This window comes from Gymnoscopelus braueri (genome assembly GCF_963280865.1).
Source record: "Gymnoscopelus braueri genome assembly, chromosome: 18".
Lineage (NCBI taxonomy): Eukaryota > Metazoa > Chordata > Actinopteri > Myctophiformes > Myctophidae > Gymnoscopelus > Gymnoscopelus braueri.
Genome location: NC_137618.1, coordinates 17784046 through 18026545, shown reverse-complemented (window position 1 = coordinate 18026545; position 242500 = coordinate 17784046). Strand labels below are relative to the sequence as shown.

Below are 242500 nucleotides of genomic sequence, written 5' to 3'. Positions count from 1 at the left end.
CCCCATTTAAACCTTCATGCGCTCTTTCAGATCCACACTGCATGCCCTCCAAATAACTCTATTTCTATGCATTCTAAATACTTCATTCACTCACTGTAAAATTGTCCTATTTAAGCCATCATGCACTCTTTCAAATCCACGGTCATCACACTCACCAATATTGCACCTAGTTATCTCAACCTGTGATTAAACCAGCCATGTACTCCACACACTTCCATTGCTCTCTTATTTCCACTGTCTAAATTCTCCAGGTTTGTCATGACTTTATGCGCTCTAATTAATTTGATTATACAGTATATATTATTATTATTATTATTATTTTATTCTCTGTGTAGCTACATTTTTTTTTTTATGTACATGACATAAATGACATCTCCTTATATAAATACCTTGACTCTCAGCCCGTCGGCTGATTTATATAATTGCTTTCTACTCTTTAAATGTTCCTAAATTATCACATGTGAGCTCACCATTCATTTCTTTTTCTGTGTAACGTTACTGGTTCTCTTGGCCTTTTTACCTCTTTAATTATCTGAATACAGCTTAATCTCTTACGCAGCCCGATGGCTGTATTATTTTCAGACTTACAGACTGTCATTTTTATCTCTTCAGACTCTCTCTTAGTCTGTTCTTTTTTAAAGCTCTATATTGTAGCTTTTTCATGGGTCTGTAATTTTCCTCGTCAGACTCTCTTAGTCTGTTCTCTTTTAAAGCTCTATATTGTAGCTGTTCATGCGTCTGTTATCTCTTTAGACGTGTTCTCTCTGTGTTTTGTTTGTATAAATCTGCGCAATATCTCTGCGCAGTTTACTGCAAACTCTTATAATTATCTCTTGAACCGGTTCTTCTCTCGACCTTGTTTTCCAAATTGTGGTCAAATAAAATTTTGCTTTGCAAGGCTTTTCAAGCTGAGAATGTTAGACATGCTTCTAATGCTTGGTTAGTATTATTAAGCTTAATCGTGCATTCATTCACCTTCCAATCCGCTAATAACTACATTTATTTTTGGTACTATCTTCCCCAGCCAGATTCTTTTATTTATAGTTTCGCTGTTTTTTCCTCCTCCTCGCTCAGCGCCCCACAGCCCCGGGCCGGGACCCCTCCGTCTCCCCCCAGCGAGAGAACTCCACAAAAAGGCACTGAATCAATGGCTCGAGTTTTATTACCTTTTCTCTGGTGGCCACCTTGAGTTCTGTCGACAGGCGAAGCGCGAGATTGGCCCGGTCCTCCGGCCGCTGCAGCTGCGCCGCGCGAGGCGTCGGTCAAAATTCACGAAACGCTTTATTAAACTCCCGATTTCGTGACGCCAATCTTTGTGGGTGTAGTACCTAGGGATCCTTAGTCTTCCCGGTGATGGATTGGTAGAATGAAACACTCTCAAACTTGAAGTTAGTTATATCAGCAGAAGAGGTTTATTACAATACGCATAGCAAGGCTTAAGCATTACAGCAAACGATGTTGCCTCTCTGGGCTCCCGAATATCTCTCTCTGCCCCTTTTCCGTCTATCTTACTAATATATCTGGGCACCATCGTCATCACTACACAGTTAATTTCATTCTCTCATCATACAATTATTTGTTATCTCTCCACTGTGTCCCACATGGGACCACAGTGTCGAACACCACCTGTTATTTGCTTGCTTAGTTGTCAAGTCATCTTGACCTGACTCGTATCTTTTAACGAGTAATTGATCCTCCGTGTCGAGGCATTCCCCCTCCCTTATGTGTTCTTCTAGTTGTTTCTACGTTGTTCCTTATAGCCCTAAGGTTACTGGGCCACGAGCGCTCCTTGGTTGCCCCCCAATCAAGCGCCAACCAGCTGTGCTCAGCTGTAGACCTTGTTCGTCATACGCTGTCAGTAGGGATGCTCCTCTGCCTGATTTACCTCCCATTCTGGCCATATAGTATTCTTTTGGTTTACACCCACTTCTGGGCAGAGGAGTGGGCAGCTTATCTCGATTTACTGACAAATCAACTGGAACTGGAAATGGACTGGAACTGAAATGGAAGTCCACTTCTTCCAGTACCTTCTCTATTAATACAATTTAGTTTAGCAGGCCAGGGTCATAGGTCACGACCTTCTGCCCCCACACATGCTATGCATAAGAATATACATACAGTCCATGATGAGGATATAAAATGAAAATTAAAAAAAATATATATATATGATTAAGATATAAAGATATTAAAACCTGCCTGCACAAAACATCACTTGTTTTACATCTCTTCTGTTGGACAGTTATGTAATTTTGACTTTATCCTTAGAGACCATTGAAGCCAGAGTTAAACTTAGTTACGTGCGATTGTCGTGCACCAAGAATGGCAGATCTAGAAGCTCACGCCACTGCCTTCTTCTTTTTGCAGGAGCCATCATGGAGGAATGCGCCAAGCGGCTCCTGGATCTGAAGCTCTGCAGCTTCCTGCCCAAACACAACAAGTGCCTGTCGAACGAGTTCCGATGTTTCGTTAACTATCCCTCCCAACTCCTGTCCTCCTGAGGAGTTGAATCAGACTGTCCACATGGTGTGGTTATCTTTTTTAACGTATTTAATTATCCAGACAAGGACCTGATGGAGGGAGGGGACTACTGTATATAGGCTACATAAACATTTTGTCGCTCTCAGGCTAAAACCTTGTATATCCAAAACCGTTACTTTTCAGGAAATGGACAAAGGAAACTGTGTTCCAATGCATCAGTGTACTTATTTAGTCAGAAGATCTTAATACTTTTCAGTGGTTAAATAATTGATAAAAAACCACAGGCAGATTAAACCACTTTAACCTAATGTCCCTAGTTTGGGCATCTCATTGTGATGCATTCATTGCGTTGTGAACTTATTTTCGCTACTTTAGCATGTCAAACGTAAGTATAAAATATTGTATACATATTATACGACAGCTGTGTTTTTTTAAGCACCAATGTAGGTAAAAAATGGAGACAATGAATAAGGTTTATGATGATAATATATCACCTGAACATTTCAGGTGGATGCTTGCTTACACCTTTGCAGTGTAAGCATGGCCCACCAACATGTCAATCGTCTAAGATTCCACTCCATTAATGTCCACCCTATGCTGTCTGGACTCCATCAAGTCAGTTGTAAACATTGCCTGTAAGGTTGAGGTTGGTGTCAGATTGTGTCAACAGTTAATTCACTGATACAGTAGCATGATATTCCATTTAAAGTGAAAGTCAAGGCAGAATTTAATGCCATTCACCGGGTCAAATGTTAACCTGGGAAGTTGTTTATATATCTATAGTTTAGGCCCTCTAAGATCTTGTTGGGATGCCTGTTTTCCACAAACACAAAGTTGTCTCTCTCCAGTGAGGATAACGGTTTACTTGTACCGTCCTCCTGAAGTGCAACAGTGACATCCATAGGGCAGGGCGGTAAATTGGCATCGACTTGAGTAATTGCAGCCATGTTTGATGTCTCCCTTTGCTAGTCCAGCCTATGACTATTGGTGAGGATAGAATATTGTCAGAGAGTGTTTCCACTTCACCTTCAGAGAACAGAATCCCTGAAGAATGTACAGAATGATAGGGGGCATCCTCATGTGAATTCACATGATATTGCTTTGGCACTAGTCACTAGTTTTTTCCCCCTTCTATTTTAAAGCTATCACTGCTGCCCTCTTCTAATTGAGTGTCTGTTTCAGACCTAATGTGATACATCCACCTCTCTAGTTTGATGTCTCGATAAGTGATTTTCAAATGTATTGTGCCCTAGGCACGCCAATGGGCAAGTCAAAATGTCAAGGCACACCTGTATTCATAGCAAAAATAGTTGATCTTTAAGCTCCCAACGCAGCAGTTTTGCAGATTTGCTGGAGGAATGTGAATAAAATCCATAAAAAAGCACTCATCTATTCAAGTTACCTTCCATTGTTTTCAGCTTTATTGGACATAACACTGAAAAGGTATAGATTACCTGAAAGTTTAAAGTGTTACGCTGGTGTATAAACATTAAGAAATAATCCTCATAAAGTTGCTTTAGGCTAGAATAGTACTTGAGAGGTGCATACATGTGTCTGTTGTTCTGTACAGTCAGTAGGTGGCAGTGTTGATCAGGTTATTGCCACTGGTGTGAATCTCCATGTCTTCACCCATTGCAACCCAACACATGATCATGTTGTATTATTAGTGGGACAGCTAATTACAATTAATGCCACCTTTAGTCCTTACTGGTGTGGACTTCAGTCTGTCAAGAGTCTCATCCTCTTCCTTGTGTTCATGTTTTCATAGGTGTTCAACAATACTGCTTCTGGTGTGGGTCCATTATTTAACCACATTAACCCTGCATGGCATCCCTATTTTAGCCATGTCAATATAGGCAAACATTTTCAAAAATGTTTTATTTTTTTTATAATTTGAAAAATGTGTTAAATAATAGGGAAAATATTGCATTGTATGTTTCAATTGATAGAAAATATGGACAATATGATGATTGCGAAGCGTAGGTCTATGTAGTGTTTTCGCTGTTCGTTGAACGAATGATATATGGCTGAGGGATGGATTACTGAAAGTGGTTAAAAGTACCATTATACCAGGGCAAGACAACACCTTTCACTCAAGTCCCGAGCACATCAAGGCCAAGTAGCATATCCTATACCTGGCATACGACGACCCCATACCCTTCGCAGTAAAATCCTCAGCATAAATTGAACTCTTGAGTGTACAAATGGAACCAAATGGGTTCCATTTTACAGTGTTTTATACATTTTTGTCGGTGGGGCTTTGGAGCCCAGCTTTGGGCCGCGTTCGGTCCACACTCTGATTGCTGCTTTGTGCGTCCCTGTCTTTCTCCAACAAGGGCACACAGGTGCATCCAACTGCAACGGACACGTAGCTCTCCACGTACGAGTGGCGGCCGCCCACACACGAGCCTGTGCGCTTTAGGATGACAGAGGGCGTGTAGACCGGGGTGCTGCGGTAATGGTCACTCTCCTCTCCATCAGGGCCGGTCAGACAGCCCTTACACAAACAGTAGGCTTCTGGGATGTATCGCGGATACCTGGCTGGGTCATGGGAAATCCTGGTACAAAAAAAAAAAAGGATAGATAATCGAGGTCATGGTCCATTTGTACGTACTACACTCTGACTTAAATTAAAGCTGCAATATATATATATAATAACTGACAAGGTTAATAAATAACAAGGTTCTCTGGGGTCTCTCCAGCTCTTTTTTAAGGATACACATTTTTTTCCATTCAGTAGAGAATTCACACAGGATAAACAAGTGAAATTGGAAGTGATGACAAAGAAATTAGACGACAAAATTGCAACTGGAACACTATCAAATTGAAGCTGATAAATGAATACTCTCTCCTGATTGAATGAGGTTGGCAACCCACCTGAAAATGTATTTTCTGTTTATTGGAGAGATGGGGAGACCCCTGTTACTGAACAAACACTATAACGATAAAATCACTTGGAATATCTTTTATTTAACCAAGTTAAAGTATGTGAATGCAACAAGAAATGTAGGCTAGACCAGGTGTCTACATGGCTATTGACAAACAGTACTGCCTGAAAGCTCATAAGTGCAATATCTCATCTGGGAAAGCGGGGACTCCCTCTTAAGCGGTGACCAGCGCTCAAAGGACAAGACCTGGATTGCAGCACTCATGATTTTACAGTGTGTAGCTGTAGGCACTACATGTGTCACACGGTCCAGGCCAAGGTTTTGAAACATTTTGAATAAAAGTGAAAAATGTTTAATGACACAAATCTTATCTTATGGAGATAATCAGTTGGGGTCACACGACCAAACAGGGCCGGATCTACCGATCACAAAAAAAAATCCCCATTTTGCAGTTATCTATTACGAATGAAATAAATAAATGATGTCAAATGTCAAAATTTCGCACGAGGGCGCATGAGGGGGGGGGGCCCATTGCAGTTCCAGTGCCCAGGGGCACTGAGAGGTGTTAATCCAGCCCTGCGACCAAATATATGTGGGGGTCCATGACATGAAAATGTGAGAAGAACCAATGTGCTTACCTGCAGTGGTGTAAAGTAACTAAGTAAATTTACTTCAGTATCATTGAGGTATTTTTACTTTACTGGAGTATTTGTTCAGTACATTTACTTAGTTCTACTACTCCACTACATCTCAGAGGCAAATGTTATACTTTTACTCCACTACATTTATTTGGAAAACTTTAGTTACTAGTTACTTTGTAGATTTTGATTATTACAAAACATACATTACCCCATTACCCACTTCAGCCCTTGGCTATACATTTCGGCCATTTAAAAATAGCCTATCTAAAAGCTCACAATGCATAGTGATGTGAGACATTGTGAGCTTGTAGATCAGCTATTTTCAAAATATTTTGAAAACTTGTGAAATGGGACATTCTGCAAAATGAGTACTTTCTACTTTTGGTAGCCTACTTTAAGTACATTTTGATACCAATATTTTTTACTTTTACTCTAGTAATTTTTTTATTCCGGACTTTCACTTTTATTTCTACATTGCAGTATTGATACTTTTAAAGTAAAATATTTGAATACTTTTTCCACCACTGGATCTTATTCTTTTTACCTGTATGCCCACGGAGAGAGGCTGAGGAAATTCACAGGGACGCGAGAAGTTCTGTCCGGACGGAGGCGGCGACCACCGGCTGCCGACGGACACGTCAGGTTGTGCCGCTCGTGGGGCGCCAGCTGCAGCGTGTGGTGGAAGGCGCTCATGACGCCCACCGACAGACGGCCGAACATCTGCTCCAGGATCTCCTCCGGTAGATCCAGACACGGCCGGCCCCGGACAAGGACAGCCCGCGACGCTTTCTTCTTGACTCTCACCGCGGCGTACGACGCATCGATCAGGATCAAGTACGCAAGCAGTGCGCAAATTCTACCCGGAGCCATCATTGCGCGCGGTCTGGTGCCCTATAAACCAAGTTAACCAACGTGCGCAAAGAATGAACGAATACCAAAACGCTCGCCCCAAAACACAGTCGCCCCGGGGCAAATCCGGCGACCTCGGAACGGTCACCACCTGGTATTCCTAAACGTTACCTCAGTAAACTATGCCTAAACCTAACCTTATTATTCCTAAACCTAACCTCAGTAAAACGGTGCCAAAACCCAACCTTATTCCTAAACTTAACCTCAGTAAAACTATGCCTAACCCTACCTAAACTTCTTTCCAACCTTCTCCTCGGCTAAAACAAATACAAAAATCTAAGAACGGTGGGCGAGCGGTCCGCGGGGAAAAATGGGGGCGAGCGTGTTTTGGGGCGAGTCTTCCGGTTACCAAAATGAACACACGCTCGGTTTTCCCAGGTGTTATTGCCGTCTTGCCGAGATGGAATGCTCACATTGGTTGCATCTTGGTGAAGTTGAGGAAAAAAGGAAAGAAAAAAAAATCTTGTAGTTTCTGTTTCTCTCCTCACGACGTCTCGTGGAAACTTTGCGTTTGTTTGGCAAACGTCCGGTCACTGCTGGGAATCGTTTCTTTCAGCTCCAGACAGTAGAAAACCAATCTAAAATGGAGCTGAAAATGTGATTGACATGATGACCCTCTCTTCAACTTCTCGCCCCTCGCGTAAATAGCAGCCTCCTCTCCACCTCTGTCATGTGTCCCCCATGCAGTGGTGTAAAGTAACTACGTACATTTGCTCAAGGACAAAATGCAGTTACAATACTGGAAAAATAAAATAAATAAGCTCGTGGTTATAGACTTTAGGCAATATATTCATCACTGATTCTTCTGGTTTTCATAACTTTAGTGTTTGTACAATGTTTTAAGGTGTCTAAGTATGACAATAATAAGGCTTTAATGGGCAAATAAGGGGGGGGGGGGGGTCAGCAACACCTGTCATTGTGAGCACTCCTCCTGTTTCCCCAAATGGGAAATAAGAACAACATGCTGAATACGCCTATTAACATGCTGAAAAGGAACAAATAAACAGAATACGTTTTCATTTTGGCAAAATGAAAACATTCTGTTTGTCTGTTTTTTTTTTCTTTATAAACACTTTAATAGACTACAATCTTTCATTCAGTTCAGTGGTGTAAAGTAACTAAGTACATTCACTCAAGTACTGTACTTGAGCACAATTTGGAGGAATATTTTTTACTTTACTGGAGTACTTCCACTTTTCAATATTTTACTTCTACTCCACTATCTTAGAGGCAAATATTGTACATTTACTCCACTACAATTATTTGGAAACTTTAGTTAACTTAGTAGATTTCAGATTTCAGTAGCTTGTAGAACTGCTATTTTCAAAAGATTTCAACACATTTTAGATTTGAAAACTTGTGAAATAGCCTACATATTGAATTCTGGACTTTTACTACTAAGTATTTCTATTGTGCCGTATTGATACTTTCACTTAAGTAACAAATGTGAGTACTTTTCCCATCACTGCCCTTTTCTCTCCACCTCTGTAATGTAATGTGTCCCCTATGAGCGCAGCGGAACGGAGGCTCACTGGAAAAGAGCGAAGCTCTTGGCCTCATCAGTGGTGGAAAAAGTACTCACATTTCTTACTTAAGTAAAAGTATCAATACTGCAATGTAGAAATACTCTGTTACAAGTAAAAGTACATAGGGCCAAAGTGGGTAATGTATGTTTTGTAATAATAATCAAAATCTACAAAGTAACTAGTAACTAAAGTTTTCAAATAATTGTAGTGGAGTAAAAAGTACAATATTTGCTTCTGAGATGTAGTGGAATGGAAGTAAAAGTATTGAAATTTGTAAATACTCAAGTAAAGTAAAAAATACCTCAACATTTTACTTAAGTACAGTACTTGTCCTGTAACTAAGGACTTAGTTACTTTCCACCATTGGGTAAGTTGGTCTAAATTACAATTCGTAGTACGACTGCATCGCTCGCCAAAAGGAATTAATCTACAAACCAATTTGCTTATCCTATACCCTTTTTTCATTGTATCCATCAGAATAAGATATTGAGTTCAGCAGCTGGTTGATATGTCTGAATATAACTCCCCTTGCTACATTTGGTGTGTTTTCATTCCAGATGCTTATCTACTTGACCCGTGAAGCTTAAAGGAGCACTTCACCCCTGGAAGAAGTTCCAGGGGTGACCACAGGGGGGACCACGGGGGACCACAGCGTATCACTGCCTATAACTTCAACTCCCAGAATGCTTTGGTGCCTTGTGGCAGGGGAGGTTCCATGTGGGTGTGATCTCCAACAATAACATCCAAACAGCATGCCAGTGTCGCCATGTCTGCTTATTATAAGCGGCTTCTTTCTAAAATGTAGTTGATATTTGGGCTTGTTTCCAAATGTTTTGATTGCTGTTTAAACCAGTGGTTCTCAAACATGTTCATGTATTTTTCCACAGACCCCCATCTGAAATTATAATTTGTGGCAGGGAGCCCCTAACAAATATGTGTCAAAAATATTCCACATTTTGAAAAGCAAATAAAAATATTTTGCAAAAAAAAAAAAAAATCCACATTTTGGACTTTTTCACCCTCAAGATTTTTTTGTAAATAGCAGATCTACAAGCTCACAATGGGTTGCGAAGCGTTGTGAGCTTGTAGATCAGCAATTTTCAAATATATAATATCCCATGTCTAGGTAAAGTGCTCTTGGCATAGTTATTTTTCTTTTGGGCTTGTTTTCATAGACCTGGCTGCTTATTTCTCTCACAATATCTGGCAACACTGGCTGTCCTCGCAAACTTCATCTAGTTACATATATGTCCAAGGATTCGTTAGTGATGTCATATCACTGGGACATCCTTAGTATCTTCATGCAGTTTAACTTCCGTGTCGCATAGTATTGACATCACTGTCACATCCTTGGTATTATGATCCTAGCCTTTCGTGACGGTGTTTGTTTACCAGCGCTGCTACTCCACGCTGTATTTTTTTTTTCAAGCTTGCGCTTATGAAACACTACACAGGATTATTATTTCATGTCAACATTCAAGTACAACTATCAGAAGATAACTCAGGTAAAGTAATGCCTCACTCTACAAGGGCCGATGGCCGCAGCTAATGGGAGTGGCCGAGTGGGGAAAGAAGGTTGAACAAAGTGTTACGGACACCCCATTGGGGCTGTCTTTTGAGATGGTCTGACTGAGACACGCCGAGACATGTAGTGCGGAAAGGAATGAGACCAATCTCTCATGACGCAAATAACGTCACGAATATTGCGAATATTACTAGATATCTAAAAACACAGATTACTCAAAAAAAAAACCCAGGATCTTGTTTATTGACTCCTAAACTTCATTAAAAGACCGAAAACTTCTTCCAGGGGTGAAGTGCTCCTTTAACTATTCAAAATATTTACTTTTAATAATAGAAAATAGCTTTTCCAAGTATGTTTCTCGTTTCACTAAACAGGATAATCATACACATGGAGATATAGGCCTACTGTATACATATTCACACGACTATAACACAAAATATTCAACATTTCAGAATCCAGTATTAATAAATTGCTCTACTGCATTGAGAGCAACATTCAAACAGCAATGTATCCAATGGGAATAAAGAAATTAAGCCATTTAAAATGGCTACAGTTAGTGTGGGGTGATTATGATGAATTATGGGACTGGAATAATTGCATTTCCATAAGGCAATAAAACCTCCAACTTGCTCGCATATGGAAAACAAATCTGTCCTCCCCAATCACCTGAGTAGGCTACCTTGCAACATACTTTCCACTTATGGAGTCAAATGCTGTTAACAGATACAGCTGAACCTCACATGTACTGGTGACAGGAGTTGGAAGTCTATCTGACTTTTATCCACGTGAGCCAGATGTCCTTACAAGGTGAAGATAATTATACAAAAATCATGGTGGTGATGGTGGGGCAGAATCAGGTGAAATCAGTGTGTGTTGGGGAGGAGGAGCAGTCGAGGCAGTTACAACCATAGTTAGGCATAGATACCACATTGGCCACTGTTGTTCATTGGATCGATGCGTCCGTCAACACAGCTGCCATATTGGAGAGCAAGCAGTGCCTCTTAATGCATGTATGCCACATGTATGTCTATTGAAGCAGGAGGTCTCTACACAATTTAAATCATAACTCGCTGAACAGATTTTCAAGCGGTTTGGTTTGTTACAAATGTCAGACATGTAGCTCTTACGTTGATAATGTAGTAACAGTAATGGTTATAAAACCATTATATATTTTACTCTACTACATCAGGAAGATCTGCAATATTTGACTGTATATACATATATATTTTAGTTATATCAGGAATATTTTGGAATATGTGACCTGTTCTATTGCCATTCCTCTCCCCTCTCCTGAAAGCTACAAATGATGGGAGCTCGTACGAAAAATTATTTCACCCACGTTTTCACACCTGTGATGTGACAACTCAGGCTTATTTCTTGCAGTGGAGTTACGGCAGGTTTCCCCTGACAATATGGCGGTGGTGTTGGCGTACACCGGTCCAGTGGCCAATGTGGTGTCTACATTATGCTATGTCTATGGTTACAACGGCAGGAGGTCATCTCCCAGCTCGCCATCTCCGAAGTCATCCTCGTCCACACGCTTCTTAGCTGCCGTCTTTGGTCTCTCCGCCTGAGGTCCCAGTGGGTCAACGTAGGAAGCATCTACGCGAACACACACACACACACACACACACACACACACACACACACACACACACACACACACACACACACACACACACACACACACACACACACACACACACAGTGGTTGGGAGAAAAGAACAATATTCTGACTACAGAATGTAACATTTACAGCTACGTTTCCTCAGTGGGATCACATTAGAAGTGCAACAGTTGAAAAAATTCTTAAAAAAAAATTATGACCTGCCCAGAATGGGGAGGCTAGGGTGCAAAATATTTAAAGGGAACAGAGGTGAAATGAGAACAGAACAGAATAGTGTATAATAATTCACAACTCACAACAGGCCCAGTATAAAACCAAATACTAAAGCAAAAGTAAAAACATCTGATTCCAATGTGAGTAGATCAGATCTGCAGCACATATGTTCACAAAGAAATGACACTTTGTTTGTTTGTCAGCAAGTTGGAGGAGGGCGGGGAGAGAGACGGATGACATGAACTAGAAACCGACCGATGACAGATTTTTGGGTCTACCGATCTCGAGTCCTAGATGTTTTGACTGATATTTTGTCCAAAACGGCAAAATGTTCTAATCAATAAAAAAATGAAAAAACATAGTTTCTATTTGAGAACATTTAACTTATAAGCAAATAAAAAAATACCTTTTTATTTAACCACTTAAGCCCATATTCAAAAATGAAATAAAAATAGCCGATCAACATGCTCACAATGTGATGCTGTGAGCTTATAGATCGGCTATTTCTGGACATTTTTGAAAATATAATGACATTTCCAAATTATTAGGGAGGCCAAGTTGAAAGTGATAAAAAATCGGGACGCATCAGCCAATGTGTTATCGGGTGCGTAATTGCCGATTACGATGACATCAAAAAAGTCAAATAATGGCCGATATATCGGCCTAAACGATATATCGGTCCGGCTCTACCAAGAACAGGAAGAAATGGAACAAATCGGCGTAAGATTTATTTCTGGGCACTGATTCATAGGATCAAACAAAATAATGAGAAGGAAAAGAGGTTTGAGAGGCTGTCCTCACCCAGGTCTCTCTGCTGGCTGCTGGCTTCATATGGCTCGTTGGAACCAGGAAGTGTCCTCAGCTTGGCGCTCAGCCGCTCGCCCTTGGCACTGCTGCTGTGGCTGCTATCTGTATACGTGTATACACACACAAACACGATTAGCTTACTTTCTTACTGTGTGTGTGTGTGTGTGTGTGTGTGTGTGTGTGTGTGTGTGTGTGTGTGAACATGTTTACATGATGTATCTATTTGGGCATTCGTATGAATAGGTTTCGGCGTGCTTCATTCTTGGCTGATGACACAGATGACAGGCTGACAGCAGAGGGCGCCCCAGAGAACTGACGCTGCGTTCACACTAGCGCCGACAAAGCGACAGGCTACAAGTCATTTTCAATGGAAGCCAGAGGCATGAAGCTACAAAGCGACGCCCAGGCTACAAAAACAAACTTGAGCTGGTTTCAACCTTTTTCAGCGCTCCAGTGACACAGTGAAGTGTCAATCAATCATATGGTTTTGTTTCACCATTTCCACCCACTTACCCTCTCGCACCATTCAACAAATAAAGAATTTTTTTTTTGTGCTGTAGCCAGTTCCCTGTGCTATTGATCCCTACCCTTTGCGTGTGTGGCGTGAGCAACACTTCAATGGCGACTCGGCTTGACCGTTTTGTAGCTTTTGTCGCCGCTAGTGTGAATGCAGCATAAGGGACAGAGGAGTGATAACGATCACCAGAACATCTGGCAGCCAGGTAGCTCTGGAAACTCTGGAACCCAGTGGTGGAAAAGCACAAAAACAGGAAGTAGTAAGAGGCCCCAATCCTCCGCTGTCCCTCACAGCACTAAACACCCCCCCCCCTCCCCTCCCTCTCTCTCTCCCAGCTGAAGTTGTCACTATCTACCAGTAGAGCCCGACCGATGCCAGATTTTTGGGACCGATGCCAATCTCAATTTTGGAGAGTCCTAGACCACAGATTACTGATGTTTTGACCGATATTCATCAATTTGAAAAACATATTTGATTAAAGTTAGAACACTTAATTTATACGCAAAACGAAATATATAAAAATAAACAAATAATGTTTTGATATATAAAATAAATACAGAAAACTAAACTTTATTCTATTAACCACGTATTAACCTATTCTTGTAAAAAAATTGCCGATCAACAAGCTAGATCTGCTATTTTTGCTATAGTGACATACCGTACCTCAATTAGGGTTGACAGATTTAAAGTGGTTCAAAATCAGGACACATCGGCTGCAGAATTGCCAAAGCGAAAAAAAGTTAAATAATGGCCGATATATCGGTCTGGCTCTAACTACTCTCTGCTAGCCTAGAAAACAGACTTATTGGCTCCTGTCTAAAGGCACAGGGAAGTCTTTTTTTTACCAGAATAAGTTAAACAACACTTAAGTTTTTAACAGACAACAGACCAGTATGCGGACACAATCCCCTTCTGCAAACACTGACAACTGTGTTCGTTGATGCCGGAGGTACCGTGGAGGAATCAAACCCAGGCGTCTGCGGTGGTGGGCGAGGGTTTTACCTCTATGCCACCCGTCCCACACAGCAAGTTATAGAACACTTGGAGCAATATAAAGTGGTACAGAATGAAGAAAAGGGAGTGCGTAGTTCATGGTGCATTTAATCCTGATCCCTGTCCACATAGACTATTGCTGGCATAGACAATATGTGGACTAGCAACTATCCATTATTTTCTTACCGATTATTCTATCGATTACTTTTTCGATTAATAGAATTATATATATATATATCTCTGCTGTCTGGCAGAAACCAGCTAACTCCAAAATGTACATTTTTCAGGAAATGACAAAAACAAAACAAAAAGTGGCTTTAGGAGGTTTTGTTCATCACTGATACAGTAAGTACAGCTCAATGGACCTTCAAGCTCACAATGAGGTTGGAGGTCAAAAGGGGGTGGAGCCTGGAGTCAGCAATACCAGCTAACTCCACCCCCCTTTGGTGGACTAAGCTGGTTTAGCAGAAAGTTTGAGGATCCAAAGGAGTTAGCTGATTCTGTCAGAAGCACTTTTTAATACTTTACATTGGTTCAATATTTTTTTAATCAACACACAGACGTAAAGGGTGTTAATCCAACGAATCAACGTTGAATTATAATTGACTAAATGTATAAGTCTGAGTAACCACTTAAGCTTAAACCCACTTAACCCTTGTAACACAATGGTGTCATGCAAAATAGCAGATCATGCTATTTTTACTATTGCATTAAAAGAAAAGAAGCATCTTTTTATTATTTTAACAAAATAGATGATTTATTATACGGTAATTGATTAAATCGATTCGTTTGATTAACTGCTGCTGCACCCGTAATTAGGGCTGTCACGATTACACATTTAGATTGACGATTTAATTGTGTGTTTGGCATTGAACATTATGAAGCCTTTTAGGCTTCGTGATCAAAAATTGCACAGGGCAGATATGACAAATAACTGAAATATACAAAGACATTTTATAATAATTCAATTACGAGGCGGCCATAGCTGAGTGGTTAGTGAGCCCGCCTAGGGAGCCAGAGGCCCTGGTTGCCCCAGGTACGATTCCAGGCCAGTCCAGCATATGTGTCGATGAAATGAAATTTGTCCCTGAGCAAGACTCTTAACTCTTTGACTGCCAGAGTATTTTCATAAAGTACTCCCCCAGTGCCAGCAATTTTCGTGTTTTTTTATTTTTATATTTTGAATTTTTCTCATGAAAATAATAATGACACATAATGTAAAGACCCAGCACAAATCCGCCACTAGAGCGCAGCACATGACAGCTTTGATCATGTCGTTGGGTCTCTCTCACCCTTCTTCATAGATTAGACAAGGAAAAACATGAAAACGGATGTGACGTCCCCCCCATTGTTTTGATCGGCGAAAATTACGTTGTGATATACGACGGCGATGACTGATCGTCACCCAGACCATAGATTATAGAAGAGAAACTGTCCGTTTGTCCGTCATACCGTGTGAAAGACCGTTTATTTACCTATTTTGGACGAAAATGACTGGGGAAAAGAATCAAAAACCGGAAACGGAATCCAGGTCATGAAACCGGATGCAGATGTCCGTGAAGTAAGTGGAACTCGAGAATAACATTGAATATTAAGCAGCATAGCGCAATCAGAGATTAAACAATGAACGCGCGTCCAGCGCGTCCAGCGCGTCGACGGCCAACTGGACAAAGTAGCACTTGACGCGTTATCGCGTCGTCCGCAGTCAAAGAGTTAACCACTAATTGCTCACATAGGTTCTCATTGGAAACAAGACCGCAAGGACTTTCATGAACGACCTGTTAAAAGGAATTATCTTTATCTTTTTAATAATTTCATTTTATATTTGAAAATGTGTGAAAATCTTTCAACATGGAAACGATGACGATTATGCAAAAAATAATTGTGATTATCTCAAATAATTGCAACAGGCCTACCCCTAATGTGGAGCTTCATAGCTGGATGACTAAGCCTCAACAGAAGTGTAAATGCTAAGGAGTCATGACATCACAAGTTCACCTCAATTCACCATGCATCTGAATGTGACAATAAAGATGGTTCTGATTCTTGCAGGGCCATACGGGTGGGGATTACTGCATTATATGCTCTTTGAATGGCGCCAGCCCATCTGGTCCTCCAAGGAGATTAAACAAACATGCAAACATGCAGAATACTATTTGACCCAGGTCTGGTGTTCTGAGAGGAGTAGAGTTGATCTCCTCAGAGATGAAATACAGGAAAGATAAGATGCAGTGCCATTACACCAAAGCATAGCAGGAAAATAAATGGAGACAGAGGGAAATAAGTCCCTAACAGCACATGATGGACTTTGTGAGAGTCTGATATCTGCTCTGTTGACTCGTGAACCTCTCGGATGGAGGTGGCAGTTTTACAAGCCTTCCATTGGAGAATGACGTCATTTTCGAGGCATGTGAAAAACAAACTTCTCCGCCTCAAGCCTAGAGTACGTTTTGGAGAATAACAACCTCTCTTCACACACCAGGGAGTGCAGTGTACCACAAACAGACAGACTTTACAGAACAGAGGGAAAACTATCAGGTGCATTTCAATAGTAGTGGCCTTCTCAGCTTTCTCTCAAAGCAATTTTCATCCTCCCCCTGCTTCCTCGTCTGTCAGTCTGTCTGCTATGGTCTCTCAGTGCAAACATTGACTGGAGCAGACAAGGAGTGTCGGGGAGAGAGGGAAACAGGCTGAGATCACAGCAGCCTGTCAGAGGAATTCTGGGCCTCTCAGAACATATTAAAGCAGTTCTACGTTTGTTTCGCTCTCTTAGTGGAATGTGACTCCCTCAACAGAAAACCAGATAAAAAAATAATCCACGTATTACATATACTGTACTATCCTATGGTCTTGGAATCGAATAGGGCTGCACAACTGATAAAGTGTAGGAGACTAGGAGTATATCACTGTTCATGTAGCTTTTACAGTTTATAATTGTAATATTTTGGCACTGTGGCAATACTTATTTGAATGTATTCAATTCAGAACAACTTAAAAAAAGTATGTATATATATTTTTTTCCCCCTTCTTTTTTAACTTTTCCCCCCTCCCAAAATGGTGAGATATCATCAAAAATGTGTGAACAAGTCTATCCCAAAGCAACAGACGAGGAAAGCTGACAGTCTCGTAATGATGGCCTCAGTAATGGGATACAAAGCGCACAAAAAGGCTGCACTAGTGACAGTGAAACGAACGTGACATGGATCGGACCATAACAGAACCTTCTAGGGTTTCAGTTCAGGTCACAAGAATGTTCTACTCTGCACTACGATAAGCAGCTGGAGGTGAATACAGTCTGGAAAACCCAAATAGCAACATTATGGTGATCATTACGCTGGGGGCTACAATGCCTGCTTGATTTAAACTTAGTTGCACTCCGGTGTTGTGCACCGAAAAGACACAATCGCAGCGCATTACTAGCTTGTAGATCGTCTATTTTCGCTGCGCGACACCCGTGTGTAACCAAGTATAACTAATGGTACATACCTCTCCCTGAGTCCAGCAGTGGACTCTGCATTTTAGCCTCGGAGTGAGACACTGGGCAGGGCGACAGACACACAAAGGCAGAAAGCAGAAGAAATAAAGTAGTCAAACTATGAGAAAATAATGAAGGAGGGAGGCATTGCACAAAGAAAGCGGGAAAGAAAAAAGGAATGAAAGCAGGAATGAAAGGAATGAAATCAGGTCCGGGGACCACCAGGGGTCCAAATGGACCCTTACGGGTCTGTAACTCAGAATGTACAAATGGAACCAAATGGACCTAGTTCCATTTGTACACTAAATTAACATTGAGAATTGTACAGTGTAGTTTGGGGTCCCAGTCACAGAGATTGGCGGTATGTGGCTTAATGCATATCAAACTGGGGGTTCTTGATGTTCAAAAGGTAGAACATCTCTGATAAAAAGCACAGCACTAATCACAGTCACAGATAAGGGAACAAGAGGGAAATTGGAGCCATGCGATGCATTATGTGTACTGATGAGATATGATTTGAGTCACTTTCACTCTCTCACCTGCTTTGACCTCCACCTCTGCAGTGCCAGAAGAGAAAATAAAGAGGTGAATGATCACTCGGCTTCTAAAGACAACCACATCCTAACAGTTCTGACTTGCTTGTTAGGGCACACAGCTATTCTACCAGGACAATTTGATAACACTGAACAGATTCCCATAAGCATTTCTACTTATCCGATTTTCTGTTCGTTTTTTTTTTGGTTTTTGGCATCAAAAAGATTACAGAATATTAAAAGCACATTGGAAGCCTTTTTTGTGATCCAAAACATCAAGCCACAGGGGAGTAATGGAACTCTTGGCAAATGGCAAGGCGGACAGACAGGCACATTAGCAGGTGCTTGACGTAACATTACAGTCTTCCAGTTACACAGCCGAGACGAACCGGGGCTCGCCAAGACATTTTTTTGGCATGTGGGTAGTGCATCTGTGTTGTCTTTGTAATGCATTCAAGTGCCTGATAAACCTGCTTGCGGTGCCGGTGGGTGAAACTTGTTTCCATTGTCAGAGCCAGTGTAGCGAAGCCTATTGGACCTAGAGGAACCTTACAATCCAGCTGGTCCAATTCGTCTTCTTGCTAGGTTACTGTGACCCGAGAGTGTTATGTCTGATTTATTATTACATGGTTTGGTTGAATGCTTCATTCCGATTGGTCAATCACTGAATTCAGCAGTCATTCTGTTATTATTCAATAATGACTGCTGCTATCAATACTGGGCCACTGCAGACAACGCACCTGAATCAACCAATTAATTAATCAATCCGCGGTGCTTGGTTTGTCAGAATTTCTACAAGCTCACAGCTAATTTCACTATTTGTCGCACAATGAAGTATATAGGGCTTAAGTGGTTAACATTAACACAACAAATATGCCCCCTTCTGTTTTGTTTTTTTACTAATGGAACCCTGACTATAACGATAATGCTAATTATGTGAGCATAAGAGTTAATAATAGTTGTGGTGTGGACTCCACTTGAGTGTTCATCCTTGTGTGATCTAAACACATACAGTACCACACACACTGGTACAGCACACCTTTTACAAGTAGGAACCACACCTTTTTACAAGTAGGACATCTTTGACAAACTTGACATGACATACAATTGCTGCTATTCTTCTTCTTCTGTGTGTGTGTGTGTGTGTGTGTGTGTGTGTGTGTGTGTGTGTGTGTGTGTGTGTGTGTGTGTGTGTGTGTGTGTGTGTGTGTGTGTGTGTGTGTGTGTGTGTGTGTGTGTGTGTGTGTGTGTGTGTCGCTGATGATGAAGATGATGGTGCATGGAGAACAATTAAAGATTATGAGTTACAACAGTTTTCACTCACCACTGTTGGCGCTGCCCTCTCTGCGACCTCTGGCACTGCCCTCCCTCGATGACTTCACCCTCTGCAGGGACGGAGAGAGAGAGAGAGAGAAAGAGAAACAGATGGAGGAAGTAAGATGGATAGACAGATGGAAGGATAGAGAGAGGCAAGATATGAAAGAAAAGAAAGAAAGAAATAATTAATATTTTGTTTTAAATATCCCACGCTCTGTGCCTACACAGAACAGAGACGAGCCTACATCTTTCTCTCTCAGGGCTGGGCGATATGACTTCAAATCAATAACACGGTTATTTTAAACGTTTTGCCTCGATTACGATAAATGAATGATTATTAAAATAGCAGATCTACAAGCTCACAACATGTCGTGATGTGATGCGTTGTGAGCTATCTATTTTTGTGCACTACCATTATACAATGAAATATAATACAGGATTAAGTGGTTAATCAATCTAATCGATTTAGTCAATAAAAAATAATGCATTGATATAGAAGACATTAAAACATATTTAAGAAAAAAAATCTATTAACCAACATGAGCAAGATTAAGACAGTTATGATTTTAACTTTCAATTTGGATATATTTTTGGTATATATTCTCTCTCTCTCTTTCTCTCTATTTGTCTGTGTATGTATCTATAACTATGGTGACCATTTGTCTCTCTGTCATAATCTCTTTCTCTCGATCTCCGTTCCCAGCAGACACTATGCACCCCCCCCCCCCCCCCTCCTACAAGGGACCATCCCTCCCGTTCCAACAAGGTGTCTGTATTGATTTAAGAGCAGCTGGTTGTGATAGTTGGATATGTCGCTCTCCTCAGAGGAATGTCCCCACAGGGCCAAGACACACAGCTCTAGCCAGCATCCAATCATCCAGACGAAGAGAGAGAGGGTGGATGGCGGTTTTCCTCAAACCTTTCCAGTCTGGGACTCTCAAATGAGAGATTTGGCTGTCTGGCTTGTGGAAACATGGCTACTCTTGTCATGATGATCGGGGGGGGGGGGGGGGGGGGGGGGGTAGCATGGACCTCTGGCCCATTCCAAGCAATGTCAGAACTCGAAGTGGCGGCTGGGTGTATTGTTCTCCGTATTTACTAGCATGTGTTACTTTTCATTTGAATTAATCTGGGAACCAGATAGGGGTGCAACAGTAAATCGAACTAATAGATGGAATAGTTTATAGATTACAACATATTTTTGTTTTTTATTTTTATCGTTTTTAATAAAATAATTGATTTTCAGGGGAAATTTTGAATTATTTTTTATTTTGTTTTACTCCAAAAGTTTTCAAAAATATCACATAAGCATAAACTTGGTTATTTTTGGTGAGTGACACAGTCGTACGACAAAGTCTAAATTAGGCTTCAGTGTCAGAGTGTCCAGAATGAGACACTCGTTGCTTTTGGGAATCGAACCCCCAGGTTCGATTCCAGGCCAGGCCAGCATATGTGTCGATGAAATGAAATTTGTCCCTGAGCAAGACTCTTAACCCCTAATTGCTCACAGGTTCTCATTGGACACAAGACCGCAAGGACTTTCATGAACGACCTGTTAAAAGGAATTATCCTTTATCTCCATATTTTAACTTTGTGTTTTTTTCCTAATTAATGCTTACTTGATCATCCTACAGCGTCACACAAAAGCATCAAAAGTAGCAGATGTACAAGTTCGAAACGCCGCGCAAAACGCGTGGCTGCTTTCTCCCCACCTGTTCTTTTATCTCCTTCATCTTCTCTGCTTTCTTCAGCTTGATGGAATACTCCTGCACCTCCTTCAAGTTCATGTCTGTACTGAGCCTGACGAGGAAGCGCAGGCCTGGACACACACACACACACACACACACACACACACCACACACACACACACACACACACACATCGATTTAGCACCGTCAGTTAGCATTGTTCAGAGCATTAGTTAGAGTACCGTCCGTGTGAGAGGTTTCTTATCAAACGATAGATGAATTACATTCCACATTTTCCGGGAACTTGCAGTGGATGTCTCGGTACGTCTCCAAGGATTTCTGGTAGTTCCCTGTGAGAAGACCAGAAACCACGTTCAGGGTAGCTCATTCAAAATGCTGCTAATTCACTTTACATAAACCAGCTACAGGAGGTGTTTTCTGTGAATCTGTTTCTGTCAATGAACCTGACATGACTCTCTTTTGACCAATTAAGCCGTACGTATATACTTTAGTACGTATATACAATTAGGAAGGCCAGGGTGATAATTAGCAAAGAATATACTCCTAATTACCACTTCTCCTGTAACAGCTGGCCACCATTAGTTGCCACTTCACTTGGTTTGGCCTGAAAAATAAAGTGAGAATAAAGTTATAGGCCAAACACACAGCACAAATACACACTGAACAAACAAACACAGCATAAATACACACAGGACCAGAAAAGACACAGAATAAACAAACACTTGTCGTTTGGGAAGTTTGAGAACCCCTATGCTAAGCCAGTGGTTCTCAAACACTTTCATGTCAAGTACAGTATTTGGCCACAGCCCGCAGACACCCCCATCTGCTAAGACTTTGTGCCAGGGACCCTGTGAGAGAACATTTTCAAACTTATTCAAGAAATGTCAAAAATAGCAGAAAAAAATTGCAGATGTGTTAGATGTTTTTTTAGGGTTAACTCATTGGCCGCCATTATCGCATTAACGCGATCTAATAAATAGCGCGCTTGGCCGCCAGGATCGCGTTAATGCGATCTATGGTCTTTATTGATCTTTATGCTCTGATCACGCTATTCTGTTATGAATCAGGCTAAGTTTCGGGTTCCACTTACTTCAACCACCACTGCATCCGGTTCCATGACTTGGGTTCCGTTTTCGGTTTTACATTTTTCCCCCCAGTCATTTTCGACCATAATAGGGAAACAAATGGTTTTTCACACGCTATGAAAAACGATCGGAGACCTCCCCTCCTATAATCTATGGTCTGGGTGACGAACAGTCATCCCCGTTGTGTATCACAAAGTAATTTTCGCCGATAACAGAATCTGAGACATTTCACTTCCGGTTCATGTGTTTCACTGTGTGAGTGGGTCTGGGAGGGGGCGAGTGTGATCGAGAGGCGATCAAGCTTGGTATGTGCTGCACTCTAGTGGTGGAACGATCAAAACGATTCAAGTGTCAAGCCAGACTTTCTAGATGTGAATTAAATAACAAAATAACGAAACAAAAAAACACGAAAATCGCTGGCAAGGGCTGCTATGAACGAGGTTTTAACTCTGGCAGTCAATGAGTTAAAGTGGCCAAACAAATTTTGATACAATTTTAAATAATTTAGCTGGGGACCCACTGGAACAGCCTCATGGACCCCTGGTGGTCCACAGGCCCCACGTTGAACCTGTGCCAAGTTATAGGGACTGGTTGGTACTTACTGGATGAGTGTGGCTCTCTCAAAGTACTGAATAGCCTTCTCACAAAACTGTGTGTCGATGTAATACGCTCCCAGCCATTCTATCACATCAATGTTGGAGGGGAAATATCTGAAAGACTGGACACACACACACACACACGCACACGCACACACACAGCTGTACCATTCAATATTATATGAACCGATAAATGAAAACACATGCTCATACTGTTGGGATGGGGGACTTTCAACAACTACAGTGGACAAGTGATGTTTTGTTTTGGGTTTTTTATTAAAGGATTCTACTGTTTGAGAGGTAAAAGCCTCTCAAACAGCATTTAGACCATTGACCGAAAACCTTGTTGCTTGCAACCTTTAAAGATGTATGTACTGTACTGGAAATCTACATTGTATACGCAGCCAAGTTAACATCTATAGCAATATTTAAAACCACTTTAAAACCACATGAACCCTACCGTCCCTAATCGGTATAAATAGCATATATACAAGCTCACAACACGTCGCTGCACAACGCATTGTGAGCTTGTAGATCCGCTATATTCAACAAAGATATTGGGTGTAGAGGGACCCCGGGGGGACCCGTTGTGAGCTTGTCTATAGGAAATGTTTGAAACTTTTTGGATAGGGCTTAAGTGGATAAATAAAATAAATGTTAGTTTGTGTGTTTATTTTGTGTCTATCAAAAAGTTATTTGTGTTTATGCATATAAATATATTTCTTTTTACAAAATATTGGTCAAAACATCAGTAATCAGTGGTCTAGGACTGTCCACAATTGTGACTGGCCTCGGACCCAAAAATCTGATATCGTTTGAGCTCTTATAAAAAGTTAAATGGGACTTATGGTATAATATGCTACCTCATAGTAGTACTGGAAGGCCTGGGACTTGTCCCCCTCGCCGTCATACAGCTCTGCCAGTTTAGCAAGGACGTGGGGGTCAGTGGGGGTGACACTGATGAGCTGCATGAGCCACTCGATGGCCTGCTGCGGGTCCTCCAGCAGCTCATAGCTGGAACACAACGTGTGTCAAGGACAAAACGTAGACAGTTGCACGGTTCTCGTAAGTAATGAGATGGGTAAACTTTTATTTTGTTGTAAATTAACGCCCTACTTGATCATACCACAGTCACACAAAAGCATCAAAAGTAGCAGATCCACAAGCTCAAAAGGTGGCGCGAAGATCTTCTATTCTTGCATTTTAATCGTGAAAAGTAACAGTTTTGGATATGTGAGGTTTCCACCCGACAGAGACAATAAATATGGTAATACAAGCGCGCGCACACACACACACACACACACACGCACACACGCACACAACCAGTAGGATACAGGTGTGCCAGCTGGTACATGACCTGTGCACTGTTCCTGAGGATGGCATGGAGCTTCAGGAAGCAGTTCAGAGCCTCTTCTAGACGACTCAGCTTCTTATAGGTCAGGCCTGGGTGAGAGGGCGGGACAACCAATCTGTCAATGAATCAACTGTCTGCAGCGTTTTCAAAGTCAAGGCAGGCTGAATACTAATCATACCAATAGGGGTGCAACTATTAATCAAACTATTTGATTTAATTGATTATTAAAAAACATATTGATAATTGAATAGAATAATCGATTAATGATTATAGGCAAAAATAGTGAAAATAGCCAACCTACAAGCTCACAAAGCATCACAATGCGACGCGTTGTGAGCCTGAAGACAGCTATTTTCACTATTTTGCACGACACCGTTGTGAGGCGAAGTAAAACTTCATTGATATGAATCAAGATGATTTGATTAATCGTAAAAGTAATCGACAGATTCATCGATAAGGAAATAATCAATAGTTGGAGCTCTAAATAGTAATAATACAAAATAAAGTCAACCTATACTAGAGGTGTGGTTGAGCCACATGGCTGGGTTTCATTTTAGCCCAAGTTTGTTTTGGAGTGTTCAGCAACCTCTGCTGGACAGATTTCAATTAAAATGTTCATAAAATACCAGAAATAGCACATCTATAAACACAACTTGATGTGACATGCTGTGAGCTTGCATACAGACTAATCGATTTAGTGGATTATAGAATAATCTGTTATACATTTATTTGCATTGATTCATTGATATCTAAAAAGAAAACGTAAAAGAATGATTAAAAAACAAAGACGTGCTTCTTGATCGTATGATAATAATGGATAGTTGCAGGTCGACTTGCATTCATCATTACAGTTGATAGGGCTTTGCCTAAGTCAGTGGTTCTCAACAAGGGGTCCTTGTGGGGTTCCAGAGGGTCCCCAGCAAAATGAAGAACAGTTTAAACACTTAAACCCTATTTAACTTTTCATTAGCTCACAACACGTTTCGATGCAATGCGTTGTGCGCTTGTAGATGCTATTTGTGAAAGATATTGTGTTGACAAAAATATTGAGAAATCTTCTTTTATGGGGGTCCCTGGCACAAAATCCTTTCAAATGGGGGTCTGCGGCCTAATACATATCAATTTGGGGGTCCTTGACATGAAAATGTTGAGAACCACTGACCTAAGTTATACAGGGCCTCTGTACAGGAGGAGTCATTCCTCAGGGCCTCTTTGTAGAACTCTGCAGCTTTGTCATATTCCTGCTTGACGAACACTGTGTTGCCCTTGTTGATGAGCGCCACCGGGTTGTAGCGGTCCGCGCTCATGGCCAGGTCGGCGTAGCGCTCCGCCTGCTCGTAGTCTTTCTCCTGTAGGGGTCAAAGGTAGGTTTCACACTTAAAATCTTTAAAAACTTTGAGAACCACTGTGGTAAATGTTTGTCACATGCATAGTTTGTGTATTTTGTAGTAGCAAGTGAAGGCAGGGGACTTATACTACTTGCACATTATTTTACTTTTTTTCATCTACATAGACAATCTACAGTGTCAGATTCATGAAAAATTTCTGTCATGTTTCCATGGGACAGAAAATCACTGTAAATATGGACTGAAGCCAGCAGCATACTCCAATTGAAGTCCAAAGTTTTTCGGTGCCTTGTTGAAGTTTGTTTCGGCAGTTCTTTCACAAGAAGATTTTCCAACTAGCCGGACATCACTGCTGAAACACCATTGTGAGTGCTCTCATAATTTATATTGTTTTATTTCTGCAATCTGCCGACAACGCACCATGGACAGTTTTGAAGGTTGGCTGAGGTTAGGTTGGTACAAACCTCTATAATCTCTCTCTGAGAGACTACAAACACAACGAGATGACAAGTAATTAGTAATGGAGAGAGATAGCACACACATTGTGCACTGTGTCTGTCGCGAGAAATGGTTGAAACCTCCCAGACAAATGATGTCAAAGTACGTTGGAGGTTCATGTAAGTTCATGTGGAGATCCGCGGTAAAGCGTTGCAACGTTCAGAACTCAAAGCCGAGCCGCAGCTAGTGAAAAAATACTTTCGCCCTCAGACAACTTTGTTTGTGACGGCAAGCTGAAAAAGTTTGATTTCTTTTGGAGTATGCTGCCAGCTTCAGGGACTGAAGCAACTTCAGCAACACTGACAAACTATTTCTCATTGACTATACGTCTACATAATTTCTGTGTATAAATGGCATTTGGTAGAATTAACCATCTACACCCTATTCAAAAGAAGTGAAAGTAGCCGATCGACAAGCTATAATGACATTCCCAAAATTGGTACACCAAGTTGAGAGCGATTGATATTAATGAACTGGGCGGGATCATACCAGGAAGTAGAGGAAGGCGAGGTTGGTGGCCGCGGCGCTCTTCACTCTGCTGTCTTTTTTTTCAAATGTCTTCAGTGTATCAACAGCCTGTACAGAGAGGTAACACAGAGAGATATTATAGCAACAACGCACTTTATAATGACCTTATGCTAGTGTAGTAGCCCAGGGATGTAGCTATGGAAGAATATCCCAAGAACAGATACTGTGATATTGGGTATGGAGGCCTACTTAACCCATTAAAACCGGGAAAGCGGCCCAGACGGTTGGCGTAACCGTCTAGGGCACCTAGGCTGGTAATCCAGCCTGACAGCATGTCATGGGTTCGACTCCCGATCCCAACGACCTTTTCTGCGTGTCACCCCCCCCCATCTCTCTCCCCATTTCCTGTCAGCCTACTGTCCTGTCAAATGAAGGCATAAAAGCCCCCCCTCAGGTATATTTTTAATATACCTGAAAATACCTTTTCAGGTCGGGATACCAATGTCATCCAATCAGGGGAGAGAACTCATACAGGATACAGGATAAACAAGTGAAATTGGAAGTGATGAAACAAATAAATGAGTAGACAAAATTGGAACAATAAAATGTAAGCTGATAAATGGGTCTCGTCCTTATTGGATGAAACTGAAAATGTATTTTTATGTTTATTAAACACCTGGAGAGATAGGGAGACCCCTGTTACTGAACAAACACTCTATAGCAAGAACATCAAGCTTTACATTTTTAACAAAACAAAACATAAAACGTACAGCACTTTTAATAACAGCACACAGCATGTTGACACTTGATCCAAAACCGTGCAACACAAACAATATACCAGACATGCACACAAACAATGAAACAGGCACACATACCTCAACCTTTAGCCATGCAGTTTGCAATGAAACAATGAAACAGGCACACATACCTCAACCTTTAGCCATGCAGTTTGCAATGAAACAATGAAACAGGCACACATACCTCAACCTTTAGCCATGCAGATGGAAATGCAGGTGGACGGGGGGGGGGGGGGGGGCAAGGCAAAACAAGACAGAATGGAGGGAGTGAGAAGGGCGTACAGTATAGATGCACAGCAGACATACTAGCAACAGCAATGCAACAAACTGTCATACATGGAACTAGGGCCATGATTATTCTTTCGACGGTTATTTTTTCAATCAAATAATCGAGAAGTGTGCTTTGCTTTGGATAATGATTATATATACAAGCTCACAACGCGTCACATTGTGAGCTTGTAGATCTTTCTTTTTTGGGAAAATCTATTATTTTATAAAAATTGATTGGCTGATTAGTTAATCAATTGTTGCACCCCGTCATGGAATGACACAAAGACAGTACCATAAGCGGTTAACACACAGCAAAACAAAACCCATACAAGATGCACTGCACACATTGCAACATCAATGCAACCAGTTGGTACAGATAGGTGCAACAGTTTATGAAACTAATCGATTTAAATTATTATAAAATAATACATAATTAATCTACTAAAATAATTTAGATTCTTTTCAGATTTTTTCTTATTCTCTTCATTTTATTTTAAAAATACAATGGCAAAAATAGTGACAGTGGCAGATTAGCATAAAATTAAAAATAGTATAAAATAAGGCTGAAGTGGTTAACAGATAATAATTGATTTAGTCAACATCAATTAGAATGTTTTGTTGATTCGTCGATATAAAACAAAATAAAAAATACGTATAAAAAACATGCTTCTCAATTATTCGATTAATTAAAAAATGTATTTATAGAATAATGACAGTAATGAAAGTAATCGATAGTTGAAGCCTTCAATACAGCACCATAAACAGTACACAGGAAACACTGCAAAACAAAACAGTACAGGTACAGTAGGCCCAACAGTGTAGCATGTACATACATTTATAGAAAAGGACAATACCACTCATCTTCACCATTTAAGCCTGATTTATACCAATCTACTAGCTTGTTAAAAAAATAGGGATGCCAGGTTGAAACTGGTTAAGAACGTATGGATTTTGTCCATGTTATTTGTAGTCTAATTAACATTAGTGATTATGACTATATGAATGTGGTTCATTAATTTTACTGACAGATATCTAGATCTAGATATAGCTACAACAAAGAAAGCAATCATGTAACATCAAAATATGACTCCTAATCCCTGTATATGTGGCAGAGGTGCATACACAGGTGGTGGAAGGTCTACGATGCCTACCAACTCTATGCCCTTGAGCAAGGCACTGACTGAATCCACAAAAGGGCTCCAGGGGCAGCGTACTAAAGGCGACCGTGCGCTCTGACCTCTCTGGAAAAATAAACGTGAATGTTTGTAAACGCACGTGGGAGGATGTCATTGCTGTCAAGCGGAAACATTGTGGACCCTTACAGGTGGTTTCACTTGTACACTATCAGAGTTATGGGGGTCAGTGGGCTTAACTTAACTGACCTGGTTGAAGTCCTTCTGTCTCAGGTAGGTGATAGCTTTGTTGATCTCCAGATCATTGGCCAACTCTACATAGTGAGAGCTCTTCACCATGTCCACACACCTAAGAGCAACAACAGACACATTTACATTACCTTCATTATCAAATTCAGCAAGTGCACGAAACAAAAACAAATTGCAGACAAAATTGGAACTGAGAAATTAGCTTTGTGGGTTTCTCTCTCCTGATTGGATCAAATTGGCATCCCAATCTGAAAATGAATTTCATGTGTACTAAATAGGAGAGATGGACAGAATATAAAGCAATTTAACACGTTTAATTTTCAAAAAGCGAATATAGCAGGTCTACAAGTTCACAGCGAGTCACATTGTGAGCTTTGAAATTGGCAATTTTAGCTTTTTTTGTGCAACACAGTTTTTTGGCTAAGCTAAAAAAATAGTGGTCAGACTAATCAATTTAGTCGATTATAAATGATTAAATTCAAATTTTTGCATCATTGATCATATCACAAAACTGTGCTTACCAATTATTCGATTAATCGAAAAAGTAATCGATGGAATAATACATTTCTACAAAAATAATCGATAATTAATTTCAGCCCATGTCATATAAATACAATAAAACACAAACCAGTCGAATCCTGCAGCAAAAGAGCTCTCTATGGACGGGGCGATGAGCTTGGCAGAGGTCATGATGTACTTCTCAGCCAGGGCTTTCCTGTGTGTCAAACAACACAAAAGGGTGGGATGAGGAAAGCTAGTATATCAGCTAATCTCTTAGTTACGCCAACATTGCATTTATGTCTTGTTTTCCAAATACAGATGTACTACTGTAATGTGTTTGTGTTCAAACTGTTGCTGAGGTTTCAACAGGTGGCAGGTAGCATTGTATTTTGCTCACCGCTCTCTCTCCATCTGATGAAGCTTGTCATTCTTAATAGCCTCAATTACCATATTTGCTCTGGTGTCGTCCTGAAAAGAGATGAACACACAAAGAGAGAAAGCATATGGAGTCACAAACCGCTTCTCTTCACCTGACAGTGAGGAGTTTCACTTATGTTTTGACCAAATACGTTGATATATCAATATTGTGACGATAATATAAATTTCCTTTTAGTTTTTTTGAACATCCGAGTGCTGACGAGATAGGGTCTGTTTTTTTCCTGAGCGCAGTGTATGTTTTAAACTGTTTTCAATGACAGCTAAGTGTCTATTCTGCAATTAGCCGCGCACGGCTGGTGTTTTTATCTGCTCACCGAGAGAGCGTTTGGATGAGCATTTTAGAAGAGCTCCTTGCGTTTAAAACAAAAGGCAAAATGTTTCTTTAAATCCGCGTTCCATAAAAAGAATATTCTGGCCAATCTGTATGGTACAGTATGTTGATACAATACAACTAACACAACTGCATCGGTTGGAGTTAAACTCCCTACTCTTCTATGGAGATATTTATACATCCTGTGGTCGAGTAGGACACCTACTGGTTGACAAGAGGTATTGCATCAAAGTCAAACCACAATTTATCCTCTGCTCAAACAAGCTCTTTACTGCTCAACAGTAGACATTGTGGTGCTTGTGCAGGGAACCTGGCTTTGAATCCCACATTATTTTATTTTTTAATGAGTGTTAAATAGCTCTATATTCTGATAGCAATAATTGCTATAGAGTGTTTGTTCAGTGACAGGGGGTCTCCCTGTCTCTTCTTTTCTTTAGTAAACTGAAAATGCATTTTCAAGTCTGGATACCAATGGTATCCCATAAGGAGAGAGAACTCATACAGGATACAGGATGAACAAGTGAAATTGGAAGTGACGACACAAGGAAGTGAGCAGACAATATTGGAACTGGAACACTGTAAAGTTTTAGCTGATAAATGTTTGGTCTTGCCTGATTGGATGAAATTGGTAACCCACCTGAAATTGTATTGTCTGTTTATTAAAAGAGTTGGAGAGATGGGGAGACCCCTGTTACTGAACAAACACTCTATAGCAATGATTACTTTCTGAATATAGAGATTTAACCTTTTCACTTTTTTGTTTTTTGTTTTAACCATAAAATATAAACACTACAACCAGGGAGGGTGGGATTCACCCAAGACACCCATAGATAGATACCTCTATGAACCCAGGAGAGTTGTAATGGCATTTGGAACTCACGTTGGTAGAAATGTACTTGTCGTCTTCGTCGACGCCTAGAGGCACACTGATGAGCTTCTGGAAGGCCTTCTTCATCTTCTCCCTGTCTCCGATGGCGTAGTAGCAGAGGATGAGGTTGAAGCCCGTCTTGATGTTGGGGCTCTCGCTCATGATGTGCTCGAAGGAGGTGATGGCGTCCGAGTACTGGCCCATGCGAACGAAGACCACACCTATGTTCTGCATGATCCTGATCCTCATCTCCTTGTGCGTGTTGGAGATCTGGTCCAGCGCCATGCGGTAGAACTTGATGGCCTTCAGGTAGTTCTTCTGCTTGAAGTAGATGTTGGCCATGTTGACCTTAAGGCGCCCTGGAGAGACGGAAAGACAGAAGGGACAAAGGAAAGGATAGTCGCAGTATGCAGGTGTTTTATTTGTATGAGATTATATTTTAGGGGTGCTAGTAGCTATTTTAAAATGTGGTAGAGATTTACAGAGAAGAGGAATCTGCCTTTGTGTGTGAAGCAATCCGATTTCAAAATAATTTAGGATTTTAAAACTTCTGTAGTGTGAGCCCAGCTTAAAGGGATAGTTCACCCAAAGAAAAACTTTTTTTCTATCCATTAGTGACCCCATGGAGACTTGAATTCATGGATATTTTTTTGTTTTTGTCGCATTCCTAAGCCAATAATTTGATGACCAGCGGACCGGTAGGCAGCGGTTCCGGTAGGAGACACAAAGGACTGTTTGTGTCTCCTACCGGAACCGCTGCCGGTCATCAAATTATTGGCTTAGGAATGCGACAAAAACAAAAAAATATCCATGAATTCAAGTCTCTATGGGGTGACTAATCGATAGGAAAAAAAGTAATTTTGGGGGTGAACTATTAGTTGAGTGGTCTCCCCATCATCAGCGGTATGCCAAATTTATGCAGCGTTGTGCACAGGAAATAGCAGACCAACAAGTTCATTGCATGTTCTGAGCTTGTACGTAGGTCAACTATTTTCGCCGTGCGACAAATTATGCATCGGGCCGTACTCACCTGCGTTACTGAACATCTTGTTCTTCACGATAACCTGATAGGTGTTCAGGGCCTCTGGGTACATGTCGTTATTAGCATACTGGTTTGCTAGATTGAACAGAACCTGCAGTAGAAGACAATAGCATATACAGTATATTAGGCCTGTCACAATTTTTACATAATCGCCCGTTCACAAATATTTGAGATAAGAATTTTTTGAATTATCGTCAGAATCGTTTCCATTCATCTGTATAAAAGCCATCTCTGATGGGAATTTTGGTCAACAGAAGGGGTTTAGAAAGGAATCTTGTTATACTATGTGCATTTGTTTTGCCATGTTACTTTCAGGGAAAACGGAAGTCTTTACAGTTTTGTAAAACAGCTAACAGCGTAAAAGACAACCTAAAGTATATCCTGTATATTGAAGTTAAGCACATGATATAGTACAGTGGTGTTAAGACATGATACCGGTATGTACTGTAGTACAGTGAAGGGCTGGGCTAAGTGGACTAAATCAAATATTATGATATTTTTTACAAAATAACTTGATATTGATATCAATCTTTTTTCTTTCCTTTTGTTTCAAATATAGCAAAAGTAGCCGATCTACAAAGGCTCACAACAAGGCACATCACGACATATTGTGGACTTTCTAAGGGTTTTGAAAGTATAAAATAGGGCATAAGTAATTAAAACAAGGAAAAGACAACACTTGTGCAACATCACAAAATTACGATATCCCAAAATCCTAGACAATATCTAGTCTCATATCACGATATCAATATCTCTGCTGTCCGGCAGGAACCAGCTAACTCCAAAATGTTCATGTTCAGGAAATGAAAAAAAACTAAACAAAAAGTGCAGTTAGGAGGTTTTGTTCATCATTGATAAGAACAGCTGAATGGACCTCCAAGCTCACAATGAGGTTGGAGGTCAAAAGGGGGTGGAGCCTGGAGTCAGCAAAACCAGCTAACTCCACCCCCCTTTGCTGGAGTTAGCTGGTTTAGCAGAAAGTTTGAGGATCCAATGGAGTTAGCTGCTTTTGTCAGAAGCACTTTTTAATACTTTTCATTGGTTCAATATTTTTTTTACCAACACACAGACATAAAGGGTGTTCAATAGCACTGATTTATGGGAAAAAAATTGAAAGTGGAAAAATTGAGTTAGCTGGTTCCTGCCGGACAGCAATAATATTGATATATCGCCCAGGCGTAGTACAGTGGCGTTACATGGGAAGTACTCACCGAATAAGTGAGGTCTAAATTAATGTGGTCTCCATTGCCACTCTGCTCTCTCTGTCTCACCAGAGCTCTCTCCTTTCTCCCTGCTTCTTTGGCTTTTTCAAGTGCCTGGAGAAAGGGATACGGTCATATTATACATTACTGCATATATATGCTTTATACACACACACACACACACACACACACACACACACACACACACACACACACACACACACACACACACACACACACACACACACACACACACACACACACACACACACACACACACACACACACACACACACACACACACACACACACACACACACACACACACACACACACACACAATCAAGAGGTCAGAAGTAACGATAGCTAGAGCAAATAAATCACCCTACATTCCAGAAGAACAGTGGTTCTCATACTCTTTCATTTCAAGGAGCACTATAACACTGAGAGTATTCAAATGGATTTACAGATTTTTAAGGGTCCATTTGTCACCCTGAGAGTCTCTGGACCTCAACTTGAGAACCACTGAGCTCTAGAGTCTGTTTATTATTATTTTTAAACAACTTATTTTCATAGTGAGACAGACCCCACCTCCACCCCCAAATTAAACACCCCTCCGAGTCCCATCGTATCACTACATTGCATGCGTTCAACACCGGGAAACATTTCCATCCAGTACATCAGTGAATGACAAGAGTCTGACCAGCTGAAGGGCTCCCAGGCTGTGTGCCAAACAGCTCTCCTCGATCAGGTCATTCACTTTCCTCTCCAGGATCTTGATCTTCTCTTCAGGCCTGCAAGATCACCATTAGGGATTTATGGGAGATGCCTCTGAACATGTATTCTATACTATAGGGTTAGGGTTTGACTTTACCCGCCACATGGTGCAGAGCAACAGTGTTATTAAAGTTATAAGACATCATGGCCTCTGTCGAATCCAAATGACTGAAGTCAGTTGTGACTACTGAGAACTTTAATTCATGTACACCACGGTCTGTCAAGATTAGTCATGATTTGACTGATATATTATGGAGGTAGTTTGGTGTAAGAGAGTTTAAGGACTCGTTTCTTTTACATCTGAGAAAACCTGAAAGTTGTCAGTTTTTCAGGTATTATTAAATAGAAACTAGGTGGTTTGAGACTGAGGCGAAAACTTACGTGTCCTCATTGTTGGGCTCCAGTGGCGGTGCAGGTCCTTTGGACTGGCCCAGTGGGTCAAATGTTGAGCCTGAAAATGGTCAACAAAAGTTGTAAAAACACTGAATGATTGTAACCAGAGGTTGCTTTTTCTTTTCCGTTTTGCCAATTTCCTTCCCAAAGTAGTATTTCTCATGTCTACTGTGGCCCCTGTCACTGCCAACCCTTCACTGTTTGCCTGGGTAACAGTGTGCCAATGTAGTCAACAGTATTGTCACATTGGCACGCCTAATTAATTCTAAGACACCCATCTGCACTGTTTACATCATGGTATACTATACATACAGCTTGCCATGTTTTTACCCTTCTGTAGTTTTTAAACCTCCACAGGAAAACAAACCATAAAATTGGCCCTAGGGTTTCATGCCCATTGAAAACCTCTGACTGTGACTCCACTTTGACTACGGCCCGCTAAATAACACCTACATGTACCTCTGATCAATAACACCTGAGACTCTGATCACTGACACCTAAATCTGGTCAATGACACGCACCTCTGGTCAATAACACCTACCTCTGGTCAAAGATGAGGTGTAACCAGCAGCTCTGACTGCAGTCATAGGTCTTGATACTCCATCCTGGCATACCGCACATGAAGGACATGAGGTTTTTGTTATGTTATTTTATCAGTAAAGCATCGATACAGTTTGTCTTACCTATCTGAAATGCCACTGAGAGGTAGGCCATTATGCTTCACTTTAATAATTTAGGGTTACTTAATACACCTCTGTGACTGACCCCAATAAGCAAAAGTAGTTCCAATGCACTTAACATGATGCATTCTTAACCTTAATGGTTAAGCCTGACTTGTACCTTGTATGATGGTGTCACTATGCGACACGTTCTGAGCTTGTAGATCTGATATTTTCTAAATTAATTAGAAAAATGTGCCTATAATGAAATTCCCACAATAGGGATGCCAGTGCATGCATGCGTGTGTTTGTGTGTGTGCGTGCGTGCGTGTTTGATAAAGAAAGAAATCCAATGATAATCATTGTGATACACAGTCTGATGCTCTGTCTCACCTGCACAGCTCCAGTCATGGGTCTGCCCATTGAAGATACCATAGCCGTTCGAGACTGAAAGGTACAACGTTTACAAGATTAGAGACCAAGTTTTCATCACGTTCAAAGTCTTGCAAATAGTCATTAAGTATGAGACATGAAGTATGGACATCAGAATGCAATGAAAAGATAAATCAATTACCTGTTAAACGGGAAAGCTTTTGCTGAAAATAGGATCGACAAGCTTGAGCTTGTAGAGCGGCTATTTTCAGCGAAAATAGACCCACAATAACAGAAAACAGAAAAGACACTAGTATTGAGACCCTGAGGGACTCCGGTTACCCATATGGGGATTAAGTGGTTGAGACAAACAAACAAGACGGGGCCTAATAATGGCATGGCTTCACGTTGATCTTGGACTTCAAGTGGACAGTCTATGACATCAGTTGTTTATGACATATCTATGACATATGACTCAACCGCCATTCGCTTCCACTACAAAATGAAAGATAAATGAGCATAGAGGTTCTTGGCCAACTGGCAGCATGCACAAGAAAGCCCTACTGGCTGTCTGGCTCTGAACAAAAATTATTATTGAGATTGTCTGTGATGGTATATGTTTCATGTTTCAATACTTATGACACATGATGCTATCTAATATTTTTTTACAGAGATTGCAGCAGTTTCAAGGTATGAAAGGCAAGCATCCATGTCACTATACACTAAACTTACTCCAAAAGATGTCCCAATAGGCCGACCCCCAATGGCTGTCCCTGGAAACTTGGCAGTCATCTGGGAAAAAAAGACTAAGTTACACCTATTTAAATAAATAACTTCATATTGTATATATTCTTGTTTAACCCATTACTCATTTTAGATTTTAGCGTTGGCTATTCAAAAATGGCAGATATACAAGCTCACAGCGCGTCACTTCTTTTTTTTATTTTGAAAAATGTCACTGAGTCTCTCATATAAATTAGAACACAGAGTTCACAGAGTGTATACTTACAGGGGGCCTTCTCCCATGACTTGTCCTCACTGCTTGCTGAAAGCCTGCATCGTTGTCCAGCTCCTATAATAATATGGTTGATAATTAAAAGGTAATTAAAGTGATATTTTTTTGGTTAACACAAACAAAATTGTTAGAAAGGTTAAAGGCAAGCTCTGGGGAGATGTTTTCAATACTCTATCCAACATATTACATCGGAACTTAGACCCGGATCCTGTGTTAGCTGTTTGGCATTATGGAGGGAGATGATGCCTCTCTTGCAAAATGCAGAACATCGAATGATTGCCTTCGCCTTGTTACTTGCTAGGCGGGCTATTTAGCTCACATGGAAGGATGCTGCCCCGCCCACGCTCAGCCAGTGGCTCTGTGACATAATGTCATGCCTTAAAATGTTGAGGTTGTCAACTATTGGATTTTGGGCACCCTTCTTGACATATTTCCACAACACACAAAAATAGCATTAATTGTAGACATCTTCAGATCGGTTGCCAATTTCAGCCAATCAGGAGAGAGTACCCATTTATCAGCTTCAATGTTAGTATTCCAGTTCCAATTGTGTCTGCTCATTTATTTGTGTCATCACTTCCAATTTCACTTGTTTAATCTGTATCCTGTGTTATGAGTTCTCTCCTGAGTGGAAAAAATTGGTAGATCTCAAAATGCATCTCCTGCTTACTAAAGAGCTGGAGAGACAGGGAGACTGAACAAACACTCTAGTATAGCAATGATTAATATCAGAATATAGAACTATTTGCTTATTTTAACAACAGCTATTAACTTACTGTCAACAACACAATCACTTACCCTACCTTTAATAGACATTATAATCATCAAGTATAATTTCTTATGCATTACAGGCAGTATAAAAAAAAGTATCAATACTACTGCAATACTACGTTACAAGTAAAAATCCTGTACTCAAACTTGAGTAAAAGTACAAAATTGGCATCAAAATATACTTAAAGTAGGCTACTCATTGTGCAGAATGTCCCATTTCACAAGTTCATGTTCATATACAAAACAAATCTTTTGAAAATAGCAGATCTACAAGCTCAGTGAGCTTGCAAGATTTTCAAATGGCCTAAATATATATAGCCCTAGAATGTCTGTGATCTTACATACATTTCAAGTATTCCAAATACACAGTCATAGATCTCTCTCGGTCCCCCACTGTGTAGTGCCCATCTGCGCGGCCATAAAAGTGCTCTAAACTCCGTCTGTACTCACCCAATAATTAATTCCTAAGACGTGGAGTCATATTTTGTCCTCTAGTTTCATATCCATGTGAAAGTTCTGCCAGAAAACGTGTGTTTAGTCAAATATCTCCACTTTTTCACGAGCTGCACACGGACGAGTTCTGTGCGAAGCGAGGGGCCAGGAATGATTGCAGCACTGAATATACGTAACTTCCTTAAGGACGCACAAATGTTTGGGACACACAATTGGCAGGTGATGATTCATTACCCCGCACCAATCACAAGCACCTGTCAATTGTGTGTCCCAAACATTTGTGCGTCCTTAAGGAAGTTACGTATATTCAGTGCTGCAATCATTCCTGGCCCCTCGCTTCGCACAGAACTCGTCCGTGTGCAGCTCGTGAAAAAGTGGAGATATTTGACTAAACACACGTTTTCTGGCAGAACTTTCACATGGATATGAAACTAGAGGACAAAATATGACTCCACGTCTTAGGAATTAATTATTGGGTGAGTACAGACGGAGTTTAGAGCACTTTTATGGCCGCGCAGATGGGCACTACACAGTGGGGGACCGAGAGAGATCTATGACTGTGTATTTGGAATACTTGAAATGTATGTAAGATCACAGACATTCTAGGGCTAAAATATATAGGGCTGAAGTGGTTAATGTATGTTTTGTAATAAAAAAATCAAAACCTACAAAGTAACTAGTAACTAAAGTTTGCTAATAATTGTAGTGGAGTAAAAAGTATAACATTTGCCCCTGAGATGTAGTGGAGTAGAACGAAAAATAAATAAATAAACAAATGTAAATACTGAAGGAAGTAAAAAAAATACCTCAAAATTGTACTTAAGTACAGTACTTGAGTAAATCAATTTACTTTCCACGACTCATTATAGGTATAGTAAACACATGAGATATGTTGTTGTACAGTTAATTTACCTCGGAGTCAAACGTTGGATTATAGTCGTTGTACCCAGAATAAAGATCATCCTCCTCTTCAGCAAGATGCACATGTTCCATGACGCACTGTTATATAAACCTTTTGTTGTTATTGTCAACAATATTAAACAAAACTATTGCTATTGTCATCAATAAGACGGTTTGGTAAAGAACGTGTAATAGAAGGCATCATTCTAGCTGATCGTCTGTTGACGTTCCAGTCCCACAATGCAAAGCGACATAGGCGGGACATATTTCCTCGTCTGGCTTCTGGTTGGTCAGAAGGCTGTCAATCATTAGTGTGCACTAATGTAATTGCTCAAAAATTATTTTGTCCCGTTGCTAAGATACAACTGGAAGCGAGCTGTGGCCAGCGCACGCGCGCGCGCGCGCACGCAGTATACGTATACCATTTAGGTAAAGAAAGCCCGATTTGGTTACGAAAAATCATCTAAACTAGCGAAAATAGCCGATGTAGCCTACAATAGCATACAAGCTTATAGCCCTGAAACATGACTGTCATACCATGACAGTCATGGTGCCGAGTCCCCCTGGTCTAAAGTTGTGTTCGATTTTTTCACATTGCCATCTCTCACATAAACATAAACGTTCAGATTTCAAATATAAAGTGCTTACCACCGAGCCACGGATGTTACAAGGCGATGCGGACCGCGATGAGTACCCGTATCTCCCGTATTGTTCAATAAAAAGCATTTTAATCCCATCGCCGGCCATTTTCTTTTTTTGTTTTTTTTTGTTTTGTAATGTATCAGAGTGCAATACACCTCCCAACCATTAGTGTCGCATGGTTGAAAGTATCGGAGACAATTTGAGAAAATGGCCGGCGATGGGATTAAAATGCTTTTTATTGAACAATACGGGAGATACGGGTACTCATCGCGGTCCGCATCGCCTTGTAACATCCGTGGCTCGGTGGTAAGCACTTTATATTTGAAATCTGAACGTTTATGTTTATGTGAGAGATGGCAATGTGAAAAAATCGAACACAACTTTAGACCAGGGGGACTCGGCACCATGACGCTTGTATACAAGCGTCATGTGAACCATGGCTAACAAGCTTACAATTGCGTCGCATTGCAATGCGTTGTTGTGAGCTTGTCGGTCAGTTTTTTTCAAAAGAAATTGACTGACTAGACAGTCTAGAGCAGTGGTTCACAACCAGTGGTCCGGGGACCACCAGTGGTCCTTGGTGAGGTACAGGGGGTCCCCAGCTAAATTAATTAACATAGCGTCACAATCATATTAACCACTTGTGGCTATTTAAAAAATGCAGATCTACAAGCTCATAGCGCGGCACCGAGTGCCGTGCTATGAGCTTGTAGATCTGCTATTTTTAATCTTGAAAATGTGTGCAAATCTTTCAATATATATATATATTTTTTTTAAAGTGAACATTTTTAACTCTTTGCTTCTGGGGGTCCCTGGAACAAAACATTTTCAGATGGGGGTCCGCGGCCAAATGTGTGTATCAATTTATTTAGGGGTCCTTTGGATGAAAAAGGTTGAAAACCACTGGACGAGAGCAAACGCGGATTCTGATGTTTTTTGGAACTTTCAGCGCACCGTAGTCACGCCTCCTGTAGGAGCATGTGACAGAGGGGTGATAGTAACATAACAGCCTACAACAGCAAGTTTGATGGTCTGAACTGAACTCTGAAGTGACAAATAACGGTTTAAAATGAGCTCATCTGACGGGAAGACCATCACTGTCATTGGCAGGTCAGTATGCCATTATGTTGACAATAGTCGTCTCTGTGTCTGTGGCTTCCCTGATTTATTGATTTCAGATTGATTACATGAATGACATGATCGTTCTGATATGCTGTCTATCCCGGGGTTGTGACATCTCTTTACTGTTCTATTCTGTATGCCTAGTACATAACAATGCTGTTTTGTACCTAATCACAGTTACATCATTATTATATTTTGTCTAATGTTGGGCTAACCAAACTGAAGACATGTAGACTATTATTTCATTGGTTTTCCTGCAATTATAACCCCTTTTCAAAGGTGCAAAGTGATTTATTTATTTTCTGTTAAAATACGTGTAAATAAAATAAATAAATAGTAGTATATTCTGACTCTCCAGCTCTTTTAAACAGAAAACATTTCAGGTCGGGATACCATTTTGATCCAATCAGGAGAGAGACCTCATACAGGATAAACAAGTGAAATCAGAAGTGATGAAATAAACAAATGAGCAGACAACATTGGAACTGGAACACAATGAGCTGATAAATGATATTTGTGGGGCCCTCTCTCCTGATATCACTTACAACACATTCAAGTTACTTTCACGTCTCCCCACATTCTATTAACTAACTTCCGTATTGGAATGATGGCACGTATTTGGGCCTGTTGTGCAACATTATCATAGGGAACATTATGTGGAGTTGAGCGATGAGTTGATCTCTGCCAGGTTTACATTTTAACCTCAAAATCCTGCACACTTGACAAGTTTTTGCACGTGTAGAGTGAGTGACTCCTCAGTCCTCATTCATGCATCGCAGATGACTTGTTATAAATGGAAATAAAGTGAACTTTGAGTATAACTTACTAGGTGTTTTCTCAGTACTATGTGTAATGGTCAGCTACAGGCTATGTCCTTATAAAGAATAATCGGTAATTTAATTAAATTATCTATTAATAATTATTCCCTATTTTAGACATGGCATTATACTGTAGGTGAAAAGTCCAAAAACCCAAACAACAACAATGCATTAATTAGCATTAGAAGGATGTCCCACTATTGATTCATTTGAATAATAAGCAGAAACAGAATCAGTTTGATTGTCACATCACAGGTTTACAGGTGTTAAGAAGTGGGTGAAATTCGTTTTTGTGCAAGCTCCATCACTGCACCACAATGGACAACATAGTTCCTATAAAGTGTGTGTGTGTGTGTGTGTGTGTGTGTGTGTGTGTGTGTGTGTGTGTGTGTGTGTGTGTGTGTGTGTGTGTGTGTGTGTGTGTGTGTGTGTGTGTGTGTGTGTGTGTGTGTGTGTGTGTGTGTGTGTGTGTGTGTGTGTGTGTGTGTGTGTGTGTGTGTGTGTGTGTGTGTGTGTGTGTGTGTGTGTGTGTGTGTGTGTGTCTCAGTGGGCTGATAGGCCGTTCCTGGTCTATGGTGTTTGCCAGTGGAGGCTACAGAGTGAAGATCTATGACAACCAGGCAGGACTTGCAGCCAAGGCCATCACGGAGATCAAGTCAGTATTAACCACATCAACCCGGCAAAAATAGCAGAGCTACGAGCTCACAAGGCACCACGACGTGTCGTACATTTAGTATTTCGAAAATATACTATATTCTGTTTACTAAAGAGCTGGAGAGACCCCTGTGACCGAACAAACACTGTGTAGCAATGATTACTATCAGAATATAGTACTTACCCTACCTTTAATGTACATCTTATATGCTTGTCTGTTTTTCCTTTTTTTTTTTGGTTCATCTTTTGATTTGAGATATTTTCAAACACTTTTTGGTATGGTACTGGCACACAGTATGTAACTTTTCTCTTCTGTATAATACTCATATCACTGTTATTACGTCACTCTTGTTGTTTTGTTACTGTGCAAATTAACAAAAACTCTAAGCGCAATAGCACGTCTTCCATTGAGACCTGAGGTTGATTCTAAAAACGCCTTCTAAATCCTGACCTAAGTTTTCAGAAAAACGTTTAAAAATTCAATTCATTAATTAAAAAATAATGATATTAATAATAATGTTGTTATACTAACAGCTATTGTTACACAAAGGTGTTCCCCGAACATTGAACAAAAATTGCCGATCTAGAGCTTGTAGATCGGCTATTTTTGGCGAAGAGATTTGGTGTAGACGGAAAAAAGTACAGTTGCAACTCAGGTGCGTTTTGCTAAGAATATAGAAACTTTACTCTAGTTTAGATGTAAAGTTCTGTTACATAATCTTGTCTTATTTGGTTTTAAAAATTGCTCCCGGAATGTGTTAATGATATCACAAATCAAAGATGCAGGTACAGTGTGAAGAAGTACCACAACACTGCAGGTACTTACAGTATTATGGGATATGTCAGTATAATTCTTCCACAATTTAAAGTTTCATAGACCTAGCAAACAAGAAATCCTGTCGTCATTTCACTGGTATGGTATGCAATTCTTTGGTATATAGAAGGTAGTATAGCCTATAAAAGGTCAGTGTGCAATGTCGTTTAAACTGTACCATTACTGCTACAGTGGTTGTCGATTCTGGTTTATAGCCAGAATGACTGTGATGTGCAGCATTTCATTTTTGAGGGTGGAATCGAGGGAACGGTCATGTTTTCACTGTCTGTGAGCTGCAGTCTACCTGATAAACAGTAGAGGGCGTACTCGTCTGTTTTTTCAGTCTCCTCTCCTGTCAGATTTCCTGCTGAACCAGCTGTCAAATGTCAACGCCTAGCATTCCATCCATGGTGTCATACAGTACCAGCCAGGCGACCTCATTATCGTGTAAATGAATTTGTATTAAAACAAACTTCAATCAATTGTTTACTTTTGACAGGTTAATTGAGCGAGGGCATGTGTCATTTCATACAGCACTCATAACTATCCAGGATAGGTTTCTATGCCATAGCTACTCTACCCCAGTGAACTAGTTTTATAATTAATGCTGGCTTTTGGCCTGGAAACTGACCGGACTGCATTCAGCCATCTGCCCACATTTCCCTTTCCCTTTGTGAGATCATGTTTTCTCATGTTTTATGTGTTTGTCCTGTGATTTTACCTGACCGTGTCTAATTCTGTTGTTTTGTTGTTAAACATAATGTGGTCTCTGTTCTCAGACATCTTAAGTAGATAGATACAGAGTGACCCTGCCTACTGCCTAGTAGTCATAGCCCTATGTCAGTGGAACTCTCCTCCATTAGAAATGTTTCATGCACAGCAAAATCCTCAGTGTTAGTTTAACTCTGAGAGGGTAAACGTTGACTCATTTGGTTCTATTTCTATACCCTGTCTCAGAGATAAGTGCACACTGAGGATTTTACTGTACTAAGTAAAGTAGTTGGACAGCGGATAAACATCGAACTTTGCACCTTTCTGAATGGCAAACTATCTAAATAAGATACTTAGCATCTGTGGACAAGCAAACAGCATACAAATACAGCATCTGATGCGCAGCATATGAGAACAAGTAGCCAATATACCAGTGATTTTCAGACTTTTTCTGCCTAAAAGGCACACAAAAGGGATCATAATCTCAGGGCACACACATCCTTTCAAAATAGCCTCTATAACATGTGTTATCACTCTTATCACTCTGTGTAAACGTCTAATACATTTTTATTTAGTAATGCACCCAAAAAAGTATAACTACTTAAGCCCTATTTTATTACAAAATAAATAAATCTCATACTAAAATAGCTGATCTTCACAACGCATCGCAAGTTTCTTAACACATCGCTTGTACTGTAGATCTGCTATTATTGCTATTTCTGAAGATGTGTAAAAAAGCTAAAATGTCAACATTTTGTCTACTGTATAATCACACACCAACAAGACAACATTCCTTTTGTCTTCTTGGTCTTTTGTTTGGCTTACGCACCTGACTGGAAAACCTTTTTTTTTTGGACAAGCGCAAACATTTCTCTCATCTTTGTTGTGACCTACTGTATAATGACAGTATAGATTGGACAGATGGGGATGCCAGGTAAAAAATGGGTAAAATATATTTTTAGGATCTAGAATTTGCTCTGTATTGGGAAATGCACCACCGTAAAGAAAACATCACATGGATGCACCTGGGAAGAAAATTGGGCTGTAATTAGTACAAGCATACCTCAGTTTTGGGTTTGGTATGTCTGGTAAACATGTCATGGTTTTGCAAGTTCATTGTGTTTGCCAGACCCAAGGGGTCGGGCTTACATGAGGCTTTGTACCTGTTTCGTCCATACATGGGCATGGTCACTTTGTCCTCCGGCCCCAGCCAAAAAAAAGTCTGTCACTTTGTCCTCCGGCCCCATTCAAAAAAAATTCTGTCCCCCAAAAAAGTCTGTCCATACATGGGCATAGAAGGGACACACGTCGTGCGAAGCCCGGCCATTCAGATTTCCCCCTTTCGTCCCCTTTCGTCACGAACTATTCATGACATCATTATTATGTCACAAGTATGTAATTAAGTAAAGCTCATCAACCACTTATAAAGTGGTTTGTAGGTGTGTTACATACTAGGACTTCATTCTGGGTCTGGCAGAACCAGGTCTCCTGGTCTTGTTTATTGTCAGGTGCTAAAGTTTTCCTCATATTTGACAGCTCACTGACTTTGGGGAGTGTTGTTTGTGTGCGTGCATGCGCGTGTTTACTTCATTTTACTGTAATTCTATGATCTCTAAATTAACTGCATAGATGAATGAATAATCCAAAAATAAATAATTCACCGCTTATTAGATCAGTAAAATAATGATTAGGTGCAGCATTTGTAATGCATGCCACTAACCTTTCTCCTTGTGTTTTGAACCAGGAAGCAGCTGGGGGAGTTAGAGGACGCACACATGTTGAGAGGAGAGCTGAGTGCAGCAGAGCAGATAGCTTTAATGAGCAGTCATGATGACCTGGCACAAGCACTAGAGGGCGCCTTCTTTGTCCAGGTACCAAATGGAGACGACTACAGTGTAGACCAGTGGTTCTCAAACTGTTTAATTTCAAGGACCCTTGTTACTCTGAGAACGTACAAATGGAACCAAATGAACCATTTGGTTCCATTTGTTCACTCTCAGAGTTACAGACCGGTTCCTCAAGGAACCCTGAGGGTCCCTGGACCCCACTTTGAGAACCACTGGTATAGACCAATCAGAATGTTTGAATGTTTGTAAATAAACGGGTATTTCTGGGTAGAATGTCTATGGACGTTTTCACAATATAAGATAAAGTGTCCAGAACATTAGCTATGTCTAGTCTGCCAACCTGTGGATATTTATAGCAAAATACTGTAATATATTTCTAGTAATAGTCAATAACAATATCATAAGTGTCCTGTTCTTCCAGAAATAAGGTTAATGATTATGAATAATACTGCTCCAATGCAACGCTGCCAGAGTTATCTACCCGGAAATACATTTTTGGTTGTGGTGCTGTCATGATGATTCAGTCTATTACCTGACACCAGTGTGTGCACTCTCATTATCCCCATCAGGAGATCATGCACTTGTGAGCTTGTTGATCTGCTATTTTTGGCGAAGGTATTTAGTGTGTAGAGCAAAAACGGGAGGTGACCTAGTATAGAGCCCAAGGGGAGTCCAGTTTAAGTGGTTTTGGGTTAATTGTCACGACTTAAAGAAAATGTCATGTTTCAAGGAAACACCCCATAGCGTGCAGAAGTGAGATCTGTTCATTTGAAAGGTTTGAAGAAGCCCCATATATAGAAATTATAAACTCAAGTCACTATTCATTTTCATGATGAATCATTGTCATTGTCAGTAATTGTTTTTTAAATAAGGGAGGACATTTTCTTAACAACTTAAGCCCTATATAGTTTGTCATAACAAATAACAATAGCCACTGGGGTTAATGTGCATTTATAATAAATTGTAAAATTGTGATGTTATCACATAAATATCCAACATATCAGACTCAGACAGTCAAAAAGGAAATGCATTTTAGAGAGCAAAAACAGGAGATGGCCTAGTATAGAGCCCTTGGGGGCTTCAGTCTGACCAGAAGCAGTGATAAAACACCAGATATATCCCCACAGGCCATAAAAGTGAATGACTGGAGGGGGGATATCAAAAGCAGAGTCATGGATCCCCCCCATCCAACACAACAACAGGCAGATATTTCCTGTGAAGAAGGCACAGGAGTATAGAGGGTGTTTGACAGGAGACACATGGTGGCTGAAACCATTAGACCATGATTTAGCCTCCAGTCACTCATCACGTCTCTGCTACGCTTAGCAGTCAAACACACATTCTTACAATGGACACTCACGATGACAACACACACACACAGTCACACACACGCTTATCTTGTTTTGGTTCCGGTCAGCGCACGTCCACACGCAAACATATACACTTGCATGCACAAGTGCACGCGCACACACACACACACACACGCACGCACGCACGCGCGCGCACACACACACACTGCACACTGGACACTTGACACTCACAGTATACAAGCTTATCTTGTCTTACTCACATATGTTGTACACACACACACACACACACACACACACACACACTGGCATACACACAGCACATGCTACAGTAGGAAATAAGGTTTCCAAGCCAAGAAAGCAAATTACACCACTGACTGTGACAAAAAACAGACAATGGTGCTCCTCATGAAGTGAGACAAAGAGAATGATACACACAATGTGAAGGAAAGAAAACATGAAAGAGGAAAACAGAGGAAGAGGAAGTTTAATGAGACAGACAGCTCTAACACGGAGCATAGTGCAGAGAGGCACAAAGTATCAGACATTAGATTAATCATTACAACGGATCGAATTCACTTCAGGCCAAGCACAATGGAGGCTTTATGTGGAAGGTGGAAATATGCAGGCTCTCCCCTTCTCTCAGAGTGTTACAGCCAGCCTGGAAGCACCACGTTTACCTTCCCACTACACTTATGTATTGATCCTTACTTGTTTATATTCTGCTGCTTCCGTGTCTGCAGTGAAAGTGTTCAACCAAACACTCACCAGTGGTTTTCAAACTTTTTGTGCCCGAGGCACACCAAGTGGGCAAGTCAAAATCTAAAGGCACACCGGTATTCATAACTATTTGTGAAAAATAGCCTCTATAACGTGTTATCACTGTAAATGTTTATTTTTTATTTACTAATGCCACATAAAAAGATTAACTACTTAATACTGATATATATATACTTTTTTGTATGGTTGTATATTTTGCAATAATAACGTGATGCTTTTGTGTGACGCTGTAGTATGATCAAGTAGGGCATTCATTTGCGGAAAAAAACAAAAGTTAGAATATGGCGATACAGTAGGAGGTTTCTGCCTGACAGCAATGATTAAAAATTGATTTATATGTTGGTTTTGATCTGTTCACGCTGTTACTTTGAGGTGCATCACATATTTGGTGTGTGACTGTGTGTTAGGTATTCAACTTGCTCAGCCAGTTGTTTTAGTTGGAAGTCATCTTGTCAACTCGTCGCTCCAAAACGCGTTAACAAGGAACGAGACCTTGTGCAGGCACTCCCTCCTAAAAACACTAGGATGTTTTTATTGCTCGATACGGCGTCACAATAAAAACAATTGAAAGTACAGTACAAAGCCAGCGGCCTTTGGCTGCTAAACCGAAGCTGCTTATTATCTGTGTGTCTTTTTATGCAGCGAGAAGAACAATCGACCAGTGATGACGTTGATTTGTGTCAAGAGAGAATAGACAATAGACATGATGTTTAATTTTTTTTCTTTATGATAAGAAGGAGTTGAAAAAGTCTGCTGAATTAATTTAACCACTTGAACCCTATTGTCCCTATTCTGGGACGAATATTCGACAAAAATAGCAGGTCTACCACCTAGATCAGCTATTTTCTGCAAAGATATTTATTATACAGCTAAACAGGAGGGGGCCTAATATAGAGCCCTGGGGGACATCGTTCAACCAAGTATTGCCTATAGGATTTAAGTGGTTAATTTCCATGACCTGTTCAATGTGATCTTGTTAGCTTCTTTGTCCCGCCTGTGGTCCTGCCCCTATCCACGCCCATTGGTTGCTGTTGCTTGGTTGGACAAAAATCCACTACCATAGGAAAAATACATATTGACGTATTTGAAACTTGTCCTCAGTGAAAAGGAGCATCTCGAGTGCAGTATAGTGACTGGAGACGACATGTTTTCTTTCCAAAAACTTGATATTTTTATAATTTTAACAAACTCAGCATAAGCAACCAGAAGGAGGCGGAACAAGGCGGAAGGAGCCTGCTAGTTGGTCGGTCAGGGACCAATCAGAAGGCTGACAAAGGTTCTCAACCACATACTGTAAAGCAATCGTTCTCAACCTTTTCAGGCCGCGGCGGGAACCCCCCAAATAATCCATTTTGAACTGGGGACCCCCCACCCTGACAAGCACTTGGAATTGTGGTAGTTGAGGCGTTAAATGTAGTTTAGTACTTTTTTTAAATCAGTCTCTTTCTTATATTATTTGACAATTTGGCCAATGTTTGACCAGTTTTTATAATTTAGTATAGTTTGTGGATTACTTTTGATGCAGTAATGGTCTTTTTATCATGTGGGGTGGGGGGGGTCCCGACCCACAGGTTGAGCAAAAATAGGAAAACATTCATAAAAAAGCCAATGTAAGCTTACAATGCATCACTTTGCTTGCGGCGGACAAAAAGAATGTAAGAAAAATAATGTTCTTACATTTTATTCTTGAAGCAATAACGTTTGTTTCAGCATTTTAAGATGGCGAATAATCCCTATATTCACTAACAATGTTATCCTATTGATGCTCTATGTATGAAATGAATGTTGAATTTGTTACACGTCTTAAAATGACCTAAAAGAACAATTTGTGTGTGTGTGTTCTCTAGGAGTCAGTGTTTGAGCAGTTGGAGGCCAAGCAGGGTGTGTTCCAGGCGGTGGAGACTCATGTAGGAGACGATGTCATCCTGAGCAGTTCTACTTCCTGTCTGTTGCCTAGCAACGTCTTCTCTCGGGTCCAGAAGCGGAGTCGTTGCATCATATCTCATCCGGTTGGTACCTGAACCGTTCCCATAAGCCAGTGCTTCTCAAATGTTTTAATTAAACGAACCCCAGTTTAGCTGGAGAACCCCTTCAAGGACTCCTGGGTGTCCCCGGAGCCCACTTTGACAACCACTGCCATAAAATAACAAAAATAAAGCAAAGCACTTCTTTAGTCGCAAGCTTCTGCCCTGACACTCGCGACTAAATGTACCTGCACCGGAAATGCATTTCTTCTTTATTTATGTATTTTAAAGTCGATAGATGCAGTTTCTGGAAATATTGTTGCTGCATTCCAAAATATGATCAACGCTAGGGACCCTGCAGGAATCATTTTGGAGTGGTGCTTCCCTGATTTTGTTTTGAACTGAATTCTGGGAATGGCAGTTCTAACAGACAAAGGAGCTACCTGTGTCACCAAAAGACTACTAAAATGGATGTGTAAGACTTATAGATATTATGGACTTTTTTGTAGACATACCTGTACATGCAAAAACGTCTTCCTGGGCCCCCCGACCTCTCTCCTCACATAGCTGTGAATGAGAAGGTTTGTTTAAGTGTCACCACTTTCTATTCTATTCACATGTAAATAAAGTGACTGCTGAGAGAGTGCTTTATAAATGTGTTTATTTACCCATCCATCACACTGTAGGCGTTCAGCTGATACTCACTGACACCTTAGGTATTTAGTAACTTAACAACAAGTGAGTGAAGGCCTTGGTCATTGACACGTCAACAGACCACTTCACTGTAAAACATGTTCATGTCAAGGACCCCTGAATTGATATGTATTTGTCCTGTAGCGTTTTATATGGCTTTTATACAGTGGTTACTAACACATGTAGGAAGCTAGAAATCTAGTTACACTAGATTTTTAGTGTAGTAGTGTAGAGAAATAAAAGATAATCGAAAAGAGGAGAATACTAGCTCCATGGATGACACAAGGACAGGAGAGGAAAATAGAAAGTCAATGACTGAATCAACTTCAACTTCATTGTCACCTCACAGGTTTACAGGTGTAAAACAGTGGGTGACATATACTGTATTTGCTGTACAATCGTTTGCAGTTTTCAAGAAGGAGGTCAAGAATAATGATAGAAATAAAATAAGGAAACGGATCAGAAAAGACACATATTCCATAATGAGTAAAGTTTATTCAGTACATAAGGTGAATGGTTAAAAGCAAAACATGGCAATGGGAGGCAGTTAATTGCTGGCATCAGATATAGTAACAGCAGAAATAGTAACAGTACATAAGGTGCATAGTGCACCTTCTGCATATTTCCCCCAGTAAAACTGATGTTGTATAGAGTAGAGAGTGCTTCATGGGTAATTACCATTGCAACGAACATGTGACGTGGTCGGATGAAAGTATGTGCAATAATTACAATAGTTATTATTACTGTTACCTTTTGCGTAGTCATGCTTATTGTTCCGCTGCTAACAGGTGAACCCGCCCTATTATGTCAAACTGGTGGAGCTGGTGCCCCACCCGGAGACTGCCTCCACCGTCATGGACACCTCCTACGCCCTGATGACCAAGGTAGGGATCCCAAAACTATGGCTTGTCTTCTCTGCATGGAAGATCCTTTATCACAGTGGTTTTTCAAACGTTTTAATGTCAAGGTCCCCCAAATTAACCAGCTCAGTGGCCTTGCGGTTAGAGTGTCTTGCCCTGATACTGGGAGGTCGGGGTTCGATTCCCGGCTGGGTCATACCAAAGACTCCGTCAACCAAAGTCCCCGTGACATACTAGCGTCATGTCCAGGGGTTGTACTTGTTCATCAAGCCGCCTCACGCTACAGAAACGGGACAGAGGCTCAGCAAGGCTTACTTATTTACCCCAAAATTAAAATGTATTTCGCCACGGAACAACATCCGACACTATTTAGTGCCAGGGACCGCCCCATACAAGATTTGTGTTGTTGAGATATTTCAAAAAAAATATGCCAAATCCTTTTTGAAAATAGCAGATCTGCACGCTCACAACACGTTGCGTCGCAAGCTTGTAGATCAGCTATTTTAGTAATTATGTATATAGGGTTAAAGTGGTTAAATTGATTTTGATGCAATATTAACACATTTTGCTGGGGACCCCCCCCCCCCCAGCTTAGAACCTCCCCAAGGATCCCTGGGGGTCCCCACTTTGAGAACCACTGCTTCATCAATCATGTCAGGCCTCTATTCTGTACTGATAGAGATGTCAGGAGTGTTGTTGAAGTTACGAACACAAAGGTAGAGAATGTTACGGCTGAGTCGTAACAGGAATGTTTGGAAAGTCTTGCAAATGTTGCATCAGGTGATTTTCATTAATTGGTCCACCGGGGGGAGGCAGTAATGAGCTGCCTGGACTAGTGTTTGGTTCTTTCTGCCCTCCCTCGTATATCATGGTACAGCACTTCTGTAAAGCGTGACTTTGTTTCAACTGCATACATACTATATACTGTATATGATGCTAAATAACCCATTAGAGCTTGAAGTTACATCACTTAACAACAAACACATGTACATGTGCACATGCTTAACTGCAGGGCTTACACAAATTCATATGAATTCAAATGATTTGAGAAATGCAAAACACGCAGAGGACCACTGCGCACAAAGGGGGTTGCAGGATACACAGAAGATTATACTGTATAAGTTAACTAAATGCTTTTTAGACCATTTTACATTTTATTTTCAGTCTTTTTTTAATGTTGATTATTAAAAACGAGAAACAAAATAACACTACAGTGCGTGCCTGCCGGCACAAATTGCAGTTCAGCAAGTTCAGTTCATGTCATTTGGGAACCCACTTCAAGTAAGTGCGTGCCTGCCGGCACAAATTGCAGTTCAGCAAGTTCAGTTCATGTCATTTGGGAACCCACTTCGAGTAATGAGCAATATCTACTGTAAATGATCAATAACTACTGTAAATTATCAAAAGCTAGAATGTTTTGAAAACTGGGCGTAGCAACAGTGCATAAAGTACTCACCATTATTTGAAGGGCACTCTCGCCTTGCGCTCTGCAAAGTTATCCGCGATGATATTTATATCCCACAAACTAACAAATCCACAAGTTATGAATCTGTGTTTACATGCCACTGCAAATGCTCACGGACATACAGAGCTGTTTGGGGGGAAAAAATAGGGTAGGCCAAATGGCCTTTTATGCCTTAATGGCGTCAAAATAATTAGTGGCGATAAAATAACATTGCGTTAATGCGTTATTAGCACTAACTTTGACAGCTGTATACACTCATATTCATCACATACCCAGGCTTTATTTGTCATGGGTGATAAGCTAGTGCTGATTGGTCAGCTTCCATATAAACATGGATCACACCGGTCTGCCAGACACAGTTGCTGTGGATTGGATTGGTTGAATGAATTCACAGCCGAGGTGACACCGGAGTTTATCCAAAGCACAGAGACGAAAACAGCCATCTTGGTTTATTACAGAATCGTTGCGTGCCAACGAAGCTGAAGCACTCCAGCAACACACCCTTCCGTGTTCTGAACCAACTCTCTCACCACGCTTTTGGGGAATCCTAGACTGTACATTTTCATTTGCTAGGGCAGTTCTTAGTCAACAGTAATGTTAACCCCTGAAATGCGGCATTCAGTTTACACACGCACACGCACACACACACTCAAAGGACCACAATGGAAATGAGCTCTCGAGCTTTATTGCGTTATCTTGTTGACAGAAACGTACAAATATATGTTTATGTATATCCATTCTGTCAATGAATATGTCAATCAGTCAATCAATCAAATCACAATAACCCTGACATCCCTATTCTTTCATAATTTTCAAAAATAACGAAAATAGCAGATCTGATAAGCTCACCACATGTGTTATTGCACGTTGCCAGGTTGTATATAAGCAATTTTCACTATTTGTCATACGACAAAGTATAATATAAATGGTTAATCTGTTAATTTAAATTGTTGATCAAATGCTATGTTTTCACTGTCTCTTGGTATGTGATACAAATAATCATGTGTGTCTGTGTTCAGGTTGGCCAAGCACCTGTTCGTCTGAAGAAGGAAATCGACGGCTTTGCCCTCAACAGAGTTCAGTATGCCATTATAGCAGAGTCCTGGAGACTGGTTCAGGTGAGTTTTGTGTGTGTGTGTGTGTGTGTGTGTGTGTGTGTGTGTGTGTGTGTGTGTGTGTGTGTGTGTGTGTGTGTGTGTGTGTGTGTGTGTGTGTGTGTGTGTGTGTGTGTGTGTGTGTGTGTGTGTGTGTGTGTGTGTGTGTGTGTGTGTGTGTGTGTGTGTGTGTGTGTGTGTGTGATTGTTAAATCTTGTGTACAGGCACATAAGAACATGTGTGTTCCTCAAACATTGTTTCCTCAGACATTGTAGCAGCAATGATATAATAATAATCAACACATTCAACAACAGTGAAATAATAAAACAAAGGATTCATCAGAATCATCAAGACAGTTTGTCTGTTGGTCCTAGCGTTTAAGGGTCTTGAAGTTACTGTGTGCAATGTTCTCACTCCTGCGTACGTGCGTCCGTGCTTGTGTACACCATATGCAGCCCAGCCTCAGTATTGTTTTTGGCAAGCCTGGAAAACATCTCAAGGTTTTGCAATTGGTTCTGTTTTTATTAACGTCAATTAATGTCAGGTATTAACCTTTTTGAATTTGACAGGTCACTGACTTTCAGTGCAGGTGTAATTCAAGGACATTGTTAGTGTGCATGGGTGCGTGCATGTGTGAGTGTGCGTGTGTACTGGAGACACTAACACTAGGCGTGGACGTACAGTATACTACTGTATGTATTCATGTCAGTCCGTCGTGTGTCATGAACTGCCGTACTGATGGCTCTGTAATGGATGCAGAAGGAGGAAATCTACCGTCAACCTGTCTCCACTATTACTGTACCTCCGCAGTCCCCCTCCAAACTGGAGTACAATGACAGTAAACATGCTTCAAGATCCATTACACAATCACTCATGGAGGATATGATGATTATGATGATGATGATTATGATGACTATGAGGGCCGGAAACTTAACGTGAGATGTGCTACCACTTAAGCCCCATATAAGTTGTTGTATGATGATGAAAAGCGAAAATAGCCGATCTACAAGCTCACAACACGTCACGATGTCATGAGCATATTTTTTATAAAGTAAAAAATACATGTATAGTAAAGTAAAAGTACCTCAAATTTTACTTTTTACTTAACTTTTTTTTACCACTTAATGTTTTTTATGGCTTTTATGCCTTTATTGATAGGATAGGATAGTAGGCTGACAGGAAATGGGGAGAGAGACGGGGGGTGACATGCAGCAAAGGCCGTCGGGATCGGGACTCGAACCCGCGACTCGCTGTCATGCTACGCCAGCGGTGCAGGCCATAGATACGTAGTTGACCGGATTCCCAGAGGGTTCCCCTCCTTTTTTAGGGTAGACAACATTTGAGGTACAGTACTAGTATCTTTTTTTTACTCTTAATCCCCTCGTTCTTTGAATGTGTGGAAGTGTGCTTTGTAGCTTGTTGTCCCCTTTGATCTATAGGCTGTTGAAGAGATTACTTTGTGATTAAGTCTGAAATGAATTGGCTCAGTCCAGTAGTAGAGAGTGAGGTATTGAGCCAATGAAATGTCATCATTCATCCGGGGACAGGAACAGAGAGAGGCTTTAATGGACCCAATTTAGGGCTTATATCAATCAGTACACTCTCACTCTCTCTCTCTGCGCTCGCTCACTCTCTCTCTCTCTCTCTCTCTCTCTCTCTCTCTCTGCGCTTGCTCTCTCTCTCGCTCTCTCTCTCTCTCTCTCATTCTCTTTGCCACCCTCTTTCTCTCTCCATCTTTCTCTCCCCATCCGTGTTCTCACTCGCTATGTCTGCCTCTGTATCTTTCTCTTAGATGGATTTATTAATCATGTGCGGGTAATTGAATTGTCATGGCATTACACCAGTTATTTAACACAGGATAGGTGAATAAAAAGAGATATAGCCAGGAATAACAAATGATACTAATAGTAGAAGATAAAAAGTACAAGTACCAGGTTTTCCAATAAGTGTAGTCAATGTGCACTAACGGTATAGTAACAGTGTATTAACCCCAGTCAAGTCAGTGTGGATAGTGAGGACTATACAATCTATGCCCAGTAAAATTCTGCGTATAAAATATACTGTATGTATTGATGTGAGGGCCGCATAGTGGCCCGAACCTCTAGTATATATAGTCTAACTGTACATACAGTATGGAATAGAAATGCAAGTGAAGAGAAAAACAAACTGTAGTCCGAGAGCAAAAGGCGCCAGAGTCATGGGTCTCTGTCTCTGTCTCTCTCTGTCTGTCTCTCTCTCTCTCTCTCTCTCTCTCTCTCTCTCTCTCTCTTTGACATTTAACGCAACAGTAATGGAGGCTTTGGAACCCCTCTGTTGATACAGCGTCTCTTCTCTCCATGTCCTTTGTGACAGAGATGCGTAATAAAAACGTCTCCTTTCAGCTCGGTCGAGGACATTGTGTCCTCAGAGCGGCCGATACTGTACACCCGAGATATAGTGTGTCCCAAACCCTTTCTCACAGAACCGAGACACACACGCACGCACACACACAAACACACAAAACATCAACCTGCGTGACTGACTTAAGCCCTTTGCTCCAACCTACATAGTTACACGCTTAGACACATACATGCTTACACATACAAGGCACCTGCATAGTGGCACAACACACACGCACACATACACTGACAAACTGTCCATGAACACATACTCAACCACACACACACACACACACACACACACACACACGCGCACGCACGCGTGTATGCGCACACAAGCACCGAAGTCCTATAATACTATTCCCATCAGAGATGCACACAAAGAGGGCTGTGTTAGGCTGCAGGGACACTTTAATGGCCACCAAGCCTCCCAATCAGTCAGACAGAAGGCTGTTTTCATTGCACTGATTGTTGTTTACAGAGAACTTAAACTCTCCAATCATCACAGGAGATGTCACTCATTAAGGCACAGCCCTATCAGTCAGCACCCCCATTCACCTCTCTAACATAATTGGTTACTGACAAAGGTGATAGTCTAATATGGTGCTCCGGTGGTTCAACCAATCGCTGCACTGAGCACAGAATTGGCATGTTCTGGGTTATTTTTGCATAACTGTTATAATCGTTAAAATCATTTCCATGTTAAAAAATGTTCATACTTTTTAAAATATTTTTTAAGAATAGCGGAAATAGCCGATCTACAAGCATACAACGTTATATGCTTGTACTATTCTGCTATTTTTCCGCTATTTGTCCAACTATATCCGCAATTTTTGAAGATCTCCAAAAGTTTAAAGTTATTAAATATGATTTATTTTTATATTATACGTATTTGTCACATCTGCTCTGTGAAATGTTTGTTTACAAAGCCTAAAAGCAAAACAGAAATGTACACACAATTAAATTGTTATTCGCAATTATTTGTGCAATTCATCGTCAAGTAAAATGTCCTAAACGTGACAACTCTAGTTCTGGGCTCCGGGGTCCAGCTCAGGTGCTGGGAGTGACACGTGTCTATGTCCATGCTCTTAAACTTACCTACACTGACCTGAATGACATATCACTGAGGGTTTTCTTTGAACTCTCTTTGGAATGTTTCTGGTGTGTTACAGAATATAGTTGCCTGGGCAGCGGCTCCATTTGATTCTACTGTACCATCAATTATACTGAAAATATTCCTTCAAAGCAGCATATGGACAGACGGATGAATAAAACGTGCACGTGAGAACAAGAAAGATCACCAACCACCCCCCACCCCCCCGTTGACCAGCAAATCGCAGCTTGCTGTGATTTACTGGAACTGTTGGCACAGTTGGAATGCATCTCTGTATGTACTGTAACTGCTCCTTGTATGGCCCTTGACGTTTTTTTCCAGTGTATTCGTCACTGGTTCAGTTCATTGGAGAGCCAAGTGGGTTCCTCATTCAAGTGCTTGTGAGCCAAGACAGCAGAGGCCAGATTTATGGGTCCGATGCCGATACCGATTTTCAAGAGTCCGAGACCACCGATTGACAATGTTTTGACTGACATTTTGTCAAAAAGTGCTCAATCAATTCTGATCAATTTGAAAAACTTGATACATATATATATATATATATATATATATATATATATATATATATATATATATATATATATATATATATATATATATATATATATATATATATATATATATATATATATATATATCGGCCAAACCGTTAAAGCAGTTGGGCTCTACTGGAGCAGTCACCGCCAACAGTCACGTTTCAGTGGCCCTCTTGTTACCCAGAAGGCCAGTGTTTTTTTCTGGTTCAGGGAAATGAAGGCAGAGAATGCCCTGTTCCCTGCCCTCCTGTCTGTACACAGAACGGGATGGAGATCTAGCGTAGCGTCCATATGTCCAGCGTGCCATTATTTGTTTCTTCACACGGGTGTGTGGCATACCTCCCTGACATTCCATATCGTCGCTGTCGGGCAGGAACCTTGTATGTGCAAAACATACACTTACTTTTCATGAAATGGAAAAATAACCTAGTGTTTCAATGGATCCAATGTACTGTAGTCATTATTATTTAGACAGAAGTCTTTGTTAATACTATTCATGGTTAAATATTTATAGACTTCACAACTTTCAACCTGGTGTCCCTAATTTGGCCATGTCATTAAAAGTTGTAAAATAAATGAAAACCTTTTTTTTAAAATAGCGAAAATACGCTCTACAAGCTTGTAAATCGTCTATTTTCACCACTTTTGTGTGACGCAATCATACAATGAAGTAAGGCATTAATTTACAAGAAAAACAAAAAGGTGAAATACGGAGATACAAGATTTCTGTCCAACAGCGACCATAGTATTTTTGGATTGCCCCTCGTGCGCTCCTGCTGCAAGACACACGTGAAGCCCAATGAACCCCTGAGCCTGAGGCACTCTTTGGGCCCTAACTGACAAAAATGCCACCTTACTGTTACCGTCGAAACACTTTGACCTGAGTGCAGCTGAAAGCGAGTTTGTCTGCAGCCTGTTGGAACTTAGTTGTTGTTTTCTTGTCTTGCAGCATAGCTGTCCTCAACCAAACTGAGCTAAACCAAGTTGTGTTTCGATGCTCTATTTTGCCTCTGCTATTTACACCGTTCTCACATACTGTAAGTACTGTAAATGAACGCATAAATGAATGTTTCTCAAAAGCAGGAACAAGGGTTTTATTTACACTGTCACAATCCTGTGAAAACCACAAACTAAACAGAAGGAAACGTTTGGAAAAGAGGAAAGCAAGTTCATAGTTTTACAGCTGTTAACTATGTTGAAATTGAAACAAACCAGTGATCTTGCATGAACAGGAAAGACTTGAGCTGTCACATGCAGGACCTACAGCTCATAAACAGGTATGAAGCAGTCTGTCTTCCCCAGCCACCATTCATCTTGCTGTATAGCAGCCTGATATGTCACAATAAATGTCTGTTTTGTTTTTATAGCGTGGCTCGCCATGCACACTGCCAGTAGGCCACAGTAGTTTCACATACTGTATTTCTAATACTTTTTGAAATATTTAACTTTAAGTCGACAATGGAAGTCAATGGGGCTCTGATCGGACTGAAACCTTGCCCAAATTTGGAGTCATACATCATAGATATGTCATACTGTTGGTGACTGACGTCACAGGCTGGACATGTAAAGTCTGATCTCTGTATTGGAACCATGCCGTTCCCAATGTGGATCCTGAGCTCCACATGGGACACTTCTGGATTGAATAGTTTTCATACTAAGTAATAGCTTGTGAATTAGGCTGTTGAATAATCATTTGATTAATATGATATGATTTCAATCTATCAAACTATTAAAGAATGTATGTGAATATAAGCCTAATTTGCGCATAAAAAAATATCTCTGAGCCTTTAAGGCTCGTTACCTGACTCTCACAATGCATCACATCAGGCTGTGTTATTCTGAGCTTTTAAATCTGTTTGTTGTGTGTTTTTTGGGCGGTGAAACCGCCCCTATAAGTGAGGTTTGGACATTTGGTTAGCTTTTTAAGCCGGTTTAATAACCCTGCCTCTCCTTTTTAAACTTGTTTTTAAACATGTTTTAAACCTGTTTTACACTTTTTAATTATCTTCCAAATGGTTTTCTTTATCTTGTTTTATTATGTACTGTAGCACTTTGAGGTTTGTTTCAAATGTAAAGTGCAATACAAATAAAATGTATTATTATTAACGGTCTCCCCTGCCGGCTTCACACATGCAAACACGACCAATTCCGTTCGTTTGAACGCCCGGCCAAGCCAAAGGCACAGAATTGAACGTCAGTCTCCACAGTGGTGGGCGGCTATTCTAAACAGTGTTAAAAAGCTGGTTTAAAATAAATTTTAATTTAACTTGTGTTAAAGTGTGTGTGTGTGTGTGTGTGTGTGTGTCTCTCTCTCTCTCTCTCTCTGTGTTTGTATGTACACTTGCTCATAACATTCACGTGCGTGCACATACACACACAAATACATAAACAAACTAGAAAAAGTGCTCCTCGGAGCACAGGTCTCCGCCAGGTCAGGTACGTTATTGTGACCTCCTGGTGGCGCTATAATAGGCCAATGTGAAAAGGGTGCCATTTATTCTTAGGTCGTTCACGGCAATCGGACACTGCATTCATGATTTGAGGCATTTTGTTCCAAAAATGTGTTTTGCTAAATTAGACCTGCTGGTGGCGCTATAACAGGCCAATGTGAAAAAGGGTGGCATTTCTTCCTTGGCCTAGTGGGAATGTGTCTGTGAAATTTCACGGAAATCGCAAGCTGCGTTCATGATTTGAGGCATTTTGATCAAAACGGACCAATCCTGCAAATTTTGGAAGCGAACCTTAGCCAATGAGGATGGAATATGGGAAATCGGACAGATCCGTGTTGATCACATGACTATAGAGATACTGTGTACCGATTTGCATGATGGATAAAATCTGTAGGAGTAATGTAAAAAAAATGGGTTTTGCACAAATCGGCATCCAGGTGGCGCTATAATAGGCCCATGTGAAAAATTTGAGGCAGAGGTTCTGAATTGGCATCCAGGGAGTGTGTGTGCACAGTTTCGCAGTGACCGGGCCAACGGTTCCGGAGATTAGCTGCTAACACACAGACAGGACGGACACACGGACGGACGGACGGACGGAGGGTAAAACATACTCTCTCGCCAAGCCTTTCGGCCTGGCGGAGACAATGAGATAAAGGTGCGCTTCCTCTCACCTCGTTTGCTGTGAATGTTCAGCTTCAATCAAGTCTTTGTAAACTAGAAATACTGCATTGTTTTTACAGTCTGCCTCCGCCAACCAGTAAACATAATGCTTCCAGCCACAGCTGTCCACTGGTGGAGGCCTACAAATCCAAAATACAATCGGCACGATCAAAACAGTACAATTCTTACTGTTTTACGTGTTTTATGTATATAGGTTTTGAAATCATGGAAAGACTTGGCATTGAACAGCATTTGAAATTCCCAACTCATAACAGTGGTTCCTTACTAGACCATGTGTATAGCAAACAAAAGTAAAAACTACAGTGTCCATGATGTGATTTGGGTTGCTGTTCTATAAACAAAAGCTATGTTCACTCTAGCGACCCAATTCAGATTTTTGGACTATCCCGATTGGAGTCAGGTGGTTTTATCAAGTCAGAGTACAAGTTAGTTTTTACATAAAAAAATATCTTTCCAGAACACAATAAGTTCTTCCTGGGTGTGACAGGAAGAACTTGTGATGTGATGTAACAGTTTGGAATAAAGCCTGTTCCGGTTTGTCCAAGATCTTACTTTGATGTCAGGTCAAAGTCATACAACTGACCTCATTCTGCTCCAGGGCTTATCCATAGCTGTGAGCCATGAGTAGAACCAGTAGACAGTCACTGTCTACTATGTATCTACTATGTACTCCAGTCTTGCTTTCCCATAGAGCACCAAAGTCTGACGTAATTCACGCATTCTACCTGGGTCACGGTCCCCCCCCCATTCTGAATTCCCATAGACGTGTTTAATATCATGGCATATAGAACTGTGTTCAAAAATAAACAAATGAGCCCGGCGGCTTCACTCATATGGGTATGAAGCATCAACTGACGGTGAGAAATCGCTAGTTTTACCGCCACCTAATTTTTTTAAAGTCGCCAGAAACGGACTGTATCAAATATGAGTGACTGACTATCATAAACAGTTCAGAGACACCTCCCTGACAATACCGCCGGGACAGTTTGTTTCTTTTTGGACCACAATTCTTATATGAGACGATGCAATGATGACCCAATGTTATTTTCCATAGAGAAAAACTTTGGTGACCCAGGGGATGAGCGAGTGACATCCGGACTTCGGTACTGAACTACTCTATTGTCTTTGATTTTGCCAGACATCTCGTACACATATCTGAAGGGAGTAATGTTAATTGTGGCTGTCTTTCATTTAGGTGTTTCTATGTGCCAGTATGGACAGATCCTGTACAGTTAACTTCATGCTGGCCCACAGAAAGACCTAAATGAAACACACCCACAACATTATAACTTTCAGCTGCGTTTACCTGTCAGATTGTCTGCTGTGTGAAGAGTCCATTGCCAACTTGACTAGCAATCAGTAGTAAGGAGTACAAAAGTCATATACTGCAGACTGTACTACAATACTGTGATTGTATCAAGAGACGAGCATCAGGTAGCCGAACAGGACCGATTAGCGAGAAGCAGACGGGTATAAGCAATACATTTTAATCCATATTCCCTGAAATTTGGCAACTTTGTAACAAATTTACGTGAAACTGGCTTGCTTGTTTAAAACTGCTGCAGTGCCATTACTACAGTTACCTAGGGTCTTACAAAAGACAGGGTCCACCAAACACTCACTCGCGTATAAAGCCGCTTACATAACACAGACCCTAACCCCCCCCCCCCCCCCCCCCCCCCCCAACAACCACACACACACACACACACAGCCCTGTCTGTCCTTTGAGTCAGGGCCAGCGTTGGAAAGCAGAGCGGCTGAGAAAGCAGCCATTTGCCCCGTTGCGATTACAGAGGAAGAACCCCCTTTTCACCCGTTCCTCAACCCCCCCCAGCTCGCCACAGAGGGGTTGGGGGGACACCGTCCCGCAACGGTCAGATAACGGGGCCGTTGTTGGACGCCATACGCAAACAAAGACAACCCTGTCCCCCCTCCCCTCTGTGCTCTCGTTCGCCCTGCTCTGCGTATCTGTGTCCGAGCTTTGATTTCCTCCCTCGCACGGCCAACAAGTATCTGTAGCTCCCCCCAGAAATCTGAGCATCCAGCCCAGGTTGGCCCAGGCCTTGCTGGCAGCACCTCACGCTTCTCTCTCTCTCTCTCTCTCTCTCTCTCTGTCTCTCTCTGTCTCTGTCTCTGTCTCTCGCCCATCTTGCACTTCAATCATACATAGAAAGGAAACACACAGAATTCACTGTAAATGCAGTAGGAAAGTTTTGCAGCCATTTCATCTGTTCGTGTTGAGTCATAGACTCATTATAGGAATTTATTCCAAGCGTCATCCCTTCTGTACCCCTGCCAAAACACACACATGGACACGCACGCACACACACACACACACACACCACGCAGTCCCTCCCTCTTCTCTTTACTCGCTTTCTTAATCACTTTCAACCTGGCGTGCCTATTTGGGCATGTCATAATAGGCAAATTATATCAAAAACCTTCAGAAATAGCCGATCTACAAGATCTCATGATGTGACGTAACTATGCAATGCATTGTGAACTGTTTTTTTTATCTCGGAATATTCTTTTTTTGTGTTTATGTGCTAAACGTGTGATTCTGTTGCACCATGTGATGATGACAGTGGAATGGAATCACTGCGGCAGCTCACAGAGCTCGAAGAGCCCAAACTTCAACATCGCCATGCCCGATGATTAAAGGACCACTTCACCCATTTTCAACTTTCATCTTCATATAACTGGTCCTCACTAATGCTCTTTATAATATGGTACCATTTCTGTCACTCTGTATCTCAGAGGAGGGCTGTGGACAGTTCAGAAACCCGCCTACCAGTGACATCATCGATGGGAAATCCAAGCTAATAGAAACTGCAGGCTTTGTATTCCTGGAAAGTTGCCATGCTATAATGGAAGCCATTGTTCTCGTGTTAATAAAAATCTGAATAAAAGTTTTGAAATCTTGTTTAAGAGACACAGACCCAGTAGATTTTTTTTTACCATTTTATCATGAGTATTAGTGAGGAGGACCAATTATATGTAGATACAGTATATGATGAAAATGGGTGAAGTCCTTTAAGTTTCACTTTCCAGACGTAGCCACTTTCAAACTGGCGTCCCTATTTGGGGCATTATTGGTGTACATTGTCAAAAACTATTGAAATATTCTTCAAATATTGCAAAAATAGCAGATCCCAACTCATAACATTAATAATGACGTTGTAATCTTGTGCTATAGATCTACTATTTTCGCTGCATGACGCCATCGTACAATGAAATATGAAATGGAGTGGTTAATGCTTTGGGAACATCGTCCAAAGCTCTGTTGCTCCGAGTTTTATTTGTTGATTTACACAAGTGCCTCGTAGAGGTCCGTCATCATGTCAGGGAATGTTTGGAGACTGGTTGCCAACGGTTACGAGGGTTTTTGGTTGTTTCTCCCCTTGAATTTCCTTGTATTGAGTTGAGTTTTCTTTCCCCCAGGACGGGGTCATCTCGGTCAAGGACATTGACCTGGTGATGTCAGAGGGACTGGGCATGCGCTATGCCTTCATAGGTCCCATGGAAACCATGCACCTCAACGCTCCTGAAGGTAATGTTATCTCTTGTGCTTTTATGGCATGGTGCCGAGCAGCCAAGCCTTCTAGAAGAGTGTGTGTGTGTGCGTGCGTGTGTGTGTGCGTGCGTGCGTGCGTGCGTGTGTGTGTGTGTGTGCGCGTGCGGCCCTAACTGGGCCCTACTTGGCCGGCCCGAGGCCCGGCCCGGCCCGAACAATTACCATACTTCAAAAATGCTTCTGAAAACCCGAAATTGTGTTATTATGTGCGTAATGTCCTCAAAGTCACGCATCCAACAAGCTTTGAACTGAGCAGATTGGACCTTCCGTTCCAGAGATAATGGCCAAAACATCTTGGAAACGGCGATTTTCGATCACCGATTTTCGCTTTAGTTTTGGCCATTGTCACGCGTTTTTTTTAATAACACAGGCTAGGAAGGTCGGACAGATACTGTACGTGACTGAAGTTCACTTTGAGCTGCATCCAACACATCCACTGCCATTTCCGTCTGCCTTACCGTTAGGCCGCTAGGGGCAGTTGAATTTTATTTTTGGGGGGTAATAGATTTTCTTTTCTTTTTTTTCTTCAGAGAACCCGAGGCTCGGCCCAGCCCGACTTTTTAGCATATATTTTGGGCCCAGCCCAGCCTGAAAACGTCTGGTTGGGTAGGGTCGGGTTCGGGCAGAATTTGAGAACTGTGTGCATGCGCACGTTTGTTCGAGAAAAAGCCTTCACACACAGTCCTGCCGTCCCTCCCTCCATATTTGGGCATGACTGACGTCAATATGACGTCATTAACATGACATCAGAGATTAACAGGGAATCCGCGCCATTAGTAGACCCCATCTTATTTTACGTTCATAGCCAAATCCTGATGGCAAATTTAATTCTGAGAGTGTACGGTCAAATCTTTACATTCTCCAAGCTATATTAAGAATGTTACTTTTACGCACACACAGTATTACACTGTACCTACCACACTTGTCTATGTATTTAATACACTGGGTAATTTGCAAGGCCATAAACAAAACATTGCCACAAGGCTGGTGTCTGAATCCCATTTCCTTAACCTCACATTACACATCTATATATCTCCACAAATAAGCGGCACAACGCAGAAAACAGAGACATAAAGGACCTTAAATTGGTGAAAACACAGGCAACCTTAGCCTGCTTCAAATATCAAGCTACTGTAACCACATAGCGAAAGGATGGCAAGGACACAACTGAAATGCATAAGTCATTAAACCTCCACTTTACAGCTGACATGGTGGCTACTTGGCTTAACACTGAAATTACTCTGACTGTGATACCCCCACATTATATGAGAGAGAGACAGGAGGGGAGAGAGAGCGAGAGAGAGAGGAGAGGACCCTCACATGCTGTACACATGTGATGTCTCAGCCTTCGTTAACATAGGTGTAGTGTGTGTGTGTGTGTGTGTGTGTGTGTGTGTGTGTGTGTGTGTGTGTGTGTGTGTGTGTGTGTGTGTGTGTGTGTGTGTGTGTGTGTGTGTGTGTGTGTGTGTGTGTGTGTGTGTGTGTGTGTGTGTGTGTGTGTGTGAGTGTGACAGAGTGAGGGTGAAATGTCAGGTAGATGGAGAATATCAAAGGGGTGTGTGAAACCTACAGGGTGACCCTGGCTGTGAGTGTAGAGAGAGAGAAAGAGAGAGAGAGACAAAGGGAGAGAGAGACGGAAAGGGAGAGAGACAGAGAGAACGTTTTGGTCAAACAAAGCGGCCTTTTGATCAACACTGCTGAATGCACTCACTCACACACCAGTAACCCAAAACCCCTCCAGAACCCCGGTCCCAGTCTCTAAACCATTCCGCAACACTGTTATAGTGTCTCTACCAAGGGAGGAGAAAAAAAAACAGTTTGATTATGTCCTCCGAAAAGGTTGCTCTGGCCTAGTCCTACTGTATCCTGCATCGCTCTAGTCTGCTCCGCTCCAATCAGATAGCAGAGCACTCAGCCTCTCTGTCTCTCTGTTGTCTCTCTGTCTCTCTGCTCTGCCTGAATGGCTGGCTTTCCCAAATCAGGCACACAAGCTTTAACCAACGAAGCGTAGTGATTTATCAGTGAAAACACAAGGCGTGTCAGTCCAGGCCAAGGTTCTTATTTTGCTCCGGTGTACTCGGAGCTTCAGATCGACTTGCAGACAGACAAACAGGCAGAGAGAGGTACTTGTGGGTGATGAGCTTTAGAGAGAGGGAGAGAGAGAGACATAAAGAACGGATAGACAGAGAGGCAGAGGTAAGAGAGAGGTTAGGGGAGAGAGAGAGAGTGAGAGAGAGAGAGAGAGAGAGAGCGATGCGGCATGGTTCGAAAAAAATATAAGTCTTGAAATAGCACCGTCGGTCCCTCCCACCCACACTAAACCTGTGTGTGAGAGTTTGGTTGGAGCTACATGGTAATTCTCACACTATGGTGTAACCTATAGTGTGTCTCACTAATGTGTACGTAAACACAGTGTTCAACTTAAACATAAAATTAAAGCCTTAATAGAAAGCTCTAGGCTTTTGAAAATTACATTTAAAAAAGTTTCAGATTAAATATATTTTGTATTAACTGTAATAACTAATAACATACCTACCTGTAGAATAAAAGTTCATATTCCTAATTATAGAGGATTTAGTTTAAACAAAGCTGTAATTGAGAATTTATTGTAATGAATTAAATGTTATTTTAACCAATCTGTGTGGCAGAGTATGTTAATACAATAAACAGTATCTAGTACATCTGCATCTTTCCCTGGTGTCAGGTAGGACACTGACCGGTTGAGAAGTAGTGCTGCATGAAGCTCATAAGCGCTATATATCCTTAGGCCAAGCAGGGATTTTCTCTTTGGAAAAGCTGTAGATGTTTGGTCTCCCATGCGCACACGGGAGATCCAGGTTCAGATCCCGGGTAGGACATAAAGCTTATGGATTGCAGCTTTAAAAATGGCAAAAAGAAGTCACAGCTGAACAGACCGTAGAATTTGGTGGAGGAAGAATTGGTGTGGAGGAAATGTAAGTGAAATGTAAGTTCAACAATCACTCAAGCCAGTGAGTGATTGCACCGTTAAGACAGTTATACTTAATTACAACTAAGTACAACTCAGTACAACTCAGTACAACTCAGTGCAACTCAGTACAACACAGTGCAACTCAGTACAACACAGTGCAACTCAGTACAACACAGTGCAACTCAGTACAACTCAGTGCAACTCAGTACAACTCAGTGCAACTCAGTACAACATAGTACAACAACCTCCAAGTTTCCTACCTCCTCAAGTAGGTGCTCATCTCCTGTGTCTGTTATCACAGGAATGTCAACAAACCTTAAGGCTGGACCTCTTTATGATATTTTGCGTTTAACCATTGGTTGTACCAGTGACCCTGATCCCACGTAACAGAATAGTGTGCTTGTGAGATCATTAGCTTCGGAATGCAATTAGAATGTAGTGTCACCTGCGCAGCTGTGACACCTGGAGGGGCTGTCAGAGTGCATGTGAATAATGCACTTAACAACTGTAGGTATTCTGTACAATTAAGGGCTGTCCACATCAAGCACTATTAACCATAATTATACCTATAAATGTATTGTTTTAAAAATTGTTCTAACTCAAATGGATGGCAGAGTCCGCAACACAACTATAACAAAGACAATGACAATGGTGAACGATATATTTATATTTATATAGTGCTTGGTGTGGATGGTCCCTTAGTCACACAGACATTTTTCATTAATCTGCTTTTTAATAAGAGTAAAAACCATTTCGTGAGAATAAAAGGTTTGATAGATAAACGCACCAACCTAGCATGTTATGAAGATACATTTGATTTCCGATCTTCTCGCTGCAATTTAGAGGACTGTTTCTTTTCCTACTGTCTCTCAATAAAATTTAAATACAAAAGGGAGTGTGCTGCCCACTCTCCTTTAGAAACAAAGTAGAAATTCATGAGATTTGCCTGTTGTTTCACATAGTAGCACTCCTGGTCTTGCCTGTCTGATCAGTTCTTGCCACACAGGTTTGGAGGACTATCTGAAGAGATACAGGGAGGGGATGAGGAGGGTTCTGACTGCCTTTGGACCTGTCCCAGAATTCTCTGGGGAGGCGGCGAAACGTATCGATGAAGTAAGTTCATCTCTAGTACTGTACCTACCAGGGCCTTACCTACATCATCACAACAGCCAGTGCATTAATCAGAACACATTGAACTACCTCCCTGCTCACTTCTTATAAACCTCTCTTGGAGAAGAGAGTTTAGACGAAATAGCCTGAATAGCAACTTGTTCTGGCTTTCATTCAAAATACTTTAGAACTGCATAATTGCCCCCCACAAAAAAAGGCTTTGATCAAAGCACATCTTATCTGTTGTAATTAGAATTTTCCGCAGATCAGACTCCAAGGTAGGGAATGTTCTGAAATGTTGCTTGTAGTTCTGAAAAATTCCAAGGTCGAGTTTTCTTTTCTGACCCCCAGCCCGCAAAGCTCCCTGATAATTAGGCGTTACTCAATCACATGCTCTCACAGGCTGTTTAAATGTTAGCCACACTAAAACGGAGGTCATCATGTGCGCACATAGTGAACCAGCACAACAAGCAGTTAGTACAGATCTGGAAGGTAAACTGAGAGCAGAATTGTTCTCTCCAAATCTTATAAGCAATGGTGTTTCATGCATACTGTATCTTACAGGCATGTCAAAGCCTGGATTTTTACCATTTTAAATGTCAGGGGTATAAAGTTCAGCTTCAAGCTGTTAAGTTCATGAAAGTTACTTATTGCTTATTAGCTAATTTCTTCACTATAAAATGTAATTCTAATCTTCACTCTTTTTCATCCATTCACATCACACCAAATGTCTTGTACTTGTATGTAAACTATACTAATTGAGAAATAACTGCTGGCCTTTCGTTCTTTATTTATTTTGTTTGGGGGGGCGGGGGTTGACTGCCATTAACCGCAGTAAAATGCCTTTATGTGTTATATGGACATAATCAACCATGAATAATTCTTGTCTTTAAAAGGGACACTTTCCCTGACATGTGTTTTTCATCATATATGCCATGGTCATAAATTAAAGCGTATAAGGCATATTGCATTTAAATCATACAAGACATGGGTTAGGGTTAGATGTGACATTTTAACCCTGGGTAAGCTCACAACGTGTCACGATGCAACGTGTTGTGAGCTTGTCTGCTATTTTCAAAATATAAATAAAATGGGGGTTGGGGTCAAGAAATGTTTTGACAATTCTTATAACATATTGACAATATTGGCCTATAATGACATGGCTAAAATAGAGACGCCAGGGTTAATGTGGTTACAAGCTAAGGCCTGAGGTAGACATTATTTGTCAAAACCAGTTTCTATAAAAACAAATCACACTATCGAGGCTTTGAGCGTGCGACTGTTTCAGTTTTTTTTTTAAAGCTAAGGTAAACTACTTCACCATAAATTCCTAAACTAACTTGAAAAGGTTGACCCCTTTTATTTGCACTGAGCACTGGTGGTGTATTATCTTTCTGGTTGTCTCTTCTAAAACCACTCCTTTCACTTGTGGTCCACAGGAGATGTGTGACTTGATCCCAAATGACCAGCAGCACCTGTCGGCTAGGAGGGAGAGGAGAGACCAGCTCTTGATGGGCCTGGCCAAGCTGAAGAAGGAGCACCAGTGAGCCCAGGGTGAGACCTCCAGAGTCTGCAGTCTGCAGGACCGGCCACAGATAGGACCTAGAGGAGCATTAAGGATTGCAGAAAATTGTTGAGGATGATTTTCACTTTTGACGACTGCACAGTTGCAAGGGAAACATGAGACAACACAGTGGGACAAATGGAGGGCATGGGGGGGGGGGGGCATGCTGCAGTAGGGGCATCTCTGGTTCTCTGGTTTATTCAAGCCCACCTCCAATATTTATCAAATAATTTAATTCTATTCAGTGGTGGAAAAAATACTCAACCCCATTACTCCTGGTCAAATATTACTCCACTACAAGTGAAAAGCTATGCTTTAGTTTAAAGTAACAGTAAACATTATACAGTCAAGTACAGATACTTGAAAAATGTCCACCATTGAGGGTTGTTTTTGGCCCACCGAAGTGATTAGTGATTATTAGGGTTTCCTGTTGCACGCACACACACACACACACACACACACACACACACACACACACACACACACACACACACACACACACATCTCTGCCCCCACCTCCATGATCTGGGAAATTAAACCACAGTATCTCAGGGCACTTCCCGCAAATGAAGCCAGCTGTAATCAAGTTACTCAATTACACCGGAATCACCCCAATGGGAGCTCACTGCTTTAAAAGGGAATTAATTAAGTGAAAAGTTGACCGATTACTTTTTGGCTGAAAGGTGAATTCCTCCATTTTGTATTAACTTTAATAATCACATTTCATTTTTAATTGTAACAATAAAAATAAACCAATTTAAAAAAACAATCAATATTGCATGAATTTTTATGTGTGGAATGTGTTTCTCTCTGCAACAGCAAAAGACATTGTGACTTGCATTAGATGTGCTAATATGTTCTGCATGCGACTTGAAGCCTACCATGTAATTTCTACTCTTATGTTATAGCCTTCATTTCATGGTGGAGGCTGTTCTCCTTGTCATATGGCTGTACTGGCTCCCTTGTGACCAGACCACATGCATGTTTGGAGCTTGTAGGTGATGGCTTTTATCACCTAATCATTCGAGGATTGTGGTCAATTCAATGATTTACCAGGCCAAGTGGCGTAAATGGTGAATCACGTGTCCTCACAGTGGAGAATGACCGTAGGAGATTGCAGTTATCTTCAGTTTTTGTATATCTTTGTATCTTACCTCACCTGAAAAAAATATTACCATGTATTATTCTAAATGAACTAAGCTTGATCCATGGACGTGTAATGAGAAAACATTATTCACGATTAATGTCATTTCTTCACACAAATGCAAATTCAGTCCCCATAACTTTCATGTCCTACTCGGGATTCAAACCCAATTCTCCCCAGATACCCAAATGTATCTGGGTACAATTACGTTTTATTCATTGAAATAAGTTCTGAATTGCAGCTTTAACTGTTACAGTGATGTGATGTGAGTTTCTCCTTGGGCCCACCCAGTGGTGTAAAGTAACTACAGTAAGTAGGCTACATTTACTCAATTACTGTACTTAAGTACAATTGTGAGGTCTTTTTTACTTTACTTGAGTATGTCCAATTTTCAGTACTTTTACATCTACTTCACTACATTTCAGAGGCAAATACTATACTTTTATTCAACTTTTGACAACTTTAGTTACTATAGTTACTTTGTAGATTTGGATTATTATTACAAAACATGCATTAACCACTTCAGCCCTATTTAGGCCATTTTAAAATAGATTCTACAAGCTCACAAAGCCTCATGATGCCAGGCATTGTGAGCTTGTAGATCTGCTATTTTCAAAAGATTTTTATACATTTCATAGCCTACATTTGAAAACTTGTGAAAAGTATTTTTTTTATTCCGGACTTTTACTTGTAACAGAGTATTTCTACATTGTAGTATTGATACTTTATATTTACTTTTTAAGTAAAAAATGTGAGCACTTTTTGCCACCAACACAATGGCCCCTCCCCATAAAGAGGGATGACAGCCTTCACAGCGCGCAGGTGTTTCTCCCATAGACCTTAGAGCAGATCGCCGGGTTTCGGCCCTTATTACTGTCTGCCCCCCTGACCTGAACAGGTCTGTTTGAAGAGCCGAGGTCACTTGTCTTCAGATCAGATCAGATCAGACCAGATCAGATCAGACCACTAGAGAGGATTAAGTGGTTGAAACTTCATGGAAGCCTGCTAACAAACGCTGAATAAGGGCAACAGAGACAGGTGAGTGTTGCTCGGCCGCTATAAGCACTTTACTCTAATAACGAATGTTTAAGACAAAATAAATATATATAAAAAATAAATAAAAAAACGAATTAAATGTGTAGATATAATTTAAAAATAATAATATTCCGAATGATTGAGTTGACCAAATCAACCATAGCTAAACTGCTTTATCAAAACAAAATAGCCTACTCAACTTCTCTTACAACGTGCTATTTCATCAGGTTTTACAGGTTAAAATTGATTAGAACTCATTAGTAAATCACAAGTTTTAGATTTGACGTGCCTCATCCGCATACAGTCGGTGGGGTTTATTATTATTTCAGATTACAGATTATTTCTGTCTTCAAACTAGATCATGTTTTATTTTTTAAAGTTGTTTAGGCCGCGATGTGACAAACATTCCTCCAGTAACCGTTGTAAGAACTGAAGGAGAGACTGTATAGGCTTATAAAGAAAGAAAACCGAATGTTTTCATTTTGCCAATTAAATGGAAACATTCTGATTATGTGTTCTTTATCAGCACGCTAATACTGCTACAGCCAGTGAAAAAAAACATTTGAAATGTATAGCAGATCTACAATTGAATTAAGCTCAACAATGTGTCACATCGCAATGCATTTTGAGCTTGTAGATCGGCTATTTTCAAATGGCCAAAATGTATATAGTGCTGAAGTGGGTTATGTATGTTTTGTAATAATAATCAAAATCTACAAAGTAACTAGTAACTAGAGTTTTCAGATAATTGTAGTGAAGTAAAAGAAGAATATTTGGCTCTGGGGTGTAGTGGAGTAGAAGTAAAAGAACATTGAAAATACTTAAGAAAGTAAAAATACCGCAAAATTGCACTTAAGTACACTACTTGAGTACATGTACTTCGTTCCTTTACACCACTGTTAACTGCGTATAAAGAAAACGTTTTCATTTTGCCAAAATTATATTATTATAATAAATTATATTCTGTTTATTTGTCAGACTTTACTTTATCAGCATGTTAATAGGCCTACAACACGTTCCTCTTGTTTCCCAACATGATTTGGTGAAACAGGAGGAATGTGCAATGACCCCCCCAACATTTATTCAGTGGTTGAAAGTAAAAGTATCAATACTGCAATGTAGAAATACTTTACAAGTAAAAGTCAGGAATTCAAAATTAAAGTAATAGTAGAGTAAAAGTACAAAAGTATTGGTATCTTATAGTACCAAAAGTAGATAGTACTCATTATGCAGAATGTCCCATTTCACAAGTTTTCAAAATCTCTTGAAAATAGCAGATCTACAAGCTCACAAGGAAGCTTGTAGATCGGCTATTTTCAAATGGCCAAAATGTATATAGGGCTGAAGTGGGTTAGGCTACGTATGTTTTGTAATAATAATCAAAATCTACCCCCCAAATATTATTTGCCTGTCTGTGATGGTAGCGATTGAATTCTGCCAAAGTATAATCTGTAATATCCTCTATATTGGCTACTTCCCTTAAAAAAGGGTTTGTAGACCAGTAGGCTATACACACAGAAATACACACGTAAACAAAAAAAAAGAACGATGACAAAAAAGGAAACAAATAGAAAACGGGGAGGCCATGTCAGACACATTGAAGATAAACAAAAAGACACTATAATTTAAACAAGAGAGGGAGGATCACCCCCAGAGATGTCAGATCATGGCGCAAGTCTCACATGTGATTTACTAACTGATCCACCATCCCCTTCAACACAATGGCCAAAATAGTCTATAAACAGGGACCAAATAGAACACTTAAATCATACACTAGGACCTGTATGTCGCCATATGCCACCCAGCTTTTGTCGAGGTTTGCAGTCTATCCATTTCAACAATATATTTTTAGGATGCATAGATGTTCTGGATTGCATACTTAGAGTAAGAATCAACCTTTTGTTTTGTGTCTAATCTGTAGAGTAGTTTAAATTCAGCTTTCCATATTTAACTAGCTTGTTTCATCAATATCTCAGGTCATCAGTCCAGTTTTGGGGTATAAATGCATGAGGTTTCCCTGTATCAACTGTAAACAGTGTTCTCCGTCAAAGAAGCTTGATGACAAATGCCAGTATCTTTTCGGCTATTTAGAAAACGTCTGATCTGGATATATTTCTTACACATCAAATGAAAGTAGTGTTTTCTTTTCATATAAATGTCAGTAGAGAAATCTATGTTGCGCCACAATGGCGCGAGGGAGAATAATTGTCAACCCAGTCCTTCCATCATTCTCATTATCCCGCCAGGCTTTAATAGTTGTGTTAATAATCATATGTCACCAATACAAGGTGTAGCCTTCTTAAGTTTTTGAAGTAAAGGAGAGACCCCATACGGACTGGTTAACCTGAAAGGATTCTAAGACAAGCCATAGAGATTTGCTGTAATTTTTAACCCAGTCAACAATGTAACATAGTTGTGAAGCACTTTGGTAGGGCCTAACATCTGGGATTGAAAGACCACCTTTTTACCTGTGGTTTTCGAAGTCATTCCTTACTCATCATACAGGGTTTTTCTTTTCTTGGTGTGCGTGTGTATGTACAGTATATGGACTGTATATAAACCCTTACAGGACTCTCTCAACAGAGCTCCCATAAAGTTCTACAAATCCCCATATGCTTACAGATATGATGTTCTAATGTATCCTTATTTGCTTTTTAATGTGTTAATTACTCAATAGCAGGGGTAGAGATGTTCTGATGCCATTCATTACCCGATTTGTTGGGTTTAAATTTAAAACAGAAGTCCCTAATGACTGTGTTTCTCTTTATTTATGTTTCAGCTGTCCAGCATTGTTTGAAATCATCGAATTGGGGGGACCATAATACCCTCCCTGAGTATGGGGGGGCTGTGAACTTTGTAGGGATTAGATTAGAACCAGACTGATATGTCACATTTTGAGCTTGTAGACCGGCATTTTTTATGTTCTTAATTTTTTTTTAAAGTGGTTAATACATTCAAATTGATTGGAAAACGTAACTTTTTTTTTTTTTTACAAAATATTAGTTTAAACATCTGTAATAATCGGTGGGCTAGGACTCTCCAAAATCGGGATGGGCATCGGCCCCACAAATCTGGCATCGGTCGGTTTTGTTGTTTGAAACTTTTATGAAGAAGCATTGAAGCTCACTCTACTCTGTGTTTTATGCCCCTCCAGGTGGTGTACAGTAAGCATCTGGGCTCCTCCGCATCACAGTCACCATGAGCTGGGGGCAGCTTTATACCATGCTGGCGGGTGTGAACAAGCACTCCACCAGCCTGGGGAAGATCTGGCTGTCCGTGCTCTTCATCTTCCGCATCACCATCCTGGTGCTGGCCGCCGAGAGCGTGTGGGGTGATGAGCAGTCGGACTTCACCTGCAACACACAGCAGCCCGGCTGCAAGAACGTGTGTTACGACCACTTCTTCCCCGTGTCGCACATACGCCTCTGGTGCCTCCAGCTGATCTTCGTGTCCACGCCCGCTCTCCTGGTGGCCATGCACGTGACATACAGGAATCGGGGGGACAGGAGGACCTTGTTGGCAAATGGCAATGGCGGTGAAAAAAAGGTCACAGACCTCGACCTGGAGACACTGAAGAGGCGCCGGCTGCCGATCACCGGCTCACTGTGGTGGACCTACACCTCCAGCCTGTTCTTCCGGCTCATCTTCGAGGGCGGGTTCATGTACGCACTGTATTTCCTCTACGACGGCTTCCAGATGCCACGGCTGGTGAAGTGTGAGCAGTGGCCCTGCCCCAACAAGGTGGACTGCTTCATCTCGCGGCCGACGGAGAAGACGATCTTCACCATCTTCATGGTGTCGTCGTCCGCCATCTGCATGGTCCTGAACGTCGCCGAGCTCAGCTACCTGGTGTCGAAGGCGCTGATGAGGTGCTCGGCGAGGGCCAACAGGAAGCGCCCGGCGTACAGCCACCACCCAGACAGCGTGACCCCGGAGAAGGCCCTGCTGCAGAACAGAAAGAACGAGATGCTACTGTCCTCCTCCACTGACTCGTCCAGCAACAAGGCCTTGTGAGGACGGACGGACGGACGGACAGATGGATGGATGGAGGGATGAATGGATGGATGGATGGATGGATGGAAGGATAGATGGATGGAGGAGATGCAGCACTCAGTGGTGTAGTAACTTAGATTCTAGTGGAGGAAGAGGCAAGCCCCATTTACCATGATTGTAGTACGTATCTTCAAAACACCTTAATTTCAATAGAGTTTAGACATGTCGCTCTTTAACTGGCCATTTGAATGATCACAAATTATACTACAGTAGTTCAGGCACAGTACAGCTTCTCTTGTCTGCCCTGTCCTTTCAGACAGCCTGATTCCACCCGCTTCACAAGACAATATCATCTAACAAGGCTTAAGCTAACAGTTTCACTAATGTTAACCAATGTTTCATACAATGCAAGGCAAAGGGGAAAGAGCTTGATGAAATAATAGTTGTTGTTTTTTGTCTTAATTTATTGATCACAGTTTGGAGTTGCTTGAATGTCTAAACAGCTTAATCTGGCCAAGTAGGGTGAGCAGTCAGGTTGTCAACCACAGAAGTATGGGCCTACAGTGACATCTAGCGGTTCACTTCAGAGCCTGCAAGAGAATACAGGAGTTTTTTTTCCCCCAGCTGTTTGTTGTGGTATGGAAGAAGATCCTGTGTGCCTTTGTGATTTGAGCGGACATTTAGTTTTGAATGTGCCTTAGTGCAAACATCTTTAAGACCAAGACATCTAGACAAGCTGTATGCTGCAATATTACTTCAACAATAGAAGTTTTAATCACTGTTGTATTGAATCAAATAACTGTTGAAATGTATTGAATTCCGAGATCTTTTTATATAGTTTAAAGCGAGTTTATTTGAACTCTTAGGTTTTGAGCATTTTTATTATTATTAGTTTTTTGTAATTTTTTATACAACTAAGCACCAAATAGCCTACCTGGTCAGGTGCTCCATGGAACGATACTATGAATACAACCAACAGGGTCAAACCTAAACCTGTATCACTAAGAAGGCTTTGTTATTTGGGTACTGCACATAACTGGTTTTCTAGAAACATGCAAACTGAAGGAAATTTTCTTATTATTACCTGAACCAAACAAGTACAAATTATGTTGTTTTCATGACCCTCCTTGGTCTGGTAACCGCTTAAGCTGTATTTTCCACAAAAGAAAATTGAGAAAAAGACTGTATTTAAAAATGGTTACGGTCATTCACCACACTTTGCATATTTGTCGTAAATGCATAGTGGTCAGTCAACACTCAAGGTTTCCTGGAGGATGGCAAGGAGACCTTTGAACAGATTTTTTTTTAAAACAAATCTGTTAATTTTCTTATAGCAACGTTATAGCAATCTCCAAACGATCTGTTGGCATAAACATTTTAAGTATTTATGTAGAGTTTACAGTACAAGTCATTAAACAGATCTAATTGTTACTAGTTTTAACTAAGTATGAAGAGTTTTGTTCTAAAAGGAGACAGGCACAATATGAAGAAAAAGAAACTTGCAGACGTTTTCTAAATGTTATCAGGTAACGATCATCCTTTGTCTACAAAATCGTGACACTTTAGTGGACTGAATGTTATATGTTTCTACTTACTGGTTGTGAGGTACCAACTGATCTCACCTGGTGGTACCAGTAAGATGAACTGAAGGAAATAATAATTGATAATTGTATTTTAATAAGAGAGATTGTCTTCCATTAATGAATGAAGGACTGTTTGGTGCACTCTGACACCAGCTAGTGGTGACAGAATGAACTTACAGTATACGTTTTTGTTTTTTGTGTGTGTGGTAATTATTGTTTTGTGGTCTTGTGTTTATGAACACCTCTGTGTAGTGCTTACTGACTACAGCTTGTGACATCACAATAATGAACATGAAAGGAATCATTATTTAATTCTTGATTATTTGAAACAATCACTTTTCAACAGAATGAACTGTTTTGGAATCAAATCCACAGGGACAATGTACTGTAAATGAAGAACTTAGTTTGTGTAGACTAGAGTAACTACCCCAGCTGGCAATATCAGATTCCAGCTTGTGCCTTATTATAGCCACTGTACTGATCCCCCTTTTCACACACACACACATGCGCACACTTTATGAGAGGAACCAAGGCTGATCTTGAGGTGAAATGTATTTGTCCTCCATTCATCCAGGAATAGCCAACTGGATTAATTGTTTCCACATACTGTTTGGAGAGAAAGTAAAGCACGTCCATATGTTGCAGTGACAGAAGTAGAACCAAAACAACATCTAAAATATGCACGCTGCAAAAAAGAAGGATGAATTGTTGATGTGGTGTGATCATAAGAAAAAAGTATTGTCCAAGAAGCCATGTCAATGTTTGACATGGAAAGTATCAGCTGCAAAACTGCATAAGTCATACTGTCACATACAGTATGTTAATGTGTACTGATGCTAGACTAAACAAAGAAGAGTCACACTCTAAAGGCTGTTTTCTTTGTGCTAAAGTTTTATATTTTATAAACATGCTGGATGAGAGCCAAATGATATTCATGAAGAGGCCTTAAAATGTAAGGCCAATAATGATTTTTTTTTCTCTTTTTTATATATAAAACAGCTTTTGAACAGCCAGCTTTCTAACCATGAAGTGAAGAAATTAAATGAAGAAATTTAAATGTGACAATTGTGTTTTATACCATTCTTGTTGTTGCTGTTCTTTCATTATTATGTGCACTTTGACCCCCGGATTTTCCTGCTCTTTAAGATGTTTGATAAATTGTTGGGAAAAAAAACAAATGACTGTGTGGTTTATTGTGTGCGTGCGTGCGTGCTTGTGGTGCATTGTGTGAAGTTGAAATGATTGAGACCTTTGGCTTTCTGCAGCCAAGTCATGGAGGGGGGGGGGTGGGGGGGTTGTACGCCAATTAGCTTGCTGACTTGATTGCCATAACACGATCTGCCTACAATGGAGCTCTACGATCATGCTCCCGTTTCATATTTCTATTTTTACGCTCGATGAATTTGTCCAATATAGGCTAATCGGAAAGGCCTCGTCGCTCAGGGCCCCCAGCCCAGCCACGGCCCATGCTTTCTAAATAACGTTTCTTAATGATAAGGGGCTCACAGGGAGACTGTTAGGTTGAGTGATGACTTTTGGAAGTTGACACAGGGGGCGTGGCGTGGAGCCGGGGACCGGGGGGTGATGACTCTCAATTCACTCATGCATGGTGACACAATGTGACAGTCGCGATGGCTGGGACCGGGAGGCAGCAGCAGTGTTTGACGGATGAGCCTCATCTCCAAGTTATGATCCGCCTCCAAAAACTACACTGAAGAGAAAACCGAAAAGGAAACACAAAAAAAATTACAACTGCTTCTTTACGCAAGTTTGGCCGATCAGACCCACCTTCCAGAAGTTTGATCGTTTAAAAAAACAAAGAGTTTGGTAAGCTGGCAGAGGTGCCAGGTCTGGGGGGCAGAGGGGTAGAGGGTGATCTCTACCTTGGGAGGTCTGAATGCTCCTCGACGCTCTCAAAATGTGCCACCAATGGCAGATGGATATTGCTTTCAGTGTTTGAGTGTGGCATCTTCGGTCTAAAGGTATGACAAAAAACTACAGTGTGTGAACATTTTCCTGACATTCCATCTGTCCTGTGAAAGTTTTGATGGAGGATCCACTGTAATAACAGTCAGACTAATGTAATTAAAACCACTAATGCTATAATACGTTTATGTAATCAGGCCCCATGATCAACTATTGCCATAATAGTTCCAACAGAGTGTCACACAAAAGCATGACAAAGGTTGGCATGTTAAAAGGCAGTCAGTGGACACTCTGGCACACTCTGTATTGTCAGAGTGGAAGGTATGTCTTTGTATTTGAACTTGGCTCTGGCCAATTCGGTACTGTTTACTTTACATTTAACATTAGAGGGCAGAATTTAAGTGTTATGATAATGCATACATACTAAATAGGCTAAAGGATGTGATATTGAGTGTAGTCCATTTATTGTTTGCTGCAAATGACAAAGTCAATGATAAAGACCAAATAATGTCATTTACTACTGTATAAGACAAATATGTATGATAATAAAAACATATTTCCTAGTTCTTTAATGGGTTTATTTCCTTTAATCAGCCCTATACTCTTAGAAGTTTGTACAGTTCACTCAATAGTTCAAACTTATCCAAACATGGATGGTTAAAAAAACAGTCTTATTTAATCACGGAAATATGCATCATTGACACAAGGATTAATATATCTTAAATATGAAAAAAACATAATTTCATATTTTATTTCTAAATGTAGGTCTATTTCTTAAACTATGCTTATTGCAACATTCTGAATAACGTTTTGAATCAGTTAGTATAACAGAAATACCAACTTTATCAAAATGTCTCCAAATAACGAAAATAACCGATCTGCAAGCTCACAACACATCACATGGCGACACGTTGTGAGCTTGTAGATCGGATATTTTGCTATTTGTGTTGTGAAGTATATATAGCGTTTAAGTGGTTAATGCTGGTAAATACTGCTTAATTTATTAATGGCTTGTGTTTTCCTTTCTTCTAGGTGTCATACATATTGTGAACACTAGTCGATGGAGTTATTACCTTTAACACAAGAACATTTTAGTAAGTTTCTCCTCTTTTCTGTGTGTGTGTGTGTGTGTGTGTGTGTGTGTGTGTGTGTGTGTGTGTGTGTGTGTGTGCATGTGCGTGCGTGCGTGCGTGTGTGCGTGCGCACGCGTGCGTGCGTGCATGCGTGTATGCGTGCGTGCGTGCGTGCGTGCGTGTGTGTGTGTGTGTGTTTGTGTGTTTTGCACTCGCCGTGTGAATGCGTTCTGGTGATAGGTATTTACTGGCATGTTCACGTGCATAATGTTCACAACACCATAATACACAGATAACAAAAGCTACTTCTAACTATACTCCAAACATAAAAGGCACAACATTTGTGAGAGATGTCTGTAAGAGCAGATGGCAGATCATTTGAAATGTCTGTTACTGTAAGATCTAGTTTTCCGTTATCTTGGTTCGTTTCACGTATTACTATTTTTCAACAAGCAGACGTTTGTTTGCAATATTGCACAAGCAGCATAATATAGTGAGTATCTTCTTTCATTATGTACTGGGTATTTGATTTCTGATTAATATGATCTAAAGTCATCATTACATATAGCTGTTTGGACTAATAAACAAACACAGAGGCGCTTCCATGGAACTGTTGTTGTTTTTTTCATCATCACAAATCTAGTCTAAAGTCATGTTGTGAAACAGAAAAGGCATTCACTTTTTAAATACTATCTGTCTTTGAAGAATGTTTCTGGTATTGTTATTATATTTTGGGATATGAGTTAAACTCAATACAGAGGCGATTCTGTTCCTAATGAGAGTAACATCATTAGATTTTGTGTGTGTGTGTGTGTGTGTGCGTACGTGCGTGCGTGCGTGCGTGCGTGCGTGTGTGTGTGTGTATGTCTATCTGGCTGTCTGTCTAGTGTAAGTGTGTGTTTCTGGTGTGTGCAAGCGTGCATGTGTGCGTGCGTGCCAAACCAGAGCCCCATCTCTGCTAACTGCTGTTTTTGAACATTATAATGTTGATCTCAGCACATGCCTGCTGGGCAGCGGAGCGAACAGGTGAGAGAGGGAGAGACAGAGAGAGGGAGAGACAGACAAACAGACAGACAGACAGACAGACAGACAGACAGACAGACAGACAGACAGACAGACAGACAGACAGACAGACAGACAGACAGACAGACAGACAGACAGACAGACAGACAGACAGACAGACAGACAGACAGACAGACAGACAGAGAAAGAGACAGACAGTGAGACAGAGAGGCAGAGAGGGAGGCAGAGAGAGAGATAGAGAGAGACAGAGAGACAGATAGAGAGAGAGAAAGAGAGGGAAAGAGACAGTCAGACAGACAGAGAGAGAGAGAGAGAGAGAGAGAGAGAGAGAGAGAGAGGGGTTTGTATGTGGCAGTGAGAGAAAGAGAAAGGGAGAGTGAAATATTGTTCGCTCAAACACCTGCTCCATACAGTACATGAATCACGGCCTCCATAAAGTGCTGCGCTTTGGCTTTCCAATTGTTATCGATAACCGCTCACACACAGTAAATTCCCCAGTGTTAATTTAACTCTGAGAGTGTGAAAAATGACACATTTGTACCCTTTCAGAGTTAAATTAACACCAAGGTTGCTGTGCAAATGGATGCCTGCAGCTGTCTATGAGGATTCTGTTTTACTTGCTGTGCAGCCTTATAATGCAAAACAGAACCCAAAAGTAGAAACATGTCAGAGTGTAATCAACATCGTCAGTTCAGTTTTCATGTCTGGGTTGTTCCTGCAGGTAGATTGTTTTGGTCCAGACTAAGACCAGACCGGTCTTGTATGATGTTCCACACTGTCAGAGACAACTTTTACCAACTATGGTTCTGTCCAATATATCATTGCTGTTGAAACCTTTTGTGCACCTTTTGTGCAACCAATGGGCAAGTCTAAAACCTCATATCGCGATGCAATGCATTGTGAGCTTATAGATCTGATATATATATATAATTATATATATATATATTTATTTATTTTTCCGCCTTTGATGACATACCAATATAGGGTATATCATTTCCCTCTGTCTTCCCCGTTCATTCGCTCGCCTTCTTGTCGTTCACTGCAGCGTGTCCTCTCTCTCTCCCTATAGGCTAGAAATCTTGAAGCATGGGCGATTGGAGCTTTCTGGGGCGGCTGTTGGAGAACGCTCAGGAGCACTCGACGGTCATCGGGAAGGTGTGGCTGACCGTGCTCTTCATCTTCAGGATCCTGGTGCTGGGCGCGGCGGCCGAGGAGGTCTGGGGCGACGAGCAGTCGGACTTCACCTGCAACACGCAGCAGCCCGGTTGCGAGAATGTGTGCTACGACGAGGCCTTCCCCATCTCGCACATCCGCTTCTGGGTGCTGCAGATCATCTTCGTGTCCACGCCCACGCTCATCTACCTGGGCCATGTGCTGCACATCGTGCGCATGGAGGAGAAGCGCAAGGAGAAGGAAGAGGAGCACCGCAAGGCCACCCGCTTCCAGGAGGAGAAAGAGCTCCTTTATAGAAACGGAGGAGGGGACGTGGGGGGAGGAGGAGGTGGCGGAGGAGGAGGAGGGGGAGGAGGAAGAGGCAAGAAGGAGAAGCCACCAATAAGAGACGAGCACGGCAAAATCCGCATCCGAGGCGCCTTGTTGCGCACCTATGTTTTCAACATCATCTTCAAGACCCTGTTTGAAGTGGGATTCATTTTAGGCCAGTATTTCCTGTATGGCTTCCAGTTGAGGCCCCTGTACAAGTGTGCGCGGTGGCCTTGCCCCAATACAGTGGACTGCTTCATCTCCCGGCCCACTGAAAAGACAATTTTCATCATATTTATGCTTGTGGTGGCTTGCGTGTCCCTTTTGCTGAATTTGTTAGAGATCTACCACCTGGGCTGGAAGAAGGTCAAGCAGGGCATGACGAACGAGTTCGCCCCCGACCGCCGCGCGTCCCCGCGGCGGGCCAACCTCGGTGAGCCCGAGTGCATCGTGGCCTCGGGCTCCAGAACTGCCCCGCAGGGCCTGCAGAGCTTCCCCCCCGACTACACGGACGTGACGTCGGCGGGGGGCGGGGCATTCCTGTCGCCCGTGGTAGCGGCGGCACCGGGCCCGCCCGCCGCCGCGGGGGACTTCAAGATGGAGGAGTTCCGGCAGCTGCGGCAGGACGAGGAGGAGGGGGAGGAGGGAGAGGAGGCGGCGGCGGGGGGCCTGCGCCAGCCCTCCGCCCCCCACCACTACTACATCAGTAACAACAACAACCATAGGCTGGCCGCACAGCAGAACTGGGCCAACCTGGCCACCGAGCAGCAGACTCGGGAGATGAAGGCCACCTCCCCCTCCCCGTCCCCGTCGTCTGCCTCCTCCTCCGCCACGGCGAACACCGCTGCTGCCGACAACGAGCAGCCGTACCCGGGTGACGGCGGCGACGCCCCGCTCCTCCTCCTCGCCGCCGGTCCCGGCGCCGACGGCAACGGTGCCGACGGCAACGGTGCGGGCCCGGGCGGCAGCAGCGGCTCCGACGGCGGAGGCTGGGGTGGCGGGGGAGACGGGAAGAGCGAGCGGGAGGAGAGTCAAATGACCACCACAACGGTGGAGATGCACGAGCCCCCCGTCACGGTGGGCACAGACCCACGCCGGCTCAGTAGAGCCAGCAAGAGCAGCAGCATAAGGGCCAGACCCAACGACCTGGCGGTCTAAGTAAACACCTGATCCCCCCCTTGCACACACACACACACACCACACGCACCCCATCGATCCATAAACACCCCCACAACTTCCCCCATACTGCCCCCCCCCCCCCCCAACCAACCAACAACCAACGCAACCCCCCAGACATACATTCTCGATTCTTTACACAAAATAAGCATAAAGGAAACAATAACAGAGAATAACACGAGGCAAGGCGACTCAGGCAGGAAAGATGAAACTGGGGGTTTCAATGAAGCTGGAAATGAGTGGATTACCAGTAGTTGAGATATTAGTGCAATCGGTGAGTTGTCCAGGCTAACTTTGTCGTTAGGTGGTCTTAATCACGCGCACAAAGTGTGATCGTGCAATGCTAACAAGCCAGTTGGATCCACGGACAGTGTTGGACAGAACAGAGGACATTGTGTTTGTTATCGTACCAGATTAACACAGAGACATGCAACCGTTGTTAGGTTTGATTTAGGTTAACAGGGCGATCTCAAGTTTTTTGTTTTTCTTTTCTCGATAATTTTTCTCTTTTTGTTGAACCTAAGAAGACTTATTTATTCCCTTTAAGAGTGATCATGTACATTTGTGAGGTCATCGCAAAGGCACATAGCTGACAACCGCCAACGAATAAACTACCACGTTCTGATGTGGGAGAAGCACAGGCACTTGGAATTGTTGTCAACCCCACTCATTGGATGTATAGTGTGTTCAGTACAACCAGTCATACATGCATGCATCAGGTCAATTCATTTGCAATGTGAGCAGAAACCAGCAGCACTCACACGCTGGAGAACCACAGTACTGTGTCAAAGGTGACACCGTTATGACTGCTTGTCCAACAAAATGACCTTTGACATTGGAGTGCCTGCTTCTTCTGTGACACTTCCTGGATTTTGCCACATATAATGGCTGTTGTTGTTTTTAAATAACATATTTCATTCAGGAAGTGGTTTTTAAACCAACATTGACTGTGTTGTGTACTTGATGGATACAGTACATGTAAAACCTACAACTCACCGATTCACTGAACTGACCTGGTTGTACCCATCATCCTTTGTGTTGCCTCACACAGAGGCAGAGAAAGATTTGTGCTAAGAGGGAATGGAAAGGATTCAATTGATTTAATATTAGGCACAACGGCTGCCCTCGTCCTATTTCTCTCCTAGAAGTCCTTAGAACACACGGACGTGTACTGTCTGTATACACAGCAGTGAAGGGAAATGGGTCATGGCTGAAATTATACCTGAGAGTCCTAGCTATTCTCCGGGTTTCTACAAAGGCTTCTCCATCCTGCCGTTCGATTTAACACAGTTCAAATTGAAATTAGAACTGTGTCTGCCTCTGCTAAAGCGACATACAGTAACAAATGCTCTACAGCTTCACAGAATTTATACTGTACAACGTTGATTTTGGATTCATACATCAGGCAAATGTGATTGAACTAAATGAGGACACCATCTAGTGAATAGATTAGTGATATTTTTTTCTCAGCGCATTCGAAAACAAGCCAAAGCTATCTAATTAGACTTTGAAACTACTGAGTTTTTATTGAGATGGTTGGCGGTTAGTGTTGCCATCGAAAAACACTTTAACCTTTTTAAATCATTGCAATCTTAATGTTGAGAGTGTCTCTTTTTGAGTTGAAAGCTCTCACTTTCACATGCTTACATGTGCTTCATCCTTGATTTCATTCTGAAAAGTGCTATTTTTTTAAAGACTGAATTGAGCTATACTCATAAATTGCATACCTGTAGTAGTCGGTTTGTGCTTGCTAAAGAGCTTAAAAAAGGACAAAAGACCTGGCATTGGACGAGTATCCAAACGCCAGGGCGCATGAGCCCAGTGGCTTCTTTTTCGTTGTGTTCATCTCGATCCTTAGAGATCTCTAGAAATCTAAACCCACTTTAAACTGACATGGCTTGTTGTCTGACAGTATTCTGTCCCTTGGATGTCAATGTGCTATTTGGTCAATTCACTGCCCAGGCACTTATTTTCAAATGCTGGTGACACTTTACTTTTACATTGACCTTATTCCAGTGTGTTAACTTCTGTATTCATCTATGGGAAAGTATCTATGGGAAAGTACTAAATAATTATGTATATCATAAAGTTCTGTAACTATTGATAAAGGTGTAACAACACATTGTAATTAGGCCTATGTTTGGGTATGTGTTGTTGTCATACCTTTATGTCATCGGAAATCTTTCGTTAAGTACTAACATGGTATTATGACGTTCCTAGATACTAATACACAGGTTAACACCCTGCAGTAAAGCATTTTTTTAAGTAAAGTGCTACTGGTTTTCTCGTTAATTTTAAGAAAGGTTAGAAACTGATACCTATACCCATATGGACAAAACATTTCATTCTGCGTCCTATTTCAGACATTTACCAGATGGTTCAATATCAAGCATTCAATGCAAACTGGAACAAAGAAAGCAGACCATGCAACTTGTCATGTATACAGGCAGCCTTTCCCCATCCGTGTTCATCGTACCGAATGACATCAAAAGATCTTTGTTATCTGCTTTATGATCTTTTTTTTTTTTTTTTTTGGTTCTTAAAGTTTACATTTTAGTAGTTAACGATTTGCACATTTAGGCAAAGTAATGCTGTTTCATGATGCTAACATTGGTGGTAGTAGTAGAGAGAGAGCAAGACATCAAAGCTGCCAATCTCATAATCCTCAAAGGAAAAAAGAAAATGTCTTAAAACGGTAAAATGCAGCAGCTCTTCACACCAAAGACGAGTAAAGAGAATAATAATTTGAATGTAGGGATACAAAACGTGTTCATTGTGTGTTTCTTTAAAACTCACGAGTCTGAAACTTCTTCCAGCAAGTTTGAAGACAAAAAAACAAAAAACAAAAAACAAAAAAACAACGAGAGAGAGATAGAGGAGTATTTTCTGTGTGTTCACCCAGTGCTTTCACTGTGTTCTCACAAACTCAATGAGACTCTAGTTAGACTGTCATATCGACTCGCTCTTCTGTTGCGAGAGTGTTAGCTGGGTAGCTGGCCTTTTCAGCCTAATTTATACTCTGCAGAACGACTGTGTCGCTTGCCTAAAATAACTGATCTTCAAGCTATGAAATATAATGTAACTTGAGCGTCAGTCCTTTTAGGCACTGTCGTGCGATGGGGTGTAAATTAAGCATTCCTTTCCTTCCCCGGCATGCAACCTCCCTGACAGTCTGTATCGTTTGAAGTTGCCTGCACAAAAAGACCCCCTTCACCCTTCCCCCATCTCACATACACACACACACGCACGCGCACGCACGCACGCACGCACGCACGCACACGCACACGCACACGGACACGCACACACACACACACACACACACACACACACACACACACACACACACACACACACACACACACACATGCTCATGTGCACACGACACATACACACATATACATACACACACACACACACACGCACGCGCACACGCACATGCACATGCACACACACACACACACACACACACACACACACACACACACACACACACACACACACACACACACACACACACACACACACACGGCCCAGTGAGTTCTCAAAACTCTCTTCTTCGCAACTCATGCAGAGCATGATATCTCTGGCTAGTCAGAGTGTAAACGCAAACCATCTCACAACGACGATGCTCGGAACAGCAAGCCGTTTTCCATGCTGTCTTAAATAAGAAGTGCCTTGTGTATGAATGATGAATATTTTGTAAGAACAAGTTGATGTAAATGTTAATTTACCTCAAATGTTTACAAAACTGTTACTAAATAAACTTTTTTGTACCATATTGCTGTCATTGTGGGGTGTTTATCTTTTTCTTTTTACTTTCCCTGCAGACTTTGTTGAAGAAAGAATCAATGCTATTGGATCATGAGAGATCCAATGCACTTTATGCACTACAGGCTTTAACTTTGAAGCCTCTAATATTACACCCATTATGATTACTAGTCCATTACCAACAGGGGCATCAAACTCAGGTAGATGGATCAGGGTACAGTATGTTGCATCTAGCTGTGAGTTCCCTATAGGCTCAAATCAAGGCAAATGTTCCTATTAAACAGAAACCCAGACAGGATGTAACTTGTTGTCACCAGCCTTTCCGGTGTCATAAACCGTGGCCGTCATCCCAGGATCATCATCACCATCGGGTACAATCAGTGTTTGAACAGCTACAGTAAATGTGTCCCGCCCCAACATTCACAAATCATCTGTAGCATTTTGCGATGTGGAGGAACTCCAACCTGGTAAACACACCCAAGTGCCCTATGGTCTCTCTCGGGTGGAAACCTCATTATGTCCAAAACTGTTACTTTTCAGGGTTCAAATTCATAATCATTTACGAAAAAGACAAAAAGGTAGATTAGAATATGGAGAAAAGAGGTTTCTGCCCGACAGCAGTGCTATAAACAAACACATTAGAAGTCGAGGCTTCCAGAGCATTGCATGTATAACTACATTTAGAGGACGACGTTATACAGTCAATACATTATGTCGTCGCTGTCTCGCAGAAACCTCTTATCTCCATATTCTAACTTTTTGTTTTTTCGTCAATGAATGCCCTACTTGATCATGCTACAGCGTCACACAAAAGTATCAAAAGTAGCGTTTTAAGCTTGTAGATCTGCTACTTTCGCAATTTTTTTATTTGAATCCTGAAAAGTACCAGTTTTGGACATTTTGCATGAGGTTTCCAACCAACAGAGACGATCCTACATACTCAGACAGCTTTTTCAGCAGTTCAACAGTCATTTCCATAGACATATATTTTTTTAAGCAACTGACAGGACTAGTATTTAGTTATGGATGAATATGTAAACAGTAATATGTTGACTAAATATCTGAAGTTGCCCCAAATCTGTTGCCCTTTACTGCACGTATTTTTTTTCTAAATGGCTAGATTGTTTTTTATTTTCTATGTACAGAAATGTCTCCTTTTGACAAATAAATAAATACATAATATCTTCAGTGCCCCAACTTTCTTTTTAGAGAAAATCCCTTAAGAGGTTTAATCCTAGCATGCATCTATTTTTATTTATTTATTTAACAACCAGAGATAGCAAGAGCTGCTTTGACGTTTGAACTTGTTGACCCCAAGTTTATCTTCAGGGCAGCCTACTGGTCCAAAAACACCATCCAATATTGCATTTGTATGTCGCATTAATTGTAGTTTATTAGGTGAAATGAATGCAATACAGCAGAATAATAGTTTTTGCCTTATACTGTGCCTTATAGCGTGAACTTGAGAGCAGCAACCACAGGGGATTTATTCCAATCCACTAAGAGGCATCTCAATTTGACAAAGTTAGTTACTAGTTCATCAGTGATTTAACAAGCATTGCTTCCACTATTATCCATCTATTAGTGTGAAAGACACTTCATGCTACCAGCTCCATAGGTAGGCTAATATTACTACTCGATAGGCAACACAAACATCTCCCATTAGCTAAGATCGGCAATTTTGTGTGAAGAATATATTTTTACTATTTTGACAGCTAGAAATGTATAATTTAAAAGTGTGCAATTCATTGGTCCATACTCATTTTTAACTTTTTTATTATTTTTTAAGCCTTTATTTGACAGGTACAGTTGAGTGAGTGACATGCAGCAAATGGTCCGGCCTGCCGGGAATCAAACTGGGGTCAGGCATTAGAGCGTGTGTGGTATGTACCCTAACCATTTGGCAATCAGGTTGTCCCAGTTTTTGAATGCTTTTTAACAGGGCTACTTCTCAATAGATGAAAATATGTTTGGCTTTTGTTGACAAACACTCCAGTTATTACTGATGACATGATGTTTGATTGCTAAGGCCAGCCCAATAATGTCACTAAGCATACAGGTACAAGAACCTAAATGCAATTTTGTGAGGTCCACACACAGTACTCAGCTACAACAACAACGATATTAGTCATAATAAAACATAATTAATTCACTGTGAGTGAATTGCTTTCCTTCATACCTTTACATTAGGCTACTGTGTAGTGATATATAGCCTATATATATTGAACAATGCCGACACATCACCAGTGATGAGCTAATATGCTAACATGAGATTTGTGTGGAAATGTTGTTGAGCTGTGATTGGCATAGCAGTGTCAATTGAGTGCTAATGTATCTGAGCTGTGATTGGCATAGGAGCATCAGCTGAGCCTAAGCTCTGTAGTTCAGTATGATTGGTCTTCGTTTGAGGGGACTGCGATTGGTGTAGCAGAGTCAGCTAAACTGTGTAGTTTGCTGTGATTGGTCTGATTTTGTTGGAACATACAGATGGTCTACTCAGGGGACATACTGTACATACATACGTAAGTACGTACAGTACATACATGTATACCAAATTAGAGAGGACACATGTACAGAACCTATCATCGCCATTAGGAGTGATGGTAGCTTTCTCAGGACCTTCTTTACACTCTTTGACACACACACACACACACACACACACACACACACACACACACACACACACACACACACACACACACACACACACACACACACACACACACACACACACACACACACACACACACACACACACACACACACACACACACACACACACAGACACAGACACACACCCATCCCTCCACCTCTCACCCGGCAGCCCCCAGCTCACTCATTCACTCTGCATTCCATCGGAGGATGTGAGAATGTGACATTGAGCCACGGCCAGAGAAGCAAGATGGAGTGAAGAGACGGTACCCACGATTCCATTTCATACACACATGATGGCCTAATTAAAGTACAGTAAGGCGGCTGTGTCAGTCTTAACACCTAAGATGAAAACATTTATCACAAACTCGCCCTGCGCTGTTACACTACGCCTGCCTGTTGATTTGTAACACTGTGAGGGACACCATGCCACTTTACTGCTGCTGGGAAACCTCATTCAATTGTTAACACACAGTTGACATAATGATTGCACACTTTAGCGGGTGACTCCTATCCAGACAAAAGTACAAAGAGTGCAACAGAAAAGGAATCATCTGTTTCAGACCTAAATGAGTCAAAGTATCTAAGTAACGACCTGAAAAGGTAACCGGAACGCTCTGGCCAACGGCGGACCACGATGAGTGGAACGCTCACTCCCAGCGAGGTGGACCACTCGGCCCGCTTTAGAACAGACAGCCCCTAATATTATGTTAGGAAGTAATTTAAAAGGCATCATGAGAGGCATCACCGAGCAAGCCGTTAGTCGCCATGCCGAACATTGCGAAGTCTGCTTCAGCCGACTCAGCGCCAGAATCATGAACTCTTGATTGAAAGATTTACCCTTAAAAATCCTCTCTCTCATAACGCAGTGGTTCTCAGACTTTTTTATAACAAAGACCCCCAAATTGATATGTATTTGGCCACGGATCAACATCTGAAAAAATGTTGTGCCAGGGACTCCCATACAAGATTTATGTTTCAAAATTTGTCAAGATTTGGTGAATATAGCAGATGAACAAGTTCACAATGTGTCGCTTTGCGATATGTTGTGTGAGCTTGTAGATCGGCTAGTTTCAAATAGCCGGTGTATTATAGGTTAAAAGGGTATAGGGTTAAAGTGGTTAAACAGATGTTGATGCTATATTAACTTATTTAGCTGGGGACCCCCTGGAACCCCCCCAAGGACCCCTGGGGGTACCTGATCCCAACTTTGAAACCACTGTAACATGTGTATTCACTTGAAAATCCACGTCACCATTTGTGTTTAGATGCATAGCAATGCTTCCAGTTGCCTTTACAAGTATACTGGATCGAAAAGAATCCTGTCTTTTTGAGTATAAAGTAAACAAACTCATCCCTTATTGTAGCTGCTGCCATGATTATTATTTTGTATAATTGTTATTTATTGTATTACTTGCTTGCTTGTTTCATGAGTATTATTTTGTTTAATTATTATTGGGAAAATTTGTACCGGAAGTGTCTGTTTATTCATTGCCCGGAACTCTTTATATGGTCTTGTATCAGTGGAACACCCAAGTGGTTGCACCTCCTATGCAGGTGAAGGCACGGGCGAAAGGTTCGTTACTTAGTTTGTTCATTTGTCCATGAATTTGGTTCTCAAGTCATTTTTGTGTATGTGAACGTTTGGTTGATTTATTGATCTTATTGCAGTTTGTATGTTGCTGTACGTCGCTGTTGTGGGCACTTGGACTTGGACTCATTCATTCCCTTTAGTTACATGCAGCCAGCGAGGTGTGTTTGTTTGTATTTTCTTTTGTATGTTTATTACTTTTATGTTGTATAATGTCTGTTTTATGTTCCATTATTTATGTGCGTGTATTTTTTATGCTTTGTTTTTGTACAGTTTTACGTTGGGTTGTTTGCCAGCAAGAGAGCAAAATAAACCTACCAGTATGCAGAACAACCTGTGTCGTTTTTGGGACTAGAGGGAGTGACACTTGTTATCACTTGCGCAAACAGGATTTGGAAAGGATGTTAGTTATTGGGGTCCAATGAACTGTGTCCAGAAACAGAGTACAATACATAAGTGCTGGGCTCTGGAGTCCAGTGGCTGAAGAGTGAGTGGTGATAGTCGGTCTGTTGGCAAGGCTGGAGGCTTCACTCTGCCAGTCAGTCTGTCAGTAGCCTGCTTTCTATCAAAGGGACAAACAGGGCTTACATAGCCTAATGTACTAATAATTTTTGGGCGGTGTAGCCGCCCCTATAAGTGGGGTTGGGACACCTCATTAGTATTAGTTTCCTGCACTGTGATTGGCTCATTAGTACACCCCTAGCTGTACTGTGATTGGCTGACTCTATTGGCTGACTCTATTCAGCACTGTGATTGGCTAGCGAGACACATGATGACATTAATAACCTATAAATAGGATTATGCATAAAAAAAATTTTTTAAAGTGAGCTTCCATCACTATGATGGCCAAGACATATGGAACACATTTGCTTGGCCCAATTTGCCAAAATGTACTCTCCTGCTTGGACACCCCCAGCAAAAACATGGCATCCTCAAGGAATTCCTCCATCACATGCCAATTGTAAAGACAAGCTACATTTCTTCATTACTTCTCATGAAGGAATATCTCACAAACCCCTTCCACCATTTTTGAAACTTACACACCTACATCCAGCTGAACCACCGTACATGAAGAAGAGGACCAAACCCCGTGTTATGAGAATGTCCAAATTTAACAAAAGCAAAGAAACACAATCATATTGGTTCTCAGAATTACTCCTATATATACCATACCGCCAAGAAGAAGATATTGACAAACATCTTGCAACAATTGAGAGCATTTCCGATGAGAATGAAAAAAAGGAAAAATACAAAAACCTACAGCAACAAATAATGATGGTTAAAATGCATGTCATGGAACACCTGAGAGAGCATGGAAGAAGTAAGGCTGGTAATAGAAGAGTCTGCACGAAACCAAGAAATGGAAAATATGTTAAATCCATCAGGGGAGCAAGAAATTCTTGACTGCAATCTGCATGGTCCTTTGATTGGTTAGCGAGACGCATGATGAAATTAATAACCTATAAATAGCACCACACACTTAAAAAAAAATTTTTTTTTAAGTGAGCTTCCATCACTGTGATGACCACTGTGATGACCACACCGCCCACTTCACACTGGGTGTGATTTTTTTGAAACTCTGGACAGCATCTTGTATTATGCAAAATTTGTTTTAAAGCGCTACAGTATATAAATTAGGTTTATCATCATGATCACCACTGACACTGTCACTCCTCATAACAGCATCTCTGTAGAGACCTTCCAGATGGGCTAGTGATGTGAAATATGGGGCGCAAAAGTTAATCAAATAAATTAATGATTAAATTCATCAAAAATCATGTATTTTAATAAAAGCATACATTTTCTATATTTCTAATAGCAGATCCACAAGCATGTGTTGTGAGCTTGTAGATTAATATGTTGTCATACAACTGTGTTGTACAAGTGAAAATAGTCTATCAGACTAATCAGTTTTGTTGATGATAAAACAAATCAATAAACATTTCTTGCATATATTTGTTGATTTAAAAAAAAAAGGTTCAAGACTATTACATTAATAGAAAAAGTAATTGATATAATAATCGCTAAGTAAAATAATCGATAGTATGAAATACACAATAAAATAGGCCTAGACTCTTGGTATTATGAAGATCCAACAGTATCCAGGGTGGTTGACGGTGACGCACATATCAGATGGAGCTGTATGTCACAAAATGTGTTTTAAAACCTGTGATTTATAGATTTTCACTTGGCCCTGTCCCCAGCAAAGCCCCACTGTGGACAAGCAGCCACTAAAAGGGAATGCCACTGTCTGACAGCAGGCCACTAAGAAACCAGTCCACTGTTCCGAACAGACAGGAGGCTATTTATAGTCTTTAATCACCTAACAAATTCACACTCGCCCGCAGTACAAATACCACAGCCTCCCTTTATGTATTTCAGGAGAGTGATGAAGGAGTTTCTAAGAGGCCACAATTACGGCTTTATGAAAATAAGTTGTCATTTTTAAATATATATATTTTTATATTTATTACATATATTTTATTGATTTATTTGTACACTATATTCTTCACATTTGACTTGACTTGATTTCAATGAACACCTAAGCTTGAACCCACACCAGTATTTTAGGAACCAAGGCTTCACAGGTACTAACAGGTCTATTTGTTTGGCAATGACTCGACAAAAACGCCCTAAACAATTTGATTTGTTACATTAAAATGAACAATTCCCTCATACAGTACTATAACCATTTTAATGTTCATTTGCTGAAGATAAAAGATAAAATGTCTGTCTTGTACCCATTATTAGAACACTCCAAATGATAATGGGGTAGTATGTGTTTTTTTGTTTTTTTTTACAGTGTGTGGTGTCATGTGGGAAAGCTTGTTTTGCCTGTCTGTCCATAGGAGTAGAAGGGGTGGAGAGAGAGAGAGAGAGAGAGAGAGAGAGAGAGAGAGAGAGAGACACACACAGAGAGATGGGGGGGCAGGTAGAGGGGGCAGAGATGTATAAAGTAAGGTCAGCTCTACAGCGACACCTACAGGCTACCATGGGACATTCGCTTACTGCCCAGAATAATCTGTCTGTCTTTTTATTGTTTAACTTTTTATTCAGTATTTAGTACAGTATGTTTTTAACCTGTCGGTATTCCAACATTAATCATCTGTCTGGTTGTCACTGCATCATCTGCTAAAGTAATACCTTCGTATGAACCCCATACATGTGTTTTTGCTTCCTACTGGATTATAAACATAAATCATTTCTCATCATAAGTAGGCTACTTGATAATATCAGTGATTCTGGGATGTGGTTTTATTCTGTGATTGAATCCAAACACAAACTGTACTGTTACATGGAGTATGTCCAAATTGTATTGTGTAAGTGTGAGGTTCACATAAAGAGTTCTATGGCACAAGGTGCAGTGACATCCAAACATTAACCACAGATCAATGCTGGAAATTGTGGGAAAACAGTTCCTATGCTATAATTTCACATTCTCATAAACAATAAATACGGTATATAACATTTGAAAATCAGTGTTAAATAGGTTGAAAGTGGTTAAGCGATGAACACAGGACCACCAGTAAAGTGCACACAGACATGCAGGACTCGCATTTAATTCAATCAGACATTGCAGAACAGCATGTATGCTAACAGTAGACAACATACAGTACTCATAGCTTGGAAGTGTTCAGCTGAATCCCTATAGTGAATCATTCTGCAACAGTGAAGAGGTTGTTGGGAGTGACAGCATGTGCCGTCTCCTCACTTAACACCAAAATTGCCTAATGTCTCCTGCCTGTCTGTCCTAACTGGCTGTCACATCATGTGTCACAAGCTCTTATCTTAACAGCTCACCATTCATCATTGGTTGACTTAATTCATGACATTCTCTTATTTCAACTATTTGTTAGGGACCAAATGAGATTAACCGCTTAAATCCTACATACCTCTGAACATTGTCTGAAATGACATGCCCAAAATAGTGACACCAGGTTGAAAGTGGTTAACCATTTAAACCCTATATACTTAGTTGCCCGGAGTCCCCCAGGACTCTATACTAGGCCCCCTCCTGTTTTCGCTCTACAATAAATATCTTTGCAGACAATAGCCGATCTACAAGCTCACATTCTTTTATAAATCATTGAATGATTTAGGGCCAAAATACATTCCTGATCTTGTGCTATATCATGAACCATCCAGACCTTTCAGGTTGTCTGGGAAAGGTCTTCTTTCTGTCCCAGAAATCAGAATTAAACGTGGAGAAGCAGCGTTCAGTTTTTATGCAGCTCATACTATATTTGGAACAAACTCCCAGAAAACTGCAGATCTGCTACAATTCTCAGTTCTTTTAAATCGCAGCTAAAAACCTTTCTTGTTTGCTGCTGCCTTTTATCAAGAGTTTTTTTTTTCATCTTTATTGTATTCAATTTGCTCTGGGTCTTGAATAGGTGTTTCCTGTCTATAGGGTAATAGGTGTTTCCTATCAGCACTGCTGCCCTTTACAAAGGATTTTTCTTTTCTGCACAGTCATTTTATTCTCTCATTTTTCAGTTTTATAAAAAACAATCTTCCTTTTTACTGAATTCAAATGTCATTTTATGTGTTTCTTTTGGTTAATGCTTTATGTAAAGTACATGGAATTGCCTTGTTGTTGAAATGTGCTACACGACTTAACTTGCCGTGGCCCAATATTCACCACAAAATAGGGACGCTACGGTTCATGTGGTTAACTGGAAATAGTTCACAATTTAAGTATGTTAGCGGACACTTATCCATTGAGAACACAGCAGCATACTGTAACAAGCTCACCAGCACTACAAAGTAAACACAATGAGAAGTACAGCCTGGGTCAAAGCTACAGCACCCTAAAGCACTGGTTCTCAAAGTGGGGATCCCCAGGGGTCCTTGAGGGGGTTCAAGGGGGTCTCCAGCTAAATGAGGAACAGTTTAAACATTTAAGTCCTATTTTATGTTTTGGCTATTTTAGAAACATCTTGACAATTGTTGACAAATCTTCTCTTATGGGGGTACCTGGAGAAGAAAAAAATCTAATGGGGGTCCTTGGCCAATTACATATCAATTTGGGGTTCCTTGACATGAAAACCTTTGAGAACTACTGCCTTAACACGTTCCATCTTGTAGGAACACATCTGTGTATTCCCCTCATTTAGAAGGCATGGGCATGGTGCTAGTAAACTATACGTCATTACTCCAGTATGTCTCACCACTCACACCAAAGTGAGGCGGGCCATCCTAAATTTTAAATAGGGTGTGTTCGGAAATGCACACCTGGAGCGCACTCACGTATTAGTTTGTATTGGCCAGTGCGCTCAGTATATCCGAACGCACCCCGGATCAGCCCCACCCAAAAAACAGCCCTCCTCCAAGAGCCAAGGTTAAATTGTTCTGTGTCCTGTGGGGGCAGGACTTTGGCTGTCCGTCAAAGATAGTCCAGTTATTTTCATCCCTCCCATTGGCTCAGCATCCCGATAGGAAGGACAAACTAAAACTTCTGCAGCAGGAACTAGGAAGTGCACTGTAAAAATAAAAATAAAACGTTTACTGTATAGGGAAAAGAAAGCTCAAAGCTGATGAACAGAAATTGATGGCTTGTCCCCATTGTCGAAACGTCTCGTTATAGGCCACTTTACTTTACTTTAATCAGTCCCGGTGTTGCCCACACTTCACCAGTGTGCGGTGGCACAAACCGGGGGAGGCACAAAATGTTAGAAATGCAGTTGTCATCCATTCCATGCCCCCCCCCAACACCCACATCTATCCCTGTCCCCAATGCAGCTGTACACTCACCCCACACACCTCCCCTCCCCATCGCTGTTGTTTTATCATAAAATGGCGACATTAGTTCATATCATGTGATTCGAAAAGGATTCGTTGCACATTAGACACACTAATCGCCACCTATAGTCTGTCCTCCGCCTCTGCTGCGGGCCTAGCCCACATGACCCTGCTGAGGGCAGCGTTTCCTTTATGCCCCGTGAAAGAACCGGGGATTGAGCCCAAACAAAAAAAAACCCCACGAGGGTGAAAAAATGTTTTTACACCCACCCCGCTCTCCCGCAGGGGCTGGCCGCGTGTGCGCACAGTGCCGTTTTAGCTTTCGATCAATAGAGCAAGTTATTGGAGTCTGGCCAACTCTAACCAGATAGCACAGAAAGAAAAAAGCTTGCCTCTTCAAAAAAAAAGAAAAAGGAAAAAAGAAAGAACTGTTCCATACTCCCCAAAATGCACATGAAATGTGCATTTTGGGGATCCCTCCCCCCTTTAAAAAAAAAAGAAAAACATTATCCCATTACACATAACTGTACATACTAATGACAAACCTTGGGGTTTTAGGACGGATTGAGTGGCAGCAGGCTAGTTTTGTGGGGTGTGTGTACACAGGAGAGAGAACCGTCCCTCCCATACGTCAGCTCCCTGCAGAGGAAACACTTTTCAGACGGACGGTACGTGTGCCCTGACGTGGAAGGTCAACAAAGCGACGGTCCCTCATGTGATGGTGGTAACCATGGGTATTATTTCAACAAAATGTTTTGTGCTGTGACGATCATAAAAAAAAAGGGCTTTAGGGATCCTCTGCTGGTCACACCACAGCAGTCCCTGAGGGGCCCACAGTGCATGCGTAGCGCCCCCTGTTGGCGGAAAGAGCACATTGTTCAGTTGACAGCTGACCCTAGGTGTGAGGCAGCCTCATTTTACTCCTCTGCAATTGACAGACAGTAGTCCGGGGTTTATGTCGTTTAATAGAGTGGCTTTAGAGGTTTCTCCTTATTTCTGGGCAGGCAGTTTTCAGACTGCCCCAGGGGTCCTTGGGGGTGAGGTTCCAGGGGAACCACAGTCAAATGTGGAATAGTTGACTTTCTATTCTAAGTGTGCCAGTGGTTCTGTGATGACATGGATTTCTCTCCTATCATCTTTTCTATTTCAATAAAACCTTGCAACTTGAACCGTATACTTCATTGACCGCCATCGGTCTGTACTTGTTCCCCTCTACAAACCAAATCTCTTCGCTGAAAACAGCTGATCTACAAGCTCACTCACTCAAGTGAGTATGGTTCCCAAACGGTGGGAGGGCAGTGGTTCCCGATCGGTGTGCCGAGGGCGAGGCTATGACTGAATTCCGAAATTTGCGGGCCCTGGCTAGGCAATCAGGCCTGGCGCAGATCTGCGCTCAGAGGAGCGCACTTTTCTAGTTTTTACTATATCAGTACCTTGTGTGCACTCTTTCCAAATAGAGAGGAAAACACTACAACCCCAAAAATATTTATTTTAACCACTCTCAAACTGGTGTACCCATTATAGACAAAGGGTTAAAATTGTATCTTTTTAACAACAAACCAATCATGATGCATTGTGGGCTTTTAATCTATTTTACGTTTAAAGAAGTTTTAGCTTTAAACATTTTATTTTAAAGGTAGGGTAAGTGATTTTCTTTGGTAAGAATAAGTGTTAAATAGCTCTATATTCTGATAGTACTCATTGCTATAGAGTGTTTGTTCAGTAAAAGGAGTCTCCTTGTCTCTCCAGCTCTTTATAAAACAGAAAATGCATTTTTGTTTCAGTTTCAGTTTCATTTCCAATTCTATCCAATCAGGATAGAGAACTCAATCAGGATATAGATTAAACAAGTGAAATTGGAAGTGATGTCACCAAGAAATGAGCAGGCAAAATGGAACTGGAACACTATAAAATTAAGCTTAAAAATGGGTACTTTCTCCTGATTGGCTGAGATTTTGACACCTACCGAAAAATGTATTTTCTGTTTATTAAAGAGCTGGAGAGACGGGGAGACTCCTGTTACTGAACAAACATTCTATAGGAATGATTACTATCAGAATATAGTTCTTTAATCTTTTAACAACATACTTTTTGTTTTAACCCAAAAATATCACTTACCCTACCTTTAACTAAGTTAAAACTGCATTTTAAGGATTATTATTTCTTCTATCTGGGTCTCAGAAACCGTAAGTTCCCAAGCTTGGCAGTTAGGTTGGAAATCTCACCCACTACTCAGACGATGGTGGAACCATAAGTCTCACAAACAAAATGCTTATACTGTATATTCCTTCTGCATTGCCAACTGTTCCTGCAAGTCCACATTGAGTCTTTGGAGCTGCTGGCTAAGGTGGTTCTTCAAGGCAGCCTTTTCATCAGGGGATGTTCAGGGTCAAGAATGATGAGGTGAGGTCTTCATACATCTCCCATCTCTTCCTCTGCCTCTTGATTCCCAAAGCCCCCCTCCCTCTCTCTCTCTCTCTCTCTCTCTCTCTCTCTCTCTCTCTCTCTCTCTCTCTCTCTCTCTCTCTCTCTCTCTCTCTCTCTCTCTCTCTCTGTGTGTCTCTCTCTCAGCTTTGTTTGGCTTGCCTGTGGGGACGGAGAGTGCAGGTTCAGGAGGGGTCAGTGTTGGGTTTTGGTGGGTGTTTTTCATCTGTCTACCATGTCTGACCTCATGGAAATGTTGGGAAGGATAAGTGAAAATGATGTAGACTTTTGTAAATGGGTACACTTTACAGTATGCATGCAGTTTGGGGTCCAGAACATTTTACAGAGCAGCCAGAGCTGAATGGGTAGAGAGGCTGTCTGGGAAACCAAAGGTCCCAGGTTTGATTGCCGGCAAAGTGACCCTGAGCAAAAGAGAAACACTTAACCCCTTGTCTCTGGAGACAGACTGTTGGCTCGCACAATTTTCAAATGTTTCCTCCATACAGAAAATGCGAAGAAACTATAGCAGATAACTAACTAAATACATTTTTGGGTGATTTACTATTAATAGTTTTTCTCCTATTGTTTCATATTGTTAGTTTGATTTTATTTATCTTTTATTTTTTATTATTTATTTATCTTTAATGTTGTTTAATAAAAACATTTTTATCAGTTTGATATGAGGCATTTGATTAAATTTGTTATTGAGTCATTTGAGGCATTTGAATTAGTTTTTTTTATCACACCAGTTTGATGTCATGGTTGTTTTAGTTGATTATTGGGGTTTTGAGTTTTGAACCTAGAACCTTCGGTTTATAAATCCCTGATATTTCTTGAGCCACGCTGGCATGGAAGATGCAAGTGAGAATTAAATACTTAAATACTTGTAGAATTTAAGATGGAGGGTTAAAATCTGCCAAATGGTGGTCTTGAACCACAAATGTTAGGTGTACAAACCACTGAGACATGATAACTAAATACTTAAGCCCAAGAAACCCAAGAAACTTCTGCTAACAAATCACAGGCATATTCTGTGTGCTATAGAAACTTGGATAGGGAAAAAAAGAAACCCATTTGATCAAAACAACAAAAGCCAATAGTAAACTTGAATGTTCTCCGGCTAGACAGTACACCATGGCAGAATATTTTTGACCAAGGTGACAGACTAATAAACAGAGAGAAGTCTTAAAAATGTACAGACACAGACAGCCTGGACATCGAGAAAGGCCGGCAAACCCGACTTCCCGGTCAAGGAGTGGTGGAAACAGAGCTACCACATGTACAAAGATACAAGAAAAAATCCCCTACTTGTTGTGTGAGAAAATACTCAAATACTAACCAGTAAATGATTAACTAATGTGCATGACCAACCAATGGTGGGTGAATTAGCAGTCCTCAATTGGCTCTGAGAGGCTGTTTACAAATTAGCTACGATCTGATCGGACTAAACCCCAGCAAGCTTGTCTGAGTTGGAGATACCAGAGCCATAAGCCTCCATGTCCATTAGCCTAATTTATACTTTGTACGAAGGTCACACTCTGAAAATATCAGATGTAGGATACAAGCTCGCTTGTAGATCGGATATATGGATATATTTGGCAAAGCATAAATTAGGCAATACTGTTCAGTGTTCAATGTCTAATGTTATGAAAACAATTAATTCTATTTCTAAAATCTATGTAGTGTATGTAGAGCAATGTGACAAGAAATTAGTTCATATAGCATTTCTCTCTGTAGTTCTACTGAAACTGCAACTCTAGGAACCCCTCTTTGCAGAAGTTATTGTAATATTTAAAGTCCTGCTTATTATTTTCGGCCTATATAAGCAGTGTCATGAAGCGTCAGAGCATTAATTCACGCATTGTGATGCATTGTGAGCTTGGAGATCCATTGTCAGCTGTTCTTATCAATGATGGACAAAACCTCCTAACTCCACTTGAGCTGGATTTAGGTAAGGTGGTGATAATACAATGTATAAAGTCACAATACCAACTTTGAGGCAGTATTACTTTGTTTAAAAAAAATATAAGGCTTTCTTCATTTCCTGAAAAAAATATATTTTGTTTTTTCATTTCCTGAAATAAAATAACATTTTGGAGTTGGTTTCTGCCCGACAGCAGAGATATTGTATTGTAATTATGAAATGGCATTAATATTATACATTTAATTGTAGATATAATCTTTACTATCACTAAATTGTTTTTGTTTCATTGGCTTTTAAAACTGCTCTGCTCATCTGCAACAGTGGCCGTTTTTGTGTGGTTAAATCAATAGTGGGCTATATATGTATATATATATACCTGTGTCATGTATGCTTTGGTAATATGACAGGAGATATTGTGTTATGACGAGAAGACAGATATTTGCTGAAAATCTCATTATGAAGAGATGGTACAAGACAGAATCACCAAGAAGATGAATGGCTGAAGATTGTGACTGGAAATATATGACATGGAACTTTGAACTCATAGGCTCAAGATGACCGATGTGTGAAAGAACAATCTTTACATGTCAGTGACAAGATACACTGAATATTCCAGGTTGTATATATATATATATATATACAGGTTGTGTGGAGATGGGTGAATCCAGATCCTTTTGTTTAGCTTTTCCCCCTTTCATTTATATGTGATGTTTCTATATAAGAGAAAAGCTATTAAAAAAAAGTATTAATAAAAGACATCACAGAAATTCTACCATACAAACTGGTGGACAAAGTATATCCTCAAGGAAATACTCAAGTATTGAAAACTACAAATTACGAAGTACATTTTATTTTTAATATCAATGCCTTGCTATATTGAACTTACTGTAAGAACATTTCCAAAGACATTCTCAAATATAATGAAAATGGCTGATCTACTACCTCACAGTGTAGAAGGGCCGCCTTGGGAATGAGAAAGATTCCCAGATCGATCCCCAGCTCCCCCTGGGTTAGTGTCAAAGTGTCCTCGAGCAAGACACGTAACCCGTTGAAGAGCAGGTTGGTGCCTTGCATGGTTTCCTCTGCCGTCTGCGCGTGAATGTGTGAATTGGTAAATGTAATGCACATTGTACAAGTGCTTGGAATAAAGGCGCTATAAATTCACCATTTACCACCTTATTTATTTGTTTATCTCAGAGGGCTCTGGGTATGATGGTAAAAGGCAGGATGGGGCTGCTGGCCTCCAGCTCCAGGGCGATGAGGAAACAGTCTGTGGCGGCAGCAGCGTTGCCCTGAGCTTGCAACACCTCCCCTAGACTGTTCCACACATCATGAGCCATACAGTCGACCTGCACGGCATCCCTCAGAACCTTCTCTGACAGACTGTAACGCTGGAGCTGTTGGAGAATCACACCCAGTCTCTGCATGGTCTTGATGTGCGTGGGGTTGATGGATAGGGCCTCCTCGTACCACCGCTTGGCCTCGTCCATGTTGCCCCGCAGCTCGGCGCCCCGGCCGCGCATATACAGCACCTTGTGCGAAGTGGGGAACAGGTTGGCAGCCTCTTTTGTGCACGCCATGGCATCAGCAAGCTTGGACATGCCAATGAACACCTCCGCTGTGTGCAGCCAGATCTGGGACAGAGTCATCCAGGGGTTCAGGGGGCTGTGTTTTGCAGCGCTGCTCTGCAGGGAGGACGCCACCTCTGATAGAGTCTGCTCCACACGACTGTCTGCTATGGACGTTGCATGGACTGAGCTGGTCCCAGGGTTGCTGAAGTCAGGCAGGGCCATGGGATTGAGCTGCCGTTTGTCTGCGATCGCTCTGTCCATCAGACTGACGCCACGTATTGAGTCAGTCGGGTTGGTGAGGTTGTAGAAGCTCTTCCAGATCTGCAGCATGTGTTTACAGGTGAGCAGAGCCTCCTGAGGCTCTCGACACAGTGTTTCCAGCTTCACCTTAGTGTACAAAAGATTGAAGTTCTTGGGATATTTGGACAGGGCCATTTCTATGACGTCAAAGGCATCGTGGTAATGTTTCTGGGCAGACAGCAGCAAGGCCAGCAGATGGAGGGAGTGGACATAATCTCCTTGGAGCTGCAGAGCCTGTCGGACATAGCCCAGAGCCTCTGGAATCTGTCTAGACACAGCCAGCTGCAGGGCCAGGTAGAACGCTGCTAAATGGTCAGTAGGAGACAGACTTTGCGCTCTCTGTAAGGCTGCCAAAGCCTTCCTCTGGTAGTCGTCCTGTGTGCCTCTCAGCGATGCGTCAGTAGCCTTGAGGCTGTAGACCAGGCCAATGGCCAGATATCCTTTGGCTCTGAAGTCTGCTGCTTTATTCCCCATGTCTAAGACCATCTTGGCAAAACACTCCCCCTCATCCAACCAGTGCAAGGGTCCTATGCACAGTTTGACGGCCAGCAGGGGGATGGTGGGGTCATCCGGTTTGAGGCGGATGCACTCCTTGAGAACCTTGACGGCTCGCGCCGACTTCCCAGAGGCCATCAGTGACAGGGCCCACTGGTACCACAGGTGGAACTCGTCAAAGGCGAACTTCATGGCTCTCTCCAGGCACTCAGACAGCATCTCATACCCTCTCCTGCCCAGAGCTATAGTCAGCAGATCATACACCAAAGAGGCGGACTGGAGGCTGATGATACGATGGTTGTGTTCGGGTATATGGTTAGCAATAGACTCACTAATGAGAAGCAGCAGCAACTCCTCTCTGTTCTCCTGGGGACAAAAGAGATTATCTCCAGAGTACAATTGTGGATGTTGGCTCAGGGTGTAGTCCTTGGTGTGGGTGTGTCCTTGCTGCGTGGGGTCATCCAATGGGGACGGAGTGGGCAGATCTTGCTGCATGGGGTAGTCCAATGGGTACGTAATGGGCAGATCTTGCTGCTTTGGGTTGTCCAATGGGGACACAGTGGGAGGATCCAGAGAAGATCCGACCACTGCTCCCCATGGAGACCAGTAACTCTGCTCACACATACCTCTGAGTAAGATCTCTGCTAGCTGACGGGCCATGGTCATGCAGAGGTTCTGAGTCGTTCTCGTCTCCACGGCTCGTAGAATCTCCCGAAACCGAACCACTCTCTGCATCAAGTCACCGTTCGTGAAGTGGATGATGTGTGTCTTCTGTAGGTCCATCTCAAGGAAGTAGCCCAGCTCCTGGTCCTGTGTCACAGGACCCGGCGTGGGACTATGATTCTGCATGCCTGCCGACATCACCTTCTCCATCTCTTGCAGGTAGAGCAGAGCGATGTCTCCAGACTTCTCATAGCAGGTGAGTATTTCTTGGAGCCGTTCGGGCATGCTCTTACAGGACGGCCCTGTATCAGAGAGGATTGGAGATACCGCCGGGACTTTCTCTAGACACAACCCTTTAGTAGCATAGGCCTCTGCTATCATGAACAGCCTGTAGACTGGAGCTCCCGCGTGCTGCAGCTCATCCAGATTCACTCTGCTGTAGTGGGCTAGGGCATCTTTGTACTCTCCCTCCACGTAGCAGAGTTTAGCCATCAGAAGGCTGGCCTCCTGCAGGTAGTCAGCCTTGAGGGTTCCTCTGTCCAGAGCAGCTATGAAGTGTTTCCTGATCTCTACCAGTTTGGGTGTTGTTCCTCTGGGACTGACTCCCTGGTTGATGGGGAGCTCCTTTAAATAGGTCTGGAGCTTGCACTGCCCCAGAAGTAACTCCCCATGGTCATCATTTGATACAGATTTGGCCAACAGCTGCCGTACTAGTTCAGGTATTTTGTTCCATTGTCCTTCTGAGCGACATCGCTCTATCTCAATCTCCAGCCGTGAGCCAGATTTCCTTGCAGCCATCTTCAGAATATGAGACTAGTCCCATTGAACTGCTGGCAGTGGGATTGATCTCCGCTTCCCTCTGAGTTGTTTCGAACGAAGTCGAAGTATAACACATGTTACACAGGCTGGTGACTAGAGCTCGGGCCTGATGTCCACACAACACAAACCGTTGCCATGAATTCTTGACAACACCGATTTGCACAGGCATCCTTGCATTTTGTTCTGAATTTAGCATCGTATGCTTCCCCCTAGACCACCAGTCTGGGGCGTGACACTAGACATTTGTCTGGACACATATTCGCTCATCAGACGGTAGGCTACACAGTGACACATATTACAATCCTAAACAATGTGTTTACCTGTGAAGAATATAAAGGAATGAAGAGACATTGAATTAAAAAAAACATTGAATTAAAGTGCATTTTCAACAGAATGTTAAATAAAATGAATTATTATTGTTATTTTGTTACATTAGGTGCGCATCTTTATATCCATTACACCATGCAGGGATTCCCAAACCTTTTCAGCTCAGACATATTAAGGTGTTTCCCTGGGACCTGGGATTAAAAATACATTATGAATTTAGATTATTATTTGTTTAAACATTTGTGATTAACAGTATTATTATAAACTAAAATATTTCTGAAAATCCTTTGAAAACATTTTTGAAAAAAATTTTTAGGAAAGGTTACAACATTGTCATAGCATAGCCCCCACATCTTCAACATTTGCTCTCTCACTCAGCATCGTCTACAGATCCTGGGCCAGCACTCTCAGTCTATTTTATTAGCAGTTCATTTCTATATGAGATAAGGTCAATAACTCAAACACAAACGTTACAGCAAACAGGGAACCAGACATCCAAAGTTAATTCATTCAGTCTGTGTATTTTAGAAATGAGCTGATCTCTGAGCTGAGCAAACTGCTGGACTAATCAGCACCATAGCCTATTTCTTGAGCATGCTGTCAGTAGGCCAAATATAGCTTGAGGAACCGAATAGAACATGGTGCCACTACTCCACTGAACTCAGTGGATGCGGCCGCCCTGTTCTTTTCTGTCACCCTCTTAATTGGAATGGTGTCCTCAAGCTCGATAGGTAACGCCACTCATGTGTAATTTAAATTTTAAATATTTAACATTATTCATTTTATAATGTAAGACAACGCAGCTCGGATCTGGCTGAAATCTTGTTTTCACAATGTTTAAAAGTTTTGATGAAATATTGAACTTACATTTTACATTGGAGGTGAATGCATGGCGGTCAAAACCTTGCCCTCATAAGGAGTAGCCTACATACTGTACTGTACATCATAGATGACTGGCCACATGAAGTCTGAGATCCACATGGGAGCCATGTCGGGTGGAAACCCCATTATGTAGTACTTGGAGGGCAGCGTATGATGTCAGTGTAATTTATCTCCATATTTGGGCCGTGTCCAGCGACATATAAACAGAGTTAACAGACTATTGCAATACTAGACATTCTTGACAAACTATAGACGTTCCTGGAGAAACAGTGTGGGCTCGACCCCTTGACATGGCACAGGATGTTCCATGTAAAAACAAAGTATGTCATCCATTCCCGAATCTGTCAATCAATGATTCTCGAAGATGGTGCGCTGTTGCGGTGGACATGTAGCATCAAACAACAGACTTCATAACCTAAAATATACATATATTTTTTTAAGGTTTAATATTTCAAAAAGTATTTCAAAACCATTTAAAAAGTCCTGGCTATTATCCCAAAGATTAAACATTAAGTTTGAACAGGTGAAAGTATGGCAGAGCTAGAGTGCAGCAACGTTTTGAGGAAAGGGGGGAAAAAATAAGTGATAATTACATAACTGGGCTCATCCCAAAAGATCCACTGATAACATAAATGGGCCCTATGAAGTGAGCAAAACCACTATGTAACAGTTAATAAATAGAAGGCCTTCACTGGAAGACTACTGTATCCAACATGGCACCTAGGCACTGAACAATGTTGGAGGTCATCAGAACATCTACGTGCTCCTCCAAGTGCCTCTTAGGATCCTGTTTGCCAACATTTTTGATGGCCAGCTGCTCTGGAGTCATTTTGTCCTCTTCCTCAACGGCCTTATTGTAGTTTTTAGTCAGTTCCAGCATCTCCTTGACCGTGGTCTCATTGAGCTTGCAGTGGTCAGTGTAGTTCTGCAGGGTTAGGCCTTCCATCCAGCTCTTCTTATGCAAGTTCAAGAGCATCTTTTGCTCCAGCTCATTTTTCCTATAATTAATGGTGATGGAATAGTAGAGTCTGTTCAGCCCATGGATCAGAGCTTGGATAGAGGGCTTGTTCAGATGACCCAGGTTTGAAGTGGTTTGTCTTGGTTCATGGCCCAACACCAACATGTTGGGGTTGATCAGTCGGAAGGCGTCAATCACAACCTTTCCTTTGACACTCTGAATGGGATCAACCACCACAGCCACGGCTCGTTCTGTCAGGGCCTCGAAGCTCTGCTGTGTGTTGATGTCCACCCCAGACAGCCAACAGCCAAAGCCCGGGTGACTGTGGTACCAGCCCACCACCATCTCTGGCCTGCCGGTCTGCTTCAGCATATCCAACATCTTCTGCTGGAATACAGGGTCCACTGCCTCAACACTGACACCGGTTCCTGACTGGGGCATGGCAAATACGTCGATCACTCGCACGTAGTAGTCATCAACAAATTCCCCCAGCATTAAACCCATGACCTCCATTGGGACACCAGCGCGCCCGTGTTTCAGCATCTTGAGCAGAGCCAACGATGAGATGTACACCTGTTCTGCTGTATCCACGGCAGGGGAGTCTGTAGGAGGGCCCTGACCAAGCCCTGGCATCCCACCTCCCAGTCTCAATAGACGATCCATTTAGAAATATATATAACTCTATAAATCTCTGTTTCCGTTAATGCGATCCTTTTCGACACCTCTGTCTTTCTAGACCATAGACAATCGTAGTTAATTTACAATTTGTTATATAGGCTGACCAGAGCTTTGGTCTGACGTCACACACAACACAAATGCCATGCATGTTTATCCAGGCCGATTTGCACAGGCACCATTGAAGCAGTGGTGGAAGAAGTACTAAGATTTTGGAGTAAAAATAAGTAAAAATAACAATAACACAGAGTAAAAATACTTAGTTGCAAAGTAGTATCCATTTTAGAATCCTGTACTGCATGTTATTGGACTATAGTTATTATTAACAACTTAAGCCACATTTTATACTTCAGGTATAAAAACAAAATAGCCAGTCTATAAGGTCATAACACGCCGCGTTGTGAGCTTGTAGATCAGCCATTTTAAAAAGTTTGAACATTTCTGGATAATAATTTGATTCATTATTAATAATCTAAATCTGCAAAGTAACTAGTAACTGTCAAAATAAAGGAGTACAAAGTACATTTGACTTGACATTTTGAAATTTCAAGGACCCTCATAACTGGGAATTACATAGCCTGGAAACAAAAACAAATCTGCCAGTGAAAAAACAAAATGATATTAGTCTGGCCATGCCAGGCTAGGAATTACAGACCTGTAAGGGTCCATTTGGAACCCCCTCAAGGAACTCGGAGGGTCCCTGGACCTCAACTTGAGAACCACTGCTTTACAGTCACGAAAATAGCAGATCTACAACTGCTGCAACACATGAGCTTGTAGATCGGCTATTTTCGCTAATTGACATACAACATACAGTAGTATATGCAGAATTTGCTTATTATAGAAAGCTAAAATATATTTGCTCACAATAAATTGTACCGCCTCCAATGCATCCTAAACAGCTTACCTTTGCAACAGAGTGGCTTAAAGGAGTAGTTCACCCTAAAAAAAATCTTATTTTCTGTCAATTACACACCTCATGAAGCCTTGAATTCATGGTAATTTTTTAAAGCCTTTTCCTTTAAAGAGGTGGTGCCATGGTTTTGCACTTTTTCTGTTTTTTTTTGGTGATCTGCTGTTTTTGCTATTTTAGAATGTTTATGCGGAAAAGTAACAAGTAACAAGACACTTAAAAGAATAGTTCACCCAAAAAATACTTATTTTCTATCAATTACACACTCCATGAAGCCTTGAATTCATGGAGACTTTTTTGTTTTTGACACATTCCTGAGCACAGACTCAGATTGGGTTGGATGCATGGCGCATATAATAGGCTATCACATTGTAGGCGATAATTCCAATATTCACTATACACTCCTCATGTTTAAGCCTAACTGAATATTTATGGACTTGTATATAAATTGTATGTATTTTTGGACGACTTGTGCATTTAATGTCGGCAATACTTTGCCACGCTTTCTCCCTGGATCCATTTATTGCGGCCGTGTTTCCTTTCTTGCTTATTATACATTTTACTTCCTCGTATGATTCCGGGGAGACATCAAATTTCTCTTTTGGGTCTTGAGTCAAGACCCAGGCTCCCGGGGAGACATCAAATTTCTCTTTTGGGTCGTGAGTCCCAGACTCATGTCTTCCCGGGAGCCTGGGTCTTGACTCAAGACTCTTTTGGGCTCCCGGGGAGACATCAATTTTCTCTTTTGGGTCTTGAGTCCCAGACTCATGTCTCCCCATGAGCTGCTGCAGTGCTACTGTTCAGCCACAGAGAAGAACACCGCTCTGGTTTTGGGCTCCATGATTTGACTTAAATCCAGGCTTATTTAATTCTCCTTTCGTGTAATAGGCCCCAGTTTATATAGTATAGTTTGTTGATTACTTTTGATGCAGTATAGTCTTTTTTCTTCCCTTTTTCTTTAGGTATTAAAAAGATCTTAAAGGTCCTTAAATTGTCGCTTCACTGTCATCTGATTACGCCCCCAAAATCACGTGGGGACCCACAGGTTGAGAACCACTGAGTTGTATTTACATACTCAACCATACAAATTGGACAAAATACAAATTATATGTACATAATTTACTTACATAGTAGAGCTTCAACCACATGAACCCTAGCGTCCCCATTCTGGGATTTGCTGAAAATAGCCGATCTACAAGGTCACAAAGCGTTCTAATATAACTATAAAGCTGACAATTGAGGCACGCTGATGATTCATGTTGATTAAGAATGTAATAAAGATGATTATTTATAAGTTACTGTGAGTGAGGCCCCTCGTGGCTCAACCCAGTAATACATCAACCATGCAATTTAACCACCCTAATGTCCCTTTTCTTGGGCAAACATGACAGAACCTCACAATCTCGTTTCTTGTAGATAGGCTATTTCCGGCAAAGACATTTAGTGTAGAAGGGGAACGGGAGGGGGCTTGGACTGGTTACACTCCAGTCCTGGGGGGCCCCTGGCAGCTCAGTATAATAGGTTAAGAGGTTATGGGTAGGGAGCACGTTGTAACCACAACTCCCAGGTTGGACCAAAATGTGTTCAGCCGCAATTAGAATCACAATTTATTTTGTTGCTTTGAGTGCATTTCCCTTATATTTGTAATATCCTTGCAAGTCTTTCCAATATGTTCTTCCCACTCTTTGTGGCATGACTGTTGTACCCATCAGCAACATCTCCAACATCTCCAAACATCGCTTGACAGAACTACCGTTCCACCGGACTACAGCAAACACATCATAAGAAAAAGGATGGAGTCTGGTAAGAAAACGAAATCATTTATTTATGTAATCGTTTCGGCAGGTCAGCCCACACATTTGCATCAGTACTCAAGTCACAATCACACTCTTCAGTATATACAGATAGGCACATTCACATTAGGCGTTGATAGCCAGCCACACAGCAACAACTGCTTGTCCAAACCACTAGCAGGCCTTGACCACTGCCTCATATTGCAGGGGAAGGGGGGGGGGGGGGGGGTTACAAAAGAAAAGGATTATCTACTAATCAATTAAGCAATTTTAAATCAGGTAGGTGTTCTGTAATATCACTAAAAGATTAAAATGTAATGGGGTAACTGTTAATGTCAGAGTTTGGGGAGCAGATGCCTTCAATTCGAGATCCTCACATAACCACTTAAACCCTCTATACTTGGTAAACTGGACATGCATTGCAGCTGTACTTGGTGCGCTCTTTTTTCCCCCTCGTGTCACCAGAAATTGCTGATCTACAAGCTCACAACGAGTCGCGTTGTGAGCTTGTAGATCTGCTATTTTTGGTGAACGTTCCCCCCAGAATAAGGATGCTAGGGTTCAAGTGGTTAATTGCATGTAATGTCAGACAGGAAACTTTTGAATAAACCACGGAGTGTACTGTACATGTGCACTTTCCATGAAATAAGTGACCAGGTTTTAGGATTATTCAAGCTTGACAAACCAACATGGGCTGTATAGAAAAGAGAAGGGAATTACAAAGGCGTTCTTAATATTTTGCGCACACTGTGAAAATGACTCCATTTGTAGGAAAAGTAAAAATGTAAATGTGTAAAATTGGGGCACAGTTGAAGCTTTGTGGCAGAGTCTTCTCAGTCTTTAAAGGGTAAGGGAGGGAAGAGTTAAACAAGAAATCTTAATACACTTAATTCAAGTTATTGAAACAAATAGAAAACAAAATACAAAATAAAACTCACATGAGCCAAGTAAAAAAAAGGAAGGGTTTTCATAATTCCATCACATAAATAAAAAGTAAAAACACTTTCAAAAGAGGTTACTTAAAGTCTATAGCATAACTAATAACGGAAGTTCAGTTCTGGGACACAAACCATCCTATATAAAGTATAGATCCATCCTTTGTTACAATACAAGCTTGTTGCTTTCCATGTCAAACACCGTGACTCAAAATAACAGGACAAGAATAACCACTCATTAACAAAGTGATTTGTTTTAAACTAAGTCAACACTTAAGCTTTAAAAGGAGACTAAATAGTAACTGAGAAACATAAGGGAGATCCAAGCGGGTTTATCAGACCCCCCCCCCCCAAAAAAAACAAAACAAATGTAGTCTCTTAAAGTGGAGGAAATATGAACGCCTCTCCATGCTTAGCATGTACCTGTATCCTCCTGGCATCGTCTGACTACGCTTGGCGATCCTCGGTAGCAAACAGCCTTTATGAAACGAAGAACAGAGAGACGGAGAGACAAGCTGAAAGGACGAACTGGGCTGCAGCAGGTTTCGATGTACTTTAACAACAGACACGAAAGGAAGAAAGAAACAAAAATGGCACACGCGAAAATCTCAACCCAGTGATAAATGAAAACAAAAAGCAGAATACAGTTAAATCTGAGAGCAATCAAACTGCAATAAATAAAACACTATGCTTTTAAAAGACTTTGTTGAAGATGGATTTCAAGCTGAAAGGTTTCAGCAGGGGGGGGGTTTCTTTATCCCCCCCCCACATACACGTCTCTACTCTCTGCACCTTCAGTAACCCTCGTTTTTTTATTTTAATTGATATTTACACTTGATAGCAGCCCAATCTGGGTTTAGTATGTATGTAATGCTACATCGCATGAATGGAAGTTCTCCCCTAATGTACTACAAACAAACGCAGCATGTCGGCAAGTCGAGTTCCTCTTCCGTCCCGCATCACAGAGTTCACCCCTTCAACCATCTGACAGGAGAGTTTGCAGACTCTGGGAGAGAGGAACAAAAACGTGGCCATCCTCTCTCGACCCTGTTCTACAGTATACCAGACCCCAGAAGACGACACCAACTCCCAAGCTGGTGTCTACCGCGTCGCGACAGCTGAACTGAGATCAGGCCCGACGGGGTCAAAATGATTGCGTGGGGATAGGCAAGACACGGATGCAACCCTGGTTACATTATGGAGGACATGAAGACGTGATTGGGGGGGGGGGCGAGGGGGAGTCTGAGCAGTGGGCATACCTGGGTCTTTATTCTGATTTAGGTGATCATGTTCTTGCTCTTCTTTGCTGCACTTCTCCCTGAAGATGTTCTCATGTTCTGTGTGCAGAAGCTCAAAGCTGTGATGGAGGGCGGGTGTAGGCCAATGAAAGCCATCTCCCCTCGGTCGCATCTCGCCACATCCCCAGGAGCCACTGGAACGAACTACAGCATAAAGAGTGTGGCCCAAGCCTCCATTGCCTGACAGCTCCTCTAACATCTCCCTGACTTCTTCCTTTGGTGTTTATGTGTATATATATCCCAGAGTGACGACCCCGACAGCTCCCCTAACCCTCCACTTCCTCTGACGTCTCTACGGCAAAACGTCAGTTGCTCCCCGTCCAACCCCTTCTCATCATCTTGATGTCCCACCACCAGTCAGAGCAGTTTAGCTACTCCCCACCTCCACCTCCTTCCCCCTCTACCCCCTGCTCCTTCAACTCCTCCTCCTCCTGATGGGGTTTCTCCGTGTAGATCTCCCTAGCTAGGAGCACCCTGGCGAGGAGGCTTTCCAGGGTGCTGCGCTCCAGTGGGGAGGAGGTGAACCACAGCGGGCTGTCAGGGCTGCAGGTTACCTCCGGCTGCATGTAGAACATATCCACACGCTCCCGCAACGAGCTGGGGCTGGAGAGAGCGAGAGAGGGGGGAAATATGGGAGACAAGAGGGAGGTGAAGAGAAAAGTACAAGGGAAGGAGAAGGGAGTAAGGGATGGGAAGAGCCCTACATGAGCATTCATTCTTTATGAAAGCCACAAAACATGTCTCCTTATCAATAGCCAAAATGCCACACAGCCACCATCTGTGGGAATGTTGAGTGTCCTCATATTTAAAATAGTCAACACCATATTTCAGGATGTGAACAGCAATGAGTTATAATCACAGGACAAGGAAACTGTAACCATTTGGTGTCCCACTGGCATATGGGATTAGTACAAAGCAATGCATTCAATTGTGCACAAACAGTGACGCAAAATGTCACAACTGTAAGTACAACATAGAGATGAGAAAAGCCTGAGTTACACTTGGGTTGGATTGGGTGCAGATGTCACACACTGAAATTAGCCCATCCTAGCACAATGTGTTGTGCGCTTGTGGATTGACGATGGTGCACAACTACGTATAAATCGGGCTAGAGAGAAACAAGAGTGCAGCATGAGGAATGGACTCCATCAATTGCATCCTTCTCTACTCACCACTTGGATCTGTAGAGCTCGTAAAGGCGGCACTCGTGCTTCTTGACAGGACAGTGAGTGGTGGAGGTTCCCGAACCCTCGTCTGGCTCGTAGTCCGGTTCATCCTCCTCCTCTCCTTTACGCTTCCTCTTTCTGGAGTTCGTTTGCACTGGTGGGTGAAAATAAATACTATATTGCATTTTTAGCACCTTTGCATTACATATGACATGCTTGGTAATGAGAAATTGAGAATTGTGAAGTTGATGTCTATTATGCAGTGTCCTCATAAGAACCGTTCCAATCACAAAATATCAGAATGTGAACAGCAATAAAAAGGGTATAATCATCAGACACTTCTTCACCGATTGTAAACGACATTCCACACTATGGACAAAATCTAATATATGCACGAGTGTTTGCCTCCCAGACTCACAGCTGTGTTCCTGAGGGATGGAAGGCACGCGGATGCAGACGCTGGTCTCCTTGGTTACGGGATGGATGGTGTCAGGACCGTAGACGTTGGCGAAGGAAAGGCGCAGGTGCTGGTCCGCCGTGCGCAGGCCAAAGTACTTGGTGTTCAGGTAGACCAGAGAGCGGAGCAGCGCCGCGGGGCTCTCCTCTCCTAGGTGACCACTGCTCCACAGACTCCCCTCCTCCACACGACCCCACAGGCAGCCTGGGAGTCAGAGGACAGAAGAACAGCATCAGGAAGGAGCATCAGGAATACAAGTTTTTATCTTTAACCACATGAATCCTCGCGTCTATATTCTGGGCATGTCATAATAGCTGAACATACAAAGGTATTTGGGGTAGAGAGAAATAAGGAGGGAACTAAGTATAGACCATTGGGGGACCCCGGTCATCTTAAGTTTAAAAGGTCGTTAAAAGGAGAACTTTGATGATTTTTATCCTTGCATAACCTGATTCCTATTGAAACTTACCGTTTTACCAAGGCTGACAGAGATTGTGACAATTTGTAGTGCGAGCTCTCGACACACAGATCACACTGCGATGCTTTAGGTCTACGTTTTCACATGTATTCCTCACCACAGAATGATAGGATTCAGGTAAAACATTTGCCAAGTTGCTCTTAAATTGCCCGTTTTTTTTATGGCATGACTCTGTAGGAGTCTAGCAGTCTATAAGAGGGTTGTCTGTGCGTCTGTCCAGAGCTAATCTCTGGACCGATCAGTGCCAGATTTCGTGTGCATGCTGCCAGGCCGACTTATTACCTCCATGGATTTTTAAAAACGTTTTAAGTTATTTCTAACTGAAGTCAATGGGGTTCATTACATTGTTTTTTAATCTCATATGAAGCTGGATAGTCACACACACAGCATACATGTACCTTCATACTACAGTAATGGGGCTTTTAAATTCTCATATCCATTTTTGTTAGAGAATAAAAACAGGTGTTTAATACATATCTCACATCACGCGACCTAATCATGTAACTAGAACCTTTTAAAAATACATGTTAAACACCTTTGCATAACATATGACATGCTTGGTAACGATGAGAATTGTAAATTATATTTGCTAAATTGAAGTTGATTATACTATGCAGTGTCCTCATATAAGAACCGTTCCAATCACAAAATGTCAGAATGTGAACAGCAATAAAAAGGTATAATCATCAGACACTTCTTCACTGATTGTAAACAACACTCCAGACACTATGGTCAAAATATATTTTTTTACCAAATACCTTTGATATTGAGAGAATATGTTGTGGTCATAATTATATATATATTTTTTTATTATTAAAAAATATTCAAAATTAGCGACATGTGAACTATTTTCACTATTTTGCTAAACTTTTGGTAGCATAAAAAAATAAGGCTTAAGTGATTAAAAGAGGAAAAGACAACACTTGTGCCATATCAAGATATTACGAAATCCCAAATCCCAGACGATATTAGTCTCATGTCAGGATATTCTATTTACCATCAGGAAGAACAGTGGGCTTCCAGTCTTTGAGGATCTTGTTAAGCTCCTCTCCGAACTGCTGGTAGCATGGGTCACTGAACAGGTCATCCTTTCTGCCTTTGGCACGAAGATGCTGGACACACAGACAGACACACACATATACATACATATAAGTCACAATGACATAGCATGCGAGCCACAGTAGTTCATATTCAGTGAATACTAACCCACTGCTAGTGTCCTCATATTTAAATACTCAACAGATTGGTTCAGGATGTGAACAGCAAATAATTATAATCATGGGACACAAAGTGTAGATACAGACAAACCTGGCTGGGCAGCCAACTCATAACGTCCTGCTGCCATTAACCTGTTCTTATCACCTAAATCTCTCTTATGATCTAATGTTGGACATGTTGCCAAATATGAAATACAGCTCACATGTAGTCTGTTTAAATAGATCAGATCTGGTCAATAACTCAAGATATCAGAATTGATTCTTTTTTTCTAACATATTATATACTATATTGAAAACATCCAAAATTACACCATCAGCAATCAAATTAATGTTTTTTTTTAAGCATAACCCCCCCCCCCCCCCCCACAAAAACCAAGATGACCAAATCAAATCCTTCTTAGTACCTTAAGTTGAGCTTCTGGTTCCAGAAACAGGTCTTTAACATGTAGTATTTTCACCCTTAATACACATCAACTTGCATAAACGTTGCACTGACAGATGTTAATACCTTTAAAGTTTAAAAAATAAATAGAAATATAATTATTTCAAGATATTTCTTTACCAGTAACTCAAGCTTCTGCCGACCTTAGCAGTGACCATGTGCACCACTCTGAAGACCATGCTGCTTTGCTGCCTAGCATGTGAGTCTGAGAACGAGACAGGAAGTTGCGCGTCTGTAAAATAGGTCCTACAAGAAACACGTTTGTGGACTCTCTGTTCCTGCCTTTCTATACTACTATCCTATGGAGCCCCTGAGGGGACATTAAATGGTCGATTTTTTTTAGGGGTAGGTTTATTTTGAAAAGCCGACAATTACGGATTACACGTTTTCTTTTTTTCAGTTTTTTTTAAGGGTGCAGGGAAAAAAAGTTAAATTGGTGTGATTTTTTTTTGTCATGTTGATTTTTATAAAAATGTTCCCACGAGTTCGTAACTTGTTCCCACGAGTTCATAACTCGTGTACCTTTTTAACATTTCTACTACCTAAAAAGTTTTTTTCACCCACATAAAAAGATCATTCATCAAATTAGTTTTTTTTCCTGTGCCCTTAAAAACAAAACCCTGAAAAAAACAAAACACATAATCTGTTATTTTCCAACCCACAAAATATAATCCAACGGCTTTTCAAAGTAAATCTACCCCTACCCAAAATCTACCTAATAATGTCCCTTCAAGGGGCTCCGTGACTATCAGTTCCTTTTTGATAAATAAAATAGGGCATTATTGGATTTTATAATTATAATACAGTGTAACATGTAACAGAGTATATCGTTATTGAAAATGTAGCATCTTGTTTTATATTATTTATTTAATTTGATTCAGTGGCCCTCAAATCAACTTTGCAGCTCCTGCCTCGCGTGCAGTTCAACTTGATGTGGATTTCCCCTTGGCATGCGATGGCCACTCGCCTGCATTTGCACATGTGACTGTACCCTAAAGCAGTCCATGTTTAGAATGAAACTGCTGCACGAATTCTCCCCAGAGAATAGCTACAGTAAGCTAATGTAGCTAGTAAGCTACAGTAATTCATGGTATTTGTACCAATATTTGGTACAGATACGACAGTGCGTCATGAAGATTTAAATAATTGTATGTAATTTTAGCTGGTAAATACTGCATCTATGAATATGCCAAAGTCTGCTACTATATCAGGAGACGTTCATTCACATGTCTTTAAATTAAACAATGTGACACAACCACTAGAGAGAGAGTGTGTGTGTGTGTGTGTGTGTGTGTGTGTGTGTGTGTGTGTGTGTGTGTGTGTGTGTCCGCAGCTAACCTCCCAAAGTGTTGGACTGATCAATGACTTATTTTTTTGTGCATGCTGCCAGTAGGGAAATTCCCATTGGTCACGATAGCTATGTTATTTTTGTGAATTTATAATATCAGACCAACAGTCCCTACAGGCTATGGGATACGTGTCCATTAGGGTTACCAACAAGTGAGCAGTGCGAGTCTGGGTCTAGACTCTGGTGTCTGGAAATGCCCTCAGCTCAAAGTGGGCAGAGTGTAGAAGAGAGAGTAACGTCACACTTTGATCTTGCCGCAAAGCGGGCTGCTATGGGCTATAGTTCCAAACATTGGAACTATCCCATAGACAGAGCACTTCCGCATTCCATTCTTACAATGGGAGTCAACGAAAACGGTTTCGACCAATGGGCTCGACTCATGAGCTTGCGCATGGGGCTGCGCACCGAAGTGACGCAAAACACGTCACAGAGGTGACGCAGAAGCCCCAAATAGGCCTCTCCCAACACATTTCCCAACCCGGAAGAAGGGGTGATTTCGGCCCATGCGCTGGGTGAGAAATTCAATGCAAGTGGATGGAACATAAGTTGAAAGTCTAAAGAAAAAACGAAAGACTGAGACGTCAGAAGTATAGAAATGAGTGGGGAAAAAAATAAGGGTGGCTATAAAGTGTGACAGAATATGAACACAAACCAGGCGATTTTTTTCAGCTAGCCATGGTAGAATCCATGATGTAGCCTAAACAACATAAAGTGAAAAGCAGGCAAGCAGCATAGACCAGGGAGCACTGACACAGTTCCTTGTCTGCCAAGCGACCCCAGACTGGCTAACATGGTATGTGAAATAAGCATGTTGATTTTGTTTTTTAAAACCTAATGGTTGTTGACTTGTTGTTACTTAGGGTAGTAGTATGCCAATCTGGGAACCCATCGCCAAATAAAAAGGAAAAACAGCGCCCACTGCTGTTTTTTACATATTCATTTGGCTCTAGGCGGAGCTGAACGGACGACCCGTGCTCAGGGAAACCAGGGTTTTGGTCTGCCTTCGGCCTTTCACTTCCGGTGGTGCGACTATGTATTAATTCCCACTAACAATATTTCTCCACGGAACACTAACACCATTTCTCCCAAAGAACATGGATCGTTTTGGTTATAAGCCCACTTGTTTCTATGATGAAAGAGCAATTTAAAATGTTACTAACTTTCCGTGGTTTTGACGGCTTCGAGGATGCTATTGTTAAATGAGTTTCGGTTCGTTTCCAGTGGGGAACGAACGGCACACACGTAAATCCCGCCAACTACATTTGTTTGGGTAAAGCGCGGCCCGCTTCCTGATCTGATGGCACGCCCACTTGTAGCCAATGTGCACGGGTTGTCAACACGGCTACCGACAGATTCAAGCGCAGAGCAGAATCTGTTCTTGAGAGATTAGTAGTATGCCAATATGACTAAACTAGTACTGGGTAACCAGAAAAGTGGGCACATGAGAAGCCTGTATGCTTTAGAAAATGGTGAGAAACCAACCAACCAGCGTAAAGAGGACGGCCACTTGATTCCTCATTCACACACAGCTCCGCCTCCAACACAGACGGAGCACAAGCAGCAACACACACAGAAGCACTTGCAGAGGCTGAGGCACACAAATTGCTTAGCTGTTCATAAGCTATGTACTTAGGAATCATGTGCAATATGAGCGGGTGGCTTACACGTGTTTTACGAGAGGGTACAAATACATGGACCACGGCTCCATTTGGGTTCCATCTGTACCCTTGCAGAGTTAAATTACAGATCGCGATATAACATGGGGTCGCCAAAACATTTCCCTCATTGTATGAGGTTGTGGTATAAAAAAGGTTTGAGAACCCCTGATCTAACAAATATATATCAGCAAGTCTCTTAGGTCACTGTTGTGCACTGGTTCCCAAACTTTTTTCCTTGGATCCCCCCTTCTTAGATCTGACACAAGATTGAGACCCCTACACATGAACGCATGCACATAAACACAAATTGTGCGTATGTGCGAGTTTGAAGTCGATCCGATGGTTCTCGAGATACGTTAAGGACAGTTACACTCACACGCACTCACACACATATGCAGAGATTTCGTGCATTTATAGTAGCATGTGATAATTGAACTATTTGTCATCCTATCTAAGGCATTTGACTCATCAATAAAAACCTATTCATCCAACATGTATATTCAAAGATCATTAAAGCAGTCAGTAAAAGCAACTTGTTTTTACATGATTTGTTTTATACTAAAGACCTCACAACCCTGAAGAGATAAGTGGCCCACTCATTCTCCTTTGGAGAATCAAACCAGTATAGTGTGTGTGTGTGTGTGTGTGTGTGTGTGTGTGTGTGTGTGTGTGTGTGTGTGTGTGTGTGTGTGTGTGTGTGTGTGTGTGTGTGTGTGTGTGTGTGTGTGTGTGTGTGTGTGTGTGTGTGTGTGTGTGTGTGTGCATCCGTGTGTGTGTGCGTGCGTGTGGTGGGGTTAAGAGCGGTCTGAGCACAAACTGAGGACACCAGCCAGTCTGTCTGCAGGTCCTGTCCAGTCCTGGGTCTCATCACAGACACATAACTCACCTAGAACTCTGTGACAGCTCTGCCCTGTCATGTCTAGAGAAGTTTCAATGCTTCTTCAATGGAACATCTCAAACACATTTTAACATTCATCAAACTCCCACTTATGTTAACGTCAGATTTAAGTCTTTTTAAAACTTGTTAATGCCACTCTGCCACCAAAAAAACAACAATTATTCAGATTTAGGGTAAATTTTGTCCCAATGTTTATTGAAACGTAAAGAGTTGACCAAAAGGGGTGCATTTGTAAGTGCAGTGAACACTGACAAATACACACACGCCCCTAAACCCAGCCTATCACGCCTGGTAACATACGACGGTCTTGAATTAAATATACCACAAAGATACAGAGGGAAAGCTCCTTTCACTCACCCATACCACACAGTGCATACACACACAATACTGGTGTAATTCCTTCCCTCCCAGACAGTGGTACTGACCTGCTGTATGCCCAGACAAAGGTACAGGATGCTGTCTGGAGCGTAGTGATCGCCGCTGGGCCGACACACCTCCTTGATGAACTTGGACAGAGCCATGCTCAGCTCCGCCGGGCTCAGAGATAGCATGTTACTATTGGACCGCACCACAGGGGCTGCGAACACACCGCAACATACTCATTTCTGTTCATCACTACATTATGACTGGGTTTTCTTTTGCTCATAATGAAATGACATATACATTTTTTTATGATCCTTATGATCCCCAAACTGTAGAAACGCCTTTATGGCGGTATACATTTGCATGTACAAGAAATTTGCCTTGGTGTACAGTGTACAGGATTTTAGATTTCTGTGAATATACTTTTGAAATAATTGAAAAATTTGGTCTGTTTTTAACATAAGCCAAATGTCTTTTATGACATAAATTTAACCCGTTAATATCTCTAGTGTGGATTTGGAATCCTTCATGTGCTATATTTGCTTTCTATAATAGACATGTTGAAACATGAATATCATAATCATATCATTTGTTTGCTACAGAGATAATTGTATCCAAAACAAAACAAAAAAGGTCTGATCCCTGTAGCACTCTATAGATAATTCCAGTTAACTGGATTGAATTAAACTGTGTGGGCATTGCTTCCTTACCTGGGTTGGGGCCGTCCTTCCCTTTTGTGTCGTCTGATTGGTTGGGCGAAGACAGCGCCCAGCGTTTCCAGGCGTTGAGGCCATAGCGAGCCTGCAGGGACAAACTGCGTCGCTCGCCCTCTGCACGTCTGTCAGACGGACAGGAAGATGAGGATGGCGATGAAGACGAGGATTGGACGGTCTCTTCCTCTACCGCTCGCCTCTTGTGGCCCTGTGAGAGAGACACCCACACACACAGCACCAGTCATACACAAAGACATGAAAATCATTAGAATTGTGGTGACGCTTCAAAGAGAGACAAACGTGTGTGTGTGTGTGTGTGTGTGTGTGTGTGTGTGTGTGTGTGTGTGTGTGTGTGTGTGTGTGTGTGTGTGTGTGTGTGTGTGTGTGTGTGTGTGTGTGTGTGTGTGTGTGTGTGTGTGTCTCTGTCTGTCTGTGTGTGTGTGTATACACTACCTTCCTCCTAGGCTGGGGTCGTGATAGTGGCTCCTCTTTCTCTTCAGCTAAGACAGGGGGCAAACTGAAGCCCATGTCATCCTCCAGAGCTAGAATGGAGTCCGGGGCAGGGGCTGAAACAGGGGGATAGAAAGATCAGCCCCATCCATCCATTTGCATTGACTCCAGCATGTCTGGACTGATCATCAGCTAGCAAGCCAACAGTAGCCTAGTAGCTAAAGGGGGTTGATGCAAAGTGTTGGGAGCTTTGAGATGTGCTATAGATGTGCTATATATCGCTGAATCTTCCACCCAACATAGAAACGCCAGGGTTCATGTGGTTAAGTGGCCTTCGCGCAAACACTGACCAACTTAAACTCCTAAGCACCCAACAGGCTGTAAGGAAATGATTTCCCCATTAGGTTGACTACAGCATCTTCAACATCACTCGCAAACACTGATATCCAATCCCCTGTGAAATACCTCTTTTCTTCAAACAGTCCCTTCTGAGTGCTCGCTCAAACCCCCTCTGCTCAGTTTGCTGCTGAAAAGTGAGCATGGATGAAACGCTTCCCAAGAACTTTACATTTCAGTCCACTTAGTGCGAGACCATCCCCTTGTGAACCCCTAATACATGCATATTCTAACCCGTAGCCACACACGAATGTATGCAGGCGCACACATACACAATGTTAGCACTTTTTAGATGTCACTTTTGTATATTTTGTATTTTTAGATTCATTATTATTTTATAATGAATAATATTTTTTATTATTCATTAAAAAGTTAAGAGTATAGAGAGAGAGGAAACCGAGAACAGAGCGAGGGGAGAAGTGCGAGACATGACAAGAGTCACATTTGAACACTTTTAACTGCCATTGACGGAGATCTCCGTCAATTTAAAAATATATATGTTTTTAGAAATTACGTTAAGAGGGCGCTCTTCGCCAAACTATGAATGATCCCTTGACTGAGAGAAGGCTAGAAGCAGAAATGACATCATCCCCAAAAAGTCACTTTGTTCCCTCCCATGTTTTGAGATTTAGAAACGCACATCTAGCTCGGATTTCTTCTTTTTTTGATGAAAACGAGCCATATTCAACTGCCGATAACAACAGAATGGATGATCGCGGTAAAAATGTTTTTGTTCCGGTGGATAGACGAGACCCTCCCCCTCCCCCCAGACAGCTTTTGTTTACATCCGTGTCCACATCGTGGGTCTCCGTGGCTCGTCAAAATAAGGTAAAAACGCTGGCAGTGGCGGATGAATTAATGAATTAATACCGGGCAGAGAATGTGTTAACTTGGGTCCTCCAAACTCACAAATCTATGATGAGCGCACCAACAGACGCCCTCTAAATCTAAGCCTGAGTCTAACTTCTACAACTCCAAGTCACAATTTATTTCTGTGTTTACCTTGAGGGAAGTCCATCTCCAGGTCCAGATCAGGCTCATACTTGTCGTCCTCCTCTTCCTCCTCCTCAGAGCTGCTGCCACTGGAACAGCTGGACTCCCCCTCCCCCACATCTCCTCCCCGCTCCCTCTTCACCTTCACTGGCTTCACATCTGAAACAGAGGCGTCATTTCAGAAAGAAACTATAGGGTGGCGAAAAAGTGACCACTTAAGCCCTATTTCAATGATATCGAAAATATTCAACCTGCAAGCTTACAATGCGTTTCAATGGCGACACGTTGTGAACTTGTATATCTGCTATTTTCTAAATTTTTGAAAAATATAAATAATAGAACATTTTTTTAATGTTTGCCTATAACATGCCCAAAATAGAGATGCCAGGTTGAAAGTGGCTAATGAATGTATGGTTGCAGACACAAGAAAACACGTGCACATGTCACATGTGCACATATCAGATGGATCTGCAATAAACGTTCCGAGGTGGAGAAAATATTCATAAAATAACTGAAGTTAAGGTTAAATGTGAACACTAGGAGGTGGCAATTTCTCCCCTGGGACCCCAAATGATGCTCCTGATCTGAAAACATACCGTACACAACCAAATCAGGGTTACTGCATACTGAGAAGTGTGTATAAGACATCGTTAGACAATTAACAAATCCAATTTTAGAATTGCATTTAAGCTCAATACATTTTCCCCACAGTAATGAAACTAAGACGTGGCCAGCGGGGTGTACCTGGTTTCTGCTCCTCAGTGATCACCTTGTCCACTGTGGCAACAGAGGACATCTTGTTCTTCAGATCCCTGATGCACTGAACTATCTGCTCGGCCCCCTGCAGTGTGGTAGGCAGGAACACTGGCACTGGTACCTGGACAGGACACAAGCAGAGCATGGAGCGAGGCTGTAGCTTGATGCTGCAGTGCATGACTGCCTCTGGACAGCAGGGTGGAGAGAATTAAACACTGGCTCATATAGGCTTTGGTTGGTAGTGTGTAAAAAATGTTTTCCTAGTGGTTACGGTTAGACGATGCTTCCTAGTTGTCACGGTTTGACACCGTTTTCTAGTGGCCCAGGTTACATATTTTGATTTGATTATGCTTGAGTCCACAAGGCATGGGCAATTGGACGTTTGATGAGTCCAATCGTTGTTTTTATTGGACAATTTCTGTCCTTTTATTTTGTAAATGTAATGGTCTGCCTCCTCGAGAATTTAACTCTGCAAATAAAACCTGATTAACCTGTGAAGTGCAATACAAAGTGGTGCACGAAACGCGAATCAATTTGGGCCATATTATGCACGCATATGGCCGTGCAGTCCTCTGTAATAAATGGAATGGATGAGAGCTTTCCTAGTTGTCTCTTTATCAGCTAAGGTTTGAGAGCAAAACCTTGTTTCCATTTAAGAGACAAGCCATTAAAACAAAAATGAAACCTATTTAGTTGGTTTCTATATAGAATGCAAAACCTTGTTGCGAATGCAAGCTTAAACTTTGTTTCTTCCGGCAGGATATGACATGCCAAGTTCACAGATCTTATTCTAATCCTGAAGAGGATATCCTAATGGATATAGCAGATTCACACAATTCTGAATCTGCATTCATGTGTTGACTTTATTTTTCTGAACAATCCCAGTTGCAATATCAATATTAATTCTACATTCATATCTTCTGTTCCTCATTGACAGCATCGTGTCACGTTACGATAGTAACCCGACAGATTAGCTGCCGGGGACTGGGGAGCTGTTTTCGCATTCATTTATTTTCTCTAGTGAATATATTGGCAACTGCCGACATTTCGGCTGACAGTGGGCGGTAGGAATATTGTGAAATATCACCCAACCCTAGAGTCAAGTTTGTGGATGTGGATTTCTCTCCAAAAGATTAAAATCCCAAGGTCAAAGTATGTGAATGAGCCCTACTGCCATGACAAAAAAAGACAGATTGGCAGGGAGGAAGGAATGCTGCACCTGACACCTGTATGAGAAGACCGTTCACTACAACCTTTCCATTACATCTTCCTCCACAGTTAAATTAATCCAGGGAAGGTTTGCTATATATACTGCAAATGCTGTGTCTTCTTAATTGTTTTCTTACCGGTAGAGGCATGGGGAGTAGCGATGGTGTGAGCTGGGAGTACAAGTTCATGGGCACTGGGATAAAGACAGGTACAGGAATCGGCACGGGAATGTACTCCCTCTTCACACCGTCGTCCACATCTGACCACACACACACACACACACACACACACACACACACACACACACACACACACACACACACACACACACACACACACAATTGTGTAAACAACTTGTATAACAACATTTCCTACTACTACCACTATTACTGGTAATAATAAACTTTAATACTAATTAATTGAATGCATATGTTAGCTTTTTTTTTTAAATAGAGCATTAAATAAAATAAAACCATAAAATAAAAAACTGCAAGCAGTAATACTACCACTATTTCTAACATTACTACTATTACTACCACTTTAACAAATCAAACAATCATTGATTGATTTGATTGACTTTAAACCTACAATTCCATTCATTTCATGGCTGGGTAGTTTTTTCTACCCATCAGCCACAAGGGGTCTCATTCCAGTTTAGAAGCCTTAGCAGTAGCCTGGTTCAAAGTTTAAGTGACCAGTTAATTGAGGGATTTAGCCGCCAGTGAACAAAACGTCCCACCCTGGGGTAATAGCCAGCTTCCTCAGTGTGAACAGGCTCTCTGTTCTGTTCTGTTTTGTCCGTGCACCATGGGGGGGGGGGGGGGGGGTCTCACCTGTTTGTAAGAGCTTGCTCTGCATGTGAGGTTTGCAGTAGGTGGCCTTGGTGAGTGTGAGGGGTTTGCAGAGAACAGCCTTGTTCTTCACGTCCTTAACCACCACACCTCCTCCTGCATACGCCACTGTACCCTGGTTAATAATCTACAACACAGCATGCAGACCAGGAGTTCAGCTTGTTAGGTAGGTAAGCAAGTCCGTCATAAAAATAAAAAGACTTATAGCAAATGAGCCACATTACAATTGTGTAATTACGATGCATCATGAGCCACATTACAATTGTGTAATTAAGATGCATCATGAGCCACATTACAATTGTGTAATTAAGATGCATCATGAGCCATATTACAATAGTGTAATTAAGATGCAAAAATAAATCTACATAATGTATTACTTACCCCTGGTTTGGCTGATGGCATGTCAAACCCTGGTGATAGAATGAATACATCAGAACAATTTAAAGAATAAAATTACCGTGCACAACCAGACACACTCACACCCATCGTATTAACTGCAACTGTTTCAGTATATGTGCAAAAAATAAAACACCCCCCCACACACACATGCACAATCAGCTACCTAGGCTGGTGTTCTCCGGGCCTTTCTGTGTGACCAGGATAGGCTCGTTCTGCTGGAGGTAGAAGCGGAGCAGACACTCCTGGTCACAGAAATGTTTCATCTCAGCTCTCCACTGCACAGACTCTGTCAGGTTGCCCTGCACCTTACAGCAGTCACACCTCGCCGCCTAGTGGACATCAGGGGAAACACAGGACACAGGTATAAATACACAGCTTGCGTCCACACTGGCTGGTGGGTCGGATCATTCACCAGCTGTTGCATTGTTCCACAAGCCCACTCCTATCCAACCATGTTCCACAGAAAGGAGCGTGAAGGCCGTATCTGACCACATGCTGTATTAGCTCTCTGGATGAAGGAGGAAATCAATACTCATCAAATGGCATTTATTTAGATAAATGAACGACAAAAAAATATATATATATAAATGACAGCATGATTAGGGTATAGAGGATGGATGACCTGCAAAAAGGGTCCTGACCCGGGAATCGAACCCATAATGTTATGTGGTTGATGCATTACCGAGTTGAGCCACGAGTGAGCTTAAATCACAGTTATAAATACTCATCTTTATCACAATTATCATCACGATCATAATGATCAGGTTGCCTCAATCATACTTAAATATAAACTACCATCATCATTATAGTTATCATCAATCAACATCACAGCATGCAAATTAACACGTAATGCTTAATTATGTTCAGTAGTACGAAGGGGTCATGCGTCAAAATTTGCTGAAACTCTCACTGGATGCATTATAAACTTGTAGATTGGCTATTTTCTGCTTGTGACACTGTCGTATGACAAAGTATAAATGGGGCTTAAGAACCACCACCACATCGGACTGACCTTACAGTACCAGTCGTTGAACTTCTTGGCGCAGGCTTCGGTGCAGAAGTCCCTGTTCATTCCCCCCAGTTGCTTGGTCACCCCTCTCTTGCACAACTGGTTGCAGTGATTACAGCTCACACATTTCAAGCCCAGACGCCTCACAAAGTCCTGCTTGAACAGCAACTTACAGCCTGGGAGAGGAGAGAGGGTGAAAGAAAGAATGAGAATGTATGAAGACAGTGGGAGAGAGGGTAGAGGTGGAGAAAGAGGGGCTGGATGAAAGAGAGATTTAAGCCTGGTTTATGCTTACCGGTAGTTGAGCACCGGTGAGGCGCACCGAAAATAGAAGATCTACAAGCTCACAAAGTGTTGTGGGCTTGTAGAGCTGGTATTTTAGGTGTTTGACACCAGCGTGCAACTAAGCACAATTCAGGCTTAAGAGAGAGAAGACGGATTGGGAGTAAGTGTTTAAGGACAATGCGCAGAACCGCTCTCTTTTCTTGCCTTCCTCCTATCTACAAGAAACTGAAGGTGTGCATAAGCCTTTATATTACAGTCAGATTGTGTTTTTGGTAGGCTAAAAAGAAGACTAGGCAAGCCTAGTTAAGCAGGACCCGGATACATGTCAATGTGTTGGTGAACTATAATACAGATATCTCCATATCTGTCCACGGAGCGAAAGACAGACTCGGGCCGGGCACCGTTGGATGCGGCTCGCCAGCCCGATACGACCCACCGTTCGGGCGCTATCGCGAGTAGACGCGCGGTAGTCGCATCAAGAGAAACCCAATCGTAGCAAAACACAGAAGTCAATGACTGCTATTTATATATTATTATATCAATACATAATGTTATATCATTGACCTATATGGAATTATATCCACAATGATAGGATGATAACAAACAGTTATTTCTCTGAGAAAAAATGACTTTGGACAGGTAAAAAACTTTCGTTAAACTTTACCAGTGACGCATTACTTTACCTGATTCTGATAGTTCTACTTGAATGTTCATATAAAATAATATTCCTGTTAAGTGTTTCATTCGCGCAAGGCACAAGCCTGAACAAATACAGCCTGTAGTGACAGCACTGCTCAACGCATGTTGAAAGGCTAGGATAAAGATACCAAGGATTTGACAGTGATGTCACTGATATGCGACACTGAAGTAGCACGGACGTACGCCTTTAAACTCGAAGCTGGTAATAAAGACACCAAGGAGTCGTCATTGATGTCACTGTCATGCCTTTCTCCGCTGTGTGTAAAAGCCTAGTGACGCAAAGTTATAGACTCAACGTTGCCTGCGCATATTCTTTTTGTGGACGTGCTACCTCCACTTACTAGATCTGCATCCAGTTCACTGTCCAGATGTTTTATAGAGGTCTTGGCTGAAATTAACCTCCCCTCCCAACTCCACAACAATGCTGGACAATTCATTTCACTGAGGTCCCAAACAATATGGCCTCTGTGTTTCCCAGGTGCAGGGGTAGCTTGTTATCAGATAACCATGTGCTGGGGGTGCGGGGGAGCTCTGTGTACAGTACACCATTGGTTCTCAGCGTTGGGTTCGGGGACTCCCAGTGGTCCAAATGGACCCCAGCTTGGTTCCATGTGTACACTCTCAAAGTTAAATGAACACTGAGGATTTGACTGTGTAGATTGGGGTCCCCGATATAAATAATGGCATCAAATGGGAGGGGGGTCTGTAGTCTAATGCATATCAAACTGGGGTCTTTGAAATTAAAAGGTGGAGTACAGTACCTTCACTACAGAACGGTCTCTTGACACCGGAGATTTGGACCGTCTCGTGGAGCGTCTTCTCCTCCTGGCAGTACTCACAGAACGTCACGATGCAGTGCAGCTTCTTGTAGTCCTCACAGCATGTCTTACTACAGAACGTGTATACCTTATCCTTAAGACGGACACACGCACACTTATTTCAACATACTTTGTGAGGACGGTCCATTGACTTTCATTCGTTCCCATCAGTAGAGGAGTCAATTACATTTGGCCTAAAATTGAATATTTCAGGATGCTTTTCAGAAATAAAACTTCATAGTCATCATATTCATTATACTATATTGTTATTATGGCTGCTTATACCTAACCTTTATATTTGACCATCACTTATAGTACTTACATAATACATTATGATATTTGGTAGCTTGTAAGAGCCTAGATGTCTCCACTATACCTGATAGCGATTGTTTTGGTGCAGCCTATCTTGTTATGGTTCAGCTTGTCCTTGAAGCAGCTACAGTATAACTATGGTCTGATCCCTGTGCTTCTTGGCCGAACTACCGTACCACCGACCACCGAGTGTTATCGTACTTCTCCCCATGGTATCATGTACATTAAAGCATAACCATCACCACCTAGAATATTGTCGCATCTCCTATTGCCTCATCAATTGCTGATTGATCCAGAATTCCACGACAATAGGCTGCAGCGTATTTGTTGGACATGGTGATGGAACCCGTCACAGTGATGCCAATGGTAATGCAATGGAAGTTAACTTATAAAGACAATGGAAACAAGTCCCCAGGACCTTTTTGTGTTATCCTTTTAGCCGAAGTGTTTTACTGTACCTTCGTGCTGTTTAATTTTTTTACTCATAAAGTATTCAATCAATCAAGTGGTCTCACCTCCCAGTCCAAGATTTCAGGCTTCAAGCTGAAGGCTCCCCTGCAGTAATTACATTTGAGCTGGATGCTGCTGTTCGTAGTGGGGAGGAGCGTCTGGCCATTGGTGGTTGTTTGGAGCGTTGGCGCATTCTGAAAATAATGAATTAAATGAAAGTCTTATGAACACTGTTGTAACTTGAGATTTTTTCCCGCCATAATGTGTAAAATAATAATAATACTTATTATAAAATAAATAAACGTTATATAGCAAAACTCTGTCAAATGTCTTGCCCTATAAAGCACACGTGTGCTCCCTTAGAAAAATATGTCAAGACAGAGACCGGCACAATATCAACATCCTCATAATGATGATTATGACCCTAACTAAGCATTCAGGGTTTGGTTTTCAAAGGCCAGATTAAAGCACATTTCAAGTACTTTCAAGGACCATAGCAACTTGCCATTTCGCTTTTTCACTTTTTCGCGCCGACTTTATAAGGTTTAAAAAAAAAACGTATTACTCGCATGAAAAAAATCGCCCCGGTGTGTAAGGACCTTTACTGTACAATAAAACCATAGAACCACTCCACCCTTGCACAGCAAGTAGCTACTTCCTTCTGCTATAGAAAGTTAGATAAGACTCCTAATAGCAAGAAGATTGTTTACGGAAGCCAGAAGGAAAATTTTCCACATCAAAAATAGGCATGTAAGGCCCGGACGGTTGGCGTAACCGTCTGGGCACCTAGGCTGGATTAATCCAGCCTGACAGCGTGTCGCGGGTTCGACTCCCGATCCCGACGACCTTTTCTGCGTGTCACTCACCCCCCCCCCCCATCTCTGTCCCCATTTCCTGTCAGCCTACTTGGCTCACTCAAGACTGATAATATATGTACATACATATATTTACATATTCACACCAGTTAGCTGCTTAAGATGGCTGCAGTATGGTGCATCTGGCTTTGTCGGGGTCTATGCGAACACAATTGGTCCATGTTCAGGGGAGGGAAGCCGAGCAGGGAGGGTGATATTGGTCATTGCACATACTCCTACGGGCTGGGGCGGTATCTGTCAGCAGGGAGTGTTGGGCGGGAGGAGTAGGACAAAGGCCCTACATCCTCCCGGTGGGGGCTCCTCACTGGCAGGTGAGTCAGTAGGATACAACAGCAGTGACAACACAGAAATGTATGTGGGGAGGAATCAATTGGCAAAACGACTAAATTGGGGAGAAAAAGGGGGTAAAACATAATTGGCTACTCTAAATAATAATAAAAAAATAGTGCATTTTGATCTACAGAGTGAAAAACATCATGGAATCGACTGTGATTCAAATGATTCAATCTCTGCATGTTCAAGGGCAACTCAATGGCAGCTGTAGACACCAAGACACATGGGGTTTGATGTGAGAACTGACACGGAGGGTGTTACCTGGAACTTGGTGACACACTGTGAGCTGCAGAAGTTGAGGACGTTCCCCTCCGGTAGTGTAGCCTGGTACTGAGGCAGGGAGTTCCTCTTACAGTAATGACACGTTGGCTCTGCGTCTGCACACAAACACAAAGATGCACATGAAGACACCTCGTGATACCATGCTACCTTCAAGGTCTCTAATCCTAACCAATTCTCTTCCCTATATACACTACACTATAATATAGTAGCGAATGGAAATCTCAAGTCTCCACCATAAAGAAATGGTTTGTTGAAATGAGTGAGGAAGAATGTTTATGTTCTGCACAGAGCCCTGACCTTAACTCTATCAAACACCTTTGGGATTAATTGGACCACCAAATGAGTCGGGTCTAATTGCCCAAATACGAAATTTAGCAAACTACGCACCCATCATTTTCATTCGCTGTCCTCCTTTAGGCTGGGTGGAGTGACGTGTCCCCGCTTTCAGCCAGTCTGTTAACATTATGTAGTTAGCTAGCTAACCTTCTAATGTTAAGATGGCCTAACGTGCAAGTAATTGTCAAGTATAATTGTACAATTTGGAAACGGTTGATAACCTATTCCGTCCACCACGGCGTGCCAACCCAGACAGCACACTCATCGGCTGCTCGGCTAGCTCGGGCGTGCCTCACGAGCCTCGCAGTTGGCGCGCCTGCCTTGTTGTCAAGTGATCACAGCGATGGCATGGTGTTAAAAATGTGCTAGTGCAAACGCCTCTCTCGCATAATGTACTCACTGAAGGTGGTGGGGGTATTTATGTTTATGTACTCACTGGGGGTGGTGGGGGTGATGACCATTTTGCCCTTGTTCATGCAGGTGACAGAGCAGTAGGATCCCATGGTGCCTCCGGCCCCCAGACTGTGGAGAACCTCGCCTGTCTTTATTAGGGTCTTGCAGGTCACACAGCTTGCCAGCTTACTATGAGCCTGGTACAGAGATGGGATCATTAAAAAAAAAAGGTTTAATCACCCTGTGATGCTGCATAATAAAGTGACAGGCTAGAGGCAACAAGTCATTTTCAATGGATGCCAGCAACATGAAGCTACAAAATGACGCCCGACACTTCACATGGCGTGACACGCTACAAACCAAGTTGAGCTTTTTTCAATACTCTGATGACGCAGTGAAGTGTCAATCAATCATATGTTTTTATTTCACCATTTCCCTTCTGTCATTCGTGCTGTTAACCAGTTCAGTGTGCTATTTAACCCTTTTCATTTAAGCAGTGTGGCTTGAGCAGCAACTGGGCAGCAATGGAGCTGGCCTAGAGTTCTCAACAGGCCTGACAATTAAGGCCCGGCCCCAACTGGGCCCTGACAGGGCCGACCCGAATAATTACCATAAATGTAGGCCCGAAAACCTGAAACGTTATTATGTGCTCAAAGTCACGCATTGAACAAGCTTTGAACTGAACAGATTGGACCTTTCGTTCCAGAGATAATGGCCAAAACATCTTGAAAACGTCCACTTTCGCCAATTTGTAATGTTTGAGTTCCGGCCATTTTCGCCAGTTTTCTTCTAATAACGTGGGGTAGGAAGGTCGGACAGCGACGAACTAGATACCTGAGTAATGTTCACTTTGAGCTGAAATGCCCTTTTGGGGGGTAATAGATTGTATTTATTTATAATTTTTTTCACGGAACCCGAGGCTTGGCTCGGCCCGACTAATTAGCATACAATTTCGTCCCGGACCGAAAACATCGGGTCTGGTCAGGTTCGGGCAGAATTTGAGAACTCTAAGCTGGCCATTTTGTAGCTTTGTTGGCGCAAGTGTGACTGTGAATGCAGCATGAGGGGAAATTAGGTTGCTCCAGAAGCCAGTACCAGGATATGCATATATAAATACGCCCCTGACAGGAGGAGTAGCATTATAATACAGTAAAGTTAAAAATTAAATAAAATAGACCACAATTAACCCAAATCACAAAGCTTGGGTTCGACCGCACGTGACAATGTGTGTGTTTTGTACAGAGGGATGGAATTAGGAACACAAGATGACAAACCATGTCAGAGGAACATGAAAGCGAGACAGAGAGTGGGGTCAAAAGAGACGGGGAGAAACAGAAGGTCAAACATTAAAATAAAAGAAATCAAGGACGGAGGATAGACGGCAGACAGGCAGAAATAGAAAATGGTAGAAAACCCTCGTACTGTGTCTCCAGGACTAAACGAACTTGAACTGAACACACACACACACACACACACACACACACACACACACACACACACACAGTTTATATACGTACAGTATGTTTCCCCCAAACACTATTAAACATTATACTTTCATATTTCCAGCCATTTCGAAAACAGTCAAATACATTTATCACATTAAAAATAAAATGGGGACATAGTATGAATATTGATTGATTTTTAAATGATCCCCCAACAAGCGAACACACAAACACACACACCTGTTTGCCTTACATATGATTTTCCTATTTATAGGAATGGACGGTCTGCCTGCCTTGTGCATTTCCTTCTTTATTTAGGCATGAGGAAATCAGAGACCCTTACCGATTTAGAGGGACAACACCGCAAAGTAATCACCTCAACAGTGGCAGTGAAGTTTACCCAACGGGTGTATGCGATTCGCAAGGATTTTTTGGGACACGCTACGTCCTGCATATCACTAGAGATTCAAGAACAAGAAAGGCACAGCGACAACAAGGCCTTGAGGCTCGTGAGACACACATGACAATAGGCAAGCGAGTGCACAAGCAGAGCAGCCGATGAGCCGTCCGAGTTGGAAAGTCACAAATGTCACCAAATCAGCCAATCACAGTATTGGGGGGGTGGAACATTTCCTTGGGAGTAGCATACATGCGTACCCAGACAGAACCACCCAAATAGTCCATTTTAATTTCATTTTGTTTTATTGGCCCCTCCTGATCTTTACCATAGAATAGAACATCCAGACGATAGTTTGCTGCCTACCGAATAAATAGGTAGTAGACCTCAACACCAGCAGCTGGAATAAACCAGCATTTGGCTAGAGAGAATTCCCCACCCAGTGAAATATAACCAACACCAAAGTCTCCTTCTAGAAAGGAGACTTTGGGAGACAGATATCATTATCAAGACACCCAATAGTTCCCAATGATAGAATATTCCAAGAGATCATGTTGCTAGGCAACAAATACAAAGTATACCAGCCAATAAGGCATGTCTAGTCTATTATTACTAAGCAACAAAATAGTGGGACTTTTACGTGTACCCATCTTTAGTACAAATCTGCAATGCTTGTAGTTCTCCCTCGCTACCTGTAGGTCCACCCTACTTGGTAGGTAGGTTGACCCTTGTAGCTGGGAGGTCCCTCCTACCTTAACTCTTTGACTGCGGACGACGCGATAACGCGTCAAGTGCTACTTTGTCCAGTTGGCCGTCGACGCGCTCGACGCGCTGGACGCGCGTTCATTGTTTAATCTCTGATTGCGCTATGCTGCTTAATATTCAATGTTATTCTCGAGTTCCACTTACTTCACGGACATCTGCATCCGGTTTCATGGCCTGGATTCCGTTTCCGGTTTTTGATTTTTTTCCCCAGTCATTTTCGTCCAAAATAGGTAAATAAACGGGTTTTCACACGGTATAACGGACAAACGGACAGCTTCTCTTCTATAATCTATGGTCTGGGTGACGATCAGTCATCGCCGTCGTGTATCACAACGTAATTTTCGCTGATCAAAACAATCTGGGTGACGTCACATCCGTTTTCATGTTTTTCCTTGTCTAATCTATCAAGTAGGGTGAGAGAGACCCAACGACATGATCAAGCAGTCATGTGCTGCTCCCTAGTGGCGGATTTGTGCTGGGTCTTTACATTATGTCCCCTTAAATTATTTTCATGAGAAAAATTCAAAATATAAAAATAAAAAAACACGAAAATTGCTGGCACTGGGGGAGTACTTTATGAAAATACTCTGGCAGTCAAAGAGTTAAGGGCGATTCATACATAAATTCGCACCGGTGTCATATTGAAAATAGTCAATCAACCCAGTACAAATCAGGCATCACCCTACCTGTTTGAAGTCCCTGATGCAGTTCTGGCAACAGAAGCGTTTCTGTTGTCCGTCCACCAGCAGGAAGTAGTTGGCAGTGGCTCTGCTGGGCAGGTAGTCCCCACACTGCTCACAGCAGTTCATGATGAGCCCGTTGGCCATGCGGTAGCGGTTGAAGCAGCCGTCACTGCAGATCTTGTGGGTCACCGTTTTGAAGCTCACCTCGTGCCGGATCTGACGGGCATCGATCAAGAGGGAAGAAAAGAAGAGAGAATTTTTTTTTTAAATAAACTGTATGATGATAGAATTTACCAAATGTTTAAAATAAATGATGGGTTGTTTATATGAAAACATTTCCATGCACTAACAGGATGGTGAATGGGTGACTATATTTTTGAGGCATGGTAAAGTATTATTGCTTATTTAAACATTTATACACTGGAAGTGCTCCCTTTCAGATAAAACAATGCTATAATCATACATTCTAAAAACAAACAAGCCTCAACGGAAACAGCCAGGGAACTGCTGGGTGCATGTGAAAAGTTTGCATATGACTGGACCATGTATGAAACGCTGGAGGTCATAATGCTGCAGCACATACATGTGGTCTTTAATTGTCACTTATCTCCCCCTTTTCACTTTTCATTCCACTCCTTGTTGCCAATTTTTGATAGATGATAGTTGCATATATGCAGATGTATGTTAGTTACTTGTTCATGCTATGCATGTTATTTAGAGAGATATATACTGTTTGCACGTTACTAACTTGACTTCTTCCTGGGGATTTTGTGCTTCCTCATCCCAGAGGCATCCATTAATCCTGACTATTAGACTGTATTGTTTGCTGTACACCTGTCTCTCTCTTCTCTCTCTCTTATCTCAACCGTTCAAGGCAGATGGCTGCCCACCTAGAGCCAGGTTCTGCTTGAGGTGTCGAAAGGGGAGTTTTTCCCTTGTGGCCGTCACCAAGAGCTTGCTCATGGGGGAATTGTTGGGTCTCTGTAATTTAAAGAGTATGGCCTCCAAACCATGACAAAACATTTGTCGTGATTGGCGCTAAATAAAATTGACTTGACTTGTTGTTTAGATGTTGTTTAATACAGATTGATGATGGTTTGACAATTGCCTGGTATCGTAGTTTCTTTGTTGCACTTAATCGTTTTCTTTGCACTCAATTTGCTTGACCATTTACCCTGTCATTTGTTGACTAGGGTTCATGCCACTTACTCCGATCTTGCACTTAGCAAGTCGCTCTGGATGAGAGCATCTGCTAAATGCCTAAAGTTGTTGAGAGGAATAGGGAGAGAAAGACAGACATATCCTATATAATATATTAAAATTGCCTTAAGGAAGGGCCGGTGGGCGGGTGGACCTCTGACATCACACTCATGTCACCATGACTCAGCCATAACGATATAATGAGTTCAGGAGTTTGCAGCTATGCCCAAATATGGAGTGTGTGTTGTCCAACCTCAATGGGTCGTCAGGGCATCAGGCACAAACAAATCAGCGGCCCGTGATTTTGGAAACAGCCTTTGTCTTACACAGGGATGTAGTGCTATTTGTTTGTGTTTATTTGTGCAGAGGCACCTATGAAGCATGAATATGTGCAGTTAGGTGCCTACGTACACCACTGTTCCTATGGTGGCAAGTTTATATACCTTTAGAACTGACCACATGATGAAATGCTAGACCAGTGGTTCTCAAAGTGGGGTCCGGGAACCCCCAGGGGTCCTTGGGGGGTCCCCAGCTAAATGAGTTCCGCAGTTAAATATATATCAATTTGGGGGTTCTTGACATTAAAATGTTTGAGAACCACTGTGTTAGACTGACTTTATGAATAGTTTGGTCATGTTGAAGTCTCATCATGAGGAAGTCTGACCTCAGTCAGTTTGCCACACACGGTGCACTTGGTCTTGATGGTAGACTTGGGTGGGTTCTGTTTGTTCTCGTAGGCCCCCAGACATCCAGTGCTACAAAACTCCTGGAACTGTTCACTGGAGTCCACCTGAGCCACGATGGTACCCTTCATTGTAGTGATGTCCCTGGAACGAACACACACAAATACACACAGTCAAAATGACAAAGATACGTGTCCGTAATTGATAAATGATAAAACACAGGATCATCGAAACGTAGGGGCCAACCAGGTGTGCATTGAGTTTCTCTCTGTTCTTATGACTAAACATGTTGAAACTTTTCACAGTCACAGCCAAGCTTGTATCATATGAAGGGACAGCCAGAGATAAATGGCACATATTGGAACAACTTTTATGTACCATGTACATGCATACACAAACGTTCAGCACACACACACACACACACACACACACACACACACACACACACACACACACACACACACACACACACACACACACACACACACACACACACACACACACACACACACACACACACACACACACACACACACACACACACACACACACACACACACACACACACCTTTTTTCGGCAGGGCTTGCCAACGCTGAACAAAGTTCTAAGGACAAAACCAATTTATACTTCCCTCTGAATTCTGAATGTTAGACCCCCGCCGTGCCTTGACATAATTTGTCTCTGAGATTTCGCCATCTCTGGCGAAAGACATGGGACAATGTGTGTGCTATCTCTCTCCATTAATTCATTGCCATCTGGCTGTGTTTGTAGTCGCTCAAAGAGGGATTATTCTCAGCCAATGTTTCTTCAAAACTGTCCGTAGTACATTGCTGACAGATTGCGGAAATAAAACAATATAAATCACAAGTGCATCGAGGGTCTGACCTATCACATACAACGTTCTTGTACATCCAAGATTTTCAAACTAGCCGAACAAAGTCCTGAAAGGCACTACCAAACTTCTTATTATGATGTCATTTTTTTTTTCTTATTGACCTACCGGTACTCTAGCCGCACAAAGTTCGTGTTCGGTTGGTGTATGCTGCCGGCTCAACACACCCTAACTGCTGCTGCATGCACAAACCTAACTTTTAATCTCAGTTCAACTGGTGCTGGCAAAATGCCTTAAACATCAGCGAAGAATGAAGTCATACTTTTTACACATGGTGCAGCTCTTCTTAGGGGCGGGTTTATGTGAGAAGGCGGAGAGGCAGGTGGTGGAGCAGAACAGATGTGTTGATCCTTTACGCTGGTAGGCTGTCTGCCCTTTCTTCAGGGGCTTCTTACAATTGGCACAGGTGACCTAAGAAACATATGAAAACATATTTTTGCGTGAAAAACATTTTCTGTCACACAGTGAATTTACTCCTGTCCTGGGAACAGGGCAGGAAAACAAACACATTTGTGTCCACACCAGGTGACAGTGATTTAGTGCTGAAGATGATAGCGATTTTTTTTTTGGGCAATATATACCATACAGTATATACAAAAATACTGTCCATTATATAATAGTTCGTTCCAGGCAAGTAATTTGTTTGGACAAGAGGCATTCAATGGGTGCTGTTGATACTATATAGAAAAACAGCAATGGAACATTTTACTGTAGGGTATGACTCCATTAGCTAGCTAATATTAGCCTACTACAGCTACAAAATCAAAATTGTCTCTCCGAACTGGATAAATAATGTGTACTAGAATTGTATTTTGTACAAATATTATTGCAATATCACACTTGACATTCAGTAAAACAGCATGACCTCACACCGCTATGATTAGCTTAGGCACTCAGACTTGTGCCTATGACTGAATCACAGCCATGCTGATATGTAACAGCACTCCCTCTCAGATTATATTCCATAAAAATAAGTTCATATTGTAAAAGGATTACAGTTTTTCATTAAATGTTTCAGACAGAACGTCAGGAGGAAATCTTTAATTATAATTGATAAAACTCTGCACATTAAAGGATGTGCCATCCTCCTGGTAGTGCTAGAGGCATAATCAAACCCAATGGTCTCCACAGGGACTGGAGCGCCTAAAACTAAGAGGAAATGCCCCCCAGCTTGGAGAAAATTGTGTTTCCCTTTCGGTGACCATGGAGACCAAAGCAAGGGGCAATAGTAGCCCTGGGCAGCTATGCAAGTTTCCGAGAGCGAGTGAGAAAAATCCAGAAATAAAGAAAAAGCATGAGCAACAGTAAAAAAACAAAGAAACGAAGGGGTGGGCTGGGTTTCAAAGTGAGACACGGATTCTCAAATTGGGGTCCGGGAAGTAAATAAATAAATAATTGCCAATAGTGCCAGCGATTTTTCATTTTTCTTACCTTTTCAAGTAGTCACAGAATATTGATATCCAGTATGATCAATCCAGAGATAAAATTCAGAGATAAAAGATTATATCAAATGGGGGTCCGTGGCCTAATGCATATCAAACTGGGGTTACTTGAAATGAAAACATTTTAGAAACACGAAGTGAGTAACAGAGGGTTACAGAGGACCATAGCAAACACAGCGAGTACCTTGACTGTCCTGGGCTGTTGCTGAGACCCCGAGGGAGAGGATGATGAGGAGGATTGGCCGGGAGGTTTAGTGAGGGAGGTGGCAGGAGACGGAGAGTCCACCCCTGTCTGTTTCTGATTGCGAGGGAATGAGGCTGACTGGGAGATCCAGGAGTCTGGACGGACCAACATACAAACACAGTGTAAAATCAGTGCGATGGAAGATGTCACATTTTATTCTAATCAGAACGCTGATGAAAACTAAAGTGAATGTATGAAGTGGGTGGTACACATGTGCATCTGTAAGTAAAAGCAATGGAGTGTGTGTGTGCGTATGTGTATGTGTGTGTGTGTGTGTGTGTGTGTGTGTGTGTGTGTGTTTTTTTTCTATCGATTAGTCACCCCATGCAGACTTGAATTCATGGATATTTTTTTGTTTTTTATTGGCATTCCTAATCCAATAATTTGATGACCGACCAGCGGACCGGTATAGACAGTGGTTCCGGTAGGAGACACAAAGGAGACTCTTTGTGTGTGTGTGTGTGTGTGTGTGTGCGCGTGTGTGTGTGTGTGTGTGTGTGTGTGTGTGTGTGTGTGAGAGACATGTGTGTGTGTGTGTGTGTGTGTGTGTGTGTGTGTGTGTGTGTGTGTGTGTGTGTGTGTGTGTGTGTGTGTGTGTGTGTGTGTGTGTGTGTGTGTGTGTGTGTGTGTGTGTGTGTGTGTGTGTGTGTGTGTGTGTGTGATCTTTGGATGTGTGACTGCATCTGTCAGTTCCTTGAGTGTACATGCACGAGGTTGCTTTCCCCCCCCAAGTCTGATTGTGTCAACCGGGTGCGTGCAGCCGTGCACGATGCGTATAGTCTTTTCAGAGCGTTACCAGTCCTGGCGTGCGTCCCCGTGTCTCCGTTCTGAACGGGCTGTCCTGCGGAAGCGGAGACTCGTCCAGGGTTGAAGGAGGCTGTGGGTCTGCTGGATGAGGAGTCTGCATTCAGGCTGAAAGCCCCACTGATCTGTAAATCCGTGGGGCTGAATGTCCCACTGATCTGCAAACCATTCTCCTCCACTTCACCTTCAGCACCCTGGGGTTATAAAGAACAGGCTAGTTAAGACACCTGCAAAATCATTATTTATATACGGTACTATATCAATTGATAGATAGATACCAAACATATTCTTCAATGATTCTTTGGGGTGGTTGAGGTGCTAGGGAGCATACCTATGTTCCCTCAGCCCTATGTTCCCTCTTAACTCTAACCCTAAACTAAGGGATCATAGGGCTGACCCCGAGGTGCTATATAGCACCATATGAAGAACCAGTTCAGTCTCTGTATGGTTCTTTATAGGTTTGCTATGGTTCTTCAGCTTAGGTTAGGCACCTATAATGGTTCTGTATAGCACCATTTGACAAAGGTGCTATATAGCACCTTTAAGATAGGTGCTTATAGCAGAGAGCCAGGAAATTGAGGGCAGAGAGGTGGAAAGCCAGGTATCCAGCTGAGCCGGAATTGAACTGGAGACGTTGTGATTGCAGTATCAGGTCAGCTACCTGTAGCCCATCGATATACTGCATAAGTCTATAAATAAAATACATTTTTGTCTGTATACGTGAACCTGTACTGGGCACAGTACTGAGACCTGTCCTTGCAGGATACCTTCCTGAGCAAAGCCTAATGTACCAATTCCATGGCATCAGATGACAAGCAAGAACTGGACATTTCTTTCTGGCCTGTTAAGCTCTTTTTCACTTCAGCAGGAGTTTAAGGGACAAACAGCCAGGTTGGTCTGTAGGCAGGGCTTACTCATTAAGCTCCCTTAAAGTACAACAGGAAAAGCTTAGTGTGATTTCTTCTGCTGTAGTAGCATTGTTCATTGTTCACCTGGGAGCCTGTAGAGCTACTGAAATGTGCTGACATGTTCTCTGAGGTTTGCATTTGTTTTGTCAGTTTTGTATAACCTGGTTAACTACATCAACCACTGAAACCCTATAACCCTATACTTTGCCCTTTACTTTTTCCCCTCTACACCAAACCTCTTAAAAAATAGAAAATACCTGCTCTAAAAGCTCGCATTTTGTCACCTGCGAGCTTGAAGTTGTGCTATTTTTCGACAATTGTTTGGCTACTTTTCCTTCCACAATCTTCTAATGCTACATAGTCTGTAACTACGCCGCCTGAAAACCAACCACAGGAAGCTGTCATCTGTTTGTCTTTTCTGTTCGCGAAAATATATTTTAAAATATCTTTCAAATGCATTTTCCCATATCACTTCTAGATTCTAGGCTTTGACTATTTTGATTAATGCGACTGCAAAGGCAATATGTATTCTGCGCATTTTCAGCTTGGCTTAAGCATATGAACATTGAGCCAACAGTCTGTCTCGGGAGACTATGGTTCAGGTGGTTAACCTTGGCGTCACTATTTTGGGCATGTCCCTATTTTGGGCATGTCATTATAGGGACATGTTCAAAACTGTCAACAAACTCACGTGTCGCACAGCGATGCGTAGTGAGCTTGTATATTGACTATTTTCTCTATTTGTCATACAGCCAAATAAATAGGGCTCAAGAGGTTAGGAAAATAATGGTAATATGCTAATAATAGCATATTATAATGATATGCAAAACATAATAGTAACAACCGCAGTGATTAATGATACGTCAATGTGAATAACATGCTAATTTTATGCAGATATGAAGACCTGCTTCTCCTGTTGCCCAATAGAATTGCTCTCCTTCAGAGAGCCATGTGATCGGGTGCTTCTCTCACCGCTACGATGGCTGAAGCTCCACCCTGCAGTGATGTCACCGAGGTGATCTTCAGGTTCATGTCGACCAGCGGCTCTGCCGCCGTCGCCGCGAAAACAGAGGAGGAAGAAGAGGAAGAGGCGGAGGCGTTTCCTGCTTTCTGCCTGTTGGACTCCAGAGTGGTGACACTGGCGATGCGGATCTCAGAGTCCGACTCCGTGCTGCTCAGGGTCACCGCTGCTGCATGGGAGGAGGACGAGGTGGACGAAGACAACGACGGCGCACCGACTGCAGGTGGCGCTGCCGCCGAGGGAGAGGAAGAGTCTTTGTGCTCCGAGGAGTCTTCCTCGTCATCTATGACGATGGGCTCTGTGGTGGCAGCTTTAGGGGCTGGTGACAATGACGACGTTGATGATGATGCTGCTGTGGAGGAAGATGCAGGGGGACTATTGGGGGTCTTGGAAACCGTTGGCGCCGTAGTGACAGCGGCACCTGTTGCCGTGGCGGCAGCGGGGGTTGGGGGCTGGGTGCAGTCTGTGCTGGGCGTGTCTTGGTTTGAGCCGGCGGTGGTGGTCCGAGGGGCCTCCTCCTCCCCGACCAGTACCACGTCATCATCGTTATCCTCCCCTCCTACTCCTCCTCCCTCTCCTCCATCTTTGGCTTCTCCGTCCCCCGTTGCCATGGGAACCGCCTCTCCCAAGGCTTCCTCCACGGGGGCCGCGGTCTGCTGCTGAGAAGCAGAGGAGGAGGAGGAGGGGGGAGGAGTGGCGTCCGAGGGCTCCACCCGCGGCCCTCCTTCCTCTTCTGCTGCCGCCGCAGGCTTGGGTTCCGACTCCTCATCCATCGCTAAGGCAAGCACCTGGTTGACACAATTAAACAAACAAAGGGACAATTAGGCGGAGTAAGCAGCATATGGGCTGAGGTTTGGGGTTAAGGGGTGTGACAGTGCTACAGGGGGCTAAACAGCCCTCCATGGATCAAACGTCTAACTCCACCAATTACCTTACCTGTCTTAAACAGGTGTAGGGGTGTAAAAGTTCAAACTAATCAATGTAATCTTTAATAACAATAATTTTATAACAATAATTGATGAATAAACAATCCTTATTTTGGATGTCATTATAGGTAAATAAATAATTAAAGTAAAGAATTATTAAAATAAATAGATAAAGTAATCAATAGAATAATCGCTAAGAAAATAATCGATAGCTGCAGCTCTAAACACTAAACAGGTGTCATTCATCATACAAAAGATGAGTGTGAGTCGACGAAGGCATGAAAGGGTCTGGTGGGATTTGATGCTAGGCTAGGACAGGACACACGTACTGTGGATGAAATACATTTTGATCTGTTTGTTCACGTCCGTACTGTATATCAATACAAAGTCAAGGGTAGGAAACCTGCACAATATTACGGACATAGGGTAGGATTCATAAGTGACATAGAGTATGAGTCTATTTTACTCAACAGGTAATTCTGTGTCAGTCATTGAACAAGCCAATATGGCCAAATAATGGCTTAGCAACTAAAGCTCAATTCATACTCCGTATTACGACTGTGTCGCTTCTCGCTCACTGACAAGAACAGATTTTCAAGCCAACGTGTTGCATGAGGACAAATTAAGCTTGAAAAACATTTTTTGTTGGTAATGACACAATCATACTAGGGAGTATAAATTACGCTGAAGCCCTATAGTTTGTCATAATTTGAGGGAAAAAGGGCAAAGTGAGCAAATGGCAGCATTGACTCTACTCAGGCACAGTGTTTGTACCTGAATTCCACTGAGATTCATGTGCCTGACCTTTGCCATTTTGTACACATGCATCTGATTAGGGGATGTTTTGTCAAGCGTAATGAGAAAAACATCAACTTGGGACAATGGTAGTAGACCTGTAAAGCCCTGTTAAAAAAGCATCGGTGAGGTTAGCGGTGGCACTTTCAAAATAACCAGTGCCAGTGATACAGGCCTTTGTCACCCCCATCATCACTAATATTCCTGCAAACTTTCATGGGTTTCTGAATATTGGAACATGGTCAAAATGTAGCAAATGTCAGAGAGCAAAATAATAAGGAAAGCCTACAGATACCAAAAAAAACCCGAAAGCAATAGGAGACCTAGCACCTGCGATGCTTAGCCGGCAGCCGCCTAATAAACACCATGGGGACTGGGTGGCCACCTCCCTTAACAAAAAACTCACTCCATCAAAAACAAATTCACATATTGCTGGTGACGTAAACCCACAAGATAAGGAGAGGGAGAACACAAAGATTAATCATAAAGAGATCTGATCAGGCATGTGCATCACACAGCTGCATTGAGAGGAAATTTGCAATGATTAGCTAAATCTGTTTTTAAAACAAATACCCCAGAAGCCTGTACTGGTGGTGACTCAGTCATCACTACACTTTTACAGGAAAACTTAAAACTAAGCAATCTTTGTGCAGTTTACAGTGACTACAATGTACACAAATCCATAGCAACTTTTTCCTCTATCTCCAGACAGGAAACCAAGGGAAGAGAGAGAAGAGACAAGGGGTCGGACCTGAACCCGGCGCAAGGTGTCGGATTTCCTCACGCTCATTCAGATGGTCTGTGCATTAACTGGCCGAGCCACCAGGCACACCAATTGAGCATCATACACATTGCATCTCTAAAATGAATCCAACAATAGTTGGTAGTGTGGAAATGTTCATAAATTAATTTGATCATAAACATATTAAGACTGTCATATGCCTTGCTCTCCCTCACTCATCCTCCTCCACTTTTCAGAGTAGGCTACTGCACCTTTCTAACCCTCAGCTCCCCATTCATCCCTCTCACCTGCTTCCACCTTTCTCATTCTCTCTCACACCACCTTCCCCCTGCCTCTTACCCATTTGGTCTACCAACAGGTTCTCTGTTGCCAAGGGTGACGGCTGAAGCTACACCTCGGTTGCCGTGGCAACCATCAGCCTGACAGCCACAGGGACATGTACTCTGCGCAGTGTTGGTGCTGCTCAATTAAGTTGTTTGGAATCGTGCATAACGTAATTTTGGTCTCCACAATTAATAATAATAGGATGTTTGCATGTTGATTCTAAAACAATTCATTTCATTCAGCTTGCAGGGTAAATTGAGTAACATGTTGATATCAGATCATTTTGTCCCCCAAATCAATGCTAATAATAATTGTGATTACCAATCAATAATAAAACAATACAAATAAAAGCCATTGTGTTGTGTAACCTGTTTTCTAAGGTGGTTTGTGATATGGAATTAAATTTTCAAGCATCTGATCTTAGGAAGCTGGTTTCCAATACACTGATATGAACACCTGACTGACCTTAGTCTTTAGGTATAGTCGTTAGAGTCTAAAGGCTAATTTATAGTTTGTCTCACAACCCTTTTGATAAGTGTTGCATAAAAAACATTTTTTTCAGTTGAAAATGTGCCATTTTTGTTGAGCGAATCAGCTGAAAATACACATATTTATCAAGCGCAGCTTTAATGTCGAAACATAAAGGCCACAAAGCAAAGTATAACTTTTACATTGTGCTCTTGCTAACCAATCAAACAATCCATCCATCACACAGGAGCTCTGACATACAGTGCTTTATAGGTTAAAATAAATAGGTGAAATAGCTCTATATTCTGATAGCAATCATTGCTATAGAAAGATAGAGTATTAACAAAATTGGAAAACTAACATTTAAGCTGTGTGGTTTTCTCTCCTGATTCGATACAATTTCTGTTCATCAAAGAGCTGTAGAGATTGGGACTTGGAATATAGAGGAATTACAAAAGCATATCCCCCCAAGATACAGGAGTTTCACTATTATAATATAATCACTATTATATATTATATACTATATATTATATACTATATATTATATTTGTCAACACCATTCAGAAGCTTTACTGGAGCATTCTAGCATTATGACTAGCGTAGTCACAATGATTTTTCACCAATTCATTCTTGTGCTCTCTGTTCAGCTGCACAATAATTAATTGCTAAGAGAGAATAACTATTAGCCAAAGTATACAATAGTGATACTCGATGTTTTTCATGCAGGGATTTTAATATACACTGACCAGTAAGTAAAGCAGGGGGGGTATGGACAAAATCAAATATCACAGTATTTCTGACCAAATATCTTGAAATCAATATTGTTATTTGTGATGTGACGATATTGTGGGGATGACTATTGGTGCTTTTTCAAAATAGTTACACAATGAATGAGATTTAAAAAAATCCCAGATAGTCTCTTATCATGATATTGATATATTGATATTGGCCAGCCCTACCATGAAGACCCAATGGCACAATAGTCCCCAATAAAAACAACCCTATTAGTAAGGGTGGAGATCATACATATTTATTGATAGCGATCACCTTATCGATCTTGCTTATCAATTAGAGTTCTTATCGATCCCACTCTCGAGCTTTTTCAATTATTTATATGTTTGTATATATTATCATCATCATCATCATCATAATTAAAGTGGTAGTTCAAACCCAAAATGACTTTTTTCTATCGACTAGTCACCCCATGGAGACTTGACTGGATCATCATGGATATTTGTTTTTTTTTGTCGCATTCCTAAGCCAATAATTAGATGACCGGCAGCGGTTCCGGTAGGAGACACAAAGAGTCTCATTTGTGTCTCCTACCGGAACCGCTGCCTACCGGTCTTGCTGGTTATCAAATTATTGGCTAAGGAATGCGACAAAAACAAAACAATATACATGAATTCAAGTCTCCATGGGGTGACAGAAACAAAGTAATTTTTTGGGTGAACTCCCTTTAAGGCAAGTGACACATTTTTCATTTTGAAAATAATATTGAAGAAACTGTTAATTGGTTATCGACATTGTGTGTACTGTTACTTTAAAGCCCAATTGTATACTTCTTCGTACGACAGTGTCACACACCCAAAAAAGGCAAGCTACAATCTTAACACACATCGCACTGCACCTCGTTGTGAGCTTGTAGATTTTGGTGTTTCTACCTGCAAACAGCCAAAGTTATCGGCTTGAACTGATGCACAATGCTCAGGTGCGCCAGTGATGTAGAGAAATACAGCCAAACTTGTTTTTAGGGCTTTACTCGTTCAGCCGCGATCCACCGCTCAAGCAAATAATGACGCAAGCTCGGACCGCTAAACTCGATAAGAAGATCGATAAGCCCAAACCTTATCGATACCCGCGGGTCTCAATAAATTCAGAATCAGGTATGTAATAGAACCGGTTTTCAATCTCCATCCTTATTAGTAAATCTAGTGACCCACTTAACTTCTGGACTCGGTACCGTTTATGAGAGGAAATAACTTAAATCTGAGCAACTAAGAGAATGGTAAATTTGAGGTCGAGTTTAAGTGTAGGTGAGTTATGTAAAGTAATACTCGCGCAAATGTCCTTCAGAACAATTTTAGGAACACCACAGCCAATCCAAAAAGAGCACACACACACACACACACACACACACACACACACACACACACACACACACACACACACACACACACACACACACACACACACACACACACACACACACACACACACACACACACACACACACACACACACACACACACACACACACACACCTATTACTATTAGGTGTTCTTGAATTACAGGTTGAGGTGTATATGGGAGAATTTCTAACATCACCTTCCATCTATGCCCTTGAATCTCAAGTGCATTGCCTGCAACACTTGCCCTTGAAATGTGCATTAAAAGTATTGAGACACACACAGCCTTAACCTATTGATAAGTTATTATGGGATAAAATACCCTACCAATTGTACAGCTGTATTGACCCTCTCCCATCCCACCACTATTTAGCCTTTTTGCTTTGGCCTGACAACCATTGCAAAAGAAATGACATCGGTCAAAGACCTACAGTAGTCTAGACAAACCCATCTTAAAACTCACTTCAATAGACTGGCTGTAGTATTATGCACTGATGTGTTTTTGACCTCCCCTTCTCTGGTTGACTTTTATGTTTCTGTGGCTATTTTTAGACTTTTTGGCTGTCAATTATTTGTATGTATTTATTGTACTCTTGTGTTAATTGACTTTGTAACTGTTGAAGGTGTCATTTAAAAACATCAGAACATCATCAATAATAATACAATAAACGGTACGGTGGCATATTTAACGGTACGGAGTACAAATATTTAGCAAGCCTACATGTAACCCTGCAAATAGAAGAGAGTAATTATGCATATTATAGCAATGTATAAGCATAGATTTCAAAGTTCTATTCTAAAATTACTCTGTAGGACATTCCAGCCAGAGTGGACAAAAAACTGCTTTTTCTTTTTTTTAAACAAAACAAAATCCACAGTTTTTGCACAGGGACCATGTGACAGGAAACCAAATCTGAAGCGGGTGATGTTCAAGATCACTGAGCAGTTCTCGACTGTTAAAAAAAGAAAAAAAAGACTAACCCAGATAGAGTGACACTGTTTCCTTGGGCATTTATTTTTTACATATAGGCCAATATGGGCACTACATTTAAGAAACAACGAAACTTTCTGTCTGGTAACAGTATATATGTATGTATGTATCCATGTATGTATGTATATACAGTATAGTTGTACCACTATCACTACTGTATCACTGTGACATCCATAACATATTGTGCCCCTCAATGTTAAGCCCTCCCAAAAAAGTTACACTCTCCCCTAATCTAAATAGACCTGCAAGGCAATAGTTCAGCCTGGAACTATATTGCTTCAAATGGGGAATATGTGCAAAGCAACGGACATGATGGTCACAGTAGACTAGAGAAACATTACCTATAGTCTAGACTCAGTTCACTTCAGACTGCAATGCAGAGCTACGAGGCAGCTTGCGTTCACGTTCAGTCAATGTCTCATGTGAAATTACAAATTAGAGGGGACATGGCCTCAGAAAATAAGCCCTGACAAGCAACCTTAAATGTATCAACATAACAAACTGTGCACAGTGGGCTAGTGCTGGGGGGCAGACAGAGTGTACCTGTGCAAAAACCCACCGGATAAATGGTTAAATGGCAGCGCCGGAACAAACCTTGACCACATAGCCTAACCAGCAGCATAGGTGCACCCCTCTACCTTTCCCAGCACACATCAATTTGCACCATCAATCCTAAATAAGATATATAATCATGTAATATACATGTAATAATGAGCATAGCACACACGCAGATATTTCAACTAGGTCTATGAAAACAAGCCCAAAAGAAGCGACTAGGCCACATGAGCATTTTAAAATAGTCGATCTACAAGCTCACAACGCGATGCGACGCGTTGTGAGCTTGAAGATCTGCCATTTTTCAAAAAAATCTTGGGGAAAAAGTGAAACATTTTGAATATTTGTTTTGGAAACATTTTAACACTAATCTGGCACTCATACACACGCAGATGTGCGCAGTTTGCGCAAAGTATCATGCCCCCCCCTCATCTAGATATTAAACGTTGATGATGATGATGATGATGATAACATCATGATCAAACGCGTATAATTAACATTATATAAGACGACGTTCAGCTGGTAAGTGGTGCGTTAATGCGCAGCCGGTCAAATAATGACCCGTAAAGTAAAACCAGCTGATGAAATTATTATGAACGTTCTGGTTATCTGCGAATGCAACTCACAAAAACCTCAAAGGGTAAAAATAAAAAAATAAATAAAAAAAAAAGGCAACATATGTTGACTATGCTGCCTCCAAAAGCCAATACTGTGTACTGTCTGTCCTAGAGTCTATTATACAGATGGAAATCCTGCCTACCACGTTTAGGACCACTGAACCCCCCTCCAGGCCAGGCCAGGCCGTGCCCTTGATTATGAAGCGGGTTTGAGGCTCCGCTCCATGGCGAGTGACTGAGGACCACAGCTACACCACACAGTGTTGCCATGTCGGCTTATTATAAGCTAAGCGACTTTGAGCCTGTTTTTCTGTAAGGTTGCTTGTACAAATTGGTGGTTGCGTTTTTTTGGCCTCGTTTCCAAGTGTACTTGCTTATTTAGGCTTGCAGCTTGCTCAAATATTTTCATGAAAAAGTTGTGTGCCAGGGAACATTTGTTTGTTAGAATGTTTCAAAAACATATTCCAAATATTCCACATTTTATTGCAAGATGCAACGCGTTGTGAGCTTGTAGATTGGCTATTTTCAAAACCTCTTTCGATTAATAGAACACACAGGACCCCAATGGAAACAAGCCATAGTGCTTTCTTGGGTTTAATCCTTTTGGCATCCCTTTGTATAGAACTACTTTCTGTTTTTTTTTTTTGCAAACTGCTTAACAAAGTACAATGAATCAATCCATTCAAGTAGCCGATACGGATGCATTTAAGTTTAAAAGTGCTCATGTGGCCAAGTTACTTCTTTTTGTTTTCCTAGACCTGGTTGCTTATTTCTCTCACAAAACCTGGCAACACTGCCGGAGAACGACCAGCCCAGGCAACCTCTCTCCTTTAACAATCTGCAAAACTTGGTCCAAAACTTTAACACTGATAGGAACAGACCTGGACCCTAAACTAAGCTCTACCCGACTCAGCCCCCCCCCCTCTGTAATTCGGGCAGTGGGGTAATACATTGGACTGGAGAGCCAATTTAGGAACGGAACGGAACAGACTGAACCACGTTCTATTCCGTTCCGTACCGTTCCTCCCACCCCTCGCCTTCCTCTCTCTCCGCACGCAGCCATTGGATTAGAAGGAGAGCACAGAGACTGCGCCATTGTTAATACTGGGGAAATTGTGCATAAGTTATATATTCGCGACTAAAATCCTTCGGAATAATGCTTTACCACCAACAACGGGGTTATGTCAACAACATTCTTGCAGCATCAACAAACAAAAAAACGGGTCTCAAATAAAATTACACAGTTTTCCCCCAAGAGGAAAAGGTTATTGTGAGTGCCCCCCCCCTCCCCCATGTTCATATTTGTATTCATTGATTTCCTTCTCCTACATGTTGTTGTTATGTAAGGAACAGTCACACACACTGTGATTTTAACATACCTGTGACGTTGTGTGCTTTTTAATTGGAAAGTTACCCCAAAAGAGACCACCCTGGGCAATCAAGTGGCAAATACCCGTGGCTACCACGGGGGGCGCCCGCACTCCCTCCCCCCTCACGTTACATATCATATGAACTACCTTCATTTGTGTGTCATGGTTGGGGCGGGGGGGAATGGTAAACAAGTAGCCTTAACGAAATAAAATAAAGCCGCAAGCAGTCAAGCCAAGAAGTTAAAGTCGACACCGGCTATGATTTGCCCCCCACCCACCCCCCTCCCGACAGAAAGCAGCACTGCCTCACGTCCGCCATTAGAGAGCGAGCTAAACAATACGAGAGACCCGGAGGCTAATAGAACCCAACACACACACGCACACACACAGCGGTGAGGAGGAGGAGGAGGAGGAGGAGGAGGAGGAGGGGGGGGGGGGGGGACAAACCTCACAAATTAACTGTGGATTTCCTCATGAAAACGTGTCTTCTCGAACCTCACGGGACTCGCGCGTGAGTCTCAGGACACCCGCCCGCCGACCCGTACAGTTGCTGAAACTTTGACTCATTAGAAAAAAGCGTTAAAATTGGGAATTTGAAAAAAAAAAACACACAACGTGTGTAGGGAATTCTTACCGGAGGAGGAGGAGTAGCGGCTCGCAACGATATAGCGCCACTTTTGTGCCCGTTGACATTAATCCGGCGAACAACGCATGCGCACCACCACCAGGCGAGAGAGAGAGCCCTCAACCCTCTCTCGTTTTTCCTTCGCCGCGCATGCGCAGAGTGGTCAATCAGGTTCGGTCGGGGTATCATAATGATAACCGGAAGACTCGCCCCAAAACACGCTCGCCCCCATATTTTCCGCGGACCGCTGTATTTGTTTTACCGAGGATAAGGTTAGAAATAAGTTCAGGTAAGGTTAGATTTTGGCACCATTTTACTGAGGTTACGTTTAGAAATAAGGTTAGGTTTGGGCATAGTTTTGAGGTTACGTTTAGGAATAAGGTTAGGTTTAGGCAGTGGTGTGTTCTACCCATAGACTGTATAAAAATAATGGACGAAGCTACGCCATTGGTTCACCCTGGGCAAGACCTGGGATGTTGGTTGTCTAGGAAGTTGACAACCGGAAATTGTTGAATTTGGCGGAAGTACCGCCCAAGGAAATGACGTTGATGCTTTACAAATCTGTTAACATTCTGAGTGAAATGAAACGAGTGTTGTGATTGGTCAACTCTACTCTACTCCAGGATCCACTCTTTTGGACTCCTTCTTAGGACATGATCTGACAATAGCCTATGCCTCCTACAGACTACGGTACAGCAGCTTTAGCTTTGTAAAAGGTGTGAATGGGGCAGCCAATGTATCACTGGCTGCGGTATGAGGACGGCGGTATGAGGACGGCAGGACGCTCACCGCCAAACCTGTTATGCATAGTAGCCATTTGGCTAGCCTACTTGGCTGGTCTAGGGGGCGCGCGTGTGCACGCGCATGCACCGTACTGTGGCCGTGCGTGAAGATGTTACTGGCCAAACGCCGTCCTACCCCGTTTGGCCTCCATGACACCACTGACCGTAAATGAAGCCGATTGTTCAGGAATTTCAAATCCGCCATCTTTCAATATCGCGTCATATCCTGCAGAATGCAACCAGACCAGTATTGGTTGGATAGCTTGTCAATCAAGAGCGGGGGCGGAAATGAATGCTATTGGTTGTGTAGCTTGTCAATCAAATCATCCCGCCCCTCCTAGAGCATAGCCTACTTTATCGTCAATTTAAAAATAAATGGGACAATAATTTACCAAAACGCATATCATGATGATTGAAAGGAGACTTTAAACTAGCGACTGGAAGCATATATTATTTATGACAATGTTTATTTAGGTAATAAAATCAAGTCTAAAGTTCGTCAAAAACCCATCCGCTTGCACTGAGATAAATTCTTTCTGACACCAGCAGGGGTAAAACAGCAAAACTACAGGCCATTCATATGAACTGTCACTTGAACTCTCTTCCTTATTCGATTAAATCTCAAAGCAGGAAGCTGGGCCCTTGGTTCTACCGTGTTACGCTATACGTAGTATGTATGACGTGCAATTTAAAAAATAAATAAAGCATAGCCCTCTACTAACCATTTCATCCATTGACCACACGCAAGTGTAACCATGGCCACGCGCATGTCAAGCATATTGTATGCCCTCTGAAAAAACCTAGAACACACCACTGGGTTTAGGCATAGTTTACTGAGGTTACGTTTGAGAATAAGGTTAGGCATAGTTTACTGAGGTTACGGTTAGGAATAGGTTAAGGCATAGCTTACTGAGGTTCCATTTACGAATAAGGTTAGTTTTAGACATAGTTTACTGAGGTTAGGTTTTGAGAATAAGGTTAGGTTTAGGCATAGTTGAGGTTGCGTTTAAGAATACCAGGTGGGGACCGTTCCCAGGTCGCCGGATTTGCCCCGGGGCGACTGTGTTTTGGGGCGAGTCTTTTTGTATTCGGTCGGGGTATTATAATAAGGCTGGCAATTAAATGTACCCTGGTGAAAGTACATGTGTCTTAATGACGGCTCGTGCACGCCGTGTCTCGTTACATGTACGCACTTTGACACTGTTTTTGTGGGTTATTCTTATATTCCTGGCGCTTTGGTTGTGGTGGAGCACAACGAGGTTGTTGTTGCAGTCTGAAATTTATACTCCGTAGTACAACGGTGTCGCTTCCGAATAAGAACTGATCTACACAAGCTCGCAGCGCAGCTCTTTTATGCAGTTTTATGGTGGATCGTAGGCTTGGCTATCTATAAATTGACGTCTTCGTAGACTTGAGTTCATTTTTTCCAACACTGGAAATACAACGTCTATACGCACACACACAACACACACACACACACACACACACACACACACACACACACACACACACACACACACACACACACACACACACACACACTTAACTGCAATGCTGATGTTACATCAGCTTGAAAAGAGGCAAACACAATGTTTTAACTGACATTTACTTGATCTCCAATAATTCCAAGAGCTTATCAGCTCCCCCAACATTGCTCATCACACCCTTGTTGCCTTGTGAATGTGAACAAATAAAAAAACACACACACACACACACACACACACACACACACGTGTGTCATACGTCAGAATCCGTTTTAAGACCGTCTAGATCTGCTCCTATTGTGTTAGATTCGTTGCACATTACGCAACCGTTTTGATCGAGGTGGAGTTTAGACCATACATTGATAAACTGCAGACAGCAGGGCAATGAATGTACGTCCAAGAAAAAGTGAAATGTGCTGGATTGGAGGGCGACTAAATATGGCGGATCAGGTGCGCTATTTATGCAAGATAAAATGTGGCCGTTTCAAGCAAGGAAAGAGCAAACCATTTGAAACCAGGCGCTGCGCTGTTCAGTTTATGGTAATTTCTCCAAACTTACCGAATTAATGGTGAATTGAAGGATATTATAGGCTATACTTTCATGTCAACATGATAATGTGCGCCGAGGTGCCAGATCATCAATTCTTGGCTGATTGGTTCGGATCCGCCCAGTCCAATCCAAACCTGGACGTGATCAATAACAAAACAATTCTAAAACTGACCATGGACTCCAAGGGAAACACAGCCACATCCTTTGATGAATCTTACTCCTCCCAGCGGTGCTTGGTGGGATTACTGTGTGTCTAATACAAGGCTCTGCTGTGTGTTATAGCGTGTGCTGTGTGCGTGTGATTATTTGTGAGTGTACAGTATTTGTAGGAGCTGGAGGAAACACTGTAGGTCTACTAGAAGATAGAGAGGGCTATAGGAAACTATCTATCTATCTATCTATCTATCTATCTGTCTGTCTGTCTGTCTGCCTGCCTGCCTGCCTGCCTGCCTGCTGTGAGATCTTTCTTTCTACAGTATCTATATACCGATTGATTGATATATTGTCTGCCTGCCTGCGAGATGTTTCTACTGTAACATCCTCCATTCATTGATTCATTCACCCATCCATTCTGGCTTCCGGCCAGTATAAAACACTGGTGATGGCCTACAAGGCAATCAAGGGCATGACACTGGCCCCTTACCTTCAGGTCATACCCCATCCTGGGCTACTCCCTTAGACCAGCTAACACAGGAAGTCTATTGGAACCTTCCCTAAAACACCCTGGCCAACACTCCACAGTCCAAACGTCATAGACTCTTCTCCCCACTGAGCTGTGGAATAAACTCCCCCTCACAATCAGGACTGCAGAACTCCCCATTTTCTGCTGTAGTCTGAAAACTCACCTCTTCAGACTCCATCTCACCCCCTGACACTCCTCTTTCTATGTATCCCTTCTTGTCACCTATTTTTATCATTACACTATGCAGATACACTATTGGTTACTTATTCACATGTTATTTTAGATTCATTTTTTGCATGGCCACAAATGTGTTAAGACATATGCTAGGTTTCATGTTTACCTGGAATACTAGTTTCCTTGAAGCGCTAAATTGTTTTCTTTGCACTGTACGTAGCCTCTATGACCATTTACCCGGGAGTTTTTCTGTCAAATATGTTTTATTAAGGACATATTATAAAATGTTATACAATTTGTACAAAATGTACATTATTTTTTTTCTGTAACAAAATCCAAAGAAAGAAAACCCTGGTTTGTTGACAAGGGTTCATGCCATCTATTCGGACTTTGCACTTGTAAGTTGCTCTGGATAAGAGTCTGCTCAATGCCTAAATAGTTCATTTTAATCTATCATTTCACATCCATCCATCCATATTTATACTATTCTTCACTGAGATTTGTGCACTTTAAATCAAATTGGACGGTGAAGATTCAGACTGAGCATATCCAGTATTATTTACATTATCTATAACTTTGATATAATACTGTAGACACCAGAGAGCTCAGTGAAGCATCTCACATGTGCAGTATGTACTATATAGTGTAGGCAGTATAGTGTACACTGGGCATTTCTTCAGTGAAATAGATAGGACAGCGTAATAGAACCACATGAGGAAGTCTGTAAATGTGGTCCTGAGGAATGTTGATGGTTTGTGTTAGTATCTTAAAATGTGAAAGCAACTAGGCATATCACATCTTTGGATGTTTAAAATGCTGCATAATTGAAGAAACAGTCGCAGGAATACAGCTCCTACATGGTTTTGCTCTATTAGCTCAGTGGTAAAAATGTCAGCACTTATGCAGGAGACCCAGGATCAAATCCGAGGTAAAACAGGAAAGTTACATATTGCAGCTTACATGTTTTAGTTATCTTTCAGGCAGTTTTGCTTTATTTAGCCTGGACAGTAGAGCCACGAAATGAAAAGGTCATGAAACCCAGCCAAAATGGTACTGAAGACAGATTTATACTTTGTTTCTACAGCGGTCCTTCATTTGAACCAAATTAACCTTGGTGTCCCTATTTTAGGCACATTTTCAAAACATTAACCCTTTTTTCCTAACTTTTTCAAAAATAGTAAACGCATGCATTGCACCGCGACGCGTTGAGAGAGCTTGAAGAACAATTATTTTTGCTATTTGTTGTATGGCCAAAGTATATAGGTGTATATATGTGTTTATATTTGATTAAATACAGTGTATTTTGACATAATTACATAATAAAACACATGATTTATTGATTGTCATGCTGGATTCAAACCTGTGTTGAATATGAATGTTGTATAATCTTAAAGTCCCCATTCATCTACCATTATATTTTCTATTTCACCTCCTAGTGCGTTTCTCGAGCATTCAATGTCAAGATCATAGAAACATTGCCAGGGCACATTTGAACCTTGCCATCCTTACTATAGGTTGTTGCTTGCAATGTTATTGATCTAAGAACTGAAACATTTTCTGGGTTTGTGTAAACTATGTAGGCTAAACAAATTAATATAAAACACAAGACAAAAATGGTTTAATAAGCAAACATATATATGTACAGAACATTTTATTTAAGACAAGACACCCTCATGGTAAAGGAGTTTCAGTCTGCATGGTATTCAAGAGATTACCCTACATATTCATCCAGTCTCACCCATTAATGCCTCTACAAATATCAACCTGGCATATCAGCGTGCTTATAAATTGTTCATCAGCATAGGATTGACAAATGATTTATTATAAAACTATGTGAAAATGAAATGAATTCCAGCAAGGTAAGAATTAAGAGACACGCATACTAGCTGTCATATTAACTACATAAACTCTAGCATCCCAATGCTGGGCTTGTCATGATAGGAGGGCATTCAGCAAAAATGGCTGATCTGAAAGCTCACGACATGTCCCGACGCTACTCGTGAGCTTGTAGAGCGGCTATCTTTGTCATTTGATGTACAACAAAGTATATAGGGTAAAGTAGTTAGGATTTTTTGTTGTCAAGCATTGTTTTCTTATGGGGAAAAAAAAAAAAAACCTGGCCTGAAGATGATGCATCATTTTAATGGTAAATAGAATAGCATCCTTTATTGCCAACCATTAAAAGCACAGTATCAGTAATTAACCCATTTAGACCTGGACCCGTTTTAAAAAAAAAATCACAGGAAATTGAAGATTTTCAGAAAACTTAGGTTAGGATTTATATGGCGTTTTTAAAATAGTCCTCGTCTTATTGGGTTAAAAGCTCCAAAATGGATTAAACACAAAAAAGTTCACGCTTGTTTCCATTTTGGTCCATTATAAAGGAAAGGTTTATGGGCTTTACTTTCTTGCATACCATCATTAAGTGTGGGTGTCACCCTTTTCAAATGCTAAGTCTCTTTTTGGAACCAATCTTAATTGCTGGGGAATAAAAATCATGGTTTGCCTGGCCTCAAGACAGGTCAGAGTAAGCGTTGGCTTGCAGGTGATCCCCTACATGAGATGGTGAAAGGGCATCTGCCGTTACTCCAATTCCATGGTGACCACCGAATGTAGAAAATCTATAGGACTATTTGTGATTTACATGTGGTCACAGTTGTGCTATCTTTCGACAAGATACTAAATCAGGACTTAGAATTTCTGCTCTCACCACATCTTATGTATTTTCAGTAGTTTTGCTCTTTGCAAAAACCTATTGTTACACGTCATCATTAAATATAATCAAGGTGGGTAGCAACATTCAGTTAGATTACAGGTGTAAAGTAAGGCAAAACATGGAGTCATTTCGTATGTTGAGATGGAGTCTACAGTTACATTTAATGCCGATTAAAGACATTCTAACATTTCCAGATAAAACATGACCAGCAACATTCCTCTTCCATTTCTTCATCCTCCTTGTACAATAATTGGTAAAGGAAAGTGCACAACATCAACTGACAAATGTAGATCTTAAGGCATATTGGAGGCCTTATTTGTTTAGAAATGCCTCCTGGGTGACAGAAATTCCTTCATTCACATTGAATTAGACCGTCTCCAATAAACATTTTGCCTGTACTGCGGTGACATGTTGGTGGCTGCCAGTGTGCTCATGAGCAATGACACACCGACAAAATCTCTTTTGGTTAAACATACTGAAATACCATTATGTGAATAATGAGGATGAGAAAGTACCTCCTGTCCCACCAAAAGTAATGCTAGTACATAAGTACACAGCATACTAGTAGTTGGCAGCACTGTCTATAAACTTGTTCAAATGTGAGAATAGTTACTGCTGTTTGCATCTGCAGGGCAGCATTTAACAGATACATGTATTGTGTTTATATATACATGTACGAGAAGGATGAAACAATTCAATTGTGAAGAGGGGAGGGGCGTGTTCAATTATGTTTTTATACCAGGCACTCCTGCACCAAGGGGCTTAGTAAATGGAAATATCTTGATTGATTATGTCATAAGCATGAATGTCCTGTAGTAAATAAACAATATATCTCTGCACTGTACACGCCTGCCAAAAAAAAAAAAAAAAAGGAAATATTTTTAACAAACATCAACAGACCCTATACTTGAATATATACACAGAGCTGAATTATGAATCAGCAACTTTGTGGGGAGAGGTAAAGGCAAATAAAAAGGAACGTACATTTCTGATTAATCATCTGTAACGCATTTGCTAAATGTACAAAAGAGTCCACACACACACACACACACACACACACACACACACACACACACACACACACACACACACACACACACACACACACACACACACACACACACACACACACACACACACACACACACGTAGAAGCTAGAGACTCTCAGAGGAAGGCACAGACTGGAGGAGTGTTGGGGAGGGGAGTGAGGTTCGCCATAGCGGGAAAAAGACAGACTTTTCAGTCAGACTTTGCAACGCGACTTCCTTGTTTGCGCGTGGATGCTGTATTCAGAGGCATGGAATATCAACAGGAACATAAATGTTGCAGTAGACCTTGTGACATCCTTGGGGATTTGTGCTGTATTCATTGCCTGGTGCAGGGGCGATGAGCAATGTGTCATCATTGAGTGAGCACGTTGTGTGATGTGGTGTGGTGTGGTGTGGGGTTGGTTGTCCATGTGGTCAGAAATGAGTCTTACAGTTACAGCAAAGAGCTCCTTGAATTCCACCAGGATGGTCTGATGGCCAGATCTTCTAACCCTCTGATGCTAACAGGGAGGTTAAGCAGTTTCAACCGATACTCATTGTGTGTGTGTGTGTGTGTGTGTGTGTGTGTGTGTGTGTGTGTCCTGCAGTATCAATGTATCAGCCAGGCTTTGTGTGACCTTTGACTCCATCTGTAATGTCATCACTGTAATTGGACCCTGTATGCACAGATAAGAAGCTTGACCTAAGGAAAGAGGAAAAAACTATTAGAATTACTGCTGCACCATATATGTCCCCCCCCTGTTTATAAGAAAGCATATAGGTATGCAGGTTGTTCCACAAATGCATATGTCCAGTTGGGCAGGAATAGAAGCCAGCTGGGGACCAGCTACTGTATTAAAGGATCTACACCATGAATTTAAAAATAAATAATAATTGTCTCCGCCGGAGGTGGAGAGTATGTTTTCGCTTCGTCCCGCCGTGTGTTAGCATGGCCCCTAGCCAAGCTAACATTGGTCAAGCTCCACGTGACAATATGTTGACACCAATGCCTTTGATTGGCTAGAGGGACGTATGACGAAATAAAACCCTATAAATAGGTGTGTCACTTCAAAAAGCCATTTATGTATTTTGAAGTGAGGTAAGACAGGATCAATCAGTCTTGATTGGAACAGTACCTTCCAGTACAAATCACCCGTCCGTGCGTGTGTGTGTTCCTCTGAGAACACCTAACATTGGTCAGTTTTACGTGACATCACAATATGTAATATAAATATATAAATAACTTAGATAGGAGAGGCTGAGATCACACAACTAACTCCCATTATGCAAACTAAAGAACCAGCAAATGAGCATCTGAAACCTGATGAAGACGCAAAGGCGCAGAAGGCCAAAGCTAAGAAACAGAGAGAAAGAATGAAATTAAACAGAGCTAAGAAACAGAGAGAAAGAATGAAATTAATCAGATAGGGTAAGTGATTTCATTTGATTAAAATAGCACGGGTCTGCTGGCGGAGACTTGTGCATTTTCTAGTATTTAATATCATATTGTTTATGTCCCTCAAACGTTTTTCAAAAGGTTTGAGCCTAAATCAAGCCTCAGATTTACTCATTCCAACTAACTACTCTCTGGCTTATAAAGCACTTTCACCTGCAATACCACATTGTCCTGTTTGGCATGGGGGGCTATTGAGCCAGTTTGTATGCATTTTATCTCCTGGTTCTGTGTGGAAAAATTAAAAAAAGAAAAGAAAAAGAAAATAATAAAAATAAAAATGTTTTTTTTTTTTTTTGGTTGGAACTGAAAAACGGGAGGGATTGTACCCTGACGTGACGTCACGTCAGGGTGCAAATCAGTTTGGCCTGTTTTGAGACCAATTTACAGAAAACCCCAGATTTGCTGTGAAAGCCTGAGTGTTCAAACTGGGGTATTTTTGGGGATAGAAGAGAGGTAGTAGGGGAGACCAAAAACACACAAAAAAGAAGAAAAAGTTAAAATTCATGGTGTAGTCCCTTTAACCTATGGGCTGGTGTCTGGCATGAGAAATTCATTACTGCAGCATGTGACAACAAACATTAATGTGATGGCCGGAACCATCAAACTTCAAACTAGCTGTTGAAATACAATTTGAACGGTAGCTTCATTGTATACATACAATACAATGTATATTGGAAGTGAATTAACAACTCTGTAGTGAATTACCAACTGTGTAATAATATGATAGGTTATACTGTGCCCGTACAAATTGTCTCAACAAACAGAAAGGAATGACAGACGTATAATAAATGTCTATTCACATAAATGTGTAGTGTGATTAACTAAAGATTAGGTGTCTTGTTAATGTCACATTACACCTGATCCATTTCTCACACTGAATCGCTGATATAAAGATGACAATAGGACAAAGCAGAAAAAAAACTGTGGATCTTTCATTTCTGTAGATTCTGGCTCCTTATTACATCAACAGGACAATCAGAGTTAGGATGCAGATCAAATAAAAACAGCAGTAAAAACTGATTTAATTTATTATAAAAAATAGTCGTTAATAAATTAATCAATTAATAATCAATCCATTGGGCATGTCATTATAGGTGAAAAGTTTCAAAATATATATCTTTTTAATAGCATATCTAAATGTCTTACTACTGAGCATAAACTGGGCATCAGTCTTACCTTGGCTGTGGGTGCGTCTGCAAGGCGGATGAACAGTTTGTTGTTACCTGGAGTTGGACTGAACGAGTAGATGAAGTGACTATCCTGTGAGACACAAAGCCCAGTAGAGAAAACAATACAGCGTGAGATAAGGGAAACAACACTTATAATGAAAGCTTTGATTATTGAGGAGAGGATCATCTGTAGTTTGAAACGCTGACTGGTGAATAACTTGGCATAATAATAATAACAACAATAATAATAGTAAAAAAAACATTTCAAGATACAACATATATTTGAAGAGAATGGAAGCCCTTCCATTATAACCAGTGTGAACTGACCAGGAATATGGGCAGTTGGAACTTGTCGTTGAGAACCACGGCATGAACGCTGCAGGGCCCACACAGCCTGGCAGTCACCTCGGACAGGAAGTTAGCATGAAAGATGAACAGGAGGACACCGGAACCTGAAGAGAGGAGGCGAGAGAAGGGGTAGAAGAGAGTACGGAGAGAGAAAAGCAGCAGAGAGAGAGAGAGAGAAAGAGAGAGAGAAAGTGTCTATGAACACAACAATAACACAATCATCAAAAAAAAATGTCAGTGGGAAAAGCATTGTTTTGACGACCACCATTGTTTCAAACTCTGACCGCTATAGGAGTACTTGTGTGTGTTTCTCGTACCCTCCGTTGACGGTTGCTGCTTGAAGGAAAACTCCATTGAGAAATCTGCTCCCTCACAGAGCCTGTGACAGTACAGAGGAAACACAGCCTCCAGCAGCGTCAGGCGCGACTCAAAATATGCCCGGATAGTCTCCTCTGCCACAGTAGATAACCTGAGAGACAGACAGAGAGACAGAGAGACCAAAGATTCACAACGAGACATTTAACAGTTTTAAGCATGATTTATAATTTGTTGTACGACGCTATTGCGTACTTGTAGGTCGGCTATTTTCAGCATGCAACACCGTCGTACGACAGAGCATACTATGCTGTGTCGTAAATACATTGTAAATACTGTACTGTATAATGTAAATATATTATAATTTAAGCCTTAGAACGTTGTGGAGAAAAAAGCAGGCAATGCTACATGGATGACATTAACACTCACACCTGCCTACAATGGAAGAGTTAGACATGGTGCTTTTCCCACAAATTTTAACTAACTTGTGTCCACGTGCATCACAAGTCATGACACAACTCAACTGTACTCAGCGCTAAGACGCCTTCTGTACCTGACGCTACAATGTCTTCTTGTCAATATGATTGGGGCTCAGTACTCACATGTTGCTGTGATGCGTGATGAGGTCGCTAACTGTCAGGTTGTTGCTGACCTTGGCGAAGTACATGGCGTTGTGCTTGTGCTTGGACAGGATGTTGCAGTCGGCACCGTACTCCAGAAGGAGGCGCACTACGTCAGCGTTCCCTCGCTTACAGCCCTGGAGTGGAGGACGAGAACAATTATGACAAAAGTTGGATTTTTAGAATGCTCTCGTCAGCGGTCGTGCGAGATGAAAGCAGGTTTTCATTCTAGCCGCCAAATCGTAGACTTAAGAGTAGACTTAATATCCCCTGGCGGCCCTTGATGGACTTTTATTTGTCTACCTCACTTATCCACGACAGTATATACTTTGCTGACCGGGGTTCCCCTGGGCTGGGTCTGTACTTGGGTCCCCTCCTTTTTTCCCTCTCCACTGAATCTCTTGACAACAGCCGATCTTGCAAGCCTCCGAGAAGCATTGTGAGCCTGTTGATCTGCTTTTTTTTTGCAGAATGTTCGCCTATTATGACATGCCAGGGTTCATGTTGTTAAGCCTGATTCATACTTTGTCATACAACAGCGTTGTCTGTATGACAGTGTATAAATTAAGCATGTAAGCGTAGGATATTTTTGAGAACCTTTCGCCTGCAACGCACATGCCCAAAATAGGGACACCAGGGTTAATGTGGTCCAAAGAGCAAGTATTCCACTGCATTCCAATATGGTCTGTATGTACATAACATCAATCCTTTTAAGAACCTTGTAGGAACCTCATACCACAATAAAGAGTTTCTGATTCTTATACTGTACTTCAAATTTCAAAGTCCTTCTGCACTTTTTTTCATTACAGCAGCACTCTTTCTAGCATTGTTTTCTAAACAATTATGTCATTTTATTTTCTAATAACAATTTCACCTTCATCAAAGCAGTTTCACCTCCCAGCGTCTGAGCGTTGACATGAGAGCCCGCCTCCAGCAGAATAGCAACCGTTGTCAGGAAATTCTGATCAGGAAGAAAAAACATGAAAATGTTTGTCAGAATTGTATTTGGCAAAAAAAAAAAAGAAAACAATATTTCGGACGGACTTTGCGAACTAGTTCGGACAGTCAAGATATCTGGGGAGCAGGAGCATCCGAACAAAAGCTATCAGAAGTTCTGAATGACGTCAAAATGACTCGCCTCTCTTTCAGAAAGAAATGACGGAGTGAGCTTTAGTGTCAATTTAACCACATGAACCCAGGAGTCCCTATTCTGGGCATGCCATAATAGGCGAAACATTTGGCAAAAATAGGTATATTGGCATAAATAAGCAATATACAAGCTCAAATCGCGTGTCGCAAGCTTATAGATTGGGGTCGGCGTGGTCACCCCACGTGAATGTCAGATCTTGTGAACGTCCTATGTATCAGTGTTGCTATATCTCACAAAAGTGTTGCTGACACAGACAGATCTCAATCAAAGCAAAATTTCTCCTGATTTGTCTGAAAAATACAATTTTATTGTCATAAGGTTCAGAATCATGTTTAATGTTTATTTAAGGCTCCCCATTAGAGAAACGTGAATGAGCCTCTAGTCTCGTTCATGTGTGGCTTGTGAAAAATGGGTCCAATATTTACTTCAGAAAAGGATCGCTCATAATCTGTGCTTATGGTCACTTCTCCATTGGAATTAAGAGACTCACGATTCATACAGGCTGGGCACTCATGTGACACAGATAAAGGAAATCAATTGAAGTGTCTGAGTTTCATCCTAACATCTTTGGTAAAATTCACACTGGGATATTTTACTGTGCAGGTTACCTTTTCGGCTGCATGCATCAGGGCAGTGGTGCCGTTCTTTTGTCTTCCATTGACTCTTACTCCCTTCTTTATCAGCAGCCGGAGGATGTCATCCTGACCTCCAGCTGCAGCCAGCATGCACAACGACATACCACTGGAGTCCTGCATGCACATATACACAAACACAACACGCACGGAAACGGACACACAATCACCACCACACATCAGTCAACTCAATCAAATTTGGTTGTGGCTGTGATGCGTTTCATCAAAACAAGAAAAACAGAACTGTGATGTTCTCAATGTGTCTTGTGTGTGTGTCTCGAGTTTGTGTGATAGAGATACATTTGTCTTTTGCTATGTAACCACTTATATAACCTTATACAGTACTTTGTTGTGCAACAAATAGCAAAAAGAGCCTATCAAAAAGCTCATTGTAGATCAGCCATAGTGATTTGAGATTCAAAAAGGTCAAAACGTAATCCAAGGAACGATTTATTGTCCAAGCAGAAGTTATAGGTTCCATACAGTAACTGATGAGTAACAGAACTGAAGGCAACATGATTACATGAAAAGTGACACATTCAGTACACATACAGTGTACTGTGTGCTCATACAAGGGTCATGAAATAATACACATTATTCTACTGTACAGAAACTCCAGGTGGGGTCCATTGGCATCAAATCACCCCATTATTTTTCCTCAGTCGACACCCAACATCAATGCTAACATCTGAATGACCATATTGTATATTGAGATAAAATACTGTATAGACCTCAAACAATTTTTTCTAGCACAACTGTTTCGTGATTGCAAACTGTACATAACACAGGAGGCCTAAGGAGACAGAGATGTTCACTTGTAATACCAATATAACTAGGCTACCAAAATAAATGCAGTAGATCAGGATTGTGCTGACTGTGACACGGATTAGTAATAAAGAGCCCCTATTAGGCCAGTATATTAGTTAAAAAATAAAAAAAAGATTACCATAATCATGGTAGTCTAAATTGGCGCCAAGGAGATCATAGCAATAATGAAATTCAGACCATACAGTCGTTGCCATTATTTGAAGCCAATTAATCAAAAACAAATATATATACCATATATAATTTATATAGTCCTCACTTGGCTTCATCTTGTCACCAAAGAAAGTAATAGTGCGATCCACATGTTTTACAGAATAGCGGATCCAAGAAATCATAACCGGTATTTCCATTATTTAAACGGTGAAATCAAAAAAATATTTTTTCCCATCAAGGTGGCTGATTGAACAGGCAACCATATATGCTATTGTACTAAGAAAAATCTACCAGCATTGTCCTCATGGATTGTGTTAATTTCTTACCCTGTTTGTCGGATGAAATCAATGTTTTTTAAGCATCTAATGGTCACCAAGATAAAATCACTTGGATCTGGGTGGCTGGGCAGGACCCATATTAATGGCACAATTCCTATTGCAGGTGTCATTAAGTTTCAGATAACAGAGAGAGGTTTAAATCAAAGCATTAAAAAAGTATTCTGGAAAAAGTAGAAGCCCGTACAGCTCCCAATCTTGAAACTGTATCGGGTGCACCGTTGTGACAAGTATCAAAACAAACAGAGTGCTAGCACTCATGGCTCAAAAATAGGCTTCCATTTATTGAAGACAATAATAAATGTTGCCTTCAATGAATATAAGAATATTGATCCATGAGTGCTGGTATTCTGGTTGTTTTAAAAAGGTAGTCCAAAGAAAACTAAAATACAATAAAAGGCTTGGATCACAACATTTGAACAGTGATAAAAAATATATATATAACCAAACTTTTCTACAACTCTTAACCACATGTAATAAAAGGAAAACAACATGAGTAATGTTAAAATGAGGAAATGACACAATAAACAAATTCTGAAAATTAAGTTTCAGCATTTCACTGAGAGGTATATACACATGGAGCATAGTGCTTAAACAACAGTAGGAAACAGGCCATACCTGCCGTAGGTTATTAAGGGCTATCTACAATCTGGGCTTCTGGCTAAAGTAGGTATATACTGTATGTATACAGTATATTACACCTAGGCCAGAAATATTGGGCCAGTCTATGTAGCAATATTATTTTGTAAGGGGCAGCTAAACTTGTTTGCATAAAATCATTCTCCGATCAAATTAAGTGAAAAATACAAAAGAATGCTACACAAACATGACAGGCAGAATTACATCAAGTTTTGAACAATATTTTTCGGCATCAGTTTGGTGGAGAAGAAAGTAGGAAGTATTCAAAGCTAATATGGATACATCGATAAGTAAATGATAGGACTTTCTTTCCCCCAATTCAATGGCTGAAGTGGCTAGGTCACTCCAAAATTCAACAGCCTTGACTGCTTTACCAAAATGCATTTTGAATAAAAAATGGGCCTGGTTGAATATTTTCCAAAATGTCTAGGGAGACGATTTGGAAGCCAATCCCTGTGTTTATTGGCATATCGTTACATCATGTGTATAGGTACATAAATGTAAAACTTATTTTTGTTCAGCTTCTTCAGACATTTGGTTGGTGGCTACTGGCTAGTGCTAATTTGCCACCTTGGTTTAACAAGCATCATGTTTATTACATGTTTACAAAGACGGATCAGATCTATCTCCACCAAGCATCAACTAAATTCAAGATATTACATGATTGCAACCTGATCATATTAAACTAAAATATTTAACTTGCTTTTTCTGAGCAAAGCTACAAATGTTCTTCAAGAATCAAGAGAATCGAGAGGGGTTTATTTCTCATCACCCATTATATTATGTGTATTATGCATGCAACAGTACACTTGGTCCAATGGATAAATCTTCTGATTCCTAGCAACTTTACAATCCTCACAATTTAAAACGATAATTTGAATTCAGAGAGCATGGCATAATTTCAAGCCAAGGAGCCACATATAAGACTAGGTCCAGGTTAAACTAGCGTTCATCGTCAATGTGTTCAGTTCTTGAATCTACAATTGTCAAGCTTGTGCATTCCAAGCTTAGCACCGAAGCTTCCCTGCCTTTTTTTTTGCAGGGCATTAAATCTTTCCTACCATGTTTGTGAAAAATATTTACAGGGACAAATAAACAGGAGCATCCCATTCCATGCTAGAACTTTGACTGTCTTGCTGATCACGTCCTGCAGCTCGCTTGGGTGTGACGCCTCTCTTTTTAATTGACTGGATCGTGTTGTGTACATAGTACTTGACCTCCCTCCACGACCTGCTCCTCAAAGCAGGTTCTGCAGCTAAACACGCATCACATTCCTTTTTGCCTGGGACCTTAACCAGTTTACACAGGTCTCCAAGCTGACGCCTCACAGCAGCCTGCTCTGGCTCACTCCATAACCTTTTGGTTCTCTTTTGGGTTGTTGCAGAAGAATCTTGCTGTGTCTTTACAGAATCATCTTGTTTCTTTGCAGGAGGGAGCATGGGGGTATTTGTTTGCGCTACTGGTGGCCTGTCGGGAACCATGGGTGGTGGTGGTGGTGGTGGGTGTGTTTGTGGTATCACCTGTGCACCTGGAAGGGATCTGGGTGAGCTTGAAGGGTATGGAAGTGTACTTGAATGGTTCAAGGGTGTAAATGAAGAGACCATAGAAGTACTAGGATGGTTTAATGGTGTAAAGGATGACACCATAGATCTACTTCGGTCATTCAGACGACTGTAATTAGGAACAATCGGTGGGCTTGGGGCATTTAGTGGTGTGAAAGTAGGGACCAGTGGTACGTTTCTAGTGTCCTGTTGTATATATGGAGGAGGCATTGTTGGGCTTCTACTGTTATGTGGTAAATATGCAGAAGACATTGGTGGAGTTCTAGAATTCTGTAGTGAATACCCAGAATGCATTGGTGCACTTCTGTTGCTCTGTAGCATATACACAGAGGGCATTGGTGCGTGTCTAGAATTTTGTGGATACGTATGCACCATTGATGCATTGGCAGCATTCAATGGCGTGAAAGTAGGAATCATTGATCTACTTGTATGGGCCATGTTTGCACTGGCAGCACCCATGGGTGAATACCCTGACATCATTGAGGTTATCTGTTGAGAGAATGTTGAGGCCAAGGGATTTGCTGTATTAGCCAAGGGATTCACGGTCATAGCCAAAGGATTTGCTGTCATAGCCAAGGGATTCACTGTCGTAGCCAAATGATTCACTGTCAAGCTTTCTATACAGTCAATTGGTTGCACAGGATGAGATGTTGTGCCACCAACAACACTCTTGTCCGGAGAGTCTCTCTTTACAGCAGGGTTTCCTTCTTTTGGTCTCTTGGGTTCTAAGAATACGGCTTCCTCCTCAGAATTGCGTTGACGTTTCTTCCTCATTGACTGCAGCATATTGTGGACGTAGCTTTTGACATCTGTCCAAGACCTACCGTGCAAAGCTGGTTCAGCAGAAATGCAGGTGTTGCATTCCTTTTTGCCAGGGACTTTCATAATTGAAATAAAGTCACCCAGGCAGCGCTTCACCGCAACTTGTTCTGCTTCACTCCATGGTCTTTTCTTTACATTCTTTGGAGTTGCGCCTGAAACAAAAGCAAGTCAGGGGGAAAAATAAATAAATATATATTCAGTATGGTAAAACACAAAATGTTACATTGTTAACACTGGAATATCTCAGTGGTAGTTTGTGAGCCTCAGACCACCAATGCTGTGCAGAACAACCTTAAGTGTGGTGTTATTACAACTATACAAGGGGTTAATAACATGCAACTACAGTCTACTACAGCAGTACTTGCACTTGTATTCTGTTTCCCCAAATAGATTATGAGTTAATATTTAGACAGCATTACTGTAGACATACACTCTTCTTCCATGCATCTGTAATAAAAGACCAATGCATGAAACTAAGTGGTTCTTTGCAACATACTCACCATCGTCTGTCTTGGTTGGAGTATCAGAGATCACTATTCGGTCCATCTTGAGCAGCCGTTTGCTCATTTCCTCCAGCTGGGTTGCGTTTTCTGAGAGCTTGGGACATTCCTGGATGTTGAGTTCCACCAGCTTGGCCACTTGGTCCAATTCACTTTCACTAAGGCTCAGCAACTGCCAGTAGCTGGCAACATGCTCTCGTACTGTTGGAGATAGAAGTGCCTCTGGATTTTTGGCCTGGCATTCATTTGCAGCCCTTCTGCAACAGTCCAATCCTCTAATGTAGGATGAGCCTTCATTTCGGGCAAAGACATAAGGGTTGTCTTTCGCCACACCGGCTTGCTCTCGGTTCTCTACTAGCAAATCGATCAACACCACCATTCTTTGCGTTAGCAGGACCAATGTGTTCCTACCAAACTGGCCTTCTAGTTCCAACTTTATGAAGCTGTCACCAAGCTCCAACTCCAATTTTGTGCTTTTCATAATTTGATCTGCAGATGGCACAAAAGTTCTCTTACTCTTACAACTGGTGTAAGTCTCCAAAACCATTCTACCAATATTCCCTACCCTTCCTCTGTTAAAGAGGCACACCTCTGAAAGAGTCGCCTCACTGAGCTTTCTCCACGTTGAGGGATTGGGGCTTTCTTTTAGCTCTTTCCTTGCTTTGTCCCCTTCATTTTGAACAAATTTGTGTAGTTTTATCACATCTTCAGCCAGGGTTGATTTGTCTATTGCCTCTTTTTTAACCTCCTGCTTTCGGCAAGCAGATCCGAGAGCTCTCCGAGAAAAACGGTCATTCCATTCTGTATCAAGAAGCTGAATGAACCGCTTCACTTGGCCCTCAGTTTCACAGTCTTCCGTCATTCGACTTTCTCCAAAAGCGATTTCTGCAGCTCGTTTCAATGAATATCCGATCTTTGAGACAAGGGAAACCGTTTTAAATCTACTGGAACTTGGGTCAAAACCACTAGCTTTCTTGGCCCCTTCAACAGCCAAATTAAATTTGGATGGCGCACATATTTCATGAAGATACTGAACACTGCTGTCAAGTTCATTCACAGCGAGCACAAATCTACCCAGTTCCCTCATTTTTGATGCAATATAGGCATACTGTGACTTGACATGGTCATGTTTCGCGGACAATGCTTTGCCATACTTGCAAATTAGGGGGTCATTCCTGACATGCCTTGAGATGTCATCTTGATGCATGATGTCTATGATTTCATCGCAACCCCCTGTAAAAAACTCTGAAGTTGGGTCAAATCGAGAGGCAGCACTCTGGACTGTGGCTCGTCCCATTCCGTCGGGGAGCTTCTGCTCTCCTCTCTTCGCTTTACATGAACGCTCGTGTTTCCACAATTCAGTTTTGCGATAAAAAGTGAAGCAGTGTTGGCAAGGAAGGTAGTCACGTACAGATATTGTGGCATCTGATGGCTGTCTCTTAGCCACGATTTCGCCCTCTCCACTTTTCAATGCTACATAATTGTGTTCATAATTTCCTTTATTGCGAATTTGATCGAGCAGGGTTTGTCTGATTTTTGAGCCTTTAGGAAAGTGTATTGCATGGGCGACATCGGTTTCATCTGAATGTATTCTTTCTAAATGCCTTACAAGTTGAGCGAAAGCCATTTTGCAGTATACACAGAAGTTCTTTTTGCTTGATACTTCTTCTTCGTCATCCTCTGTACCAGGTGGTGTAACAAGAACCTTCTTGCTGGTCCGTGAACTGGATCTTGTTGGTTGCTTCCTCTCCCAAGTTTTTTTGCGACGTGATGGGGTTTTTGCAATTTCCTTTGAGCTCTCGGCTGATGGCTCATCTGTTGTGCCATTGTCCGCCAAAGGAACATGATCTGCTTCATTAGTGTCGTTTTCTGCTATCTCTTGTGCCTCTTCACTAGAGCCATTCCCTTGTCCAGCACAACTCTGTTCTTCATTCACAGGTTTATGTTCTGTATCCAATATCTCTTCCGCAGTGACCGGACTCTTATGTCTCTCATCTGTCATTCCAGCATCGCTACTCAAGCTCTCATGTTCAAAATCTAAATTTAGTTCACTGGACAAACCAATATTTGTCTCTATTGGTATTCTAGTTTCGTCTCCAAGACCATCCTGATAGGTATTCAATTTTGTTGCATTGCTTTCACTGTTCCCATATTCTAAATTATTCACATCCTCTCTGAGCATTAGCTGCTCTGTATTTGTACTTGCAAGATCGTTGGAACTTGCAAGACCTCCTGGAACAACGGCATGATCTCTTGGGTGATCAAAATCTTGCTGAATATGGTCATTATCTCTGCCTGTACCAACTTCCTCTTGGGAACTGTCCATGTTGAGATTCAACCTAAAAACATCACTTGAACTTCTCTCTTCAATCAAGCTCTTCTCCCCTTCAACTGATCTCCTCTCGTCAACAGCACAAGCCTGTAAGAGAACAAGTATATGTAAGACTGATGCCAAGTCCAACCCCATTATCAATTTGGATGCTAAAAAATGGTAGACATTGAGGAAAGATAAATGTCTGCACAATTAAAATATGAATAAATATAAATAAATAAATGGTTGGGGGGACTTTTCTTAAAAGTTCTCTTTCACTAGATGTAAAAGTGTCAACTAAATTATTTAGTAGTTCCCTTTGAAATCATCTGCAACATTTAGTTGCAAGCACCTTGGTAATGCCCCCGAGATTGAGGCCCATTCAAACAGAATTCAAAGCAATGCCCACACATCACCATTTAGCCTAGCGTTGGGTGTAACCCCTCACCCTTCCATCCGAAAGCTTTCAAATTTTCGATACAAAAACCACATGTGACCCATTCAAGAAATAGTTAATGGCTTTATTGCATCAAGCAGCGTCTACAACGTTTTGACATTGTAAATGTCTGACCAAGAATATTGATTCATGGGATGTTGGGATGAAATGCTGCATGGAGGCCGGGTACAGAACACAAGATGCATTGCAACTAAACCTACATTCAGGCAACTACTTGGCAATCGAAAGAAATAAAAATAAAATGAAAAAGAAACTGTGTGATGTCCATGGTATAAAAGAACACAAGAAATGTTAATAGTGACTTTGGCTATCACAAAATCTATTCCATTTAGCAATGGAAACACTTTAAACTATTCAAGTCCAGCACTATAGCACACACACACAGCATCAACACAAGAAAACACTTGATAAGCCATTTACATTAACACAACTAGGTTCTTTGCACACCTATACAAAGGAGACGGTTGTGTATGAGAGGGCTTGGAAGTGCACAAAACAATGTGCCTTCTGCATACTGACAATATGTACAGCTAAAACATTTTCTGAAATGTTTTTCGGTTCCAAGACCTTCTTTGAGCAAATCTGCTTTGCTTGACAAAGGTCTTATTCAAAGAGATCATTTAATTGCAAGCATAGACAGTGTACAGGAGTCTCTTCATTTGTTATGCCATTTACATAAAGACAACTAAGCTTCCAGATAATCAGGAATTGTACTCATAAATGGTTCCTGATAAGAATGAATGGTATACAATTAAATACATAAATTTCTTGTGGCAATATTTATAAGCGCATGCCAACAGTCTGTTTGTGTTCAGCTGTGATGATAATGATACAACACATGTTCTGAGAGCTAGAAGTACCTGTATCAAAGGCTGCTTCATATGTGCACTATGCAGTGTCTTCATGAGCTTCTTCCCCCTGTAAGAAAAGGAAGAAAAAAAACATACAGTCTCCAATATTCATAGTTCCAAGTCAAAGGGTAATATTATGTAATATAAGAGAAATATGTCAACTAAAAGTACAGTTAAACTTAAATTTGATGAGATTTTGAGATGCTGAGGTTATGGCAGTAAATTATCAATTTGTTGCATGATATAAAAGTAACTTTAAAATAACTTTAAAATCTTTCAATTATCACACGTTATGCAACATATCTAGAATCAAGCAATGGTTTTACATTACATTTTAATATCAATAACAAACCTGCTGTCATTTATATTACCATACAACAATGATCAAATAATGTTTCGATTCAGACTCTTACCTTAGATTTGAAGAAAGGAACACCATTAGAGTCCTCCAGAATATCTTGTAATTTGGAAATGGAATATCTTGAGTTTTAAAGTCCTCAATTTTTTGTATGCACAAAGCGGTACATTCTTTAGGTGAAGATCTTGATATCACAGAATCCTTGGTTGGTTTTGAAACATCCTTGTTTGCTCTAGCATCTGCAGGGAATCCAGTTTCTGTTGCTCGTCTTAAGTAAAATGCTTAAGAGTTTCTATAAATATGAACACTATGGTTGAACTGTGAACTGACCATGGTGGTGCATCCTCATCAACTTTGGTTGGCGTTAAACAGCATATCAATATTAATCCATAGCAGGGAAACAAATAATGGTCCACTCCAAACCCACATAACTAACCTTTAAGGTGTAGAGAACTACGGCCATTTGTGACTAACAGAGCTGTAAACCTATATTGTAATAATATTTTTTTGCTGAACGTTTAAACAACGCAAACAACAGTGGTTCTCAACTCTAGTCCTGTGGACTTGGTGGTGTGGTTTCTATTAATGCTATTTCCAACTGGTTGCCTAGAAAGGAAATCTGCAGTAATCTGGGTTCAATTTAAAGAAAACATAAGTCCATACATTTGTTGTTGAGACACACCTTAATGCAGACATCCTTACCAACCAAGTATTGAACCTCAAACGTGTTTAGTTGATTCGTTTCTCTACCACTAAAGCAAAACAAGTTAAGTTCATCGTCTATTCACCCGTTTCCTAGGCTGTGTGTTTTCCACTTCCTGTCGATTTGATCCAATGAAATCCAATGAAACTGGTCAGATGACCAATGATATCCAATGAAATCGACAGGAAGTTGAAAACACACAGCCTAGGAAACAGGTGAATATGATTTTGTCAAACCAAGACTGCACAAATCACGCACACACAAACACACTAGGGGTAACCAAGGTGCAAGCCTATGTCAGTTAATTTTGTATTCTGATTTAAAACCCTCAGAAAGCCAGAGTAATACATGAGACACATTGCATGAACTGTTTGTAAAACCACAAACTACAGTTTGTCCAAATTGATAGAACAGAGCACAATACCAATACCATAAAGGTTTTAGTTTTTTTAATGAAAATTGACATGGGTCATAATTATGTTTAAGGAATAATGTACGCACCTCTTGGTCCAGGTTATAGTCTTCTTTGGAATTCAGTGCAAGTTTCACTGACATATAGTCTCCACTTTTAACAGCATCCCTCAGTTCACCTGAGAATGAGAGAAAAAAGGGGATAGAAGAAGCTGAAATTTGCATGCACTTTCTTCTATGTTATTTTAAATATCCTCACTGTCAGGTAGAAACCTTGCATGTCCAAAACAGTTGCTTTTCAGAAAATGGAAACAATTTTAAAACTGTATTCCTGTAATGGATTCAATGTAGTCATCATTCATTTCAAAGATTTTCCAAAATTCTCAGAAAAGCAGAAGCGAGCATTGTGAGCTTATAGATAGGCTATGTTCAATACTTTTGCGCAACAATGTCATACGATGAAATATGAAATGGGCATTCATTCATTCATGAATAAAAAAATAAGTAATGAAATATGGGTACACAAGGTTTCTAACTATATGCAACATTTTTGCAATATAGTAATCTCTCAAGAACCGATTCAGAGCTTCGCAATCTGAATCTGTCGGGACGGTCGTTCAGAACGTGTGCACATTGGCCTATAAGTGGGCAGACCTTAGATCCGGAAGCAAGCCACGCTTTAACCAATCAAAGCCGCTCCAGTCTCCACAGACTTTCTAGGTCTGCGAGGCGAAACATATGGTCCGTGGCCCGGACTGACACAAATAGGGCACAGCGCACATCAAGATTTCATAAAAATGTCTCCGTAATCCACACAAGTATGTTTATAAATACCGTGTCAGTTAAGTTATATCACCAGCCGATCAAAGAATACGATTTGGAACAGTTAACAGTGAACATATTTTATCTATGGCCACCGCACCGACGGTGCCGTTTTTCTCCATCGCGGCATCCGTTAACTGGTGTGGTTGTCTGTCTGTGAGAATGATCTCCCCAGCGTCTGTCTCTGCACGGTAACGTTACATCGCAATCTAAATTTAACTCCGCGAGGGTACAGATGGAACCAAATGGATCCGTGGACCCTCTCTCTGTCGGACTAACAAAAACAGCCAAAATGGCTCTTTTAAGCCACCCGCTCATATTGAACATAATTCCTAAGTAAATTGTTTATGAACAGAGCTAAATCAGTTTGTGTGCCTCAGCCTCAGCATAAAAGAGTCATATTTTTTGGTTGCCACTGCGCGGCCCATAGTGTTCCGTGGTGGAAGAAATGTTATCTAGTCGGAATGAAAACATAGGTGCACAACCGGAAGTGGAGGGCTGAGGGCATGGACCAAACCCCGGTTTCCAGTCAGCGTAGGTCTAGTTAATCACTCCCCCCAGAGTCAAATGCAAAAGTGAAAAACGCTGGGGGCGCTGTTTTTCCTTTTTATTTGACGATGGGTTTGTATATGTGGCAATATAGTAACTAGGAATAGCAGTAGAGTTGACATGTCCCCCCCCCCCCCCCCCCAACATGGTGGCATTCTGCTCTTAGCCACTCTCGAAACATACCCATGACCCCATGGGATCTCACCGTCACGTTTCTGGCTGCGACTCTGCCACTGGACCTGACCACAGCCACTCTAGACAATGCTTGTGATTCCACCAGACGTGCCGCAGCACGTTTCAGAAACAGCTCTCTGCTCTGCTCCTCTAAAAATCTGCAGTGGACTGGCTACCTTAGCCATTATGCTATACCAGGGATGTCCGTGGCGTGCCATCGGGGCGGTTGTTACAGACATTGAACCTTGCGCTTAACACATTTCAGTGCGCACTAGACTTACACAAAAAAACATGTTGATTTCCTTGATAAAAATATGTAGACTAACCTACAAGCAGCCAGTAGCCTAGGTTGAATCAAGCTGCGTACACTGCCTACTGCATTTGAGTTGTGCAGATTACGAAGTAATTATTTAAAAGGAGCCTAATTTACATTTTGGGTTGGGTATGTGGGTCATCAAAACTGCATTTCAGCCTTAGGCTACACTGTTAATAAAAAAAACAAAAAAACAACGTATGTAAAAAAAACACCAAATAATAATGATAACCAATTGCAAAACTATCCGTTAGTGACATCCCTAATGTCAGTGTGCCACTGAAAATGGAAATGCCTGTAGTTATATAATGTCTCTGTCCTCATTTAAAAATAACATGTCATGGCCATTTACAATAGTTCAAATTTTTTTACCGTTTTCTCTCTAAACGGAAAAAAATATTAAATCAAATGAATGGTCATTATCAATGGTAAACTCAATGTAGAACGATATTTCCTGTATAGGACCGCCAAACTTTCTGCTTCTAAAATGCTCCCAATGGGTTATGATGTAGCCATGTGGAGGACGGAACAAAACCACGATGCAGACATGACGACGTCATAGACCTGCATCCGGTGGAATCCAGGCATGACATGCTTCTGTTCTCTGTTATTGCCAAGATGCTTGGCTCATTTCAAACCAGCTTCTGCAGGAGGGAATCTTGTGTGAGAAAATAAGGCAAAGCCAATAGTGGAAATACTTACTGGGAGATAAGGGTGGACCGGAGAGCATCTCGTCGTCACCGTTCAGATGTTTCTGGAAGTCTTCCAGGGTCATCCAGTCCAGGTTGAGGTCCATCCCTAGACTCAGCGTGGCCTGGCCCTTGTCTGAAGTTTATGTGAGACAAGAGAGACAGATGGCAACAAAATTAAATATAGTTTCATCCCCTCCACCCCCTTCTGCATGCAATCAGAAATTATCCAATTAATCATGTTTAGTTATATAATCAAAACATTTGATTCCATAATTATTCCAAGGCCAATAACGTTTATTAGGGAGTAGTGACGCAATTTGTGATTAACTAACTGCACTACAGATAACAATAAACCAATTAATGTCTAAAGCCTGCTAGAAATCAAACAAGGCAACCTCAAGTTGTGCAGTTTAGATACAGCACACTCTGGTGGACAAATGTGCAGAACCATGTGAAAAACACAGTGGCCCTTATTTATCAATGGAACATGGAAACCTGCCCAGATCCGACCGCAGGGATCATCCCATGACGGGTCTCACGTGTGATATAGAAAGGGGTGGTATCTTGCCAGTCACAGCATAAAAATGGCTGGCAGCAACCGATCGTTGTTTAAATAACAAGCTCTTAAATATTCTCGTCTCGCCCCCGATTTTACGACACGAAGAACTGGAATACGACCACAAAAGTATGGATAGCCAATAAGTCACATCTCTCCATTGTACAGTCTAACTTTCTGGGCAGCCTACTGTCACAGTCCACAGTTGGGGCTGTGGTGTCCATGGATCTCTGGCTGCATCGCAACATCCAATGGCAGCCTGTTAATGCAATAATATTATCGCAATATCATGCAGAACTTTACGGTCATGGGACAGAATAATGTCTGACACTTTAGCTGGCGGTGTGACATGCACAGTAGTCGAAGCAGCGATCCACTGTGGCCCCCTGCGTATGCACACACTCCTTTTTGCGAGTGGGCTACATGGATCACACCAAAATGAATCTGATTATTGGAATATGTTTTTGTTTAAAAAAAAGGAGGTCGCACAGCTTGTAGCCACAATGGAATAACTTTTGTATTATTTTAGTCTTCTTCGGAGTATGCCATACCCGAAGAAGACCTTTTACTGTGTCGAAACGTTGGTAAAATGATCATTGTGGCTACGAGCTGTTCGACCTCCAGTTTAGTACGCTCCTATTCCATAGTTTTCGTGGAATATGTTTTTAACATTAATTTCCCCCAGCACAGAGGATCACTCCAGCTGCAGTGCGCCCTGGATTTTGCAAAATGAAAATCAGCTTGCACATAATAATAATAATAATAATAATGAATTGCATTTATATGGCGCTTTTCTAAGTACTCAAACTTACTCAAAGCGCTTTACAATGGTTCATTCATTCATACAGGGGGGGGCATTGGGAGGTGGAGCGGCGAACAGTCGACGCCAGCGTCCCCACTTTTCCCACATTCACACACCAATGGTGGCAAGCTAGCGCCGACCGAATCATTGGAGGCAATGTAGGGTTCAGTGTCTTGCCCAAGGACACTTCGACATGTGGACAGGAGGAGTTGGGATTCGAACCGCCGACCCACGGATCAATGGACGACCTGCTCTACCTCCTGAGCCACAGCCGCCCTGCACATGCGCTTATTCTATAGGTAGGTCTAAATGGAGCTAGATTTCGAGATATCTGAATGACTGTTAAAGCTTTAAGCTCCCGTTTAAATGGGTGACTGATTAAGCATCTAACCTAATATCTTGATTTTAAATGGTTATAATTGTCATCCGTTAACCCAGCAATTGCAACTACCTATTTATGTGAGGGATACGCAGGGTTATGTTATATGAGAGGCTAGGTTACATAATTTTAAGTGGATAAGTGCCTGCTGCATGTTTAAATGCCTGTCAGACTATGCAGCACCGCAGGTCTACGATGGAAAACAGTTGTGTACACGAGCCTGAGAGCTGACGTGAGATTTGAGCGTTGGCGTACTTTTGTCGTCTACGCAAGTTTGATAAATGAGGGCCAGTCAGTTTTTACAATAGTTTGCGCTCAGCTAAAAGTGCAACTAGAGGATGAAGACAGCATACCAGACTTATCGCCTTCGAGGGGGTCCGTTGTGTCCAGATTGTCTTCGCAGGCTATGAATAGCCTGGGCTCACTGTCTTCCCTCTTTCTCCTCTTGTCATCTGTGGGCGTCCGCCGGTCCCAGCTGGACCTCTGTGGCTCATCTAGCCTCTCCCTCCGTTCCCGGGGCTCCTCTGCAAATCTCGACCTTGGGGTGAACTCCTCACCCTCTTTCTCGTCGCTGTCCAAGTTAAAGCCGTGGCTATGGCCAGGTTTGGAGGCTGAGGGAGGAACGAAACAGTCATTCTGTGACATCAATCCCACAGGACATGAATGTAACAGCTGTCATCTTTTACCCATTGTAAAACAGGGGTGTCAAATTACCAGCCTATGGGCTGGAAGGGGTTCAATTTGGCCCCCGGGATGATGTGGGGAAAGAGAATAAATAAAGCTATATTAAATTAAACTATTCACGTCCAAACATCTGTCTGTGTGCCAAAGCCACTCATCTGTCCGCTACCTAACCAACAAAGTTTCCCTACACAGAAAACAATGGAGGCAGCAGCTAACTGCTGTGTGTGTAAGCACGAGGGAACCACTTTATGTTTGACCCCTGCACACCAACATTTAAAGACTGTGATATGAAGAGAATGAATGAATGAATGAACTCAATTGGGAATATTCCTTTGTATTGTTGAAACGTCTTTAACCATCATCGAGTTTGTGGAACTGGTGTTGAAGCCTGGAAATGGACAATGCCAGTGTAGTAATGAAAATTATTTTAGTAGCGCAAAGGGACCCCACTGAAATCCATGGGTGGGGCAGGGCTGGCATAGGTGGGTGACACTAGTCCCGCATAGCCAGACGTATGGGAGATCTCCGCCAACCAATACATATGGTGACATCTAAATTCAATGTAGGGTCTAGAACAGCAGAGGATTCTGAATGAAAAATTGAAAACCAAAGCCGTCTCAATATGAAGGCCTGCTCTAAAAGACTTCCGAATTCTTTCCACCAAGTTTAAGACCCACTAAATAAATGTCACCAGACATATTGATAAGTAGAGCCATCTGATTTGTCTGGCTACACAAGACCCTGACTGGCTTCATGATCTTGCGTTTTTGGTGGCTATAACAATTAATTGAATTGCTTAACGTTAACATGCAAGGCCACAAAGTTGTCACAGACAGTGCCCCGCCCAACCTAAAATTACTTTTGATGACACCCCTCTGCTGTAAACTTATGTTTTCATATCAGGCTGTTGGCACCATACACCAAAGCAAATGCTTCATTTGCATTTAGGGTTCATCAGTTGTTTACCATTGTAATATAATGATTTTAGATTTCACAATAAAAAAGAAAATGATGATGCCAAAAATACCCAAATCACAAACGCATAATTTCCTCTCACAAGGGAGGTCATGTTTGTTTGTCTAGCTCTGACAGACATTAAAAAAAACGGCCTAATTGCCATGACATTTGCTGTGTGCATTCATTCATGCTCACAAGCGGAAGAAAACAACTGATTTTGGTCAACCCATGGCCTTTGCAGTGCACTAGCAAATTAAACTGAGTGCATTCTTCTAGTTATTTATGGTGATTAATCATGATATATAGAAAAGCAAATTGAAATATGATCATTGATGTGTTCTCTATAATTCTCACCATCTGACTGCTTGGTTTTCTCCGTCTTCTCTTCTGCCTTCTGAGCTGGAGAATCTTTCGTTGACTTGGCTCTCTTCTCAATTTTTCCTAAAAGCTGACATTGAGAATTAAAATAAAAGATTAGTACAAAGGAAAAAAATATCCTTTGGAAAGCATCAAATAGTAAATGTTCAGAGCACAAATTACATTACTGATTATTCTTTAAGGCATAATGTGATGTCATACGATCAAATATTTGGTTCATCCCAGCTATTGTGTTCAAGATTCACTCTTTCACATTCAAGGTGAATTGTCTGTGCCCAGTTACCCAAAGGCCTCATCTCCCGTGTCTACCTCTCAGCGTTCCTTAAAAACCTGATTCATTAGAGGAAAGAGGCAGCCACGACTGTTCACATTCCTTAGAGAAAGAAAAATTAAATGCCCTCTTGTTCAGGACATGCTTCCATACCTTATTAGACTTGCTGCTGTCTGTGGAGGTCGGCTGGTGAACTGAGTGCCTACGAGGGGCGCGATCCTTGGCCTCACCGCAGCCCAACAGGAACTTCTCAAAGAGGTTGGTGGAGCCTGCCGCATCCTTCTGGCCCGCAGCCTCCTCCTTAGCCACTTCCTCGTCCTTTGCCTTGCTGATGCTAACTGCTGCGGTGGAGGAAGATGAGGAGGATGAGGAGGCGGACGAAGAGGGGACTTTGGCCGGCGCCACAGAGGCACTGTCCTGTCCCTTGCTCTTGGCCTTCAGAGTGGAGCTGTCACTGGAGTCTGAGGAGAGAGGGGTGGAGTCTTCACGGACCTTGGAGGCGAGGGTGAGGCTCTTCAGTTTCTGCAGGGTATCAGACTTCCCGCTCTTTTTGTCACGGATGAGGTCCTTGATGCCCTGCAGCTTCAGCTCTACCTGGCCCTTCTTCTGTTTGGACTTGTCGTCTAACCGCGACTTCTCCGCGGTCTTCGCGGACGTCTCTTTTCCTGCGGCATCATCTGTCTGGGCCTCGACAAGCCCCTCACTCAGGTCCTCTTCCAGGGGGGCTGTGGGCTCGTCTTCTGACGACTCCACCCTCCTCTCCTTCTTCCCCCTCTTCTTCTTCCCCTCCTCTTTTTCCTTCTTGTGTCTTGACCCGTCTTTGCCCTTGTCCTTCCTGTGCTTCTTTGGTGGAACTGTTTCCTGCTCCTCCTCGTCAGAGTCCACCAGCCTCTTCTTCAAGTCTGACTTTCTGCCCTCCCTGGGAGTGGAGGGAGAGAGCTCCTCGTCCTCGTCGTCTGTTTCCGGTGCCGGCAGGGGTTTTATAAGCTCCTCCTTCTGTTTGTCCTTCTTCTTTTTCTTCTTCTCTTTCTCCTTCTCCTTCTCCTTCTCCTTCTGAGGACGAGGCTCCTCCTCCTGCTCCTTCTTCTTCTTCTTTTTCTTCTTAATGGGCATCTCCGTCGGCTTGTCTTTATCGCTGTCACTCTCTGAATTTGCGTCAAACACGTCACTTTTTGTAGGCAGCTTCTGGTAGTCAAGAGCAAAAAGTGATGGTTAATTATTTGTTTACACACACACACACACACACACACACACACACACACACACACACAGTGATGAAATGTAAACCTGATATTTGTTTGTGTCTTCATTGTGAGCCCACCAGCATCAGACTCACCATGGTCTTCTTAGCGTCAGCCTCCTTCTTGGCCTTGGCTTCTGTTGTTTTCTTTTTAAAAGCCACGAGGACCTCACGACAGTCCTCCAAATGGGCCTCGGGTTCCCAGGTGTCATCATCAGAACAGTAGTTCTTCCACCGGACCCTGTAAAGCACCTCTCCCTGGATAGGAAAAAAAAGACAAAAGGTCATGACCCCCTGTTGCACTAACTAACATGAAAAGAGGTTTTGGACAGCTTTATTGATACAACGTGGAATTGTATAACATTCCTGAGGTATCCTCCTATAATCCTCCTATAATTGGACAAAGCCCGGTTCTCCTCAGTGGCTGGAGCAATTGCTCTGAATTTGCACACAGCCATTGACCATTGCCATCTGAACGCAACTGCGAAGCCCGTTTCTCAATTTCATAAAATCTCAGCTGTTTATTAGCGTTTTAAAAACTAACGGGAGATCAAACTGCGCATGCGTCGAATCCACACACCCACTCCGTTAGTGTTGGTACCGCCTGCCTCGCACACACCCCCGCGCGCGAGGGAGGGGGTTGGGGGCACAGGACGTGCAATAACCCCACGTTTGCAACTACTTTCGCCTGCGCACTTCACCGGGTATGGTCTAGTACATCTAATTGTATGTTGTTTGTTTAATTAGCACCTGTTTTAAGGATGATATGATTATGCATATGACGAATACAAATTCATGTTGTAATATAAAAAGCCAAGATCTTCCTAAAAATGTCTATGTGACCAATATGTCTGCTGCTACACTGAATTATAAACAAGAAGTAGAGTTGTTCCGATACCAATAACCAGTATGGGAAAAGCTGCCAACAAAATGCTGGTATCGGTGAGTATGCCAGTCTATGCCATTCCGATACCATGTAATTCATCACATGAGATTTCTTTTACAGTAATATTTTTAAATGATGTTGCAGTACAGTTGTATAGTCTTACAGTACAATTTACATTATTTTAATAACTTGGGGCTGCACTTTAACTATTATCAATAGATTTTGTATTTATTCCTAGATCAGTGGTTCTCAAACTTTTACATTTCAAGAATCCCCATAGCTCTGAGAGTGTTTATTTTGTACATTCTCAGAGTTACAGATCTGTAAGGATCCATTTGGAAGTTGGAACCCCCTCAAGGAACCCTGAGGGACCCCACTTTGAGAACCACTATCCTATCCTGGATTGTTTTTTTATTACACAATGGTATCGGATCGTACTCGGAGTCGGTATCGACCGAAATGCAAGTTATGGGGATCAAAATCGGTGTCAGGAAGGAGAAAATGGTATCGGTACACAATAAATGCATCAGTATGGCTTCTCTTCTACTGAGCTCGGCTCACACATAAATAGCAAATTATCCTCAAGGTAAATTTTTACAGCTCAGCCAGCATCGATCATTCACAAACCATCACGAGAGACTTACAAACCAACTAGTGCATGTTTCCTGTCTTACTCTGCTTTTCCCTTCTACTCATAAAAAGTCATTTCATCAAGCTAAATTTGGCAACTGGGCTAAATGAGGAAAACACTGCTAAAATGAATTGACAAAAGCTATTTTTGGCCCCGTTGACAGCTTCTGCATTTATTCACATCACGTGCACAGTGTTTATGTAGCTAGTAAGATGCATGATTTATACATGGCTGATAGACCGAAGATAATCAGGCCCACACGTGCATCAACAGACACAACTTTCAGTTTTGACCGTTGCATCAGCCTGGAATGCTGCCAGTAAGTGACTTCCTCAATGTATCCGGTTTCACCAACCGCAATCCGCTCCTCTTTCCAGGCTTGAGGTGGCACTGGGGCAAAAATAAAATACCCTAGAGTCAACTGAAACACTTGTTGGCAGCAAGGCTGAATAGAGGTGAAAAATAAGTTACGAGTTTGATAGCCCCGTGCAGACAGCAAACCTCAAAAATGCCACAGTACATAGATTTGTTTAATAACTGACAGGCCACCAAATACGGTGTAACCCCATAACGGTGTCCAAGAAATGTACTGATCTAGGAGTGGATTTCCTTGCTATGCCAGGAACTGTACATAGCAGAATATGACACAAGAGAAAAGAGAAGACAAAGAGCTATCTGGCAAGGGCTTTAGACTCACTGTAAAGGCCACCTTTTCAGTCAGCTCAGAAAGCTGCTCCAAAGTAGTAGCTAGTGCTTAGATAGCTGGTGTGGTGACGTATGGATTGCACTGATGATATTTTGCACTTCACCAGTAAGTTGCAGGACAGAGATCCTTCAGTAAACTGAAAATAATAAATAACTACTTTCGCTCAACAAATGAGCCAGGAGACTCAATAACCTAGCAAAACTTGCCATTGAGTGTAAACTGGCCTAAGACTGAGATGGAGTTCATACACATTATAAAGGACTTTACATCCAGACAGACAAGGAAGATGGCTGTATAAGAGACAAAGATTAAGAAATAAAAGAAAATCACATCCCTGGTGTGTGTGTTGCATCAAAGCATTCTGCTATAATGTGTGTATGGCGCGATGTAGCTGATTCACTTTTGTGGGCAGATCTGACTGTAGTCTATTCATTGAAACCACTAGATTTGGGTTAAGAACTATCTGATTTGATAGGCAAGGTAACTGTGAGAACCTTGGACTTGTGTGAAAGAGGCTGCATGCACAATACACTGCCTATAACCATGTTAATTAATGAATGTATGCTTAAATGTTGGCCTATTGTGATCAGCAATTTTCTTCTAAGCCATTAGATAGTGGGCCAGAACATCATCAGTGGCTAATTTAAGAATTGGACATTGTAGTAGACTGTATTATATGCAATAATATAACTATATTAACTATACATGTTAATAAATAAAGATGTGTGGCATAAGTGCATAGTGATATGTGTGGCATAAGTGCATAGTGATAGAACTGTGTGTAAACAAATCTAACAGGTGTCGATAGAAATGCTTGGGTAATCAAGAGATAAACGAGCTCTTTCATAGAACAGGTGCCCAAGGTCTCTACTTAGATATGGAGAGTGCATTGCTAAGCCTTACGGCATGCGAAACTCCTACCTGTCATTCACTCTTAACAAGGATAAAAGCATTCTTAAGGTGGGGGTAGATTCTCTACTTGGACATTATAACCTATGTGTGGGACATTTAGAGTGTAAGTTATTTACAAAATAATTTGCAGAGCCAGATAGTTCTGGCCCGCCGCCCACGGGCAGCCTGATGCCTACCACTTGGTCTACGAGATGACCAGCAAGGTATGAAAATAACGTTAAGGGAGAAACCGATCAAGGCCTTAAATGCCAATTTTTGCCAAAAAATAACATTTTATGAAAAGGTAGACCATGTTACAGTTGGCTGCCAATGATTAACTTTGACTTATTGCAGTACTATTATTAACAGGCTGTACGTTACAGTAAATGCAGTAATAAGTAGGCAGGTGTTTGACTCCATGGTCAAACAACCATGGCCACAAGAGCCAGGCTGTGACTGTAAACAAACAATGTTATGCTTACTTGTTAAGAGTTATGATGGTAATGGCATAATTAGATAACTCATGTTAAAGCCTCACTATGTAATTTGTCTGTATGTTAATACAAAATAACTTACACACAATCGGGGTGGTTGTATTTTGTCTCCCTGCCCTTCGATTGAGACATTTAGATCGTGTCAAAGGTCATGTCTCACCTAGACACAGGACCTGACACAAATTTTGACCTGATGGTCAAGATTCAAGTTAACCCCTGAGCAAGCAGGCCGGCTCTATTAGCTCAAGCTAGGAAACCAGGTTCAAATCCGGGGTAGAAGAGTAGTGCTGCGTTTTAAAACGTTTTTTTCCCTAACATACATATTATAAGAAGCTGGAAAAAGGTATTGAAGTCCATTTATATCAGAATAAAAAAGGGCTTAAATTGCTCGTATATCTGAGATTTGCGAATCATTTTTTATTTACATTCGGTATCGGAAATGGGCTTCTATATCAGGCTAGTCTGCTCTGCTATTGATGTATTAGAAAAAATAAACAATACTGCGAATATGCTAAACGTTATAATATTACACTTTGTCGGACAAGCAGTGGTGTTAAAAGTGCTCAAATGTTTTACTTAAATAAAAGTATATCAATACAAAAGTATTGGTATGAAAATGTACTTTAAGTACAAAAAGTAGAAAGTACTCATTCTGCAGAATGTCCCATTTCACAAGTTTTCAAATGTATAAAACTCTTTTGAAAATAGCAGATCTACAAGCTTGTACATTGGCTATTTTCAAATGGCCGAAATGTATATAGGGCTGAGGTGGATAATGTATGTTTTGTTATAATAATAATCAAAATCAACAAAGTAACTAGTAACTAAAGTGTTCAAATAAAAGTACTGAAATATTCCAGTAAAGTAAAAGAAAAATACCTCAAAATTGTACTTAAGTACAGTACTTGAGTAAATCTACTTAGTTACTTTCCACCACTGCAGACAAGGGACATCATGATCTCTGCATGCCATGCACACGTAGAGATCATAAGCATAAAAGACGTGTGTGTGTGTGTGCACTAAAAGACGTCTGATGATGACGATCCTTGGCTTGGCCATTGTTCAGTAAAAAATGCATGTTATGTACAAAGCCTGCAAACCCTCCTGGGTTAAGTTGTATGGCACGGAGTTGTTGTACGGTGCATAATGTTGTTGTTGCTCTCTGTGTGTGTGTGTGTGTGTGTGTGTGTGTGTGTGTGTGTGTGTGTGTATGCGCGCGCATGTACGTACGAACACGGTGCTTTTTTGGACATCCATACAACTACTGGCTACATTAAAAGTGCCTCATCATGGCGTTAATGTGCGTTTTGCGAACACAACATCGTTCCCATTATAAAGTGAACATGAACACAATGTGTGTGTGTGTGTGTGTGTGTGTATGGCGTCGTAACAGGCAGAGTAGAGAGACAGTGAAAGCCATGCCAGCCATGTTTTGTCCAGCAGCAGCTCCTTTCCTCCTTTACCTCCTCCACTCGCATGTCAATAATCCTTTCCACCTCGTACTGGGCTTCCTCCACCTCGTCGTCCTGCTCGCTGTCCGCGGCCTCGACCCGCTCCGCTTCGCCCGCCATCTCTGCGCTGGTTCCGGCAGCGGTTGTTGTTGTTGTTGCGCTGTGTGCAGCAAAGCTATTAAAAAGGAGAAATAAATAAAAAATAATGGAGGTTTTCTTTCTTCTTCTTGTACTCCCGCAGCAACTCGTCAGGCCCCGCGGTGGTTAGCTAGTAGCTGCTAGCATCAGCGGGCTACAGTACGGCCAGTGTTGCCAGGTTTTGTGAGAGAAACAAGCAAATGTAGTAGACTAGGAAAACAAGTCCAAAAGAAGCAGCTATACTAGGCCACATAAGCACTTTGAACGGCTGGAAACAAGCAATCAGGTCTAGGAAAACAAGCCCAAAAGAAGCAACTACTTACTGGGCCACATGAGCACTTTGGCTATTTGAAAATAGCCAATTTATACAAGCTTGTAGATCGGCTATTTAAAAACAAATCTTGCAATAAAATGTGTAATTTTTTTTTTAACATTCTAACAACACAAATACTCCCTGGCTGGCACAAAACATTTTCATGGAAATATTTGAGAACCACTGGTTAAAAAAGAAACCCAAACTCGCTTATAATAAGCCGACATGGCAACGCTGCTACAGTACAGCGCATATAACCTCGCGTCACCAGGCTTCCCGCAGTACCCGTGGGAAGCTTGGTGTCCGTTCCATCTGTAACCAGTGACATCCGGTCCGTAGCCCCGCCTCACTACAAAACTTGTATCCGCTCATTTTCACGCACACATGCTAGGTAGAATGACCATGTCCGTATCCGTCGCGACTCTCTATATAACCGGATGTGTAAAGTGGCCAAGCGAATTGATCCCACGCAGTCGACAGCGCAGCTAGTGCCTAGTGGTGTGGTGACGCTTCTGCCCGCTGCAGCCTCACCGCCCGCTAAACATTAGCCAGCGAAAAAAAAACATGGTGGACTGGATTTCGGTTTAGCAGTGGTGTAAAGTAACTAAGTACATTTACTCAAGTCTGTAAAATTATGAGGTATTTTTACTTTACTGGAGAATTTCCAATTTCAATACTATAATTTCTACTCCACTACATCTCAGAGGAAAATATTGCACTTTTTAACTCCACTCCAATTATTTGAAAACTTTAGTTTAACTAGTTACTTTGTGGATTTTTATTATTATTACAAAATAAATACATTAACAACTTCAGCCCTATATACAATGGCCGATCTACAAGCTCACAATGCGTCGCGATGCAACACATCGTGAGCTTGTATCTGCTATTTTCAAAAGATTTTTATACATTTTATTTTATACATATGAAAACTTGTGAAATGGAATTTTCTGCAGAATGAGTACTTTCTACTTTTGGTACTTTAAGTACATTTTTGATACCAATACGTTTGTACTTTTACTCAATTACATTCTGAATTCCGGACATTTACTTGTAACAGAGTATGTCTACATTGCAGTATTGATACTTTTACTTAAATAAAACATTTGAGGACTTCTTCCACCACTGGATTTCGGTAGCACTGTGATTGGCCGACTGGTTGGTTGTCAGGCAACCGCTGAAGCGAGGAGACAGACAACCATGTAGCCAGTTTGTGTGTTTGTATACAAGTATGTTCTCTGACTCTGAGCTCTTTGAAGAGCCAGATGTCGAACGTTCTGTCTATTTGTAGCCAATACTGAGTATTAAGTACTGCTTGAGTTGGAGATAGTGTTCACAGCTGGCTAGCAGTGATGTAAAGTAACTAAGTACATGTACTAAAGTACTGTACTTAAGTACAATTTTGAGGTACTTTCACTTTACTGGAGTATTTCCAATTTTCTGTACTTTTACTTCTACTCCACTACACCTCAGAGGCAAATATTGTACTTTTATTCCACTACAATCATTTGAAAACTTTAGTTACTAGTTACTTGGCAGATATAAATTATTACATTATAAAACATACATTAACCACTTTAGTCCTCTTTATAAATAGGCAATTTGAAAATAGATGCGACGCGTTGTGAGCTTGTAGATCTGCTATTTTCAAACATTTCAGTACTTTTACTTTTGGTACTTTAAGTACATTTTGATACCAATACTTTTGTACTTTTACTCAAGAACATTTTGAACACCAGACTTTTACTTGTAACAGAGTACTTCTATATTGCAGTATTGATATTTTTACTTAAGTAAAACATTTGAGTACTTTTTCCACCAATGCTAGTCTACACCACTACATAGTCAAGTATTTAAGATAACACTGGTTATTAAGATAACACTGGTTTAGCTTATATGAGGTACATTTTACTATGAGGGAGAACTATGTAAAGTGCTTTGTTAGAGTTTATAACCAGAGATACTGTACAGTGTGTCCCACCTCATCCTGTTGGACTGAATCTCTTCCTTAGCATCACTGCAGTGATAACGGCTTCTCTCCTTGCAAATCTAAAGAAAAATAAAGTTATTTATCTAGCTATAGTAGCCTATATACAGACAAAAACATTTGGCCATAATAACAACACATCACACTATACTGTATAACAACACTCACACACAGATACTGTATTACGGCTGAACAGAGGTGTTCATCTTAAAAGTCATATGTTCACTAAACAAGCAACGTTTTAAGGTCAAATTTGTGTGTTTGTTGTGTATGTTTGTTGTCTGTGTTGCATTAATACCTTCTTCCTAATATGAGCATTATTGTTGTTGTCCAACGGAATATCCATAGCATCTAGGCCTACATAGAGATAGACAGGGTGACATACAGAGAGATAGACAGGCAGACAGACAGGTAGACAGGTAGACCAGACATCCATATAATCAGGTGTTGACTTTCTTACATTTACCAGAAGAATGCCACTCAACTGTGTGTGTGTGTGTGTGCGTGTGCGTGTGCGTGTGCGTGTGTGTGTGTGTGTGCGCGCGCGCGTCATCAACCTCTATAATTATAGAGGCATTTCCGTTATGCTATGCCCTGCCTCTCAATGTCACCATGACTGGTGTTGACTGGTCAATCAGGGACTTTCTTTCAGTACCAGCCTGCACAGCGAATCATTTGAGGGCAGATTCCCTCAGGCCATCATGTAAGGGTCAATACTTCATTGGGTTTTAAGATGCACAGTGGTTTTCATTTGTGAAAAGCGTGTGTGCATAATTCAATTCATAATTCAATTCAAATCGATTCAAAACCTTTATTGTATGAAAAAATAAATAATAAATAAATAAAATTATTAAAAACATTTTTGTTTGTTGTTGGTCGTTATTTGGGGGGGATTTAGTGCAATATGTGTTCTGGAACCGAAGCAACCGAATTAAAGTAACAAAACTCCCCCAAAAAGGTTTAAAAAAACGGAAAATAACCGCAAATATTCGCGCGCGCTAGTCACGCACGTGTGCTGCGCATGTGCGCGCATACAGCACAAACATCTTCCCGCGGCTATGTGTGTGTGTGTGTGTGTGTGTGTGTGTGTGTGTGTGTGTGTGTGTGTGTGTGTGTGTGTGTGTACGTTGGGGGGAACCTTCATATTCAAAGTCTCCAAAGCGCTCTGTGTCAGGCACCAGTCGAGTAAGAACCCCAAAGTTCTCTAACCTTCTCTGGTAGAGACACACAACACAGAAAGAACACAAGAGAGAGAATGGGTGGTTATTTTTCTTCCTGGAATCTTCTTCCTGGTTGTTTAACTCAGTGGCTCTCAAACATTTTGGGTGACGACCTCCAAAAAAAGACTTGGCCAAGCCTCGTGACCCGTCCCAGCCCTCTTTCGTGACACACCGATCTAACAACATACGCACTGAACAAACACAATAAAAAAGCAAAACCAACTATATTAATTAAGGGTTCTGGGCCATAACTTATGGCTTTAATATAGGTAAATCTTCTTAAATGGGGGTTTTCATAAGAGTAGTAGTAGTAGTATTAAAACATACTTGGACATCCACCATCCCCAGGGCTGTTGAGAGCCACCGTTACATGTTGCAGTGACAAGAGTAAACAATGTTTAGATTAACCTTCATTCAGATTTCCATTTTCAGAAAAGCATCCAAATTATTTGGCGACCCCCAGGTTGAGAACCACTGGTTTAACTGACTCTGGAATCGCTTCAGAATTATAGTGGATGTCACTGTGTGACAAATAAACACAGATATTCAGGTAGACACTCAAGCATGTAGGCATAAAGACAGGCAGACAGTTAGACAGAAAGGCAAGTAGACAGACAGACAGACAGACAGACAGACAGACAGACAGACAGACAGACAGACAGACAGACAGACAGACAGACAGACAGACAGACAGACAGACAGGTAGGTTGGTAGGTACCACTAGTGATGTTTCTTGGACCTTTGTTGCCATGACAATGGCTTCCTTTAGCGCCTTCTTGTACACCTTAGATGCAGACTGTAAACATAAGAGCAATAAAATATTACATTCATATAAGTACAATATTTGATAAAACTGCATTCTCCAAGATGAGAAGACAATGCTTTGGAGTTGTGTGCATGTACGAAAAGGCACAATGAAGGAAAGGGATATAATAAAGTACTGTCAATCCATCATTACAGTACAACCAGAGTGAGAGGCTGTATGGAGACAAGTCTTTCAATAGTGACCACATCAAAAAGTACTACGACATGTTGTCATCACTAGGACAAACATGACATTACAATGTTATAGCTTAAAGGCCAATTCAACCTGGGGCTGGGGACCCCAACCTTGTTTTGCAAACCATTTTGTACTAGCCTACTGCATGTATCCGTTTCACACTAGTGAAATCTGTGACTTCAGCAGTTGCTGTTTTAGTTTTCAAGTGTAATCTTCTGACCTAGTGCCCATAAAATTGAAACCAACCTGTTCACCTAACAAACCATCTGAATGGCATTTCTGTGTGGGTGAAATTTCCCAAAAGAAAGCACTTGAGTTACAGACTTAAGAAGGTCACCAATGTTGGTGTAACTAGCGACTAAGGGAGTGAAATTCTTGGTGTTCATTTCACTATGAGACTGCAAACGTAACCAAATTGACCTGTATGGGACCATTATAATGACAATCGCAATACGCAGAGGTATTGATTGATTGATTGAAATTTTTATTAGGCAAAAGAATGTAAAACAACACAGTTACATTTATAATGCTTTTGTCTAAAAGGTCCGGCCAAAAAAGTCCTTGCGGACTTGTTTCCGTTGGGTTCCTTGAGTTAATTTCATAGACATATATAGTAGCAACCAAACAGTTCAAAAATCAACATGAAAATACAGATAATACAGAAAAAGTACCACTATGTACAAAAAAAGCATTTAAAAAATATATGTAAAAAAAAAGGGGGGGGGGGAAGCATGGAAAAATAAAAACTATATACAAAAAAAGCATGAGGAAATACAAAATATGTACAAAAAGAGGAGGGGGGGGGGGTCGTCTGTCTACAGGGAAACTGGTACTAGCTCCTCTTTCGGCCTCCAGAAAGATGGGTTTTTAGGGCTGTTTTGAATGAGCCCAGCGAACCGCATTTTTTGAGGGATGGGTTTAGACTATTCCATTCCTTGGTGGCTGTGCTATAGAAGGAGAATTATTACACAGTAAAATCTTTGGCGTTCATGTAATGAGTGTATAAATGGAGAGAGAGAGAGACAGACAGATTTCCCGTGTAACGTGCCTCTCCCGCATTGCAGTCACAAATGTTTCTACATTTCATGTGGGGCCCTAATAAAAATCAGGACACCACAAACAGGTAGACGATGCGACACGTTGTGAGCTTGTAGATGTTCTATTCTATAATTTAAAAAAATCTTAACCACATGAACCCTAGCATCCCTATTCTATGTTTGGCGAAAATCTAGATCTACAGCTGCACAACTCGTCGTGTCCCAAAATGCCCAAAAATCGGGCTTCGGTTGGGCTGTAGACAAGTTAGTGAGGCAGGAATATGTGTATATAAATGTACTCACAGTCAGGACGTAGTCTTCAGTAAGTTCTGTGTAAGGCTTGACCTTACTACTAGGTAACCAGGATACACTGACTGGATCTCCTAGATAGGTGACGTGGTACCTACACTGGACACACGCACGCACGCACACACACACACACACACACACACACACACACACACACACACACACACACACACACACACACACACACACACACACACACAAATCATTATACTTCATACTGTGTACATACACATCTGTCATCATTTACTGACCATTGGTGATTATAATATTATCTTACAGACTGTTAATTTGTCCGGCTTTAAAGTTTTCATTAAACAGGCAGTACACATGCTGAGGTATAGTATATCTCACGGACAGTTGATTCTTACAGGCTGCTTGTCTGTCTTCCCGTTAAACTCGCAGAAGGTGTTGGTGTCTGGGTCTTTTTCTATCAGAGCAGGCCACCTAGAAGAAGAAAAAAGATAAATTGATCAAAGCAAGTGACAACTGAAACCAGCACCAGAGATGAGATAAGCTGTAGTGATGTGCTCCGTTTTTACTATCAGTGTTACACTGCAGCTGTTGGTTACCATAGGGGTTATATTGTTTTTCTATTGTTACACCTTATGAATACACTAGAGTACAATTATTTGGTCTTGGTTCCACAACATTTAGTAGTAGTGTAGTGGAAAATAATCATACTGTCCATGCAGAAGGTGGATTTGTAACACATTTATTGAAAAGATAGCAAACAGATAGCATCTACGTCTAGGCAAGGCATGAGACTCTATCTACCCTGTGTCCTCTGATCAGCGCATCGTACCAAAGAGAACTCTTCTCATGTCTTTCACAGCCTTCATATAGTAGTAAATGATTGAGTCTGATTCAATAATTTACAGTTCTTTGACATACAGCCTGCCTGATCAAAGACCCTTTCAGATGTTTCAATCATTACTTTGATATACTGCTTAATAAAAGGGTTCTCAGTTGATTTAATCTGGGTGTTGGTAAAACCGAGAGAGCAGGATATAGAAATAACAATGAAACATTACATATTAGTATTTTATATTTCCCATTAAATTAGAGGGAAAATAATGCAATAAAAAAGGTGCTGTGTGTATCTATCTATCTATCCTGTCAGGAACAGACTCTCAAACATAAAGTAGGACCCAAAAGCAGGAACATAGAAAAGGAAAAGACAGTTAACGAAGACTTTACTTTACAAAATACAAAACGTGCAACAAAATCGCACACAAGACAAGCAACACACTAGCCTGGTACAAGAACACTCAACTCTATGATCCAGCAAGGATTAAACTCTCAAGGCAGTGTTTTAAAGTCTCTGGCGCTCATTAGCCAACTGGGCACAGCTGGCCCTAGCAGGTGAGTCCACTCAGGGCAATCAAGGCAGGGAGTACAGGGCACAGGGGAGCGTGGCAGAGGGGAATAAGGGGGGGCAGGGGAGATATCAGGACAAACTGGAGGGAGGCTGTGACGTCTCTCCAAGCAACTCAAAGGCCCCTCACTGGGGCTGACGGTGTGGGGGACCTCTGGAGACACACCTCGGCAGGCAGGGGAACCTCTCATCAGGGAGACCAGCCTCTGGGACACCGGTGGGACGCAGAGACCCTAGGAAAGACGACTGGTGGGAGCTCTGGTGCGGGTCATGGGAAAATGACTATTCAACGCTGACCCAGAGGGCACATGCAGGTCATCGGGGGCCCAGCCTCCTGGCAGGGGCTCTAACGTAGATCATCGGCACTACAGGCTGACGCAGGCTGTGGCTTGCCAGTCGGGGGGGAAGAAAGCTGCCGCCGCCGGCATCAACTGATGACGGTGGCACAGCTGGAAACTTGGACTTACAACATAGGTCGTCAGGGAGGGAGGGAGGGAGGGAGGGAGGAAGACAGCTAGCAGGGCTCTGTCGAGGGCCATCAATACGACGCATCTTCACGGAGCATGGGGCACTTGCAGGTCGTCGGAGTCCGGACCTTGGGCAGAGGCAGTGGCACAGATCATCGGCCTCGCTGTCTGACGCAGGCACTGGCTCGCAGGTCGGGGGAGGACGGCTGGCATTGTTGGCATCTGACAATGCAGGCACAGCAGGATCTCGTACCAGTAAAAATGCCCACCTTGCCTCAGGGGGGGCACACACACTCGCACCGTCAGGGAGGGAGGGAGGAAGACGATGGGCAGGGCTCTGTTGCGGAGCATCAGAAGCGGTGCGTTGGCACTTGCAGGTCTTCAAAGCCCAGAACCTTCTCACAGATGCACTGGCGCAAGTCATCAGCCTACTCGGCTGACGCGGGCACTGGCATGCAGGTCGGGGGGAGATGGCTGGCATCGTTGACATCTACAGCCGACTCAGGCACAGCAGGGACTCACACACTCAATAAAAAAGTCAGCTTGTACCCGGGACAGCAAATGTCGGTATGATCGGTATGATTTGCTGAGACAGCAAATCATACCGATTACAATTATGCAATGGAAATGTGTATTCGCAGGACATTAATGGGGGAGGGAAGGAAAGTTCAGAGATGTCTTCAGGTCTCAGGCCAGCGGCAGAACCTCAGCGACGCCACGGGGGCATCAGACACAGCTGGGCAGGAACGGGGATTTGCAAACACTGGGTAGCGGCGCTCGACGTCACTGGAACAGCAGGGAACCTCAACGTTGCTGGACAGCAGCGGAGCCTCAACGTCGCAGGGCAAAGGGGCGGGATCTCAGGGTCACAGGTTAGGAAGGACTCACAGGGTGGCATGATGGACAAAAAAGAATTGGCTTGAAACATGGTGCTCTCTCCAGCTGGGAGTTCCGCTGGGTCCAAGAAGGGCTGGATTATTCTGTAAGGAACGGACTCTCGAACATAAAGTAGGACCCAAAAGCAGGAACTCAACCTCGAAAAACGCAGGCGATGTGAAGACAGTTAACGAAGACTTTACTTTACAAAATACAAAACACCCTCACAAAAGCATAAGCACACACAGACAAGCAACACACTAGACTAATACAAGAACACTCAACTGTAACTAAAACATAACAGGAAAGAACTTAACCAAGACAATGATCCAGCAAGGAATAAACTCTCAAGGCAGTGTTTTAAACATAGATATATAAAGGTAGACGCCTCCTCTGGCTCTGAGGCGTCTGTATCGTGGGCGCGCTTCAGCTTCCGGGGGGCAAGCTGGAAACTTCCGCATGCGTCACAGAAGGGGGCGTTCGGTACTAGGCCAATCAGAGGCAGGTGGGGGCGGGACAACTAGATTCTGACAAGTCCTGGAAAAGACGTGCTGTGATTGGCCAGTAGTCAACTCGCTGTGATTGGCCAGTGCCCGTGCCCCCCGGAAATATCGCGGCCACCATACGAAATAGGTCGCTCCAACGAACTGCAGAGGCCAATGAGGTATCTAGGTTTCTATATCTATAGTTTTAAAGTCTCTGGAGCTCATTAGCCAACTGGGCACAGGTGGCCCTCGCAGGTGAGTCCATCAGGGCAATCAGGGAGTACAGGGCACAGGGGTGGAAGGGAGAGTGGCAGAGGGGAATTAAGGCGAAACTGGAGAGGGAAAGCGGGGGCATATCTATCTATCTATATCTTGTGTGTGTGTGTGTGTGTGTTGTAGTGTTGTTTACCAGGGGTATCCGCTCTGATGGGCCCAGACCAGAGAACCTGGCCATGGTCTGTTTGTCATCTTCATCTCCATTATACTCCTCCACAGAAACCAAACAACTGCTGTACTCGATCTAGACAGAGACAGATTACTAAGGAGAGGGAGACTGCTAATTACTACTGAACACTGGATATATCAAGACTACGTTTTCTAGTGTGTGTGGCAAGGTAAGTTTATCTGTAAAGCAAATTCCATACACAAAGGCAACACACTATTGTACAAAGTACCGTACTTCACATAAACAAGGCATAAAAATACATTTAAGTTGTGGTACTGTAGACAACATTCTTGTAGTAAAATGTATTGTTAACATTTTTAAACAATCTGTCAGCTAGCAATTCAAAGAGTGTGAGATCTCAAACTATTTGCAGGCAAGTTATAACCTTAATTTGGACCTTCCAAAATCTCACTATTGATTTCCTGTAACTGTGCAAGGTACTTTATAATTAAAGTACAGACCTGTTTTACACAAGGCATTCACCATTGACGCACATGTGAGGCAAACTGGAACCGGAAGTTCGATGGAATGCATTTAAGTCAATGAGAGCCAGCTGGACCAGCTTATGAACAAACAATATTTTTGAATGATTGTGACCTTTGCCAGTTTGCGAGGTGGCTGTGCATAATGATTTTTTATTGGATGAAAGTTGTAGTTGGGCACAGTGTGCAATCTCCTTTACACCTGTAAACATGTGATATGTTTGTCATAACAATCATATGAAGTGAAGTTGACAAAGTTGTGTGTGGAACTAGGGCTGCATGATTATGGCCAAAATGATTATCACGATTATTTTTTATCAATATTGAAATCACGATTATTTGTCACGATTATCCATTGAGTTTAGTGACAAAAATATTTTTTATTGCACTGTCACAAACATACTGTACTGCTTTCAGATTCATTTTAGTGCAACTAAATTCCTGCTAATGTAGACATTTTATAATCAAAATAAAATTGGTCCTCCTTGTTCACCTACTATACTATACATTCTGTGCATTTCAGAATGAACAAAACTTAAACCATAGCCGCACTATGTAACTTTCTTCTTCTACCTCAGACTTGAACCCGGGTTTCCTGCACTAGTGCAGATTTTTTTTACCATTGAGCTAATAGAGCCTGCTTGCTTGCTCAGGGGATAAATTGAATCTTGACCTTCAGGTCAAAATTCGTGTCAGATCCCTTGTCTACAGTAGGTGACCTTTGACACGATCTAAATGTCTCAAAGAGCAGGGAGACAAAATATAACACTTCAAGGGTGCACTCTTGCTGGGTAGTGTTTGGACACAAACAGAAACAACAAACTACAAACTTTAAAGTTATTTATTCAAGAAACAATCACAAACAAATCCCAATCAGCTATCTCACCGTGGCTCTGCTCTGGATCCTTAAACAATCACAATGGGGTTCAGGTCATTATATAGGTTTGCCAGGAAACACACCTGTAGCCAACCTCTGATTGGGGCCAAATTGGGCCAAACCAACTCATTGTCTGTGGACAAGGGTTTTGAGTGTGTTAAAGAGGGACACTGGGGCCTAGACCTGGTGTAACGTTCAAGGCACCTAGGCTCAGTCTAGCCTGACAGTGTGTCGCAGGTTTGAGACCCGATCCCGACGGCCTTTGCTGCATGTCACTCCCCATCTCTCTCCAAATTTCCTGTCAGCCTACTGTCCTGTCAATAAAGGCATAAAAGCCCAAAAATCCATCTTTAAAAAGAAAGAAAGAGGGACACTAGACACTGAAAACAAGGTTAGGATATCTATGACTTAATTGAAATATACCTAATGTATTTTGTGCCGGTTTATTCTAGTGAACAGAGGTGACAGTATTATAAATCACCCTGATTATTTGGTTCTGTCTGGTGGGAGGGGCCATGGGGTATATCAGGGGTGAGTTGTTCAGTGTTCACTATTTAACAGTCTGCTTTCTGCTGCAGGGCTGTCTGACTACTGGGATGCTCAGGAGCTGTCACTGTCCAAGGAGGTGAAGTGTTATTATGTAATTGAGTTAAAACCAGGGTTAAAATGCATTCGTGTTTATTATAGAATTTGATGGCCTGATCATTTGTTGTATTTTATTTTTATTATAATACTTGATTTTTACATTTGATCATTTGGAAGTATATGTTTTTGAATATTTTCTATTTCCAGATATCTGAAGGTCTCTTTTGTTTTTGCCACTTTATGACACTTTGGGAAAATAAACAATGTTAAAACCTGCCAAACTGTGCCTTGCCATCACTCGATTATGTCTGGTCGTAGTAGGTTACATGCTACCCTCACCCGATACAGCTGTGTGGCAGATGTCATTAACTACAGTACAACATTGAATAATGATTATTATTATGAAACTAGGGGTGCAACAGTTAATTAAACTAATGGATTTAATCGATTTATAAAAAATAAACTTTTTTAATCACGTAGAATTTCCCAATAGCAGATCTACAAGCTTGAAGATCGCTATTTCTGTGCAACACCATTGTATGATGATGACGTATAAGTGGGGTTTAAGTGGTTAATCAGACTAAATGATTTAGAGGGTTATACCAAATTGATATACTGTATAAGACATAAAAATGTATCAAAAAAAGACTCTTCTTATACTATTCACGTAATACATAGAATAATCACTAAGAACATATTTGCTAGTTGCAGTTAGTTAGACACACACATACAAATGTATACTGTAAGGCAGCTGTCGGCACTAAGTAAGTTAGTAAGTAAATTATTTCTAAGCCATAAGATTGGAGGGCCAGAACATAATCAATAGCTAATTTAAGAACTGGAACTTGTGACAGGCTGTCTTATATACAATAATCACTATATTAAGGTAGGGTAAGTGATATATTTCTTTGATTTAAAACAAAGTTATTTTGTTAAAAGGTTAAAGCTCTATATTGTCATAGTAATCATTGCTATAGACGAGTGTTTGTTCAGTAACGGGGGTCTCCCTGTCTCTCCAGCGCTTTAATAAACAAATACATTTTCAGGTGGGTTGCCAATTTCAGCCAACCAGAGAGACTAACCATTTATCAGATTCATTTTTATCGTGTTCCAGTTTGAATTTTGTCTGCCAATTTCTTTGTCATCACTTCCGATTTCACTTGTTTAATCTGTATGAGTTCTCTCACCTGATTGAATAAAATTGGTATACTGACCTGAAAATGTATTTTCTGTTCATTAAAGAGCTGTAGAGACATTGGGGGGGAAAACCTACAACATCATAAAATCAATGTACACAAACACCTGTGCTGTTAGGATTGGGATTGGGGAAAAAACACACAGACTTCTTTCACCAAAGCTGAGGAGTTAGACATGGATGCAGCCCAACCCTCTTTAACAATATACATCAATGAATTGGCAAAATCACTAGAACAGTAAACGGCAGGCATCCCGATCTAGAAGTCAAATGCCTACTGTTTGCAGATGATCTGGTGTTACTGTCTCCCACCAAAGAAGGATTATAGCAGCACCTTGACCTCCTGCACAAATTCTCACAGATTTGGGCCCTGACAGTAAATTTAGCCAAGACAAAGATGTGGATATTCCAAACAAGACAACCACCTCCACCTGAATCAACTATTCTTTCTAAATACGATGGCACTAGAACACACAAACTATACTTACCTCGGCCTAAACATCAGTAGCACAGGAAACTTCAACAAAGCTGCAAACGACCTGAGAGAAAAGGCTTTCTATGCCATTTAAAAGGAACGTTAAGCTACTAAAGCTAGACATCCCAATAAAAATCCTGGTAAAAAAAATTAGACTCTGTCATATAACCCATCTCCCTCTATGGTTGCGAGATCTGGGGTCCCCATGCCAACCAAGAACTTGAGAAATGGGACAAACACCAAACCGAGACTCTGCAAATCCATCCTCCGCACCCAACGGAAAACAAACCATGCATGCAGAGCAGAATTAGGACGATACCCGCTCATCATCAAAGTAAAGAAGAGAGCACTTACATTTTATAACCACCTAAAAGAAAGAAACCCAGACACGCTCCATGACATAGCCCTCAACCAATAAGAAAACTTACAGGGATGTCAGCTGGTCCAGGGACTCTGTGCACAAAAGCAAGCACTCTACCAGACCAGACGGAAACCCATTGGACTTGACCAGATTAGAAAACAAAAAGAAAGCTACCTGACATACTGGAAAGGGACAACCCAAAACCAAAGCAAAATGGAATGCTATCTAGCACTAAAAAGGGAATATACATTGGCAGAATACCTCAGCACGGTGAACGACCCAAAACTAAGGAAATTCTTGACTAGGTGAACACAGCCTTGCAATAGAGAAAGGCCGCCACAGACAGACCCCGCTCCCAAGGGAAGACAGACTATGCACCCACTGCACACAAAATGTGGTGGAAACAGGGCTACACTTTCTAACCACCTGCCCACTACACCAATACATCAGGGGCTTTGAATGTCTTCTACAATTTCTCATTTTATTGAGAACGCTTATGCGTTTCGGCCTCAGCCTTCCTCAGAGCAGATTAAATCTCTGAGATTAAATTAACTTGATTTAAGTTATATGTATAGCTGTGCACCCACTGCCTGGAAGAAAAAAAAAGGTATTCAGAGGAAGCGCAGATGTTTTTCTTTCTTCCTCAGACAGTCATATTCCTTTTAGAACAGTGATGGGCCTGAATGAGCTCTTTCATAAAACAGGAGCTCAAGGTCACTTCTTAGATACGGAGAGAAACTGTGTATTGTTTAAGGCATGTGAAACTCCTTTTTGCGAATCACTCTCAACATGGATAAAAGCATTCTTAAGCATGTTTGTTGTGTGTTGGCTTGAGTGTGTATGTGTTGTGTTCATGCATGTTTGTTATGTGTGTTATTTGCAGTGATGGAAAGTAACTAAGCAAATTCACTCAAGTACTGTACTTAAGTAAAATTTTACGTATTTCCAATTTTCAGTACTTTTACTTCTACTCCACTACATCTTAGAGGCAAATATTATACTTTTACTCCACTACAATTTGAAAACTTCAGTTACTAGTTACTTCGTAGATTTTGATTATTATTTAAAAACATACATTAACCAATTCAGCCCTATATACTGTGTATATATATAAAATATATATTTCTACATTGCAGTATTGATTCTATATTAAAGTATTGATACTTTTGAGTAATTGTTCCACCACCACTGTGTGTGTGTGTGTGTGTGTGTGTGTGTGTGTGTGTGTGTGTGTGTGTGTGTGCAGACTGACATGTAGACAGACAGACAGACAGACAGACACAGTATACACACATTGGTGGCAATGATGTAAGTACAGTAGCCTATGTATGCTAGCAGAAGATTAAAGATAGCAATGTAGCATTAATTAAAAAAGCATGCTAGCTAAAACAACTTTCATTGTTTTTTTTAGTGGTGAATAATTAATTGCCAACCAAGTTAGGTGTGCAGCTTTTTTGTGTGTTTCATTTGATTCTACCTACCTCAGTGAAAGGGACAAACGTGGAGCACAAAGTTACTTCTCATCATCTCTGGAGACCTCTGTACAAATGAAGCACTTTACCAAAAACAGCAGATCTGAAAGCCATCATTTTTGACAAGACTGTCAAGGCTGTTCGTGAGCCAATGGGGTTTGAGCATTAGCTCACTCATGTCCTGTGAGCCAATGGGATTGGGAATCCGTCAGTTAGGAGCCCGCCTTTTTCAGATTGTTTCATCGGCCACACCCCTTTCAGCTGTTTTTTGTAATGCATAATTATCACCCAGTAGCGTGTTTTGAAATACTGTTTATCAGTGGTGGAAAAAGTACTAAATTTTTTTACATAAGTAAAAGCATCAATTCTGCAATGTAGAAATACTCTGTTACAAGTTAAAGTCCAGAATTCAGTTCTCTATAAAGTACTCATTATGCTGAATTATTAGGTCTAAAATGTGGCTATTTGAAATAAACAGATCTACAAGTTCACAACGTGTGAGCGTTGTGAGCTTGTAGATCAGCTATTTTCAAATAGCCAACGTTTAAATAGGGCTGAAGTGGTTAATGTATGTTTTGCAATAATCACAATCTAACTAGTAACTGAAGTTTTCAAATAATTGTAGAGGAGTAAAAAGTACAATATGTAGTGAAGTAAAAGTATTGAATTTAAAACACTTCAGTAAAGTAAAACATTCTCAACTGTACTTAAGTACAGTACTGGAATAACTGTACTTCGTGACTTTACACCATTGTCCCACACGAGTACATTTACATTACACACGACACACCCATCAGGATATGAGGATGAAAAGGCCTAATCATTTACTGCAAAATGTGTTCATGCAAGGTGGAACGAACGCGATGGGAACTCCGGAAGGGATCCGAAGTATATATCAATATCTCCATAGATAGCATACAATAAAGTTGGTTGTGTACTAACCTGTGTATATTTGAGGGCAAGTGTTGAACCAAGTCAGTTAATTCATGTCACAATGTGGAATGTGTGGGCGGTGATGACTGAAGCAGGACACGTGGAGAGACTGCAGGCTGCAGCAGTTGTGTAGCCGACAGTGGTGTAAAGTAACTAAGTACATTCATTCAAGTACTGTACTTACAATGACTACTTTAGTGGAGTATTTCCAAATGTCAGTACTTCTACTTCAACTCCACTACATCTGAGGCAAATAGTGCTTTTACCCCACTACAATTATTTGAAAACTTTAGTTACTTTGTAGTTAGTACTTAGAATATTATAAAACATACCACTTCGGCCCTAAATACATTTCGGCCTTTTGAAAATAGCCCATCTACAGGCTCACAGTAGATCTGCTATTTCAAAAGATATACATTTGAAAATGTGTGAAATGGGACATTCTGCATAATGAGTACTTTCTACCTGGTGCTTGAAGTACATTTTGATACAAATACCTTTTACTCAAGTACATTTTGAAGTACATTGCATTATTAATATTTTGTGAAAAAAGTACTCCTGGGCTGGACCAGGACCAAATATTGTTGACAATTTTGTCCAGAGAAGTTTGTGTTCTAAATAATACCCCAATATTGTTCATTGTTCAATCAACAAAATTAACTGAACCTGGGTGGCAGGTGCAGTACACTGCCCCTTAGGCTACTGCAGCATCCAGGCTAGCTGACAGACTCCAAACATGACCTATATCCAACCCCCTCATATCAATTATCAATATGTGTTCAACGACTAAAATGTAAAAGCACCCTAATCAAAGCAATTAAAAGTTGGTTTATTGCACCAGTCAAATATCTATTGCATTTGTTGGTTAATTTCTAGCCTGTTTATTACTTCAAAATAAGTCATGCGAGTGAATCACATCGGTTGCAATCAAAATGAATTAATTTTCAATTGGGTCATGTAAACACCATTCTAAAAAAAGAACCCCTTTCCTCCATTACATGTTGCTTCTACAAAACTGTCAAAACTCTTGGCATTAGGGATAAACCGCAGTGTATTACCTCTGTTATTTGCTGTGATAAAATCATGGGCAATGAAATGATTTTGAAAGCATGCCCTGTAAATATTCTTGTACATGTATTTATTTGTATCATTTATTGTCCATTTTGCATATCAAACCAACAGAAAACAATTCAGAGACAATACAAAAACAAACAAAAGCAAATAAACAAAACAAACAGAAAACAAATGACAAATCTTTAAAATGTATATACACATTGTTAATGTATTCCTAGCCTCTTGGACAATTTCAATTTAGACATTTAGAAGACACTCTAATCCAGGGTGAATTCTAAAGTAACAAGTTACATTACTTGTGAGAACTTTGAGAGGAAACAAAATATTTTGTGGAATAAATAGCAGAGAGAGCAAAAAATGCTACCGGCATATCTGCAAAGAAGTTGACATTCACTGATGGCTATAGCTGATATTTATCCGTTAAGTGTGACGCATCAATTTTGCACAGGCTATGTTGGTGTATTGGTTATCTGCAATGTACCAGGGTCTTCTACCAACATCGCCTCAAAGCCCAAAGATGACCCTGAGGTCAGCCAGGGAGAGCTTGGTGACGGAACTTCCCGTTCCAGAGAGGACTTTCTGGGCCAGCTCCTTTTTCTTCTCCTGTAGGATGGAAATCTTGTCCTCCACTGTGCCCTCACACACAAACCTGAGCACAAAAACACAGGAGAACTTAAATTTACATGCATTTATTTATTCATTTGTCAGGGAAAATGTACATAAGAAGGAGATAATATAGAAGCCCCTGGGATTTGGTATGTGATCTGCGATTCGTTTGAGAGTACACTGCAAACACACATGCGAGGTAATTTACGTTGCCTGTGAGGACTCATGTATTCAATATTTTACCTGTGAATGGTAACGTCTTTGCGTTGTCCTACTCTGTAAATGCGGTCGCATGCCTGGTCCTCCAAGGCTGGGTTCCTGTTAAACAGACAATGAGTTCCGGGCTTAGCTCACCTTTTAAATAATGTTATATCGGACCTGAGTTGATCTGTTCTGTTAGTTCATGTTGACAATTGTGACAGAATATAAATAACCTGCAATTTTCATTATGCCAATTTGTACTGTATATGTGAGACAGTAAGAATTAAACTCAAATACTGAAGTAAATGTATTTCAAACATTTGAGCATGTGTCATTTCAGTTTCTGTAGCGTTTCAATTAACGTAGCCGGCTGAATTTTAACTAAACTGACCTCAGGCCTGGGGTTAGTTTGTTTTTACTATTCTGAAATGTCCCCACCCTGGCTAATAGTTCTGTTAGCTGGTGTACTGTTGTAGCTGTCAAACACACGAGCCAAAATAAAAATTATCCTGGGAATTGCTTGCCAGTACTATTTCTGGCAAGCAATTACTCGCTCTCTCTGTGTCTGTGAGTGTGTCTGTTTGTGTCTCACCAGTGCATGTCGATGAGGAAAAGGTGGTTTCCCCCAATGAGGTTGAGCCCCACACCTCCAGCACAAAGAGAAATCAGCATCACCTTGGAGAAAACCAACCCCAGAAACTTGTTTAAATATAACAAAAATGCACTGTGGGGTGGGAGACGGCTGATTTAAGCAGTCACACCAGGCCTGAGTCTAAATAATTGGACTCAGAGCTACATGTGACTTTGTGCATCGAGGTTATCGACGCACATAGGATAAATCAGTCATCCCCACACACATTCCAGGGGGAGCCATTGTCCGGACAGAACAACATCTGCTCTCCTCTGACAATTTCTTCTATAGCTATGTAGTTTAATTCCCTCCAGTACCACAACTTGGAAAGCAGCTTATGTGATTCTATAACGGCAAGGAAATAAAGTGTATTTTGACCCAAAACCTTGCCTGTCGTCTGTCTGCAACTAAGCCTGTTACATGCACATCATAGGAATTAATTTACAACTAGAAAAATTGCTCCTCAGAGCACAGGTCTCCGCCAGGTCAGGTAGGTTATTGAGGGCCAGCAATATTCGGAATTCGTCAATCAGGATGGAATATAGAAAATCGGATGTATCCGTCTTGACCACTTGACTATAGAGATAATGTGTACTGATTTGCGTGATGTTTGGACACAATTTGTGGAGTAATATTAAAAAAGGTTTTGCAAAAAAATCTGCCTCCTGGTGGCGCAATAATAGGGCAATGTTAATACATTCATTGCCAATGAAACAAAACAGGTCAATTTTTTCCAAAGCCCAGAGTGCCAATGACATGTAACACCTAAAAACTGTTTTCAGTGTTTACGCCAGAGGGTGCTCTTTGTCCAACCTTTTGAGTGATCCAATGACTTCTGGAGAAGAGTATACCCGGAAATAACGTCATCACAACAAACCCAGCCCTCGCCGATCTAATGTTAAATGAGTCATAAATCGGCCTCCTGGTGGCGCTATAGCAGGCCCATGTGAAGAATTTGAGGCAGAGGTTCTGCTCTGGCATCCAGTGAGTATGTGAGCAGTTTCGCTGCCATCATGCCAACGGTGCCGGAGATTAGCTCTTCACAGACACACGGACAGGGTGCAAAACATAGTCTCGGGCATGCCTTCGGCCTGGCGGAGACAATAATATCCCTTTATAGGTCCAATCTTTAAAAAAAAAAAAAATACTTTAATGTAATGGCAGGCATGATCGCAGGCCGTCTACTAACCATACTACCCTAACCTCTGCTAAAACATTTAGTGAGTGTAAACTAGGGCTACCTGTGGTCCTTTAGGGTTGGTATTGAACTCCTCAACCAGGTCCATGCGTTTTTTGGGGGGCACGGAGCCGTCGATGACCCCGTAAGTCAGACCCAGCTTCTGTAGATGGACCGCCACAATCCGAAGCATGCTTGTCCACTGTGACACTATCACGCTGGAGGAAACACACACATATATACAGTATACAGTATGTGTGTGTAGAAATATATTGAGGGAGATAGCTTAGAGAAGACACAGATGAATCTAGTGGGATTCGATCCCAGGCCAACAAGTGTGTGTGGTTCTGGAGGTCAAGAACCACTACAGCATCAATGAGCATGATACATTTTAGGTACTTGTTGGCGGGGTTACCTTTTCTGATCTTCGCTCTTCAGTTTGATTGCCTTGAGTTCAGTCATAACAGCAGAGATCTGGTTTGAAATATTGACACAGACACAAACTTTTTTAACTCATGAGGATAAATGTCTTATAAGTCTTGCCAATAAAGCTGCAATCCTCCCAAACTTTGTTTAATGAATAAAACGTTTGACCAATCGGTATAGTACAGTATGTTAATACAATACAACTAACACAACTGGCTGGGGGTGGTATCCCTGCTCTTCAACTGAGAAATGTAGATTGTGTGGTAGGGTAGTAACACTACTAGTTCACAAGAGGTATTGCTTTAAGCTCAAAGCGCAATATTTCCTCTGCCCAAACAGGCATTCCGTCTTAGCTCAGCAGTAGAAATTTCAGCCCTTGGTCATAAACCCTATGGATTGCAGCTTCAAAGCTACGCAAGTACAATGGCAGCAGCTAGGCACAGACCTTGGTGCTGTCACAGGTGCTCTCAAAGAGCTGGGCGGGAAAGCGGCTGCCGTTGAGCGTCACTGTGTCTTTATGGTCTGGATCTGATGATGAGGGACTGGAGGAGAGGCACAGAGCATTGAGCTGCTCCTCTAGAGACAGGATGATGCCATCACCCTGCAGTTCAGTCTGGTCCAGAGTCTGGGGAGAAGAAGGGGAGTGACAGTTGACGGATTCTGATTTAATCTCATTATCCCACTCTGTCTAACTAATTGCATAGCAGTGTTTCATCAGACAACTTGAATTGTAAAGTGGTGCCACTAGGCGTGTGGTGTGAGAGAACACATTGTCACGTTACCATGTGTTGTGAACTTGTAGATATGCATTTTTTGTAATTCTTTTAAAGCTTATTTTTACATACGAATTTTTTTTTTTTTACATATGCCCAAAATAGGGACACCAGGGTGAAAGTGGTTAAAAATCAGGACACATCGGCTGCATAATTGCCATTAACGATGTAGTCAAAACAGTCAAAAAATTTCGGATATATCAGTCTGCCCGATATAGTGCACCTTCTTGAGCAGTGAGACGTGACAGCAGCACTGTCGGAGGCGCAGCAACAGAGACAGGATGTGAACACCAGTGCTGGCGGCCTGCTGGGACGATGATGTCACTGCAGACTCTGACTGGGATAGACCAAACTCCTGGGCCACTGAGATGGACAGACACATACAAAAAAAAGAACTTAATTTAGTGCCTCAACAACTCAACAATCTTGCCTTGTAATTAGTGCCATTTATAAATTCCTACAGGGCTGTAACTATTAACTCATTCAGTGCCACTCGACGTCTAAGACGTCCGTTGTATCATAAGCCCTGTGCCACTGGACGTCTAAGACGTAAAAAAAATAAAAAATAAAAGATATGATTTGAAAATGTTCTGCTCCATTCACTTCTTGTTTAACTTCTTACTGAAAAAGGCTGTATCTCAGCTCCTAAGCACTTTTTTTTTTACAATGAATTTTGGCTCTGGCACTCAGAGCCAAACTGCCAGAAATAAGTCAGGCACTGAATGAGTTAATTATCTTCTTACCGATTCCATCAATTACTTTTATGATTAATTGAGAAGCATTTTTATATATATATATATATATATATACACATGCGTATATTTATTTATATATCAAACAATTTACACTTAAGACATTTCAGATATTTTCTACTTGGTTATCCATGATTGTCACACAAAAATAGTGAGCTTGTGGACTCACGGCTATTTAGCCATTTTAGAAAGCCGATTAAATTCGTTCAATTAACTGTTGCACGCCCAGATTCCTCTGTTTGGAGCTACATTCATTGGAGAGTCTTGATCGATCTCAGTGCTCAACCGCAGCGATCAACCGTCTGATATCTCACCTTTGTCGAAGGGATTGGAAGTGGAAGTATTTGCTTTATTCACGTCATTTCCCTCGTGTCTCTTGAGGTAGTTTTGCAGAGTGGACCTGGACAAGAAGAACAGGCATTTTTAACCAATGCCGCTGTCCAGAATGCCTCACACACACAAGGTATGGGGGTTCTATTACTTTCTTAACTTCAATTCATGATTGTTTATTACAAATAATTGTGTGTCACACCTTGACTGTGCAAAGACCACATCGTAAACAGCCTGCTCATCCTCTGACAGTTTGACACGGTGAAGCTCACAGGTCCGGTCAGGAAGGTTCACCTGCAGCACATACAGTACCTTCAGTCAGCACCAACATAGGTTCTCAAGTGTTCCATTTCTCATTAATATTGTTAAGGGGGGGGGGGGGGGGGTGTGTGTGTGTACCAGTGGTTTTCCTGAGGAGTCCCGTTGGTCTTTCATGCGTCTGAGCAGGAGACTCTTGGTTAGGAGGTTGAGTCTCTCCCCTCCTCTCTTAGAGCCGTTGTCTACCTGAGCCTTCCACAGCTTGTACTCGTCAAACGGAGAACAACGCAAGAACCTGGCAGAGACACAGGGAATGAGAGAGAGAGATGAAGTTGGAGTATTGCATCATGGGTAAACATTTTAAAGACACTAAATGAAAGACAAACAATTCATGATAATTTCCACCATTGAATAAAAAGGTCCAAATTGCAAGGTTTATGCGAGTTTAGGAACTTAAAGTTTTTATTCACATCAAGACAGGCAAACTGGTTTCACCCAAATGACAGACATGTTCTCTTACTTGAGCAGGGAGTACATGTCCAGCAGATTGTTTTGGATGGGGGTTCCAGTGACGGCCCAGCGAGCCTGGGCTCTGAGCCTGCATGCAGCCTGCGATTGCTGAACCTTGGGGTTCTTGATGTTGTGTGCTTCATCCAGAACCACGCGGGCCCAAGCCACACGCAGCAGAGGAGCCGCATTTGACGGCTACAAAAATCAAACACAAAAGTTTGTTAGGGTTCAGTTAATGCGTCTCAAGTTCGATTTCTGGTTGAGGGTTGGTGGTGCCTCATGTCATTCCTCCCCTCTGTCTATAGTTCCGTCTCTTTTCACTGTTGCATCTCAACAAAGCAAAAATTCAGTCTCTTCATTCACTCCATTCTGCCTCAACATTCCTGCCATTCTTAACTGTCCAGTCCAATAAAAAGGAAACAATTTCATGTAAAAACATGATTCATACATTCAGTCTCGTGCTTTTTTCATGTTCAGACTTGAAATACCAAAGCCCCTGAGGTGATGACACTTTACATGTACAGCATCACATGCATACAACTTTAACAATACTAAGAATCTAAGACCACCACTAGCAGCCCCTAGAGGCCATGCTGCTCATTACACCCAACTGAAAATGTTGGCCAAAGGGAAAGTGTAACGGCCACAGGGTCACCAAAATCAATTGGGTTCATCCTAGCTGAGCACATTACGTTTTATGACAATCTGTCCATTTGAATTTTAGACATTTTGTGTGCAAGGGTAGCGCTAGAGGCTAGACCAAAAGGGTATTGGGTTACCAATTGACCATTGTCTGGGGTTCATGAAGTTAAACATTACATGGCAATCTAGGATGTATTTATTTTTTAAATGTACCATATACCAAAGTGGTGGACAGACAGAGCTCCTTAGAGCAGCGCCACTAGAGGCACTAAATCGTTTGGTTATGGTGCCTAGTGTTAGTAATGCAAGGGCATAGTAGGCCAAAATCCAGTCCCCCACCAGAAAAGGAGCAAATGGCAGCAAAGTCAGCGTGGCATTTCAGCTCCAGAGGATATATACCACAACTTGATTGTTAGTGATGTTTCTGGAGTCTGCGTACCACACTGTCTGAATCCTTGGTGGGTCGCTCAGCATCCTCCTTCTGCACGGGGATCTCCTTGGACACCAGACTATATGTGGTCACCACCACATCATGGTTAGCCAGCCTGAGGAACACACAGAAGAACTCAATAATACCACTAATCATAATAGTTTATAGAACTATTAAGAATTATTTACGGGGGAACAGATAGTCCAAAAAAGCATGCGCGTGTGTGTGTGTGCTTACACTCTGGCGCTCCTCTGCCGGTTGGGCCCATGGTACAAATATACACTCAGTTTTCCTGTCTTGACGTGTCTGTCAATCTCGTTCTTCCAATGGTGAATCAGGGAGGCGGGGCAAATGATAAGAGTGCCCGTGGAGACCACCAGACCGGAGTCTAGAAAATAGTGTTTTAAATAATTTAAAAAACAAACATATGCCAGTAAACAGTACCATGAATTAGAAATTTGCCTCTGCAGCACAGTGCATTATTTTTCAATAACCGTGCGGCTCAATGTTGATTAGCTTTTACAATGTATTTCTCAACCTGGTGTATGTGTTCCATTATATCAGGTATCATATCATCTACCCGACTAGGGTAGTTAGGTTAGATGTATCTACTGTGTGTGTACAGTATAGATGCCTACCATTCTTAGATATCCAGCTGTCCAGTTTTTTGTCGTTGTCGTCTTTGTGATCCTCCTCTTTTGTCTTCTTCTTCTGGGCCAGGATGAGCGCGATGATGGTCAGGGTCTTCCCTAGACCCATGTCATCCGCTAAAGGCAGGTCGAGGAGAATGTATCGGGAGGAAACATGATCACCAATGTCATAAGAAACGCATGTATTTGGCTTATTTTCTCATCTAGAGAAAATGAGTTACAAGTTCAACTAAAGAATGACCCACATGTAGACAACAATCATCTGACTCCAGATAGAATGATCATGCAAGACATACATGATCAGGTATTTAATGCCTTTGTTGCATAATGTCCTCAGTTTCTCTTTTACAAAAGTAAATGAGAAGTTCACTCCCGAGTCCCCTTAATACTTCGTAGTTCGTATCCACTGATACACAGCCAGGCAGCATGTAGGAGGGAAGGCTCATGACTCAAATGGAGCAAATGGATAAAAAGATTAATCTTACCCAGAATTCCTCCAGAGGGTTTCTGATTTTCTCTCCATAGCAACCAGGCTAAAGCTTGCCTCTGGTGGGTCAAGAGTGTCACCTGGTCAACCAATCAGAACACAGAGTCATGTACATGAACCATTAAAACACAAGAGAATGTCAGCAGCTGTCTAACAGTGTGGTTGAGTACGCATCAGGATACATATACAGTAGATTTAAAACAATGAATAAACAAAGGAAAACAAAACAGGAACCAACTGACTGAGTGGTATTCTTAACAAACCAACACATCTAACGCAGGAGTTCTTCTTTTCAGTAGGAAAGGTAAAAAATATATATTTACTCGCAAGTTGCGATTCATAAAAATGGGTCGGCACCCAAAACGGGTCACAACCCCTATCTTTGGGAAACGCTTACCTAAATAAGTGGGAGGGATTCCTATCTAACTATGTGACATCCTAACCTTGATTCCCTTGGGGTCTGAGACCTCAGTTTCAGGACCAGGACAGGACTCCATGGACTTGTGTAGGTGGTCGATGGCCACCGAGGTGGCGTTCTTCACAGCCAGCATGCGGTCATCAGTCATCCTCCCCCCGTAGAATGCTGCTGATTGTGCTGTAAACCACAAGAAAAACATTTTAATTGGCAGATGAGTTCCAAATTTAAGGCAATGATTTAGCATCACCCTTTGAATCAATTGTTCACTCACTTTTACTGACACGTGTCTGTACAAGTGATTCATGTCTTGAATTACTCAGACTCATTTTCATTGTCATTCACTTGTCTCGCCTGAATAATTGACTCAATGTCGGCTAAACATCAAGTAATCAATGTTTGAATTTTGTTCAGAAATACATTTGAACAAATGCGTGTTTTAAAATGTAATAAAACACAACATAACTTACAGACATAACTTGAAGAGAAAAGTAATGGTGTTCGATTGCCTGTCTCAAGCAGGTTTTGAGTACAGAAAGATTAGATTTTAATACTGTACTGAAATTAATGGAATCCAGTGCCAAACTACAGTATGCTTTGGAAAATGGTCGGGACTCAGCAGTAATGTCAACAATACCGTCAGTCATTGTCAATGGGCTGAACATGCCAGACTCTCTGTATGGTTCTTTAAGGTGTCTCCTTAACAGAGAAAAAACTTTATATAATAAGACCTGTAAGAAGCTGCATACATGACAATATTCTGGATTTGTACAGTGTGTTCATTACCTCCGTTCATGTGGCTGTAACCCTGGCTAGAGCTGCCCGAGGCCTGTAGGTGGAGAGGGCCTGGGGCTGGAGGGTACGGCAGGAGGACTGTGCCCCCCTGCCGACTGAACGGGTTGCTCTGGCAGGGAGGGGCCGCTGGCTTGGCATAATCGCCACCACTAGCTCCGCTCGGGGACTCTAGAAGGGTAAGATTCCTGTGAGAAAGCTAATAACAATAACAGCTAGTATGCAGGTAACTGCGTCAAAACTATAGTTTTGGTGCAGTTTTGCGGGGTATATTATATATAATATATCCCTGCTGTCCGGCAGAAAACAGCTAACTCCAAAATGTTCATTTTTCAGGAAATGAAAAAGTATCAAAATGGAGTTAGCTGGTTCCTGCTGGACAGCAACGATATATGAAGAGGGACAGGGGGTTGGATATAACTCCAGGTGGTATACCACAGTGGTTCTCAAACATTTTCGTCAAGGCCGAAAAGGTATATTTATTTAGCCGTGGCCCCCCATCAGAAAATATTTTCTGCCAGGGACCCCCATAAATTATATTCCTAAATGATTCCAAAGTGGCCAAAATTTTAAGATTTTTCTAAATGTTTCAAACATTTTCAAATGGCCAAAATACAAATTAGGATTAAAGTGGTTGAATTGTTCCTCATTTTGCTGGGGGCTCCCTGGAACCCACCCAGGGTTGCCTGGGGGTCCCCGGAACCCACTTTGAGCACCACTGGTATGCCACATCTGGGTGTACAGCTGGAAGGTGTTACCAGGTTGAGAGGCAGCGGTGATGCTCAGAGAGTCTAGCGCATCCTCCAGATCTTTGACCTGACTCTTCAGCCTCTCCCCCTTATCAGGCAAAGCAGAGACATTCACTACAGACAGAGTGGCCTGTTGGAGCAGAGAGAGACAGAGAGACAGAATAGTTACATATTGTTGCTGTCGGGTGTAAACCTCATTATGTCCAAAACCGTTACTTTTCAGGATTCAAATTAATAAATGCTACTTTTGTGAGACACTGTAGTATGACAAAGTAGGGCATTCATTTACAGGGGGGGGGGGGGGGGGGGGAGATACATAAGTCAAAATAAGGCGATTTTTCTGCCCTACAGCAACGATATGGACCTGCGCATCTCAATAATAAAGAATAGTTATGGTATGTACATGTGGACCTGTGCACCTCAATAGAGTAGTGATGTAGTAAGAAGTAGTCAATTTACACACTGGTCCTCTATGATGCCACAGAACTTATGACAGTTACACTGTTATACATTTAGACATAGTTATCTCACATAAACATAGTCTTATATCCTGCCCTGCCTTCTGCAGTTTTGGTGGTCTAGACCAGTGGTTCGCCAACGTTTTCGTATAACGGACCCCCAAATTCGTATGCATTTGCCAGGGACCCCCAGAGGAGAAGATGCATTTAAAAATATATACATTTTTAAAAATGGCAGATGTACAAGGTCGCAGCACGGCACAGCAATTTTTTTGTGAGCTTGCCATTTTATTATATCCAACATATAAATATGGATTAAATGGTTAAAATTCCCCTGGAACCCCCCCCCCCCCCCCCCGTTAGGTATCAATATTGTTGTCGGGGACATCACATATTACTGCTCATTTTGTAGTGAGCATACAGACACTCCTACTGGGAGAATACAGCATCTGCCTGCGTATAGACTACACCAGTGTTTCTCAACGTACTAGGGTCTGGGGACCACCAGGGGTCCAATAAATGGTCCCTTATGGGTCGGTAACTCTGAGAGTGTACATGGAACCAAAGGGTCCATGTAGATTGGGGTTCCAGAGATATAAATAAAATCATGGGGGTCAATGTCCTAATGCATATCAAACTTTGGCCTAGAAATTCAAAAAGGTTGAGGATCACTGGACTACACCATCTGGTAGACCACCTACACAGAGGAAGATGTTTGATTTCCACTGAACACACAAAAATCATCCATCCCTCACCTTTTTCTGTTTGAGCTGGGCAGAGAGCAGACTGTGTAGCTCTCTGGGATCTTCCCGTTGACCTCTGACCTGGGAAGACTGCTGGAACCCTGGGAAGGTGGTCAGGGTCTTCTGCACGGAAGCCACCGGGGGAGTCCTCTGAGTGGCAGGCTTCACTGACACCAACACTACATCATCGTCGTCATCATCATCATCAACGCCAATGCTTGCATTGTCAGATCTGGATTTATCTTGTTCTTTGGAGTGAGTGGCATGTGGTTTTGTGGGTTTGTCAGAAGACGGGGAGGTGCGGGTGTCTTCTTCAGGGCCTGCCTGAGTGATGCCAACAGGAGAGGAGTTGGAAGCACTCTCCTTTGTCTTGTGACTGGTTTCTTCCCGAGTTTCATTGGTTTTGATAGCACCAGTCGGTTGTTGGGTGGAGGCCCTGTCAGGATTCGGTTGGATTTCGCATGCTCCGTCGGTGTGTGGGGACTTGACACTAGCGGTACTATAGTTCCTGGTTTCTTGGCATCTCTCTCTATGGCCATCTTTAGTTTTCTCTTTCACTTCACCAACTACGTTTTTCACACTGTCATCTTTGGAGACGTTTCTCTCCTCATTTGAAACTCTCCTCTTTACCTTCATTCCCGGTGGAAGATGTTTACCTCTATATGAAGCTGACGAGTACGACCTCCCGCTGTCCTCTTCTTCAACAATTTTGCTATGTGCATCTTCTTTTCCATTGCAGTCTTCACTTCTGCTTTCCTGGCTTGCTGTCAGTCTCTCACTTGTTTGCTCCCTTGCTTTTTTCTCCGTCTCTCCAGGTGCCATCATCTTCTTCCATTCAGAATCCTGGTGGTCCGTCTTTTCCGGAGCCTTGAAAGGGTTTCGAACCTCTGGCAGGAAGGAGGGCTGAAGTGGTCTGCCGGATAATGGGTTCTGATTCTCCTTCTCTGGCTGCAAGGTGGGAAAACAGCAGACATTTTAGCCAAGTACAGATTATTCGAAGGATGTTACCAAAAGAACGGAGCAAAGACAAGCAATGGTGGGTGAAAACAGAAAAATTTAAATATTACTGTCAAATGAACACATGATGTGTCAGTGCCAAAAAACTACTGATTTGAAAATAGTCAATGTTGGTTTCAAGGATGTGATCAAGACAACACTAAAATAAGGGAATAATAAGGGAGAAACAATTAGGCTAATATTAAAAGGCATATGTGAGATGCAGATTTCAGTTGCATTACTCATGACAAGGATATTACTTCCAACCAATGAAGACTGTATGAGCAGTCAATGGAAAGCTCACTTTACTTCTAGTCCTGATACTTTAACGCTTCAACCATGTGTCAAACTCTTACCAGAAATGTACATGTTCAAAAGCTCTGCTTAAGAGAATGAAGTTGAACTGAGACCCTTTGAATTTACAGAGGGATGAACAAATGCATGATTCTATAAAAGCAAAGTCAAGTAATGTCTTACTGGAGTCCAGGGCACATTTCCACACCACTTCTGTCCTGCCTTCTTCGATACAACACAACGGTAGTATAACCTGTAAAGACAGCTTCAGTGTTACACATGAACAACCACATGATTCACACATATCCAGGCGCACACACACACAATAACGTGCATATTCAATACAGGCATTACGCACCTCTAACTTCTTATGAAAATGATATATTGTGGGTGTCCAAGTGGATCAGATTTGGGTTAGAGTAATTCTAAACCAAAAAACAACATTGGGATCACTTTGATATCTGATCTGTAATCATAGAATTATCTCAGAAAACATTAGGTCAATAAGAAATTTGTTCGATTAATCAAATAATATAGCGAACACCCAAAATCAAACTACTTGGATATACACGTAGATTTAAAAAAAAAATTACTCTTGATTTTTGTGACCCAATGGCACCACCCATAAGCCAAACATTCCACTTTCATACAAGACATCTCAAAATCTAATGGACGGATTGCCATAAACACATTTATGTCAATGGATAAGTCAGTGTCATCTGCGTGAAAATATTGGTGGTACTCATAACCCTCTGTAAAACACAGAGCCGGTTCAAGCACATGATTCAAACACATATCCAGTGTCCCTGTAAACGCCATTGTGCTTGTTGTCTCTTGCGTTTTCTAAGCCATGCTTCAGATATAAGAACAATGCAGACACACACCTGTAGGTCTGTTGACGCGGATCACGTGTGAGAGCTTGAAGTTCCACCATGGAGTCTTCATGGTTTATGCAGTGGGATGGTTTCACACTAAAAAGGGAGGCACATGAAAGGTTAAAACATTATTTCAACTTCCTTTAGACATCATGCAAGTCCGGAACAATAGCAGCAGGAAAACACACCCACCTTTTCATCCAGAATTCATTTTCATAATTTTCCCAATTATATGCCAAAACAATTACAATCTGAAAGAACTGACACGTTCAAAAATGACCAAATTACTAGACTCTTGGATGGTGTGATCTCTTACTGACATGTTTTGATTTGTCAGTCCAGCTCATGATATCGCAGAGGATCAGAAATGTATTTTAGCCCTAAACCATTCAATGCTTTATAAACGAACAAAGCAGTAATATTTTGAAATTAATTCTTTGACACTGTAAAGCTATAAGAACTGGAGTGATATGCTGCACTTTCTTGGTATTGGTGATGTATTTTTTGCTTTCGTATTTATGATACGAAAGCAAAGAAATACATTTATGATAGTCTTTATCCAAGGTTAGGTATTGGTAGGGACTCTGGCAGCAGCAGAGTCCAAATCCTCCTGTCTCACTCCATTAAATAATGAATGAAAAAGTTGTACAACTGCTGCTGTCACACAAACATTCAGTAATATGAAGTCTATGAATATAATGTAGGTATCCTAGTCAAGGAGGAATAATAACAGCTAATACCTTGCAGTTTGTGTGAAATCACAACCTTGCTTGTCAACGCAGACGTAGAAGCTTTTTCCTTTGCTGGCTCCATCTCTGATGCCTGTTTTCAACATGCACGGGCGTCCTGTACAGTCATTGACAAGGGCCCAATGTTAATTAAGTGATATAAAGTGGCGGAAGAAGTACTGACATGACATGTTTTACTTAAGTAAAAGTATCAATACCACAATGTAGAAATACTCAGTGACAAGCAAAAGTCTGTGTTCAAAATGTACCCGAGTAAGAGTACAAAAGTATTGGCATCAAAATATACTTAATGTACCAAATGTAAAATAACTCATTATGCAGTTTGTCCCATTTCACAAGTTCGTCATGTATAAAGATCTTTTGAAAATAGCAGATCTACAAGCTCACAACGTGTCGCTTGTGAGCTTATAGTGGTTCATGTATGTTTTGTAATAACCTTCAAAATATTCAAACTAACTAAAGTTTTGAAATAAGTAATTGTAGTGGACTAAAAATACAATATTTGCCACTGAGGCGTAGTGGAGTAGAAGCAAAAGTACTGAAAATTGGAAATGCTCCAGTAAAGTAAAGAATCCCTCAAAATGTTACTTGAGTACATGTACTTAGTTACTTTACACCACTGAATGTGATATAGTGGTACCATACATACAGGGTATGAACAGAAAGAGATTGGCGTTAGCTTTAGCCTATTAGTAATCACAGAAAACAGAACTTGCCTTGTCATTTGGCAATGTTTGAGAAACCAGCACTTCAAAAGGGTGGTTAACTTTCCAAATGTAAAGCTATTAAGGAAAACTAGACACATCATTTTCATCTACTTACCATGTTTATCACACAGAACTTCTTCCATGATCCTCTTGTTCTGTCAACTGTCGCAGTCAGTCTTGCCAGGTTCTGTGAGAGAAATAAGCAACCAGGTCTATGAAAACAAGCGGAAAAGCAGCGAGCCATCAAAATGTACTTAAAGTACCAAAAGTAAAAGTACTAAAATATTTGAAAATAGCCGATCTACAAGCTCACAACGCGTCGCGATGCGACGCGTTGTGAGCTTGTAGATCTGCTATTTTCAAATAGCCTAGGTATAAAATAGGGCTAAAGTGGTTAATGTATGTTTCATGATATCATAATTTATATCTGAAAAGTAACTAGTAACTAAAGTTTTCAAATAAATGTAGTGGAGTAAAAGTACAATATTTTCCTCTGAAATGTAGTGGAGTAGAAGTAAAAGTATTGGAAATTGGAAATACTCAAGTAAAGTACAAATATCTCAAAATGTTACTTAAGTACAGTACTTAAGTAAATGTACTTAGTTACTTTCCACCACTGAGCCTGGGAGATTTAAAACTATATCGCGCATTAAAAGATTCAATTCCAAACGAATGCTCAAGTTTAAAATGTTTTACTTCCAAGTTCAGTGCACCAATCATTACAAGTTACAATAAATAAATGTAATAAGTATGTGCCAAGAAATCGACTAATTTAAACTAGTGAGCAATAACCAATAAAACAAAAGCGGTCAACAAAATATAGCTCTCCCAGCTCACCCTGCTTCCATGGGCAAACCAACCAATAAAGGTGAGCAGGTGAGAGCCAAATTTATAATCACCGGAGGCCATCACAAAGGCACACCCACCAACAAGGTGCCAATGAGGTGCCTCCATCAATAATCTAATCCAGTGCACAAATACAATGCTCATTTGGCTCCTACACATATTAATTTGGGGGTCCTTGAAATGAAATGTTTGAGAACCACTGGTTTAAACTACATTAGTTAACAAGCCCAAATAAGCAACTCTATTTTAGAAACGCGCCCAAAAAAACGTAAACACCAATATTTTACAAGCAACTTTACAGAAAAACAAGCCCACGGTCGCTTATAATAAGGGGACATGGCAACACTATTTCATATTACATTGACCAATCACATGTAAGCAGGAAACGTTTTCGGGTTTGAATAATCAGAGCTCCGTTTCAGTATAGTCCTCTTGGGTATAGAGCGTCGCAGTTCCCGCCCACTTCCTGTTTTTTTTTTGGTGCCGGAAGAAAAAACTCAATGCATTTTTCCATTGACATTTCCAAAAATATTTATATCTATTAATTTAAGCCTCGAATCAAGCCATCATGACATGACATGAATCATGACCATAAACGTTTGATTCTGTGATTTTTTTTTGTTGTTGAAAACGGCAAAACAAAGGGTATTTATTAAAAATAGTATATCATATAATTAAATATAAAATAAAAAAAAATCACAGAAAAAAACGTGTTATGGTCACGATTCATGTCATCTCGTGATGGCTTGATTCGAGGCTTAAATTAATAGATATAAATATTTTTGGAAATGTCAATGGAAAAATGCATTGAGTTTTTTCTTCCGGCACCAAAAAAAACAGGAAGTGGGCGGGAACTGCGACGCTCTATAGAGACACACGGCCGGAAGCGGAAGGCCTACAAATCCACGCCCACTTTTGACACTCGGGGTCCGTTAGAACGATGAACTGCAGCTCTCAATGCAATCTCTATGAGAGGCATTGTAAAATACCGTCATTTCACTGGTTAACTACTGAGGCTGTAGCGATTTTTTTTGTGTTCTAATAATCTGTCCCATTTGTTTAATTTGTCCTTTTTAATGTCCCATATCTTTCATCTCGATATACTACCCACAATATACTATAATATACTCCATCAGTATGTCAAAACCGCTAGCATCGGAGATCCAGACTTTAAGTGGTCGCATCACGGACGCATCCCTTGAGGTTTTCAATACCCAGAAAACTGGCGAAAGTGGACGTTTTCAATAGGTTTTGGTCATTATCTCTGGAACAGAAGGTCCAATCTGCTCAGTTCAAAGCTTGTTGGATGCGTGACTTTGAGGACATTAAGCACGCAATGACACATTTTCGGGTTATTTTTTTTTTTAGGGGAGGCGAGATCTTAGTTGGGCAGGCGACTGCCTCTCCTGCCTCTACAGTGGGTACGCTGTCGGTCGGCGCTCGGCGCTCGTAAAGACAGTGATGTCACTGAAATGCCCGTCTGCTGTCTACCCTCTGCTGTGTTAGCATTATGGGTAACTCGTTAAAGTGGCAAATTAAATGTGAAACACATCAACTATTAAGAAAACAAGAAGATATGTTGACAAAGACACTCCATACATTTGGAAACATATTTTTATTTAAATCAATATCGTCTCCAGTTAATGTACGAATATTTCAAAAGTAGGCTAATTCTCATATCCTCTCATAGGGATTGCATTGGCAGCTGCAGTTCATCGTTGTAACGGACCTCGAGTAGCGGCGCTGTCTCAAAAGTGGGCGTGAAATTTGTAGTCCCCGTGTGTCTCTATGGTGCTTACCCGCGTGCCCCAAATGTTAACTTCTAGCTAAAAGACTGGTGAGTGGTGACGCAAGGTTACTTCTAGCGAACTCAGAAAAGCGAATCTGTTACGTTGAGTTGTCAAAACGACATTACCCAGCATGCAATGCTTTGAGTTGTCGAAACAGCATTACCCAGCATGCAATGCTTTGAGTTGCCAAAACAACATTACCCAACATGCACTGCTTCCATTTCCGCATCTCGCGGGCTTTGTTTTGCTATGGCGGTAGGCTTCGAATCCCGTCCTATAGTTGTCTTTCTTTAAACTTTATTTCGATGTTTATATAAAGAAACAAATCATTTCTGCTGCAACGTTACGGGTAACTACCGCATGTTTTAACATAGTTTGTTGTTATTATTGCAACTTTTCCGAGCTTGTCATTGTTGTCTATAACTAGTTACAGCTAAACTATGTGTTTCACAAACACTGGGAGTTTGCATTCGAGCATTTGTACTACAGACTGCAGTTTACTCGTTATATGACATTGTAATATTTATTTAACCAGGCATCCACCCTTGTGTTATCTTCATGGGACATGCCTAAACGTTTGCTGTTGCCAGAGCAACAAAACACTCCTTTTAAACTGCCACATGATCACTTGCACTGGACTGGTGTGATGAGCTGAACTAAACCATAGATAGTTCCAGGTAAACTAACTCTATAAATGCTTTGAAAGTTTTGACTGGACGGTTGACCTCTCTTAACCCATTGAGACCTAGAACTGTGTCATTTTTAGATTTGAGCTAAAAAGCATTATTTTACACTTTTGGCTATTCAAAAATAGCAGATATACAAGCTCATAGCGCGGCACCGAGTGCCGCGCTACGAGCTTGTAGATCTGCTATTTTTGAAAAATGGTGAAAATGTGTGCAAATCTTTGAATATATATATTTTTAAAGCGAACATTTTTAACTCAAATCTTTGCTTCTGGGGGTCCCTGGAACAAAATATTTTGATGGGGGTCCGCGGCCAAATACATATAATTTTGGGGGTCCTTGACATGAAAAAGGTTGAGCACCACTGATATAGAAACATACGTTTTTCAGAATACTGTTGAGATTTAGGAGACATGTAGAATCGGCTTCAGGTCTCAATGGGTTAACCTGTCACTAATAATCTGTGTTTCTAATCCTGGATTAGGCAGCCGGTTGTTGAGTCCTCCTAAGTGATGTCATCTCCAGGTGGGCTGCAGTACTCGCAGTCAGACTTCCTCGCCCGCTGGATGCCAAGTAGCTCCCGTGCCGGGGTGATCCTAAACCCCTCCCCGGTCCTATCTGGATCTCTGCGGCACAGCGCGGCGTGGAGGTCCCCACCACCACGGGGCCCCAACATGATGGGCCCCGGCGACATGATGGGCCCCAACGACTCCTTCGCCTCGGACTTCGCCCCGCTGCCTGTCTCTCCCAGCAGCAGCTGCTGTGAGAGCGTGGATGCTGTGGTACCGGTGGCAGAGCAGGTCGCACCGGCCCGATCGGAAAGAACTGTGTTTAAAAGCATGCATCGTATGCCACCGCAACATTCATTTGGAGAGGAGCTCCTGGCAAACCAATCGGAGGAGCTGCCCCTGAGGATGAAGCTGGAACAGGTAAGGACAGGTGTTCTTACACCTTTTCAACACTCTCCTTTATTTTGTTCTTACCACGTAAAATACTAACTTTTGTACCACTGTAACTGTACTACTTAAAGTAATTTGCACTTGAAAATAGTGTGTTATTATTTTGCATTGTCTAAATGTAGGTTAGGTTCTACAAATATACTGTTTACATGTAAAAAAAAAAACACTGCTTAAGGAGATTATGGGCTATAGGAAGAGTAGTTGCGTTCTAGGAAATGTCCATCGCGTGAGAACACTGGGATCAAGACACCCACGTACAGTTTTACTGACAGCTTGTGTCGGATTCATTCGAATTCTATGCATGGAGGGACACATCAGGGGTCATATTGGTACTCGTTCTTCTTCTGATCAAAGTCCAAGTCCAGTATAAAAATGGATTTTGGTGTCCGAATGAACGTCTGATGATTTTCCCAATTATATTGGCAAAACATATCCATGTCAACTGAATTTCCCTAGTTGTGGGATCTATAAAGATCTGTTTGTCTTTCTGCCTGTTCTCTATATGCTTTGAGATTTATCTATCCATCTTGATTATTTCTGGACATATTATTTAACATCGTATGATTTTGTCATTTTGTGGGAAGTCAGTGAATGTCATGTGATCCCACCCTGTGTATGTGTGTGTGTGTGTGTGTGTGTGTGTGTGTGTGTGTGTGCGCGCTGCAGTTGCGTCAGTGGCAGCAACACATGCAGGAACAGCTCAAAGCCCATCAACTTGAGGAGCTTCTCCGCCTGCAGGAAGAACAGCAAAGGCTGCTGGGAATCAATGGGTCACAGCGCTGTGGAACTGGTAAATAGCATTACTTAAATGTTATCAGGGCTGCAACTATTGATTTATTTCTATTTGCCCTGCATATTCATGGATCAACATGAAAATATGATTAAAAAAAAATCTTCATCAACTAAATTGATTATTAACAAATTAAGCCGTATTTTGTACTTCGTTGTAGGAAAAAAAGAAAAAATTAGCTGATCTACAAACTTACAAACACGTTGCATCATTAGCCATTGTGAGATTGTTGATCTGCCATTTTTGCTATTTTATTCAAAAATAAAAATAAATAAATTAAATATTATAAATTAAATACATTATTTCGATTAACCGTTGCACTCCTAAATGTGATATCTAAATGTCAATGTTATCCATAAATAAATGTTAATGTTATCCATATTCAATGTCAATGTGTGTTGATCTGATGATCTTCCACATTACACAGATATTTCAGAGCTGTCGGGAGCAGAAGGGGAAGAGAGCACCGTTCAAGCTGGCTCTCCCTGCGGAGAAGCCCTGTTCAGCTCCACAGAAGATGACCAAGAACAGAGCTTTAATGCTAGTAGTCATGACGAGGACTATGACTCAACATTAGTATCCCATAATGGCATGTCTATGACTGAAGACCATCGCAGAGATCAAGAGAAACACTCACATGACAGGTAAATGTAAATTATGGTAAATGGTGCATTTATATATATGTGTGTGTGTGTGTGTGTGTGTGTGTGTGTGTGTGTGTGTGTGTGTGTGTGTGTGTGTGTGTGTGTGTGTGTGTGTGTGTGTGTGTGTGTGTGTGTGTGTGTGTGTGTGTGTGTGTGTGTGTGTGTGTGTGTGTGTGTGTGTGTGTGTGTGTGTGTGTGTGTGAGCCATGCGTAATATACCCATATATATGTTTGCATATGGACCTTCATGTGTGTGTGTCCCTCTCCAGGCCCATCAAGCCAGGCATTGGAGGTCAGACCCAGACGTTTGAGGAGCTGTTAGAGGAACAGCTGAGGTTGGAAGAACAGAGGCTGAAGTCTGCCCAGCAGCAACAGGTTACTCATAATCTGAAAATGTTTTGTGTGTGATGATTTGGCTGTGTGTATAGAGGAAAACTTTTCAGACCACATGAGAATTGTTACAAAGATGTTTGTTTCTTTTTTCACTCTCACTGTTTTCAGTGAGTCATTTAGCTAATAATGGTATGTGTGCTTCCCATAGCCCAATCGTGAAATACTGTAATCCTAATTTTGTGCTCTTTCACATTCATTTGTTTATTTAAATGGATCCCCATAACATTGTTTGTATATCTCTGTAAATATCATAAATCATAAATTCCAGATTTCTTTTTATTTTCCTCTTTTTATTATTAATTCTTCAAATTCTTCAACATTTCTTTCCCTGTGATCCCCACAGAGGCAAAATGTAGCAGAGGCTGCAAGATTTCCTCCTAAGAGAGCCTTTCTGAGGCGAGGCGAGGGCCTTTCCAGATTCACTAAAAACAACCACAAAGGTTCCTTACCCAACAACAACAACAGGGAGATGATGACAGAGCCCAATCCGCAACTCCGGGACAGAGTAATCACTCGTAGAAAGTCAGAGCCTGCAATGACCCAGAAAGCCACCAGCACTGGCAGCACCAACAGCGGAGCCCAACGACTTCCTGTCCAGCGCAAAACTGCTGTACTCAACAAGGAAAACCGTCCCAGAGGTCCCTGCTCGCCGCCTCAAGAGGTCAGAACCAACAGCAAACCGGTGGCGCCAAGGACCACCAAGGTTCTGGGCAGCCACCAGAGACAAAACACGGTGGGAACAGGTCATTCAGCTCTGGCCCCAAGGAAACCCGGGACTCAAAACAGGTACCCTCCAAACGCCGTCACCAAAGAAGTGGTGGCTGTCGCAGCGACAGCTGGAGGCAGCGGCAAATGCCAAAATGGTGTCGGCACCAGAGAGGACAGACAGAGGCAAACAGAGTCGGAAGAAGTCCAAGGAGAAGATGAGGGTGTGCCTGAATATTCTTTTGAGCTGGCGTTACAAGAGAAGCTGCAGCGTTGGGATTCTGCCCGGCAGATGGAGAGCATGGAACTGGGAGAGTTTGAGCTGCTGGAGGAGGCTGCTGACGAGCTCTCCTTCTCCTCCAACTCCTCTTTCGTCATGAAGGTGACTCTTCTTTTCACCTGCTAAATTAGGAATACATTTTCTTTATGAGAGAGTACAGTATGTAGCATGATGCAAGCTGGATTTGAACGCAGCCACCAGGGAAACCCTATTTATTGGTAGTATTGATGACTGTTAACATTTTATTGGGTTCTTTCCAGAGTAGTTCTTGTTTATATGGTATCTGTGTAGTAATCCCAGACAGATTGGACCCTGAATAGAATACATTAGAAAATTAACTGCAATCTGTGTTCCCTGGTACAGAGTGGACTGGTTTTGACCATTTTCTCATGTTGTTTCTCCTCCCAGTTTCTTAATTGTGTTTTCTGACCGTAAGACTGATACTGGCTGATTTGTTACAGACTCTCCTTTGCTCTCGTCTACTCTTAGGTTCTTCAGATGGACCAGAAACACCGGCTGCTCCTGGCCGCCAAGGGGCTGCTCCACCAGCGTCGCCTCTCGTCCACACCCATCAAATCCCCCAGGCCGTCCCCTCCTAAGGCACTGCAAAGGTGTAATAGTCTTGGTAGCACTGGTAGCAGTGGTGGAGGTGGTACCTGTAAGAGCAACACCTCAGAGTCACATGCAGTACTGGCTCCCAAGTTGAGGGATTTGCAGAAGAATAAAATCGACGCAGATGATGGTGATGAAGACGAAGAGGATGACGGGAACGACGGCATGCACAGAACAGGAACATCCGACGCCTCTTTCTGCAACGGCTCCGAGTTCGGAGATCAGGAAGTAGCAGTTCAACTAGCCCCACCGCCTACATTTCCCAGCAACCAAATCTGTTTCCAGGCGCCCCTGGCCAACCCGCCATACGACAAGCGGTCGTACCAGGACCACGACAGCAGCGGGCGCCTCGTGGAGTTTTCAGATGCGACGGAAGGCGAGTATGGAGAGACTGACAGCATCGTCAGCAACCCTGACGACTCCACGCTGATAGAGGACAAAGACGACCAGCGGGACAGGCTGGTGTTCGATGACGATGACACATGGCATGATGTTGAGGAGTCCCTCAGCAGCCTGTCCAATGACAGTAGAGGACCCAGCCCTGTTTCCAAGCCGACGGCCAATGGGACCTCTCCTCCGGAGAGGGCTCTGAAGAGGAAGGTGGCGATGAACAAAGGGGCAGGGCTAGATAAGGGTGTGGTTGTCAGCTCTGCTCTTCAGGAGCTGGATTCTGTTCCTCCTCCCACCTCCCAGCTCATGACGAGGTTGTTCCCCTCGCTGAAGCCCAAACCCCAGACTGCACCCCCCAACCCTCAACCTGCAGCTGCTACTGAGGTCGGAAGGGCTGAAGACGCACCGGGTGAGACAAACGGGGTTAAGCAAAAACCTACTGCATACACTTTACCTTCACCACGTGCACCCTAGCGATTCTATTCTGGGCATGTCTTAATAGGTGAATGTTCTGCAAAAAAAAATCCCATCTACTCGATGTGAGCATGTAGATCAGCTATTTTTGACAGTCAGTGGTTACCAGTACTTTTCAAAAAGAGCAAAACTTTTGCATACAGTTACTCCTTACAGATTGTGTGCAGCATACATACCCAGAGTGGAAAATACTTATATTTACACCATTAATTAGTTAACGCTCTACTTGACAAGAACGTCAAATCTTCCCCAATTCCGTGTTTACACGCCTGAGGTCTGGGTGCACATTTGCGAACATTTTCAAAAACAAGGTGAAGAATTTCACAAAATAATGGTGTAAGTATAGACCTTTTCTACTATGATTTGGCTTCAGATTACTTGGTGTATGCTGCATGAGTTGTATCAAGTACTTTTATGATACATTTGTCCTTTTTTGACATATCCTTTTCAGCTGATATCGCTGTAATCAGTGTCATTTATTGATCTAGCCACTAGTAGTTTATGTCATGTGGTGTGGTCCATTCATTTTCAAATGTGTGTGCTTGCATGTCTGTGTCCAGGCAAGCAGGTTCAGTCCAGACTGAGGGAAAGGCTGGTGGAGCTGGAGTTGGAGATTGAGCGGTTTAAGAAGGAGAACGCTGCCCTCACCAGACTCAGACAGGAAAATGAGAAGCAACAAGAAAATCTCAGGTACCAACTCCCCCCCCCCCCCCCCCCCCCAAACCGTACACCGCTGTCTGTTACTATCCAGAGTTATAACCAAAAAGGAATGTCCTGTACACACATTGTGTCCTTTACACACATTGTATACCACAGTGTACAATCTGTAACAATGGGGTTTTCATACATTTTTCAATATATTATCGATTTTGATTATTGTGTCATTCATATGGTTACACTTCTTATGCATCTTGTAGGTTTTCTAAAAATATTCTCACAGGTTGGGGTTGGGCATATTATTCTTTTGCGCTGCTTTTGATAAAGGCACAATAAAAATGCAGACCATTGACATAATCAGTTGTCACACTGCCTTCACAGCTAGTTTCAGTTTGTCCATAGTTGTGCTGCCAACATTCAGAAAGAGCTGTACTGTCATGTTTGGTCACAGATCCTTGACAATGGAAGTGATGTTATGATATTGAGGAGGATCCTGATTTTATGATACACTATGCTCTATCCTCCTAAGCAAGTCTGACAATAGTTAAATGTTCTGGTGGCTATAGCACCGTATTTTCCGCACTATAAGGCGCACCGACGGTGCGCCTTATAGTGCGGATGCGCCTTATAATCCGATGCGCCTTATATATGTATCAACATTGGTTCCCTTGGTTTCCGCACTATAAGCCGCACCGTCAGTGCGCCTTATAGTGCGGATGCGCCTTATAATGCGGTGCGCCCTATATATGAAAATAATATATTTATTGAAGGTGCGCCTTATACTCAGATGCGCCTTATAGTGCGGAAAATACGGCATGTTGTTTAGACGGATGCTAGATTTGATGTTTACCTGAAATCAGAGTCCCTATGAAGCACTGTACTTACGTGACCAATTACCCTATTGATGACTAGGGTTCATGCCATTTACTCTGTTCTCACACTTGTAAGTAAGTGAATAATAGTGACCCGCTAAAGGAGCCAAGTATGATATTGTACATACTGTACGGTTTTTGTGTGTGTGCTCCCTGTGCAGGAAGGAACATGCAGAGTTCGAACAGAGGAAGGCGGAGGAGATGTCCAAGTTTGAGGAGTACAAGAAGGAGGAGAGCAGGAGGCTGCAGAAGGAGCGCCGGGTGTTTGAGAGACACGCCACCACAGTGAGGGCCATGCCAGACAAGAAGGAGAGAGAGGAGATCCAGGTGAGGCAGAAACACACTCCCATACATTTGAACCACTTTAACTATGGGGTCCCTATATTAGGCAAAACAATATTGTAAACATTTTCAGAAATGGCTAAAATAGACGATCTTGTAGGCTGGCTATTGTAACTATTTGTCATACGACGAAGTATATAGGGTTTAAGTGATTAATATTCCAATGATTTAGTATAGGTCTGCATACTCCACATCACTGATTGAAAACAACCCCCCCAGGCCTTAAAACAGCAGCTGAGCTCCGTGCAGGACGAGTTGAGGAGACAGGAGAGCCGCTGGTCCTCGACACAGAGCCGCCTGAGGCAGCAGATAGACTCCCTCAGCTCTGAGAACATGGCCCTCAGAGAGGAGGTACTGAACTCAACTGAACTTTCTTTCACAGTATTTCAGTGGGGGGGGGGGCACGTGCCGCGTGCCGCAGAAAATCCTATACGACTATAGGGGGAGTGAACTGTCCACTTTTAGTTTGCTTTTGTTTCTGAACTTTTATTTTGTAATTTTCCCTTATCACGAAGGTCAGTACACTGGAGAAACTCCGCCTCAGTGCCTGGAAGAAGAGCCAATCTGATGGAGAGAGGGACAAAGACAAGAGGGAAAGCCCCAGAATGTTTGAGAACAGCAGTGTGCCTGCTGCAACTAAAGGGGTTAAATTTGCAGTAAGTGTGCTTGCTAAGTTGTACCTAACTTGTGTGTCCAACCAAATTGTCTTCCATCACAAGACGTGAAATAAGTTCTCAACCCAGAGACTCCAATCAACACGTGGAAATGATCACACTCATTTGCCATGCACAGACCTTTTTAGGAACTGTAGTTACACATTCAGATCTTACTACTCTGAGTCGTCACTAATCTCTCCTTTCCTTCTCTGTGTGTCCAGAGCCCACTTGACACAAGAGGCAGAGGCCCTCCACAGAGCAGTTCCACAGCGGCCACTCGAGGGAGCCTAAGAGAGCCCAGTTTAGCTGCTACAGGTTCTGATCTTTAATTATGATGAAAATGTTGTATTCATATAGCACAGGAGCACAGCTTTTACGAGGTACATTTATAGAAGTCACTGAACGTCCTGAAATATGTTCCCTTTGAAATATTGTTGGCCTCTTTGCACCGATCCTTAAGTTTGTCAGTATGACATGTCTTTGCGTCCAGTAATGGTGTTGAAGTGCTGTTCCTCTGGTTTAGCTCACTATGTTGTGATTCCTAATAGGTATGAAGAGCAGCCTGCGGAAGTCCTCAGCCCCTGCATGTCTTTCCGCAGACCTTGGTCGGAGCATGGAGGAGAGGCCTGCATCCACGACTAGAACCCAGGACAAAACACAGAGCCAGGAACCCATAAACAACACATCCCCTGTAAGAACCACACACACAAAAAAATTAACCACACTCACAGCCTGAATCACAGTTTAACATAATCACGTGGGCAGGGCACTGGGCACCATCTTGGATTCAAATCTCGCCCTGTTTCATTCTATTTCACAGAGACGAGTCTGTGTGCAAAGTGAAGAACAACCAACAGTGCCCAGCGAACCAGAGTCTGACCAGGAACTTATCACACACCTCAAGGTGAGGATACACATCCATCAGTGGGACAGAGTTTTAATCACTTAAACCCTATATACTTTGTTAACAGGTGTCCCCCAGGGATCTATACTAGGTAAGCTCCTTTTTCCCTCAACATCAAATCACTTTGTCTAAAGTAGCTGATCTACAAGCTCAGAAAAAACGTGTAAATCTGCTATTTTGTTAATTGTTTCTAAATGTTTGCTCCAGAATAGGGACACTAGGGTTCATGTGGTTAAGACGCTTGTCTCTAGAACAGGGGTCTTCAACAGGGGGTCTGTGACCCCTACGGGGTCCTCAGAGTTACTACAGGGGCGGCGCCAAATCTTTTTTTACTTTAACCATTTGAACCCTTGCTTCCCTATTCTGAGGAGCCAAAAAATAGCAGATGTACAAGCTTGCGAGGCAAAGAGGTATAGGTGTAGAGGGAAAAAAGAGCAGAATCTCACAGTATTCCTCTCAACTAATGTCTTTCTCAAAGAAAAGAACCTGTTCGAATTGAGTTGTGTCTTTTTCTTCAGACTGAGACTGTCCTTCCATGTGGTGGACGGCTCCTTGTCTTCACAAACGGCACCAGGAAGGAATTGTCAGCCGATGGACAGACTGTAAAGGTCACTTTCTTCAATGGGGACACCAAGCAGGTTATGGCTGACCAGAGAGTGGTGAGCAGAATGTTTTTAAAGGATGCACCGTTGTGGTCATAATATAATTAAGTTAACTGTTGCAACACTAACTCTGCTCCTCGGTCAGATCTACTACTATGCTGAGGCTCAGACGACCCACACCACCTATCCAGATGGCATGGAGATCCTGCAATTCTCCAACAACCAGACTGGTGAGCGTCAAAGAAGACTGGTCATCGACGCACTCTTTCTCACACAGTTTTTGCTTGAACTGTGTTCAAAATAAAAACTCACAGCCAGCCACCGGTCGCATTGTTCAATGCCCAGTTCTCCATTTCAGTAACAAAATCATTCACAGATGGTGACAGCATCATAAAGATGCTCCGGTTGACAAATCACTATTTTCCTTCCAGAGAAACATTTCCCAGACGGTCGTAAGGAGATCACCTTCGCAGACCACACTGTAAAGACCCTGTACCCTGACGGCAGGGTGGAGAGTGTTCTGACAGATGGAACCATCATACAAACCAACCCGTAAGTCAGGAGAACACTGGAACACGTCTTGACTTAACTCATTAAAACCCGGAAAGCATCTGTGTCATTTTAGATTTTAAAGACTTTAACCGTTATTTTCTACTTTGGCTTTTCAAAAATAGCAGATATACAAGCTCATAGCGCGTCACTTTGTGCCGCGCTATGAGCTTGTAGATCTGCTATTTTTTATAAATTTTGAAAATATGTGCAACTCTTGAATATATACATTTTTAAAGCAAACATTTTCCCTGGAACAACATATTTTGAGATAGGGGTCCACCGCCAAATGCATATAATTTTGGGGGTCCTTGACATGAACACAAATGATGAAAACCACTGATATAGAAACATGGGTTTTTCAGAAAACGATTTAGAAGACATTTGTAGAAGCGGCCTCATGTCATTGGAACCGGGAAAGCATCTGTGTCATTTTAGATTTGAACTATATACTGTATATAACAACATACGTTTTTCAGACAACTCTTAGGAACAGTGGTTTAGACCAGTGGTTCTCAAAAATAGCAGATATACAAGCTCAAAAATACTTATCATTTAGGGGGTCCTTGGCTCAAAAAAGGTTGAACTACTGATTTAGAAGGCATTGGTAGAATCGGCCTCAGGTCTTAAAGGGTTAATGGGTTAAATTACTTTGCATTAACAGTAGAATACAACTTGGCAGGGTCAGATTTTCGAGGTCAGTAAACAGGGTTACTCCCACACCCACCGTCAGGACACGCAACGAGCTGTACATGCAAAATATACGTTTTGTTAAAGTAGCCTATTTCAGATTTATGCAGCAAATCAGTGGCAGTGTATTGTAGTTAAATGTACTTGTGAAACAAAATCACTTAATAGATTGTGATACAATTTGTGATGACATTAGATGTGCTCAGTGTAGTTTTGGTGAATAATTACTGTACAATGTGTATTAGGAAATACCGTACAATATCCCAGATGATATCTAGTCTCATATAATGATATGGATATATAATAGTATTGATATATTTCCCATACTCTGAATACCCTTCCTGTCCAGTGACGGCACCAAGGAGATCCAGTTCAACACTGGGGAGACTGAGGTCCACACAGCCCAGTACAAGAGGAGAGAGTACCCAGACGGCACGGTGAAGACGGTCTACACAGACGGCAGACAAGAGACGCGTTATCCCAACAGACGAGTCCGAATCAAAGACAAAGATGGTAATGTTGTCCTGGACCAGATCGCCACAGACAGCGATTCTCAACCGTTTTAATTTCAAGGACCCCAGTTGGATATGCATTAGGCCATTGAATTTAAGTTTTCATTTCTTGGACCCCAATCTATACTGTGAAATATTCATCATTGCTAATTTAACTTAAGACATTGCACTTCAGGCAGTACTACTTGTCAACCAGTGTCCTACCTGACACCAGTCTAAATGGAAGAGTAGAGAGACCACCTCCAACCACTGTAGATGAAGTCGTGGTATAACATCCTCTGCCATACAGATTGGTTACAATTATTTATTTATTCATTAAAACACAAGTTCCAGAATGGAGCTTTAACTCAAAGGAGTGTCCAAATGGAACCGACGGGTCCATTTGACGAAGATCCGTCCTTGGATCCCACATGGAGAACCAGTGGCCCAGGATCCGTTCAGGAGAACTGGAATATGAAGTATGTGAGGAAACATCTGAACTGATAAACAAAACGTTCTTCCAGTCATTTTATAGCATATCGCTTGCAGCCATGGCATAATCTTTCTATTCTGTACTTTTTTTTATTTTTTCTATTTGGTGAAGCAGGAAATTCAAATCCACTGCAAAATTGTATTGGTTATTTAGAAATGCCACAAATTGTAGTTTTTCATACCAGGATGAAAATCCCGTGTCATGACCTTGTTCAAGTTCCCATTCCAGAGACCGTCACAGTACAATGTTGCTAGGAAACGAATCCTTGTACTGTATGGCAGCACAGAGAAAACGGACCTCCAGGATAATCTTGGGCCATTTCTGTGTGTGTGTGTGTGTGTGTGTGTGTGTGTGTGTGTGTGTGGGGGCTTGAGTATGCATTGTGTTTAGTGATTTTATCTGTATAAATGTTTAATACATATTTATTTTCTTAGCTGATTGTACATTTTGTTTGTAAAAATAAATTTTACATTTCCTTTGCTTTTGAGAGGAGAGTCATCTTTATTATATCACTAATAGTTTAAAAGTCAGTTTTTAAAAAAAGGGGGCTCGGATGGCGCAGTGGTAAAGTCCCTGCCCACCACCATGGAGGTTGTGGGTTCGAAAACTAACTTGCAGCGCCAGCGAGGGAGTATTTTCACACCATTGAAAGCTGTTTTCAGCAGTTACCACATCCGCGTCTCTTCCTTGGACAACCGACAGGCCAGGACCATTAACAACGTCTGGATAATGCATAATGGTGCATGCAGGCATACACAGACAGTAATCATCGCCAGGAAAATATAGGCGTTGGAAGTGTGGTCATGCAGCCCCACCTAGCGGCGAATTGCTGAATAGCATCCTTCAGACGGCATTGCAGCCAAAAACGAGGGGTCTCGCGGGTCTTCAACAGGGGGTTCTCAGAGTTACTACAGGGGTGCCAACCAAATCTTTGATAGAATAATTTTGTTACATTAACCACTTGAACCCTATAGGATCCCTATTCTAAGAAGAGCTTTATAGCCAAAAATAGCACATCTACAAGCTTGTAGACCACGTTTTCTAAGTATTGAGGGTTAAGTGGTCTGAAAATACACATGAATATAACATACACTGATGGCAGTGCTGTCAAACAAGTCTATGAAGCTGTCTACGAAACCTATGAAAAATCTTAAAGCTGCAGGCGTTTCTTTTTTCCCCCTGACTAGCAAATCATCCAAACATTCACTTAAATACCAACCCAAAGTGTCACCCTGGAAGACAGCAGAATATCTAAGCCAAATAAAGGAATGAACATACAGTATGCCACTATGAACTCTACCTAGCAATATGGAGACCTGAGCATAAATTAAGTGGAAGCCTCTTTCTGTAAATACTCTTTTACAATTCATTTCAGTGTGGTACCGTTTAAGCCTTCAAAGAAATATTATAGCCAACATACTGTAGTACAATAAACAAATGTGTGAAAATTGAACATTAATTTAGCCAAAGGTGGTGTGGGCTATCACATTGATGATCAACAGAATTTGATCAAGTTCTTCTGCATTGGGGCATTGGTGGCTCGCCTGGACCGGTAGTACGCGTATCATAATGCTCGGCCTTGCACAGGCAGCCTGGGCTCAGGTCCGGCCTGATTGTCCTTGCATCATGTCCTACTCCTTTCCCATATCGTCTCCTTGTTTCCTGTCTCGCTCTCGCTGTAGCTACCTGAATAAGTAAAACAATGAAAATGCCAAAAATAAATCTTATAAAAAGAAAATGTTCTCCTGCATTGAACATGAATGGCACTCAATTCTTTGTGCAGCCCATGGGGTGTGGGTGATCACAATCATGTTCTTTCCTTGGCAGAAGCCGATCAAGGGGTTCTGCATTAAATAAGGGTGGCATCAAAAAGAAGAAAACAAATCTGTAAGCTACATTTGCATTTTATGTTTTTTGAATTTGCAGTTATGTAACTAGGCTGAAAGATGGCTGTCTATCATACAAACTTATTGGATATAATATGAAAATACTGTATGTCTAGTAGCTTTATATCCAGCTTTTGTGCAGTTTTGGTACTGCCCTTGGCCACAAGGTGGGGCAAATGACTAATTTGTATGTACGAGAGAGAGATACAAGAGATTCCACTTTAAATGTCAGTGATACAGGTTTTTGATATGGAGCATTAAAAAGTGAGTTGCGAGCCTTCCTTTCCTAAATTAATTCACTGTGTTTTATAGTTTGGTTTAGCACCAAGATAAGGGGATGTGATGTGAGTTTAATTGATCTTCTTGAGTGGTGTTTGTCAAAGATCTGCCATGACAGTTCATATTGCAGGTGAAATAAAAATATAATAAATATAATGTTTTTTTACTGTGGTCCATATAAATATATGATTAGATTTGATATTATTAGATTTCCTTCAGCATGTCTCAGCGGTCCCCAGAACATTTTAAACACAAGCCCTAGGCTATGTTCGCTAATCGCTATACATTTAGAAATGTAAAAAAAATAGAACAACTTGTAGATCTGCTATTTTCACTATTTTTGATTATGTTCACCTATGACAACTGACACCAGGTTTAAAGTGGTTGATATCACTATTATTTCACTGACTAGAAATGAGCCAAATGAGAGAATGTACAGTATAAGAGAATTACATAGACAATTGTAGAATTCTGTACTAAATCTAATCTAACATAAAAAATCTTCTCTTATGGGGAACAAAACATGCACAAAATAATCCCTGGCACAAGGTCTTTTCAAATTCGGGTCTGGGGCCTAATACGTATTTATATAGGGGTCCTTGACATGAAAATGTTTTGAGAACCACTGACCTTAGGAACTGTCTGTTGTCTGTTGCACAAGGAAGTGTCTGTTGAACAAGGCTGATTATGTTGAACGTTGGAGTGACCTCGGACAACATAAGGTCAATGGAGTGCACTTTTAGGTTCAATGGTGGGTCATTCTGGCAGACGGGAGAAAAATGCCCCACTGAATTCTTAGCAGACCTCACAACTGTGTGTGTGTGTGTGTGTGTGTGTGTGTGTGTGTGTGTGTGTGTTGTGTGTCAGAACAAAATCCAAACTCCGAGAGTGCACAAATGTAACCTAATGGACCCTTACGGGTCCATTAGGTTACATTTGTACACTCTCAGGGTTAAATGAACACTGAGGATTTGGCTGTGTTCTCCTATGTAAACTCCCCAGTGAGGAGAGGAGAGGGGTGGTAGGGTTGGTTCTTCCTGGTTCAAGCAGCAGACCCAGTCAGGGTAATCCTAGCTCTTTCCTGTCCGTTTTTCTCCCAATCCAGGGAGCCCTGCGGACAGGGAGGAGCAGGCAGGAAACTTCTGCCAGTGTCTGAGTGTCTGTTCTTGTCCAAGCCCTGGGAATGTGGGAATGTTATCACTCAGGAACGCTGAGATTCTCCCATGTTGGAATGAACTTTCACTGCAGGAAGTGATGTTTATGAATGCTAGGCTACACCGTGCATGACCCTCTGTTGTTCGCCCAGACAGGAGGAATACTATATACCAAAGTCCAACTGTGTTTCCACAAAGTAACGTGTTTTTCATGTTTCTGCGGGTGTTTTGATTAGAGTAATCATTTGTGCCTCTAATAGGAGTGCACCATTTTCATATATTGCTAGGATTCCTATAATCTTGTTTACAAAAAGAATGAAGGCTAGGTGGAGGATGTTATTGTCTGTTATTGTGTTTCCATTTTGAATGTTAGAAGAGAAGGTGTGACCATGCCTAATGGCCTGTACTATAAAGGTGAAATCACAAAAAAGTGTATTTGCAGCAGTCATACAACACTACACACATGCACGCACACAGACACACGCACACGCACACTTCCACACACGCACGCACGCACACACACGCACACGCACACGCACACGCACACGCACACACACACACACACACCACAATAGAGTTGACTGACAGGAGTGGGTGGGGCGGTCTTTGACAAAGGTCACAGATCAGATTTGAATCAACAGCAACATGAGTTCATTCATGGCTATCGACCCCAACATTCACCAGGGAAATGGAGCGTGAAGCAAAGGTCGTCGGGATCGGGATTCAAACCCACGACGCGCTGTCAGGCTTTAGAGCCTTTATGTGGTATGCGCCTGGACGGCTAGGGCAGTGGGTGCCCCTCAACCCTCTCGCTACGGAGGATGAGAACATTTCAATGTATCTCTAAAAGGGACCATTGACAGAGGGTCCAGAGGGTCCCCAGCTATAATTAAGAACCAAATGGACACTTACGGGTCTGTAACTTATATATAAACATATTTCATAATCTTTTCAGAGAACTTTCAGTTACATTTCACACGCTTTGCTATAGGACTCCTTGAATACAGTACTGTATGGCTCAGTTCCTCAGCGGTTCCTCAGCAGGGAACTGCTTAACTGCTTTCATAATATACATCTAAAAAATCATCTCACCACTGAAACCGATGAATTGCGTTTCAGTGGTGGATTGTCTCAGGCAGGTCCTGGAGACAGGGTGGTTCAATAGCAGGCGGAACACATATATGAACTTTGACAGTGACAGAGTAGTGGTGTATGCTTCTGTGAATACTTGTCAAAATGCCTTTCTACCTAAGTGGCAGAATACAATATCAAGTTGAAAGGGGATAATTGGGTTAATTTGCTTGGAACCACTGGAAAGGAGGAAGACAAGCAGTCTGCAGAAGCATAGGGCAATTGGGGCATGTTTATAAAAGCTGGTGTCGCGCAACGCAAGCATATCCTCATTTATATTTACCTCATTCTAGTCGGACAATCACACGCCGTTGTACACACACACACACGCACGCACGCACGCACGCACGCACGCACGCACGCACGCACGCACGCACGCACGCACGCACGCACGCACGCACGCACGCACACACACACACACACACACACAAACACACACTGTACATGCACATGCACATGCACATGCACATGCACATGCACATGCACATGCACATGCACATGCACATGCACATGCACATGCACATGCACACAAACAAAGTGTTCTGAGTTGTCAAGTTCAGAAGCTTTGGAAGGGGGATAAAATGTAGAATTACGGTATCCGCTCAAACATTCTCAATTGGTTTACATCTATGGCTAGTTGGCTACAACTGGTTCCCAATGCCAACAGGCTCTCTTCCCCAGCGTTGCAAACACATGAATAGTTAACTTGTTACTGCAGTGTGGAGAGAAAGAAGAAAGAAAGAAAGAGACCCCAGACCAAAGGCTGAAAATGATTTTCAGTGTGGCCAAATAAATTGTAGATCAGAGGCTTCAAGTTTTCTCCCTGTCTCATCCTTTGAGCCATGCAAACACAGCGGAACATACATGATGTCTCCAGACCCATATTGGTCACATACATGTTTAGTTATGAAGAAATGTCAATTGGTTAACACTTCTGGCTCATCTACTTAGTGGGTGCATATCACATACTGTAATTGCAATGTCTTGTTCTCAAATCTGGCTATGGCCAGCTGTATTTGATTTTGTCTGTTTCTCTCACAGAAATGCAGTAGTCATGAAATCATAGGACCACAATGGAAACAAGTCTCCAGGACTTTTTTGTTCTACCCTTTTAGCCTTAATGTCTTACTGTACCATGTGCTGTTTACATGTCTGACTAATAAAGTATTCAATCAATAAAAGAAAAGAGCTGCATTGCAAGTACACTGAAGACTAATCAGTAGCTAGTTTACATTCAGGTAAAACTGTGGTCAAAGTCCTCATGGAGGAGGGCTTTGCAAATATACCTCCCTCAGTGTATGTTCTACTTTTGATATTCAAAGATGGCAACTTGTTTGTCCCCAGCAAACCTACAGTACCTGTCAGACAATGCAGCTGGCTGATACCCAGCCATACTAAACCGCACCCTGTTGAGGTTTTCCTGGTATGGTTCCCAACTGCCTAATGATGCAATGAGTTTCAGTGCAACTTGCATGGTAGTCAAAAAGTTCCCCCTGGAACTTCTAAAGTCAGCACCTCACAAGCCAAAAGGCACAGGGCTGTGGACGTAACCAACTGTTTTACACTTGTTGTGGTAAAAGCTGACACACCGTTAGTCACTTGTAGAGAATAGGAAAAAAACGTATCCCCAGTACCAGATGGCTAAAAATATATTGGAGGCTGGAGAGCAATTACACTGAATTCCATATAGGTTATAATTTCTGCACACTAAAACCTTGAGTGTTAATTTGACATTGAAGGTGTCACACACATTGAGCACACAGGTTCAATAAGATGAACAAACATTAATACAAAATCTCTGGGTCAGAATCACCGATCATTTATGCAAAAACCAACCAACCAAACAAACAAATAATAAAAAAATCTCCCTAACATTCTCACAAATCTGCAGATACACAACTGTGTAAAGACCTGTGTAAATCGGAGGTGTGACAATGAGGTGAAACACAACACAGATCATAGCCCACACTGTGAGTGT

At 41.8% G+C, this 242500-nt stretch overlaps 12 protein-coding genes across 21 annotated transcripts in view; 5 read left to right on the top strand and 7 right to left on the bottom strand.

The window, feature by feature from the left end:
- The window catches only part of eef1akmt1 (EEF1A lysine methyltransferase 1), an 18950-nt gene extending 15967 nt beyond the window's left edge, over positions 1-2983 (top strand). Inside the window, exon 5 of the mRNA XM_080456492.1 lies at positions 2365-2983. Within this exon, the coding sequence (XP_080312618.1) occupies positions 2365-2498 (134 nt within the window). The 3' untranslated portion in view covers positions 2499-2983. The remainder of the gene's footprint in view (positions 1-2364) is intronic.
- An 892-nt stretch (positions 2984-3875) lies between these two features.
- Positions 3876-7478, bottom strand: il17d (interleukin 17d). Its single transcript, XM_080456493.1, has 2 exons — positions 6552-7478; positions 3876-5036 (listed from the first exon to the last, which is right to left on the bottom strand). Exons 1-2 carry the CDS (start codon positions 6878-6880, stop codon positions 4715-4717), a joined length of 651 nt encoding a protein of 216 aa, XP_080312619.1. The 5' UTR covers positions 6881-7478; the 3' UTR covers positions 3876-4714.
- Positions 7479-11231: 3753 nt separating this feature from the next.
- ift88 (intraflagellar transport 88 homolog) lies at positions 11232-38897 on the bottom strand. 2 transcript variants are annotated; one of them, XM_080412987.1, is made up of 25 exons: positions 38689-38897; positions 36547-36609; positions 36270-36329; positions 35559-35612; positions 35048-35111; positions 34495-34564; positions 34040-34130; positions 33346-33450; positions 32123-32225; positions 31105-31451; positions 29853-29923; positions 29583-29669; positions 28955-29054; positions 26527-26613; positions 25356-25542; positions 24174-24282; positions 23703-23853; positions 22846-22961; positions 21710-21762; positions 21422-21487; positions 21162-21268; positions 19457-19517; positions 18139-18156; positions 12609-12716; positions 11232-11569 (listed from the first exon to the last, which is right to left on the bottom strand). In XM_080412987.1, exons 1-25 carry the CDS (start codon positions 38767-38769, stop codon positions 11448-11450), a joined length of 2481 nt encoding a protein of 826 aa, XP_080269113.1. In that variant the 5' UTR covers positions 38770-38897; the 3' UTR covers positions 11232-11447. The 2 variants fall into 2 exon arrangements, with proteins under 2 accessions (XP_080269113.1, XP_080269114.1); XM_080412988.1 differs by lacking the exon at positions 18139-18156.
- Positions 38898-40317: 1420 nt separating this feature from the next.
- On the top strand, positions 40318-70552 carry cryl1 (crystallin, lambda 1). Its single transcript, XM_080456645.1, has 9 exons — positions 40318-40428; positions 41806-41913; positions 45182-45308; positions 49219-49380; positions 50817-50912; positions 53373-53471; positions 64049-64157; positions 68138-68244; positions 69681-70552. Exons 1-9 carry the CDS (start codon positions 40388-40390, stop codon positions 69786-69788), a joined length of 957 nt encoding a protein of 318 aa, XP_080312771.1. The 5' UTR covers positions 40318-40387; the 3' UTR covers positions 69789-70552.
- Positions 70553-71782: 1230 nt separating this feature from the next.
- Positions 71783-78738, top strand: gjb8 (gap junction protein beta 8). The gene is made up of 2 exons (XM_080412378.1): positions 71783-71987; positions 75139-78738. The coding sequence occupies exon 2, from the start codon at positions 75183-75185 to the stop codon at positions 75996-75998; it is 816 nt and encodes a 271-aa protein (XP_080268504.1). The 5' UTR covers positions 71783-71987; positions 75139-75182; the 3' UTR covers positions 75999-78738.
- A 1765-nt stretch (positions 78739-80503) lies between these two features.
- On the top strand, positions 80504-84222 carry gja3 (gap junction protein, alpha 3; the record flags this gene model as incomplete). Its single annotated transcript, XM_080457182.1, is given in 4 exon segments — positions 80504-80580; positions 82652-83936; positions 83938-83998; positions 84001-84222. Coding segments are annotated over 3 exon segments (1551 nt in total). The 5' UTR covers positions 80504-80580; positions 82652-82668.
- A 19312-nt stretch (positions 84223-103534) lies between these two features.
- LOC308106070 (tetratricopeptide repeat protein 7B-like) lies at positions 103535-106168 on the bottom strand (the record flags this gene model as incomplete). The annotated part of the gene is made up of 2 exons (XM_080457078.1): positions 103535-105196; positions 105296-106168. The coding sequence occupies 2 exons, from the start codon at positions 106166-106168 to the stop codon at positions 103535-103537; spliced, it is 2535 nt and encodes an 844-aa protein (XP_080313204.1).
- Positions 106169-108083: 1915 nt separating this feature from the next.
- LOC308073480 (26S proteasome non-ATPase regulatory subunit 14-like) lies at positions 108084-109050 on the bottom strand. The gene has a single exon (XM_080412405.1). The coding sequence runs from the start codon at positions 109017-109019 to the stop codon at positions 108087-108089; it is 933 nt and encodes a 310-aa protein (XP_080268531.1). The 5' UTR covers positions 109020-109050; the 3' UTR covers positions 108084-108086.
- Positions 109051-111748: 2698 nt separating this feature from the next.
- Positions 111749-156543, bottom strand: zmym2 (zinc finger, MYM-type 2). Of its 5 annotated transcripts, none has more exons than XM_080412533.1 (25): positions 156406-156543; positions 143990-144826; positions 142102-142303; positions 141246-141400; positions 139882-140030; positions 138708-138870; positions 136847-137059; positions 133600-133753; positions 132807-132922; positions 131403-131531; positions 130519-130669; positions 128777-128949; positions 127928-128093; positions 127747-127775; positions 127348-127492; positions 126652-126773; positions 125294-125426; positions 124559-124708; positions 123164-123276; positions 122708-122918; positions 122060-122211; positions 117069-117183; positions 115555-115797; positions 115143-115290; positions 111749-114573 (listed from the first exon to the last, which is right to left on the bottom strand). In XM_080412533.1, the coding sequence occupies exons 2-25, from the start codon at positions 144809-144811 to the stop codon at positions 114342-114344; spliced, it is 4386 nt and encodes a 1461-aa protein (XP_080268659.1). In that variant the 5' UTR covers positions 144812-144826; positions 156406-156543; the 3' UTR covers positions 111749-114341. The 5 variants fall into 5 exon arrangements, with proteins under 5 accessions (XP_080268659.1, XP_080268656.1, XP_080268655.1 ...); XM_080412530.1 differs by lacking the exon at positions 156406-156543 and adding an exon at positions 153590-153714; XM_080412529.1 differs by lacking the exon at positions 156406-156543 and adding an exon at positions 153403-153641.
- A 2831-nt stretch (positions 156544-159374) lies between these two features.
- On the bottom strand, positions 159375-189783 carry mphosph8 (M-phase phosphoprotein 8). 3 transcript variants are annotated; one of them, XM_080412934.1, is made up of 14 exons: positions 189503-189783; positions 184528-184689; positions 183345-184376; positions 182897-182990; positions 181255-181512; positions 179175-179297; positions 176705-176793; positions 166664-166804; positions 165780-165866; positions 164888-165042; positions 164288-164439; positions 163950-164074; positions 163630-163713; positions 159375-161700 (listed from the first exon to the last, which is right to left on the bottom strand). In XM_080412934.1, the coding sequence occupies exons 1-14, from the start codon at positions 189608-189610 to the stop codon at positions 161659-161661; spliced, it is 2652 nt and encodes an 883-aa protein (XP_080269060.1). In that variant the 5' UTR covers positions 189611-189783; the 3' UTR covers positions 159375-161658. The 3 variants fall into 3 exon arrangements, with proteins under 3 accessions (XP_080269060.1, XP_080269059.1, XP_080269058.1); XM_080412933.1 differs by lacking the exons at positions 159375-161700; positions 163630-163713; positions 163950-164074; ... (2 more) ...; positions 165780-165866; positions 166664-166804 and adding exons at positions 166821-171175; positions 171524-173942 and having other exon boundaries at positions 183345-184373; XM_080412932.1 differs by lacking the exons at positions 159375-161700; positions 163630-163713; positions 163950-164074; ... (2 more) ...; positions 165780-165866; positions 166664-166804 and adding exons at positions 166822-171175; positions 171524-173942.
- A 16934-nt stretch (positions 189784-206717) lies between these two features.
- Positions 206718-223928, bottom strand: ttf2 (transcription termination factor, RNA polymerase II). 2 transcript variants are annotated; one of them, XM_080412596.1, is made up of 24 exons: positions 223893-223928; positions 221363-221434; positions 220532-220637; positions 219801-219887; positions 219100-219169; positions 217639-218574; positions 216384-216555; positions 215671-215847; positions 214913-215064; positions 214468-214549; positions 213971-214099; positions 213570-213720; positions 213342-213447; positions 212271-212455; positions 211892-212045; positions 211695-211786; positions 211477-211562; positions 210634-210773; positions 210083-210262; positions 209627-209685; positions 209276-209429; positions 207996-208078; positions 207446-207520; positions 206718-207245 (listed from the first exon to the last, which is right to left on the bottom strand). In XM_080412596.1, the coding sequence occupies exons 2-24, from the start codon at positions 221388-221390 to the stop codon at positions 207101-207103; spliced, it is 3549 nt and encodes a 1182-aa protein (XP_080268722.1). In that variant the 5' UTR covers positions 221391-221434; positions 223893-223928; the 3' UTR covers positions 206718-207100. The 2 variants fall into 2 exon arrangements, with proteins under 2 accessions (XP_080268722.1, XP_080268721.1); XM_080412595.1 differs by having other exon boundaries at positions 206720-207245; positions 216435-216555; positions 223893-223926.
- A 184-nt stretch (positions 223929-224112) lies between these two features.
- On the top strand, positions 224113-236430 carry cpap (centrosome assembly and centriole elongation protein). Of its 2 annotated transcripts, XM_080456639.1 has the most exons (19): positions 224113-224232; positions 224419-224560; positions 225054-225498; positions 226195-226318; positions 226746-226962; positions 227232-227337; positions 227699-228442; positions 228830-229751; positions 230377-230506; positions 231507-231672; positions 231907-232038; positions 232203-232343; positions 232565-232658; positions 232892-233034; positions 233164-233247; positions 233766-233906; positions 233995-234079; positions 234281-234401; positions 235438-236430. In XM_080456639.1, exons 3-19 carry the CDS (start codon positions 225082-225084, stop codon positions 235652-235654), a joined length of 3984 nt encoding a protein of 1327 aa, XP_080312765.1. In that variant the 5' UTR covers positions 224113-224232; positions 224419-224560; positions 225054-225081; the 3' UTR covers positions 235655-236430. The 2 variants fall into 2 exon arrangements, with proteins under 2 accessions (XP_080312765.1, XP_080312766.1); XM_080456640.1 differs by lacking the exon at positions 224419-224560 and having other exon boundaries at positions 224125-224232.
- Positions 236431-242500: the final 6070 nt, after the last annotated feature.

Excerpts from the sequence above, each read along its gene's own strand:
- cryl1 (XM_080456645.1), top strand. The coding sequence starts at position 40,388 with ATGAGCTCATCTGACGGGAAGACCATCACTGTCATTGGCAG. Across the intron at positions 41,914-45,181 it reads AAGGCCATCACGGAGATCAA|GAAGCAGCTGGGGGAGTTAG; the intron begins GTCAGTATTAAC and ends GTTTTGAACCAG. Across the intron at positions 45,309-49,218 it reads AGGGCGCCTTCTTTGTCCAG|GAGTCAGTGTTTGAGCAGTT; the intron begins GTACCAAATGGA and ends TGTGTTCTCTAG.
- il17d (XM_080456493.1), bottom strand. The coding sequence starts at position 6,880 with ATGATGGCTCCGGGTAGAATTTGCGCACTGCTTGCGTACTTGATCCTG. Across the intron at positions 5,037-6,551 it reads CTCTCTCCGTGGGCATACAG|GATTTCCCATGACCCAGCCA; the intron begins GTAAAAAGAATA and ends TTTTTGTACCAG.
- ttf2 (XM_080412596.1), bottom strand. The coding sequence starts at position 221,390 with ATGGAAGAAGTTCTGTGTGATAAACATG. Across the intron at positions 214,100-214,467 it reads ACCCTCTGGAGGAATTCTGG|CGGATGACATGGGTCTAGGG; the intron begins GTAAGATTAATC and ends ACCTGCCTTTAG. Across the intron at positions 210,263-210,633 it reads ACGTCTCACTGCTCAAGAAG|ACTCTGGACCAGACTGAACT; the intron begins GTGCACTATATC and ends TCTTCTCCCCAG.
- cpap (XM_080456639.1), top strand. The coding sequence starts at position 225,082 with ATGTCATCTCCAGGTGGGCTGCAGTACTCGCAGTCAGACTTCCTCGCC. Across the intron at positions 226,319-226,745 it reads GTCACAGCGCTGTGGAACTG|ATATTTCAGAGCTGTCGGGA; the intron begins GTAAATAGCATT and ends CACATTACACAG. Across the intron at positions 232,039-232,202 it reads ACATGGCCCTCAGAGAGGAG|GTCAGTACACTGGAGAAACT; the intron begins GTACTGAACTCA and ends CTTATCACGAAG.
- gjb8 (XM_080412378.1), top strand. The coding sequence starts at position 75,183 with ATGAGCTGGGGGCAGCTTTATACCATGCTGGCGGGTGTGAACAAGCAC.
- ift88 (XM_080412987.1), bottom strand. The coding sequence starts at position 38,769 with ATGGAACATGTGCATCTTGCTGAAGAGGAGGATGATCTTTATTCTGGG. Across the intron at positions 36,330-36,546 it reads GTCATGGGAGAAGGCCCCCT|ATGACTGCCAAGTTTCCAGG; the intron begins GTAAGTATACAC and ends TTTTTTTCCCAG. Across the intron at positions 21,763-22,845 it reads GAGAGAGCCACACTCATCCA|GCCAAACCAAGTGAAGTGGC; the intron begins GTAAGTACCAAC and ends TTTATTTTTCAG.
- mphosph8 (XM_080412932.1), bottom strand. The coding sequence starts at position 189,610 with ATGGCGGGCGAAGCGGAGCGGGTCGAGGCCGCGGACAGCGAGCAGGAC. Across the intron at positions 184,377-184,527 it reads CTGACGCTAAGAAGACCATG|AAGCTGCCTACAAAAAGTGA; the intron begins GTGAGTCTGATG and ends CTTGACTACCAG. Across the intron at positions 181,513-182,896 it reads GAAAACCAAGCAGTCAGATG|CCTCCAAACCTGGCCATAGC; the intron begins GTGAGAATTATA and ends TTCCTCCCTCAG.
- zmym2 (XM_080412533.1), bottom strand. The coding sequence starts at position 144,811 with ATGGATGAGGAGTCGGAACCCAAGCCTGCGGCGGCAGCAGAAGAGGAA. Across the intron at positions 132,923-133,599 it reads CATCACCCCCACCACCCCCA|ACGCAGAGCCAACGTGTCAT; the intron begins GTGAGTACATAA and ends GTTTGTGTGCAG. Across the intron at positions 128,950-130,518 it reads GAGACCGTTCTGTAGTGAAG|GCTGTAAGTTGCTGTTCAAG; the intron begins GTACTGTACTCC and ends CTCCTCTCCCAG.
- LOC308073480 (XM_080412405.1), bottom strand. The coding sequence starts at position 109,019 with ATGGATCGTCTATTGAGACTGGGAGGTGGGATGCCAGGGCTTGGTCAG.